Here is a 208,547-nt window from a genome sequence, read left to right on the forward strand (position 1 = left end):
AGTACCACCACAATAGTGGCAGTCATTTGTAATTTAGTTAAGGCCTTTAATGCCACCCAAGAGGTTCACCTTGTCTTCATGCAAATCAGTCATTAAATGACAGGGAAATATTTTTTCTTGAAAGTATTATGGAATTGATTGCTCAGTAAAAGTAAAAGCAAATCAACCTATATTCAGATGTAGGACTAGACATTTACATTTGGCCATTTCTCTGTCACAATTATCACATAAGGAGTGTTGGGCCAGCATACAATTAGCTACACTCGTGAACTACATAGTTCTATATACGTGGCTGCAGTTAGCGTTGAACTGACTGGCATTTTTCCACGAAGCATAAATTTCTATATAAGCAGCCACAATGAAACACACTTTAAAATATTATGTAAATTACTCATTTAAAACCTGAGAGGCCCTGAATTAGCTGCATCTTCTTAGTGTCACAGGAAGAACAGAAGCTCAGCTCAATCTCATTTTAAGGGGCAACAGACAAAGAAGATTCAAAAAACAGCACCCTGCAATTACAGAAATAAAGAACATATCTCACCTTGAACGCAGCCTTCAGTTAAAATCATGCTGAAGAAAATTCAAGGGCTGAAAAAGGAGGGGGGGTGGTGGCAGCTTTTAGACAAAATCATTAGAAGAGAGGCTAGAGTCATTATTAAATGTGGTATTTTGTATCCATCTATAACTCCCACAGAACAATAAAAGGATAAGCTAAAACAAAATAAGAATCAATTAAGAGGTATTTATAATTTCTCTATGGCACAAGAATAGGGAGACATTAAATGAAAATTGAAAGCAACATGTTTGCCAACTAAATTTTTTTAATGTCATTCTCTTAGGTTTTCCTAAAGATCTTGTTACAGAAGTGTTGTTTCTCCATGTAAAAAGCAGAATAGATATGTAATTTTACATAAAGTTTAATTTGAAATGGAAAAGTTGTTTGCAAATACTTCCAAGCCTCCCACCTTTTGGAAGGTAGCAGAAGAGAAACTGTGGAGTGGATAATTACTAACATACAAATTGTTAAGCAAAGTTGAGTTAAAGTTCTCCCGAAGACCTTTAGAGATCACAGGATATCAAGAAGATGATTAGCAAATGCCAAATGAAGTTGATATCATTTCCCAGTTTGCCAAAGGTTTATCAAACAACTGAGAAACAGTCTCTGTTTAACAATATAAAGGCTAGAGAATTCCCTGCCTGTCCAGCAGTTAGGACTCAGAACTTTTACTGCCCAGGGTCCAGGTTCAATTCCTGATGGGGGAACCAAGATTACACAAGACACGAAGCAATATACACACACACACACACACACACACACATATATTATTAAGATATTTGGGCTAGCAAAATCCCATTAAACATTACTTGATAGCACCTCATACTCAGATTCTCTTAAAGTGTTACTTTCATACTTGTTTTCAGAATTATAGGCACCAAAAGTAGCAAGCAAGGTACTAATTTAGCTTCTTGGGTTTTTAAAAATCTGATATGCACTTCTCAGAATTCACAGCCTATTAAAATCTCACTACATCAGCCTAAATAGACATACAGATAATTTAATGAGTAAAACAAATTTTATTTCTGTTCAAATATTTAGTATGTTCCTGTGATGCCCCTAAAAATATTATTCTGACTTCAGTTAGGCAAATTCATTTGAAGGAAAAGTAGTTCACATTATAGATGCTGAGTTCCAATGAGCAATTCAGGTGGGAATTCTATCCATTTCTACAAAAGTTAACATTCACTGGTTAAAAGTAATGTCCATGCTCCTTACTGATTCTTCAGCATAACACTACTTGACCTTGAACTTTGAAGGATACTGAAAAACAGATGGTATGAATGAGAGATACAGTATAATGGAAGTACCCCTGCGTTGAGTCAAAAATTACAGTTCCATTTTTGTCACTGGCTATATGGCCTAGTAAACTCGGTCAAATTCCTTAAAGTCTGAATATCCTTATCTGCAAAATGAGGATAAAAGTATCTCTTCTTTATCTAGTAAGGCTGCTAGAAGTATCAAGGAAGATAATACATGTAAAAGTATTTAAAAGTAACACAGCCTAAAAATGTCATGAATACTATTAAGTTGACTGGCAATTCCATATTAATATCAGAAGTAAGCATCAGGTGAAGTTAAAAACATACCATGATCAATTTATAGCTTTTCAGGATTAGAGCCAGGTGTTATAGTCAAATCAGTTGACTGCATATCAACTATGAAGTTCCTTGCACTCTTTTGCTGACTTTTTCTATTGCAAAACTCTTAATAACAAAACTGGTAAATACATGCCCTTTGCACAGCCCTGAAAATCAAATGTTGGGTTTTCTCAGTGCTTTTCATGTTTTTTGACAACGTATCAGGGAACACTGGGAAAACTTTACTTTGTTTCTGTCCTTGGGCAGAATTATTTACAAATATTTACAAGGGCAGAATTGTTTTCATAAACATTTATTTTTGTATGTTTTCAAAAGAAAAACAGCCCACTCTTTATTCTCTGATTTTTTAACAGTTAATAATTTATGGTCACTGAAAAAGATGAAAAGTAGGATGTGATCTCTTCTTTCATCTATGATAAATGGATGGTGAAGTGAATTTTCCCATGAGTATGAAAGATAATTCAGAAAGGTGACATTAAAAGCAGAGCCATTTGCAAAGTGGAATTAAAATAGATGTGCTTTTAATCAAGACTGATTTTCACTGTGCGGACTGACTGTATTTAGCATGCTAGATGTGCTCAAAGAGTTCAGTCATGTGTAATGGAAGCCCAATGGGGAAAAGCATCCGAGCTTCAAACTCAAGCTTTGAATGCTAAGGAGCCAACAGATCAGATAAATTACTATCACCATTTAAATAGGAGACAGTATAGTTACGAGATATTTAACAAAAATTTGGTTACCAGTCGAGTTCCACACTATGAACTGTTTCATAAGAAAATATACTTAAAATATAAGCACTGTTCCTAAAGACATAACATGAAAATATACTAACTAGTTCTAAAAATGTTTTGTTATGTTTTAATTTAACAGTTAATAATTTATGGTTACTGAAAAAGATCAAAAAGTAGGATGTGATCTCTTCTTTCATCTATGATAAATGGATGGTGAAGTGAATTTTCCCATGAGCATGAAGGATAATTCCGAAAGGTGACATTAAAAGCACATGAGACATATGAGAACCTGACAATACAAGCAACCTCCTAGTATTAGAATCAGTTCCCCGCCCCCCCCAAGAACAGTAGAAAATAAAACAGACAAAACTACTGCATTATTCTCAGAGTATTTTGACACCTTGCTAGTTCTGCACGTCAACTGATGAAAAAGACAGACCAGTATATTAACAGATTCATTTTGATATATGAGGCTCACTGAAGTGAAATTATACATATGTCAATGATAAAACTCCAATCAGTTGAACAGTATTAGTTAGCCAGTCCTTCTCTAACTCATTTTTTCACACTTCACAATCTACTTTACTGTTCAATTCTCTAAGAAAGTTAAATTATTTATTCCACATTGTTTTTGGTTTTCCATAAATGGATATAATCACTGATATTTTCTTTTTAAAAAATCAATTTTTATATTTCTACCATTTCCTTGGAAAGTTGCTAAAAATAACTTTCTTCCCTCTATGAGGAAATACTGCTAATATATCTAATATTTAGAATTGGGAATACAATTTACTAATGCTTATGGCTAACGCTCAACATTCAGAAAACTAAGATTATGGCATCTGGTCCCATCACTTCATGGCAGATAGATGGGGAAACAGTGGAAACTGTGGCTGACTTTATTTTTCTGAGCTCCAAAATCACTGCAGATGGTGATTTTGACCATGAAATTAAAAGACGCTTACTCCTTGGAAGAAAAGTTATGACCTACCTAAGTTAAGTTGCTTGCTCAGTCGTGTCCTACTCTTTGTAACCCCTTGGACTGTAGCCCACCAGACTCCTCTGTCCATGGGATTCTCCAGGCAAGAATACTGGAGTGGGTTGCCATTTCCTTCTCCAGGGGATCTTCCCAACCCAGGGATCGAACCCAGGTCTCCCGCATTGCAGGCAGACACTTTAACCTCTGAGCCACCAGGGAAGCCCAACCTAGACAGCATATTAAAAAGTAGAGACATTACTTTGCCAACAAAGATCTGTCTAGTCAAGGCTATGGTTTTTCCACTGGTCATGTATGGATGTGAGAGTTGGACTATAAAGAAAGCTGAGCGCCAAAGAATTGTTGCTTTTGAACTGTGGTGTTGGAGAAGACTCTTGAGAGTCCCTTGGACTGAAAGGAGATCCAATAGTCCATCCTAAAGGAGGTCAGTCCTGGGCGTTCATTGGGAAGGACCAATGTTGAAGCTGAAACTCCAATACTTTGGCCACCTGATGCGAAGAGCTGACTCATTGGAAAAGACCCTGATGCTGAGAAAGATTGAGGGCAGGAGAAGAAGGGGACGACAGAGGATGAGATGGTCAGATGGCATCACCTACTCGATGGACATGGGTTTGGGTGGACTCCAGGAGTTGGTGATGGTCAGGGAGGCCTGGCGTGCTGTGGTTCATGGAGTTGCAGAGTCAGACATGACTGAGCGACTGAACTGAACTGATGGCATTGAATAAAAAATAGACAGGAAGGATACTTAACAAATATTGATCATGGTTGTGTTTAAGTGGTAGAATTCGATTTTTTTTTTTTTTTTGGCTGCATCTCGAGGTTTGTGGGGATCTTAGTTCCCTAAACACGGATAGAACTGCCCATGCCCATTGCAGTGGAAGCCCCGGAGTCCAAACCACTGGACTGCCAGGGAAGTACAGAATTCAAAAGTTTTTTTAAAAGTTCTCATTCATCTATATTTTCTTAACTTCTCCTTGGTTAACATGTATTGCTCTTGCAATTAGAAAAAAGTTAAAATGAGTTGGAAGTCAGCTTCTGGGGGACTTTAGTTAAGGGCTCCTCTGAAATGCTGGTACTTCACTACATTAAATCAACATATTTATGGTAACAGCTCCCACATGAACATTATTATTATTATTCTCTGTTAATTCAGAGAGTTAATTCAACCTTTTAAAACTGTACTGCTAATCCTCATGTGAGAAAAAACCACCTCTTCACTGTAAGTGATACACAATAGCCAAAAACACCCCAGGTCTAAGAGACTGTCACTTAAGCATCAAGAAGCAAGCATAATATACATAATGCAAATCAAGTCTGCTGATTAATTTAGAGAAAACTATCAAAGTACACTTGATAGCATCTCAGAAACAATAGCACCAAATCAAATATACTTAGTACCTTGTTACATGTGTATTGAAAATTTCAAATTTAGGGTGTTGAGCTCTCCTACTGCTCCTCTGAAAGGCCTTGCTCTAGTTTGAAGTAGAGAATTCAAAACATCCTGAACTAATTCCAAATATGCTTTGAAACTGTTTACATTTTAATTAAATATTGCTATTTAATAGCGATGCTACTTTAAGTCATATCTGCTTCAGTATTTTGCTATTAATCTTCAGGATGGTAATGATTGCTAATTTTATATATATTCCATAATTAGACACTTGAAACCTTTTGGCTTAAAATAAAACCACATTCTATTTAAACGTTAAGTAGGACATGATGCACTTCTGAATTAAATGCTGAAATTATTTTTAAATTTAAACAGTTAAATTTCAGTATTTTGATAAAGGAGATAATAGAATTTGTTCAAGCTATATATTACAAAAGTCCTAGAAACCATCCCTTACAGTTCTACTTTGAAAATACTTCGGCTGAAAAATAATTTGCCTCAAAATAACTCTCTTAGAAAATGCTAGATTAACTTAAAATGCTTTTTCTACGAAAACAGAACCAGCAAGAGTCATAACTAAAGATTTCACTATATACTGTTAGCTGGTGGGAGGGGCACAGTGAGATGAACTAACAAAAGCAGTTTGTGTTTTACCCACCCCCCACAAGATAATTTGAACACACACCCAAGCTTAAACCCTTCACTTAAAAAAAATTCACCCCAAAAAAAAAATTAAAAAAAAAAAATTCACCCAAAGAAGTGGGCTTTAAACCCGTTTACTTTTGTTCTCCATGGTTTTCAACTTAAATACATCGTTTCTGTTGAGATCAGTTTCTCAAGATTCTAATTATTAGCACATAAGAAATCTGAGTTTATGCCTAACTAAAATTGCAAGACGTACATACTCAAAATTTTCTTCCCCTTATTTAGTAGTGTTATCCTTATTGTAGGAACTTTGCCTTTAAATACTCTCATTAACCATCATTTGTTAAGACATAATCTCTACCAGAAATTCTGCAAATTCAAGGGACTATTGCGATTGATCTCATCTTTTCCAAGCTTCAAAAGACAGTATAACCTTGTTAGCAGGGGCAGAATTCGATTGCTTGCTAGTACTTCAACAGCCTCAAGACAGCTAAGAGTTCCTGATAGGAATCTGGCACCAACTCAAAATTCCCAGCAGGAAAAAAGATCTCCGTGAACTAGGAACCACTGAATGACTCCGCCCAGAGCGATGACCTGGACTGACCTCGGAGTCGGAGTGGTCAGTGGCTCACTAGCACCTGCGGGCAAGTTAGCAGGTGCTGGAGACCATAAAATACAAAATTGCAACTGCAACATCAGTCTCTAGGATCCCCCAAAGTGCCTTTTTCGCAAATTCCCTCTTTTAAACCTTACATCTCTGAGGCTCTGAATATAGAAAGACAATTAGTCCACCAGGGAAGCGACGGTGGTGTAGTTCAAAAGAAGAGTGGCAGGGAAACAAAACTCAGACTGCAGAAGTGGCAAGCCTCCACGCCCTGCCAAGCGGACCTTACTGAACCTACTGGATTTCAAAAAACGAGGTTGAATGTAAGTGGAATACGTGGCAAGGTAAAGAGCGGGTGGGGGGGGGGGGGGTGAGGGAGCGGGCGGGTTAAGAACCTACAACCCTGGTAATAATTTCCACCACACTCCGAAAGGAAGAGAAAAAGAGAACAAAACAATAGGCACCTTAAAAAACTGTAAACGCGGTTACTATGGTTACCATGCTTTAACCTCAATTCTGCAAATGGAGACAAGAGCGGCACGCCAAAGCCCTTTCTTTGTCTGCATCCACACTTGGAGGTCTAGCCCAGCTGCCAGCCCCACCAGCCCCAGCAGAGGCTGGTGTCGAGGACCAAGCGCAGGGTTCCAAATAAAGGACACCTTTATTTAGTAAGCAAGAACTGCAGGCAGTGCCTGATGGAAGCCAGCGCGGCCGTCACCCGGTCCTTTGATCAGAGGTGTTTCCCCTAGTTGGGAGAAGGCTCCAACACTTTCCAGTCATCGATTCCTGTCAGGGGTCAAGGCGCAGGCAGGAGTGGAAAGGGGGCTAACGAGACACGGTTCAACCTTAGCCCTTAGACACAAAGGAAAGGCCATTCTCCAGGAAACCCGCGGGACGTAATTAATAACCCCTCAAGAGACTACAGTTTCCGCGAGTGGGAGTAGAGGACACAATGAGTACGGCGCAACCGAGGTGCTCAATTGCACTTCACATCAAAGCCCTACCACAAGCTGCGCGGAAAAAGCCGGGCCAAGGCAACACAGTGCGCAGGCGCGCGATGCCGCGACTCCAGACCTTTGGGCCTGCCCCTCCCCCCACTTCTCTCAAAGGCCAGAGGAGTTGGCTCAACGCGCTTGCGCAACGACGGAACGTTGGGGGAGGGGAGAAAACCTGTTCCCTTCATTGTGAGAGAACCGTCCCGCCTCGCACGGCGAGCGCGCGCGCGCACACGTACCACTCTCACACTCGTACACGCGCGCACTGAGCTTGCCGCCCAGTGCGTTGCGCATGCTCCGGGAGGGAGGCGATTTCGGAGCCTGCGGGTTTTTGCTGAGTTTCCCTGAGAAGTTTCTGGAAAGATGCACTTCAAAGGAAGCTGGGGGATGGGGAGCGCAGGGAAGCGAGCGTTTGAGAGACGGAAAAGCGAAAAACCCAAAGTACACCGATACCGCCCTGCCTCCATCTATCAAGCCACGACCAAAGCAAAGCCCAAGCCCGCCGAGACCCTCACGCCAGGGGAAAAAGTATGGGGACCACAGCAGCCGCTCCTTCCTCTGCCCGTGCCCAGCCCCCGAGGCCCCTCAACACAGGGAGAAGGGAGAGGGCAGAGGGGAATGGTGAAAAGCCTAAAACGCTCACTGGATGTTTGCGTGGTGGAGCCAAGCCGACAACGCGGCTCTGGAGATGCCGCGCGCTATGGGCCACCGGCGGCTCTTTGCTGCGCGCTGGGGTGTGGACTCAGTGCGTTGGGATTCGACGTGGCTGCCGAAGGACTGGTCTGGGGCTCTGCCCCCACCCCTTTCCTTAATTTCCCCTAATTTGGAGGTCTCTTTGATCCCCCTTTCCCGTCTTTGGTGACCTGAAGCTAAAGCTGCGAGTGTGGAAACCCCGGGAATGAGGTGCTCCCGCCGCCCCGCTCCCGGCTTAATGGGCGTCCTGGGAGGGCAGGGGTAGCCCTGCAGGTGTGCAACGCTCAGTTCTTTTCAGTTTATACTCCCTTCAGTAAGAGCCTCCTGAAGAGGGGGCCGTTTGGATAAACAAAGGCGACGCGTCGTTTGGACTTGAGAGGCGGCATGGGAAGGCCGGCGGGGGTCTCCATGCAGCCACGGAGGCGCGCCAGTGCCTGAGGAGAGCCGGGGCCGGGACTGCCATGAAGAGGAAGCCCGAGCTGGCATTGCTGCGCTGGGGGGGAGGGGTCCGCGGCGCCTTTTATTCGCCAGCGCCCGCTCGGGGCCTGGCCCGGCTGCCATTTTGTGGCTCGGCCGCCATTTCGCGCAGCCGCGGGCGTAGGGCTGTGGGGGGCGGGGCCGGCGACCGCGCGCCGGGCTGCCCCCGGGAACGAAGGCGGGCGGGTCGCCTTTGTTCTTCGCCTGTGTCCTGCTGGCTGGGCTCAGGCTCTTTCGCCACCCGCCCCGGACACGCGCCGGGTGAGCACGCGGTGTGTGAACCTCTGAAAAGCATCGAGAGGCGTGCACGGAGTCCAAGTGCTTCCTGCCCTCTAAGCCCTTGAAAAGTGGGATCTCTCACCCCAGCACTTGCTGTGTGAAAAGGATCAGTTTTACGAGGCAGTGCTAAGAACTCGAGCGTGGGAAGCTGTCATTTCACCTTGAGAGTGAAGGCGCTTTTTGCAGCCTTGTGCTGTTAAGAGCACTAAGCCTGCTGGAATGCAATTCCTTGAACCGCAATGGCGTTCAGCAGATGAAAATTAAAATGCGGAGCTGGGAGATCCAACAAAGGTGCTAAACAACAGGGTAACAAAGAGGTCGGTCTCTTTAAAAAAAAAAAAGTGTCTTTGGAGTGCTGTCAGCCACTGAAGCGAGACGTTGCTTTTCATTGGCTGCCTGTGAAGCACGCACTGCGCAACTATTTTCAGATCAGGTTTTATAGCCCCTTATTTATATCTGAGCTATAAACTGAAACAATAGATTGGAATGGCTTATTTCTGTGGGGCGAGGATATATTCCATTTAATTTTTTAAAATCCTTTATGAATATATAAATAACAAATTGACTCAATAAAATCTACCTTCAAGTGTGATTTCAAATTCTGAAAGAGCTATTTTCCCTGACATCCAGAGAAATATTTAAATATTAATCTTGGCATTGTGATCTTAACTTTGAGACTCCAAAATCACCAAAGCCAGGAAATTAAAGAGTAATGCTACTAAATCTGTCTTCTAGACTTGCTTTTTGCGCGAGATATTTTTGTTTAATTTTGTGCAGTCTTTTTTTTTTCACAGTAGCATGAGTTCAAAAAGAATGAGTACAGTAGCATGTGTTCATAATTTAGCCAGCTTTTCAGGCTAAAATCTTTTTGGTGTCACAGATACAGTAGTTTTTTGGTTTTTTCCCCCTACTACATATAATTATAGGCGGTTATCTGTTTCAGTAACCGGGGGGTTAATATATAATGATGGATGAAAATGTTAAGAATATATTTGTCGTTGAAGGAATAGATCAGTATTTGATGGCTTCCAGATAAAAGAAACATCTGAGGAGTGACTGTTAAAGTCCAAGTTTTATTTCAGGTTCAGTACGACTAAAACCACTGCATAGAGTTTTGATTTTTTTAATACCCAAGATTCTGTAAAGCACAATACTGTACGTTCTTTTGGTGGTAAGAGCTTATGAAATATATTTTTAAATTTTTTATTTTATATTGGGGAATAGGTTCTTTACTAAAAATGTATTGTTTTTAAAAGCTATTACTTTTTGCCTGCACAACAAAAATTGAATAGTGTGGAACTGTTAGTATTATTGGAGAATTCGAATGTGCTATCCTAGTAATGCAAACAAAATATCACACCCCTAATCAGCCAAGCAGTTGAAATTCAGAGAACGATTGAACAAGCTTTCTTTCACTTTATACAGACATAGAAGTATCTGTTTAAACAATTCTAATTCCTAGAATTTTTTAAATTTATAAAACGAGTACTTATTTCCCATTTGCTATTACATTTAACACAAAAAGCACATCCTTTTCTGTACAAAATTTGCAATTCATATTTTCTTAAGCATAGATAATATCTATATGTATTATAATATTCCAACTGTATTCTAGAAAAGACAAAACAACAAAGACAGACCAGTGGTTCCCAAGGCCCAAGTGGCAGTAGTGGTAAAGAATATTCCCACCAATGCAGGAAAACTTAAGTTGTAGGTTCAATCCCTGATCCCTGGGTCAGGAAGATCCTGCAGAGGAGGGCATAGAAACCCACTCCCAGTATTCTTGCCTGGAAAATCCCATGGACAGAGAATTCTGGCAGGTAGAAAAGAGTTGGATGCGACTGAGCATGCATGCAGTGGGGAAGGAATGAATGAATGAATTTGCAGGGAATGGGGCTCTTTGGGGCAGTGAAACTACTCTGTATAATACTACAATGGTGGATACCTGTCATTATACATGTATCTAAAGTGAAGAGGAACTAAAACGCCTCTTGATGAAAGTGAAAGTGGAGAGTGAAAAAGTTGGCTTAAAGTTCAACATTCAGAAAATGAAGATCATGGCATCCGGTCCCATCACTTCATGGGAAATAGATGGGGAAACAGTGGAAACAGTGTCAGACTTTATTTTTTGGGGCTCCAAAATCACTGCAGATGGTGACTGCAGCCATGAAATTAAAAGACACTTACTCCTTGGAAGGAAAGTTATGACCAACCTAGATAGCATATTCAAAAGCAGAGACATTACTTTGCCAACAAAGGTCTGTCTAGTCAAGGCTATGGTTTTTCCTGTGGTCATGTATGGATGTGAGAGTTGGACTGTGAAGAAGGGTGAGCGCCGAAGAAGAATTGATGCTTTTGAACTGTGGTGTTGGAGAAGAATTGAGAGTCCCTTGGACTGTGGTGTTGGAGAAGACTTGAGAGTCCCTTGGACTGCAAGGAGATCCAACCGGTCTATCCTAAAGGAGATCTGCCCTGGGATTTCTTTGGAAGGAATGATGCTAAAGCTGAAACTCCAGTACTTTGGCCACCTCATGCGAAGAGCTGACTCATTGAAAAAGAGTCTGATGCTGGGAGGGATTGGGGGCAGGAGGAGAAGGGGAAGACAGAGGATGAGATGGCTGGTTGGCATCACTGACTCGATGGACATGAGTCTGAGTGAACTCCGGGAGTTGGTGATGGACAGGGAGGCCTGGTGTGCTGCGATTCATGGGTTCACAAAGAGTCGGACTGAGCGACTGAACTGAACTGAACTGAAACCCATAGACCTTACAATACCAAGAATGAGCCCTTATGTAAACCGTGGGCGTGGGTGATGATGTGTCAGTGTAACAAATATATTGCTCTGGTGTGAGCTGTTGGTAGTTGGAGAGACTGTGTGTTGAGGGCACAGGATGTAAAGGAACTCTGTACTTTTCAATTTTATTGTGAACCTAAAACTGCTCTAAAAAAATAGTTCATCATTTAAAAAGTAGTATGTTGCACTGTTCATCTGTCCTGGCCAGTGCCATACATTTGGAAAATGGTAGAGCAGAAATCCAGGAATAACACCACTCTTCCTCTTGTTGGCCTCAAAACACTTTATCATAGTCTCATGATCTGCCCAAGTAGTGAAAATACTTCTGTATATGTATTTTCCTGGGTCTCTTCACTTTGTCAAACCAGGCAGGATTAGTGAATTCCAGGATTACCAGTCCATTGTTCCTTTAGTTTTTCTTTTTTATTCTAAAACAGGTTCTGAATTAATTTGTACCAGTTTGTGTTCCCTGAAAGAGATTAGGTGTTAACCAAAACCATTAATTATACTCAGATCCTTAAGACAGCCAGTGTGGAATTGAGTGCTATGTTCTAGGCCCCTTTGGCTCAAGCCTTTGATTTTATTTTTTGGCATTTGGAGAAGCTTGTGTGCACCTTTTCCAAACAACATACAGAAATATTAAATATCTCTATTCATTGTTCCAGGAAAGGCCAGCTTTTCATGCCAAACTCTAGCATAGGAGCAAATTTAAAACAATAGTAACCTTTTCCTGGAAAAGATAAATGATCTTCTTTAAAGACTTAGTATTATGGGAAGTTTTTCCAAATATTTTTGGCAGTAGTTAAGCACTCCCACATGCTGTAATAGTCCTTTCCTTTCTGAGGCAAAACTCAGAAGTTCAGCACTTCCGAAGTACTGGAGTTCAAAGAACAAATCCCTGCCGCCAACAGTGTGTTTTTTAGAAAAATAGAAGCATATCTATAAACATAAATACTCCTGAACAACCCAACATTTGTTTGTTCTGCCAGAGTTCATATGGTCATTCCTAAAACAAGATACTATCCTGACGGTTCTGCGGATTATATGAAACCCATAGGCTTATCATTTTGGCATCACAGTTTAAATGGTCCAGTTAGAAAATACATCAAAAAGACTTCTATAAGTCAAGATCTTTATTTGTTTAACAAATAGTTTTTGAGAATCAACCTTATGCCAGATCCTATTCCAAGTGCTTAAGATACATCACTGAATAAAACAAATCGTTGTTGTCCTGGAACTTACTATGGGGAATAGAGGGAGAAGAGACAATAAATATAAAAAGGAAATTAAATAATAGGAACAGTAAGATGATGAAATATAAAGAGAGAGGGAGCATGTGTTACTGTTTCAAGTGGAGCATAGGCCTCAAGAAAATACTGAAGACTTGAAGGAGCTAAGGGAGCAAACTATGTGGATATTTATGCAGGAGTTTCCAGGGAGTGGAAACGGCAAGTCCAAAGGCACTCAAGTAGAAGCATGAATGGCACCTGAAGAGTGGCTGAAACAGAGTGAGCAAGGCAGAGAGTATAGAAGAGGATGGATGTCAGAGGTAAGGGGAGTGAGAGGCAGATCTGTAGAACCTGGTGGGCCAGAGTGGCAAGGCTTTGGCTTTTAATTGGTGTGGAGCTGTTGCATGATATGACTTAGGTTTTGAGAAGTACTGAGAATAAAAGATCAAGGATAGAAGCAGAAGTCTAGAAAGGAGGCTCTTTGAGTAATCCAAATGAAACACGAGAACATCAGTGATTAAGAGATCCTGGATAGATTTTTTTGAAAGCAAATCCAAGAGGACTTTTTGATGGGTTGAATATACAGTTAATAGAAGGGGGATTCAAGGATGAGCCTGAGGTTTTTAACCTGGGCAACTAAAAAGACTGAGTTGCAATCATCTGAAATAGGGAGCACTAGATAGAACAGTTTTCCAGGGGAATATTAAGAGTTCAGTTTGGGACATGTTCAACTTGAAATTTATTAAATATTTAATGGAGACATTAGGTAAGCTGTTGGATATGTCTAGTTCAGGAGGAAGTTCTGAAGATATGTTATTATATAAAATGCATAATGTGTGTGTGTGTGTGTGTGTGTATTTTGGAGTTGTCAGCATGTAAATGGCACTTAAAGCCTGAAACTTAATGACATCTCCTAGGGAATAAGTGTAGATAGATACAGAAGGAAAGAGAACCAGGAAAGCCCTGAGACATTTCTCACTTAAGAGGTCTCAGAAGAAAAGAACTTGCAGAGCAACTGTGTAGGAACAAACCAGTTAGGTAAGAGGAAAACCAAGAGATGAATAGCGTCCCGGAAGTTAGGTGAAAATATCTGAAGGAGGAGGAAGTGATCAACTGTGGAATGCTGCCGAGAGGTTAAAGTGAGGCCTGAGAACTCACCCTTGGAGCAACGTGGAGGTCAATGGTGATTTTGGCAAGAGCGGTTTTGGTGGAACAGAGGGGGCAAAAGCATGACTAGACTGGGTTGCATAAAACAAAAATTAGTATATGAAGTCTGACCTTTGGAAAAGTACTACAGTGGAGAGTACTACAGTGGAGTGGATTTGGAGAGAGAGATGCTAGGGACTATGATGGTACAAAGTACTGTTAATTTCAAAGGTTCCTGGATCAGTGGGAGAATCAGAAACAAAACCTTTAGGCTTCTGGAAGAATTGTTACACTCTCAAGATGTGGTCTGCTGCTAGCCTCATATCTGTTCCATAATAATCTGAGTAATACACAATTTCTTTGGGAAAGAACACTATCCTACAAAATCTGAAAATAGAACTTGGAATTTGGTCATTACTTAGAAGAACTTGGTTAGTAGGACAAAGACTAGCAGAGATTTTCCTGGGTTTTATATAAGCACTGATGCTCACCAGTGGTCTGAGGCAATTCAGCCAGCCACACAGTGCTTAGAAATGCTACAAGGTTAAAAAAAAAAAAGTGCTACAAGGCAGACTTTACCCTGGTTTCTCAAGTGTGTACTTCAGTAATTACCGATGAGTTTGCAGCTTTTGTAGGATTTCCTGTAAAAGTACTAGAACGATGGTGACAAACTGACTCCATCACAAGACTGGTAATACCCTAGAAATTAAGTGCCCAGAAATTTCCTTTTTTTTTTTTTTGGTTGCACTGGCTCTTTGCTGCACCAGGGGTTTCTCTAGTTGTGGTGAGAGAGGGCTACTCTTCGTGCAGTGCATGGGCTTCTTATTGCAGCGGCTTCTCTTGCTGCAGAGTTCAGGTTCTGAAGTGGGAAGCCTTCAGTAGCTGTGGCGCACAGGCATTCGTTGTTCTGCAGCATGTGGAATCTACCTGGATCAGGGATCGAACACGTGTCCCCTGCACTTGCAGGTGAATTCCCATCCACTGTAAAAGTCCCAGAAGTTTCCTTTTAGTAAGTTTTCTCCACCTGTCATATTGGAGCCTGCTCTAGTTCCCCAATGAACAACAGTTAACTAGTTTTGCTATGTGCTTTATTTGAAAATGTGTTTATCATCCTGGGCTCAAGCTCCACCTTTAAAATCCTGTGTACTGATAAATATAGATATTAACATTTTTTACCTTCAGCTGTATTATCTTATTCCTACTGTATTGTATTATTGTATTATCTTATTCTTATTGGAACATGTAATAAAACATAGCTAAAATTACTATGTATATTTTATCCTGGAACATTTATGCCTAGTAATTGTTGAAACAATTTCTACTTTGAAATATCAATTTGGTTGAAGCTTAGTATATTATGTAGTTTAGTTTATATTTTCTAGTTACTCCCTTATATTAGCACAGACTATACTTCCATCAGTTCATACTGGTTTGTACTGGTAAGTGATTCACTTAGGGGCTGAGGAAGACTGTCTCCCTAGAATGGAATATCAGAATTCCAGGGATTCTGATATATCTGCTTTGTGAGACTTTTCTCATACCTTCTGAGAATCACTGATATGAAACTGAAAATATAACAGAACAAAAGACCACTTCCGTAACAAATCAGTTGACTTGAGGTGTATTTCTGATGGTATGAGTGCCTCAATTGCTGGTGTGGAGAATAGGCCATGAAAATTCGATTTCCTTGAAAGGTCCAAGAATACTATTTTTTTAAGTGGAAGGAAAGTAAAAGTCGACTCTTTGCGACCCCATGGACTATACAGTCCATGGTGTTCTCAAGGCCCGAATACTGGAGTGGGTAGCTGTTCCCTTCTCCAGGGGATCTTCCCAACCCAGGGATCGAACCCAGGTCTCCCACACTGGAGGCAGATTCTTTACCAGCTGAGCCACGAGAGATGCAGTTGCTTTAAAAAAAAAAAAAAAAATATATATATATATATATATATCTCATTTCTTTTTAAAAAAATGTTTATTTGTTTTTGTTTATTTATTTATTTGGGTGCATTGGGTCTTAGTCACAACATGTGGGATCTAGTTCCCTGACCAGAAATTGAACCTCCGGCCCCCTGCATTCAGAGCTTGGAATCTTAGTCACTGGACCACCAGGGAAGTCCCTATATCTCATCTCTTTGAAAAAGCGTGAGTGATCTAGTCACTAAGTCATGTCTAACTCTTGCGACCCCATGGACTGTAGCCCACCAGGCTCCTCTGTTCATGGGATTCTCCAGGCAAGAATACTGGAGTGGGTTGCCATTTCCTTCTCCAGGAGAACTTCCTGACTCAGGGATCAAACCCGGGTCTCCTGCATTGCTGGCAGATTGTTCACCAGCTGAGCTACGAGGGAACCTTAGCATCCGTTTTACTGGAGAAACTGAAACTATTGGTGCAAATATCATGCTGGATATTTCTAACCATTGGGTATAGTTCTGCTTTTTGCAGAAATATAAAACCAGTTTGTGTGTGTGTGTGTGTGTGACAAGGCATCGGAATACTTGAACTTACTTAACTTCATATGAAACATTCCTAGTTCATTTATTCTGCATCTGTTCAATAAATACTTATTTGACTTACAAATTAGAGAATAGGAGTTTGCTGCAAAAGGAAAGAAGAAAAATGGAGTGATCACTGGTAAGGGGTGAGTGGCTGGGGGAAGTGGGATTGAGGAAGTTTGTTTTTAAGGCAGAAGAAATTACAATACTTTTTTATTTTTTATTTTTAAAACAACACTATATTTTATCTTTTTCTGATACATTAGAGAATGGCAGTGTGTGGGAGAGAGTTGACTGGATACATGTCCTTAAGTAGAGAGGAGCTGCCTCTGTGAAGGAATTGACTGTAGATGGGAGTATAAAAGAATTGATCTAGTGAAAGACCAGAGGCTGGAATGTATGGGAGCAAATACTGGCAAGCAGATGTGGCTGAGCAAATCTATACAAGGAATGCCACTACAGTACTAAGAGACAGTGTCCAGTAAGTTATCTGTGCTTCATTTTTCCAGCTGAAGATGGAAATGATGATACAGTACATCCATCCAAAGGTTTTGGATTTACTTTCTATAGTCTTAGGCAAATCACAAACATTTTTGGCAGGCTCTTCATGTGTTTTATTTTCCACTGAATGGTCATTGTCTAAAGGTGTCTGGCAAACAGTAGCCATTCAATAAATATTCATTGAATTAATTTTTGGAAATGAAGCTGTTAAATAACTATACTATGCATGCCATACCCACCCACAGTATTGTTCTGAAGACCCAGTGAAAGGAGAGAATGGATGTAAAAGTGTTTTGTAATCTGAGAAATGCTATTGAAATCTAAGATATGCTAGGGAGACTTGGAGTAAAGTCCACTGAGTTTTTTACTTCTTAAATGAGAAATACAATATAAATAGGAAACAGAGTCACAGTTAAGTTGGATTTTTTTCCCCTCTTTGAGGACTGTACCAATACCTAAAGATTCTGTCAACTGGTTTGAAATTTAAAAATGGAATACAACATTACACAAAATAGGATTTGATCCTCTAAAGCATGTAACATTACAGAACTGACAAAAATACACAAAAGCCAGAAAACCAAAGCCATCTAAGTCAATTAGCTTTATGTGAATGTCGTAAAGTAAGTTCCAAGTTATATTTACAATACTGGGCACTTGAGTGGTATAATACCTCTGTTTTCTTTTCCTTCTTCCTGTCTTTGTTTTATTTTCTGGTAGTTTGTAATTTCCAAAGTAAATACAGTATTAGAGTTGTGGATTTACTTTTCTTAGTGACAGAATAAAGATTTAAACAATGATATTTCTGCTGAGGATTTCTTAATGTACCCTAAGTCACCAGATTATTTTCATGATAAGTCTGTAAGGTCTTCCCACATGTTATAGGATTGATCTGGACCAAAATTCTAACTGGAAAAAATAAGAACAACAACAAAATCCCATTCAGTGCAGTTCCATATTTTTATCATTCCAGGAACTAAAAATATACTTAATTGCTAGAGTTTGAAAGCAATTTCCTATATGCTAAAGTTTTATTCCTCGGAGATGCCCTAATCTTTGTTCCTGAGCAGGAGAGTGAATCAGTTCATGCCATCGTTTTCAATTTTTTATCATCACTGGTGATTAGATATTACATAATTAACAAAGGTCATACAAGAGGATTCAGTGGAATACTTTGGGTTAAATTTAGGAATTAGACATTAGGAACTCATTGGGATTCCCAGTAGTGTTTTAAAGTATCGCAGTACAGGGATGCTTAATTAGACTACTAGCTTAGTTCCTGCTGTTACCCAGGCTTTTGTGATTACTTAGAAAAAATGCTCAGTTCTCAGAAAATCTCAGAAGTCAAGCTCAGGCTGAGGAAAATATTTGCTGAATAATACAACTCAGTCCCCTTCCTTGTAAAGACGGAAGTGCCATCTGTGTTTTTCTAATTAGCCCCACCAGATTTCTTCCAGGCGTGATTATGTGTCATGAAGCTAACTATTCTGCCTCTGAGGATTTATGCATTCTTGGGGAAATTTCTCTAGACCATCTGATGTGATAGTCTGCCTAGACAGGTTTCATGTGGCCCAGTTCTGAGTCACAGTGAAGGACTGTGCCACCTGGCCTTAACCTACTTTTTCCCTCTGCCTCCTCAGTAAACAACGGTGGTGACACCATGGAAATGTATCTGCCCTCACAGTCACACCAGCCATCTTGCATCTTCCACAGGGCACCTTTTAATCTGTAGGGTTTTATAGCCCTTTGCAAATATTAATTATACTTACTAAATACCTCATACTAGGCTGCAAACCTCACTAGCCACATGTTATGATTAGACCTCACCAAAATGAAGAGATGGAAGCTCTTCTTCAGCCCCCTCAGAACGAGTACAAATCTGGGTCATAAGCATAGCTCCACTCACCTACTTAAACCATCCCTAAGGCTCCAGGAGGACTAATTTCCTCTCCATGTTTCCACAATACTCAGAAAGTAGAATTGGTTTTGTTTTTTTTTTAATGTGTGGGTGGCAGATTCTTTACTGTCTGAGCCACCAGACAGTAAAGAATCTGCCTGCAATGTGGGAGACCTGGGTTTGATCCCTGTGTTGGGAAGATCCCCTCCTGGAGGAGGGCATGACAACCCACTCTACTATTCCTCTTAGTCTTCCCTCAATACTCAGAAAGCTTTTTTTTTTTTAACGTGTGAGTGCTTTTCTCTTAAATGCCTACTTTGGTTTTGCTACCAATTTGCCTTCCTTCAATTCTAGCTACATGTAGATATTTTCTGAGCTTGAACTCACCTTTGGCAATTTGTCCAAAAAAAAAAGAAAATTTTAAATATCTTATACTGTACTAGTATGTATGCATGTCACCATCAAAAGCCACTTGGGACCTTTTTGACTTGCTTTTTTTCTTTCTCTTTTTTTAAAGACATAGCTGTACTCTATTTTGGTTATTTCTTGGAAAGGTTGCTCTCTGGAGTCACATTAGCCAGTGCTGCCCTCTCGAGGTTACAATGCAGCGTGCTCAGTCACTCAGTCGTGTCCAACTCTGAAACCCCATGGACTGTAGCCCGCTAGGCTCCTCTGCCCATGGGATTTCCCAGGCAAGAATACTAGAGTGGGTTGCCATTTCCTTCTCCAGGGGATCTTCCTGACTCAGGGATTGAACCAGTCTCTTGCATTGCAGGCAGATTCTTTACTACTGCACCACAGATGCAGTGGCCCCTACTAAAACCTAGGTTAGGCTTGCAGGTGAGGAGCAGACAGGCACATAACAGGTCCAAGCAGTCATTGTCCTGATACACCGAGAAGCTTTTGGGTACCATCTTTCATGTGATGGTACAGTGAAAAGAGCACTAACCACTGAGGTCTTATTTCAACCTCTGGCTGATGGTGTGACCTCAGGCCTATCATGTCTTTGTGTCTCAGTTCCCTACCAATAGAATGGGAATGTTTGTCTAGTGCAGGGGGTCAGCCAACTTTTTCTGTGAAAGGCCAGTGAATACTACTGTGAGCTTGGTAGGTCATTTTATCATTGTGACAACTCTGTTGTTGTAGCTCAAAAGCAACCATGGACAAAATGTACACAAATGAGGGTGGAGGTGTTCTGAAAAACCTTTATAGTGGACACTGACTTTTGAATTTCATATAATATTTACATGTCGTGAAACATTATTCTTTTTCCAATTTTTTTGAATCATTTAAAAATGTTCAGTTCAGTCACTCAGTCGTGTCCGACTCTTTGCATCCCCATGGGTTGCAGCACGCCAGGCTTCCCTGTCCATCACCAACTCCCGGTGCTCACTCAAACTCATGTCCATCGAGTCACTGATGCCATCCAACCATCTCATCCTCTGTCGTCCCCTTCTCCTCCCATCTTCAATCTTTCCCAGCATCAGGGTCTTTTCCAATAAGTCAGTTCTTTGCATCAGGTGGCCAAAGGATTGGAGTTTCAGCTTCAGCATCAGTCCTTCCAATGAATATCCAGGACTGATTTCCTTTAGGATTGACTGCCCAAGGCCTCCTTGCTGCCCAAGGGACTCTCAAGAGTCTTCTCCAACACCACAGTTCAAAAGCATCAATTCTTCCATGCTCAGCTTTCTTTATAGTCCAACTCTAACATCCATACATGACTACTGCAAAAATGATAGCTTTGACTAGATGGACCTTGTTGGCAAAGTAATGCTTCTGCTTTTTAATATGCTGTCTAGGTTTGTCATAACTTTTCTTCCAAGGAGCAAGCTCTTTTAATTAAATGGCTGCAGTCACCACCTGCAGTGACTTGAGAGCCCAAAAGAATAAAGTTTGTCACTGTTTAAAAAACATAGAAATAAAAAAAAATAATAAAAATAAAAAACATAGAAATAATTTTTAGCTTTCAGGATGCAGGAAAAAAAACAGGCAGTGAAAAGATATGACCCAGGGCTGAAATTTGTAAACTTTTGGACTAGATCATCTCAGAGAGCCCTTCCAATATAATATTTTACAATTTAAAAAATTGAGGGAGGAAAAACGTACCGAAGACGGGAGCTGGCGAGGCTCATGCTGGAGGGCTTCGAGTCTGGGGAAAAACTGGTGGCAGCTGGTGGCAGCGAGGGTACCGGTGACCATGAGATCTCTGCGACTGCTCAGAATCCCCTTCCTGTGTGGCTTGCTCTGGGCCTTTTGTGCCCCAGGTGCCAGGGCCGAGGAGCCCGGGGCCAGCTCCTCCCATCACGGCAGCATGGGCCTGGATAAGAACACAGTGCATGACCAAGAGCATATCATGGAGCATCTCGAAGGTGTCATCAACAAACCAGAGGCGGAGATGTCCCCACAAGAGCTGCAGTTCCATTATTTCAAAATGCATGATTATGATGGCAATAATCTGCTTGACAGCCTAGAACTCTCCACGGCCATCACTCATGTTCACAAGGAGGAGGAAAGTGAGCAGGCACCAATGAACGAAGATGAGCTGATCAACTTAATAGATGGTGTTTTGAGAGACGGTGACAAGAACAATGATGGATACATCGACTATGCCGAATTTGCAAAATCCCTGCAGTAGACCCGATGTGGCCATCTCCCAGTTAAATGCAAATCTGACCCATTATAATGTGATCAGACACTTTCCGTAATGCAAAATAACTCATTTCCAAAATACTGCTTTGGTATTTTGGTAAAAACCTGTAGCAACTTGTTACACTGGGGTGAGAAAGAGAAATCAAGAGAAATAAAAAAGCAGAGGAATGGGACCTACTGTAGTCCCCAAGTACTGTTAAATATCTTATTGGACACAAGGGCTTGATAAAAAAAATCCTTTTAAGAATATTGGATGATCACAGCTGAGCACTCAGGAACTTGGATGGAGAATGCTGCTAGGCTCTTGGTTTTAATTCATGCTACCTGAAAAGTAAGACAAGCTTTTGCTAACTGGACACACTTTTCAGTAACTGAAGGAATGAAATGAATGCCAAATGTTTCCCCTGGGGCTGTCCTGTCTCTTCAGAGGAACATGGTCAGTATTCTGTAAAGTTCCCCTGGCCTAAATGATTACTTGTTCTGGTCAAGGGAGTATTTATTAGGCTATTCAAAGCCACAGATCAGAAGAATGTCAAATTGTTGAGCTAGCCAGAGTCTAAGATTCTGTATCTCCTGGGACTTTGGGAACACCACACCACTGACCTAAGTGATTCACCTTTTTCAGTTTTTCAATATTTCATAATAGTACTGCCACATCCTTACACCATCTTTTATGTCTTCTTCAACCAAGGAGAGACCTCAATTCTAAAAGTGTTCTCTACTTCTCATCATTAGCAAACATTTTAGCTTTCTAGGTATTTGTATTTAACTCTTGTTTCTAGGGTTTTGTTTTTGCAGTTTAGAAACTCTTAAGAATGTAAGGACTTTATCCCTTCTGCTTGATACAGCAGAGGTGAGCTACCAGCCAGTCTAGCCTAAGTGAAAAGTGGAAAGATTCTTCACCAAGCATGGTGATTAACCTGATACACGTGAGATCTAGAAGGAATGTTGTTTAAATTACGTCTTCTGCCTGAATACGTGAATTCTTTCAGATCAGCGAAAAAGAAGCCTAAAAACTCTTAAAAGTGTGAATCTCAATTGTAACTGAAAATCAGAAGTGGCTGCAGATTATAAGTTGGTTTATGGAATGTGATGGATATGCTGTGATAGGAAACCTGAAATGATGGTTGAATGGGTTAAAAAAAAAACTGCATAAAATTTGCTGTAAGATATATAGACTTATTTTCTGTTAAAGTATTCTTATAAGAAAAATAAGTATTTGTAAAAATGGTTTCCTGTGTCAAGTATTTGTGCAATCAGAGCTGAATTGTAAACTATTCTTGTAATAACTGGTTATTTTGAAAGATTTATATAATGAATTCTGGATATATGACCAATAAAACTGATGAAATGCAAAAAAAAAAAAAATTGAGTAAACTGTAGTTCCTTTTCATTTCTTTTTCTTGAAGGATGATGCAGGACATGCGTGTTTTGTGTGATATGAGGGACATCAGAAGATATTTTGTCCCCAAAAAGATGCCTGCCAACTTCACAGTGCTGTGCTGTGCTAAGCTGCTTCAGTCGTGTCTGATTCTTTGCGACCCCATGGACTCTAGCCCACCAGGCTTCTCCGTCCATGGGATTCTCCAGGCAAGAGTACTGGAGTGTGTTGGGGTCAGCCTCAAATACTAGCAGTTCTACTTCTAGAACTGCACTGGCCAAAACTGTCCAAGATACAAATCGAACCGAGTACTTGAAATGTGGCTAGTTCAAATTGAGATGTCTTATTAGCATAATATGCTTACCAGATTCTGAAGACTTAGAATTTAAACTATCTCATTAGTATTATATATTGTGATTATAAGTTTTTAAAATATTTTTGATATATTGAATTAAATATATTAATTCACTCTGTGCCTTTTTATTTATAAAATGTAGCTTCTAGAAAATTTAAAAAATTATATTTCTACCAAACCGCACTGTTCCAGAAGGTTACCAGATCCATGGATTTGATTTGGTGGCACTAGTGGTAAACATCCAAGTGGAAGATCCAAGGGATCTTCCCAACCCAGGGATCGAACCCAGGTCTTCCTCACTGCAGGCAGACACTTTACCATCTGAGTCACCAGGGAAGCCCCAGTGGTAAAGAGCCTGTCTGCCAATGCAGGAGACGTAAGAGAGACAGATTCTATTCCTGGGTTGGGAAGATGCCCTGGAGAAGGAAATGGCAACCCACTCCAGTATTCTTGCCTGAAGAATTCCATGGACAGAGGAGCCTGGTGGGTTACAGTCCATGGGGTCGCAAAGAGTCACACACGACTTAAATGACTGAGCACACATTCAAATGCAATATTCTTGCATTTGCAATAATACATTTAAATTTATCATCATTGTGTGTGTCTAGAAATGGAAAGTGGGGAGTCGAGATATGACGAGAAGTTTCTCCTCACTCATCAGCTTTTTAAAGTCCTGACTCTAACATTAGTCTTGAAATTCACGTGACAATCTTCTTTAAGGAACAAGCACTCATCTGAGGCTTCCTAGGTGGTGCTAGTGGTAAAGAACCTGCCTGCCAATTCAGGAGATGTAAGAGACATGGGTTTGATCCCTGGGTTGGGAAGATCCCCTGGAGGAGGGCATGTCAACCCACCCCAGTATTCTTGCCTGGAGAGTCCCCTGCACAGAGGAGCCTGGAGGGCTATAGTGCATGGGGTTGCAAAGAGTCACAACTAAAGCAACCTAGCACACACACACTCATCTGGAGGTCAGGATAAGTGGGTCTCAGCATAGCCTGTACCTCACTAGATAAAGGGTAAGGCATTTCACTAAGTTTCCTCAGCAACAATATGAGGATAAAAATGATCCTGCATACCTCACAGAGCAAGGAATGTGTGTGAGTTTGTGAGCTCTACAATGTCCCAACAGTGTTCAGAAAGCAAGTAGCAATGAAAAATAGCCGCCTCTAGCTTCCCACTGACTAGCAGGCTATACTCTTCCTGCAATGGCAGTGTAGCTGCTGCTGTTCTAAAATCTCCGCACCCTGATTGGCAGTTACAGAGCAAGGACCCGCCCTTCCCTCAGTGAGCTAATCCAAGCCTTCCAACTTTAGTTGTCCCAAGTCACATTTGCTGACTTATTAAACCAGACCTGTCAGTTCCAACCCCTGGAGGAGGAAATGGCAACCCACTCCAGTATTCTTGCCTGGAGAATCCCATGGATAGAGGAGCCTGGCAGGCCACAGTCCATGGGGTTGCAAAAGAGTCAGACATGACTTAGGTACTAAACAACAACAATTTCAAGGATTCCTAGAGGAGTTAAACCCACAGGCCTCCCCCAGTTGAAAAACAGTCACCATTCCTTGCAGTGGTAGGCTTTCCTGGTGGCTCAGATGGTAAAGACTTTGTCTGCAATGCAGGAGACCTGGGTTTGATCCCTGGGTCAGGAAGATCCCTGGGAGAAGGGAATGGCAACCCACTCCAGTATTCTTGCCTGGAGAATCCTATGGACAGAAGAGCCTGGCAGACTACAGTCCATGGGGTCACAAATAATCGGACACAAAATTCTGAAAGAGATGGAAATACCAGACCACCTGACCTGCCTCTTGAGAAATCTGTATGCAGGTCAGGAAGCAACAGTTAGAACTGGACATGGAACAACAGACTGGTTCCAAATAGGAAAAGAAGTATGTCAAGGCTGTATATTGTCACCCTGCTTATTTAACTTATACGCAGAGTACATCATGAGAAACGCTGGAAGAAGCACAAGCTGGAATCAAGATTGCCGGGAGAAATAGCAATAACCTCAGATATGCAGATGACACCACCCTTATGGCAGAAAGTGAAGAGGAACTAAAAAGCTTCTTGATGAAAGTGGAGAGTGAAAAAGTTGGTTTAAAGCTCAACATTCAGAAAATGAAGATCATGGGATCTGGTCCCATCACTTCATGGGAAATAGATGGGGAAACAGTGGAAACAGTGTCAGACTTTATTTTTTTGGGCTCCAAAATCACTGCAGATGGTGACTGCAGCCATGAAATTAAAAGACACTTACTCCTTGGAAGGAAAGTTATGACCAACCTAGATAGCATACTCAAAAGCAGAGACATTACTTTGCCAACAAAGGTCTGTCTAGTCAAGGCTATGGTTTTTCCTGTGGTCATGTATGGATGTGAGAGTTGGACTGTGAAGAAGGCTGAGCGCCGAAGAAGAATTGATGCTTTTGAATTCTGGTGTTGGAGACGACTCTTGAGAGTCCCTTGGACTGCAAGGAGATCCAACCAGTCCATCCTAAAGGAGATCAGCCCTGGGATTTCTTTGGAAGGAATGATGCTAAAGCTGAAACTCCAGTACTTTGGCCACCTCACGCGAAGAGTTGACTCACTGGAAAAGACTCTGATGCTGGGAGGGATTGGGGGCAGGAGAAGAAGGTGATGACAGAGGATGAGATGTCTGGATGGCATCACTGACTCCATGGACGTGAGTCTGAGTGAACTCCAGGAGTTGGTGATGGACAGGGAGGCCTGGCGTACTGCGATTCATGGGGTCGCAGAGAGTCGGACACGACTGAGCGACTGAACTGAACTGAAACAACTAACATACTTGCAATGGTAATTAAATAGGCGATGCTCATTCCTGCTCAGGACTTTTTCCTTACTGTCTCTTTATCTTTTTTCTTTTTGGCCCTGCAGGGATCTTAGTTCCCAGACCTGTAATGGAATACATGCCTGATGCAGTGGAAGCACAGAATCCTAACCACTGGAAAAGGCAAGTGTTAATTGCTCAGTCATGTCCGACTCTTTGTGACCCTATGGACTGTAGCCCGACACAGGCTCTTCAGTCCATGGGATTCTCCAGGCAAGAATACTGGAGTGGGTTGCCATTCCCTTCTCCAGGGGAATCTTCCCGACTCAGGAATCCAACCCAGGTCTCATGCATTGCAGGCAGATTCCTTACCACTTGAGCCACCAGGGAAGCCCATTGGACTGACAGGGAAGTCTCTACATGTTCTTCATGTCTATCTCCCTGATTAGATTGTATGCTTCAAAAGGGCAGGAGCTCTTCTCCATAGAAATTTACAGTTGGAAGAGATCTTAGTACTGATCTGCTCCAGCCTCTCACTTCATATCTGAATCCCCTTTATGACATCTCTGGCAGCTTCTGCCTAGGTCTCTCTCTCTTTTTAAATTCATTTTTGGCTGCCCTGGGTCTTCGTTGCTGTTTGCAGGCTTTCTCTAGTTGAGGCGAGCAGGTGCTACTCTTCCTTGTGGTGCTCAGGCTTCTCATTGCGGTGCTTCTCTTGTTGTGGAGCACAGACCCTAGAGCACTCGGGCCTCAGTAGTTACAGTATGTGGGCTCGGTAGCTGTGGCGCAGGGGCTTAGTTGCTCCACAGCACGTGGAATCTTCCCAGAGCAGGGATCCAACCTGTGTCCTCTGCATTGACAGGCGGATTCTTATCCACTGTGCCACCAGGGAAGGTCCCCTGATTAGGTCTCTTGAGGATCTCCAGTTCCAGTTTCTCTTCTTACCTAAGGAAGTCTGGCTCAGTGTAGGAATATAAGAAGATGCTATATACAACGTTGCTGAATTCATGCTACTTCTCCCTTAAGACTGAGTCAGTACTCAGTCGCTGGCTCAGTGTGGGATGCAAAAGAGGGAGAACACTGAGGAACGAACAACTTTTTGGCTAAAAATGTCGAAGAATGTTTCTAGCAAGCTTTTGCCCAGGCTGTAATCGTGGGTTGTGATTCAGCTCTTGCCTAATGTTATTAAGGTAACTGAATTACAAAACGTATACCCCCAAATCTCTTTTTTTTCTTGTTTAGTAAAGACTAGAGCCAGTAATCATTTGAGATGACATCCATCCAGAGGGCTAGGTGGACATCTTACCCATATAGCTAACATCTGGAAGGAGCTTTGCAGCTTACAAAGCCCTTTCCAATACTTCGCTCATTAAAGCTGTTTGGCAGAGGCAGCATTATCCTGTTAGTAACTTTATAAAGGAGGGACTTCCCTGAGGTCCAGTGGTTAAGACTCCGTGCTGCAGGAATCTGCAGGAGTTCTAACCTTAGTCGGGGAACTAAGATCCCACATGCCGCCTGGCGTGGCCAAAAGAAAAATAAAGTCCCAGAGAATCTGGGAGTTCTAAGTATAAAGAAGGAAACTGGGACTCAAATTAACTCCCTAGTGTGGCAGAACCGGTGTGCAAACTCAGGTCTGCAGACCTGGGTCTGCACGGTTCAATCACTATGATGATGGAGGGAGATGGCGGAGATTGGGGTGGGGGAGTTGAGGGTGGGGAGCGAGGTGAGGTACTGACAGCAGAAAGAGGTTGGGGGTGCGTGGAAAGTGTAAAGAACGGGTTTGAGGGCAGGGGGCGGGAAACGCTGGGCGACTCTGGATAGGAAGCTGGCTCGCCGCGGGTGTGGGAGCGGGCGGACGCCAGGGAGCCACGAGAGCGTGATCGGGCTGTAGGAGCTGCTGCTGTGGGTGGCTGCACGCCCGGTCGGCCTGCACCTCATCTCAAGCTCACCTCCGGGCTCCGCTTGCGGTTAGGCACCTAGAACTGGATCAGGCGTAGCCGCTGCCGCGCCGCCTCCGCCACGGTTCTAGCGCCGCTCAGTTCCCAGCTCCCGGCTGCCGGCGGGAACCGCCTTGACCACCGGCCTCGGCTCAGGAGACCGGCCCGGCCGGCCCACCTGAGGTTGCAGTAGCGCGAGGACTGCAGTTCCTTGGAGAAGCTGCCTGTGTACTTGAGCCTGGTGATCACCGAGAAGGAGCAGGAGCCCAGCTTCTCCGACATCGCAAGCTTGGTGGTGCGGTCTGGCGTGGGCATCTATTTCCTCAGCGTCTACGACCACCAGGGGATTGTCAAAAGAAATAATTCCAGGTTGAGGGATGAAATTTAAAACAACATCAGGAACATCTGGACTGACTTAGATTAGATAGTTCCAAATACTCACCAGAATTTGTAAAGTCATGACAAAGATTGCCATTCGCCAGCGAAAGTGCTGTCCCCAGAAGATGGAAAAGCAGATATTGTGAGAACTGCTCAAGAGTTTGGCCAGTTAGTAGTTCAGCAGCAAAAGAAATCCACAGATATGGATGCAGATATGTTAGACCATTTAGTTTGAATGATGTCCCTGATCCTGATTTAGTGTTGAAGTTTGGTCTGAGGACAGCACACTAAGCTTTCTGCACTAGCATATCAGGGTGATAGAGCTTGTCTCTTTGCCTTCCTACCTAAACATCAGTTATGAGGACTTTTTCTCTGCCCTCCGTCAATATGCAGCCTGTGAACAGCATCTGGGAAAGTAGTGATCCTTGGTTGTGTAATTTGATTTTTCAGGCTTTCAGAGAAAAGGACTCAGGTGGCTTTGATGTGGACAAAGCACCTTTGAAACTCTGCACACACCAAGTTTGTTATTCTCATAATTAATCAACAAACACACACACAAAAATAGTGTCTCACGTGAAAGTAAGAGCACGTGTGAGTGAGTACCAGGGATGTGTGCCTGCATGCTGTATGGAAACAAACTCACAATTAGGACAAATATTGGAGAAGAAAACGTGTGGATTTTCACCTTTGAGCAACAAGCAATGTTTTAGGAGCTGAAATTTCATATTTAAGGCTTCAGCTCCAGCTACTTCCTTGTTTCTGTGGGTCAGGAAAGAGATGATTAAGCTGTTTCCTTGTTGTTTGGGAGGGAGGGGAATAATTTTTGTTCAGTCTTTCCTGGTGGCCAAACTTTAATTTTTAAGAATACTATAGAAGATAAACAGAGGAAGGAGCACTTCCAAACCCATTCTATGAGGCCACCATCACCCTGATACCAAAACCAAAGACAGCACTAAAAAAGAAAACTACAAGCCAATATCACTGATGAACATAGATGTAAAAATCCTCAACAAAATTCTAGCAAACAGAATTCAACAACACATTAAAAAGTTCATACACCATGATCAAGTTGGGTTTATTCCAGGGATGCAAGCATTCTTCAGTATTTGCAAATCAATCAATGTGATACACCATATTAACAAATTGAAAGAGAAAAACCATGCAATAATCTCAATAGATGCAGAAAAAGCCTTTGACAAAGTTCAGCACCTATTAAAACTCTTCCGAAAATGGGCATAGAAGGAACCTGTCTCAACATAGTAAAGGCCATATATGATAAGCCCATAGAAAATATTATTCTCAATGGTGGAAAACCTGAAAGCATTACCCTAAGATCAGGAACAAGACAAGGGTGTCCACTCTCACCACTATTATTCAACATAGGTTTGGAAGTCCTTGCTACAGCATTCAGAGAAGAAAAAGAAATAAAAGGAATCCAGATTGGAAAAGAAGTAACTCTCTCACTGTTTGCAGATGACATGATACTATACCTAGAAAATCCTGAAGATACTATCAGAAAATTACCAGAGCTAATCAGTGAATTTAGCAAAGTCACAGGATACAAAATCAATACACAGAAATCACTTGCATTCCTATATACTAATAATGAAAAATCAGAAAGAAATTAAGAAATCAATCCCATTCACCTCTGCAACAAAAAGAATAAAATATCTAGGAATAAACCTACCTAGTGGAAACAGTGTCAGACTTTATTTTTCTGGGCTCCAAAATCACTACAGATGGTGACTGCAGCCATGAAATTAAAAGACGCTTACTCCTTGGAAGGAAAGTTACGACCAACCTAGATAGCATATTCAAAAGCAGAGACATTACTTTGCCAACAAAGGTTCGTCTAGTCAAGGCTATGGTTTTTCCTGTGGTCATGTATGGATGTGAGAGTTGGACTGTGAAGAAGGCTGAGCGCTGAAGAAGAATTGATGCTTTTGAACTGTGGTGTTGGAGAAGACTCTTGAGAGTCCCTTGGACTGCAAGGAGATCCAACAAGTCCATTCTGAAGGAGATCAGCCCTGGGATTTCTTTGGAGGGAATGATGCTAAAGCTGAAACTCCAGTACTTTGGCCATCTTATGCGAAGAGTTGACTCATTGGAAAAGACTCTGATGCTGGGAGGGATTGGGGGCAGGAAGAGAAGGGGACAACAGAGGATGAGATGGCTGGATGGCATCACTGACTCGATGGACATGAGTCTGAGTGAACTCTGGGAGTTGGTGATGAACAGGGAGGCCTGGCATGCTGTGATTCATGGGGTCGCAAAGAGTCGGACACGACTGAGTGACTGATCTGAGCTGATCTGATCTGATCTGAAGGAGATGAAAGAACTATATACAAAAAATTATAAGACACTGATGAAAGAAATCAAAGATGACGTAAACAGATGGAGAGCTAGTCCATGTTCCTGGGAAGGAAGAATCAATGTTATGAAAATGACTATACTACCAGATGCAATCTACAGATTCAATGTGATCCCTATCAAACTACCAATGGCATTTTTCATAGAACTAGAACAAAAAATTGCAAAATTCATATGGTAACACAAAAGACCCTGAATAGCCAAAGCAATCTTGAGAAAGAAGAATGGAGCTGGATGAATCAACCTTCCTGACTTCAGATTATACTACAAAGCTACAGTCATCAAGACAGTATGGTACTGCCACAAAAACAGAAATATAAACCAATGGAACAAGCTAGAAAGCTCAGAAATAAATCCACACACCTATTGGTACCTCATTTTTTACAAAGGAGGCAAAAATAGACAATGGGGCATAGATAGCCTCTTCAGTAAGTGGTGTTGGGAAAACTGGACAGCTATATGTAAAAGAATGAAATTAGAACACTTTCTAACACCATACACAAAGATAAACTCAAAATGGATTAAAGACCTAAGTGTAAGACCAGAAACTATAAAACTCTTAGGCAGAACATTCAACAACATAAATCAAAGCAAGATCCTCTATGATCCACCTCCTAGAGTAATGGAAATAAAAACAAAAGTAAACAAGTGGGACCTAGTTAAACTTAAAAGCTTTTGCATAGCAAAGGAAACTATAAACAAGGTGGAAAGACAACCCTCAGAATGGGAGAAAATAATAGCAAATTAAACAACAAACAAAGGATTAATTTCCAAAATATACAAGCAGCTCATACAACTCAATATCAGAAAAACAAACAACCCAATCTAAAAGTGGGGAAAAGACCTAAATAAGCATTTCTCCAATACAGATGGCTAACAAACACGTGAAAAGATGCTCAACATCGCTCATTATTAGAGAAATGCAAATCAAAACTACAATGAGATATCACCTCACACCGGTCAGAATGGCAATCATCCAAAAAGTCTACAAACAATAAATGCTGGAGAGGGTGTGGAGAAAAGGGAATGCTCTTGCACTTTTGGTGGGAATGTAAATTGGTACAGCCACTATGGGAGATGGTATGGAGATTCCTTAAAAAACTAGGAATAAAACCAACACATGACTCAGCAATCCCACTCCTAAAGCATATACCCTGAGGAAACCAAAATTGAAAAAGACACATGTATCCTATTGTTCACTGCAGCACTATTTACAACAGCTAGAACATGGAAGCAACCTAGATATCCATTGACAGATGAATGGATAAAGAAGTTGTGCTTCATATACACAATGAAATATTACTCAGCCATAAAAAGAAATGCATTTGAGTCAGTTCTAATGAGCTGGATGAACCTTGAGCCTATTATACAGAGTGAAGTAAGTCACAAAGAGAAAGATAAGTATCGTATACTAGCACATATATATGGAATCTAGAAAAGTGGTACTGATGGATTTATTTGCGAGGCAGCAATGGAGAAACAGAGAGAACAGACTTATGGACATGGGAAGATGAGAGGAGAGGGTGAGATGTATGGAGAGAATAACATGGAAACTTATATTACCATATGTAAAATAGATAGCCAATGGGAATTTGCTGTATGTCTCAGGGAACTCAAACGGGCTGTAACCACCTAGAGGGGTGGGATGGGGAGAGAGGTGGGAGAGAGGTTCAACAGTTAGGGGACATATGTACACCAATGTTTGATTCATGTTGATGTTTAACAGAAAACAACAAAATCCTATAAAGCAATTACTCTTCAATTAAAAAATAAATAAATAAATACTATATTGACTTATTAAAGGATGTGAAGAAAGCTGAGCGCCAAAGAATTGATGCTTTTGAACCGTGGTGTTGGAGAAGACTCTTGAGAGTAACTTGGACTGCAAGGAGGTCCAACCAGTCCATCCTAAAGAAGATCAGCCCTGGGTGTTCATTGGAATCACTGATGCTGAAGCTGAAACTTCAATACTTTGACCACCTCATGCGAAGAGTTGACTCATTTGGAAAAGACCCTCATGCTGGGAGGGATTGGGGGCAGGAGGAGAAGGGGACAACAGAGGATGAGATGGCTGGATGGCATCACCAACTCGATGGACATGAGTCTGAGTGAACTCTGGGAGTTGGTGATGGACAGGGAGGCCTGGCATGCTGTGATTCATGGGGTCACAAAGAGTCGGACACGACTGAGCGACTGAACTGAACTGAACTGAAAGGATTCATTCTAGGGCTTCCCTGGTGGCTCAGCAGTAAAAGAATCCATCTGCAATGCAGGAGATGTGATAGGAGCTGCAGGTTAGATCCTTAGGTTGGGAAGATCCCCAGAAGAAGGAAATGGAAACCCACTCCAGTATTCTTGCCTGGAAAATCCCATGGACAAAGGAGCCTGGCAGGCTACAGTCCAATGAGGTTGCAAAGAGTCAGACACGACTGAGCCACTAAACAAAAAAAGGAAGAAGCATTCCGAGTCTGAGGGATCTCCAGAGGAATGGAGTTCTGTGTTGCATGCACGCTAAGTCGCTTCAGTCATGTCCAACTCTTTGTAGCCCCATGAACTGTAGCCCACCAGGCTACCCTGTCCATGGGATTCTCCAGCCGAGAATACTGGAGTGGGCTTCTATGCCCTCCTCCAGGGGATCTTCCTGACCCAGGGGTCGAACCTGAGTCTCTCATGTTTCCTGCATTGGCAGGTGGATTCTTTACCACTAGTGCTACCTGGTAAGCCCTTTTAAAGCAGGCAAATGATAATTTCTACTTTTTGCTACTATAAATAATGCTGGAATAAACATCCCCAGATATCAATGTTGGTACCTATACATAAAAGTCTGGAATATTATTTTAAAAAAAAAACACTTTTATTATTACTAAGGAAATTCATGCTCATAGTAAAAAACAGACTGAAATAATGGAAAATGAGAATCATCCCTACCTAATCCCCAGTCCCATCCCAAAGTTATTAATATTCAGTCTTACAGATTTTTCTCTACCTGCACTCAAACATTTTTTAAAACAAAAATAGTATCCTGTGCACAACATCCTGCAATGACCTTTTTACTTGCTATCTCAAAATGCTCAGGTTCATTCATTTCACAAAAATGATTGAACACTGACATTAGGAACCCAGCAATGTTCTTGACTTTCAAGAACTGACATTCTAATAGATGAGACAGACATAGACAGAAACAAACAAGAGGTAGTACTGAAAATCAAGAAAGAAATGACAGGTGATGCAAGCTAACGGGAAGGCAGTTGCTACTGTTTTAAGTCATCTTTGAGCAATTCTACCGTGTGTTTCTAATGGAGTTTCCAGCTCTTCTCTCTTATAAATGCTGCTGCCTGGAACGTCCTTGTCACATAAATTTGCATGTCTGTAGGAGCATATCCCGGTGCTTAGATATCCTCAATCCCTTTTCTATCTAGAGCTTGCAACTGTTTCCAAATCCAGGGCTGAATGGCAGTTTCAGAGATATGGGAGAGAGGGAAGTGGGGACCAGGCAGTGTGGGGGAGTGGGCACTGGGTTTGGAGTCAGACTGTAGAACAAGCCATAGCTCTGACATTTGCTCACCTTCTCTGAACACCCTCCTCGTTTGCAAAATGGGGACCATCATCTAATCTCACAGGGTTATTGCAAGGACAAAATGATGTTTTCCCTCACACTCTTTCTGGGACAGGCATAAGTATTTTGTTCTCTCACTCACCTAGTCATCATAATTATGAGAGATTCATCAAAATACATGCAATAGGGTAGCTTTCCCTAATGGATAATGGCAAAATTGCAAAGTGCTATTTAATTCCCTTGTGTAGGAGGAATAAAGTCTTGCTGCTAAGTCACTTCAGTTGTGTCCGACTCTGTGCGACCCCATAGACGGCAGCTCACCAGGTTCCCCCGTCCCTGGGATTCTCCAGGCAAGAACACTGGAGTCGGTTGCCATTTCCTTCTCCAATGCATGAAAGTGAAAAGTGAAAGTTAAGTCGCTCAGTCGTGTCCGACTCTTAGCGACCCCGTGGACTGCAGCCCACCAGGCTCCTCCATCCATGGGACTTTCCGGGCAAGAGTACTGGAGTGGGGTGCCATTGCCTTCTCCGTTTATGACTGTTTATTTATTTTGATTCCTTTTTTTTTTTTGGCCATGCTGCATGGCTTGTGGGATCTTAGTTCCCCAATCAGGGATTGAACCCTAGTCCCCTACAGTGGCAGCATGGAGTCCTAATGACTCACTGGACTCTCAGGGAATTCCCTAGAGCCTTGCTATTTAAATTGTGGTCTGGCATATATACAATACTATACATAAAATAGGTAACTAATAAGGTCCTACTATACAGCAGAGGGAATTCTACTCAATACTCAGTGAAGGGCTATATAGGAAAGGAATCTAAAAAGAGTGGATATAAGTATATATATGACTGGTTCACTTTGCTGTACGCCTGCGACTAACACAACAAATACTGTAAATCAACTATACTCCAATAAAAATTATAATAATTAGGCTTCCCTAGTGGTTCAGTGCACACAAGGTTCTGTTTGTGCCCTCCAAGAGTCTGTTTCCCCAGTCCTGTGTAAGTTCTGGTGGCTCTATAGTGGGGTTAATGGTAACCCCCTCCAAGAGGGCTTATGCCATACCCAGGTCTGCTGTACCCAGAGCCCCTGCCCCTGTAGCAGGCCACTGCTGACCCGTACCTTCGCAGGAGACACTCAAGCACAGTTCTGGCTCAGTCTCTGTGGGGTCCCTGGGTCCTGGTGAGCACAAGTTTTGTTTGAGCCCTCTGAGTGTCTCTGGCAGGTAAGGGGTTTGAGTCTAAACTCGATTTCGCCCCTCCTACCATCTTGCTGGGGCTTCTGCTTTGCCCTTGGACGTGGGGTATCTTTTTTTGGTGGGATCCAACTTTCTCCAGTCGACAGTTATTCAGCAGTGAGTTGTAGTTTTGGAGTTTTCAAAGAAGATGAGCACATGTCCTTCTGCTCTGCCATCTTACTTCTGCTTTATTGACTATGCCAAAGTCTTTGACTCTGTGGATCACAACAAACTGGAAAATTCTTAAAGAGATGAGAATACCAGGCCACCTGATCTGCCTCCTGAGGAATCTGTATGCAGGTCAAGAAGCAACAGTTAGAACTGGACATGGAACAACAGACTGGTTCCAAATCAGGACAGGAATATGTCAAGGCTGTACATTGTCACCCTGTTTATATAACTTATATGCAGAGTACATCATAAATGCCAGGCTGGATGAAGCACAAGCTGGAATCAAAATTGCTGGGAGAAATATCAATAACCTCAGATATGTAGATGATACCACCCTTATGGCAGAAAGTGAAGAAGAAACAAAGAGCCTCTGGATGAAAGTGAAAGAGGAAAGTGAAAAAGTTGGCTTAAAACTCAACATTCAGAAAACTAAGATCATGGGATCTGGTCCCATCACTTCATAGCAAATAGATGGGGAAACAATGGAAACAGTGAGAGACTTTATTTTATTGGGCTCCAAAATCACTGCAGATGGTGACTGCAGCCATGAAGTTAAAAGATGCTTGCTCCTTGGAAGAAAAGCTATGACAAACTTAGAGAGCATATTAAAAAGCAGAAACATTACTTTGCCAACAAAGGTCGATCTAGTCAAAGCTATGGTTTTTCCAATAGTCATGTATGGATGTGAGAGTTGGACTATAAAGAAAGCTGAGCATCAAAGAATTGATGCTTTTAAACTGTGGTGTTGGAGAAGACTCTTGAGAGTCCCTTGGACTGCAAGGAGATCCAACCAGTCAATCCTAAAGGAACTCAGTCCTGAATATTCATTGGAAGGACTGATGCTGAAGCTGAAGCTCCAATACTTTGACCGTCTGATGTGAAGAACTGACTCATTGGAAAATACCCTGATGCTGGGAAAGATTGAAGGTGGGAGGAGAAGGGGATGACAGAGGATGAGATGGTTGGATGACATCACCAACTTGATGGACGTGAGTTTGAGTAAGCTCCGGGAGTTGGTGATGGACAGGGAAGCCTGGCGTGCTGCAGTCCATGGGGTCACAAAGAGTCGGACAGGACTGAGCGACTGAACTCAGTTCAGTTAAGTTCAGTCACTCAGTCCTGTCCAAGTCTTTGTAACTGAACTGAGTGGTTCAGTGGTTGGGAATCCAGCTGCCAATGCAGGGAACATGGTTCCATCCCTGGTCTGGGAAGACCCCACATGCCACAGAGGAACCAAGCCCATGCTCCACAACAAGATAAGACACTGCAGTAAACCCAAGCAGGGCAACAAAGAGTAGTCCCTGCAATCTGCCACTAGAGAAAGCCCACGTGCAGCAACAAAGCCCCTGTGCAGCCAAAAACAAACAAAATAAATAGATAATTTTTTAAATTATAATAAGTAAGTAAATAAATCATGGGCTGCATATCAGCTTGTGGTTGCTGTTGGTTAGTCACTAAGTCATGTCCAACTCTTTGCGACCCCAAGAACTGTAGCACACCAGGCTTCCCTGTCTTTCACTGTCTCCTGGAGTTTGCTCCAACTCACATCCATTGAGTCAGTGATGCCATCCAACCATCTCATCCTCTGCCACCCCCTTCTCCTCTTGCCCTCAATCTTTCCCACCATTAGGGTCTTTTTCAATGAATTAGCTCTTTGCATCAGGTGGTCAAAGTATTGGAGCTTCAGCTTCAGTCTTTCCAATGAAAATTCAGCTTTGATTTTCTTTAGGATTGACTGGTTTGATCTCCTTGCTGCCCAAGGGACTCTGAAAAGTCTCCTCCAGCTGCACTGACATTACTTGGTAGGTCTTTAGAATTGCAGAATCTCAGCCCTGTGGATTCAGCATTTGACTATTAACATCCCCAGGATTTTCCCCCAGCCCAGCCCAACCCCCAGGATTTCCTATGCACATTTTAGTTTGAGATTGTTTTAGAGTGGAAGATAAATGTCAGGCAGAGTGAAATATCTCTTCATCTCACTGAGGAATTGAAGAGGGAGTAATCTAAAATATTCTTCTAGGTTGAATTTGGCTTGTTGCCTGGAATACCTGCATTGTGTTATTTATTCTTTCAGGGAGAGAACTCAAAAGGCCAGATCATTTCCTTCGTCTGTTTCTCTAACCAGGTGTGGAAACCCAGCCAGTTTCAAGACCTTGTGCTATCAGGGTTGGGTGGGCCCTGAAAAGTCTTCATTCTAGCTCAGCCCTCTGCTCCTGCCCTGCCCAACCCTGCCCCACCCCCATTTCACAGGCCCGGCCTTGAGAAGGGCAGGAATTTGCTCAAAGTTGTTCACCAACCAGGTGGTAGCCTCAGTCTCAGCTCCCCACCTATCCTTACCTCTTTCCTATCTCAAATATTATTCCATTATTTTTTTTTTCTGTGGATTCAGCTCATCTTTTTAGAAAAGGAATTTTTAAATTTTTAACAAAGAATTATGTAAAAAATTGAAACAATGTAAAAATTCTCCCAACAATTCCATTCTTCACCAGGTGCATACCCAGGAGACATGAAAACATGTATCTTCACAGAAACAGGCACATGAGGGAGTTGCCTGGTGGTCCAGTGGTTATAAATCCACCTTCCAATGTAAGGGATGTCGGTTCAATCCCTGGTCAGGGAACTAAGATTCCATATGCCTCGGAGCAACTCACTAAGCCCAAGCACCACAACTATTGAGCCTGTGCACTCTGGAGCCCCCACACCACAACGAGAGAAGCCCATGCACCACGACGAAAAGTCCCACGTGCCACGAATACGACCTGACACAGCCAAATAAATAAGAATAAACATATTAAAAAAAAATAAACCTGTTCATGAATATTCATAGAAGCATTATTCATAATAGTCAAAAAAATGCAATAACCGAAGTGCCCTTCAGCTAATGAATGAATAAACAAAATGCGGTATATTCATACAATGGGATATTATTTGACAATAAAAGTGAATGAAATATTGACACGAGCTACAATATGAATGAACCTTGAAAACACGCTAAGTGAAGGAAGACAGACATAAAAGACAGTATATTGTGTGATTCCACTGATAAAAATGTCCCAAAGAGGCAAATGCACGGGACGTAGATTACTGGTTGCCAGGGACTGAGGGGATGGGGAAAGCGGGCCTGCGGTTTCTTTTTGGGGGTGATCAAATACTCTGAGAGGCTTCCCAGGTGGCTCAGTGGTAAAGAACCTGCCTGCCAACGCAGGAGACGTAAGAGACTTGGGTTCCATCCCTGAGTTGGGAAGATCCCCCAGAGGAGGAATGGCAACCCACTCCAGTATTCTTGCCTGGAGAATCCCATGGACAGAAGAGCCTGGCGGGCTACAAGTCCATTGGGTTGCAAACAGTCAGACACGACTGAAGCAACTTAGCACGCAAATATTCTGGAATTAGATAGTGATGATGGCTGTATATTTCTGTGAATATACACAGTGAAAGTGAAAGTCAGTCAGTCGTGTCAGACTCTTGTGACCCCATGGACTATACAGTCCATGGAATTCTCCAGGCCAGAACACTGGAGAGGGTAGCTGTTCCCTTCTACAGGGGATCTTCCCAACCCAGGGCTCAAACCCAGGTCTCTCTCATTGCAGGCAGATTCTTTCTTGACCAGCTGAGCTGTCAGGGAAGCCCTGAATATAAACAAAAGTACTGTTTAAAAACCCTAAAAAAGGCTGAATTTTGTGGTATGTAAACTATAGCTCAATAAAGCTGTTATTTAACACAAACAAACACGGCAGTGGGCTTCCCCAGTGGCTCAGCGTAAAGAATTGCCCGCCAGCGCAGGAGACAAGGCTTCCATCCCTGATCTGGGAAGACCCCACATGCCACGGAGCAGCTAAGTCCATGCACCACAACCATTGAGCCTGTGCTCTGTAGCCTGGCAACCGCAACTACTGAGCCCACATGCTGCAGCCACCGAGGCCCTAGAGCCTGTGCTCTGCAACAAGAGAAGCCGCGTCGATGGGCTTCCTCACGCCACAACCGGAGAGTAGCCCCTACTCCCCGAAACTAGAGAAAAGCCCTCCCAGCAACGAAGACCTAGCACAACCAAATATAAATAAATAAATAAAAGTATTTTAAAACACACACAGTAGGCCTTCTCTGATGGCGCAGTGGATGGGAATCTGCCTGCCAGTGCAGGGGACATGGGTTCGATCCCTGGTCAGCCGGAGCAGCCAAAAACAAACAAAGGTTTAAACATTTTCAAGAAAAGAAAAATAAAACACCATGGTAGAAAGAGGAAAGTGACCCCACCGCAGATTCCCTCTGGTAGCCACACTCTCACTCCATAAATATTCAGGGAGGGCCTGTTCCCCACAGACTGTGGACCCAACAGGAAGCAAACAAACAACTCATCCCGCACGCAGAGACCACCCCAGGGTTCAGAGCCCAGGACTAAAGCCTGCACTGAAGTCTCCTTAATTTCCGATGACTGACCTCTGCCCCTCCCCTCCCCTCCTCCTCCTCTCTGGTTCCCCAACCCCAGCTGTCGGGAAGCCCATCCCTGCTCCCTGAACCTCGGCCCCTCCTTCCTCACCATTCTTCCTACCTGCACAACCTTCCCAGCACCTGCCGAAACCCCAACAAGTCAAACCCAGCTCTCTGACCACTCTGCGCCTCACCTGGGTGGCTGGTTGTAGCAAAACACACCACCTTGTCAGCCGCCCACTTAGAATCCATAACCTAGGACTCCCCTGGTGGTCCAGTGGCTGGGAGTCCTCACTCCCAATGCAGGGGCCTGGGTTCCATCCCTGGTCAGGGAACTAGATCCTACACACTGCAATTAAGCGTTCACATGCCCCAACTAAGACCCAGTGCAACCAAATAAATAAGTAACTGTCTAAAAAATAAAATCAAATCCATGACTTCAGTCCTGAGTGGGTCCTGGGTGCTGCCTGGATGTCATAGTCATTCACTCCCTCTGACTATGGTCCACCTTCTCTCCTCTCTGTGAAACTAGGACACGAATATTTCTGCCTCCTGGGGCTCTAGGCTGCATTAGCACCTGACACATCGTAGGCCCTCAATCGGTGATAGCTGTGGGATAAAGAATCTGCCTGCAATGTAGGAAACCTGGGTTCGATCCCTAGGTTGGGAAGATCCCCTGGAGAAGGGAAAGGCTACCCCTTCTAGTATTCTGGCCTGGAGAATTCCATGGACTATATAATCCACGGGGTTGCAAAGAGTCGGACACTAGTCAGCGACTTTCACTTTCATGGGGTCATTCGTTATCTCTGGTCTTCCATCCAGGGGCTCCTGGTGACCCGCTCTCCAAAGATACCTTCCCTGCAGTCAATATTTTGTTCCACTGACTGGGCAGCCAGGGGCTCTTTGTCAGAGTGGCTCAACTTCTGGAGAAAGAGAAGGGGACGTAGCCCAGGGCAGAGGAAGTGTGGCTGAGCTCAGGGTGAGAGCGAGGAGGCTGTACCTTCTTGCAGCCAATGTCCATGTGATGGGCTGAGCCTGAGTCAGAACTGGGGCCAAGATGGAAATTTACCAGGGCCTCAGAAAGGGAATGTGGAGGAGTTGTAGCGGGTGCAGATAGCTGGCACCCCAATCTGGACCTTCAAGGAGGAGGGCCGCCCCCAGGAATCCAGGCTGCACTTCCTCCCAGGGAACTGAGACCAAAGCCGTGAGGAAGGAGGAAGTGTAAGCCTTGCTCTCCAGTGACTCACATTGTCCTTTGGGGCAAGTCAACTCTCCCCGCTGTCGGAAGCCTGTCCGCCTTCCCCCGGGGGATCATCCGCTCTGGGTCAGCCTATTCAAAACACTGGTCTAATTTTCTCACCCACACCCTTCATTCCTCCTCCTCGAGATGTTTGCAGGCACCTACCTGGGTCCGCAAGTAAGTCTTGGAAGATAATACAGTGGGAGGGATGGGAAAAAGCCTGTTCTGGGAATCAGGACAGCTGGGCATGGCCCTGGCCTGCTGTGTGAGTCCGGCAAGTCTCACCCTCTCTGGGCTCTAGTCTCCACTTCTGTGAGAATGGGCAGTTGGTTTCCATGTCCTCTGGTTCCCAGTCTCTGGAATTCTACCAGGGCTCAAGGTGCCTCCACATGAGTGCCTCCATCCCAGGCCCTCAGGGATAAAGTGCCACCCTCATCCACAGTCCAAGAGGCCCTTGCTGGTTTGGTTCTGCCCTTGGCTAGACCTCATTCTTGCTCCTTCCCACACCTCCCATCCACACGCAGCTGCCCTGCTCGGAGAGCAAGCACCTGGAGTGCTCTGAAATGGCAGCTCGCTGGGGGACCCCCACTCCTGAGTGGATGTCATGCTCTCTCCAGCTTTCCTCTCCCGACCTTCCAGTGTGTGTCTGTGTCCACCAGCAGAGGCTGTTCTGTTTTCTGTCTCTCTCATTAAACTGAGTTCTGTGCCAAGGGCAGTGGCTGGTATACTGAAGGGGTCCAAAAGTATTTGAATGAATGAATGTAGTGGAAGCTCCAGGCAAGCTGTAGGCCACCCCAGAGCTCTGCCCTGCCCCAGAGGTGGGGGTGGGGTGCTGATGGAGGGGTGTAGATTTTCAAGGGAGGTTCCAGCTGGGCTCAGTGAGGCCAAAGCCCCAGGATGACTGGCTGATGACTCACAGGCCCCAAACAGAGCTTTCATAACCCTCCTTGGCCTTCCTGGATCTGCCTTCTGATCAGGCCTTCAGGCTAATGCCTCTCAGGTTTCTCTCCTGCTCCAGCCAGTCTCTCCCTGTGAACCTGAACTTTGCAAGAGCTCCGCTGGCTTTAAAGAAACAGCTCAAGATTCCTGGGCTGTGTTGTATTTTCTTTCCTAAGGAATTGCTCTGTTTATGGAAAGGAAAAAAGAAAAAAAAACTGCCACCCATGCTAGCTAAAGGTCACCCTGGTTTTCTGAGACCCCCTCATCCCCCACTTCTCATTTGGCATCTGTCTCCTGGTTGCTGGGGTGGAGGGAGCCCCAGCACTTCCCCCACCTCACCCCAGGACTCCCAGGCCACATGGGGAGGGGAATGACAGCCCCAAAGCTTTGTTTACTCTGCCTGCCTGGCCAGAACCCATCTGGGGCCACCCCACTGGGGTTTGCTCTGACCCTGGGAACAATCAAGAACAGAAATCCACATAAATTGGGTTGGGTCCCCCACCTTGCCTTCCTTACCCTCTCCTTCATCAGTGGGTTCCCCCGCCCTTCTCCATATGTGTCCCTTTCTCCCAGCAAAACAGGCCCATCTGCAGAAAAGCCTCTGATGGCCTCCTCTGGTCTTTGTGTTCCCCTGTCCCTGATGGGCAGTGCCTCCCAGAGCTCACAGCCTTCTCTTTTGTCCAGTTACTTTTTAAAATAATACACTTTTGATTTTGGAATAATTTTAGACTTCCAGAAATGTTACAAAGAACACAGAGAGAGTTAGTTACCTTACACCCTTCACCAGCTTCCTTTTTGATAACATCTTACATAACTACGGCACATTTGTTCAAATGAGGAAACCAACATTGGTACAAAACTATGCACTAAACTCCAAACTTTATCCGATTTCACCAGTTTTTCCACTAAATATCCTTTTCCATTCCAGGATCCAGTCCAGAGAGCCACATTGCATTTAGTCATATGCTATTTGTGATGAGGAAAAGTATAATTATCTCTGTTTTACAGATGTAGGCTTAAAAAATATTCACAACCTAAAAGTTGAGAGTTATGTTTTATTCAGTGGAAATTTTTAGGATTTAAGTCCAAGAGGCAGCATCTCAAGTAACTCTGGGAGAACTGCTCCACAGAGGCAAGATGAAGTGTGTGTGTATGTGTGTGTGAGTGTAGGGGGGAGGGTTAGGTTACAGAGAAGTCTTGTGACAAAGGGCAGATAGTATGAACATCAACAGATTATTGTTGGACTTTCCTGGTGGTCTAGCGGTTAAGAATCCACCTGCTAACACAGGGGACACGGGTTCAATCCCTGGTCCAGGAAGATTCCACATGCTGTGGGGCAGCTAAGCCTGCGCACTGCAAGCACTGAGCCTGTGTGCCCTAGAGTCCACGCTCTGCAATGAGAGAAGCCACTGCAATGCTAAGCCCAGGCACCTCAATGAGGAGTCCGCCCGCGCATAGCAATGGAGACCCAGCATAGTCAAAGATAAAAAAATGAAATTTATGGATTAAAAAGAAAAGATTGTTATTAATTGAAGAAAACCAGCTATCCCAAATTAAGGAATTTAGCACTTCTCTGTGTATGGGAAGATGCAAGTGTGTGGGCTCACTGAATCATTCCCGTTATACACACCTCAGCTATCTGGGGCCAGTATCCTGTGTTTTCACATCCTGAGTTTCCTCAGGGCTCAATGTAGGGAGTGGCTGCAGTCTGATGGCTGCTAGCTGGCAGGTATTCTTTACTTCTTGAATTTCCTTAGGGCTCACTGGCTCACACTGAGTGAAGTGAAAGTGGCTAAGTCGTGTCAGACTCTTTGCGACCCCATGGAATTCTCCAGGCCAGAATACTGGAGTGGATAGCCTTTCCCTTCTCCAGGGGAATCTTCCCGACCCAGAGATTGAACCCAGGTCTCCCGCATTGCAGTCAGATTCTTTACCAACTGAGCCACAAGGGAAGCCCAAGAATTCTAGAGTGGGTGGCCTATCCCTTCTCCAGCAGATCTTCCCAAACTAGGAATTGAACCGGGATCTCCTGCATTGCTGGCAGATTCTTTACCAACTGAGCTATGAGGGAAGCCCTTGGCTCATGTTGGAGGGCTGCAGTCACTGTGACATCCTTGTTTACAGGAAATATTCAGTTTCTTCACAGATGAAGGAATAAGAGCTGGGAGGACCGAGTGACTAGCTAGGAGGTGAAAGCAGTGGTGGAAAGGGATTAGGTCCTGACATTTGGAGCTAGAATCCACCCCTGGTGTTGAGGCAGGAGGCAGATGGGCCGCCTCCCCGCCCCCCAGGATGAAGCAATTAGAGATTCATTCTCTAGTGACCAAAAACTCCAAGAATAGTAGGTCAATTAAGGAAGGAGGCTGGACCCTGCACAGACCACACATTTCTCACTCCTGAAGTCAGGTGACCTCCCCGAGCACACATACGCAGAAAAGGCTCCTTGGAGGTCAAAGAGGATGTCAATGGATGTTCTACCCCAGACGCCTTTTCGGTAGGATCCATTTTGGCTAAGAGAGGCATGCGCACACCTGGGAGGGTCCTGGGATATACCAGATATGGACTGTCAGCCAGGCAAGTCAAACTGGGCAAAGAAAACCCAGAAGAAATGCCCCATGAAAGTAATTCAAACTACCATGAGGGCATGACTCAGCAACTCAGGGACTCTCCCTCTGAGCCTGCCCATGTGTCTATTCACACACACTGTGCTCTTTTTCATCCCAATAAACACTTTACTTGCTTCACTACTTTCTGTCTTTGTGGGAATTCTTTTCCGCAAAGCCCAAGGACCAGGGCCCCTGTCACTGACCACTGGTCTAGTGGCTAGGATCCGGTGCTTTCACTGCTACGACCCAGCCCAGTCCCTGGCTGGGAACCCAAGCCTCAGTCCAAGCCATTGCAGGCCGAGGCCATTAGAGCAGTGTAACATAAGCTTCGGTTTCCTTGTCTGAAGGCCGGGATCATAGGTAATTACTTCATGGCAGGAGTGAGGACTAAAAGAGACCACATCTATAGATACCTCCTGCCCCTGAAATGGTAGCTGTTGTTGTTAGAGCTGTCCGTGTCATCATTACTGAGGCGCCCAGATCTCTTCAACTCCAACTTCTTCGAGCCCCTCATTCTCTGGGCCCCTTTACCAGGGAAGAGACTGGCACTCCTGATCTTGCTTTGGCCAGGCTCTAAAGACTGAGAGAAATCCCGGGTGTGGTCCGACCGTGGTCGTTAGCTGTGCATGGCATCTCCCTGGACCCCAGCATCCTCACTTTTAAGGCGGAGATGTGAGGAGGTGTGGGGAGGACTCTATGGGGTGGGGGCCAGCCCCCAGCATCTGTTAGTGCGGGCCATTCCTGACCCCCCAAGTGGTCCTGGCCCCCCTGGGCAGTCACAGCCTAGGCCTCCTGGTTAGGCATGTCCACTGCCAGTTCCAGGTCTCTCTGTCTGCTTCCTACCCGTGCTGAAACCCCGTCAGGGGTAATTAATCACCCCAGCTCTCCAGCCTTGCCCCAAACAAGAGCTCTGAAAGCCAGCTCCCTCTGCTGTTCCTTATCCTCAGGCCTAGAGAGGCTGTGTCTTCAGGGAAAGTGGCTGGTTAGAGGCTTAACCAGAGGGAGAGCCAGGTCTCGCTAAGATCTCATCCCATGACCTGAGCAGAGCCCTGCCTGCCCCACCCACCTCGTTCAGCTGCGGCTCTGGGAGGCAGCTGCCACTTGCCTGCTGCTACTTGTTCTTTTTTTATTTATTTGGCTGCTCCGGATCTTAGTTGCGGGCATGTAGGATCTAGTTCCCTGAAAAAGAGATCAAACCTAGGCCCTTTGCATTGGGAGGGCAGAATCTTAGCCACTGGACGGCCAGGAAGTCTCATGCCTGCTGCTTCATAACTGGTCAGTCAGGAAGGTCGCAAGCCACTCGCCATCTCTCCTGACTGAAAGGAGTGTCCAAACACCTGATGAAGGAGATGCTGAAAGGTCGTGCATGCCTGTGTGCTCGGTCGTGTCGACTCTTTGCGACCCCATGGACTGCAGCCCCCCAGGCTCCTCTGTCCATGGGATTCCCATGGACAATGGGAAATAGAACGAGAATAGGACAAGAATACTAGAGCGGGTTGCCATCTTCTACTCCAGGGGACCTTCCTGACCCAGAGATCGAACCCATATCTCCTGCATTGGCAGGCAGATTCTTTACCACTGAGCCACCTGGGGAGCCCTCATTAAAAGATCATTTTCAAGGAAAAGATCATGATTCCATACAGATAAAAAGATGAATATATGTTAAACATTTTAATTTATAAGGGAACCAGGCAGATGTTATAACCAACAACAGAACACTCACATTCATAGGTCAGGAATATTGAAATGAATGGGCAGATGGAGGTGAAACTGATTTTTCCACAAGGGGATAGGGGAAACCTCTAAGACAGGATAAATTTATCGTTACTTCAATTTACCGGGCTGTAAAACAGCTCAAAGATGATGAAAGGCTAGAATCCACTAACTCAGAAGATGTGCTGCATGTAGAGTCTGTAGTTTTCCACTGAAGAGCACATTTTTTTTTTTTCCTCTGCAAAAGGAAGGTCATGGCTAGGGCAGACTCCAAGGTCTCTGAGCTGATGATCATTCATGAGATTAGTGTGATTCACACACCATGAATGCAAGAGCCTTTCTGAATGCACGGGGAAAGTACACCTCACTTGCAGAAGCCCACAGCCTAAAATCAACATCTCTTTAAAATGAAGGCCTCAAGACATTTAAGATTGTTTTCAGCTGGATTTGGGCATCTGTGTTACATGATGGGCTCTGGAACATTCTTGAACATCTTGTGGGTCTATAACACTGGCTTGTAGTTTTGTTTTTTTTTTTTGGCTTGTAGTTTTTACTGGACTCTGATCCTGACTCTGCCGTGCAGTCCTAGGCAGTTACAACAATCTCTCTGATTCTCTGACGTGAAGTTGGTGTTTGCTCTTTTATTTTTCCCACCATGTAGCATGCAGGATCTTAGTTCCCTGACCAGGGGTCGAACTTGCACCCCCTGCAGTGGAAGCATGGAATCTTAACTACTGGACCACCAGGGAAGCTCCCGTGATGTGCAGCTTGTCTTTGAACTGGGATATTAACAGTAGCTACTTCATAGATTATTGTTTTTTACCAGTAAGTATTCACAATATTAGCATTGTAACTTAATAAAACCATTTCTCTGAAAATGTACTGTAGTCTCTGAGATTCTTCTTTATCAGCCCAGCCTTCTCTTCTCTCCCCTATCCTGATCCCTTTCTGCTCTCATTTAATTGCTCATTTCTACTATTTGTGTCCCTAGCAGAGTAGGGGGTAGCATTTGGTTGACCTGCAAGGGATTGCATGTGCTGGATGTAGCCTCGGGTAAGGGGGACTCTGGGGACAGGGTGACAAACAGGAAGGCTCGGGGTTCCCTAGCAACCTCATGCTGTCCTTTGTCCCGGTTCTGTGTTTATTGAGCCCAGGTTCTCAGACAGGGACTTGCAGTGGTGGAAGCGTGGGAACTGCTGGGGGGCCCTCCTAATAGGTAGGAGTTTGGGCATATGAGGAATTCAATCTCCGTCCAAGATGGTGTGGTCTGCTTGCAGCAATTCCATAGCCATATTGCTTACTTATGCAACCACGTGCAGTTGGCAGGCAAGAATGATTCCCATTTTGCATCTAGAGAAGCTGAGGACCCCTATGAGAAGCTTGAGAGTTGGGCACCCCAGGGTTCAGTGCCCAGCTCACTAGCTGATGCTGCCCTCTAGTGGCCATGCAAGGCACTTCAGGAAGGCTAGGTCTGCTTTCCGGAAGCCCAGATCTGCCAGCAGCGTCTCACCGGATTTGTACACAATGGAAAGCCTTCGTAGGATGCCAATGACAGGCATGGTCCCCCACCTCAGGACTCCTACGTCACTTTTATCAGCTCATCTCCCAGTCTCCAAGCCTTAAATTATGTATATTATTTAACTGTGGTAAAATGTCCATAACATAAAATTACCAATCATAGGATTTCCCTGGTGGTCCAGGGAAGAATCTGCCTGCCAACGTAGGGGACATGGGTTCGAACCCTGGTCCAGGTAGATTCCACATGCTGTGGGCAACTGAGCCCGTGAGCCACAACAACGGAAGCCCGTGCACCTAGAGCCTGTGCTCCACAAGAGAAGCCAACACAGAGAAGCCCTTGCACCACAACTAGAGAAGGCCACACGCAGCAGTGAAGACCCAGCACAGCCAAAAATGATAAAACAATAGTGCAGAAGAAAATTTTTAAAATAAACACATAACTGTTTTAAGTGTACAGCTCAGTGGCATTAACTACATTCACACTGTCATCTCCAGACCACTTTTCTTTGTGCAAACTCACACTTTGTACTCACTAAACAACTCTGTATGCCACCACCCAAAACCCCTACCCCACCATCCTATTAATTTGCCTATTCTAAGGTCTCACATATGTGGCTGCTGCTGCTAAGTCACTTCAGTCGTGTCCGATTCTGTGTGACCCCATAGACGGCAGCGCACCAGGCTCCTCTGTCCCTGGGATTCTCCAGGCAAGAACACTGGAGTGGGCTGCCATTTCCTTCTCCAATGCATGAAAGTGAAAAGTCAAAGTGAAGTTGCTCACTCATGTCCGACTCTTAGCAACCCCATGGACTACAGCCTATCAGGCTCCTCTGTCCATGGGATTTTCCAGGCAAGAGTACTGGAGTGGATTGCCATTGCCTTCTCCTCACATATGTGGACTCATACAGTATTTGTCTTTTTGTGACTAGCTTACTATATTGCTGAAATCTCCCTAGAGAATGACATGGTTGGATGGCATCACAAACTCAATGGGCAAGAGTTTGAGTAAACTCCAGGAGATAGTGAAGGATCGGGAAGCCTGGCGTGCTGCAGTCCATGGGGTTGCAAAGAGTTGGACACGACTGAACAACGAATGATGTGTGTGTGTGTGCACTCGCGTTCAGTCGTGTCTGACTCTTTGCAACGCCATGGACTGTAGCCCGCCAAGGTCCTCTTTCTGTGGAATTCTCCAATCAAGAATACTGGAGTGGGTTGCCGTTTCCTCCTCTGGGGATCTTCCTGATCCAGGGATGGAACCTGCATCTCTTGTGTCTCCTGCATTGCCAGGCAGGTTCTTTACCAGCTGAGCCACTGGGAAAGCACACCTTTACGGAGTGATTTATAAACGTGTGGCTCAGAAGACACAGGCATCTCCCAGAATTTCATCCAGACACATCCTTCCAAACACAACTAACCAGAAACAGGCTGCAACATGTGTTATTACAGCACAAGATGACAGTTTAATGACAGGAGAAACTACAACAAACCAAACTAGGAGAGAAAAGTGCCCCTGACAGCCGGGGAAGCCGCTAGCCTGGCTCTCACCTCTGAGCCTTGGTGGGTGCCAATCTCACAGCGCCCTGGAGGCAGGTCCAGGAGCCCAGAGCCTCTGGGCCAGCTGCAAGAATCTCCAATACCCTCCCATCCTGTGAGCCTCTGCTGCTCCCCTACCAAACCGCAGCTGCAGCGTCTCATTCAGGAGAGCAGTGAATCGAGCTTCTCAACCACAGAATGCCTGCTGCTTCCTGACAGCACACATCCGGAGCAAACCTCTGCATCCTTAAGTCCTCCCCAGATCCCTCAATACCTGGCCATGTTCTACAAGCCCCCTAGCCCTCACTAAGACGCCCTGCCGTTCCTTATCCAGTGCAGCCCCCCAGCCTACCCTGCTGCAGCCGGCATAATAAACCCAGTTTTGTGAACTGAGAGCACGTCCCACATGCTTCTCTCTGGAGCTGCGCTCACCATGCCCAACTGGTGGTGAGCAAGCTCACGGGAGTGTGGCTCATGTGCAGAGCACATCCAGGGAGTGGTGTTGACTCTGCTAAAGGATTTGGTGGCTTTGGAGGGCTTCCACACCCTGGTCACCCAGCAGTTGCTTCACTGCCGGTGGCCATGTCCAAGAACAGCTGTACCTGTGTGCTGGCTGGTGTAAATCTGCATCACTGACCATCAGGAGGGACAGGAGTCCCTTTATCTGCTGAGAAGAGCCCCAGTTTGGGACAGAGGGTACAGGTACTTGCTGGACATTCATGTCACACTGGGGACTTCCCTGGTGCCTCAGCTGGTAAAGAACTTACCTGCCAATGCAGGAGATGCAAGAGAGGCAGGTTTGATACCTGGGTGAGGAAGATTCTCCTGGAGATGGAAATGGCAACCTGCACCGGTATTCTTGTCTGGAAAATTCCATGGACAGAGATGCCTGGAGGACTACAATCCAGAGGGTTGCAGAGTCAGACACAACTAAGCGCGCGCACACACACATATGCACACAGAGCAGCTGTCCTGAGATTTGCTGATGTTACTAAGCAAAGGCCAGCATTTACGAGGCGAGATCTTATTTGGAACACAGACAAAGTTTGAATAGTTATGCATTTATTTTCATGTATAACTAGCACATCAACATGTGGCTGTGTGGATATATTGCTTAGTTAGCATAAGACTAAATTGGTTAAGTGAGTAAAAAGAAAAAGGATGCTGAGTTAAAGAAAATATTACGGAAGTGAGAGAACAGGAGGTCCTCATATGATAAAAATTGTGGAAGTTATGGGAATGCCTGGAGTTTGGGACTTGCTGCTCTAAGCTTCAGGCAAGAAGCTCTGCTCTGGTCCGAAGCCCTTAAGGGGCCCTACACAGAAACCCTCCAGGTACTTGGAGCTCCGAGAAGCCTCCTAAGAGCACGTGGTACATTGAGACGACCCCAGGGAGGAAAGCACCTTTTGTTCATGTGTTCATGCCCTACAAAATGTTTTAGAGTTACAAAGCAACAAGTGATTTTTTCTTAAAAGGGAAAAGAATCTTAGAGGTGTGGCCTTGATTGGGCAGTGGTCACAGGGCAGCCTGGGCTGAAGGGCCCGAGCAGGGGTTGGGGGACACCCCTGTTACTGTCCTGGAGGACTGTGTGTGTGTGTGTGTGTGAGCACAGCCCCCATCAAGGCTGCAGGAGGAACGCCCAAGGGCTCCTGTGCTCCGCTCCCTGGCTAGCAATAGGCACTTAATCTGTGTCTGCAGAATCACTGTTGCACACGGGAGGAGGCGCCAGAAGGCAGCTGGAGGAGTTGCTGACGTCGTCCTTGGCTGCCAGCGTGTCACCCTTTGCTCCTGCCGCTGCTGTGCAGGCTCATGCCTGGGCCTGAGCCCCATGTCAACACGGCCTCGAGGTGGCAAGTCCAGGCCACCAGGAGGGTCACTATCTTGTACATTTATGAACAATGGAAGGTATTTCCCCACCTTCCCCCAAAATCCAAAGTATGTTTCTCATCATTTAACCTTCAAATGTTAAAAATAGTGCTTTTTAAAGGACTCTGGGGTTGTACTCTAATAGCTCAGCATGCTCAGAGCTCATGGATCATTGCTATGGACACAGGGTGCTCAATGGAGACTCACCCAACTGACCCCTGGAAATGGAGGTCGAGACCAGTGCTCAAGAGGGGCCAGAACGGTGGAGGTGGGAACCCCGGGCATGATGTTCACAGTACGAAAGCCTTCTGGTGCCCAGAGGAGAGAAGGAACAGCTGAGAGTCTGAAGGGTGCTCTGAGCTGGGAGGAGGCCGGGGCTCAGTGGCTGAAGTGATGGGCGGAGCTGCAAGCTGGCCCCTGTGTGTGGCTTGGAAGGAAAGCATGCCAGAACAGGTCGGGAAGGGACACAGTTAAGGAAGGGGCCCCAACAAGCAGGGCTAGTGTGCAGCCGCAGCCCCTGGCCCAAGGGTGCCCTCAGCAGCACCCCGCAGCACTCCGCTTCACGTGGCACGGCTTGCAGAAGAGACGGTTGTTCAGCGGGTAGCAGCCCTGGTCCGTGGGCTCCACAGACAGGAGGACCCTGCAGTCCTGCGGGAACAAGACACATGTGGATGGACCCAGGCCTGAGCCCTGCAACCTGGAGCCTGAGACCCCATGCCTGAGCCCTGCATCACGGAGCCCAAGCAGGTGGGACTTGCGAGCATCCATGGAGGAAATTAACTGAATCACCCAAGAGGAGAATCCAGGACACTGGGAGAAGAGGGGGCCCTTTGGTGGAGAAACCCCCTAGGGGATCATGGAAAGGGCTGAAAGGGTCTTAAAAGTCCTCTCTGAGGTCCAGTGAGGGATGGCGTCCACCCCAGGTCACAGCTGGTTCCAGAGCTAGGATAGGACTGGGTTTTCAGGCTCAGAGTCCAGGGGTCTTTTTGTTGTTCTACTGTTAATACAGCTTCAACACTGGTACAAACCTTCATTTTTCCAACTTTTAAATCCCCAAAAGATTTTAGAATGAAGATGGGGATTCAGGGCCTAGACTTTGCTAAATTTACCATTTTGCCACAAGCCCGCACCTCATCTGGGCCTCACTTGGGCAAATGCAGGAAATAACAAGAATGATGACCGTCCAGAGACCTGCTCAGGGCATGGCTGGTGTTCCCTAGAGCCGAAAGGATGAGACCAGAAAAAGGCTGATCTTAGAGACAACTCGGGAGTCCCAGCCATCCTGATCCAGCTACGCCAGCCTGGGAGGGCGCCCTTGTGTGTCTTTTCTCTGGAACTGCACCTCGAGTCTCTCAAGGTGACTCTGGGCTATTTAATGCCAGGATCTGGGCTATTCCTAACAGCCACTTGTTTGGCATTCTGAGAGCACCAAGGGCCAAACCTAAAGTCCCAAAGGGGCACATGTGACCTCTTCTAAATTAGAATCAAATGAGGAAACACCTCAACTATGACCAAGTCACAGAGCCTGAGAAGGAGCTATCAGGTTGCAGAAAGCTGTCAGACCCCGCCCAGAACACAGGGAAAAACCACTCTGTTCACCCTCAGATTCCTCTTCTTAAATGAAGACACTAACTCCGGTATCAAAAGCTCATCATTAGGATTAAATAAGGGGCTTCTCTGGTGGCTCAGAAAGAATCTGCTGCAATGCAGGAGACCAGGATTAGATCCCTGGGTTAGGAAGATGCCCTGGAGAAGGGAGTGACTACCGACTCCGGTATTCTTGCCTGGAAAATTCCATGGCAGAGAAGCCTGCTGGGCTACAGCCCATGATGTCGCAAAGAGTCGACACGACTGTGCAACTAACATTTCTACTTTTCAAGGTGATGTGTATGAAAGCATTTTATATTGAAAAATACTAGCTGAGTATGAAAGCGTTGTTATTCTTCTGGCAATTTTAAGAAATAACATGGACCACAAGGTAGGCAGGAACAGGGAATGCCCTGGCAGTCCATTGGTTAAGATTCTGAGCTTCCACTGCAGGGGGTGTGGGTCTGATCCCTGGTCGAGGAACTAAGATCATAGGCAGCACAGTGCAGCCAAAAAAAAGGTCAGGAATGGTGAGAAGAATGTGGATGGCACCTTGAAACCCACTTCCCTTCCTAGAGAAACAGACCCACATCTGCTCAGGCCACTGCGGTTGAAGCCTTACTTTCTGAAATGCAGCTGCTAGAGTCCAAACTCTGACTCACTGCAGCAGCCTGGGCAATGTTCCCAATAAGCTGACCAAGGAGAAGCAGGGAGGGTTTATTTGCTCACCATCCAGGCCCATGAAATGCCAGTCACCACTGGACCTAACGTGGGCTATGGCAGGGATAACAGCATCTGAATTTCACCACTGTTCTTTCAAGATATGTTATCAGCCGAACTTTGAACTATAACCAACACGTCAACATAATTATGAAGCAGTGTGTCAACTTCTTGATTAAACTCTCAGGTCACTCTCAGTGAAAATGGCTTCTTGGCTCCAGACCTCTGCTTAAATGTGAGTGAATAAATGTTTGGAATCTCACTGGCCAATTAAGAGATTTGCTCTGTTACAAACTATTTCATATAGGATGGATCAACATGGTCTACTGCACAGCACAGAAAACTATATTCATTTTCTGTGATAAACCATAATGGAAAGTGAAAAGTGAAAGTGAAGTCGCTCAGTTGTGTCCCACTCTTTGAGACCCCATGGACTGTAGCCCACCAGGCTCCTCCATCCATGGAATTTTCTAGGCAAAACTATGAAAAAGAATATACATATGTATAACTGAGTCACTATGCTGCACACCAGAAACTAACACAGCACTATAAAGCAACCATACGCCAATTAAAATTAAAAAAAAAAAAGAGAGAGAGATTTGCTCTGGGAGTCCCCACTTAGGTGATACCTTTTTGTCATCATCACCAAAACATCAGTGACATGAGGAAGACAGGAAGAGATAAGGGTGGATTCTTAGAGCCTGCCCGGCAGGACTGACTATATAATTTGCAGAGTTTGGGGCAAAACGAAAACGCAGAGTCCCTTATTCAAAAATGAAGAATTTTAAAAAATGACAGCAGAACTTCAAAGCAAACAGAGGATCCTTCTGAGTGAGAGGCCTGTGTGTTTCTCCAGGCATTTCTTGCTGGAACCGCTGTACCAGCTTCTAACCAGCCTCACCACCTCAGCCTCACCACTCCCTGCATGCAGCCTGAGGCTGACTCCTTAGCTTGGCCCCTGGGGCCCTTTTCTTCTCTCTGGCCTCACTCTATATCCAGCAGTCTACACTCCAGACACAGCTAGAAACTTCCACTTCCTCCTATTCTTCAGGCCGTTTGTGCTACAGTAGGATTTCATAGGCCCTTGCCTCTTTCTGGACTTCTTTTCCCCCTTGGACTCTGTGGCAAACTTCTACTCATCCTGCAAAACCCAGGTTAAGCACCGCCTCCTCTACGAGTGCCTTTGAGGGCTTCTCTGGTGGCTCAGAGGTAAAGAATCCGCCTGCCAATGCAGGAGACATCGGTTCGAGCCTTGATCTGGGAAGATCCCACATGCCTCAGAGCAACTGATTCACAACTACTGAGCCTGTGCTTTAGAGCTGGGGGACTGAAACTATGGAGGCCACACACCCTAGAGCAGCCAACCAGAGAGGCCACTGCAATAGAAGCCCGTGCACCACAACCAGAGGAAAACCTGTGCAGCCAGGAAGACCCAGCAGAGGCAAAAATAAATTAGTAAATCAAATCAAGTAAGAGTGCTTCGATTGTACCAATCTTGATCACTTGACTTAATTGCTGCCTTCTTCGCCCCAAAGCGGATTTATACTTGCTCTTTTGTAGCACCCTAAAAGGACATCTGTAGTATGTGTGCCCAGCATTCCTTTTGTCCTTCCTATGGTTGTATCAGGGCTTCCCTGGCAGCTCAGGGGGCTTTCCAGTTGGCTCAGTGGTAAAGAATCCTCCTGCCAATGCAGGAGACACAGGAGATGCAGGTTCGATCCCTGGGTTGGGAAGATGCCCTGGGAGGAGGAAATGGCTACCTACTTCTGTATTCTTGTCTGGAAAATTCTATGGAACCTGGTGAGCAACAATCCATGGACTTGAAGAGAGTTAGACATGACTGAGTGACTGAGCATGCACACAATCAATCCCAATGGCCTCCCTGGCCCCAGAGATTATCAATAAGAGCCCCTGGCCACTGATTGATCCAGAATGGCCCATGTGATCCAAGTTGGGTGAATCAGAGGTCTTGGGACTGTAAGGGATCACTGGATGGGGTTTCTAAGTCGGAAGGATGTAAACCTGAGCCAACCGTGTATCTCCTGCCCCACAGAGAATGCCAGGGCACAGAGAGAGAAAATGAAGCAAACACTCGAATAAAGGCAGAACCAAGAGACGGAGAGAAAGCCCTATATCACTGGATGTCATCAATGACATCACCACCAAGAACCTTCCTGTTAAGGTCTCCTTTCTTGCAGAAAGCAGGTTGAGTTTGGTTTCTATCATTAACTCCAAGACTAGATTTGTAGTTATTTCCATTCTTATTTGTCTCTGCTATTAGATAGCTTGGGCTAACAATTTTCTTTTTTTGGCCATGCCATGTAGAAGTGGGGTCTTAGTTCCCCAACCAGGGATCGAACCTGCACCACTTGCATTGGAAGCTCAGCGTCTTAATCACGGGACCGCCAGGGAAGTCTTGGATGGTGAGCAATTTGAGATCAGAGCCCTCACCTGGACCTGTCTCAGCCCGGGGCCTGGCACCCAGCAGGCCCTCAGCAGGGCTCACGTGGTGATTGGACTGGACCAGCTACAGCTAATTAAACCATGGACCTGTCTCAGCCCGGGGCCTGGCACCCAGCAGGCCCTCAGCAGGGCTCACGTGGTGACTGGACTGGACCAGCTACAGCTAATTAAACCAGCACCGGTCCACTCACCTCACACCGGTAGCAATTCTCATGGAAGTTTCTTCCCATACACTCGATTTTGAAGGCATCCTTCCCATCTCGGGGAATGATGGGATTCTCACAGATGCTGCACACCGGGGCGAACTTCCTAGAGAGAAAGAAACCCAAGCTCAGGAGGCGTTCACACCCACGACCGCAGAAATTAGCTGTCAGAACCTGGGCTGGCTCTGGTTTACCTCCCAGAGCTATTTTGGATCTGTTGCTATGTGACTATACCTGGAGCTACAACCACAAATGCCTATTTCTTCCTGGCAGGAGCAAATGGAGAGAACTGCATAATTAGACCCAGCTTCCCAGGGTATAATTAGCCCAAGGGAAGGAAGTAACTGGGGAACACTGGAATTTGAGAAAGCAGAGAAATCTCATGTGTGCGTTTCCAGTGAACCCATTTCATTGGTCTTGTATCGGATCACTGCTTTCTCTTCTTTCCTTTTCTGCTAGGCGCTTCTGTCTCTCCCCTTGGACAGTGATGGACAAGGCCTCTTGGACATGTGCGTCACCATCGCTCCATACAGCTAGCTACGAGGGGAGGCACTGGGGTCTGGGGATTGACAGCAAGGCCCTGAAGTCAGTTCGACGGGGTTTGAATCGCAGCCTCCATTCTTACCATCAGGGAGACTTAGGTACAGTGAGTCCCCTACATACAAATGATTTCTGTTCTGAGAGTGAGTTCGTAAGTCCAACAAAGTTATCCAACTAACACAGTCAGTTATAGAATATTACATTATAATAGGTTTATAATACCTTTCACACAAAAATGTACATTAAAAACAAACACAAAAACTAGGGAAAACATTCTTGAATCTGTGGTACAGCACCTTGGGAAGTATAGCAGTACGTACAACAGCTGGCCTACAGGAGCCGGCACCAAGTGAGGAGGCAAAAAGCGTTCCTGAACGGAGAAGGGAGAAGAGTACAGGAGCCGGCACCAAGTGAAGAGGCAAAAAGCGTTACTGAACGGAGCCGGCATCAAGTGAGGAGGCAAAAAGCGTTCCTGAACGGAGAAGGGAGAAGAGTACAGGAGCCGGCACCAAGTGAAGAGGCAAAAAGCGTTACTGAACGGAGCCGGCATCAAGTGAGGAGGCAAAAAGCGTTACTGAACGGAGAAGGGAGAAGAGGTGGGGGTGGGAGAGCTGAAGGATCGTCGGCAACAGGAGACGGAGCACAAGCTGCACTTCCACCCATGCCAGCGATGGCACGGGTTCTGGGGCCTTGCTGGAATCAGATGCACGTTCGCATCTTGAAGGTTCGTATGTAGGGGACTTACTGTACTTATGTACTGCGTGCCTCAGTTTCCACATTTGCTAAAACAGAACCTTTAACAGGGCCTGCCTGTACTAACAGTTTTGAGATAAAATGGCCTAACCCAAGTGGAGTTGCTCAAAGAGTTAGCTACATGAACAGGAAGAGAAGTGGGTCATCTGTAGTGATGTGGATGAACCTAGAGTCTGTCACACAGAGTGAAGTGAGTCAGAAAGAGAAAAACAAGTATTGTATATTAACACATATATACGGAATCTAGAAAAATGGTACAGATGAACCTGTTTGCAGGGCAGGAATAAAGATGTAGAGAACGGAATTGTGGACACAGTGGAGGAACAAGAGGGTGGGATGAATTAAAAGAGTAACACTGACATATATACACTGCTGCTGCTGCTGCTGCTAAGTCGCTTCAGTCGTGTCCGACTCTGTGCAACCCCATAGATGGCAGCCCACCAGGCTCCCCCGTCCCTGGGATTCTCCAGGCAAGAACACTGGAGTGGGTTGCCATTTCCTTCTCCAATGCATGAAAGTGAAAAGTGAAAGTGAAGTCGCTCAGTTGTGTCCGAGTCTTTGAGATCCCATGGACTGCAGCCCACCAGGCTCCTCCGTCCATGGGATTTTCCAGGCAAGAGTACTGGAGTGGGGTGCCACTGCCTTCTCCGATATATATACTACCATGTGTAAAACAGATAGCTAGAGGTGAAGCTAGTGTGTAGCACAGGGAGCTCAGCCCCGCGCTTTGTGACGACCTCGAGGGGTGGGATGGGGTGGTGGCAGGGAGGCTCTAGAGGGAGGGGATGTATGTATACATATAGCTGATTCACGTTGTTCTACAGCAGAAACACAACCTGTAAAGCAATGACACTCCAATTAAAAACAAAAAGTGTTGGCGGCCAGCAGGTGGTCACTTAAACGCAGGGTATGTGGAACAGCCAGTGGTGGATTCTGCAGGCCCAGAGATGGCAGGATAGCTCTGACCCAGCCTCCAGCACTCAGGCTCAGCAACTCCATCCCACCTGAGCCCCACGCAGTCCTCCGAGCCCCACCTGGTGTGCGGTCCCCTCTCATACCTGTAGAAGTCGTCCAGGCAGTACACCTCATTCTGACTGTCCAGGGCAAAGCTCTCGTCCCCGATGCGCCGGGCACAGGTCACGCACGTGAAGCAGGAGGGGTGGAAGGCCTGGCCCAGGGCCCGGATGATGTGTTCCCGGACAACCTCGCCACACTTGCCACACTTCTCCAGGGTGTCCTGGGACAGAAGGCCACCGCCTCAGAGCCAGCCCATGGGTGTGCCCCCTCCAAGCCACCAGGGGCACTGGACCAGCTACCCACAGGGGCCCAGGAGGCAGAGGTACGGGAGAGGTGCTCACATTCATGCAATCGGAACCCTAACTGCTACCCCTAAACCTCCACGTTGCTTAGAGGGGATCAAGTTTGGCCTTGTATATGGTTAACAGTGAGAAATCCTGCCATGAAGCTATGACTGCATCTTTTTTTTGTGATTAGGAAATGCTCGAGGCCAGGGTCCATGAGGGTCCATACAAAAAATTTCTCTAAAGCTTCAGAATCAGTAAAAGGCATTCCCAGAGGGACTGTCATGCTTTTAATCTTATGGATAAATCTTGAAACTTACCATTTTCCATTTGGCTACTTGGAAGTTTACAGTCCGATTTCATGCTCCACTTTTAGGAATGAGTATGATGAACTATGGAATGAGATTTGTTTTTTTTTTTTTTTGGAATGAGATTTGTGACATTGTACAGGAGACAGGGATCAAGACCATTCCCATAGAAAAGAAATGCAAAAAAGCAAAATGGCTGTCTGGGGAGGCCTTACAAATAGCTGTGAAAAGAAGAGAAGCGAAAAGCAAAGAAGAAAAAGAAAGATATAAACATCTAAATGCAGAGTTCCAAAGAATATCAAGAAGAGATAAGAAAGCCTTTTTCAGCGATCAATGCAAAGAAATAGAGGACAACAACAGAATGGGAAAGACTAGGGATCTCTTCAAGAAAATCAGAGATACCAAAGGAACATTTCATGCAAAGATGAGCTCGATAAAGGACAGAAATGGTATGGACCTATCAGAAGCAGAAGATATTAAGAAGAGATGGTAAGAATACACAGAAGAACTGTACAAAAAAGATCTTCATGACCCAGATAATCACGATGGTGTGATCACTCACCTAGAGCCAGACGTCCTGGAATGTGAAGTCAAGTGGGCCTTAGAAAGCATCACTACGAACAAAGCTAGTGGAGGTGACGGAATTCCAGTTGAGCTATTCCAAATCCTGAGAGATGATGCTGTGAAAGTGCTGCACTCAATATGCCAGCAAATTTGGAAAACTCAGCAGTGGCTACAGGACTGGAAAAGGTGTTTTCATTCCAATCCCAAAGAAAGGCAATGCCAAAGAATGCTCAAACTACCACACAATTGCACTCATCTCACACGCTAGTAAAGTAATACTCAAAATTCTCCAAGCCAGCCTTCAGCAATATGTGAACCGTGAACTTCCTGATGTTCAAGCTGGTTTTAGAAAAGGCAGAGGAACCAGAGATCAAATTGCCAACATCCGCTGGATCATGGAAAAAGCAAGAGTTCCAGAAAAACATCTATTTCTGCTTTATTGACTATGCCAAAGCCTTTGACTGTGTGGATCACAATCAACTGTGGAAAATTCTGAAAGAGATGGGAATACCAGACCACCGGATCTGCCTCTTGAGAAATTTGTATGCAGGTCAGGAAGCAACAGTTAGAACTGGACATGGAACAACAGACTGGTTCCAAATAGGAAAAGGAGTTCATCAAGGCTGTATATTGTCACTCTGTTTATTTAACTTATATGCAGAGTACATCATGAGAAACGCTGGACTGGAAGAACCACAAGCTGGAATCAAGATTGCCGGGAGAAATATCAATAACCTCAGATATGCAGATGACACCACCCTTATGGCAGAAAGTGAAGAGGAACTCAAAAGCCTCTTGATGAAAGTGAAAGTGGAGAGTGAAAAAGTTGGCTTAAAGCTCAACATTCAGAAAACGAAGATCATGGCATCCGGTCCCACCACTTCATGGGAAATAGATGGGGAAACAGTGGAAACAGTGTCAGACTTTATTTTTCTGGGCTCCAAAATCACTGCAGATGGTGACTGCAGTCATGAAATTAAAAGACGCTTACTCCTTGGAAGGAAAGTTATGACCAACCTAGATAGCATATTCAAAAGCAGAGACATTACTTTGCCAACAAAGGTCTGTCTAGTCAAGGCTATGGTTTTTCCTGTGGTCATGTATGGATGTGAGAGTTGGACTGTGAAGAAGGCTGAGCGCCGAAGAATTGATGCTTTGAACTGTGGTGTTGGAGAAGACTCTTGAGAGTCCCTTGGACTGCAAGGAGATCCACCCAGTCCATTCTGAAGGAGATCAGCCCTAGGATTTCTTTGGAAGGAATGATGCTAAAGCTGAAACTCCAGTACTTTGGCCACCTCATGCGAAGAGTTGACTCACTGGAAAAGACTCTGATGCTGGGAGGGATTGGGGGCAGGAGGAGAAGGGGACGACAGAGGATGAGATGGCTGGATGGTATCACTGACTCGATGGATATGAGTCTGAGTGAACTCTGGGAGTTGGTGATGGACAGGGAGGCTTGGTGTGCTGCGATTCATGGGGTTGCCAAGAGTCGGACATGACTGAGCGACTGACCTGATCTGATCTGATAAGGGTCTTTCACGTATTTTTGGAGTACTAACTTTCCTTGGATCTCATCTCACTTTCTACTTTGATTTCCTCTGTTTTATCAATTTATTTGATATCTCATGGTATTATGTGTGCATGTCAAGTTGCTTCAGTTGTGTCCGATTCTTTGTGACCCTAAGGACTGTATGTAGCCCACCAGGCTCCTCTGGCCATGGGATTCTCCAGGCAAGAATACTGGAGTGGGTTGCCATGCCCTCCTCCAGGGGATCGTCCCAATCCAGGGATCTAACCTTCTTATGTCTCCTGCATTAGGAGGTGGGTACTTTACCACTAGCGCCACCTGGGAAGCCCTCTCATAGTATTATATGTGTCCTTAAAAATTTTTTTGTGTTATTGTGGTAAGAACACCTAATATGAAATCTACCCTCTTAATAAAATTTTAAGTGTATAACATTATTATTGATTACAGTTATTATGTGCATTCTTTTTTTTAAAGTATTTATTTATTTGGCTGCACTGGGTCATGACTGCAGCATCTGGGATCTAGTTCCCCAACCAGGGATCAAACCTGGGCCTCCTGCACTGGAAGCATGGAGTCTGGGCCATTGGACCACCAGGGAAGTCTCTATATGTGCATTCTTACAAGCTGCCTCAAATCCCTTCTGGAGTGAGGCGGGATGACAGAGAGAGGAAGAAGAGAGGACAGGGTAGGTATTACTGAGACAGCAGAGCGCATCCCGCTAACTCACCTACCTCTTCTCCTGCATGTCTCTTCCCCTTCCTGGCTGTGAGCCTGTTCACCTTAACCTGATTTCCTCTGGACAGATGTCCCAGGTGGGGCCAGCATTTCCTGCTTCCCCCTCTACTGGCTGCTGAAGGCCCTCCTGGCTGCTCTCAGCTAAAACCCCACCCTCATCCCTTCTCCCCGCCACTGCTCCACCCCTGCCTGGATCCAAGCTGGGGAAGGGCATAAGCACATCAGAGGAGTCACACTGATGGAGTCAGAGGGTTAGGGTGGCACGGCCTGGCTCCTCTCTCCTCCCGTAGCACCTCACTGCCTAGGATCAGGTCATTCGGAGTTTTCTAAACAGTCCCGACTCCAAATGTTCTAACCCTTCAAATCAGTAGTTTTCAGACTTCAGTGTGTATCAGGATCACTGGAGAGACTTGTTAAAAATGCAGATTGCCAGGCGTCACTAATCTGAGGACAAGGTGAGGTTGACTGCACCCCCAGGGATGCTTAAGGGAGGTCTGTATACCACACGGAGAAACGCCACCATGTGCCACTAGAGAGTTAGCAATTCCAGCACCTTGGCATCCAAACTAGCGCTTCCAGGCTACACGTGGTACCCAGAGATGCCCCATCACACCACACACTGGAACCTCGTGGCTCTAGGTGAGGGAGTGGCAAGACCACAGCAGGTTCCAGAACCAGCCAGGGCCGGGGCAGGTCACCAACTCCACCACTGACCAGAGTGTGACAGTGTGGCAGGCTGAATGATGCCCCACAGGTACCCAGGTTCTAAGCCCTGGAGCCTGTGACTACCTGGCACGGCAACAGAGACTTTGCAGGGAATTCGCTGGTGGTCCAGTGGTAAGGACTCAGCACTCCCATGCGGTGCAGTGCAGCCAAAAAAAAAACAAACCAGGCTTTGCGGGTGTGACTGAGTTAAGGATTTTGGAATGGGGAGACTCATATGCTTAGAGAATGAACTTTCGTTTTTGGCCATGCCACACAGTATGTGGGATCTTAGTTCCCCAACCAGGGATCACACCCATGCCCCGAATTGGAATCTCGGAGTTTTAACAAATGGATTGCCAGGGAAGTCCCTAGAGAATGAACTTAAGGTTCCTGGGGGAAGGGACAGTCAGGGAGTTTGGGATGGACACCTGCTATATTTAAGATGGATAACCAGCAAGTACAGCACAGGGAACTCTGCTCAACTTTTATGTGGCAGCCTGGATGGCCAGGGAGTCTGAGAGAGAGCAGACACATGAACACATGTGACTGAGTCCCTGTTCACCTGAAACCATCACAGCATTGTTAACCGACTCGATCACAAAACAAAAAGTTGAAAGAAAACGGAAGAGACTTTGCAGGTGTGGCTGAGCTAAGGATCTTGGGATGGGGAGGTCAGCTTGGGTCATCCATGTGGGCCCCAAATGTCATCACGAGTATCTTTAAAAGAGGAAGGCAGAGGGAGACCTGAGAGAAAGAGAGAAAAAAGAAACTGATGCAAGATGCCACACTGCTGACTTTGAAGAAGGACAAAGGAGCCAAGAAATGCCGCTTTTGGAAGCTGGAACAGGTGAGAATGGACTTCTCCCCTAAAGCCTCCGGAGGGAGGAAAACACTGATTCTAACTCAGTGAAACTGATTTTGGACCTTGGACCTCCAGAATCATAAGAGAATTAAGTGTATATTGTTTGAAGCCACCAAGTTTGTGGTCATTTGTTAGAGCAGCCATGGGAAATGCACACACCTTGGCTGAGTTCCGCTCCGAGCCTCAGCTTCCTCATCTGTAAAATGAGTCACTAGCGCCTACCTCCTCAGATCATTCTGGGAAAGGAGGTGCTCAGTGCTGGCACCTGGGAAACGGTGCTGGGCTTACCTGGTAGCAGGGTTCACAGAGGGGCCGCCCATCCTTCTGGTAGAAGCTCTGCCCGGCCAGCTGGCGGCGGCAGACACGGCACGTGAAGCACTGGGCATGGTACTGCCTCTTCATGGCCTCTACGGCCAGCTCTCGGGGGGACACAGTCTTGTGGCAGAAGGCACAGATGTCTAGGGTAGAGGAAACAGGCTGTGATCCGCCCAGCCTGGGAGAACTGTACCCAGTCACCACCCAGGACCTAGCTAGAGTGCCAGGTTTCTTCCTCAAACCCCCAGAGGCTGTAAGCACAGCCTCAGCTCATGGGGAGGATCATGAGGGACATTAAGAAGGAAGGTGAGTGGCCTTTAAAAGGCTAAAATCAAGGTGCTTCCCTGGAGGTACAGTGGTTAAGACTGTGCTTCAAATGCTGGGGCCTTGGGTTCAATCCCTGGTGGGGAAACTAAGATCTCACATGCCACACAGTGTGGCCAAAAAAGGAGAAAAAGCTAAAATTCAGACAGGTAGTGTTAGGACAAATGAGTTGCCATCTGCAAAAAAATCAACACAAGACAGACAGCTCCATAGTAACAGCTTACACCCAGCTAATTCAAAATGTAGCAAAGATTCAAATGTGAAAAGGGAAACCGTAAGAACACAGGAAGAAGTCAGAGAAGAATTACTTCATAACCTGGGACTAGAGGAGGCCTTGGTACATGGTAGGCACTTAATAGCCATTTAGTAAATGAGTAACAGACAGTGCTGGAGAAGCTGTGAGCAGATGGGCACTCTGACACCATTGGTGGGAATGTAGATGGGGATGACCAAGAAGGACAACTTGGCAAAAATATCACAGTGCCTCCTCTTCTAGGAATTTATCTCAAGAACTTGCACACGGGCAAAATGATTAGGTGCAAGGCAATTCACTCAGCATGACCACCTGAGCACCTGTCCACAGGCAACCAGTTAAATGCATGTAGTCAGGCCCAGCTAAGGAATACTATGCAGCTGTGAAAAAGAACAAGAAAACTCCTTATGTTCTGATGCGAATGAGTTCTAAGACTGAATGAAGAAAAGAAAGTAAAGTGCAGAACAGCACAGAGCTCGTTCCTATTTGTGAGGAAGGATATATTTGCATCTGCTTGCATATGCATAAGACACCTCTGAAAGGATGTGCACCAGATATTAACAGACTGTCTATCTGGAATGTGCCTTTCTGTGCTTTTTATTTTTATTTATTCTTTAAAAATTTGTCTCTGTATTTATTTGGCCATGCAGGGTCTTAGACGTGGCATGCAAGATCTTTAGTTGCAGCTTTCGAACTCTTAGTTCCAGCATGTGGGATCAAGTTCCTTGACCAGAGATCGAACCTGAGCTCCCTGCATTGGGAATGCAGAGTCTTAGCCACTGGACCACCAGAGAAGTTCCTTGTGCTTTTTATTTTGTACTATGTAAGGGTGCTATGTGTTCAAAACCTTAAAACAGTGAAAAAATTCCAGGCATTTTTGCCATCACGGCAAGTTTTCAATGGATTTTAGTTTTAAAGGAAAAAAAGGTTAAGGCAGTAAAAATAAAGTTGCCTCACAACTATAAGGCCCATTACTGTACTGTGAGTTGGCCCCTGTTCCCCCAGCTGCTCCCGCAAGTCCATGCTGGCCCCACGAGGGCCCAGCGGGCCACACAGACTCCTTCCGGTCATACCTGTGGAGGCCTCTCTCTCAGGGAAGCTGACAGGCTCTTCGGGAGGGGGCGGCAGCTCCTCCTCTGCGGGCTTGAGATGACTGGGCCGAGGCTGCAGTGGAGGCCCCTCCACCAGGGCCTGTGGGGACAGAGGGGAGAAGAGTCATCCAACAGGGACACCACACAGTTCTGCCCCTCATCTGGTGGCACCAGGCACAATTAGCCCCCCTCTGCTTTGATAGTTTCTACTGTTAGCTGTGCCTGGTCCTTGTTGCTGTTTGGGCTTTTCTCTAGTTGCAGGGAACGGGGGCTACTCTCTAGTTGCAGGGAGTGGGCCTCTCACTGTGGTAGCCCCTCCTGCTGCAGAGGAGCCCAGGCTCTGGGGCCTCAATAGCTGTGGCTCCAGAGCACAGGCTCAGTAGTTGTGGTGCAAGGGCTTAGCTGTCCTGTGGCATGTGGGATCCTCCTGGACCAAGGATCTCCCGCATCAGCAGGCAGAATCTTCACTGCTGAGCCACCAGGAAAGCCCCCCTCATGAACCCCCTGGTGAAGAGGCATAAACTGAGGCCAGGTCTCCCAACTCCTTCCTCTGGGTTCCTTTACCCAGTCAATGGTATTTCTTTCTGCTTCTAAGGAATCTCCTAGAGTCATGGTTCCCCTCGGCCTGGAACCCTCCTATGTCTACAATGCCCCTGTCAAGGGCAGAGGGTTAGAGATGGGTTTCCTCTGCAGGATGAAGGATTTAGATTAGATGCAGGGGAATGTCCTCCTCAGAGCTGATGGAAGTACTGAAGTGGACAGGGTGTGGCATCCCTTCTCCAGGGATCTTGAGAAACACATCCAACTTTTACCGGCCTGAAAGAGCTTTTTAGAGGGGCTGCCCTCGAGTAGGAGAAGGGACCTAACAACCTCCAAGCTTAAAATCTTGAAAGCCCCCACCCCCCAACCCTCCCTCCTTTGACCCGTGGAGCTCCATCAGGTACCAGGCGTCGGCAGTACCTGTGGCGGCGGTGGGGGAGGGGGCAGGTGCAACTGCTCTAAGTCTGAAATGAGTGATGCCCCCATCGCGGAGTGGGGATCTTCGTCAGGAGGGGGCAGGTCCGCTGGAGGGGGCGGAGGCGGAGGTGGGAGGAGGTCCAGGTCTGGAAGTGCATCGTCAACGTCCAGGGGCGGAGGAGGAAGCGAACACCCTGCAACCAGAGGGAGCAGGTGGGTTGGCCAGAGTCTCTGCAGGTGCGCAGAACAGGTGACACTAACCCAGGAGGCTGGGCAGCATGGTGGCTGAGGGCTCAGGTCCAGTGTCGCCCAGATCTGGGTTCCAGCTCTGACACCACCACTGACGTGCTGGGTGTCCTTAAGCAAGAAACCATCTCTCTGAGCCTCAGTTTGCTCAACTGGAACATGGGTCTCAATCGCTTAGGGTGGTTCATGAGGATTAAGTAAAATGATGCAGGTAAGGGCTTGGCATGTGGCCCAGGCTCAGAAAACAGTGGCTGCCAAAGCCTTCTATAACAAGCCTCCCCCAGCGGGGTGCCAGAGCACTGGAAACCCCATGAGAAGGGCCTTGTTCAAATGTAAGCAAAACCAGCCCCTAAGACAGTGATTCTCAAGGTGTCACTCCTGGACCGGCAGCAGCGGCATCACCTGGGACCTTGTTAGAAGCACAACTTCTCAGCCCACCACAGAGCTGCAGAATCAGACGCTCTGGGGCAGCGCCTGGTCATGGGTGTTTTGGAAGTCCTCCAAGTGACACTGACGCCACTCAAGGTTGGGAACCACCACCCAGTTACATAACAGATTCAGGTAATTACTATCAGGTGTTGAAAGTATCAAGGGGACGACAGTCAGCAGGGAACTTTCCAGAGGAGCTGCTCAACTATCACCATCACCACCCGAACCCACCGATAACCCCAGCAGACATCAGACGTCTTCTGACTTGTGTTACATATCAGAAGGGATGGCCGGCATTGATGAAATGCCTTACAAAAAAAAAAAAAAGCCAAGGGAATTCCCTGGAGGGCCAGTGGCTAGGGCTCCGTGATTCCACTGCAGGGGACACAGGTTCGATCCCTGCTTGGGGAGCTAAGATCCTGCGTGCAGCATGGTGTGGCCAAAAAAAAAAGTGAGGGGGAACAGAGGGACAAGTTGGATGAGACCACCCAGGGACCCAAAAGAACCAGTCAGCAAACAGGACATTCTACAGAAATGGACTGTTTCTGCAAGAAATTAAGGGCATGGAGAGATCAAGAGAGGGGGCGTCCCTAGAATTAAGAGATTTATATAATGTATAGATCTGTGCTGTCCAGTACAGAAGCCACCAGCCACATATGGCTATTGAGATGTGCTTAGTACTAAAAAAAGAATGTAAAATATCTCATTGATAAAAGTAATATCATTTTACTTTTTTCCACATGGATGGATACTAGAAAAATTTCAATTACATAAGGTTTCCATTTGTGACTCGCATGGTATTTTATTGGCCAGCACTGCTATGGATCTCACTCGGGTTCCGATTCAAAGGATTAATCATCTCATTTAATTCCCCTCATTTTGCAGACAAGGGAAAGCATGTCAATTACGGATAGACTATTAGATAATCCTAGGCATTCCTGTTGATTTTTTTATATATTATTTGGACTTGAGGTTATGTAAGAAAACAACCATTCTTACCGTATGTGGGGCTGAAATGACTTGATTACTGGCCATTTCCTTTAAATACTTCACAAGAGAAAAAAAAAAAAAGGGAACAGATGAAACAAATGTGGCCAAATGTCAGTAATTGCTGAAACCAGATGTGGGATATACAGGGGCTCCTTGTACTGTTTTCCTTGTTGTTTAATTACTAAATTGGGTCTGACTCTTACACTCATGATAGTGTAACCTCCTCCCCTCCAGGTTGTCCTGACAAGGGCCTGCCCACTCCCTAGGACTCCTCCTAGGACTCCTCCTGGAACTCCAACTGGAGGGGTCAGGAGAGAAAGCACAGCGCAGGACCGTGTCCACTGCCACACTCAGGGTGAGTGCTGTTAATAGTGCCCTGGCAGAAAGAGCACGGAGGCACTCTGCCCACCTCCTATCAAGGGCATATGAGGTCGGCCAGGCTCCAGCGAGGTCAGACCGCCCTAAACACCCAGGGAGAGCAGACAGAAGGGGTTTAAGCCCGGCTGCCTGAAGGCCTGGGCTCTGGTCCCATTTCCTGGGTGTTCACTGAGGCACCTCTCTGGCTTCAGGTTTCCCACCAGTTCGACAAAGATAAGCCCTCTCTGTTCTCTCCAGGGCTGTACAGGTGGAAAGCTTGTTCTAGACCTCTGAGTCGGCCCCAGAATCACCTAGAGGCTTTTCCAAAAGTCAAAGGATGGGCCCCACCCCAGCGCTTCCGATTCAGCAGGTTTGGAGTCAGCTTTGGGAATTGACATTTTTGAAATGACACTGAATTTACACTAGAATTTACATTTCCCAGGTGATGCCGATGCTGCAGGTTCAAAGGCCACACTTTGAGAACTACTCATCTGTAAGTCCTACCTGCGGACCAGATACTCATTCTCCAAGTGTGGTCCCCGGGCCAGAGTATCAGTTACCAGGAAACAGGTAAGGAATGCAAATTCTTGGGCCCCACCGCAGACTTGCTGAATCAGGAAGGCCCAGGGTGGGGCTCAGCTGGCTGGGTTGGAACAAGCCCCCAGGAGATGCTGAGGCTGCTAAAGTGTGCGAATCTGTGCTATGTGAGCTGACTGAGTCAAGAACCAGGTCACTGAGAGAGAGCAGAAGCACTGAGGCCTCTCCCAAATGCCTGAGGTTCTCGACATTTGGATGTGAAGGGTGGGCAGGTCCCAGCCAGGGCAGGAATTCAAGAGGGAGAGGGGAGACTTCTGCCAGGATGAAAGGGTTCAAGAAATGCTGGTGGGTTCCTGAGGGGACAGGGCTTCCCTTGTGGCTGGCAGGTAAAGAATTCACCTGCAATGTGGGAGACCTGGGTTTGATCTCTGAGTTGGGAAGATACTCTGCAGAAGGGAAAGGCTACCCACTCCAATATTCTGGCCTGGAGAATTCCATGGACTGTATAGTTTATGGGGTGGCAAAAAGTCAGACATGACTGAGTGACTTTCATTCATTCATTCATTCATTCCTGAGGGGACAAGCATAGGTCAGGTGTCAGATGACGGCCTGCTGTAGATCTGGCTTTAAGCAGAAGGTAGGCCCCCAGAGCCCACCTCTGTGTTTTGTGGTCAGGCTTATGACCTCTGCTCACTTAGAACTTCTTACTCCAAGCAGGGCTGAGCCCCGAGATTGCCAAGTTGGCCAGCAACATGGCTAACCGGCCACTGTACGTCTATCCCCCACTGAGGAAGGCCTGTCAGGTTTTACAACCACACTCCCAGGATCTTCTGTCTATAATTCCAATAAGTCATGAAGACATCCCAGAAGGTTTGGCATTTTGGCATCTAAACTCGATTTCCTAGGCTCCCCCTCTCCTACCCAGAAGGAACATAATTTTTTTTCCATCGGGTCAATGTCCTGAGGTGTGAATCTTGGTCATCATGGTCCAGGTTCTTCTCTACAAGGCTTCCCTGGTGATCCAGTGGTTAGGACTCAGGGCGTTCACTGCCAGGGCTTTGATTCCATCCCTGGTTGGGGAACTAAGATGCCCCGAGCTGCGAGGTATGGCCGCAAGGAAAAACGAGAAGTAGCAGGAGGATGTTCTTGGCATGTGTCGTTAGGAAGGAAAGACCAGTCTAGGAGGCTGTGTTATACTGAAGAAGCGCGTTATATGAATGTCCATGCGTGGTCCCTTCTCCCTCCTGTGTCTGGCTTCCTATAACCGACATTTGCTTTTGGTCTCTGGGGCTTCCCTGGTGACCAGACGGTAAAGAATCCACCTGCAACGCGGGAGATCCAGGTTTGAACCCTGGGTCAGGAAGATCCCCTAGAGAAGGGAATGGATACCTACTCTAGTATTCTTGCCTGGAAAATTCCATGGACAGAGGAGCCTGGTGGGCTACAACTCATGGGGTTGCAAAGAGTCAGTCACGACTGGGCAACTAACACTTTCACTTTTTCACTTTCTGGTCTTAAGGTGGTTTTCATGGTGATGGATGCACAAGGCTTCCTTAGCCTCACTCTGGAACAGCAGGAACCTGACTAGGCACCTGAGGACTCCAGCACTGAGCATCTCAGTGCCTCCTTGTTTCCAGCTGGCGCCCTTTAGACGAGCAGCTGCCTCAGGCCCCGGTGCCATCATCCCTCCTTGCTACTCTCCGATAGCTGAGATTTCACATCACATTTGCTCTTGTTGTTCAGTTGTTAAGTCTTGTCAGACTCTTTGTGATCCCATGGACTGTAGCCTGCCAGGCTCCTCTGTCCATGGGATATCCCAGGGAAGAATACTGGAGTAAGGTTGACATTTCCTTCTCTAGGGGATCTTCCCAGACCAGGGATCGAACCCATGTCTCCTGCATTTGCAGGCAGATTCTTTACCACTGAGCCACCAGGGAAGCCCCTTCACATCACGTACATGACCAAATTTCCATCCTCCAGAGGAAGAAACTAAGTTTAAAGAAGGAAACAGCTTGCCTAAGATCACACAGCAAGTGAATGTAGAGCTCAACAGAGAACAAAACTACCTCTCAGCTCCTTCAACTTACCAAATTCATCCCTGCCTCAGGGTCTTTGCACTAACTGTTCCCATTTCCCTTCTAGCTCTATAGTGTCCTTTAAGTCTTAACTGAGCTGAGATGTTACCTTCTTGGAGAAGCCATCCTGATTAACCCATAAAAAGTTGCACCTCCGCAACTCTTTACTGTGTTTAATTCTGAAATAGTCTTTGTGTCTTTCTGACATGATATTTTATGTTTTTACTATGTTTCCCCCACTAGGATATATATAAGTTTTATCCCCAGTGTCTGGCTCTGAATAATAAACAATAGGTATTCACACGGCAGATCCTGGGAGCAACACTTTCCATATGTGTTAACTTATCTAATCCTCAACGAGGACCCTTTGAGGTGGTTACTATCATTATTTCCATTTTACAGATTGAGAAACTGAGGAACAGAGAGGTAAAGTGGCCTGCCAAAGTCACACAGCCAACAAGTAAAGGAGTCAGGATTCAAACCCAGGCAGGTGGATTCCAGAGTCGGCCTGGAACACAGTAGGTGCTCAACAAATGACCCGAGAGCCTGCCCTTTCCTCCGCATTTCAGTGCTGCCTCTGAGCCAGCCTCCCTCGTCCAGCGCCCTCACCCTCTTACCTCCATTGGAGAGCTGAGGTCGAACAGCTGGCCCTGGGGCTGCAGCCCTGCCAGGGGGCATCCAGGAGCGGAGCTTTCCCACCGAGCCAGCCCCGGGTGCCTTCGTGGGGGCAGATTCCCAGGGGCGGCCAGGCCAGGCCTCACAAGCTGCTCGCCTCACCTCCTCAACCACAGCCTCATCTCGACGTGGGGGCACCAGGGTGATAAAGACAGACGAGGCGACCCTCTTCTCAGGCTTGGAGGCCATTGTTTCAGCTTCTGGTGGGGCTGGGGACAGAGTGGGGCTCAGGCTTGGACAGCGTTCATGGCAGTCGTGGAATGGGCAGGGGCGCTCCACCTGGACACCACCCACCCCCAGGGCAGGGAGCCTCCCTCTCCCAACAAGACAGGGGCAGCCACCCCACGGTGCCAGCACCCCACCCAGCCATAAAAGGGGCGGCAGATGTCCCCCAGGGAAGGGCAGGGGCCCACCAGGTGACCTGGCCACAGAGGGGGCCGCAGCAGTCCTGACTGCCCGTCCCCCAACCTGCACACCTGGTGGAACAAAGGGCAGCCCTACCCTGCTCACCTCACCAATGATTAATTTCCCTCCTCCAAGGAGCATGAGGGAGGGGCCGCTCCTCCAGCTCCCCACCCTCGGCACTACTGACTGCCAGGCCCAGCCCAGGGCCGCACCCCAAACTACCTTCCTCACCTGGGATCTGGATTTTCCTAGGAAGGCTGAGGTCCCCAGTGTTCAGGCCAGCTCCACTATGGGAGGGAGACAGGGTGAATCAACGGTTAGAAGATCAGCACTGGATTCCAGGAGGCAAAGGGGACAGGTGAACCATCAGAGCCACTGTTTACCAAGGCCTATCCTGTGCCAGCCCTGCCCTAAGCACTTTCCGCCCATTAACTCACACACCTCCCACGGCTGGAGTGGGAGAAGCACTGTTACCATCCCCGTCTTACAGATAAGGAAGCCCAGAGGAAGAAGTAGAAGTCATTCCTTCAGCGTCATGCAGCAGGGAACTTGGGATCTGAGCCCAGAGCCCATGCTCTTGGCCACCTGGCTCTGCTGCCCTCTCCCGGCCCAGCTCACAAACCAGCATCCTGTGCTTGGCCATCAGCCTCCACATCCAATCAAGTCTTGATCCTGTGGCCAGAATCTCTCCTGCTCTCATCTCCAAAGTCATGCCCTGATTCAGGCACAGGGGTGAGTGCCTCAAGGATCTCCAATCCTGCCTCGGGAGTGATCTTTCCAGAGCATCAGTCTGTTTCTTCTCTACTCAAAAGCCTTCCATGGCTCCCTACTACCTTCAAAATAAAGTCCAAATCCCCCTGGCCTCCACCTATTTTTGATCACCTTGGACCATGCACCCTTCCTGGACCATTTTTCTCCCTTACTTGCGCTGGCATGTTCCTACCATCTGTCTTTCCTGCCCAGTGCAGGGTAAATTCCAGTTTTTCCTTAGAAGCCCAGCGCAAACATCACCTCCTCCCTGAAGCCTCCCCTGATTTCCTACTCGAGGGTAGTTGTCTACGCCACAGGGCAATGACAGCCCATCACAGGCCACACTGGCTCACCATTATCATGTCTGCCTGCTCCCTAGAAGTGACCTCATATGCTTTCAACTGCGTCTGTGGTCTTTGCATGACCCAAGTCCAGCTCACAGGAGACATCAAAACATGGATCTGGGAGCAGGGCAGCAACCGGACCAGGGACAGCGCACTTTCCTTCTCTCAGGTGGCTCCTGCCAAGAGTAGGCTCGGGGGCCAGGGATGAGGTAGGGTCATGGGGTGGGGCAAGTTGTCCACACTCAGCCCCAGAGTTCTTACTGGCACCCAGGGCTTGTGCCCAGGGAAGGAATTGCCCTTTTTCTCTCTTATTCTCCATATGGGCCACCCTGACTCAGCCCCAAAGGCCGGCCCACAGGGACCCCAATGACCTAGAGCCTAAGTGGCCATTCAAAGGCCTCCCTCCACAGGCCACTGTGGACTCCTGTAGACTGATGGAGAATAGTAATAATATATGCTCCTAAATTCCCTTTAAATTGATTTATCTTTGATTAAAACGTGGAGCTCATTCTGATAATAAAATATCTGTTCTGAAAAAGAAACCAATATAGGAATCAAACTTCTAAAGTTCTTGTAAAGTACTTCTCTCTTGCTTCCTGTTTTGTAAGTGATGTTTGGAAGTACATATGCTTCTGTTGGCTGTCCTCCTCTTTGCTTTCATACTTTATTACAAGTATCTATTTTTGCAAACAAGTTTCAGAGTGCATCTAAGGTTTAAGTACAAGAACAAGGGCACCCACTGATAAAGTGCTTGCCATGTGCCAGGCACTGCAGCCAGTGCTTACTGAGTCACATAATTCTTGGGACTTCCCTGACAGTCCAGTGGTTAAGACTCCATGCTCCCAATGCAGGGGGCGTGGTTTCAATCCCTGGTCAGGGAACTAAAAATCCCACGCACCCTTCCTGCACAGCCAAAATAATAATGAAAATAATTATAAAACAATACATTAAAAAGATACTTAATTCTTAACACAGATTGCTATGCCCCCACTTCATTTTTTAAAATATTTATTTGGCTGCAGTAAGTCTTAGTTGCGGCCTGCATGGTGTGTTGCACGGCGTGTGGGATGAACCGCGGGCCCCTGCATTGAAAGGATGGAGTTTTAGCCCTGGACCACCAGGGAAGTCCTGCCCCCACTGTATAGATGAGGCCAGGTGACGCCCCAGTCAAGAGATTGGAGACCTGGAATTCTAACAGAGCAGGATCTAACCTGGAAGTCCACGGGGTATCCTTGGGCCTGAGAGGTCACATTTTTTCCCCCTGGATGATTCAGGGTGGGTCAGGGTGGGGAGGCAAAAATCTCCAGGCCTGTTCTTACACAGAATGGCTCAATCCAGACCAATTATCAGATGGCCAGTAAACTCTGGGCTCATTCCCAGAGGCTGCAGAGGGTGCCTTCTCTGCCTCCCTCCCACCCTGCCCTGAACCCCACTCCACCCCAACACACCCCTCCGGGAAGTCAAATCTGCTGGCTTCTCAGACAAAGACCAGGACAAACGTCCCAGCACTGAAACCAGATGTTCACAGCTGGGCAGCAACCCCCCCCCACCCCCACCCCGGCCTATCCCTTCCCTGTGCTTCCAACAGGGACTTCAGGCCCCAGGGGAAGGGGCCGAGCTAGGGATTTTCAAAGCCCTGTCAGTCAGACCCAAGCAGGAAAGGGAGCCAAGGCTCCCCTTGGGTCCCAATGCCCCCCAGGTCACCCTGGAGCGGAGGTGTATGAGGAAGCTCCCTGTGGGGCGGCCTCCCAGCCAGCCCAGCCTGGGGGACCCTTGGCCACCACCCTTCCTCTCCCAGAGGACCAAAGTGAGATCCAGTTGGGTAAGCGGAGAAAGTGGAAACAAAGGGAAGGAAAGTCATTTCCTGTTAAGAGGAAGGAAGGAGGTTGAGATCCAGCCAGCCACCCAGCCCAGCTTTAGGCTGCAGCTCAGGGCAGGGGAGGGCTGGCTGACCCAGAGGGCCTCCAAGGATGGGGGTAGTCCCCCACTATGCACTCTGTCCCTGGTCCTACTCCTCTCAAACCCTGTGGGACCACCTCTAAGCTGTGCTCTTCAGGACTCCGAGAAAGCAGCCTAGGCTTGGTTGGGAGTTAAATTGCAGGCAGTGGGAGTGAAACTGAGCCCCCTCTCCCGGCCTTGCAGCCTGGGACAGAAGGGCCTCTCCCTCTCTCCCACCCCAGGGAAGTGGAGGAGGCCCACAGGGCTGAGTTCCCCAACCCCACCTCTTTCCTGCTGGGCCACCCTAAGCAGGTCACTGAACCTCTCTGGGCCTCTGTTATTTCAAAGAGTGGAAATAATGAGGTCTTTCTGGAAGGGTGGCTGAGCGCATAAAAGGAGAGGGGGTGCTCAAGATCTTGGTACTGGGTAGGTGCCAAGAGAAAGCCGGATGGTATTTCAGTACCTCATGGGAGAGGCGGAACCCCTGGGGGGCCTGAGAAGACCAGGACTTGGCTTCCATCAATGTGAAGAACAGGGATCTGGGCTCTGCCCAGTCTCTCCTTGGGGTCCTCAGAATCTGGGCTGGAGGAGGACTCAGGCCAGGGTGCCCCAGGCACACACCCTGGGGATAGCTCAGTCCCACCCCTTCCCAGCACCCCCCCTCCCCCGAGAGGATATGAGGCCCAGAGAGGGGCAGTTCCGCGGCCCCTCCTGCCCCTCGCCTAACCCCGGCTGGAGAAAGGGGCCCGGAGCTTCCAGGACCTTCGGAAACCCGGCGCCCTCCCGCAAGCACCCAGGCGGGGCGGCGGGCCGGGTCACGGTGGGGCGCCGCCGGGGACTTTAATTCGATCCATGTGCGGGACGCTGTCCTCTTTGTGCGGGAGCTTCCGCCCTGCTTCCATCCCTTCTCTCCGCGTGCCGCTCCGGGGCAGGGACACGCGCGCTACCTCCAGACCTGCCCTCCCTCCGCTCGGGGAACAGAGACCCGCACCCCCGGCCCCCAGTCCCGCGGGCCCCCCTGGGAGCGCCAGAGCTGAGGTCCGGGTCGGGGAGCAGGGTTGCGCTCCGGCCAGGGGCTGCCCGCGCTGTCACCTGTGTGTAGCCGGGGGCGCGGACGGCAGGACGGGACCCCCACCCCACCCCGCTCCGCTTACCTGAGCCGCCCGCGCCCCCGGCGGGTCCGGTCGGTCACCCGATCGAGCAGAGCCCGGAGCGGCGCGGCGCCTCCCGCCCCCTCCGCCCTCCCCGCCCCCTCGGCTCCCTCCGCCCCGCCGCCCCGGCCGCCTTACCATAAAAGGTGAAGCTTGGGGGAGGGGGCCCGGGATTGCCGCCGGGCGGAAGCGGCCCCTACCTGCCCCCCAACCTGCCCGGCCGCGCCCCGCGCCGCCCCCTCCCCTCTCCCTTTGTTCCCTCGACCCCTCTTCCCTTCCCCTTGGCCCAGGCCTGGAGGGTGGGCGGCCTCCTCGGGTGCCCACTCTCCTCGTCCTTTGTGAACCCAGAGTGGTCCTCCCCCAACCCCCTCCCCGAGGTCACCTGGGGTGGTGGCCCCACCAGTTTGGCCTGGGATCTCCCAAAGTCTTAAGGGTCAGGTGGGACCTGGAGTCCCCGGACACTCACTAATCCTGTGGCAGTCATTCCACCTTCTTGAGCCTCAGTTTCTTCGCCTCTAAAATGGGGCTAATGACCTGTCTGGACCCTAAGGCCTTCTGCACGTGGGTCCCAGAGTCCTGGGGGGACAGGGTCCTCCGGGAAGCCTGGTAGACAGGGCCTCGCTGGCAATCAGGTCACCCGGTTTGCCACGCTGGGCCCGGTATCTGACCCCTCCACTGCTTCAGCCTCCTGCTCCCCCGTCCCCCAAACGTGGAATGGGGAGGGAGAAGCCCAGCCTGGGCTCTGGGGCAGGAGATGGAGCCTGGATGGGCCGCCTGAGTCCCTGGAGGCCCAGGGAACATTGCTGGGAAAAGGAATCTGGGTCTGATTCAGAGGCAAACAGATTGTTCTTTTGATTAAAGCCACAGTAGCGGAGGCCAGAGGAGTGCTGGACCCGGCGCCATCTGCAGGGAGGCCAGGCAGGGTCTGGCTCTCCTCTGTGGGCCCAAAGCTGTAGTCATGCTGCTGGCCGGAGGGCTCTGGGGTTGTTCTTGGGGGGTCATGCTTCTGGGGGCTGGGGTGGGGGGCGCTGAACACCCTGTCCTGTGCTTCTCTTCCTCCCCCACCCTGCCTCCCTAAATCCCTCACTCGTGTTTGGTCACCTCTCCCATCCCCCACTGCATCGCTTTTTTCTTTCCATCTTCACAGCCAGTCCTATAATAACAACAGTAGTAACTGTAGCTGCTGTTTATAGGGGCTTCTTATCTGATGCTTGGCCTGCAGACCTTTCCATTTAATTCCCGAGAGAGCCCTATGGGAAAAGGCTGATTATTCCTGCTTCACAGATGAGGAAACTGAGGCACAGAGAGGCTCAAAGCCGACACAAGAGGCAAATGGCGGAGCTGGATTCCAACCCACAGCAGCGGGTGCCCCTGGGTACACACACCACCCTGCAGGTCCCAGCAGCTGGCGAGACTGCCACCCTTCAAAGACAGGTGACTCCCTCTCTTTTCAGCAGAGGGAGACTTACACTCAAGGCCGCCTGAGCCCATGGTCAGGGTTATTCCCCTGCTTGACAAGGTTACCTCCCTTTGCAAGCACCCCTTGGAGCAAGATCTCTATACCTTCCCCATGAGGAAGGAAAAAACCACTGGATGCAAGCCATGGGAAGGACCTTAAGGAAGAAGGTTTGATCCAGAGGTTTTCAGACACTTTTAGCCATAGAACTCCCTTTTAAAGTGCATTGTGACTTAGAAGCTTATTTAAAGCAAATAAAAATGTTGCTGCCCCCCCCACCTCCATGATACCTCCCCTAAGCACCCACCACACCTCCAGGTGGGACAGTGAGGCACCGAAGGGTTGACGTGGGGCCTAGGGTCTCACTGACTCCAAGCAGGATCTAAGCCTTCCCACACCTGCTCTGAGCTAAGACTGGCTTGGAAGAGGGTAGGTCCAAGGGGAACGTGGAGTCCAGCTGCTGCCACTTACCAGCTGCCCAGCACCTCTTTCCCACCTCTGCTGCTGCTCCCGGGGGGAGAGAAGAGTCCCGGACAAGGGACTCCAGCGCCAGCTCTGGTGTCTGTGTCACTTCGGCAGGTGCCTGGCTTCCTGCAACGGAAACCCAGGAAGTGCACTGGATAAGAACACACGCCCTTTGTCTGCCAGCTCAGAGGCTCTGCTCCCCTCCTCCTGTCCTGCCAGCCTGGAACAGCTTTCTCCTAAGCCACTGAGCAAAAAGATTCAATCTGTTAGGGTTGCGGCAGCTGAGACCCTATAGAAGGACTATATTCATTGGAAGGACTGATGCCGAAGCTCCAATACTTTGGCCACCTGATGCAGAGAGCTGACTCATTGGAAAAGACCCTGACGTTGGGAAAGACTGAGGGCAAGAGGAGAAGGGGACAACAGAGGAAAAAATGATTGGATGACATTACCGACTCAATGGACATGAGTCTGAGCAAACTCTAGGAGATGGTGAAGGACAGGGAAGCCTGGTGTGCTGCAGTCCATGGAGTCACAAGAGTCAGAAATGACTGAGAGCCTGAACAACAAGCTGAGACCCTGGATGGCAGGGAAGGCAGGTGAGAGGTTAGAGAGTAAGATCTAAGGCAGTGGGGACCTTTGCTGCTGTCCAGTCTGCTGGGGAACCTCCTACCCAAAGAGCAGTTGAGCACCTGCTGTGTGCTCAGCTCGAGTCATGGAGCCCACGAGAATCAAGTCAGATGTCATCAGTCCTGGTATCCACAGGGGCTTCCCTGGTGGCTCAGACGGTAAAGAATCTGCCTGCGATGTGGGAGACCTGGGTTTGATCCCTGGGTTGGGAAGATTCCCTGGAGGAGGGCATGGCAACTCACTCCACTATTCTTGCCTGGAGAATCCCCACGGAGAGAGGAGCCTGGCGGGCTACAGTCCATGGGGTCGCAAAGAGTCGGACACGACTGAGTAAGCATAGCATAGAATAGTATCCACAGGGGAGAGCAGCGCATAACAATTTTTTTGTTTGTTTGTTTTGGCTGTAGCATGCAGCTTATGGGATCTTAGTTCCCCGACAAGGGATTGAACCCTGGTCACTGCAGTTAAAGCACCTAGTCCTAAGCACTGAAGTACCAGGGAATTCCCAACAAAAATTAATACGATGATTACCAGTGGTGATGTGTGCTATACAGGAATGAGCAAGAGGCTAAGACAGAGTAAGGGGTGTAGGAGGGAGTAGGCCAGGCCTCTCTGGGGGGTGACACTTAAGCTGAGATGAGGAGGAACCAGCCACAAGAGGAACAGGGGAGGACATTCCAGGGAGAGGAAGGCAGTAAGGAAAACACAGGCTTTGAGGTCAGACTTAGGCTTAACTCCAGCTCTCTGGTGCTGGCTGTGATCATGGACAAGTTCCTCCCCTCTCCAAGGCCCTGTTTCCTCATCTGTAACATGGGGCAGCTGGACTGGATACCCTTGGGTGGGGACGTGAATGCTTCCCTTTGCAGAGCTGCCGGGGACAAGGCATTCCAGGGCCTGGCCCAGAGTTGCTGCCCCACCAGTAGGAGCATTGGCTATTCCCACATCACGCTTGCCTGGTTTCCAGAACTCTTGGCTCACAGGGTCCTTTTGCTCTGCAGCTAGGTCTGCGAACAGTGACAAGCCTGGGGAGAGTGACATGGAGCTGTCCTCCCTGCTCGAATTCTCCTCTGAGGCTGGCTGAGCTGCAGCCCCCAGGGAGCCAGAGACCCCAGGGGAGGAAAGCATCCTTCCGTCCAGTTGCTTTTCCCCTTGACAGGCTTGACCTGGGCCAGGTCAGAGCCAAGCTGTCAGCGCCCAGCCTAGGGATCCCCACATGTGAAGCTGCATGAAATTATGCATCTGGGTTGGGGTTGGAGGGGTGGTCTATTCCTTGGCAAACAGCCTCAGAAAACCCGTGGACCTCCCAGTCCTGGTTTCTTGTCCTTGTCCCTCTCTCATCCTCCACTCTGTCTGTATGAAGTCATGTTGCTGCTGCTAAGTCGCTTCAGTCGTGTCCTATTCTGTGCGACCCCAGAGACGGCAGCCCACCCATCCCTGGGGTTCTCCAGGCAAGAACACTGGAGTGGGTTGCCATTTCCTTCTCCAATGCATGAAAGTAAAAAGTGAAAGTGAAGTCGCTCAGTTGTGTCCGACTCCTAGCGACCCCATGGACTGCAGCCTACCAGGCTCCTCCGTCCATGTGATTTTCCAGGCAGGAGTACTGGAGTGGGGTGCCATTGCCTTCTCCGTGAAGTCAGGGCAGTTCAACACTTATTCCTGGATACCTACTGTGTGTAGGGTCCTGTGCTAGGGGCTGGCAGGGGTGCAGCAGTACAAAGAAGTGGGGCCTCCTGCTCACTGTAGCAGGGGCAGGCTGCAGCAGGGGCAAGCACAGATACGGGTAACGTCAGTTTGTGTGAGTGATTCCAGCTCGGTCCCTTGCCAGCCTGTTACTTTGGGCAAGTCACTCCTCTTTGAGCCTCAGTTTTCTCTTGTAAGCCTGGGATGGCAGGACCTTCTCGTGGCTTCACTGTGAGGATTTGTTGGGATGAATGTGGATAAATTTGCCTGATGCTTAGTAGGTGTTTAGGTGAGTTCCTTTCCTCTTCCCATCATATAGAGGACAGAGGTTCGGATATCATAGTAAGATGGACAAAATGCTGAAGTTAAGGAAGACTTGGTTCCACTCAAGAATCTAACAGACATCATGGATCCTGTCAGCTAGCATCCCTTTCCTAGATTCTGGTAACAGCACCCAATTTCTGTTTGGAAAACCTCACCCCTACTTTCAATTCCTGGCTGGAAGTATGTAGAAAGAGGACTTAGTTTTCCCATGCTGGCAGGATGCCAGCTTGGCATGATTTCTGGCAACACTTGGACCAAGGACAGCAGAGCAAAGATGATATAGAGAATAACTGATTTCATCACTTAAGCTGCTAGATCCAGCCATGCCTGAAAGTCCTCCCACTGGATCTCTGGAAACAGTGCATCTTCTTTTTTCTTGATTTTTCTTCAGCCAGTTAAAAACTATTTCTGTTGCTTATAACAGAGTCATGAGGCATACTGGTGAGACTTCATGAGTCTTGATCACTCCCTTCTTCCCGGAAAACTGTACTAGTCTCAGCACTTTTGAGAAGCCTGTTCCGATTCCTCCAGGTGTCAGGAGTCATGTCAATCCTACGGCTTCACCTCAAGGCTTCTGAGTGGAACCAATATGCTTTACCCACCAGACCGGGAACAGGGCTGTGACTTCCTACTCTTCTCCAGCAGCCAGCACAGTGCTTGTCATTTTGTAGGGTCTCAGTAATTTGAATTTAATGCATGAGTAGGAGGAGGGGATCTTAAAGTAGCTGCATACGCAAAGTTAGTGAGCCATTAAGAATTTGGGCTTTGGAGTCAGACCCACTTGAATTTGGATCTTGGCTCCCCCACTTATTAGCTGCGTAATCTTGAGCAAGTCAATTAAAAAGATTATGTATTTAATTTTGGCTGCATCAGGTCTTGGTTGTGGCAGGCAGGCTTCTCTCTAGTTGTGGCACAGGCCCAGCAGTTGCTGGGGACTCAGTTGCCCCACGGCATGTGGGATCTTAGCTCCCAGACCAGGGGTCAAACCTGCGTCCCCTGCACTGGAAGGTGGATGGATTCTTAACCGCTGGACCACCAGGGAAGCCCCCTTGAGCAAGTCATTTAACTTCTCTGAACTTTGAGTTTTTTCCAGGAAGATACAGAAAATAACAATCAACTCCTCACAAGGTTGTCCTGAAGGCTGGGGGAAAATAATGCATGAAAAATGGGCAGCACAGGGTTATAAATCCTTATGCGTGCGTGCTAGGTCACTTTATTTGTGTCTGACTCTGCAATCCTATGGACTGCAGCCCGCCGGGCTCCTCTGTCCATGGGATTCTCCAGGCAAGAATACTGGAGTGGGTTGCCCTGCCCTCCTCCAGGGGATCTTCCCGACCCAGGGATTGAACCCGTGTCTCTCACATCTACTTGCACTGGCAGGAGGGTTCTTTACCACTAGTGCCAGCTAAATCCGCATGCAGCTGTTTGCAAATAAAATGAAAATATGCGTCATCTTTCTCCACCTGGGGAGCAGTCTGCTGGACGGGTTGGGGGAGGTAGGAGAGCTGTTCATTTCCTTCCTCCCTGAGATCTGTTCCTGCCTTTGCCACCTGAGCCAGTGTCTCCTTCCTGGTCCTCTTACTCAACTGTGCTCATTGACTCTTCACATCAAGAGGGCTTTGCCAAGACTGATGTGGGGGTTGGGGGCACAGCACCAGAGGTCAGGCTCTGGTCTGAGTGCCCTACCTCCTTCATCCCGTTTGGTCCTCTAAACAAATGGAGAAGTTGAGGCACAGAGAGTAACTTGTTCAAGGTCATCTCCATTAGGAAGCTTCATTCAAGCCCACATAGTCCAGCTCCAAGCCCTTTTAACTGAATAGGCCAATTGTGCAGTGTTAGTCACTCAGTCGTGTCTGACTCTATGTGACCCCATGGACAGCAGCCCGCCAGGCTCCTCTGTCCATGAATTCTCCAGGCAAGAATACTGGAGTGGGTTGCCATTTCCTTCTCCAAAGTGTGTAGGACATGTTCAAAGACCACACAGGGAGTAAAACCACACTGAACCACAGTTAGAGCTACATGGAGTTCCGACTCTCAGACCCCAAGCCCATGTTCACACAGGCCAGGCAGGCCCAGCCTCCAGACCTGACTGTGACAACAATGTCTGGCTCTTAATCCCCTTCTGGTCCAGGGGCCTGAGCTGGCCCTGGCTGGACCCACTGGTTCCCACAGCCAGGCCTCCGCTAAGCAACTCAGCATCGGCTTCAGAGATAGTGGGAAGTGTAGGGTGGGCCATGGTTGGGCTTGAGTCTTAGTGGGCTGGAAGGGCCCCTCCTTGACCAGGCTTTGAAAGTCAGAGTCCCTTCTGTCAACAGGGGAGGAAGTCCTGGTTTCACTCACTTGGGAGTGTTCCCTAAATCTCCCCAATCCCTCAGCTGCTTGCCAGCGCCAGGCCCCTGTTCCCCCACTGATCCCAGGCCCTTCCTTGAGCTCCCACCCCTGGCAGCATCTGTCCAGTGCTCCACCGCTCTCTCTGGCCGTGGGGACCCCAATCCTGAGACCCCTCCTAACCGAAGTGTAACATGGTCTAGGCCCTGCTACAGCCCCCAGTTGACCTCCTTACTCTTCTCTTCCCTGGAGGCAGGCGTGTGTTGTTGTTCTTGCTTAGTTCCTAAGTTGTGTCCGTCTCTTTATGACCCCATGAACTGTAGCCCGCCAGCCCCTCTGTCCCTGGGATTTCCCAGGCAAAAATACTGGAGTGGGTCACCATTTCCTTCTCCAGGGGATCTTCCCGACCCAGGGATTGAACCCACATCTCCTGCAATGGCAGGCAGCTTCTTTACCACTGAGCCACAGGGAAGCCCAGAGGTGGGCTTACTGTGAAGTTAATGAAACTTCTGCTCAGTTCCCCAACTCGCGTGGCCCCTATGAGGGCTGACAGTCTCTGGGAGTTATGAAGTGGTCCAGCAGGGAAGGGCAGCCAGGTTACACCCAGGAAACATCTTCCTTTTAAGTGTTCCTGCCAAAGTGCCCAGAGAGATGTCAGGAGAACTGACCCAAGTCTCTACAGTTCCAGTAATTTATCTTGCTTTTCTTTCTCAACCTCAATTTTCACTTACATACAAATTTTGTACTCTTCTTCCTAAAAGGGACCCTTAAAATTGAATTAGCCCTGCTCTTATTTATTTTATTCTATTTGGCTGTGTTGAGTCTTAGCTGTGGCACCCAGGCTCAGTTGCATATGAGATCTTAGTTCCCTGACCAGGGATTGAACCCTTGTCCCTGAGTTGGAAGGTGGATTCTTAACCACTGGACCACCAGGAAAGTCCTAGATTTGCCCCGCTCTTACTCCTTACAATCCATTCTCCAAGCAGGCTAGGCCATCTCACTAAAGCAGCGTGTGGTCATCACAGGCCCGCACCCTTTCTGTGGCTCCCCATGCTCTTGGGGAAATGACAACCCCCTCCCGTGTCCTGGTGATCTCACCCCAGCCTGCCTCCGTGACAGCGTCTCCCGCCACTGTGCCCTTTGTCCCCTCTGCTCCAGCTACACTGACCCCTCCTCCATCCCGCAAGCCACTCAGAAGTCTTAAGACCTACCTGGGCTACACCACCACCCCTGTGGCTTCGAAACTCCCCCTCAACCTTCAGGACTTGGTTTCTGTGGCTCTTTCTCAGCAGGGCCTCCCCAAACCTCAGACCGTGTCTTAACACTGGACCTTCTGCTGATGGTGACCCCACCTGCATGAGGTAACCTTGCCCTGTCCCTAGAGGCCCCTAAGTCATTCACCCACTGTTCAGGCCAAAAATCTAGGAATTCCAGGACTCCTCGCTTCCTCTCAAGCTCACATCTAATTGACCAGAATATCTTATCAGCTTTTCAAACTATGTTCAGAATCCAACCAGTCTGGGCACCTCCACGGGCACCACCTTGGCCCAAGCCCCCAGCCTCTCACCTGGGTTATTCCAAATGCTTCAAAAACTGGTTGACCATTTCTATACGGTCTACTCTAAAAAGAGCATGGAGAGGAATCCTTTAAAAATGTAAGTCAGATAATGTCACCTCCGTGTGCAAATCCTCCACTGTCTGCTTGCCACAGGAGAATAAAGTCCCAATGCTGGCCTTGGCCCTGAGCGATCTGGTGCCTGCCCACCTCCGTGACCTCCTTCCTGCCACTGCATCCTGTGATGTTCTAGCTACGCTAAATTTCCTGCTGTTCCTAAATTCTCCCAGCTGGTTCCGACCTCAGGGACTTTCCCTGCGTTGTTCTCTCAGTCTGGGGTGTTCCTCCCTCAGCTTTCTTCTTGGCCAGTCCTCCTCAGAGAAGGTCTTCTCAAAGAAGCCTTCTGTGGAAGGCAGCTTCTAAAACGGCCCCTGAAGACCCCTATCCTCTACCATGTCCTCGAGTGACCCCTTCTTCTCAAGAGTGGGCTAAACACAGCCACTTGCTTCTTTTTTTTTTTTTCAGCCACTTGCTTCTAACCAACAGAACACAGCGAAAACACTGGGATGCTGGTTTTAACACTGGTTTACGAAGACAGTGACTTCTGTCCTGCTCCGTCTTCTGTCTCCCTCGCTTGCTTGCTCTAAGGGAAGCTGGCTGCCATGCTTAGGCTGCCCTGCGGAGAGGCCCATATGGAGGAGGGAGGCTCTGGCCAACCATCAGAGAGGAACTGAGCCTCTCAGCCGATAGCCCATGAGAAACTGAATCCTGTCAACAACCAAGTAAGTGAGCCTGGAAGTAGACGCTGCCCCAGTAGACACCACAGCCTTGGCCAACGCCTGGACTGTGGCCGGTGAGAGACTCTGAGCCAGAAGATTCAGCCAAGCTGCACCTGGATTCTCAACCCACAGAAAAAGTGAGACAGTAAGTGTGTTGTTTTGTTTAAAATTTTTAAAAAAATATTTATTTATTTGGCTGCCCCAGGTCTTAGTTGTGGCATAGGGGATCTTCTTTCTTCGTTGTAGCATGTGGGACTAGTTCCCTGACCAGGGATCGAACCCAGGCCCCCTTGCACTGGAAGCACAGTCTTAGCTACTGGACCACCAGGGAAGTTCCCTGTTTTAAATATTTTTATCTATTTATTTGGCTTCACTGGGTGTTAGTTACGGCGTGCAGGGTCTTTAGTTGTGGCATGCAAACTCTTGTTGTGGCATGCGAGATCTAGTTCCCCTACCAAGGTTTGAACCCTGGTTCCCTGCATTGGAAGCATGGAGTCTTAGCCACAGCCCACAAGAGAAGTCCCAGTGTTTGTTCTTTTAAGCTGCTAAATTTGGGGGTCATTTGTTATGTGGCTTTTGATACCAAATATATCTTCCCTAGCCCTCCGTTACTCTATCCCCTTACTAGCTTTTTTTTTTTGCAGCAATTGCTACTTGTGCATCTTGCTCTCGGCCCAGAGCCTTGCCCCATGCCGATGTTCAGTAATGGGGGAAGGAATGAAGGGGCAGCCAGAGGGACAATGCCATAGCTCAGAAAAGCCACAGGTTGGGGGTTGGGTGTTGCTTAGGAGCAAGGAGTCAGGCCTACCCCAATCTCAGGTGGTCCAGAGGCTACTGTCCCCTCTTAGCAGGATGTGGGGCTCTGTTCTCCCACCTCTTCAGGAGGATGCTGGTCAGAGCCCACAATCTGGTATCTCATGGTCTGTGGCCTAACAAATTTATCTTCCTGTTCCTGTTCCAGATCATACCTTCTGGATTTCTTCTGCCCTCCAGACTTGAGGCCTATTTCTCTTTATTTGGTATGTCTCAGTAGAATGATCTGATTTTTATACCCTTGTCAGACTTTTTACAAAAATAATTTAATAGATAAGAAAAGAATCCTTTTTCAGCTCACGTGGCTCACTTTTTGTTTGAAAAACAGTCCCTGTGCCCATAAATAGGAAAGGGTCGCCAAGCCCAGTCTCCTCCCAGCTCTGTTCCCACCAGGTCACAGGCAGAGTTGGGGACTGGGAGGCTGGGGAACCTTCCAGGAAAAACATCAGGCCCGAGTTGGAACCCAGTTGTCCAATCTGGGGCTGGCAAGGGGCTGGCCCTGTGCCCACCTAGACTGGCCCATTTCCTCCTAGACTGGCAAGTTTCCTGCCCAGAGGGAACAAGCACACTCCCAGGCAGAGGGAGGTTGGGTCCTGTACTGGGGGAAGGGCATCCACAGGCACTTCCCCCACCTCAGCTACCCTGAGTCTGCAATGTGCCTCCTGGGAGTAGGATGGAGAGCAGGGGATCAGAAGCTGGGCTCGAGCTTCTGAGTTCAAGGAATGAGCTGGAACCACCGTCCAGCCTTGGGGCCAGTCGGTCCCTGGATCTCAGGTGCACCCAGGACAGGGAGTAGAATCCTAGGCCGGACTCTGTCTGCTCCAAAGCACCAGGCTTTGGCTGAGAAGTTCCATCAGAACCTGGAATCCTCCAAGAACCTTCCCCAGGTCCTGCCTCCTCCCAGGTGCCTCCCCTGCCTCTCCCAGACAACTGGACCCTCACAACCTGTTTGGAAGTCCCTTGGCTGGGAGTCTCCTTTGCCCTATGGGGTCTCTTCTGGAAAAGGACCCCTGAGTTGGGGCCCTCAATCCCCATGGATGCAAACTGCTCTGTGGGCTGGTGCCTGGACCAGGAGATCATAGGTATAGTACAGCCTCAGGTTAACTTGGACAAAAGGTGGTGGGAGCCACATTCCAGAATTTACCAGGAATGGACCTGCCATATTTACTATGCCCACCTCTGTTAACTTCCCTGGCTCCAATTCTTCTATAAGAAGTGAGGAGCAGGGAGCTTGTGTGGCACTTGAACTCTGAATGTCAGGCTACCTGAATTCAAATCCTGGCTTTGCCATTAACTAGCTGTGGTCCCTTGAGTAATTTCCTTAACCTCTCTGAACCCTAGCCCTAACCCTAACCCTGTAAAAAGCAATAACAGTACCTGTCTGTTGGGTCTGCGTTAAAATGAAATGAGATAATAAAGATGCTTAGCACAGTGCCCAACAGATGATAGTTGTTCTGCCAGGTTCAGAGAGGGGCAGTGGCCTACCCAAGGCCACACAGCAGGTAAGCAGAGTTGTTGGTGCCTAACCCTTCTTCCATATACTCTTGCCTTTGTGAGCTGGCCCTGCAGGGGATACAAGGCTGACACGGCTGAGATGGGAAGGATCCCCATGTAAGGGTCAGAGGTGGGGGACCCAAGGGCACCAACAGAGGCCCAGCATCATACCCCCTCCACTGGTCTCAACCTGGGATGGGACAGGACACGGGTATCCTCCACCCAAGACAGCCAGGGGGTCCTAGACCACGTGCCCATCCATGCCACTGCATCCCTGTCACCTCTTCAGCCACCTCCACGTCAAATTCCTGAATCCCATGGACCCAGCTAGGCACACATCCCAGGAGCCCGCCCCAGTCAGAAGACCTCTGTCGCCTTAGACAAGCCGCTTCACCTCTCAGTGTGTTCACAATTCTAAGAAAAATCTGAGGAAGTCACCTTTATTGTTTGTGGACAGGGCAGGGAGGTGGGGAACGGGGGAAGCCATCATGGGGACACAAGTCCCCCCAGTGCTCCTGGGAAGGAAGGTCTAGGGGGCCTGTATCTGTTCCCCCGCCCTGAGAAAAAGGAAAAGGTTAACCCAGCGGCCTCCAGGTTATCCCACCCTCTGAGGGACCCAGCCCCAAAACCTCCTGGCCCTCCTGCGGATCCCCAGTGCTCCAGGTTGGGGGCAGCCTTGCCACTCTGCCTCCAGGCAGTATGCGGGGGTCAAGGCCTCCAGGTGAGCCTGAGCGGACCTGAGAGACTCCCAAGTCCTTGCCGAGGTCACTCAAGAGGTGGCCGTCCCCTCCTCGGGCTGGGCAGGGGCTGAGGGCTGGGGCTGGCTTGGAGCTGACACCGAAGGCCTCTGGGGTGGAAAATCCTGAGGGGAGACAGGGAGGAAAGGATGGAGGTGCCACTCAATCTCCCCATCCCATGGGGGCACTCAGGCCTCCAATTTTCTCTCATTTGGGGGTCTGGGGCACAGGATGGGGTGCGCTATGGATGGGGTGGGGGTGCCCCTCAATCGCTCCATTCCTAGTGACCTGGGATTCTGAGGGGTCAAAAGGTAACTCTGACTTGGTGAGGTTCCTGGGGCTGTCTGGAGCAGGGCTTCAGTGTCTGGGGGACCTTCAGGGCGGGGGTGCCCACCTGTATCTGGCAAAGATCAAGCAGGGTGCGGACGCCCACCAGGCACCAGAGCTCGCCCAGCAGGGAGATGAAGATGCCCAGGAGGTCCAGCCAGCGGCCCACGGTCAGCAGCAGCACGAAGAGACCGCACATGCGCACCAGCACCGTCTGGACGTGGCTCTTCAGGCCGGGGCGCTGCCGCTGCTCCTCTGCAAACACAGGGTCCCTGTCACTGGCCGCCTGCCTGATCCCCGCGGCCCCACCCTGAGGTCCGGCTGAGCTGGGGCCTGGACCTCCCAGCTCCCCCACCGCTTTCCTCCCCAAGGAAGGTGTGAGCCTTTCCCTCCGCAAGCAGCCCCCCTCCCTTCCTCTGCGCCCCATCTCCACTCTGCAACTACAGGGCACCAGGCATTTCTTCCTCCTGGGCCTCACTGCCCACCCAGGGTCTCGCCCTGGAGTCGTCCTGACTCCTCTCTTTCCTGCATTCCCACGTCGGATCCATCAGTGAGCCCTGCAGGCTCTTTCTGCTTTCATCTCTCAAATCAGCTTTCTCACTGGGCTCCGGGCTTCTAGTCTGGACCCCACAACTCAGCGTGTACTCGGCAGCCAGTAGCCTTCGAAACACACTAACAAGATGGAATCATTCCTCTGCTTATAATCCTCCCAGGACGTCCCCCTGCATCTGGAATAAACTCCAGACTCCTTACCTTACAAGGAGGTCCTGCCCCATCTGATCGGAGTCCACTCTCCAACCTCATCTCAGGCTCGCTACCTCCAACCATCCCAGTTTTCTTGTGGTCCATCAGGCGTGCTAGGCTCATTCCCACATCAGGGCCTCTGCATCTCTGCCCTGTTTGCCTGACTGCCCTTCCTTGTCCTGTCTCTTCAGCCCCATCCCTACCCTGCAGCCAGGTGGCTCCTCCTCAGGCCCAGATCTGAACAGGTCACTCGCCCCTGCTTAAAACCCTGCAGCGGTGTCTGAACAGACTGCCTCACCTGGCTGATGACAGCTCTCCCTTGGGCCCTGTGAACCCGGCCAGTCTCGTCCCCTCCCTGCTGTTTTCAGGCCTTGAATCACCTCTGGGCTTTGGTATACATGATTCCCTCTGTCGTGATCTCTCCCAGGGGCTCCTGCTTATCCTTTGAGGCCCAATTCAAGTACTGTCTCACTGGCATCCCCCTGCACCCTGTACCCTTCTCTGTCCACTGCATGGCTGTTGTTACCAGACTGGATGCTCTGGGATGGCAGGGGCCAGATCTGAGTGTTGTCGTCCTCCCCAGGGCCTAGCACAGCACCGGGCCCGGGTCAGACGGGAGGGTGTGAGTGTTGAGTGAATCAGCTGCTGCCCATGGCCCGTACCCTGCATGTAGATGACCAGCAGGGTGTAACAGATGGTGAGAGGCGTCCAGAAGCGCACGGCCTCCGAGGTGGTCAGGAAGTCCCGGTTGATGAGGGCCACGGCGGCCAGGTTGCCCACTATAAAGGTCACGGCCAGGGTGCGGCCCAGCAGCTGGGGGAGGTGGTGCGCGCCCGCCAGCAGGCTCAGGCAGATCCCACAGTAGCGCTGGCTGCCGTGCAGCTCGTAGCGCTGGCAGATGTGGTGGCGGAGGCGCCGGGCGCCCGTGCTGAGCAGCGCTGCCAGCCCCAGGCCCAGCATCAGGTTCAGCGTGCCGTGCGGAGCGCCCTCCTGCAGGAAGCTCAGGCCGCAGATCAGCCCGCAGCCCAGCGAGTACTGGCACAGCAGGTACAGCTGCAGCTTCTCGGTGCCCTGGGAGCCCTGGGAGGGTAGGGGGGACAATGATGGGGGCTTAGGCTGCTCGTCATCCTGGGGGGACCCAGAGGGTGTCACAGTACAGATGCTCCACTCTGTAGGAGGCTGGAGCCTGAAGGAACCTCAGGGATTGTTCCCAAAGAGGAAATATTGCCTTCAGGTCAAGCCTACTGGGATCGTCTCTTTTGTCTTTTTAAATTTATTTCTTGGCCAGGTCATGAAGGCATGTGTGATTTTTAGTTCCCTGACCAAGGATTGAACTCATCACAGCCCCTACATTAAAAACACAGAGTCTTAGCCACTGGACTGCCAGGCAAGTTTCAATACTGTATCATTTCTTTCAGCTTAATTTCAGTCATGGTTATTACTTGGGACTGGTCTGCTGGCCGAAGAGTGGCAGCTCGGAGCCTTGAAGAACTGGGTTCAAAGCCTGACTCTACTTCTTGCTGGTTGTTGACCATGGATAAGCCACTCTGCCTCTCTGAGCCTTAGTTTCTCACGTGTGAAACTGGGATCCCAGCGAACTTTTACCCACTGTGGTTAAAAGGATGAGATGATGCACTCAGAGCATCTAGGCCAGTGCCTGGCTGGTGGGAAGCTTCAGACAGCCTCAAGCTGCTGTGTTATCTTCTTGGCCTGGGGCTGTGTCCACTCTGAGTGGAGACTGGGCTTTGGCAATCACAGTTTTGCCCAGTTTTTTCATTCCGGGGTGAAAACTAGGGCCCAAGGCCAGGCCGTCCTCACCCACACCTCCCTGTGGTCTCACCTTGTCCAGGGAAAGCAGCATGGAGACAGCCCGGAGGGAGAACTCGAGCACTACGAGGGCAGCCACCCGGACCCCCACAACGGTCAGAATCAGGGCCAGCCCTGCCAGATGCACGGTCTCCAGCGACGCCCACCGGGCCTGCAGCCTCTGCTTTTCAAGACGAAGCTCCGGGTGGCTGTGGAGACAGACAGGGGCGCGGGCAGAGGAGACAGACAGAGGGTGCAGAACCACCAGCCTGGTCCCTGGAGGGGGTCCCGGTGCTCCCAGCCACTCCCTGGGGTGAGGGAGGGGCGGCCTCTTCCTCCCGGCCCTCCTCTCAGAGGCCTCTTCTCAGTGTGGGTTGCAGGGCGCAGGGAGCAGGCCGGGGAGGTGAGCACTCACTTGGCACAGCCCACGAAGAAGTAGACCTTCAGGAGGTTATTCAGGATGGAGACTGCGCAGGCCCCGACGAGGCCTGACGGGGGCAGTAGGGAGGGTGGGCGGCGTGGTAGGGTTAGAGGAGCCGGCAGGCGAGGCGGCGGGGTACTCCACGTGGGTGGGATAGCCGGGCGCTGAGCAGGTGTCCCGCAGGGGGCGGGGCTGAGGGGCAAGGGGGAGGCGCTCACCTTGCAGGAGGGCGTCGAGGAGGCCGGAGCCCCAGTCGAGGGAGGGGAGGCTGGGGAGCCAGGAGGTGGGGGACAGTAGGGAGAACATGGCCGCGGGGATCAAGCCCAGCCTCCGGCCAGGTCTGAACCGGAGAGACCGCAACGTCACTGCCACCGGGCAAAGGTGATGGAGGCGAGGGGAGGAGCTGGGAGGGGTCAAAAGCCCAGGGGAGGGGAAGGGATGAGAGCTAGGGCCTTAAACTTTCGGCGCTGTGAGTTAAGACCGCTGCCCAGGCGCGTGCCATTTGGGCAGCATGGGGTGGAGGGCATCTCTGGTGGGCTGTCTCGGTCCTGCTCACTTTTCTCACCCTCCTCTGAGCCTTGCCCCACAGCGCCTTCCTGAAGCCCCAGGCCTCATCTGTCCTTCTCAGCCTCTGTTATGGGTTCTCCCTCTCGGCCTGAAGTGTGGGGTTCCCCGCTCCGCCCAAGGTCTGGAAGGGGGCTTCCATCCCCCACAGCCTAAGGCTTCTCTTTCTCAGCCCAAGGCCTGGAAGGGGTGTCTCTCCTCCCACTGCCGGGGGCGGGGTAGGGTCGGAGTGTGGGGTGGGGGGAGGGTGGCGGTGGGGGGGGGGTAGGGTGGGGGTGGGGTAGGGTGGGGGTGGGGTGGGGCAGCGTCAGGACCCAGCTGCAGGCCCTCGCCCCCTGCACCGCAGAGCCGCCCGCCGTGACGATCCTCCTCGCGTCCACTAGGCGGCAGGCAGGCCTCGCTTGGCCTGAGGGGTGGGGCCGCCCCAGTTTTTTTGGACTCTCCTTTCCCAGACAGAAGAGCCAGCAACGGGTTGGGGTTCGGGAATCCAGAGAATGAGGCTGCCAGCAGTGCGGAGTCGTTGAAGTAGACAAAATAGAAAAACTTTATTGGTTTGGAGTGTGCAGTAGGGCTGCGCCTTGGGAGCAGCTCTTTGCAGACATGGGGTGTTCGGGGAAGGCAGTTCAAGCCACTTGACCGCAGCCAGTCCTGCCTCTTCAGGCACTCAGCGCCCACTTCTGTAGCACGAAGGTCAGTGCCTTAGGGACACGCCCATGGGGGGAGTGTGGCTGCAGCTTGGACAAAGGAAAGGGTCTGGGATGAGGATACCCAGCTCTACTACCTTGGGGAAGTCGCTTCCTTTCCTGGGATCTCAGTCTGCTCATCTGAATAATGGGCACATCAAGAGCGACCTTTCAGAATTGTCATGAGAATCTGTGCAAATGCCCACAGTTCTGGGCGTCTAGGAGACCCTCAGTAAAAGCCCTTAGTTGAGGGGCTGTGTTGTGTCCCCTCCCCCACCCCAGATTCATGTAGGGAAGTTCTAACCTCAGAAGGTGACTGTATTTGGAGATGGGGCCTTTAAGGAAGTAATTAAGTTAACGTGAGGTCATTAGCGTGAGGCCTAATCCAATATAACTGGTGTTCTTTTAAGAGGGGATTAGGACCCAGACACAAAGAGGGAAGACGGTGTGGGGACCCTGGGAGAAGACAGGTGTCTACATGCCAAGAAGGGAGGCCTCAGAGGAAACCAAACCTGCTGAGCCCTGGACATGTAGTCTCCAGAACTGTGAGAAAAGAACATTTTGTTCTTTAAGCTGCCTAGTCTGAGGAGCTCTGTAATGGTGGCCTTGGCAGACTAACACAGATGATGGCCCCAATGCCTCACGGTGCTCCCCAGGACCTCCCCACGTGTGCAGTGATCCCTCAGGGGCACTCCAGCCCCCATGGTCCTGGCTCTCGCCAAGGGCACACAGGTTGGGGGTGGGCAGAGGTGAGTTCCAGTTCCAGCTCTGACCCTTCAAAGCTACGTGGCTTTTCGTCAAAGCACTTCACCTTTCTGAGCCTCCACTTCCTCATCGGTTACAGAATTTTACTACCTCCCAGGACTTCCCTGGTGGCTTAGACGGTAAAGCGTCTGTCTATAATGTGGGAGACCCGGGTTCGAGCCCTGGGTTGGGAAAATCCCCTGGAGAAGGAAATGGCAATCCACTCCAGTACTAGTGCCTGGAAAATCCCATGGACAGAGGAGCCTGATAGGCTACAGTCTATGGGGTCGCAAAGAGTCGGACACGACTGAGGGACTTCACTTTCACTGTGTAAGCAAGTTGATATTGTATGTGACCCAGCTCACAGCACTGTTCACACCTTGGAGTGGTTATTGTGACGAGTAAGGCTCTGGGATAAGGTAACCTGGGACAGAGAAGGATGAACACTTTCTGGAGAATGGAGTAGGTGGTGATTCCAGGTGGGTCCGCTGGCCCTAGGTGGGCCCAGGGGCTGGGTTGACCACAGCTGTCTGACCACTCTCTCCCTGGTCCTGGGGCAAGGCCTGGGCCTGGGCTGGCTATGGAACAGCCATTCCCAGCTGCAGCAGGCCATCGCGACCTGCCAAGTGGCTGGCTGTGCTGGGGTGAAGGACACCACCTAGCTGCCCTGGTGCTGGCCCCGCCCGGCCAGTTTCCGGAGTTCATCCCAGAAGAGCATGCTTAGGATGGTGTGGGGGCCCAGGCGCAGGTAGACGGGGCCCAGACCCTTGTAGAGCGCCAGGGGGCCCTCCTGCCGCCAGATCTTCACCAGGCAGTCGGTGAGGCCGCCATATAGCTTGCCCTGGGGACAGACACAGGGCAGACATCACTGCAGGCATTGTGGGGCCCTGGCTGGCACAATGGCATGTGTCTGTGTGAGGCCTTTGTGGTACTTCAGGAAAAGGCACTGCCCCCAAGCTCCGCGAATCACATAAAGGTGTCCCTTTGGGGTGTGAAAGTTCAAAAGGGGCTGCTTCCTCCAGGCAGCCCCTGCCCCAGGACAGGTGCTCAGTGTGGCTCCTGGCATGCAGGTGGATTTCATCCCTAATGCAGCCTGTGGAGGGCACCTTTGTGCTGGACACATCCTGTACCAGTGTATATGAGGACTTGTGTGTGTCAGTGAGACTGTGGGGTCAGGCCTGGATTCCAGTTCAGGTTCCTCCACTTACAAGCTGTGTGACCTTAGGCAAGTCACTTGATGTCTCTGAGCCCCAGTTTCCTCATCAGGAAAATGAAGGTGGTTGTGAGGAGAGAATTAAAATGTGGACGTGAAAATGCTTAGCACATGCTTGGGACATGGGTGTTCAGCAAACAAGCCGAATTAATGTGTGTGCGTGTAGGTCACATGTCCACATGTCCCTGGCCCTGGGTGTGTGTGTTGAGGGGTGCTCGCCAGCACCCAGCCCTCCCCACTCTGTCCCCTGCTTACCCTGCCTGCCCCGTCCACTGGCTGATTATACAGCCGCGTGCTGACCACGTCGAAGGGGGTCATGACAGCAACCACAGCTATGCTGCTGATCATGCCCCCGGCCAGGGCCACCAGCCAGCTGTCCTCCGGGAGCCACTGTGGGGACATACAGGTTGCTGACCCCTGTAGCTGCCCTCCACCCACCCACGTGGTATCACCCCACCATCTCAGCACCTGGGGGCTAGAAGACCTGGGGGGCAGAGGAGGCCCCTCCAGCCACTCCCCTCCCCACCCCATCCCCCCTGAGCTTCAGGGTTCACTGCCGACTCCCCACTCTTGCTGGACCCAAAAGCCAGGGTCATGGCCTGAGGGCAGAGCCAGGGCCCTCAGCTTTATTAAGGTGCCCCGTCTGTCACCATGACCTCGGCTTCCCTATGTAGGGTCCAGGTAGAGACGGGCGGGTGTGATGCAGACCTGGACAGACAGACAGAAGGAAGGCAGGAGCCCTTCCTACTCCTGTGTGTGGAGGCGGACACAGGTGTCCCCAGAGCCTCACCTGTCGCTCCTGCACCCAGGCCTTGGCAGAGGCAAAGGTGGCCAGCTGAGCGGCCGAGCCGACCATGACCCGGGGCACGGCCCCACCCACGCCCCGCCACAGCCCTGCCAGGCCCTGCTGCCGCCAGATGGTCTCCAAGGCGCCCAAGAGGCTCTGTGGGGAGAGGGCATGGGGTCACTGGGCAGCCCCTGCCTGTCCAGGAGCCCGCCAAGCCCACTCAGCCCACCCAGCTCAGGGAGCTCTGAGGAGAGACAGTCCCTACCTCGTGATGGTGTTGGTGCCCCACGGCCATTGCGGCCACCGTCTGAGCCTGCAGCTGCGTTTTGACCTGTGAGGGCAGAGGTGACACAGGGCCTGGGGATGGTAACTTGGGAGAGCCTGGAGGAGCTGTGTGTGTCGAGGGCATGCCTCGCTGGGCCCTGACACCCAGACCTCCCTGAGCCCGCACCTGCCACCTCCCGATGTGTGGAATAGGGCTGAGGGTGAGGCTCTGGAGGCAGCCTGCGTCTCCATCAGGTGTGACCTGGGACAAGCTCCTTCACCTTCTCGCGACCTTTCTGCTCACCCTTAGAAAGCTGTTCTGAGAACCAAGAGCAATGACAGCATCCAGGCTCAGACAGGGGGCCCTCACCAGAGGGAGGCTTCATTCTTGCATAGGAAGACAAGGGACCTCTGTCACTCTCCGCCCCCTCCCCTGGCTCAGGACTGGTGGGGTGGGGCCCCCAGGGGAGTGAGGATCAGGGCCAAGCCCTGGTGCTCTGGACCAAAGGGCAGATTCCAGGCAGCCTGGGTGGGGATGTTCTGGGGAGCTGCCCCACCCAGCCTGCCCCACCCCACCTGTTCCTTAGAGGCCAGCCCAGGAGGCTGCCACCCCCATGCAAGCTGGGTCACAGGGTAGGGGGCGGATGGAGACAGTGCACTCACCAGGTAAGCAGGGCTCCCCACAAAGGCTCCCAATGCCCCCGCCACAGCTCCCGCGACCACCGTGCCTCCCGGCTGCTGGCTGAGGCCGGCCTGGCACGCCAGGCTGTAGCAGTAGAAGCGGACGCCGTTCATGAGGCCCTGGTAGAGGAGGCCGGCAGCCAGCCCCTTCTGCAGCCCGCACAGCCCATCTGCACGAACCACCGCGACGACGGAGGCCACAAAGCCCCGGTAGAGCCGAGGGTAGGTGCCCCGTTTCTGCAGCTCCCCCTGAAGCTGCAGCCGCGTCTTCACTACCTCCAGGGGGTTGGTGAAGACACAGGCCAGGCAACAGGCTGAAGCACCCAGCACCAGGTCCACAGCTGGGGGCACTGTCTCCATGGCCTGAGGGCCAGGGGCCAGGGGGTGTGGGCACAGGCCCTGGAGTGGCGGTGCTTAGGCTGTTTTCACCCCGTCAAGGCCACAGGGCTGGGGATCGAGGGAGCCTGGGGCCATGTCTTGGAGGGCAGAGGTCTGGGTCAGAGAAGCCGCCGGCTGGCAGGCGGCTCCTGGTCTATCTCGGGAGTCCACCTGCTCTGCTCCTTCCTTGGAGCCCAGGACCCGCCCCTGCCAGCTCCAAACCAATCCCAGCTGCCTCCATCCCCCACACCTCCCTGCAGGGGAGGGCCTGGACCCTGGGATCTGGGGGAAAGGTCACCTGGGCCCCAAGGGAGACTGTGGGCGAGCAGAGAGTGCTGATCAACCAAGAAGCCTCTTCCTGCTCCTCTGGCCCTCCAGCCTTCTCTCCGGCCCTGGGGCAAAGGGCTGGTGCCTGCTTCTGGCTTGGCCAGTGCTGTAGCTCGGGGCCCTGGGCAAGAGGCAGCTGCTTGGGACCTTCTCTCCACATCTCAGCAACTGCTCCTCCCACCGCTGCCACCGTGTGATGTCCCCTTTCCCAGCCCTGGTCTTCTGGTCTGGCTCCCGTGCCCTGTGCTCCCACTGCCAAGTGACAGCAGAGGGCTCCAGAGGCCTGTGAAACTGGTCTGAAATCCCAGGCTCCACTGTTACATGTGACCCAAGCAAGTACTTCCTTTCTTTGAGCTTCAGTCTCTCCATTTTTAAGGTCGGGGTATGGACACCCACTGCAGAAGTTCCTTGAAGAATTATAGATGTGTAAAGAACTCCGAGCACAATACTTCACCCAATCACCCTGGGTGAGTAGGAGATGGAAAAATAAGAGCCGCTGTGTCTCACCGAGTGACTTTGTGGCTTTGGTTGCTCGCCTGGCCAGGACTTGCCCTCCTAGTCCTTCCCCTCTTCCTGGTGGGGCCGCTCCTGGGCTGTGGTTCTCTGGAGCAGAGGCCCAGGCGTGGAGATGGCCCCTGGTGTCTGGTGAGCTGGAGCCTCCCGTCTCTGGGCACTACTGCCAAGTGCCAGGCTGCCTAGGGGGAGCCAGCACCACCGTGCCCATCTCAACCTCTGCTCCAGGGGACCTTTCTCCTGCCGGGGCCACCCCGCATCACCAAGTTCCAATCACAACCAGAGGCAGGGCCACGCTGCCCAGAACTCCGCATTCATGGCCTCCACAACCTGCCTCTTCCACGTGTCCACCCTTTTCCTCCTGAAGCCCTGGAGGCCACAGTGCTGAGGGGCTTAAGGGCTGAGGAGCTCCTCCCAGACCGGGCAGGCTGGGCACCTGCTGGCCAGCCCCAGGGTGGTAGCCAACAAGAGGTCTTGGGGACAGCTTGGGTTCTCCTGGGTTTATCCCGAGTGGCGGGTGCTCAGGTCCCACAGCTGGGGAGGAGGGGAGGAGTGCCCTGCCCGGGGAGTGCAGACAAGTCCTGGGACTGGAGCTGGTGGCTTCCCCACCCACCCAGCCACTGCAGGAAGCAGGAGGGAGGGCAAAGGTGAGGCCCAGAAGCTCCCAGTGCCTGAACTCCTCCGCAGAGCATTGTGGTTGCCAGGGAGGGCCCAGAAGCATCTCACGGAAGAGCAATTGTGGGATCAATGAGGAGTGAGGGCCGAGGGGCCTAAGAGGAAGAGTCGGAGATCCCTCACCTCCACCCTGGTCAAAAAGGGCCAGTGACAAGTCTTGGCAATATAACATGTCTATTTTATTTTAAAAAACAAACCCCAGGCCACCTGACCCTCTTCCCCAGAGGGCCCCTCTTGGGAAGGACCTGGCTCCAGCCAAGCAGCTGTCACAGGCTGGTGGGCTTTGCTCCTCTCCAAGCCCTCCTCCCCACCCCGCCATACTCCCGGCAGAAGGACACAGCCTGAGTCTCGGACCCCACAGGCACTGCCAGGTTGGAAGGAGTCAGGGAGGGGCCGTGGACATGCAGAGCCTCCTGGAAGCCAGGGAGGGCCAGCCTGGCCCCCCCACCCCTGTCACCCGTGGAGTCTGGAAGGCAGGCAGCAGTGTGCTTGGGAATAGAGTTAGTGAGGAGCAGACATGCACTAGACCTCGGTGTTCCAGCTTCCCTCCCAGCCGGGTCAATGTTCAAACATGAACAGGGATGGCCGGGCACTCAGAGCCCCCAGGGCAGCCTAAGCCTCTGCCCGGGCCCCTGACCCAGGGGAGGAAGGGGCTCCTGCCCTCCCAGTCCTTCCACTCCCCCTCGTGGACTGAGGCAGTGGCCGCGGGGAGGAGGCCATGCATCTGCAGAGCCCATAGGGCTCGGACCCTCTGCCCCAGCGCTTTCCAGTTGTCCCCTGCCAGGCAGGAAGCCCAGGGTGTGGTGCACCCACTCTGGGTCCCTGGGAGGGAGACCGGGTCTCAAGCCCCACTCAGTGGTTTGGCTGCCCGGGAACACGGGTGGGGGCCTGGCCCCGAGCAGCTCAGTGACACGGCGATGACTGTGTACCGTCCACGTGCCCCGCTCTCCTGACCCGCCCAGGATACCAGCCAGCTCAGCCTCAGCACCAGGGGTCCCGGGAGGCTCTGCCCCGGCACAGGCTGTCACTCCGCTGCCAGGCACTGTGGATGAGGCTCAGGGCATCCTCGAACTTCTTCTTGGAGGCTTCCTGGATGGCCTTGTGGGGGAGGTCCACCTGTGTGGGGTGTGGCAGGAATCTGAGGGCTGCGCCAAGAGCTCTCAGGGAGCCAAGGGGTCCCTCCGCACCAGGTGTAACCTTGCCCTGGAACTATGTCCATGTTGCTGAGAAAGGAGGGCTCCAGCCTACCGGACGATACTCCCTGAGCTTCCTCCTTACAGGGGTGCACCAGCTCTTGGGGATGGGGGCTGGGGGTGGCACCAGGAGGCAGGCTCTGTGCCTGGGAGTCTCCCTGTGGAAGTGCGCTCTGCCCAAGGTGGGTCCAAAGCTTCTGAGGGACAGCATAGCATGTGCTCATACCAGGATCTGTCCAGGAGTTTGATGAAGCCCCCTCAGCCTGGCTCTGAGCTCTATGCCCCCACCATCTGAGTACAGCTCTAGCCCCACTATAAGCCCTTAATTCCTGCTTTTTGATGGGGACTGAGAAGGTTAAGAATGGCGTTTCCTGAGCTCGATGCTCAGCTTTAGCCTCAGCTTCCCGGGGAGTTAGTGTCCTGTCCCTTTGGTCCTACAGATGTCTCTCCCGGAGCTCCTACTTCAGTGCTTCCCTGGGCCCCTGACCCCTGCCTTGGTCTGTGCCGTGCAGGGCTCCTTTGCCCACGGAAGGACTCCCTTCTGCAGGGCTCTGGCAGCTGGGTACCTGGTAGATGGTTTTCCACCCCGAGTTCAGTGCAGATAGGAATCGGTCCAGTTCAGGTGTGCAGCTCAGGTAGACGACCCAGGGTGGGAGGGGCTGCGCGCTGTCCTGGGAGAACTCCTGGGCAGAGCAGGGGCCCCAGGTGAGCAGACCCAGCACTCCTGTGGCAGGGCCTGCCTCCATCGCCTGCCCCCTCACCCGGCTCACCAAGAGGCAGTACTCCTTGCCCGGTTCAGTGGACACAGCGCTGATGTCAGCCAGCTTGGCAGTACCCAGGGAGCGGAAGAAGCTGGTCTGGCAATCCTCGTGGCACGTGAAGAGGCGGTCATCGGTGATTACCAGGCAGCAAGGGATGCAAGGGCTGGGAGCTACCCCCTGGGGGATGACCTGGGGGGGATGAGGGGGGAGGGAGGGGCAAGCTGGAGCTCTCCAGGGCTGGTCTGCACCAGGACACCCTGCTTCAGGGGCCAGCCAGCCCCGCTGCCCAGCCCTCCAGAGGTCAAGCAGACTCCGCCCACCTCAGGAGTACAGGGGCTGGCCCGGTGATGGTGGGAGTGTCAGGCCATGGGTGGCCCTAAGCTCCAGGGTGGACTCTTGGGCTGGTCCTTGGAGGTCCTGTCTTGGTCCTCGGAGGCTGCTCTATGATGCGTCTGGGTTTAGGGAAGGGCCCCTAGGGGCCCGGGCTGGGGGTAGGGGAGAAGGCGCTCACCCCCTTGGACACGGCCTGGCACAGGTGCTGCATCCAGTCGGCCATCTCAGCCTCGCTGTCGGCGCTCAGCTCAAGGCAGGGCCGGTCGGCGAGGATGACCTGGAAGGCGTGGGGCCGATCCGTGGTGTTGGATCTCCGACAGCCACCGCACTGCTCCCCCCTGGGCCAGAGGAGGAGGGTGAGACGGGTCGAGGAGGCAGAGGTGGCACAGGGGAGCTCCTGGGGCTGGTCGAGGCCTGAAGACCTGGGGCTGCCCCAGAGTCTGGGGCTGGAGGACACCAGAGGGTGGTCCAGACCCCACAGCTGGGCAGCCCTGCCCCAACTCTTTTCTGTGTAGCGCCTTTAATCTCCAGGATTACCAAAGTCCTTCCGCATACTGAACAGGGCCAGGTGAGGGGTGGAGAATCAGCTCTCAGCCCCACCCTCTCCGAATCAGCACATGTTGCCCCTCGTGGGCCTGATGGTCCCTCCAGGTGTGTGTATGTTCATCTCCCCCTTAGGTCAGGCGCTTCCCAGGGAAAGGACTGCCTCCCCATCAGACTGGATCCTTTCCAGGCAGGGAGCTCCTTTTGCCTCCCCCAGGTTCCCCTAGAGCTCAGCAGACCCCAGGGCACTGAGTGGGGGTGGGGCTGAGTTGAGCCCCAGGCCCAGCTAAACCTTGACCTTCAGCAGCCACACAGGCCCCAATACCTGCCCAGCAACCCCATTGCCCAGGACACTTACCCCATGTTCACTGAGAGCAGGGGCGTCACGTCGGTGCGGTCAGGATATTGGTAGAGGATCCCGTTGCTGCAGGGGCACAATGGGGCAGGGGTGAGTCTGGGCTGGGATCTGGGGGCCTGCAGAGCCTACATCCTGGGGATCCTTGCAAGCTGGGGCTTGAAACCCAGAGGCCAAGGAGGCTGGGGTGGCTGGGAGGGTGGAAAATCTACAGAGGTACCGCAGGGAACATGTACCCCCAGACCTGGGGACAGCAGCCCTAGTCTGCACCTGAGATGGCCTGGGCTTCCTTGGCCCTATGTGGCTGACACCACAGAGAAGTTCTAGGATCCCCGTGGGAAGGAGGGTGCTGTCCCCCACCCCAACCTCCGGCCAGAGCTCTCACCTGAGCACCACGAAGCAAGTCTTCCAGTGCTCCTTGCCCAGGTAGGAGGTGCCTGCCTTGTAATGCAGCATGCCTTCTTTGGTGATGGTGCCCTCGGGGGGTGAGCAGTGGCAGGGGGTGGGGCCCAGGAACTCGTCCTGGGGGTCCTCCCAGTGCACAAGCCCATAGAAGCGCACAGTAACAGCAGTCGCCTGGGGAGGGAGGGGGCAGGGTGAGGACACACCCCAGCTGGGGAGGCGGCTAGGCTGGGGTGGAGGGGAGAGCCTGCTGCAGGCAGATGAAGGGAAACATGAAAGACCGCTGTCTGCACCTCGTGACCCTGACACCAGGGCTCGCATCTCGGGGACAACAGCCTCTCCTCCCCGGGTTCTTACCTCACACTTAGATTCCTGGGCCACAAATTTGGCCAGAGCCAGCTTCTCCATGGTGGCATCAGTCAGGATGCTGGGGTAGGGGGGTTCCCGACAGCCCTTGATCATGGCTGACTTCAAAGAAGCCAAGAAGAACCTGTGCGGGGAGTGGGGTCTGCTGTCAGAGGCCTGGGGCCCCCACCTCTCACAGGGACAGGGCTTAGTCCTGAGGATGTCTGACCTGAAGGGGTCACAGGGTTTGAGGGGAGGGACCCATCTGGAACCAGAGCTAAGGTGGCTAAGGTGGCGGGTGGGGCAATGAGGTGGCAGGAGTCCTTGGTCATTAAACGGTGGTCTGGGAAACCTAACCCTTCACAATGGCCAAGGGACCTTGGGTCTTGACCACAAGGGAAGCCCGGATGAGGTGATGCAGCAGGACTCAGATGAAGACCCGACCTCAGGACAGACAGTTTTCCCACGGAAGCACGTGGGGCAGGAGTGGCCCCGTGGCCCCAAAGCAGGGGCTGTGCTTTCTGTCCTGTGGGGGTGATTCTGACAGCCCTCTTTTCCTCTGTGGGGGCCACTGAGGGTCTGAGGTCACCAGTCGGTCAGTGTGTCTGTCACCCCCCTGCTTCTCTGCCCGGACCGCAGGCTCCAAACGAAACACGTCTCTGTTTTCTACTTCTTCATAGCCCACTTCCCACCCTCCACCCCCAGGGGTGTGGCCAGGCCAGTAGTGCATGCTCTGTCTCCTGGCCGGCAGAAGGGGCGTGTCACTCACTCTGCCAGGGCCACGTCCGCTGTGTCCAGCAGAAACTGCTTCCTGCGGTTGGTGCACACCAGCTTCACCGTCTGTTGGTCGAGGCCCACCTGCCGGAAACCACACCCCACATGCACACGGAGCTTGGCCGCGGCTGCCACAGGGGCAGCCATGGCCAGACAGAGGGCGGGCTGGGGAGGGAAGAAGCACAGACTGGGGTCACCAAGCAGTGGGCAGGGATGCTCGGATGTACAGAGAAGGAAGAGGGACCCATGGGCTTGGTTCTTATCCTTGGCATCCGGGGGGTAGATGAGAGCTGGCACCCCCCCGGGACTGAGGCCAGGGGCCGGCCTTGCTCTGCAGCTCTGAGGCTGGGTGGCCTGCGGAGCCCTACAGACAGCACACACCAGCCGCGGAGCCCGAACTCACCGACACGTAGTCGAGCTCATTGTAAGAAACAGCCTCTTCCACCAAGTATGGCTTCTCTGTGGCCCCTGAGAGAGGAGACCCCAGTGCTCGTTACCCCTGGGGGCCTCTCTGCCCTCCCCGTGCCCCATTTCCCAAGATCTTTTCTCAGTGAGGACCCGCCCTCGCCCTGCTATCTGAAATGATGGGGTAGGAGAATGACATGGGGTACTCATGGAGGGGCCCCCAGGCTCACGTCCTGGGATACTGACAGCCCCTTCCCACGTGCAGCGGAGAGATACTCGGGGCCAGCGGGGTGGGGGTAGAGGGGTGGGAGGCAAGAGGCTTTTGGTGGGGGGTGGCAGGTGCAGGGAATGAGGAAGCAGTCAGTCTCATCCTCCACGTGCCCTGGCCCAGCCCGGGGCGGCAGGCACCTTTCCGGAGCAGGTAGACATAGCAGTCTGTGAGCAGCACGTACAGCAGCTGCAGGTTGCCCTCCATGTGCCCGGTGCTCATCCGGATCATCTGAGGGGCCGGAGCAGAGAGGTCAGACCCCGAGGTGCACACCCCGCCCTGGACAGCCCGCGCCCCCTTCTGAGCAGGCGCAGGGCCCATCCAGCCGTGCCCTCCCTGTGTGGCTCTTGCTCATTCTTGAGATCCCAGGACTTACTCTGAAGAGCTGCTCTTCATTTTCTCGAAACACATGGATCATCAGCAGGAGCAGGTGATTGTTGTCTACTCTGTGAGGGGGACAAGTGTTGGGAGGATGAGGCGTCAGCTAGAGCAGGGCCCACACAGGCGCACGGAGACGAAGGGAGCACGGAGATGATGCGCGCACGGAGGTGAGGCGACACCAGAGGGCCACACCCCTTCCTACCTCCCAGCCCAGGCTAGGTCTTCCAGGAGCTGTGCTTGGCCTACTTGGAGGGCAGATGCCCAGCGTGCCCTGATCAAGGAGAGCCATGGCTCACACATGTGGCACAGACAGCCTGGCTCACCTGAACTCTGCCGAGTGGGTCATCTCAGAAGGGCTCCCCTGGCCCTCCTCCACCCCAGAGTCCTCGGCGCTGCTCAGACAGGGGCTGGGCTGGTCTCCCTTGAGTCTGCAAAGAGCCTCCTGGGTCCCAGGCTCTGGCTCCAGCCCCTCACCGTCCTGGGGCAGCTGGGCGTCCAGTTCCTGGGCCTCTGGCTTCTGTGCCTCCCCCGGGGTGTCCTCTAAGGGCCGAGGCGTCTGTCCTGGTCCTCCTCTTCCCCCCGCCTCTTCTTGGCCAGCAGCCGCAGGGCTACCAAGAACATGCAGCGGTTGGCCAGGCCCTGCAGGGTCATGGTGGCCGCCACCTGATGTAACAGCACTTGGACTCTCGACGGTAAAGCGGTAGAAGTCCATTGGGGCTGGAAGCCCCTCACTAAAGTCGCAAAATGGCGGCCTCTCCGGGGCGTCCCCGGGAGAGCCGGTCCGAAAGGACTGGTCCGGGGGCTCGACGTGGGAGCGCCAGGTGGCCGGGTCCAGCTGCCCGTTCAGCTGGTCGATGACCTTACTCAGGGGCTGCCCCACGCGCTCCATGGAGGTGTCCTTCATCTCGGGGATAAGCAGGCCCACCTGGCCGGGCTCTGAGCGCTCGCTGCCCTCCACTGTGCTGCCAGGCCCCTGTCCCTCCTGTGGCGGGGAGGCCAGGGTGGTGTCTGGGGAGCCCTGGCCAGGGCCTGGGCTGCTGACCACGGGGTCGCCATTGCCCTGCCGGGCACACGTGTGCTGGGTGGAGGCTGGGTGGAGTGGACTTGCTTCCTCATCTGATCTGGGCTTCTTCTTCTTGCCTGTTTTCTTCTTCTTGGTGACCCTGGATGGTAGTGATTGGGAGAGGTTTAAAGCTGGGTAACCGGTACCGAGGGCAACAAGGTGGGCTGGGTCAGAACAGGTGAACCTGCGCAAGGAGCTCAGAGAATCAGAGCTTCAGGAGTCCCAGGCAGCACTAGGCATGGGACCCTGGGCCAGGGGCCAACCGCGGCTCAGGCGCCGAGTACCTCCCGCTGCTGGCAGAGGCAGGGCCAGCATGAGGAAGGCACAGGGGAACCCCTGAGTGGGTCCTGTGAGTTCTAGCTGGTGGCACACTAGGGTAAAGTGCTCTCAGGAATGGAAACAGACCATGGCTGGTCAGACCAGTGACCCCTCTACTCAGACTCCCCGCAGGAGGTGGGCTGACCCTGAGCTGACCTCACTTTACATTAGGTATTGAAATGGATAATTCAAAAGACTCAAATTCTTTTGAGCTCAAATTCCTGGCTCCGAGTTGGCTGGAATGGACCTGGCTAAGCAACTCTAGGTCTGAACCTCTCTAGCTGCTCTGGATTTGAACCAGCCTTTGGAAGTGGGACTCCTGGCTCCAATCACTGGGGAGCAACTCCCCCCACCTTGGGCCGGGAACCCTCTTATTCAGGTGGAGGGACTCAAGAGCAGGAGCCGGAGGAGGTCAGAGAGCCGAGGAGGCTCTTGGCCAAGAGTTTCCAACCTTGTCATCCACCTCCTCCTTCCTTCTACATCCCCGTCAATGTGATGAAGATGCTCTTCTTTCAGTGAGCCATGCTCAACTAGAATTGGTACAGATTTCAGAACTTGTGCATTGATGTCCAAGAACTCCCTTGGAAAGAAGTCCAGGCTGAAGGTGCTTTCTGGATGGACTGGACAAATGCCCCCGGCAGCCTGGGCCTGGCCCCTGAAGCCGTCTGTGTTGTTGCCTGTGCCACCCATCTTCTAGGCTCGGGCCCTCTTTTTCCTTTGATCAAAGAACTACTGAACAGGGAGGGGTACCTGGTCTCCAGGAAGAGGGCCAAATGTCCTCGGGGTGAAAGGGGGTGGGTCCTAGTCTGTGTGGACTAAAAAGTGATGCTAGGAGCAGACAGGAGGGACACCAGGACGTTCACCCAGCTTCTCGGGCCCCCTCCCCGCTGACCTGATGACCTCGAGCTCTGTGCAGGTGTCCGGTAGGTCTGGAGTGTGAGACTCCCCCTTCTCCTGAGAGCTTGTGTGCACAGGGGTGGTGTCGGAGGAGGACACAGTCTCGGCCTGGTCCTCATTGAAGGGGTTGTGGCGCTGGGTGGGACTCTTGGTGGAAGCCTTGCTGCTGGTTGGGTCTGAGGTGGTGGAGCGGGGGCCGCTGACAGTGTCTGTGAGGTCTCCGTCTGGGAGAACAGGAAACACGAGACAGCCCTTCAGACACCAGCTGGGGACCCCAGGCCCCCAAAGCATGCCTTATCTCGGGAGGGAGGCAGGCGAGTTCTTCCCAGAGCATTCTGACCGGGGTGGCCCCGTTTCAGGAGTGGAAGCCTCCTGCCAGCAGGACGTGGGATTTGTGCTTCAAGAGCAACTTGGAGGAACGCCATCGCCACCCCCTCTGGGTTCCCCCCTCTCACAGATCTCAACAATTTGGCCGAGTTTGAGTCAAGAGCCTCAAGGTTAAGCAGGCTCCAGGTTTAAGCCCTACGGGGGTGGTGACCTTGATGGCTCAGAAGATGGGCCGCACGCCTCGCAGGCTAACATGAGCCTCCATTAGCGCAACACGCCCTTGACAGGACTGAGATACCCAAAGTCCTCTGAAGGGACCCCCACGGTGGCAGATACAGAGGGACAGAGGAGGAGAGAAGAGAACCAGGATCCGAGAAAATGAGGGCTGCAGACGCTGAGAGGCCAGGACAAGGAGTCTAAGGCTGAAGAGCTGGGAGAAGGGCAGGAAGAAGGACCTAGAGCACAGTGAAGAGGGCAGAGTGGGGAGAAAGATGTGCAGAGTCGCTGCCCCCACAGAGATGCCTCGTGGGCCCTTCTCCCCTGAGAGTCAGGTGCTGAGAACTTCATTTCATTCAAACCTCAGCCTGCCTACTGGCCCTCCCTGGGCACTCTCCCCCAGGGAGACAGGCCCTCTGGAGAGGAGCTGGTCTCTTACCCCCTCCCACCCCCTCTCAGCCCTCCCACCCTCAACTGTCCATCCCAGGTCCCTGGAACGGGACACTGAGAGGAGGGAGTGTCAGCATGGAAGCATAGGGGGTGTTTATCCAGTGGCAGATGGAAGGCCGCCCAGGCTGGCAGGATAGCTCGGGTGATGGTTGATGGCAAAGGACACAGGATGTTCATGCCCCACTTGCCAGCCTGCGCACATCTTGCTGGCCCTTATCTGCCAGAGGAGACGTGGTGCACAGGCTTCCCACCCTCAGCCTCATCTGGAAGGGCCCAATCTGGGAAGCCACGGGGTAGCTGTCTGCTGACGCAGCATGGCATCAAAAGTACACTGTCTTTTAATATAAGGCCAAAGGAGGGGGCAAAGAGCAGCTGCCAGCTCTGCTAGAGAAACACGAGTGAAATAGGAGCCTTTCTTCAAATCTCCAGGGACCCCCAGAACTTGTTTCTCAGATGCAGAAAAGCCTGCCCTTCAGTCTGAGAGGAGGCTCTTGCTAAGTCCACGTGTTCCTGTTCGACCCCGAGAGGTGCAGCTGTCCAGGGGAGGGGTCCCAGGAGTGGAGCAAGCAGATCATTGGGCGTGGTGGGGTCCCGGCTGGGATACCCACCAGTTCTGTACATAAGCCAGGGCTCTTGGAAAGGCCTCCCCAGTCCCCACCCCAGGGCCCGGAGCTGCCTCCAAATCCTGCTCTTCTCCAGGTGTGAGAAGACAGAGCCACCTCAGGGGAGCTGCCAAACCGGCTCAGGGCATCGTCAGCGCTCCAGGAACCAGGAAAGTGGGTGGTCACTGCTGGGACAACCTCACCCCACCCCAGAGCCCAGCCCAGCCCGAGCAAGCAGTGCGACTGGGCTGTTAGTTCTCAGGCCACAGGAGCTCTGGAGGGCTGCAGAGGGTCAGGCCCTGCTTGTCGAGTGACTGCCACAGGAAAGTAGCTGGGTCAGGAGTGGGTTAGTTGTTAGACCTGGGGGGGTGGGGATCAATGCCCAGCATGTGAGCTGCAAGAAGAGAGGCAGAAAGGATAAATGATGTTATGATGGAATTCTGGATTTCAAGCTAATCTCAACTTAAAATGGGGGACTCCTTAATGCTACTCTCTTGGCCAGATAACATAAATTTATTTTTCTCAAAGCTATATCTTATTTTCCTCAAACCAAAGCTACTGCACACTCACATTACTTGGGAAAAGAGCCTCCATCATCCATGACTCAGATGACAGCTGTAACACAGGGGCCAGCTCTGAGCAGAACCGCCGTCCCTTGGCTCAGGGTGACCAGCCGGCACCACCTCCTCCGGAGGCCGACCCTGCACCCATCCTGGGCAGAAGTGGCCCTCAGGGCAGGGCTGTTTATTAACAGGGGGTCTGGTTTTGGCCTCAGCTTTAAGGAGGAAGGATTAACCTTCTCAGAAATACGTCCTCTGCTTGGAATAGTCATGGGAATCCCAAGAATAGCTTCAGGGCTGTTCTCAAGCCCAGAAGTGGCGTCACCAGTAGAAAAAGGCCCAAGCATTGCTGCCACCTAGTGGACAGGGTGGAAAGATGAACAGATTTCTTTTTTTTTTTTTTTTAATCTTTATGGCCACGCTGCGTGAAATTTGGGATCTTAGTTCCCTGACCAGGGATCAAGCCCACACCCCCTGCATTGGCAGCTCAAAGTCTCAACCAGTGGGCCAACAGGGAAGTGCCTGACAGATTTCACTTTAGTTGACCTTAAAAATTCAAAGAGGATGTTTCAGCCGTGCTAGGGCAATTTCCCTCATTCAGACCTCAATCTCCTCCAAAAACACCCACGAGGAAGCCGTTAAGAAGTGGATCAAGCTGTCTGCACTGCCTCCTGATGTCTGTAACACAGAAGCGCGTCTGACCTAAAGGAGCTCGCAACCCCCATGTTCAAAGGCAGTGTTTTCCTGAACAATCTCCCCACGAGGGCCCCACAGCTGGTAGTCCCCGTACACGTCTGGTGCATGACTGGCACTGCAATCGGGACGGGTGATCCGTGTGTCCCCAAAATGCGCTCAGCGACTCAAGGCCACGGCATAAAGGGAAGAATCTTGCACTGGGAGAAAGGGTTGGCCTAAGCCTCAAGGTCAAGTTCTACTGCAGAATTCCATCTGTCAGAACACCAGACTTGGCTTTATTACGATCATTGACATTATCATAAATAACAAGCTGATTCTGAATCATGCAGCAAGCTTGGTATGGAAAGGTTGCAAAACAGGAAAAGAGGGTAACAGCGGACTCTGTCCCACCTTCCCAGTCTGTGCTGGGTACAGACGGCACTGCTGGAAACACATCTCCAAAATCATAATCTACAAAAACGAGGGACAAAACTGAAGATTAGAAACACAGGTAGTTTGGCAGGACAGGGAGGGTGGGGGCAACAGGGTGGGAGGCATGGGAAGAACACAAGAGAGGAAAAATTCAACTTTCCGTATTTTCTCTGACCACCTCAGGGGAACTTACAAGGAGCCCACCTGCTTCTCAGCTCGGCACTGGCCCAGTGACCTCTGACCCCTAGGAAGACCTGCGGGCAATCCGTTCCAAGCCCGGAAGAACATGGCTCCCCTGCACCTAACCTCCTTTCCTACCCCTTGCTCTCCTTCCCGCCAAACCCAGCAGCTAAGAAGAGGTGGGCTCAAGGGACACCTCTGTCGCTGGGCAGTCTGGCTGCTCCCTTGAGGCCTGTCCTGCCGACTTCCCTGAGCCCGATCCAAGCAGACTGAGCTGCCATCTCCTGCTCCTATGAGAGTAATACAAATCTAGCTAACACCAGACTGAAAGTAACTGCCCTCCCCGGGAGAGAGGACCACATCACAGGCAGAAACAAAGAAGGTCAAGGTCTCAATGCTGATGCAATTCTGGGTGCCCCTGGGGCTGAATTGGTGCTTGGAGCCCCTTCGCTGGAGATGAGGTGGGGTGCAGTACATAAACGGCTCTGGTTTCCCACATGGGGCAACAGCCAGTTTTACAAATCAACAGAGGCCAAAGGTTTGGAAGAAACCAGGCTGTTCCAACCAGCCGTTGGACTAAGACAACAAATGACTACAGACAGGAGGATGTTCTTTTTGGTCTTTGCTGCCACGTGTGTGATTGCCTCTGACACGCTGTCAAGGACAGGAGTGACTCAGAAATCGATGGACCAGGGGAAATGGGGGCGAGTCTGCCTCTAAACTTTGAGACCCATTGGGTTCTCCCTCCTTCCAGGGGTTGCTTAGCCTTTTCTACCTAGAATCGAGGGTAGGACCACCCCCAAAGTGGGCAGTGCTCACCCCTGAAATGTCAGGAAGTTTCCAGGTTGCCTTCCTGATCTTCCTGACCGCAGACAACTGCCCTGGTGCGTGTCTGCAGCCTTCTGAAAAGGGGTCTAACATTCATAAGATCTCATCGTGGCTTTTGATCACCAGAATCAGTTTCTGAGCCACCACTGGGACTTTGAGAAAGAGAAGAGCCGGGAAGTGACTGGCCTGGTTTAACTCTGAATTTCCACCACTGGACCAGCCGAGAAAGATGTCCCCCGGCCAGGCTTACGCGGCTTAGAATCCATTCACAACAGAGGCCGGCCCCTTCCCGCCCTGGCACTCACCCTCACTAGACGGGGCGATGGCGCTGTCATCCCACTCCAGGGTGGTGGAGGTGACGGAGTTGAAGGAGTTGAGGGAGAGGCTGTCTGAGCCGTGGACTGAGCTGGGGAGGCGGTCTTCAAAGTCCAGCAGGTACTGGGGCTTGTAGTAGTCGGGCATGTAGGGGGCCAGGTCTAAATAAGGGGCATCCTGGGGAGAGAGAGGAAGAGGCAGGTTGGGGTGCCAGCAGGCCACAGGGGCCTGAATACACAGCCTTCCTTGGACCGGCCTTCACACTCTCCCAGGCTGGTTTTTCTTTGGAAATCAACGTGCTTACGGTACTAAATCCAGAAATAAACTGCTGAGAGGAGGATTGTGAATGGTAGTGGCCCATAAGGCTGTGGGCTCAGGGTCAGGGATGACAGTGCCTGCTGGGCCTCCTGACCCTCCGTAACTTCCTGTACTCATTTTCCCCAGTTTCTACTACTTTTTAGGTCTGTGCTGTTGGAGTCTGGATCTAGGCTGGTGACCCAATTAAGAGGGGGCAGTTTCTTACATCTTGACGAGGCTGCAGAGGTGCCTCTGGAGCTCCTGGGCTGCACTGCAATGGCTCTAGTGCGTGACCGTGACCATGACTGACCATGACCAGGAGGGAGGCTGGGAAGCAGGAAGCTGAGAGGCTTCCAGGATCCCAGGAGGCACAAGGATGAATCTGCCTCGACTCTCAAAGATTCATGTTCTGAACATGAAGGAGTATTAAGTGCTAAAATACTCTAGGTGATGTGGTTTTTCTCCAAGTCGGGACAGAGACAGGAAGGAGCCACCCAAACCAGGAATTCTGGCCAAGAGAGTCACCTCAATTCCCCTCGGCAGCCCCTGAGCCGTTCCCTCACCTGAACAAACAGGATGATGTTCAAACTCAGCCTCGCCCATCAGGCTCCCTGGACGGGACCTCGGCTACCCTGCCCACCCCTCTGCCCCGTGAGAGCCGGGACGTCTCACCAGGTCCAGGTCAAACCGAATGAACTCCAGCCCGGATACCAAGGTCAGGAAGAGGGTCAGGTGGTCATGGCTACACACCAGGGCATTCCTGCGGGGCGTGAGACAGGGTCATTCATGGTGGCCCTGGGCCTGGTTTCCAGCATGGCCCTGCCTCCCCAACAAGCCAGCTATGTTGAAGTTTGATGTGTGACCTCCTCCCTCCATCCCCAAGCTGGATGCAGCCTCTGCCCACCCCCTTCCAGCACTCTTGCCTGGGTCTGGAGCCACAGGCACTTTACTGCCTGTGTCTTCAGATATGGGGCCTGTGGCAGCTCTCGGCAGCTGCTCCGAACACTTGCTGCAGCAATGCCAGCAAAAGCTGAGCGTTCTGGTCAGGTCTGAGGCCTGGCTGGAGGGTTAGGCAAAGGCTGATCAGGCACCAAACAACTCGTGGAGCCCAGCTGGAACCTGGACTCCTGGCCAGAGCCATCACAGGCAAGCTCCACTGGCTTTCAGGCCATCACTGGTGTGTCTTCAGGCTGCCCAGCTGGACTAGGCCCCTGGGGGCCGGACACAGTGTGGTATGTGCATGGGTAAGATGTTGGGATGAAGTTCAGGGGCACGCAGGAGCTGCGTGCATGAGACCCCGCATCTGGACACTCACTTGACATAGTACTTGTGCAAGAGACCCAGGTTCTCCTGGAACAGCCGCAGGTAGCTCTCTAGGGAGTTTTCATTGAGGGCCAGGTACAGCCAGGCCCGGCCTGCAAATGAAGGGCAGGAGTAAGTGGGAGGAAGGTCCAGCAGGTGCCAGCTTTCCTTGGCCTGGCAAGGAGCGGAGGGAGGAGGAGTGGCCGAGGACAGTAAGCACCCCAACAGCCTTCTCTCCTGTGGGAGTGCCATGCCCTGAAATCTTGACCTTCCTCATCAAACTCGAGCCTGTAACTGGCCAGGAAACTTGGATTGACAGGGCAGACTGCAAACCCCAGGGTAGACTGCAAACCCCACATGGGTTGAGAAATGTAAGGATGCTGCACTGATCCTGTAGCTGACACTGATCATAGCTCAGGGAGAGAGGCGAGACCCCTCACTCATGCTCGGGCTGGGATTCAGGAGGAGCCCAGCTCTCTTTAGCATCTTACTCTCCTTCCCCACGGCCACGAGGCTGCAGCCAGATGTCATGTGCCGGGGAGAAGCAAGGCCTTGTGGATAGCGCTGGCATTTTAACAGCCCTCCGCCACTGGACACCATGAGGCATTGGCCTCCCAGGTTGACCTGAGTCCCAAAGCTACCTGCAGGGAGGGCGAAGCTCCCCGAGTCAGCCTGGCTCTACTCACTGCGCCCCAGGTTGGTGGCCACGTGCTGTAGCACCTCGATGTGCTTGACGGCCTCTCTCCTGGTGAAATGAACCACGAGCACCCAGTAACCAGATGAGAGGTCCTGCAGCCTGAGAAAGTAGGACAGGAGCTGCTGTGACCTGGATGGGGCCACCCTTGGACGCTGTGGTCAGCGGGCCCACCAGCCTCTGTGTCAGCGGGAAGTGCAAGGCTGAAAGCTGGGATTCCCAGGGCACCCACAGGTCTCCTCCTCCTCCTCCACCACCAGGCCTTCACGCCATCATTTCATCTGTGGCTAATCCCTTCCCCCATCATTCATGCCTGCTCAGAGACGGACTGCTGGGACAACCTCAGACAGTCTGCAGCCCCCTTGAGTGAGACCAATGTCTTTCTGCCAGGAAAGAAGAAATAAAGGGCAGACAAGGCTAGGGACTTTCCTCTGGAGGTTACCATGGCCTTGGTCCTGCCCTGTCCAGCCGCATAGTCCTCTCCAGAAACTGCTGTCCCCTTACCCGTAGAGCAGAGCGTGGTCCAAGTGCTCACATAGACGCTGCAGGACTTTGTCGTGGTTGCGGATGGCAGGGGTCTCATCTTCACAGGCAGCAAAGTAGCTCTGCAACTGAAAGGAAAAACAAAATCCCCCCAGATTAGAAATGGACGAAGAGGAGGGCCACAGGAGGTCTGTAATCAGGAAGGTAACTAAAGGGACTTCCCTGGTGGTTCAGAGGTTAAGAATCCCCTGCCTTCCAATGCAGGGGATGTGGGTTCAATCCCAATTTGGCAAACTAAGATCCCATGTACCTGTTCACCGCAGAGAAGATCCCGCATGCCACAACAAAGACCCAATGCAGGCAAATAAAGAAAGAAATGAAATTAAAAAGAAAAAAGAAAGTAGCTAAGAACATCAGTCAAAGGATGTATCCACGATGACCAATAGAATCAACCTCGAACTGCCTGCACCAGCTGCTTCTCCTGTACCACAGGTGTCAGTGGGCATGGCAAGGGCGCTAACTTAGAGCCCAGTCCCCAAGAGGCACTCCTGTGTGCTTGTCACAATGACAGCTCGATGCTGGCGAGGAAGTCATGGTCTACATGTGGGTCTCAGGTGACACCACGCTTCCAGCCTGCGCCACCAAGCTATATAACTCTAGGAGCTCTGAAGTAAAGTGAAGTTGCTCTGTCGTGTCTGACTCTTTGCAACCCCATGGACTGTAGCCCACCAGGTTCCTCCATCGTGGAGTTTTCCACGCAAGAGTGCTAGAGTGGGTTGCCATTTCCTTCTCCAGGGGATCTTCCTGACCCAGGGATCAAACCTGGGTCTCCCGTATTGCAGGCAGACACTTTACCATCTGAGCCACCAGGGTACCTACAATATTATGTATACAAATGAACACACACTGCCCAGTAAATTCCCTCGCTCCGCCCTGGAGTTGGCCACACGGTGGCCTGCCTGAAGCTGCCCCTCTGCACAAACCAAGGGCTGAGGGACGTGGGCACCTGCTCCGATGGCCTTCTTGTCAGAGGCTGACATGGGATACTGGGTTTACCTGAGGAAGCTGGCTGGATATGGATCCAGGTACCCGCCAGGCCCAGGTTGAGCCCTACACCAAGAATTACACCATTCCCAGGCTGGACTAAAAAAAGATTTGGGGGCTTTCCTGGTCTATGCTATGCTATGTTGTCACTTCAGTCGTGTCCGACTCTGTGTGACCCCGTAGATGGCAGCCCACCAGGCTCCCCCATCCCTGGGATTCTCCAGGCAAGAACACTGGAGTGGGTTGCCATTTCCTTCTCCAATGCAGGAAAGTGAAAAGTGAAAGTGAAGTTGCTCAGTAGTGTCCGATTCTTAGCGACCCCATGGACTGCAGCCTACCAGGCTCCTCCGTCCATGGGATTTTCCAGGCAAGAGTACTGGAGTGGGGCGCCTTCCTGGTCTAGCGGTTAAGAATTCACCTGCCAATGCAGGGGATGTGGGTTCAATTCTTCGTCCAGGAAGATCCCACATGCAACAGAGCAACTAAAGCCCATGCTCCACAACAAGAGAAGCCACCTCAGTGAGAAGCTCACATACCACAGTGAAGAGCAGCCCCCGCTTACGGCAACTAGAGAAAGTCTGCGCACAGCAACAAAGACCCAGTGCAACCAAAACTAAATAAATAAATCTAAAAAAAAAAAAAAAAAAAAGAAATAACCTAATATTATACATGCAGAGTACATCATGTGAAATGCCAGGCTGGATGAATCATAAGCTAGAAACAATACTGCTGGGAGAAATATCAATAACCTCAGATATGCAGATGATACCACCCCAATGGCAGAAACCGAAGAGGAACTAAAGAGCCTCTTGATGAAGGTGAAAGAGGAGATTGAAAAAGCTGGCTTAAGACAACATTCAGAAAACTAAGATCTTGACATCTGGTCCCATCACTTCATGGCAAATAGATGCGGAAAAAAATGGAAGCAGTGACAGACTTTATTTTCTTGGGCTCCAAAACTGTGGATGGTGATGCAGCCATGAAATTAAAAGATGCTTGCTTGTTGGAAGAAAAGCTATGACAAACCTAGACAGAGTATTAAAAAGCAGAGACATCACTTTGTCATCAAAGGTCTGTATAATCAAAGCTATGGTTTTTCTAGTAGTCATGTACGGATGTGAGAGTTGGACCATAAAGGAGGCTGAGTGTCAAAGAACTGATGCTTTAGAACTGTGGTGCTGGAAAAGAGAGTCCCTTGGACAGCAAGGAGATCCAACTAGTCAGTCTTAAACGAAATCAACCCTGAATATTCATTGGAAGGACTGATGCTGAAGCTGAAGCTCCAACCCTTTGGCCACCTAATGCAAAGAGCTGGCTCATTGGAAAAGACCCTGATGCTGGGAAAGATTGAAGGCAGGAGGAGAAGGGGATGACAGAGGAGGAGATGATTGGATGGCATCACTGACTCAATGGATGTGAGTTTGAGCAAACTTGGGGAGACAGTGATGACAGGGAAGCCTGGCTTGCTGCTGACCATGGAGTTGGACATGACTTAGTGACTGAACAGCAATAAAACTCATATTAAAAATAGATTTGGCCAGTAGGTGAGATGAGCTGCAGCATGGAGTAACCTCAGCAGACTGACGGAGGCAAGGGCCGCTTGCTCAGCTCCAATAAGGACAAGAAAGCCCAGATCAGAACTGAGTTCTCTGAAAAAGCCGCCGTGAGGAGGGGGGCCTCTGTCAAGGAGCAAAGCTCTGGGAGGAAAGTCTTTCCCACTTCCCTCTGGTCTACTGCTGCCCTTCTAAAGGCCAGAGTGGGGAAGGACACACAAAGAAGAACACTCATCTGTGTACACTCATCTCAGGTTTAAGCTCCTGGCATTGGACAAACGTGCTCTCAAGTGTTTTCTGGAAGCAGTGGCAGAAACGGCCTCAGTAGGCAAGACACATCAACCACACCAGCAAGCACGCGCTCTTGGCCAGAGGCCAACCATTCAGCCCCCACAACAAAAATAGCTTCTCTTCTCCATGGCCCAGAGTAAACCCAGCGGCCCTGCTGGCCCTGGACGGGCCTCCGTCCTGCAGGGTCCGCCCCTCCTCCCAAGAGGCAAGCCCCAGGAGCAGAGGTTCCTAGACCTAAAAGAAACAGCAAAGGGCTTCCAGAAACTGCAGTGGCTGAAGGTACGCTTGCATGGGTTCCCACCAAGAACCATGACATCAGGTCCAGCTTTTTTTGTTTTACGTTTTTATTTTTTGGCCATGCCATATGGCATGTGGGAACTTAGTGCCCTGACCAGGGATCAAACCCCGGGCTCCCTGCATTGGAAGTGTGGAGTCCTAAGCACTGGACCACCAGGGAAGTGCCCCCTCTCCAACTTTTTTTTTAATTTCAAAATCCAAGAAAATGTGAGATCAGAGATTCTTAGATGTAAGAACTGGAAGAATCTTTAGAGATCTAGTGCAACTACTGTATTAAGGAAGGAAAACACAGGCTTATTCATTTGTTTAAATATAAAGGAGCCATACCCATCGTAACACTTGAAAAATATGGAAAAGTTTAAAATTTTACTTATTTATCTTTAAACAGAGAAAGTGACTAAAGTCAAAGAAGGGTAAGTCCTTCACTTTGATTTTCAGCTAAGTGAGGGAGCCATGGCTGGAACTCAGACTCTTTTTTCAGGTCAAGATACCTTAAAACAAGATATATTCTAAAAGCATTATTTGCTCATCATAAAATTGTAAGCCACATGGAAGTGTGTGTGTGTGTGTGTGTGTGTATGCATTGTTGTGAAAGTCACTCAGTTGTGTCCTACTCTTTGCGACCCCATGGACTGTATAGTCCATGGAATTCCCCAGGCCAGAATACTGGAGTGGGTAGCCTTTCCCTTCTCCAGGAGATCTTCCCAATCCAGGAATCAAACCCAGGTCTCCCACATTGCAGGCAGATTGTTTACCAGCTGAACCACAAGGGAAGCCCTGTATATATGCATGCATATATATATATATATATACACACACACATACACACACATATATATGAAGACCTCCTCTCCCTGCTCCCACTGTTAACAGCTTGTATGCATGCCCTTCCAACTCTTTTCCTGCATACAAAGACTTAAAATAAAAGAGTGAAATGGGATCATGCTGTACTCATTGCTCTGAAACTTGCTTTCTCTTAATATATCAAACGTATACTTCCATATCATTACAGAGAAATCCACTCCATTCTTTTTTAACAGCCACAAGTGTATTCTAAAATATGCTGCACCATGCTTTAACCATTGTTAGATACAGCTATTGTCTTCACTTCTTTGATATTACACAGAATACTGCAGTGCACATCTGGGGATGCCTGGGTGGCTATTTCTGTATGGTAGAACAGAACAGTATACAGAGTGGAACCACAGAGCTGAAGAACATGCATAACTACAATTTGGCTGGATCTTGCTATGCGCCCTTTTAAAATGTTGGACTTATTTACACTCCCATCATGCAGGCCAAAACTGGGGATAATTAGTCTAATTTCCACCCATCCAGTGGGTGAAAAACAGTATCTAATTGTTTTAAATTGTATTTCTCTGATCACTAATGCAGTGGAACACCCTTATTTGCTATTTGTATTTCTTTTTCTGTGAATTGCCTGTTCACACCTCTGCCCAACCTTCTGGTTGCTTGTCTTTTTTCTTATTGCTCTGTTGATACTCTCTGTTAGTTAAGGTTTTAATCCTGTGTGTTGCTATGTGGGGTGCTTTTGTATTTGTTCATTTTTTGCCCAGTGTGAGTTGACATTTCTTTTTTCCTTTCTTTTTCAACTGACCTTTAAACCTTGCTTATGGTGCTTTTTTACCTATTGAGAAATTCTTATGTTTTGTATAGTAAAATCTGTCCATTTTTTCCTTTATAATTTCCCATTTTCCCTGGTCTAATATTATAAAAAGTACCTTTATTCTTCTATAGTTTTAGGACTTTCTTAGTTTCTTTTTTAATGTTTAGATTTTTATGTATGGGATGAGGTAAGGATTCAGCTTTATTAATTTCTGGATGGATAGCCCATTTTCCACATTTACTGGTAGTCCCTTACCGATTTGTGATTTAATAAAACATTTTTCTAGACATCTTGCTATGGACAGAATGAGGCCACTCCATCCGCAACCATCCTTTTTCAAAAGTGTTTTGACTCTCCTGGCATATTTTTTTAGAATAACATTTCCCTATAATTACTTTCTGGATTTGGAAGCAAATTATACTCAGTCCAGAGATTATTTGGGGGAAAAAATGGTATTTTTGCAATACCAAGTCTTCCCACTAGGAACATGAGATTTTTTAAAAAAATTTATTTTAACTGATTTGGCTGTGCCAGGTCTTAGTTGTATCATGGATCAACTTAGTTGTATCAGGATCCTTAGCTGTAGCATGGGAACTCTTTTGGTAATGGCATGCGAGGTCTAGTTCCCTGACCAGGGATCAAACAGGGTCCCCTGCATTGGAAGTGTGGTGTCTTAGCCACTGGACCACCAGGGAAGTCCCTGGAAATTTTTTTTTTTTTCATTTACACAGGTCTTCTTTTATATCCTTTGGTTAAGTTTTCCAACTTTCTTTGGATAGGTCTTGTACATTTCAAGGGGGTGTTGCATACGTATACATGGTAGGAAGAGTTAGGGAAAAGTCTGCAACCAGGGAAGAACTTCTGCAAAAGGTATAATAGAAAGAGTGTATAGTGTGGTGGTGATGAGCCAGGGCTCTGGAGAGGAAACACGGGTCCAAAGACTGGCTCTGCTACTATAAAGTTAAGTATCTCTGGCAAATTACTTAACCCTCTAACCCTCACTTTTTCTCATCTGTAAAAGAGGTTAAGAACATTGTTTAGAGCTAAGCTGTCCAATACAGTAGCCATGAACTACATGTGACTCTTTGAGTTTAATTAAATTTAAAATCAAACAAAAGTAAAAATGCAGTTCTTTAGTTGCACTAGCCCCATTTCAAATGCTCAGTAACCACACGTGGCTAGTGACTACTGTATTGGACAGTGCAGATGTAGAACATTCCTTATTGCAGAAAGGTCTATTGGTTTAGGGGACCAAATGATATAAAGCATGAAAAGGCTTAGCATGGACCTTGATAAGCAAAAAATGCTCAGTAAGCATTAGCCAAGATTATTAAGAATAATGAAACCACAGTGATAGTTCATGCAGCATTGTTTACAGTCGCCAGGACAGAAGCAGCCTCAGTGTCCATCAACAGATGGACGGATAAAGAAGTGGTATATATGCAATGGAATATTACTCAGCCACAAAACAAAATGAACAAACATAAGGAAACAGAGACTTATGGCTACAGAGAACAAACCGGTGATTCCTGGGGCGGGGGGCGGGGGCAATGGGTGGGCAAAACAGGTGACAGGGATCAAGAGTTACAAACTCTCGGTTATAAAATAATTCACGGGAAGGGGACAGAGTCAATATTATAATAGTTTTGTATGGTGACAATGTGGTGATCATTTTATAGTGAATAAAAGTACTGAATCACCATGTTGCACACCTGAAACAAATATAGTAAGTTAATTATACTCCAAATAAATAAATGGAAGGAATAGTCTATATTCTTAGTTACACCGATGGCACAGCACTTAGCCAAACATCAGTTCAGGGTTAAAGAAGACTCAGTAACGCTCTCTGCTCTCAAGAACTAGTATTCGTAGCTCACTAGCAGGTGGCTCCAAGCCTAGCCTTTCACCACTCTTTTACAGCAGGTTGACAAAGCATTTCCATCATCTCAGGGGACAAGGAGATCTTCAATCAATGCGACAACCCAGCACAGTTCTTGAGAGGGAACAGGAAGGAGGCTGGGGATGTCTCTGAGTCAGTGACGAAAGAATTTTAGGAACTCATCAACAGCTTGAGCTCATACTTTGGAAGCTGTTCAGAAAGTGCGACATCAAGGTGAACAACCAAGGTCTCCTCCCCCCACCCCTGCCCTGGCCACAGAGCGGCAGCTGCCAGGAGCTACTCATGGTACCAGGAAGGTCACAGGCTCTGAAAGTGGGAGGAGAGCAAATATTGAAGCCTCAGTTGAGGGCCCCTGAGCAAGAGAATGAGTGAAATGGGGCTAATGAACACAGCGCTGCCCGGATGCACGACTGCCGAATCGTATTTAAAATTACTCCTTAGTTAGACACAAAACCTGTTGGAGCAGCTACCACTGGCTGTAACTAGAGCCATCATTAAAAAAAAAAAAATTACTTATTTGCTGCATCGGGTCTCAGTTGTGGCACACGGGGTCTTTGCATCTGTGTGGCACACAGACTCTAGTTGTGGCATGCGGGATCAATAGTTGCAGTGCACAGGCTTAGTTGCTCTGTGGCATGTGGGATCTTAGTTCCCCAAACAGGGATCAAACCCACGCCCCCCACGTTGCAAGGTGGATTCTCAACCACTGGAGCACCAGGGAAGTCCCTAGAGCCACCGTTTATGGAAGGCTTGTTATGTGTACCATGAAGGTGGCAGACAACCTGGATTTAAATGTGGGCTCTGCTGCACATTCATTGTGCGACCTTGGGCAAGGGACTTAACCTCTCTAAACTGTTTCCTTTTCTCTCAGCTGTGTCGTGTGGCATATGGAATCTTAATTTCCTGACCAGGGATGGAATCCATGCCCCCTGCACTGGGAGCAAAGGGTCTTAACCACTGGATTGCCAGGGAAGTCCCTAAACTCAGTTTCCTGATCTACAAAAACATAGGTTGTGTGAAGGTTCAGATAATACCTTAATTGTATTTATCAAAGTGCACAATGCCTTGAAAGCACTTAATAAATGTGAGCAGCTATGATGACATACTTTACAAACACTACTTAACTTTACCGTCACAGCAACCCTATAAAGTAGGTCACAGAGCTAGTCAGTGGCAGAGGCAGATTTTAAATCCAAGTCTTTTCATCCAGCCTAGCTTCAAGATCCCCAAGCGAATGGTGCATATAAAACATTATATGCTGTTCTAGTACGTTGTAGGAGAACCCGAGAAAGCAAAATGCAGTCCCCTCTTCTTTAAGTCACAAGCAGTAAAAAGCCCATGGTGCACACGAGTGCCGTATCTTCTGAAGCTCTGCTTTTTGGAAGATGGATGGAGGAGGAAAAGGCTGCTGTGGCTCCTTTAAGGAGAAAGCCCACATACTCTCCCGTCCTTTTGCTCCACGTCCTTTTGCTCCACATGGGCATCTTCCCAGTAGTGAGGAAGTGGATGGTCGGTTAAACAAGCCAGAGCTGCTCCAGGAGGAGCCTTCCCCACTTCTGGGAAAAAATTCATCCCGCCCATCAGATTGTCGAGTACTTCTTTTATGCCCATGAAAATTTGGGGAAAAGGCCAAAAATTTCAGAATCAGTAGGAGTCTAGAGCAGGGGTCAACAAGCTATGGCCAGCGAGTCTGCCTATTTTTGCAAATAAAGTTTTATTAAAATGGCCACACCCATTGGTTTTGCATTATCTACAGCTGCTTTGGCGCTATGAGGGCCCAACTAAGTGGATGCGACAGAGGCTGTATGGCCCACAGAACCTAAAATATTTACTATTTGGCCCTTTACAGAAAAAGTGTCCCGACCTCTGGTCTAGAGCCTCAAGCAGAGGTGACAAGGAATGCACACCTGTCACAGGCTGGGTCAGGAGTGCCTCTTGCCCAATGCTCAGTTTAGCAGTGGCCAGAAGGGGAGGCTTGAGCCTTGAAGATTCAAATGTTTCAACAAAGGTTTACTGAGCACCTGCCATGTATATACCGATGCTATTCTTCTTTTGGCTGTGTCATGTGGCTTGTGGGATCTTAGTTCCCTGACCAGGGGTTGAACCTGGGCCCTCAGTGGTGAGAGTTTGGAGTCTTAACCACTGGACCTCCGGGTAATTTCCATCAAATGCTATTCTTCCACAGAAGTCCTTGCCCTTGTATAATGTAAATCATATGCAAATATATAATGTAATGCCAAGGATTAATAATGCCATAAGAAACAAAGCAGGGGTTAGGAGTCTGCTATAAATATGGGGTCTCACTGAGGACATGACAACAGTGGTAACTGGGGGAAGAGTACTCTCGTTAGAAGAACAACAGGTGCAAAGGTCCTGAGGCAGGGGCAACACTAAAGAAACTGGTATGGCAACGATGTGAGTGATAATGAGATTAGAGAACAGCCAAGGGCCACAGCACGTGCAGCCATACGGGCCATTGTAAAAGAATCTGCATTTCATTCCTAGTTTGATGGGAAATTATTGAAAACAGGGAAATGTTATAATTCAATATACAAAGCTGCTCTAGCATCTATATGGTGTCTATATAAACTGGACGGCCACGGTGGAGGCAGACAGACTGGCTGAGAGGCTATCCCAGTGTGGGTGGATAAGCTGGGAGCTGGCTGTAGTGGTGGACGTGATAAAGGGTTGGATTTAACATCTATTCTGCAGGTGGTGCCCTGGGGACTTACTGATAGATTAGATGTAGGGTAGGGGAGAAAAAACGATGCCAAGGATGCTAAGGTTTTTGGTCTGAGTGACTCAATGGCAGTGCCATTTCCAGATCAGGTAGAGCTCTACATTGGCCACAATAAGTTCCAAATATCCATGTGTTGGGCGGGGGCTGGGGGGGTGGTGGTATTCTCTGGTGTTCCAGTATTAAGAATCTCCCTTGCAATGCAGGGAACACAGGTTTGACCCCTGCTCCAGCAAGATCCCACATGCTGAGGAGTAACTGAGTCTGTGCAACTACTCACAACTACTGAGCCTGTATTCTAGAGCCTGCAAGCCGCAGCTACTGAAGCCTGCACACCCCAGAGCCTGTGCTCTGCAATAACCGAAGCCACCGCAGCAGGAAGCCTGCACATTGTAACTAGAGAGTAGTCCTCGCTCGCCCCAACTGGAGAAATTCACATGCAGCAATGAAGGCCCAGCACAACCAAAAATGAAAATTAATTAATTAAAAAGATACCTATCAGGTATCTAAGCGAGATGTCAAGGAGACAGTTGTATAAGTGAGTCTGGAGTTCAGAAAGAGGTCATTGCTTGCTGTCAGTCTTTGGATGGTATTTAAAGCTGTGGAATTGGATGAGATCATCTTGGGAATGAAGAAAGAGGAGCATCTGAGCATGGAGCCAGGGTGCTCCAATGTCGGACCACGGGCCCTCCCCCAGTCTGCACAACAGGTTTACGTGGGGAACTGGAGGAAAAGAACAAGGCAAAGGCGCCCCCCACCCAGATCAACCAGAGCAGAAACTCTGAGGGCGGGGCCCAGGAGCCAGCAATTCTTTTTAATACTCCCCAGACAATCCTACAGAGAAGGCAATGGCACCCCACTCCACTACTTTTGCCTGGAAAATCCCATGGGCGGAGGAGCCTGGTGGGCTTCAGTCCATGGGGTCCCTAAGAGTCGGACACGACTGAGCGACTTCACTTTCACTTTTCACTTTCATGCACTGGAGAAGGAAATGGCGACCCACTCCAGTGTTCTTGCCTGGAGAATCCCAGGGACGGCGGAGCCTGGTGGGCTGCTGTCTATGGGGTCACACAGAGTCGGACACGACTGAAGTGACTTAGCAGCAGCAGACAATCCTAACACCCAGCCAGGGTGGAGGATCACTGCTTTAGACTGCGAAGGCACAGCCAGCGAGGCAGGGGGGAAGTCTGGACAGTGTGTACTCCAGAAGCCAAGTGAAGACAGTTTGCAAAGGGAGGGAGTGATCAGTCCATCAGGTCATGTTCCCACATAAAGGGAGAGGCGCGAACCTTGATGAAAAGCAACAGGGGTGAAGAGGTAGAGACAAAAGCCTGGGAGGGGTCCACCAGGGAGAGTCAGAGCTTTTTTGGATCCTGCTTCAAGCAAATGAGGTATTTGTAAATTGACATCGATGGGGCAATTGGACCTTGAAAACAGGATGTATGATGACATGGAGGAAAAACTGAAGAGAGAAAAGAAGAGGAAGAAGAAGGAAGCAAAAAGAGGAGACAGCAATACAGAAAACTTTGTTGACCAGCTTTGCCAACAGGATGGCCAGAAAATGGGGGTGGAGTAAAGGAGCCAAGTCCTTGAACAGGAAAGATGGGGTGGGATCCACAGCCCAGGGGAGGGGTGGCCACAGATGGGAGCCCAGGTGGGCTGGTGAGCTTGATAGTGGGGGGAGGAAAAAATTCTCATGAGAAGAAAATTTATAAAAATAAGCAAGGTCCCCTGAGAATGAAGAGAGAAACAGTAAGATTTAAAAGTAACTTTTGTTTTTAAAGCCATGGTTTCTTGAGAGTCCTTGAACTTAGGCCTCATCTCCAACTCCTGCTCCCAGACCACACCCAGACTGGCTAGGCTGCTCTGGGTCCTCCTGGTGTGCTCAGGCACCCAGGCCGTGAAGAGTCAGGCTTAGCCCACCCCAGACCCTCATGGCTGGGAGGCCGGCGCTCCCTGCAGAGCACTCTGGGACGACGACGGGCAATCACGAGATGTGGCCAAGGGGACGTGGGGGTGGTGCACTCCTGCAAGCCAAGAAATGCCTGACTCAGAGCATTTTAATTAGGGTCAGTCCCACTCTCTGCTCCGAGCTGAAACAGCCAGGCCCTCTCGGCCTTGCCTCTCTCATAGATGCGTAGCCATGAAATGATTTTTAGTTTTATGGTTGGTATCAAGAAATCCTTCCAGAATTGGTCCCTGATAGCTAACTTAAGGGCAGCTCTGACAGGTTAAAAACAGCCAGAAGAAAATGAGCCGGTTACAAGTGTCCTCCCATCTTTCTCCCTGGTCAGTCAAGACCAAAGAGGCTGTGATGCAGCCCAGCAAACAGACAGGGAATCTGGAATTTTGCTCGGCTGGCTACTCACAGGCTGTACAGGGTGGAGGGGGTAGGGCGGCATGGGGGCATCCCATTCCTATATTTCAGAGCAGGATAAAACCCCTGCCCCAATAAAGCCAGGAGAGTCTGCGAGGCTGGAGAGACCCAGGGCTGACGACATGCTCACGTGAACCGCCCAACCACTTTGGGGCTCCATCCTCGCTCAGCACACACAGACCTCAAACACAGGAGTCCCTCCTGCTGCCAGGGAGGAGGTCGCCAGGTAACAGTAGCCACCCTAGTGGCTCCATGGAGACCAGATGTATTTAGACGAGAGTGTTTAGAGCAGCGTCCTCAGTCCAGGTCTAGGAAGTAGAAATCCAAAAGCAGAAGAGAACCCAACTGAAGGGAGGGTGGGCCACCTGACCTCAGAGCACCTTTTACCTATTAAGCCGATGGTGGTCCTGGTCACACAAGCTCAACCCAGGCTCAGAGCCACCATGAGCTACAGGGCCTCCTGGGACACTTCATCTCTGGGGCTGCCTCTCAAGGGTTGTGGGTGCACTGAGGGCGATGGACGAGGCCTGTGGGGAGTGAGAGGCTTCTGCCTGACTTGCCTTTGGGATTCTAGCCACCGAGGGTCTCCTGCTGGGTCAAACCATGCCTGTGGTCCTTAGGAACACTTGCTCTTCTTTCCGAGGCAGACACTCCAAGGACAGGCAGACATCAGGACGTATGATACCATCTATTACCTTTGGGGTCAGAATGGCCCCATATCTTGATGCCTGGACATGCCCAGGGAGAGGGACCCAAGGAGGGCTCGTCCTTGGCAGAGATGGCAGGAGAAGTGTTGCGGTGGCTGCCCACCCTGATTCTGCACCAGCAGTTTGCTCTGGCTTCAGATACTGCCTCTCATGGATCTGAAGAGACGGCCAGGGCTTATCACCACCTTCTCAAAAATAAATAGAAATAAATAAATAAGGCAGGCAGGCTAGAGTCTTCTAAGTCTCAGCAAAGCTTCTTAAGAACAATAATGCCTGCTTTACATGATCCAAGGAATGAGAGGCTACTGCCAACAGCATTTCTGGAAAGACGCTCCACTGGAATTAAAGGCAAGCCTGGGTGCGGGCCAGGATGAAGAAGTTTGGAATCTAAGGGCGGAAGAGACCTAGAAAACACGTGGCTGTCCTATCGCAGAGGGACGCGGTGGCCCCACGGCAGTGGTACCAGCTCCCGCTCCCACGGCAAAGGGACGCGGTGGCCCCACGGCAGCGGTACCAGCTCCCGCTCCCACGGCAGAGGGACGCGGTGGCCCCACGGCAGCGGTACCAGCTCCCGCTCCCACGGCAAAGGGACGCGGTGGCCCCACGGCAGCGGTACCAGCTCCCGCTCCCACGGCAGAGGGACGCGGTGGCCCCACGGCAGCGGTACCAGCTCCCGCTCCCATCGCAGCGGGACGCGGTGGCCCGACGGCAGCAGGATGTGGTGGCCCCACGGCAGGGTACCAGCTCCCACTCCCACAGCAGCGGGACGCGGTGGCCCCACGGCAGTGGTACCAGCTCCCGCTCCCATGGCAGCGGTACCAGGATGGAGCAGAATTGTGCCTGCTGTGTGTTCTTTCAGGCTGCTGGCTGACTTCCAGGTCTCTGGTGTTTGCCCAGGGACCTCTTGGAGGCAGGGGGCCTCATGGCATCTTCCTCTCCTGGAGCCTCTCATTCAGGGGGGTATGGGGGTAGTTACAGTGAGTGAGGAAGAGGGTCTCAGTGATGGAACTTTACTGAATGAGCTGAAAATCAGAGAAATGACCACTTAGCCAGAACCCTCTTCTCCCGGGCAGGGAGGCTGGGGTCGAGAGGTAAGGACAGGCCCTGACCTCCTGGCTTTGCCTAGCGGTCCTCCTGCTTCACTGCAGCGTGCTGGTCGGGTGTGCTTGGACACCACAGAGGGAGCTATTACTGGAGCCCCTTCTGCTCCCATTCCCTCAGGGATAAAGCAAAGGTCAGGGACACCTGCTGCCACCATCTGGAAAGTGCTCATCCCAGTGTCTTACTGAGGAGGGCAGAGCAGGAGGCGCTGGGCCACTCCCAGGGCTCTGTGGAATGGGAGCTGGGAGCTGGGGGACAATGTCGGGAATGTCCCAGCTGCTTCCTTCCTAGACAACATGAGAATAATGTCAACAGAGGCCAAGGCCCACTGGTGCCCACTGCCCCACCAATCCCGGGCAACCACAATGATTCTAACTCACTGTCCTCATTTAATCCCTCACCTGAGATCCCACCCTACCTTAGCCTGAAAACAGCTCATTTCCAAATGACAATCAATTATAATAGACTGTTAACCCAGACATCATCCCCGCAGAAGAACCAATCAGAAAGCCTGCGATTCAGAAATGACTGGCCTGGTTTCTCAGTGGGCATGAAAAACCCAGTCCTGTAGCCAACGGCCCTTCCCGGGAAAGGCTTGTGCCCAGGCTGGTGGCATCATAGGACTGACTGGCACCCCCTACTTGTAGGGCTACATAAAGGGTATGCTGTTTGTTTACCATGGGCCTGCATTGTTCCTGAAGCAAGTTGGGTGAAATCAATGCTTCTTAACCATTCATTTACCACTAAATATACCTAATTATACAGCTTTCTTTCCCACCTCCCAAATCACTGCTTATTAGCCCCTCTGCCAGAGTTGGCAGGCTCTCTGCTTTACTGGCAGCTCTATTCAAAGACATGCAGGGAAAAAGCTGAGAAAAGCAGGTAGCTGGGGAGCTTCCTTGGTGGTCCAGTGGTAAAGAATCTGCCTGCCACACACGTTTGACCCCTGATCTGGGAAGATCCCACATGCTGCAGAACAACAAAGCCCGTGCGACATAGCTACTATAGCCCGCTCGCCGGAGCCTGCGCTCCACGAGAGAAGCCCACGCACTGCAATGAGGGAAAAGCCTGTGCAGCAGTGAAGACCCAGTACAGCCAAAAAGAAATAATGAATAAAATTATTAAAAAAAAAAAAGCAGGTACTTGGGAATTCCCTGGTGATCCAGTAGTTGGGACTCTGCCCCCACTGCAGGGGGCCTGCGTTTGATCTCTGGTTGGGGAACTAGGATCCCACAAGCCACACAGCATGGCCAAAAAAATAAAAAAACAGGTATTTGAATTATCCATGGATTTCATTTTTTGTACTTTCTCTGGGGTGTTAAGGGCTTCCCTGGTAGCTCAGATGGTAAAGAATCCACCTGCAATGCAGGAGACGTGGGTTCAATCCCTGGGTTGGGAAGATCCCCTGGAGAAGGGAATGGCTACCCACTCTAGTATTCTGGCCTGGAGAATTCCATGGACTGTATAGTCCACAGGGTGGCAAAGAGTCGGACTTGACTGAGCGACTTTCACTTTCAGGATGTTAAAACTGAGCGCCAAAGAATTAATGCTTTTGAACTGTGGTGTTGGAGAAGACTCTTGAGAGTCCCTTGGACAGCAAGGAGATCAAACCAGTCCATCCTTAAGGAAATCCATCCTAAATATGCATTGGAAGGACTAATGCTTAAGCTGAAGCTCCAATACTTTGGCCACCTGATGCAAAGACTTGACTCATTGGAAAAGACTCTGATGCTGGGAAAGATTGAAGGCAGGAGGAGAAGGGGATGACAGAGGATGAGATGGTTGGATGGCATCTCTGACTCGATGGACATGAGTTTGAGGAAGCTCCAGGAGTTGGCAATGGACAGGGAAGCCTGGTGAGCTGCAGTCCGTGGGGTTGCAGAGAGTAGGACACGGCAGAGTGACTGAACTGAACTGGAGTGTTGGAACAATGACAGCAGTTGGGAACTGGCCTAGTTGGGCACAGATCTCTTGGGTAATTTGACAGAATATGTTTCCAGAAGCAGTTAAATGCTCCTCCGTGCTGGCAAGGGAGTGTCCCAGTGTCCCTGGGTACCCTGCGTGTTCTGCCTCTGAACTCAGCACAGGGTTGACCCCGATGGAGGGCCCAAGGCCCCTCTTTAGAGTGGAGAGGAAGATGCAAGAGGCCCTCACAAGAGGTCCCTGGGCAAACACCAGAGACCTGGAAGCCAAGCAGGGGCCTGAAAGGACACAGGGCATGCAGGACTCTCCACCATCCATGTGCTGCTGCGCTGGAGGCAGAAGCTGGGGGAGACCCTGCTGTTTTCTGAGTGCTCACATTCAGGGTTGTGTGTGGCACCGGTGGGAGGAGGAAGGAGTTTTTCAAAGCCTGGGAGCCTTCGCTGGCTCTGGGTTCATCTTTCACTTCCCGTTTCCCCTGCTGTACCTGCAACGTGACCTCAGCAGTACTTCCCCCACCCAGACAGCCAGATTGTTGCTGAGGAAAATGGCCATCAAGTCACCATCTAAACCACGACTTAAGTTGGGAGGACACTCCTGCCTCCTCCCAAGGTCTGTGTGATACAGTCAGAGACTTTATTATCATTTAAAGAATAATTTAGTTATTTATTTATGGCTGCGCTGGGTCTTCACTGCTGCGTGTAGGCTTTCTCTAGTTGTGGCCAGCAGGGGCTATTCTGCACTTGTGGTACACGGGCTTCTCACTGTTGCAGAGTCTCCTGCTCTAGGGTGCTGGGGCTTCAGCAGGTGCAGCACTTGGGCTCAGCAGTTGTGGCTCATGGGCTTAGTTGCCCTGCAGCATGTGGAATCTTCCCAGACCAGGGATCAAACTCATGTCCCCCACACCGGCAGGTGGATGTTTAACCACTGGACCACCAGGCAAATCCAACAGTCAGAGACTTTAGGGGCTTAAAGTGTAACTATAGGGTTAGGAAGTGTGTTGAGAACTCCATGGATTACAAACCCATAATGGTTATTAAAGGACATCCAGGGGACTGAATGCATTAAGTGTAACAATTCCTCTGCTCTGCTCACTCCCCTTCAGGTCAGCAGTCTGCAACCCCCCCAAAACAAAGAACTTACAGTGATTTATTAGAGTATAAGTATAAATATATAATCAATTTTTATATTAAAAGATACACACACACACACCAAAGGGTAGAAGTGTGAACAGAGGTTGACTACTTTCAAAAATTACATGCAGATTCCAAGTCTACATTAGTTCTTCCCTTGTTCTTACATATTATTGGATTTTTTAGAATCTTCTACTTCCAGCTCTCAAGTACAGACACCCAAGGAGGAGGGTAGTCTTTAGGAAAGGAATACTTTCTTCCTTCTACATTTCTATAATGTTTGTGAATACTTAGAAGCAAAAGGAAAAAAAGATAAACTACAAATACCTAAGATGGAAGAATGTCTGTGGTGCAGGGCCAGCTGCTTTGCTGAAAAGGCAGAGAAGCTCTCGGGACCCTGGGTGGTTGTAACAGTGACCTGTGGTATGACCTGTAACAGTGACCTGCTGGTAACAATGACCTGCTGGTAACAATGACCCTGGGTGGTTGTAACAATGACCTGACCTCTCAGCTCCAGCCAAATGGACGCTCCCAGAAACTGTCCTTATTCTCCTGCTTCAAACTGAAGTTCTAGGACATTCACACCACAAACAAGCCACGGTGAGGAGGAGGACAGGGCTGGAAAGGGATGGTCACCTTAGGTCAGACCCCAGGGAAGAGAGCTCTGGGCCCAAGGTCGCCCACTCCAACCTTGCACTGTGGGGTCCCAGCTCCATCAGCATTGAGGTCGCCCAGAAGAGCTTTTTATCTATGGAGGAAAAGCCCTGTTTGCTCCCCTAGGACATAAGGGCACCCCCAGCCTCAGGGGCACCACACTCTCCTTGCCATGGTGGCAAATCGTGATGCCAGAGATGAGCAGTGAAGACCTGAACGGTGAGAATGACTCACCCAAGAGCCCCCGGGCACCTACAAATGCCAACTTTCTCTTCCCACAATGCTCACACCCCGAATATCAGATCCTTTCTTTCCACATTGAAACGTCTTGCCCATTCTACCCTAACTCAATCTTAGTTTTTAGGCCTGACATTTCCGTCAGCCAGCAGCAGGCTTCCAGTTTTGCTGGGAATTTCTTTCCACAATGGGCTCTAGCTAGATGAGTTTGAGGGGGACCCACAGAAATGGCCACTGCTCCATCCGACACTCGGAGTGTCCACTGTGACTACAGATGGCTGGGGGCTGCCCTGACTAAAGGGGGCTGCTGCTGCCAGATGGAGACCTGTTTCTGGGTGGCCTCCAGTCATCACACAGGGCCGTTCAATTTGGACAAGCCCAATGCTAGAGCCAAGGCACGGAGAAAGAGAGGGCCTGGGGTGGCCTGTGACGGGGCGGCAAGGACCACAATGTTACCAGGCTTCAAACAGAGCCCTAACGTCTTATAAAAGGAGAGCCATGGTGAAGTGAACAGGCAGGGCTAAGAAAGAGCAGTGACCACTTCTCACTGGCGTCTCATGCTGGGCCTGGGTGGGGTCACTCGGGGGGTCAGGGGTACACTTAAGTGGTTCCTGCTTGCGGGCCCTTGGGCCCCTCCCACCCTCTTCAGGGAGCCTCTGTGCTGTGAGAGAGGACAGGAACAGAGAGACAGCTACCAGTGACCTCAGGACTCGGACAGGGGACGGGGAGCCCTTAGCATTTCTGTTTATAAAATGTGTGTGTGGATATTTATTATTTTATTAAGCTCTTTGCCAGGGTGACTCAGGTCATTAGGGGTTTTCAGAATGCTTAAGATTTTCAAACTCTTAAGGGTTTTTCCATGAAGCCAAGAGAACAAAACTATTGATTGAAACCGAATGGTCAGTGTAATCCCCACATAGATCTAACTACCAGGCCCACTCTGGGAATGACATGCTCAAGCTCATTTTTAATGTATAAGCAGATCTAACCTCTCTGGAGGAGTGGAAAACAGGAATGACACAGGCCTCACCACCGGAGCCAGCTGCATGGCCAGGCGAGGTTGAACAGCTGTAGCTCTAAGACCAGTATCTGCAGACCCCAACTGGGAGACCCCTGCTCTGCACAGGGTGTGTGTCTGGCCAGAAATAGAAGGCCATTCAGAGCCCACCCCAGAGGGGCAATCCACCCAGAGTGAGGGCGGTGGGGACTTGGCCCGTCCTCTGCAGGAGAAGGGTGTCCCAGCCCGGGAACATTCTCTCAAAGAGGGGTTACTTCATTAAAATTCATTTATTCACCCTGTTTAAGGCGATCCAAATTGAAGCTGAGGAGGTAGAGAACTGGGGCCACTTACTTTTTATTTTATACACTTCTGAGGTATTTGTGTGTTTTTTAAAACACAACTACTCGTTTTCCTAAGCTAAGGTCTCACTCAACCATCCCAGTCAGTGTCCCTCCCGTAAGTCATGTTACCTCTTGAGGCAAGTCTTCCCTGACTGCCCCCCAACCCTCCCATTCCCTCCAGCAGATCCCTCCTGCTCACCACCTTATCCTGCCTGGCCTTCAAGCCACATCACAACCAGAAGGTCTTTGTATTGGTTTGTGTGTATGCACACTATGTTGGGTCCGACTCTTTGCAGCCCCACAGACTGTAGCCTGCCAGGCACCTCTGTCCATGAGATTTCCCCAGGCAAAAATACTGGAGTGGGTTGCCATTTCCTTCTCCAGGGCATCTTCCCGACCCAGGGATCAAAACTACATTGCTTCCATCTCCTGCATTGGCAGGCAGATTCTTTACCAGCTGAGCCACCGGGAAAGCCCTTGAATTGCTTTGTCTGCTAATGTATCACTCTCCCCTCCTACTGGAATATCCACTCCACAGATCTTGTCTGCTGTGCTCGCTTCTACCCTTTTAGGGCTGAGGGCACTTAGGACAGAAGGCGATCAGCAAAAGTTTTTGAAAGTCAGGATTACATGGACATCCGGTAGTATTTACGGGAGTGACTGCATTGGTTCCACAAACCTGGCATGGTGCAAAAATCCAGAGACAATGCAGATTTCATTAACTATATGGAACCAGCCATCACACCAATTTCTCTGAACATGATCCCCAGCCTACCCTAGGGAGGATATTTCTGTGCACAGATAGTAGCTCTGCGCCAATTCCAGCCTGCAACCTGTATATGCAAAAAAGGCTTAGGGGAACACAGCCACACCCATACATGTATGGATTGTCTGTGGCTGCTTTTGAGTTGAACTGAAGAGTTTCGACAAAGACCACATGGGCTGAAAATATTCACCATCTGGCCTTAGAGGAAAAAGTCTGACAAACCGTGAGTGTGAAGAAACAGAAGTGTAGTGTAAGACTTAGAAAACTACCCCAGAGAAAAAACGGCAGGGTTCACACAGACACTTGCCAGTGCTAGCGGTAGCTAATATCTTAGTCAGGCCTTGTTATGTGCAAGATACTGTGCTCTAAGATATTTTGGTCTGAGTGTATCGTCTCCTGCAATTTAATTCTCATTAGAACTGTGAGTAGGTTCTGATTGCTGAGGCTAAATGAGGTCCAGTAATTTGCCAGGGTCAACAGAGTCAGTGACAAATCTAATTCAAACCCCAAGCGAGGTCTGTGTGCTCTGAAACTTGCGCTTGGAGCCACCATGCTGGACAGCTTCCACGGAAAGCACTTTCCAGCCATAGTGAAGGGAACTCTCAGCACTCTTGAGACTGGTATGTCTCCTCATTGTCCTCAGAAGACCACCGGGACGTCCCTGCTGCCTTGGGATACTTTGTCGTTTTTGTTCAGTCGCTCAGTTGTGTCCAACTCTTTGCAACCCCATGAAGGGCAGCACACCAGGCTTCCCTGTCCTTCACTATCTCCTGGAGTTTGCTTATTGAGTTGATGATGACATCCAACCATCTCATCCTTGGGGACGTTAAATGCCCACTATTTTCTATCTTAAATGCTCACTTCTTCTCTGTCTCTGAATTCTACTGATTTGTCAAGACTCTGTACAAGCTCGCCTTCTCTGAAGCTTCTTCTCCTGGTGATTAATTCTTCACCTGGTTAAAATTCTTCCTCCAACCAATATATTAACTGTTGGAGGGTAAAAACTGCCTTCGACAGCACAGAACCTTTGCTCAGACTGCAAGCATATGCAACAGACATGCTCCTCAGAAACAAAACAAAACTCTCATGAAAACCACAGCCTCCCCTCCCCTGGAGAAGATGCTACTTAATAGACCACACGCCAGTTCAAAATGCTAACACTGCCTTTGACTTGGACGTCTCTCTTTAGCTGTTAACAAATTGGCAACCACAAGCTTTATCATCTGCACCTGAGACGTTTCATAAGGAACGTGCCTTTCATTGTTATCATTGTCATTTACCTGTGCCAACTATTAAATTCTCCAGTTCTCTCCTACCCCCACAAATCCTGCCTTCATATCAGCTACTGCATCTCTCGTGTTACAGGGCATGTTCAGCATCACAAAATCTAGATGTGAGAACAGTTGAACTCAACAAGGCTCTTGAGAGTCCCTTGGACAGCAAGGAGATCAAACCAGTCAATCCTAAAGGAAATCAACCCTGAATATTCATTGGAAAGACTGATGCTGAAGCTCCAATAACTTGGCCACCTCATACGAAGAGCTGACTCGCTGGAAAAGACTCTGATACTGGGAAAGATTGGGGGCAGGAGGAGAAGGGGGCAACAGAGGATGAGATGGTTAGATGGCATCACCAACTCAACGGCCATGAGTTTGAGAAAACTCTGGAAGATAGTGAAGGATAGGGAAGCTTGGTGTACTGCAGTCCATGGCATTTCAAAGAGTTGGAAACGACTGAGTGACTGAACAACAATGCTGCTTAGGGAGAGTGGTTGCGCTTGGGGGCATCATTTCTGGGGTGATGGCTATGGTTGTTTCTTGCCGTAGGTGCTGGATACATGGATGTGCTCACTTTGTGAGAACCCATTCAACTGTATGTTTAGAAGTATAGGTATATTCTATTTCAATAAAAAGTTCTCAAATATCCTGTGTAAATATAGCTTACACATGTGGTTTTTTTTTTTTTTTTTTTTTGCAGAAACCCAAACCTCATTTTATTCATGAAACATCCTTAAAAAGGACGGGTCAGACCATCTTACCAGAGGTAGCATGGAAGAAAAAGCAAAGCAACTCTCATGGTGACATATAAAAATGAAGGTGAGACTGATGTTCAAGGTCAAATCTGACCCCAAGACTGTGAGCCCTCAAAGCCTACCACTGTAGCTGAACTGATTCCTATTAGAAGCAGATACTCTGACTCAGAAAACCAAATGCCCTTCATGTGTGAGAATCAAAATAGTTTTCTGAAACACGACATACAAAGGAAATGGGTAACAAGTCTAAATGATACATAGCAATATTTAGGTGCTTAGGCCTTCAGCCATCTTCAGACCCTGTAAAAGTGAAGAACTGCCTGACCACAAACAAACAGAAGAAGCGACCACTTATGCTACACACTGAATGTATTTGCTTTTTAGTAGTGTCTGACTCTCTGTGACGCTAGGGATTGCAGCACACCAGGCTTCCCCATCCTTCACTATCTCCCGGAGTTTGCTCAAACTCATGTCCATTGAGTCAGTGATGCTATTCAATTATCTTGTCCTCTGTTGCGCCCCCTTCTCCTCCTGCCCAAATGTACGCCCCTCCCCAAATTCAGATGTTGAAATTCTAACCACCAATGTGATGGTGTTAGGAGGTGGGGCCTTTGGGAGGTGATTAGGTCCTGAAGGTGGAGCCCTCAAGAATGGGATTAGAGCTCTTATAAGAGACCAAGGAGAGCTCCCTCCCCCCAAATCATGTGAGGGCACAGGGAGAAGTCAGCAGTCTTCAGCCATAAAGACAGCCCTCACCATTTTTTTGTTGTTGATCAATCACTCAGTTATGTAAGACTCTTTGCCACCCCCATGGACTGTAAGGCTCCTCCTGCCAGGCTCCTCTGTCCATGGGATTCTCCAGGCAAGAATACTGGAGTGGGTAGCCATTCCCTTCTCCAGGGGATCTTCCCAACCTCAGGGATCGAACCCAGGTCTCCTGCACTGCAGGCAGATTTTTTACCGTCTGAGCCACCAGGGAAATCCAGAACCTCATCATGCTGGGACTCAGTATTTTCAGGCTTCCAGCCTCCAGAATCATGACAAATAAATTTATGTTGTTTTATAAGCCCCCCAGTCTTCGGTGGTTTGCTTTAGCAGCCCAAACAGACTAAGACAACTTTTGAAGACTGGGTTAAGCACCAGGCTAAACACTCTACACACAGACTCTCAACAAATACTCCCAAGAGCCCTGATTCTATCCCTGCTTTATAGATGAGAAACCAAGGCACAGAGAGGGTAAGGAACCTACCTAAGGTTACACGGTTATTCATCGGCAGGGCGGGATTGAACCCAGGCCGCCAGACTCCAGAATCCATGTTCTTAAACATGACACTCGCCAAGCCTCCTGTTGTGATGTACCTGGGGACAAGTTTCCAGTTTCTAGTGTGTGACATACCTTCTTGTCATGCTTGTCCAAGCACATACAATGATAAGAATCTTGGCCAACACACCCAACTCTTTCGTAAGTGGCAGGCTGATTTACAGAGTAGATCCCTGCTCTCAAAAGATTCATGCTGATGCACATGTCCAACCTCCTTCTACCCGGACTTTCCCCATTTATTCGTAAATTAGAGATTGAAAATCAAAATGTGTGGCCTACCTGAAGCTACAATCAGCCCAGATTAGACTAGAAAGGTGCCTACCTGAAGCCACAATCAGCCCAGATTAGATTAGAAAGGTCAATTGTTTTCTTTTGTCTTCATTGCCAAAGATGGATTGCTTTTAGACAAAGTATTTGCTCATCCTACGCTCCTTGAGTAAGCAAAAAACAATGCCCTACTGCATAAGCAAAGTTAGGAAAACTAAAACTTTTGTCAGATGTCTACAATGCTGCTTTTAGTTTTACTTTTAGAGGAACATTATAGTAAGAGCACATTTTGAATCTCCTTTTCTTTTTAAGCCACATCGATCTTTATGAACGGTAAAATTGCTGGTCTATGTTGCTTTTGAGGAATTTAAGTGGGGATAGAGGGGAACATGATTATTTAAACATAATGGTTCATTTAATGAATTCTCTTCATTTTGGAAGTAATCAATCTGATGAGCCTTCTTTTACCCCTCACATCATCCCCCCCACAACCTACCCCAGTTTCTGAGACTATAGGGTGAACTAGGAAGTCAAATTAGGAAAACACTCCAACAATATTCCTCAAATGATGGTCAATTCTGGTTTGGTTTTAAGTGAACATGAATCCTACCTTTTGGCATGGGGACCCTTTCTCAGATGAGCTGACTTCTTCAAACAGATAGTTATTAATATATGCCTTTAATAGGTCATATTTTTTTCTCCACTTGGAATTGGGACATTGATCTCTCCTGCAGGGAGCACCATACACCGGTGTCACCAAGTTCTATAGGTCTCTGTCCAAAATGCAAAGTACTTTAGTTCTCAATCAAAGCTCCGAAGTGAGCCTCTTCTAAACTGCCATCCTTGGGCAAGATTATTCAAGAAACTTCCCAGGACCAGAGGCAATGTCACCCCGAACTGGGAAGGCTGGAAGCTGCTTGTCACGGGCCGTCACCCTGACTGCGGACTCCCCGAGATGCAGGCACAGGGCGGATGGAGGATGCAGCGATGCTGCCCAGAGATGCGCGGCAGGTGGGGCCCTCCCAGAGCTTTTTTGCCACTACGCTCAGAGGAGGGGGTCCTGGCGAGTGGCAGCCCCTCTAAGTGACGCAGGGCCCCTGGGCCTGGCTATGTGGAAGCTCCCAGGACGCTGACCTCAACTTTGTTCTGTAAAAATAGCTCAGAGGCAGGGGCGCTCACGTGAGCCGCCCGGGCTTCTTCTCCATCGTCCCGGGGCTCCCGGCGGCTTCTCGTCCCCGGGGTCGCGGAGGGGAAGGGCGGTGTCCTGAGCCCCGGTGACAGGAAGGACCCCGGGCGAGGGACCCGAGGAAAGAAGGGGGCGCTGGGTGGGGTCGAGGGCCCGAGCCGGGCGGGCCGGGTTGGCCTTGGGGCCCGGGCCGGGGCGGGCAGGCCACACTCACCTTCTTCACCGACAGCGAGATGTTCTCCAGAATCCGGTCCTTCACCTCCCGCGGCTCCATGGCGCCGCTGCCGCCGCCGCCCCGCCGCCGCCGCTTCCCGCGCCGGGGCCCCGGGGCCGTCGCCAACCGCTGCCGCCGGCCGTGCGGGGGCTCCGTCGTGCCGGCCGCGGGGCCCGGCGCCCGCCGCCCGGCCCTCGCCTCGCCCGGCCCCTCGCTCCGCCGCGGCCCGGCGGCTCCGGAGCGCGGCCGGCGGGGAAGGAGGCTGTGCGCGGCGGCGGCGGCAGGAACTGATGTCAGGCGGGGCGGCGCCTAGGCCGATGGTCGGGCTGGGACGCCGGCGCCGCGTCGCGCCGGGGAAACCGGGGACTGGGAGACCCCCTTGGCCTCCAGACCCAGGCGCCCTGGCCTCTCCTCAGAGACCCTGGAGGCCCTTCCCGCCCGGGGGAGGACCCTCCGGTCGGACCCCCGGGACCTGGAGACCCCTCCCCCGCCCGCCAGAGGCCACCGGTAGCCTCCCCTTCCTTAGCCCCAGTTGAGTTCAGTTCAGTTCAGTCGCTCAGTCGTGTCCGACTCTTTGCGACCCCATGAATCACAGCACGCCAGGCCTCCCTGTCCATCACAAACTCCCGGAGTTCACCCAAACTCATGTCCATCGAGTCGGTGATGCCATCCAGCCATCTCATCCTCTGTCGTCCCCTTCTCCTCCTGCCCCCAATCCCTCCCAGCATCAGAGGCTTTTCCAATGAGTCAGCTCTTCGCATGAGGTGACCAAAGCATTGGAGTTTCAGCTTTAGCATCATTCCTTCCAAAGAACACCCAGGACTGATCTCCTTCAGAATGGACTGGTTGGATCTCCTTGCAGTCCAAGGGACTCTCAAGAGTCTTCTCCAACACCACAGTGCAAAAGCATCAATTCTTCAGCGCTCAGCTTTCTTCACATTCCAACTCTCACATCCATACATGACCACTGGAAAAACCATAGCCTTGACTAGATGGACCTTTGTTGGCAAAGTAATGTCTCTGCTTTTTAATATGCTATCTAGGTTGGTCATAACTTTCCTTCCAAGGAGTAAGTGTCTTTTAATTTCATGGCTGCAATCACCATCTGCAGTGATTTTGGAGGCCCCAAAAATAAAGTCTGACACTGTTTCCACTGTTTCCCCATCTATTTCCCATGAAGTGATGGGACCAGATGCCATGATCTTAGTTTTCTTTTCTTTTTTTTTCCTTAGTTTTCTGAATGTTGAGCTTTAAGCCAACTTTTTCACTCTCCTCTTTCACTTTCATCAAGAGGCTCTTTAGTTCCTCTTCACTTTCTGCCATAAGGGTGGTGTCATCTGCATATCTGAGGTTATTGATATTTCTCCCGGCCATCTTGATTCTAGCTTGTGCTTCTTCCAGCCCAGCGTTTCTCATGATGTACTCTGCATATACGTTAAATAAGCAGGGTGACAATATACAGCCTTGACGTACTCCTTTTCCTATTTGGAACCAGTCTGTTGTTCCATGTCCAGTTCTAACTATTTCTTCCTGATTTGCATACAGGTTTCTCAAGAGGTAGGTCAGGTGGTCTGGTATTCCCATCTCTTTCAGAATTTTCCACAGTTTATTGTGATCCACACAGTCGAGACCCCTCAAAGCTCAGACCCCGGCTCTCAGCCCAGAAACCCAGGCCCCTTGGCTTTGGGCAGCATGGAGACCCCCTCCCGGACCTGCCCACAGAACCCTGCCAACTGGCCCTCACCAGCCCAGGGTTCCCCACCCTCACAGCCCAGTCTCCAACTTTTAGGCCACTCCGGGTCCTCGGTGCTCCTCCCCACCCCCAAAACACTCTCTCCTTTCAACTTCATCTTCAGTCCCGAAGCCCTTGCCTGTTCTCACCCTTATCCCACTTCTTCAGCTGGTCCACATGTCCTGAGGACCTAACAGCCTCAGCCCCGAAGCCCACCATAACGATTCCCCTTCTCCCCACACACCCGCCTCTCCAAATTCGTATTTTGAAGCAAGCCACTTACACTTTAGAGTTCTCAGAGCCCTACCTGGCTCACTCATTCATTTGGTCCGCAAGTAAGTATATTCCTGATACATTCATTAGTTCCTTTCTATTCTTTTTTTTTTGGTCAATATATATTCATTGTATTTTTTTTTCACTTTTTATAAGTTGAGAAATATGTCATATATTAGTTTCAGGTATATGATGTGATTTGATGTAAGTATATATTGTAAGATGATTGGCACCCTTTTTACTCTCAAGATACCCCAATTCTCAGCTACAGGTGTCTGATTTTCACTCTTCTCTCCTAAGGCTGCCCCTCCCTCAGCCTCTCAGTCACTCCAACACTGATCAGAAACACTGACTGTACAGCCTATCCTAGCTGGACCCCGCCCAATACACATAAAAATGATACCTCTCCATCCCTCAGTTTCCCAGGAGAGACCCAAGATCGTAATAGTTATTTTTTTGGTTTTTATGAGACTGGATAAGGGGGTAAAAAGTATGTGCCAAGGAAAAGGAGGGAGAAACAGATTGCTGTGTTTTATTACCACTGCAGGATCAGGATCAAGGACAAGAGTTCTTAATACCACCAATGATGATGATGAAAAGTGATGAGTACTGACCGTGTGCCATGAGCTGAGCTAAGTGCTTTCCATACATTTGTCTCACAAATCCTTGAATAACATTTCTGGTACAGGTGAAGAAATTGAGGGACAAGGGTAATTTGCCTAAAATCATAAAGCAAATGGTGGAGCCCAGAAACCATTTTTACCCTTTTCTGAGCCAAAGATCTCTTTATATTTCTTCCAGTAGTCATGTATGGATGTGAGAGTTGGACCATAAAGAAGGCTGAGCACTGAAGAATTGATGATTTCGAACTGTGGTGCTGGAGAAGACTCTTGAGAGTCCCTTGGACAGCAAGGAGATGAAGTCAGTCAATCCTAAAGGAAATCAACCCTGAATATTCATTGGAAGGATCGATGCTGAGGCTCCAGTCCTTTGGCCACCTGATAAGAAGAGCTGACTCATTGGAAAAGACTCTGATGCTAGGAAAGATTGAGGGCAGGAGGAGAAGAGGGCGACAGAGGATGTGATAGATAGTATCACCAACTCAATGCACATGTGTTTGAGCAAGCTTTGGGAAATAGTGAAGAACAGGAAAGCCTGGCATGCTTCAGTCCATGGGCTTGCAGAGTCAGACACAACTGAGCAACTGAACAACAATTCTAGGAGGTAACCCTACAGGGACTTGGTCTAACTCTTTAGAGAAAGAAGCAAAATCCCTAAACCCAGGGTATTTTCTGAGGTCAGGAAAATAGGAGATAACAGCCTCTGTAGAGCATAGAAGAGGGCAGAATGACAGGTGGGGATTGAGGCTGCAGTCACTGGACAGGTGAAGAAAAACCTGGAGGCAGAGGAAGCATCACTTTGAATTTGGAATGAAAGAACTTGGTGTCCAGAGGTGTTTGTGGCAAGCAGGAGGAAAGCTGGCTCGGATGACCTGTTGGTCTAGTAGGTTTGCTGCACTGCCCTCCCACTCCACCCAGACTGGGTGCCTACAGGCCCCAACGTGTCTGATGCAACTCCAGCTTCTGAGAAGCTATTCAGCCCACAGCAAGGAATGAGCTAGCTTTGAGACTCCTCCCTCCTTTTAATAATAACAAGCCACCATCCAGGCAGCATCTTCTTCTGGGTGCCACCTTCCTATGAAGTTTACTCATGGCTTGGGCACATGACAGCTTCAAAAGGTGTGATTATCACTTGTTATTAAAAGGCCTGATGAAGGCGGTGGCATTTCTGGCTTGTTTCTATCTTCATGCATTGGGGAATGGTCAGATTCAATTTTTGACAACATTCAGGAGGAACTTACAGCCTTACTACCTAGCAAATTCCTTAGGCTTGTATAGGTATGTGAATGGATGGGATAAGTGAGGTCGATTTTAGTCTCTTAAGACTTCTTGCAGGGAAAGGGAGGGAGTCCAGTGTGTGTGTCCACATGCAGATAATTGGCCTAGGCCCAGGTGGCTCAGTGGTAAAGAATCCGCCTGCCAAAGCAGGAGATGCAGGTTCATCCCTGGGTCGGGAAGATCCCCTGAAGGAGAAAATGGCATCCCATTCCCCTGGAGGAGGGCATGGCAACCCACCCCAGTATTTTTGCCTGGAGAATGCTATGGACAGAGGAACCTGGTGGTTTACGGTCCATGGGGTGGCAAAGAGTTGGACACAACTGAGCAGGCATGCTTGCACCAGAGCTCAAATATGGAATCCATTTTTGCCTGTGAAAAGACAGAGAACAAAGAGAGGGTGCCTGTCCATCCTCTTATTGGGAGTCATTCAAGTTCAAAACTGAAACTTATTCATTTATTACACAAGACTTTACTGATCATGTGGAAAGGGCATGAGACTCTGAGGCATCCAGAGTCAAAAGCCTCAACTGAGTCACTCTAGGGCCCTGGGAAAATCTTAGTTTCCAAACCAGTGACACAGGAAAAATGATCTTTTCTTTTTTTAAATAATATTGTCTGCACCTAAATATACTGCCGAACACTGTCAGATGAGGAAGAAGTTGGGAAGGCAGGCAAGATCATAGAAGTACCACAGACCTGGACTACCAGGGCTCCTCTGCTCTTCTTTCCAGGTGTGTACTGCCTGAGAGAGGAAACAGAAAAAAATTCCAGCAACTATAACCTTAAAAGACAATTGGACAAGACTGTTAAAAAAAAAAGTGGAAGATGGTTTAAGGGACCAATTCCTCCCTTCCCCCCAACTCAAGGCAAATATATTTATATTCCCAGAGGAGGGAGTAAATATTTCCTTGGCCATTAGGCTTGTGAAGTTGCTCTCTGTCTAAGAAGGGAACAGAAGGGACTAATTGTAAAAAACAGCGATGGTCCAGGTTCCCATACCTTAACTCTGGTACCTGCACGTGCAGACAATCTGCAACTCTAGGACTGGGTAAGCTAACACAAGGCAACTTTAAATCTAGGCGGGGTTATTTTAAAATGTTGAACACCTGGGAAGTCCCTGGCGGTCCAGTGGTTAGGACTTGGCACTTTCACTACCGTGGATCCAGGTTCAATCCCTGGGGCAGGGAACTAACGTTGTGCGAGCTGAAAAAAAAAGTTAAACTTTCTATCCCTTCCTCCTTATTGTCCCGCCAGCAAGATGTGTTGGTGAAAACTGGGATGTCATTCAACCTCCCTGCTTCAGAGCCTCCAACAGCTTCTCATCAGAGCATTTGGAATAACATCCATTCTCTTCTCAGGCCTCCAAAGCCAGAGCTGATCTGATTCAGCCTGTCTCTGACTCATCTCCAATCTGTCCGCTGGTGTGTGCCCGCCCCCGCCAACCTTCTGCTTCTTACACAAGCTTGTGTGTTCACATCTCAGGGCCTTTGCTGGGAAAGCTCTTCCCCAGTGTGGCAGAGGCCTTGGGCTGTTCATCCAGAACTGCTTGCTCCACAGTGACAGCACTGTAGCCAGGCAGTGCTGGTGTATTGCCCAGCCTTCCTTGCGGAAGGCATGACAATATTATCAAGTTCTCTCCCAGGGCATGTGAACAGAAATAAAGTGATCCACTTCCTCCTCCATGTTCTTCCACCAAGTGGGATGAAGCCAAGGGGATGTCAGACTTATGAGAGAAGAGCCTTGTTCCCTAAGCACTGCCTGGATGAGATCTATCAACCAGGAACACCTGTTTGGACTAGATAGCACAGGCAAGATTAAAACTTGGTTTGTAATAAATTACTAGAATTTCTGGCCTCTTTGTTTCCTCAGCCTAGCCTGATGCAATACACCCAAGATTCTCACCTGGGGACTTCTCTGGTGGTTCAGTGCTTAGGATTCCATGATCCCAGTACAGGGACTGGGTTTGACCCCTGGTTGGGGAACTAGACCCCATAAGATGCAGCTGAGACCTGGTGCAGCCAAATAAATATTTTAAAAGCCTCACAGGGCAGGAGCCTCCTTGTCAGCCAGGTCTCAGTTTAAATGTTAGCTTCTCAGAAGACTTTTCTCTCTGATGGCTTTATTCCACATGAAGTAGCCTCTAGTCCCTTATAGCATGCCAACCTCCCAAATTTTCATTTTAGGATGTATTATTACCTGTGTTTTTTTGTCCGTGATCAGGCTTCAGACTCTGTTAGAACGTAAGCTCTGCAGAATGTGCACTTTTGCTCAGTTCATGCAATGCTGTGTTCACAGTGCCGACTCAGTGTCTGGCACATGACATTCAGTGTTTATTGACTTAGTATCTTCTGATTAAATTTTAATTCAATAGGGATGCAGAAAAATTTTCAGCTGACCATAGAAGTAAAAGCACATAAAGAGAACTTGCACCAAATAAAAGGCTGCTTCTCTTTACATGTGATTTGGGCCTTTTCTATTCTAGGAAGATAATGGATGAGGAATTATGGCCCAAGTCGGTACAACCATTATGGAGAGGTGCTGTTTGCCAGTCCCAAATTAGTCTTAGACGTGGGTGTAATAAAAATACTACCTCACAGGGAAGCCGGCAAACTTACTAACCTCATAATGTCATCTTTCCTTCTTTTTTTGGCCACACTGGGAGGCTTGTGGGATCTTAGTTGCCCAATGAGGGACTGAACCTGGGCCCATGGCAGTGAAGATGCTCTTAACCACTGCCAGGGAATCTGTCACCCATCTTAATCCACATTAAACTCAAGGTCTTCCAGGTGGTGCTAGTGGCAAAGGACCTGCCTGCCAATGCAGGAGATGTAAGAGATGAGGGTTCGATCCCTGGGTTGGGAAGATCCCCTGGAGAAGGGAATGACAACCCAGTCCAGCATTCTTGCCTGGAGAATCCCATGGACAGAGGAGCCTGGCAGGCTAGTCTACAGGGTCGCAGAGAGTCAGACATGACTGAAGTGACTTAGCACACACAAACCCAAGGTCAACAGTCACCCCAGGCTCGAACCCCTAAACCTGCACACTAACTTCAATGACCTGGCTGGGTTTCAGGTCATTTTTGTCACTCCACTCATGGGCCTTTGAGTCAGCCTAATGGTATTCACAGATTTATTACTTCAACACATATCTGAGGGCCTGCTATGCATAAGGCAAAGTTCTAGGCATTGGGAGATGTAGTGAAAAGGAGACAAACCCGTATTCTCATGAAGCTTACATTTTAATGGGGAAGAGATAAGAGATACAAAAGCAAAATGAAGAATATACTAGGATGTGTCGGTGTTGAGAAAAATGAAGGAAAGTGACAAAGATAAATTAGCTAAAGAAGGCCTTACTGAGGTGGCATTTGAGTAAACCTAAAGGGAGTGAGAGAAAAAGCCATGGAGGTGTTCAGGGAAAGGACATTCCAGATCAAGGAAAAGTCAGAGGCACATAGGGACCTTGGACGCATTCTAAGGACTTAGGCTTTTACCCTGAGATTAGGGCCCACTGAGGGTTTAAGGAAAGGTATGAACTAACAGAATCATGCTGGCTGTTGTGCTAAGAACATTTTGTAGACAAGGGTAGAGGCAGGGAGACTTACTACAGTAACTGAGGTGAGAGGCGATGATGATGCCGCCTTGACCACGGTTAGAGAACTGATCAGATTTCAATTATACATATAATATGTATTTGGCTGCACCGGGTTTTAGTTGCATGTGGGATCTAGTTCCTTGACCAGGGGTTGAACCCAGGCCTGCTGCATTGGGAGTACGGTGTTTTAGCCATTGGATCACCAGGAAGCCTTCAACTATATTTTGAAATGGAGCCAATAGGATCCAGGATGGGTTGAATGTAGGTTGTGAAAGAACGGAGTCTAGGTCTGAGAGAACACCTGGAAGGATGAAGCTGCCACTGACTTCTCAAGGGAATCCTGAGAGGAGCAGGCTGGGGTGGGTGGTGGAATATTTCTGGTTCGGGGAATTTCTATTTCAGATACCTGAAGTTGAACAGGGAAAATGTTTGTTTTTAGTAACTTTCTAGGAGGAACCAAGCCACTCTAGCTCTTTTTAGACAAAACTCACAAATAAGGACTGGTAAAGCTATGGTCTTCCAGTAGTCTTGTATGGATGTGAGAGTTGAACTATAAAGAAAGCTAACACTGAAGAATTGATGCTTTTGACCTGTGGTGTTGGAGAAGACTCTTGAGAGTCCCTTGGACTGCAAGCAGATCCAACCAGTTAATCCTAAAGGAAATCAGTCCTGAATATTCATTGGAAGGACTGATGCTGAAGCTGAAACTCCAATCCTTTGGCCACCTGATGCGAAGAACTGACTCACTGGAAAAGACCCTGATGCTGGGAAAGACTGAAGGCGGGAGAAGGGGACGACACAGGCTGAGGTGGTTGGATGGCATCACTGACTCAATGGACGTGAGTTTGAATAAGCTCCAGTTGGTGATGGACAGCATGCCAGGTGTGCAGCAGACCAGGTGTGCAGGTCGCAAGGAGTCAGACACGACTACGCAACTGAACTGATAGTCTGTTAATCCTATTAGAACACTAATAGTTTTGAACAGGGAAGCATTATCTGCTGACAATTTAGCCCTTTAAGATGGAAGTATGTTCTGCTTAATCTGCATTTTGAAATTTAGAACTATGTTCTTGAACTTTCCCCCCCATTCCTCTGTATTTCTATTTTTAAATGTATATCCTTTTTCTTCTATTTTCTTCCTGCAAGCTGTAGATTCCTGCCGTAAATCCAATTCATTTCCGTGATGCTTGTAAATCTCCCCCCACCTTAAAACATAGATGCAGTAAATTTCCCTTTCTCTGTACCAAAGATCTAGAATTCTTTCCACCAATAACTGTTTCACAATTTCCTCCACTCGTATCAAGTACTAGAAACCTCATTTCAAATGAACTGATTATCAAAACATTGAGATCTGAACAATGGAAAAATAATTAGTACTTCTTACCTCCGACTAGAGGTAGCTTTGGCTCTCAGCATTCTGATAGTCAAGGAAAGATAACAGAACAAGGCGGGTTGTGTCTAGACTACTCCCTGTGTATATCAGCTGATCCATGTACATTGGCTACTGCTTCGTCATTCAGTCATGTCAAACTCTTTGTGACCCTTTGGACTGTAGCCCACTGGGCTCCTCTGTCCACGGGATTTTCCGGGCAAGAATACTGGAGCGGGCTGCCATTTCCTCCTCCAGAGGATCTTCCTGACCCAGGGATTGACCCAAGTCTCCTATGTCATCCCACATCTTTACCCGCTGAGCCATCAGGGAAGCCTACGTACACTGGAAATCCTCAGTGAGGGTCCCACAGCACACACTCATGCAAAAAGCGGTAACTCCACATTAGTTAACACCCAAGGGTGTTTCTAACTTACTCATGAACCCCTATAACCCCAATAGTCCCCATTTTATAGATGAGGAAACTAAGGCACAGAAAGGTTAGGGAAGTTACCTAGTCACACAGCTAGTAAGTGGCAAAGTTAGAATTCACACCTGAGCATCCTAGCTCTGGAGACTAGTCTGAGCCACAAAACCCTGTCACCAATGTTGTCTCTATTGCTGTGCATCACTGCTGGAGCAGTCACCATTTCACATCAGCAGATGGCCATCCACCTGCAGTATTTATCTGGAAGTGGCCCATTTCTGGTGTTTAGGATCATGGCCACAAGTCACAGTGCCTAGGCATAAATTACTTAAATGGCTGGGAGACAGAGACAAGGACAAAAGTAACCAACCGTATCAATTTAAAAGAAAACTGATCAAACAAAAGAGTCTTATGATAAAAACTTTATTGTCTTAAATATCAAATGTTTTACACATCACTTTTTCTTCAGAAAGTTCCTAATAAAAAAAGAAAAATAAAAGTGTTTTGATTACTTAGGGCTGACTTACATTTCAGTATGTGACAACAACTCAAACCCAAATGCATCTGGCTCACTCAGTGGCAGACAGGTCCTGTGTCCAGCCCCTAAGCCAATGGCACAATGCAACCAACTGTGGGATTCCTGAGTTTGGTTCCCTTAAATTCTCAGAGTTTTCCCAACTCTCAAAACCAAAGCCTTATGGGAGTGAAAGAGCTATTGGCAAGCCTATTTTGCCAATCAGCCTAGTTCTTGTAAGATGCAGTAGTCTCAAAGCTTAAAGAAAAATCAGGAAAGCAATAAAAGAACAATTCCAAGAACAAATAAGAGGGGAAAAAGGGGTTTCTACTTGCTAAAATTTGCTAAATATGGCTACAAAACTGGTAAACAAACTTTGAGTGCAAAGGCCATTAGCCCAACTTAACATGGAAATGAAATTTTGAATATAAATGAGCATTCAACGTTCATTGTAGGTGCACAGTTTAAAAAAAAGCAAACTATGCTGAATTGATCTGAATATATAGGAAACTAGAGAGGTCTACCTTCCTTTAAGCCAATGATGCATCCTTCAAGACTGAATGTGAAACAAACTCCTGGTAAACAAAATAATTTGTTATGTATCCTACCAGGAAAAAAATCTACCAGCACACCTCTTTCCCAAGTTAGCTAATGAAGACCTCTTTATGGTATATATGAAGAGAAATATAATTCTGTAAAAATTACTCTAATTTCATATTCCACATCCCCACCCCAAGTGTCCTTATTTTAGGGAAATTTCCCATCTTCCACACCCTTGCATTAACTTTCTCTGTAGATTTCATTCCGTAAGACTGTGCTCTAAAACTGCTATACCCGCTCATTTTAGTCCCCAGAAGGTCTAGATTACCAGTATGTAGCTGACAAACCTGCGAGGGTATTCTAATTGTAAGCTTCAGAAGTCACTGTAGTTAAGGTTCAGAAATTCTACCTGTATCCTCAGGATTACCACATATATGGTGATAGGCTCAAGAATGTCCTTTTGATGGAGCTGTCCTGCAGAAGAGGTTTGGCAGAGGCCTGAATTTTCTTGTAAATAAATTCTGCCCCTCATCTAGTCCCAGAACCATTGCTTGCTACATTCTCTGCTGTAGAGTTCTATTTTCACATTTTGCACTCAACTGCTTTAAAACAGCAAATCTTCCAGAATTCTCTGCTAAGTCTTGTTGGCCCAGATGGTTAGTATTTCGGAGCAGCTGGCTCAAAGACGGCAGGAAGGATGCCATAGCAGTCTATACTTCCACCCTGCATGGAAGGAGGTCGTGATGGAAGGAAAAGTTGACTGTCACTGGTACTCGTTAGGTCATCTTCCATTTACTTGCACTTTTATCCTGCCTGTTCCCCCTCCACCAACAGTGTAAACTGAACTGTCCTTAATCTCTTCAAGTATTTCTACCAAATGTTAGGACATTTTTTGTTGGTTTCTCCAATCTCATTTTTTCAAAAACATTTTTAAGAGCAGTTCTAGGTTCTCAGATTCTAATTCCATTTTGAGCCTGCTTTTCCGTTTTCTCTGAATTTGAACCCAATCATCCTAGTACGACTTTTAAAATAAATGATGCTAATAGGCAAAAATAGATCTTGCACTTGAAGCTAAGATTTATTTCATGTCTCTTGACGAGACTGATAGCTTTACAGGGCAGTTCCGTTTGTTTCAGTACTGCTGTTATCCTCAATGCTCACCAGTCACTTAATGTTTCATGAGTGAATAACAAATTCTTATTCAAAGATTCAAACTGCAGTCTGAGAGAGTTTAACAGTTCATTGTTCAAACAGATTTTCTTAAACTTCTGCTTTCACTACTGTAATACTGATAGCACAACAAAGAACATAATAAACACATAGAAACCATTTTTGCTTTTTGTATGCCTGATGCAAAAAAGCCATGTCACAATACTTCTATGGAAATCTAATCCTTCTGGGGAAATCAAATGATTTGGTGCAGGATAACTCAATCAACAATAAAGGTGAGCCCTTAGGACACTCCATACATGCCTATCTCCAGGAGGGCCATTTTCAGACATTCTCCACCCTTCCCCACCCCAATGATACTTCGACTTTTAGCACCGACTCGAACTTGATGCCTCTGCTATTTGGAGAAACTAAGGCACAAGAGAAAATCAAGCACATCAAAGGTTCCTCCCTTAAGTTCTATGATTTATATGATTAACTCCCAAGTAACATCCATCGAGGGAACACTACTGGGGAACCTGAGCCATGATTTGACATTTCTGGTTCTCAAGGACATGCTTTTAGTTTACCTTGTTGTAAATCGGCATGTTTAAATCTTTCAGAAAGAAAGCAGCTATTTTAATTTATGGATCTCCTAATGTGAAAGGTAACCTTAATTTTCTCAGAAGGGGAACTCTTTGAGAACTGTGTTTCTAGTTCAGCCACAGACTACACTAAGTCACCAAATTCAAAGGAGAAATTTGCCTTTTTGGTATTTGTGCTAAAGGGTGCATAATCTAGTTAGCTTCTCTTATGATATGCTACCAGTGATAACAAGTTGGAAACATGTAGCAGTTCAAGTGCCCTGCTTATGCTCTGCAGGTGACAGACCGAAAGGAAAGGAAATCAGAATGTACTGCCACTCTTCTGGCCAGTGACTTACAAGGCTGTTTTTTATAAACATGGTGGGATCAAAGTCTTCGCCATAATCGAAGACTGTTATCTGAAGATTAACAAACGTTTGCTTTTTAATCTATGCAAAATTAACTGCAGGATATCTATCACACATGTATATATACACGAGTTAATGGTTATAAACCAACCCAAAGTTTTATGGCTTTTGCTAGAGATAGAAAAGCTGTGCTAAGGGAAAAACAGGCAGATTCCACCTCAACTGGTTATCATAAAATCGGTAACACAAAGTCTCATATATCTTTTCATATAACTCTCTTACTGGAGAAACCCTTTGGGAAAAAATACATGGTGTGTGTCTCCCTTCAGTATGCATTGAGACAAGGAGCTCTGGAAAGTTTTGTAGGCTGCAAGGCAGAACAGTTTCCTCACACATTTACCATCTATCTAGTTCCCTTTGCTAAGCAACTGATAATCTTTATGATAATGGATAAAGCGCAAACGGTGGGATGAAGGCTTAGATGAAGGATTAGACCATGTCTGGATGCCTAAAGAGGTACAAGTGGAAATAATTCTTACCAGTAACAATGGCAAAATCTAGAGCCTATAGCTGTCTGGTTACCAAACACATTCTTACACACAGGAACCAACTTGGAAGGAAATCTTCTCCTCTCTTTGGTGAATAAATAGACACCACTCTTGGAGGTAAGCACTGTTCACAAGGCTGTCCATTACTGATTATGACAAAAGAGCTATCCAACAAAGCAGCCCATACTGGTAACGGCTGGCCTCACCAGTTCTGCTGGCAATCAGGAGTTCACAATGATTTTATCTTATTCTTGGAGAAGTTAATCTCTCATTTCTGCACTTTGCATAAAAATCGACAATGAAGGTTCACTAATGCCATGTTCCTTAATTCCTTGTGTTTTAGAATTGCTAAATTTAAAAATGATTCAAAATTCTGACAATGTCAACAATTTTTACTTTCACACAAACAATGGACAGAAGATTTAAAAAAAATCAAAAGCAACTATAAGTTGAAAAATAAATGATGAAGAAGGACAGGGATATTTGGCAAATGGGTTAAGCTCATCCAAAGTATTCCTAATAAGAATACGTGTACAACTATAGGCCTACCTATTGAATTTTCTCCTAGAAATAAATATACATATACATACAATAAAAGCTATTGTAATGAAACCTTTTCTGGATTGATATTCTATAGCCCACCTGGGATTGACCCCCAAATCTCCACAGTGTGAAAATTCAGTGGTTATGTCTCTGAGCATTGTTCAGAGGAACTGCTTGTACAGAAAACTAAGAGGCCATTCTTTATAAAGAAGGCCTTTTGGAGGAGTCTATTGTCATCAATAAGTCCTCCCACCCTACACTCACCCCACTTTGTAACCCTAAAGATTGATAAGCTCAGAATAAATTCCCAGTCATTCCCATAAAGCAAATCAGGGGCCCATTGCATGGCTACTAAATATTGTTTCAATCATAGCACCACTACTTAATTGCAGTCACAGCTCTAAGAGCCGGTTGACAGAAATCCTATTAGCAGGTTCCTAGTGCATCTTATATCTTTGGCGTAGGGCAGGCAAAAGGGTCTACAGCACAGGATTGTCTAAAAGAACACTTTAAAGACAATCTGGCTAACTTGTCTAGAGCGCCACCCTGAACACAGTAAGCAACAGCTCTTTCTGTCAACCATTTCCGAACTTCAGAGAATCACGAGGAATCTATGGGACTTTCCATCGTATCACTCACAGCTCCTAATACACATACATACATCACAGCAGAAAGAAAGAAGATGGAATAGGGTAGAAGAAGAACAATGTCTAAGTGCCCCCAAATTAAGATTTAAAAAACTCCTGAGATATGAGCCTCCATTTTGATTGTGCTCAATGACGTAAATTTTGACGGAAAGAATAACTCTCAAAGAGAGTAAGACTTTAGACAAAAATCACTTAACATTAAAAGTTCACAAATCACCCTTCTGAAGCTTCTGTTTCAGACACATTGCAAATCATCACCTGGAATCAGGAATTATCATTCTCAAAATTCTCTTCAATAAAACCAGGACTCCATATTCCTGCTAGGTATATAAGAGTTTATCTTTCAGGAAAAAAAAAAAATCTAAAATCTACCCAGTAGAATTATTGCACAGTGGGGCCCACAGGACAATGATTTCCAAGGGCTAGTCCTCATATAAAAAAAGGCCACAATAAATACATCTATATACTATGCCCCACTCTATCTTGACATGGTAAACACAAATATGACAAATCTTGCTTTAAAAAAGAAACTCCTGAGGAAAGAAAGGGATGGAAAACTCTACCAAGGCCACTTGAGTCAGAAACTCCAATTATTATTTCCACTGCCATGAAAGACACTCACCAAATAGACAGACCATTCCAAGCACCAAGATGAACCAGTGACAAGGTTATTACACTTGAATATTTCACTCAGAACACAGCTCAAACTGAGCTTTAGAAGAACTTGCTAGAAGATGAGTTTGGAAAGGAAATAAACTGCTGGCAACCAACCCATCAGCTGAACATAAGTTCACCATAAGTCATTAAGGGTTGAGATGTGATCAGTGAGATGCTACCAAACCCAATCACTAGTAAATTCCAGTGTTTAGAGCATTATTTCACTCACAACAGTTGTTGAAACATTATCAACATTGGCAAATGCAATTACAGTTTTTCCTTTCTTTTTTTAATCTGGGTAGCACCATGTTACACTCTGATGTTAATTCCCTCACAAAATCCCACCCAAGATATCTGGCAATCCATGCAGTAGCCTGTGATGTACGAAGCAGCCCAAGTTTTAAGCCCTCCCAACTCATCGCATTAAAATGTCAAATCCTAACCACACCAATGGAAACATGCTACTCCAGGAAATATTCTTCAACTATTCTTCAATTTCCTGTTACAACCGATGAATCATAATGCATTCCAAACATGAAACCATGTGATCAAGTTTATAAACCAAAATATGAGTCAATAAGCCATACCTTGCCTACAGCACAGACACAGCCACATCATGCTTTCAGCTGCATGGGTGGTGGGATTTTCTCATGGCTTCTGCTTTTTAAAGCACTCACTCTCATTCTAAAAGGGTATGCTATACACAAAACCATCAATTTTATTCCAGAATACATCATCTTAATGATAATAAAAAGCTTCTGTGTGCACATACTGCCAATACATTTAAAAAGGCCCAAATTTTAACAAATAGGATAGACAAATTCATCAGACAAGAGATCATAAATTACTTTGGCCGAAAAAAAAATCTTAAAAAAAAAAAAAAAAAAAAAAAAATCTGGCTCAACATTCTGCTTGCAGGGTTCTACATATACTGTATATGTGGTGAGTGTGTGTATGTGTGTGTGTAGATATACAGCTTTTTTTTTAAAGGGAGTAGAGTATGGTCTAGCCCACTTTTCCATGGTTACGTAGGAACTACAATGTTCTTTGCTAGCAAGACAAGAAGTGCAAGGTCTGCATTTCCACCAACTCGATGCAAAGCCCCAAGAGCTTCCTGCAAAGTAAAGCCGGCACGGAGAATCCGGTCAATGTCTGCAGCAGGAAAAATTAATGGTGCAAGAAAGGAGGGACTTGGTGATGGATGGCTGGTAGATGGTTCAAGTCCTAGAAGTGGCCCTGCAGCTTCAGGACAGACATGTTCCCTGGCCTCAGGCCTGTCTGTCACTGGATTCTGTGTGCCCTGACCCAAATCTTTAACCAGGATGCAAGCGGGTGATGAGGACTCAGTTTGCTCAGAAGTCTGATTGAGTGTATCCTCCTCATCTGCTAACAGTCTGGGTGAAATCTCTACACCTAAGGTGCAATGTAGTTGATTAGACGCTTCTGCTGAGGCTACAGTAACAGAGCTACTCTTGTTTACTGACTCCTTGGACTTGGGGACACCTTCCTTATCAGTTAACAGGCCATCACCTGGACCCCTCAAGTTAACAGTTTCTCCATCTTCCACTCCAGTGTCAGCTGAAGTGTCTGTTAATTCTTCTGTCTTCACTGCTATAGATATGGCCTGATGAAAGGAGACCTGTGAACACTGTTCACTCTGGGTTGCTGTAAGATGCTCATTTTGGGTCCATCTTTCAGAAAGGTCCTTAATACCTGTTTGGCCCTCAACTACTGTCTCTGATTGACAGAATCCTTCTTCAGATGTGTTTTCTGAAGCTGGTTTACTACTAATGACCAGAAGTTCATGAAGTTCCTTCAAGGCTGCCGTTAAGGATGAGCAAGATTCCTCTGATGACTCTACAGAGGGCTGACAACTGCCACAGAGACTTATTAAAGAGGAAGGGTGATCCCCACATTCTTTACTCGTTTCAGACATTTCAACATTACTTTCTAGAAGCTGTAAATCCTGAGTAGAAATGGAATTACTCGAAATTTCAGAGGAAGGGTTACATTTTGATGTTTCTACTTCCATCAAGGGATTATCTAAGATGAGATCAGATGCACCACTGTTCTTGACATTGGTATTCTGACCTCCTGAATTCGGCACAGCAACTAGGGACTGTTCGACAATATCTACTTCCATAAGTGTTTCTGAATTTGAGCAGCCAAGGCATCCTGAAGGTAGAATATCTTTCCCTGTACCCGGAAGGTCCACGTTCTGCTGCAGCCTGTCTCCTTTCATTGCAGCTTCCAAACCAGCACTGCTTTGTTGCCTTTCTCCAAGAAGTTCAAGGTCCCCTGTGTGACAAGGATGGTCTTGGTCATGTGAAGCACTCTGTTGTATAACCTCATGCTCATTCCTTGGTTCTTCATGCTGCTGAAGGCCACTCACCTGACTTGGGTCCTGATACTCTGGGTGCCAAACCTTCTCCCCCGTAAGCCTCTGCGGTTCTTGCATCCCAGTAGTTGTGACAGATAAACTAGCTTCCTGTCTTGTGTGGAGATGAGATTTGAGGCCCTGGGTGCTTCTTTCAGCAGATTTCTCTACATGATCTGCAACAATGGCTTCTTCGAGTGAATTCTGCAAAGGCATAGCTGGACTCTGGTTTGCTGGAGCACTGTCTGCTGAAGGAGCACAATCAGAAAGATCCTGTGGAGGAAGATGTTCTTTCTGCTCAGAGGTTATCTGGAGTTCAGCTGAAGCCTTCAAAGCCTTCACAGCTTTAGGTTCAATGCTGTCTGGGTCACTGGGCTGGATAGGGCTGACTGAAGCAGAGACAGAGTGAGCAAGACTTGGAGGATTACCAATCTCAGGACTCAGTCCTGGAGGATGGGCTTGATGGTTAAATCCATCTGAAGTTGGTAATGATGACATTCCCAGTGAGGTAGTTTCTTTACCGCTTTTCTCTACAGAGAACGACAGTGAAAGGAAAAAAGGTTAATCAGCAGGTTACAAAGGCCACTAAATTATCAGAAAATATAAATTTAAACAAGATAAAACCAGGTCCTTAAACTTGGATCTGTCTTATATTCAGACTTTATACATGAACCATTCTCATTGTGGCAAACAACATCATAGCATCAGAATAAGAGGTAAGCATGTTCTTGATAAACTGTGTGTACTGGAATTCAGTAATTTTTATTTAGGTACCACAGAATGGCTGAGTTAGTCCTTAAGACTGAAGGACATTTATGTATCTTTACTCTCAGTGGGTTTAGAACTCCGAAATACTTTCTCCAAGTGCGTTCTCTCTACCACTTGCCCTAAACCACCTGGAAGCTTGTTAAGCATGCAGACTGTAGGACACTATGCTGAGGAATAAACCCAGGAGTCTCTTTATTCCGTAAGTTACACAGGTGATTCTTAAAAGCACAATATAATCTTGAGGATTTCGGTACTAGGATGATTCTCCTGCCAATTCACTTCAGTGTGTCAAATGTGAACCCTGAGAAGTCTAAAGCTAGGTATATCTGGGATTTATGTCTGAGAAATAACAATGTGATACTACTCAGGGACATCCAGAAGACAGAGAAGCAAACATTCTATTTCTATCCGAACATTTCAAAAACTGTGTGAGTTTGACTCAGAACAAAAATAAAGCTAAAGATCAAACAGATTAAATCTCAATTATTATCTTACCAAACAACGCAACTTTAAAAAGGAATATCAGTTTACTTTATTGTATTAACACAGTATAAGAACATTCATAAGAACATTTCCTACTTTAAGGGCAGGGAAATGGGAGGGGAGGAGGGCAGTGGAGGGATATAGTTCATAAATTTTCCAATAGGCAATAACAATTTAGATTCACTGCAACTTACTGACCATTCATAAAAGATGGAAGGTTAATTACCACACCTCTAAACAAACATCATGATGTCATTAAACATCAGTTCCAACTCTTGTTCTGCTACTAATCCATCCAACTAAAAATTGACCTCCATGCAATAATTATACAATCTTTAATTAAAAGTCAAAGGCTGGTAACAAAAATGACATCACAATACAAATTGTTAGGACAGGTGCGACTCAAATGCTTCATGTTAACTGTGCCTTAGAAATCATGAAGCAATGCAGTTATGATTCAAGTGGCTCTAAATCGTTCTAGTCCAACCTAGGTTAACAACATGAAAAGATAAAATACTCTGTGAGGTAGTTACTGACTCCTTGTGAAACAATCTTTCTTATAGTTTAGGGATAAACAGAAGAGCATATATCTCAGTGCAAACTATATTCATTAGTGTCTGGAAACACTGTAAATAATTTTATTTATCGATCTGCACAGCTGACACTGAAAGAGGTTCAATTTTCAGTTAATGAGAACAGAAAGATGCACTGTAGTGAAATGTCCATGTTAGCAGTGGAGAGGTGGGCAAAGATAATGGCCTTTGGCAATGGTATGTCAGTTATAATAACTGGGTGAGCCAAAGGTGAACCAACCTCAATGAATTCCGTACTCACTATGAAGGCAGCGTATAGTCCTCCTGTAGCTGAGATGGTAAGTTTCACTGGCCTAAGTTCTAAATGTAGGGGAGGACAAGGTCAGTACTACAGGATAGCAGAAGAGGATGAGGACAATGGACATTAATAATAATGCCTGTTTTAACCCATCCTTATGAGGAAAATGAAAGAAAGAAGCAATTAAATGCTATGTATCTAATTACAACCAGCCTGCAAACCCCTATAAATTCCTAGGTTTGACAGTCTAAAAAAGACTGCCTTTCTTGTTTTAATAAATCAGTCAGTATACTCAGGCTGAAGTTTATTATATTTATGCTACAGGGAAATGGAAGCAGAGTGCCTCCTGTGGAAAAACCGTCAGGCTAGGGAGAGAAGGAAAAGTCAAGTTTCTTGTTAGAAGATTAAACTTTAGTCCTGTCTGTGTTACTGACTCTGTGACCCTGGCCAAGTCACCTGGTCTAAGTTTCCATTTCTTCTTCAACAGGATGAAAACTGCTGCCCCTGTATAATGCTGGGACTTGTGTGTAGTAATGTGAAAACTACACTTCCAGTTTTTCAAAAGAAAGGGGCTTATGAAATTCCTAACAACGTGGTTATCTTCAACAACAAAGTGCTATGATGCTGATATTCACAATGGTCATCTGTTTTCACTGGGATAACTGATAAAATTTTAAATGGTAAATTGTGCTTAGATACGTATGTATGCCAACATACAAATATATATATATATATATACACACACAGGCTAGTTGTAACCAGATTAAACAAGGTGAACTGGTGAATGACAGAAGCTACATTTTAGATCTGCTGCGGATACAAAGACTTTCAGACCACAGACGATGACTGGGTGGAGGCTTAACGTGGTGTCTATAAATACCTGGTCTGGGGCCCACTCCAGCTGCAGCACACACACACTACATGCATCATGGCTTCTGACGCTCTGTTTGAATTAGGAAACAGACAAGCAAACTTGGGTTAACAATGCAAACCACACAGCATGCAGGGTTACAGTTTCCATTCCTCTGCCATCTTTAAGATCAGGAACTGCAGACGCAAGGTGGGGGAATGTTCTTGTAGCTTGAACCACAAAAAGATTTGCTAGTTGCTCTAATTCTCTCACCATACATAAAGCAATATGTCAACGTCAACAGATTTTCAACAGAACTTGGGAAGAAATTAATTTTCCACACCTACACAGAGAATTCATGGGCAAACGCGTGAAAGAGATGAAAAAAATAGATCCATAGATGGAATTACATGATATGGAAATCTTACGGAGTAAAAGTGAGTGAACACATTTGACAGTAACTTTCAACATTTCTTTCTCAGTTGAGATTTATTTTTAGAAGAAAAATAATCCAAACCTGATTACCTATCCTGGCTTAACTTCTTTATTTTTTTGAATACTCTGAATTAATATTTTAAAATTATGTTTTAATCAATAGAAAAGATAAAGATATTCTGTATAGAGTATCCACACCAAAGAGACAGTTTTTAGGGAAAAATATATTATCTACTATATTCACACTTAGGTGATTCTGATTAATAGTAGGATGCTGATGTTCTAAACAAATACAATATGATATTGAAGAATTATCTCACTATTTAAACATTACAAAAATTAGCACAAGCTATATCCTGTCAGTAACAAAAGGTCATCACAGGGGAAGACAGCCATTTCCTTTTAATCTTTTAAAACGTATACGCACTTCACAATGGCTGAAAACATCTGTGGCTTCTATTTTAATCTCCTAAACTTTTTATTAAAAGAAAATAATTACTCAAAGAGGGTAACGGTTATATTAAAGTTAGGGCTGCTCAGTCACAGACACAATGTTATCCTCCAAAGTAAATGGGCCTGAGGTTAGTGGGTTATAAGGCACTAAACTACTGTCAGCAGGTGTTTCTCAAATGAAAGCACCAAAACTGTGGGGGGAAAGAATAGAGGTTTCACAAAATGATATACACGCTCATTTTATTAATAAATAGCATTATAACTAAGACGACAAGTTACAACACCTTCTATGTAAGTATGTCAAACCCATTCAAGCTTGCCTTGTAGGTAAGGTTAAAACTATTATCTGTCAGATTGTTCAAAATTCTCCCCTTCATACAAAATACTAAATCACCACCCAAGTTGTATTTTATATGTAAACTGAGTCAAAAGGTGGTGGTGGAGTAGATTCTGAACAAAGCCAGCTTGGAAACTCCATCTGCAACTCACACTTACTCTAAAGAGTCTCAACGTTGACATCACTGAACGTTCTCCAGTGACATGTACTGGCAAAATCTGGCTGCTTTTTGTTAAAACTCTTATCTTTTTTTTTGGTCTTTAGGAGAAAGCTATTCCCTTAACTTACAGTGCTAATATATTTTACTGTATCAGCAAATCCCATGTGTGATGTTAGTCACTAATGAACAATTACAGCTCAAGACATTAAAATAACTCAAACTTCTCTTCAGCTTCTAGAAAATATATCCCAGAGTCACTGATACGTAACAGACGGGAAAAAAACTTATCCACAGACATGAGATTTCAACATAACTGCATCCCTCCACTTTTAGCCCAGAAAACTTGGCTTGTTCTTTAAAGAAGCTACAACTGAGACTCAGGTGGCGGAGGAGGAAAACACAGGTGGAAGCACTTTCAGTAGATACTAAAGTTGGGGCTGCTCAGTCACAGACACAATGTCATCCTCCAATATAAATGGGCCTAAGAAATGAAAAAGAAAATTTCCAGGAAATGTTCACTCAAAAGGAAATGTCTGCTTACTATTATAATTTTCTTCAGGGGAAAAAAAAAAAGACAAGAAAGATTCTTTAAGAGTCCCACCAAAATGTGCAAAGGCAAAGAACTCCCCAATGTATCCTGCACACACCAATGGACAGCTGCTTCTGGAGCTACTGAAACACGGAAGCTTTTCTATCTTGTATGTGGAGATGTGAGGAGGCGGTAAGAAGACAAGAACACACCCACAACAGGACGAAGAGATGGATTATGAATTGGTCCTTATTCCCCTTTGAAGCCCGAACTTCACTGGCTTACCCACCAATAACTAGAGTATTACTCGCAAGCTCAGCCATTCCAAATACCTGCATCCTCTACAGATTTTTGAAGGGCTTCTGCCAGTTCTTGGTCTGCAATCTCCTCTGGCCGTACTTCATCTCGCCCAGCCCCATATGCCAACCGGGCACATTCTGGTAACTCCCCCTCGGGAAGGAAGGTGGTCTTCGAGCCTGTGGTGCCGATCACGAGTACATTCTTCTTGAGATCAATGGAACACTTAGAAAGAAGAAACCAAAGACAGATGATAGCAGAAAAAAACATGACACAGGAAAATTATGACCCTGAGCTTCATAACTCCATTTATAAAGAACAACATTGACAGAGATGACTCAAAACAAAATCGATTTTACCTAAATTTAATCTACGTGACACTGTTAATTTAGAATTTTTAAAAATACCTAAATTGTATAGCAGAATAATCTCTATGAGATATACTTTACACTTATTTGTCAAATACAGAAATGATTCACATCTGAATTTAAACGTAACACCTGTTCACTGCAAAAAATTTGGAAAACTAACGGGCATAATCTGCAGCCACACCTTTTAGAAACATATAAATGACTTTTTAAAAAATATATACAACTATATAAATGGTATGTCTCACTTTTATAGTTGCACATTTTTGCTTAAGTGTAAAAAGTACAGCTTATATTTAAAGTCTATACCAATGGTCTCAAAAGTCATACATGGACAAGGCAAGCACTATAAAAAATATTCTGAGTTTCTGCTAGCCTCCTTTTCAGTATATTTTTACGATTACTTAATATAGGACAATTACACACATATGTTAAAGCTGGAGACTGCTAGTCTATACCATGACTTAAAAATAGGGGAAGTTAAAAAAAATTAATAATAAAATAAAAATAAAGAAAAAAGGAAAGATTAGCAATGTTAATAAATTAGATTTAATTGGATTGTATTTATATTCACTCATTCCTTCAACTTAAAATTCTGTACCTTAATTATAGAGTATTGATTCAATATATTTTAGTGGGAATTTAATATTAAACATTTAGAAAAGAAAATTAGTGTGCTGCTTTAGCAGCACATATGCTAAAACTGGAATGATACAGAGAAAATGAGCATTGCCTGAGCAAGGATAACATGCAAATTTGTGAAGCATTCCGTATTTTTATATTACTCAGCCATAAAAAAGAATGAAACAATGCCATTTGCAGCAACATGGATGGACCTAGGAACCATCATACTGAGTGAAGTAAATCAGACAGATAAATATATGATATTCTGTATACGTGGAATCTAAAAATATGGTACAAATGAATCTATTTATAAAATAGAAACTTAGTCACAGATATAGAAAACAAACTTATGGTTACCAAGGAAGAGGGGGAGGGACAAATTGGGAGACTGGAATTGACATATACACAGTACAATATATACAACAGATAACTAATAAGAACCTACTGTACAGCACAGGAAACTATAGTCAATACTCTGTATTAACCTATATAGGAACCTATATAATAACCTATATAAAAAAATGGATATATATATATATAACTGACTCACTTTGCTGTATAGCAGAAACTAACAAAACAATGTAAATCAACTATACTGCAATAAAACAATTTAAAAAAATATTAGTGACATAAAAATATTGACAAGATATGAAACCTTATGTGAATTTTTATTGTCCAAGAGCACATTAATTCCTTCTTCAATGAGTTTATTTCAACACATTATTAGGCTTCAGAGTAGAAATATAAAAACCACTGCAAATGAACACATTTATAAATTATTCTTCCTGTACTAAACAAACATTTCCATTTCCAACATCTTATGTAACCTTTTCCCTTAATCTCGATACTCTTCTTCCCAAGTACTATTTGATCAACTACTAAGGATTTACTAAACTTATACTCGCAGTAAAATCATCACTGTGTATTATGTACATAGCCCTACAAATCCATCAAAAAATTATTTGAGTTCTACTCAGAAGCTTTTTCCCTTTTCATACTGTTCATGGGGTTCTTGTGGCAAGAAACTTGTGGTGGTTTGCCATTTCCTCCTCCGGTGATGCTGGGGAAGATTGAAGGCAAAAGGAGAAACGGGTGACTGAGGATGAGATGATTAGATAGCACTACTGACTCAACGGACATGAATTTGAGCAACCTCTGGGAGTAGTGGAGGACAGAGGAGCCTGGAGTGTTGAGTCCATGTGGTCGCAAAGAGCTGGACATGACTTAGCAACTTTGAACAACCCAGAAACTAAAAATTACACAAGAGAACCAAACTGTCCACTATAGTCTCAAAACGGATGGCAGGATTCAATAGATTCAGAAAGATTTCACAAAAAGATTCTATTTCTACTGATACATAATTTCAAACTGTGTATGACAATATCATCAATTAAGGACCTTTCCAGGTTTGAAGTCATGCTTCTTAGTTTTTCAGTATACACAACCAAGGGAATGTGCAGTAATAATGACGTATGTCACAAAAAGCCAATGTGAAAAGAAAATGAAACTCTTAATTACCTGATGCCGTTTCAGCATATCCAGTCCCAGAAGCATGTCCATGGGCTGTTCCTCAAGTATAGAGAAGGAACATGCCAGGAAATCACCTTCAATTTGAACCTGAGCTAAAGCACATGAAGACAGGAAGAGGTTATCATTTTTTCAAGGGTAAGTTTAGAAACGTATCTATCATTCTGTGCAGTCAGTCAAAGCCAAGCCAAAGCATTCAAACAAGTGAGTAAAGTATGAAAATTCAGTAAGACAAATAATCCAGTTAAAAACCAATGACAGCATCAGCTCATAAAATGGACTGGGTAGAAATAATACTCACAAGACCTGGCTTGATATGTGATACCTTTAGGATACATGCTCACCTGGTGAGGAAAGCTGGCATTAAGAATTTGAAAAAAGATGGATAAAGAAGATGTAGTACATATATAAAATGGAATATTACTCAGTCATTAAAAAGAATGAAATAATGCCACTTGCAGCAACATGGATGGACCTAGAGAGTCTACTGAGTGAAGTCAGACAGAGAAGCAGAAACACTGTATGATATTTCTTACATGTGGAATCGAAAAAGAAATGATACAAACTTACAGACAGAAAGGGACTCACAGACTTAGAAAACAAACTCATGGATGCCAGAAAGGATAGTTAGGGAGTTTGGGAAGGTCATGTACACACTGCTATATTCAAAATGGATAACCAACAAGGACTTACTGTACAGCACATGGAACTCCACTCAAATGTTATGTGCCAACCTGGATGGGAGGCGGGTTTCGGGGAGAGTGGATACATGTATATGTATGGCTAAGTTTCTTCATTGTTCATCTAAAACTACCACAACATTGTTAACTGGCTATCAGTTCAGTTCAGTTGCTCAGTAGTGTCTGACAATGCAACCCCATGAATCACAGCACGCCAGGCCTCCCTGTCTATCACCAACTCCCGGAGTTCACCCAAACTCATGTCCATCGAGTCGGTGATGCCATCCAGCCATCTATCCTCTGTCAGCCCCTTCTCCTCCTGCCCCCAATCCCTCCTAGCGTCAGGGTCTTTTCAAATGAGTCAACTCTCAACTCTTCGCATGAGGTGGCCAAAGTATTGGCGTTTCAGCCTCAGCATCAGTCCTTCCAATGAACACCCAGGACTGGTCTCCTTTAGGATGGACTGGATGGATCTCCTTGCAGTCCAAGGGACTTGCAAGAGTCTTCTTCAACACCACAGTTCAAAGGCATCAATTCTTCGGCACTCAGCTTTCTTCACAGTCCAATTCTCGCATCCATACATGACCACTGGAAAAACCACAGCCTTGACTAGACGGACCTTTGTTGCCAAAGTAATGTCTCTGCTTTTCAATATGCTATCTAGGTTGGTCATAACTTTCCTTCCAAGGAGTAGCGTCTTTTAATTTCATGGCTGCAATCACCATCTGCAGAGATTTTGGAGCCCCCAAAAATAAAGTCTGACACTGTTTCCCCATCTCTTTCCCATCAAGTGATGGGACCAGATGCCATGATCTTCGTTTTCTGAATGTTGAGCTTTAAGCCAACTTTTTCACTTTCCTCTTTCACTTTCATCAAGAGGCTTTTTAGTTCCTCTTCACTTTCTGCCATAAGGGTGGTGTCATCTGCATATCTGAGGTTATTGATATTTCTCCCAGCAATCTTGATTCCAGCTTGTGTTTCTTCCAGCCCAGTGTTTCTCATGATGTACTCTGCATATAATTTAAATAAGAAGGGTGACAATATACGGCCTTGACGTAGTCCTTTTCCTATCTGGAACCAGTCTGTTGTTCCATGTCCAATTCTAACTGGCTATACCTCAAAACAAAATAAGAAGTTTAAAGTTAGAAAAAAAAATTTTTTTAAAGAAAAAAAGAGCTGTAACTACTGAAGCCTGTGTGCCTTGAGCCTGTGCTCCACAATAAGAGAAACCACTGCCATGAGAAGCCTGTGCATTACAACTAGGGTAGCCCCCACTCACTGCAGCTAGAGAAAGTCTGCAAACAGCAACGAAGACCTAGAGCAGCCATAAATCAATCAATAACTCTATCTTTAAAAAGAAAAAAGATCAAGACAAATTCCTCCAATTTTACTACTGCTTGTTATAATCAAGTTTCTTTGCTTGAAGTCTCCTGCATTGCCTCCCTTCCTGAATTACTCCTCATATTTTATATATAGGATCTTTTAAGAAAATTACTTTGCTATTAACTATATCTTGGGAAACCCAAGTGGCTCAGTAGTAAAGAATCACCCTGTCAATGCAAGAGATGTGGGTTCCATCCCTGGGTGGGGAAGATCCCCTGGAGGAGGAAATGGCAACCCCCACCCCACTCCAGTACTCTTGCCTGGAAAATCCCATGGATGGAGGAGCCTAGTAGGCTGCAGTCCATGGGGTCACTAAGAGTCGGACACGACTGAGCGACTTCACTTTCACTTTCCAGTATTCTTGCCTAGAAAATTCCATAGACAGAAGAGCCTGAAGGGATACAGTTCAGGAAGTCACAGAGAGTTGAACACAACTGAGTAACTAAGATATGTGTACACATTTAAGATATGTGTACATATATCTTATGAACAGAAAAGTATGTGAGATACATACATATATAGTATGAAGCATAATAAAACAAATACCCATGCATCTATTTCCCAGGCTGAGAAACAGAAAACTAAGAAGTTCACAGCTTATTCTTTTCCTCCTCCAACCCTTCCACCTATCCTGGTTTTTATGCTAAACATTCCCTGCCTTTTTTTTAAATAGTTCTTACTATTTTGTATGATGCCTAAGCAACATTTTGGTTAGTTTTGTGGTTTTAAACTATGACTTGCTTCTTCTCAAAAGATATTTTGAGATATTTTATTCCTGTGGATGCCATGTGACTATATTTCTTTCACTTACCCCACCTCAAAGAGTAAGTAAGAGTAAGCACGAGTAAGCACTGTAATGTCTAAAAGACACCACCACTGATTTATCCATTTTGGTGCTATGAACTTCCAGGCTGCTTCCAGTTTCTCCTGCTATAAGCAATGCTAACATAAGTATTCTTGCGCTTGTCTCCTGGCATGCCATGAGCATCTCAATGGTATACTCTAAAAACATACAGGGTTTTAGGGGATATATTAGGTTCAGCTCTACTTGATACTGAATTATTTTACAAAATGTTTCCGGTGGTTTTGGAAAGGTGCCACTGTTCCACCTTCTCCCAACACTCAATATTATTCGATCTAAAATATGGCAAGTAATTCTCTATTTCCCTGATTAATGAGATAAAGCAATTTTTACACACTAACCATTTGATTTCCTCTTGAAGTGCTTATTCAATGTTTCTGTAATTTTTTATATACCACTCTGAGTTGGAGGATATATAAACACACAGAATATGCATAATTCTAAGTATGAATCTTTTATTAGTTATGTATGTTACTAAGTTCTTTCCTAGTTTATTTGTTCATTTTCTTTGTTTGATGAAAAGTTCTTAATCTTAATTGGCTATATTTATCAAATAACTTCCTTATCTTTTAAAGAAACCCTTCCCTACATAAAACATTCACCTATATTTTCCTCTAAAAGCTTCAATGTAAAATAAATAAATAAATTAAAAAAAAATAAAAGTTTCAATGTTGCCTCACACATCCAGGTCTTTCGTCAACCTTGAGTTGACTTTTCTATGTTACGTGAGACAGGGTCCAATTGTCAACTGTCCCTTTTTCCACACAGATCCCCAATTCTCTGAGCACATTTCCCGACACCTCCCCACTGCTCCATAAGATTTCCTGTCATTTATCAAGGTTCACATAAGCATGGGTCTGTTCCTGTTCTAGTCTTTTGGTCTTGATATCTAGCTGTTTGTTCAGTCGCTCAGTCATGTCTGACTCTTTGCGACCCCATGACTGCAACATGCCAGGCTTCCCTGTCCTTCACTATCTCCCGGAGCTTACTCAAACTCACACCCATCATGTTGGTGATGCCATCCAACCATCTCATCCTCTGTCGTCCCCTTCTCCTCCTGCCTTCAATCTTTCCCAGCGTGAGTCAGCTCTTCACATCAGGTGGCCAGAGTACTGGCGCTTCAGCTTCAGCATCAGTCCTTCCAATGAATATTCAGGATTGATTTCCCGTAGGGTTGACTGGTTGGATCTCCTTGCAGTCCAAGGACTCTTGAGAGTCTTCTCCAATACCACAATTCAAAAGCAACAATTCTTCGGTGCTCAGCCTTCTTTATGGTCCAACTCTCACATCCATACATGACTACTGGAAAAACCATAGCTTTGACTAGATGGACCTTTGTCGGCTAAGAAATTGCTCTGCTTTTTAATATGCTGTCTAGGTTAGTCACAGTTTTTCTTCCAAGGAGCAAGAGTCTTTTAATTTCATGGCTGCAGTCACCATCTGCAGTGATTTTGGAGCCCCAAAAAATAAAGTCTGTCATTGTCTCCCCACCTATTTGCCATGAAGTGATGGGATTGGATGCCATGATCTTCATTTTTTCAATGTTGAGTTTTAAGCCAGGCTTTTCACTCTTCTCTTTCACTTTCATCAAGAGGCTCTTTAGTTCCACTTCGCTTTCTAACATTAGGGTCATGTCATTTACATATGACTAAAGTTATTGGCATTTCTCCTGGGAATCTGGATTCCAGCTTGTGCTTCATCCAGCCCAGCATTTCATATGATATACTCAACATATAAGTTAAATAATAATACCAGATATAATAATGATATCTAGCAGGAGAAGTTATTCCAGTGTATCCTGATTACTCCTGCCACAAAGGGCCTACATAAAATTTAAAATTAACGCATCAAGTCTCACACACACACACAAGAACAATTTACTGGAGTTTTGAATGTATTACAATGTTTCTGTTGACAAATGTGGGAGAAGTAGCACCTTCAACACATTGAACCTTCCTGTTCATGTTCTATCTTTCCTTTATTTAGACTTCCCTTATTGCTATAAGGTTTTCTTGACACCTATCATAGCCAAAGTTGCAAAACGGTACAAGTTCTCCAACCAAACGGACACAAGAGACTGGTACTTATTTTGTTCCCTATTATCTTCTCACTAAAACCTTAAAACAGTAAGAATTCAGACTCTGAAGCAACTGGTTTGTGGTATTCTTCCCCAATTTCAGTCCTACTGTGTGTAAGAAAGTATAGAAGGATAAGGTATTAAACTATCCTTATTCTACAGAAATCAATAATAGAAAACATGGAGACTAATAGACAAATGTATTAAAATAGGAAAAATGAAAGAGAAATATGAAAAGGGTAGAAAAACTATCACTTGCAGTGAAAGAAAAGTAACTTACAGTTAAAATAAAAAACCACTTGTTTATCTACAAAAACTAATAATACTTGATTGTATAAGGATATTAAGATGAATATTCAATTAGTGCTGGAGAAATCAGATTGGTAACAGTTAACAACATCAAGAGCTTTAAAAGGTATTCACCATCTTGAATTTAGTAGTTTCACTGAGGGGAAATCTTAACTAAGGGGGTGGCAGGGATCAAAACTAAACAAAAATGCATGTCCATGTTATGATGACAAAATATTCGGGGGAAAATATACTCCAAAGATTGACCACTAAACCCATACAACAGAATGCTATGCATTTATTTAAATGATGCTTATGAAATTTATACTGGCATTTGGGAAATGCTACTTTTCCTAAAAAGGAAGTATAAAATTCAACATATTACATGATCACCGTTTACAAGAAAAAGATGCCAGAAAGAGTTATGTCTGGATGCTCCTACTGAGTCTCACTTAAAAGAATTATTTTTCACTTCTTTTCACATCTATGCTTTGAAATTCTCTATAATGAGCGTTTACATGGATAACGAAAAGAAATAAAACAACAAAAAAAGAACAATTCTGATTAAAGAGAAAGGACTGAACATAACTTACTTAACTCAATTTACTCGTAAAAAAAGCCACAATAAAAAGTCATTTTTTCTTTTTAAAGGCACAAATCACTTAAGCCAAACACAATGGGAGAGACAAATGAAACACAATTCTGGAACTAGAAAGCAGATTACAGTAAGAAACTAAGAAGCAACCCTTTCTAACATCACAGAACTCTCAAGAAGCTGATGAGCTGGTTGAAACAAATACCTCTGCCAACAGGGGTGGAGTGAGCCCCAAGCAGGAGCACCGGCTGCAGGTCTATGGCAGCACAGACGGACCTTGGGGCTCCCCTCCCACACTCTACTCAGCCAGGTGACTACTCACCTCCCCTCAATAGCGGACTAGAGGTTTATTTTCTTAAGAGGGTGAACCAGAGGCTCTTGTAATAGAGGTGGGCATAGAGGAAGACAGAGATACAACAAAAAGCACCAAACTGAAAACTGAGGTGGGTGGGGAGAAGGCGGGTTAAGTGGGAGCTTACTGAGACTAGCCTTTTTCTGCATCCCATTACAGTTTACCCACAATCAACCAGGGCTGCCCACCCAACTAATCTTCCTAACAGCCTTCTGGTGTCTCATTCTTCAACATGAGCAGATGCCAAGGATCACCAGAGATTTAAGAAAACCATCTAACATGAAAGAAAACCATACCAAACATAAAGGTTAGAAGGCAAAGTTGAAGAAATCTTGTTTTCTTTCCCTGAACACAATGAAAAGTCCATGATAGTAGATTATTCTACTTGAATATCAGATATCCCAGAGTGGAGGAAATCAGAACCATTTGTCCAGACTGAAAGGTTATCTAGCACAGTAGATGAAAAGAGATCTACATCCAAGTACATCATTGTGAAATTTTATTTTTTTCATTGTGAAATTTTAAAACACTGAGGTCAAACAGAAGATCTATAAGCTTCAGAAATGGAAGAGAAATCTCACATGTAAATGATCAAGAGTTAGAATAGCAGCCAGCTTCTCCAAAGCAACACCGATAAAAATCATGAAGGAAAGTGATTTCCAACTTAGCCTGGTAGAATGTAGAGAAAGATAATGCTCTGATATTTAAGGACCCACTTTATTCCTGTGCCCTTTTTCTCAGGAAGTTATTGGAAGATGTACTTTAATAAACTGAGGTGTGCCAAAAAAAAAAAAAGTATGGGATCCATATTATCCAGGGTTAAGACTGAAGCAAAAGGTACCCTTCAGGACCCAGATTCCGAAACAGCAGCTATGAAACAGCCCTGAACCACCAGGCTAGGCTGAAAGAAACCTCTTCAACAGGGTGACATGTGTAAAGGAGATTTACACACTAGTAAATGTTTAGGGATGAGTAACATAAAAAAACCAATGACACACATTCACAGGCAGGACAACTACTAATTCTGAGAAAATACACTAGACATGAAAGGAAAAACAATCTTTTTCAACTAAATGGCTTAGCTCTCAATGGTACTTACGTAGTCATGTCAGTATAGCACTGAAATCATATTATTTAGAAAAATGGAGGTAACCCCAAAAGAAATCAGCTAAAACAATGGAAAGGGATTATCTCTGAAGAGCAGGACATAAAAGTACATAGGGGACTAGTGGTTTCTTTTTTGTAACCAGCTGAACTGATGTTACATGTGTAATTCCGATAACATACAGGATCTAAAATTCTAAGGATTAGGCGTGCTGGATCAGACGCCCCTGTCCAAAAGGAATTTTTAAAGTCTACTACACTACAAAGACCCCCAGCACCCTTCACTCACCTAGATGTACCCTTCCAATGATCTTCTGAGTGCCCACTCCTTTGGCGATTCCTGCCCACCGACGGTCTACCAGCCTCATTATATTACACCTTTCTGCACAAGCTTGGCTCATAATAGTCATCTGGGCACCTGGAGGAGGGGGAAAACATCAGATAAGAAAGACCAAATCCTCATGTGTGGGAAGAGGGGAAAATGCAGCCCTAAGAACAGGGCAGAAAGGTCTACTCCCAGGCTTCTGTCAGTATGAAATCCTCCCTACCTAGCAGGCTTCATGCCACACTTAGCTCAACTTTCAGTTTCACACTGTCATCTGAACCATGGTGTGGAAACTTGCTGTTGAGGGAAATAGTATTGTTTAAATATAATAATTATATGACATTTTTAAACTTTAAAGATAGAAACCAAATATACTTGGAAAGGATTTCCAAAAAGTCAGACTATGTCTACAGATGGAAACACTCAAGCACTGGCTGCACTCTTGGATCAGTTTTCACTGAGTATCTCTAAACATCTTACCAAGTTATTTTTACTTCAAACTCTGAGACACTCTAATTGACCAGTTAAAAAATACATCATGTAGTCTCTCATGAACTCTCCATTCTCTGCTCCAACAATTAGACCCTCTTTCCCATGAGGAAGAGGGCATTGAGGCCTTTTCTCTTCTCTCCTGGCTATACACTCATCCACACAGCTGGAGGCTGGAGTGAGCCTAAGCAGAACACGGACACTTCTCTCATCTTTCTCTAGGGTCCTCATCTCTCCCAGAGAACCTGGTTCCGCCTCCCTGTGTGGTGGACCTGGCTTTCACAAAACCACTAGGTATAATCCTCTTTCTCCCCAAATAATTCTCTCTTTGGATTTCTCTCCTTGCCAATGGAATTCTTTTTCTTACAACCATAAAAAGGAGCCAATGTTCACTTTCAACCCCTCTTCTTACAGTCTTCTCCCCACTCTAAAACTGAGCTCCAGCCCTGTTAATAAGTTCTGGGCAATTTCTGACCTTTCTTCTTCTAACCATAGCCATCACCCTAGCTCACACTCTAGCCCTCTAGCTAGTGGACAATTTCTCTGGTTTCCAAATCACTCTGTAAGGGTATAATTTAAAGCAAGGAAATAGTTCTGATCCTGAGGGGTACAGACTACTCCAGAACTGTCAATTCTTTCAATCTTCTTAAAATACTACCTCCTTCAGATCACATATTAATCTGCTCAAAGATCAAAGATCTTTAAAACATCAGCTTTAAACCACATCACCACAGCCTTAGATCCCACCTTACCCTGGTCCAATTATTTCAAGCTGCTACAGATTGAATGCCTTCTTCCAAAACTCATGTTAAAACCTAATTCCCAATGTGACCATATTAGCAAGTGGGGCTTTGGGAGGTGATTAGGTCATGAGTGTGGAGTCCTCATGAATGGGATTCAGTGCCTTTATAAAGGAGCCCCCAGAGAGCCCTCATCCCCTTCCACCATGTGAGGACACAGGGAGAAGATGGTCATCTATGAACTAGGAATCAGGCACGGTATCTGCCAGCCAAACCTCTCAGCCTCCAGAAATGAGATATAAAACAGTGTTGTTTACAAGCCACCCTGTCTACAGTATCCGTTACAGCAGCCTGGACAGATTCGGACACCAGCCTTACAGCCTGACTCCTAAACCTTCCACGCTACCAGGAGGAATGTCTCCTCTGCCTCTTACTCACTCTGACCCTCCTGTGCAGTTCCCTCTCCTTTCCTTTCACTTCCTCTGAATTCCACTGATGCTTTAAGGCCCAGCTCAAGACCCACCTGCCCAGCTGACTGTCCTGTCCCAGTGATCTCTCCTCTCACTCAATTCCAACACTTTCTGTTCATATTGTGTGAAGTCACTCAGTCATGTCCGACTCTTTGTGACCCCACGGACTGTAGCCTACCAGGCTCCTCAGTCCGTGGAATTTTCTGTTCATATTACTCAAGATAACTTACACTTTATGGGCACTTAAAAGTTCTTTGGCATTCGAGGAATGTTAGCATCAAGAAGGTCCAGAAATCATGAAGAAAAAGGAATTTTAGGAAGGCAATTCTTTTTTTTCCCTCCTTCCTCACTCCACAAAAGCTAGTTACTGATGTAAAGTCTGCAAACTCAAAATGACAAGGGTCCCTTTCACCGCTCTCCTGCCTTTTCTCAAGGCTCAGCAAAGTCCCGATCCTCTCTCTACCCATGGAAACAGCTCAGTTCAAAGGGTCTCTCTTTGGAGAAGCAACACCTGAGCACCTCAGTCAGAGTGTGAATGTGGTCTTTATGCTCATTTAAGATGCATTCAATTTTTGCACAGTGGTTAAGAGTTCTGGCTTCAGGTAGATCTGGGGCTTTACCCAAAGCCTATTACTCATGAACCATGTACACCTGGAAGACTGGCTTCACCTGTCTTTGTCTACAAGTTTCCTTATCTATAAAACAGGGGTAACAGAACACAGTTCATAGGCGTAATGAGGATTAAACACAATGGAAGATGATATACGTTAAGCACCCAGCATGGTGCATGGCACATCGTAGGGGCTCAATAAATGCCAAGTGTTATCTCAGGGCCCCTTAGTAATTTGTCTCTCACTTATAGGAGCCCTATGAAACTCCAGTCTTACCCACAAGCACTCAGCACTTCATAAACATTTTAAAAACTGAATAATCAGCAGATTCAAAGGTATGCATCTGAAGCCTAGCACATGTTCAGATATTTTGTGGATGAACAAGTGGAGGAAAACCTACTTGAGCAGGGTTTTTACTATGCTAAGAACATAGCCTATCTCTCAGAATGAGGGCAGAAGACCACGTGACACACACACGGTGCTGCTCCACCATGCAGTCTGACTGAAAAGCAATGAGTTGTTACTGAGAGAAAAGGTGCCACTTAGTTCAGGCAGTACCTGAATCCTCAAGTGGGGAACTCTTTGCTCCTGACCTGGCTATTAAGATCTTTAAGGGAAAGAGCCATGCCCCATACACCCTTACATTCCTCACAGCTCACAGTAAAGTGCTGGCACACAGACTAAGCCCAAATATCTGTGTGACCTCTACATACCTCCTTATAGTTCCTTATTTTAAACCCAGTTACTCCCCAGATTTTTACAGAGGCATCCTACAAATTAGGATGCCAAGTACGGGAAGGTAGGAAGATAAAGAAGACACTGAAAAATACAAAACTGGTTAAGAAATAATTAAAGAGAAACCTACTACAAAGGAAAAATTGGCAAGTGAAACAAAAGCCCTTGGGCTTGTTAGTTAGGTATCCAAAGGAATACAGACACCAGTCTCCCCTTCTCCCTGTGTTTAGTCAGAATGCTGGATGTAGAGACAAAGAAACAAAAGACAGAGACGGCACCTGAGTCAACAAAGGCTTTCACAGGATGTCCATTCACTTTGCAGTTAATATAAAGCATCACTACTTGGCCAAAACTTTCTGGAGCCTCTTCCATGGCTATTGTCATGTTTTCCTCAATGTTCTGTTGCCTGTAACAAACCAAAACCAGGTATACTAATCGCATTGTTTCCATGAAGACAAATCTGTTTCAAAGTCACAGTATTAAAAACATTTGTACATATCATATGCTCCAACTATAGAGGCTGAGTCACAGAAATGACAATTGGTGCTTTACCCTGAAATATGTGATCTAGTAGGAGGAAGTGAGATACATCATTGGCAGAAAATCTAAAGGCATACAAATTACCTTCAGGTAAAAACAATTTTGTTCCCTTTACAAGTTTCAGAAACAGGAAAATAAACTGGTAAGCAAGGGTCACAACCTGCTTCATCCTGTAGGTTAGAATTTTACCAATGTTCCAATTTAAACTGAGGGTTTACTGGGTATCTGGGTACGTTTCCTACATCCACTGCATTAAAAATGGTTCACAAATATAATATACAGGTTTTTCAACTGCTTGAATCGCATCTGCTGCTTAATTTCCAAGTCCGGGTTTCTAATCTGTGAAACGAGGACAATGCTTCCTACTGCAGGACTGCTCAGAGCTATAAAGCACCTAGCATACAAGGCTAAGGGCAGATGCTCAGAAATATCTACCTACTTGGGTACCTGTTAGAAAACTATACACACCTGTACAAATCGTATTTCACCTAGTCCATCAAAACATTTCTTCAAAAATGGAATGCATTCTAACAGGAGAAAAGCACGTAAGAAGGAGTTCCAGCTTACTCAACATCTAAGGTCTTCATTCCCAGCTCTTTTTTTTAAGTTTTTTGATGTGGATCATTTTTAAAGTTTTTTGTATTGAATTTGCTACAACACTGTCTCTGTTTTATGTTTCATTTTTTTGACCCCAAGGCATGTGGGATCTTAGCTTCCTAATCAGGGACTGAACCTGCACCCCCTGCATGGGAAGGTGAAGTCTTAACCACTGGACCACCAGGAAGTCCCCAGCCTACTGTCTCTGTGGGATGTGGGAACACAATCACACTATTTATTTACATCTGTCCTATTATACACAGCTCCTTTCATACTGCACTGGCAGAACTGCGTGCTCCTGACACAGACTGCATGGGCTGCAAAACCTAAAATACTTACTATCTGGCTCCTCATGGAAAAAGTCTGCTGACCTCTATTCTTGACTGTGCTTCCCAGGGGGCTCAGTGGTAAAGAAAACACCAGCCAATGCATGAGCCACCGAAGACAAGGGTTTGATCCTTGGGTTGGGAATATTCCCCGGAGGAGGAAATAGCAACTCACTCCAGTATTTTTGCCTGGGAAATGCCATGGACAGAGGAGCTTAGCCAGCTATAGTCCGTGTGGTCACACGAGTCAGACTCGACTAAGTGACTGAGCATGCGTGAACATTCTAGACTGCAGTGCTTGTCCCTTTTGAAATAATACTCTAGCTTACTTGCATTGACGGTTTTACCAGACAGTCTGTAATAACATATTAAACTTCTCAGAAAGTCAAAGTAAACTTGTTTAGTCAGGCAAATAGGAAAGCTACTATATACCTCAATGGACATGTACCCTGTGTGACCACGGGTGTAGCACACCAAATTAAACTGCCATAGGCATTTAATACAGTTACATAGCTTTTCTCCTAGGTCACATAACTAAATTTATTATCTTATTAATACATATATGTGAAATTCATAAAAATGGTATAGATGAACCTATTTGCAGGGCAAGTATAAAGACACAGATGTAGAGAATGAACATGTGGACACAGCAGGGGAAGGGGAGGGTGGGAGGACCTGGGACATTGGGATTGACATCTGTGTACTGCCATGTGTAAAACATACAGCTAGTGGGAACCTGCTGGAAACCTGCTGTATAGTGCAGGGAGCTCAGCTCAGTGCTCTGTGGTGACCTAGAGGGGAGGGAAGGGTAGGAGGGAGGGAGGTCCAAGAGGGAAGGGATATATGTATACATACAGCTGATTTGCTTCGTTGTACAGTGGAAACTAAAACAACATTGTAAAGTAATTATACCCCGATTAAAAAAAACAACCAAACAAAAAAACCCCTAAAATTAGCTGGGCACTCCTAACTTTACATTGACTCTAACCAAGGTAAGTTTCAACAAAAAAACTGCCTGAAATAATACTTGTTACTTTGGCTAACCTAGGCTCTGTGTCACTTCACGGACACAAGGTTTTCTCCTTTAAAAGAATACATGCTTGGTCCCAGTTCCTCTACCTCCCCCTGGGAAGAAACATGAGCCGTGTGAATGTGCCTCATTTCACTTCTCTTCCAACAGTTCCATGTCATGGTTTGGCTATGATGCTCCTCACTCTCCACCCTCACCCCCACTTTCCCGGCTTGAATACAACTGTCCCTGAGAAGAGTTATGTCAGGTTCCCTCACAGCTGCAATGTGGTCTAGTTCAGAAAACACAACTATCTCGCCATTTCTCTGCACAGATTTAATTCGTGAAATAGTTGATAGTATCTGATACAATTAATGGGAAGGCTTATACAAACAAGAACAGAAGGGAATGGCTTAGGGCTGTCAACTGATTCTGGCATATTTACATTTCTTTGATTTCAAAGGTACTCAGAGAAATAAGAAAACCTTTATTTGACTTCCAAGCTGACAATGACCAAGTCAGGCTTCTTTTAAGTAACCAAAGATGATGATCAGGCCCCTAACAGTAGTCCTATTACAGTTACACTGTTCTTAGTCATACTATGGCCTTCAATTAGCAATAAAAACTGAATCTGGGATGGGAGAAAGCAGCTGTTCTTTTATTCTAAGGGACTGACTGAACTGTACCCTGCTTGAGACCAGGAAGGCGACCAAGGCGGGCGATAGCATCCTTGGTCCTGTTTAGGTCCCACACTTAAGATGCTGATTCATCAGATTGGGGAGTAAAGCCCAAGCATCTGCATTTTTAAGAACTTCTCTATGACTTTAATGTTGCCCCAGATTAGAACCACAGCATCAGAGAACCTGGAGCTGGAACGAGTCCTGCCGTCATTTTATCTGCTGAGGCCGGCACAAGAGCTGTGGACGGAAAAAAGACTTAGGACAGTAAGGTTTCTCTTTGCACAGTTCCCTCTAATCCAATCACGTCCAAGTCCTGGATTTAATCAGAGCTTGCGTGTTATGTTTGAGGAGCGCCCAATGAGCTTGAGTAGCCAGCCCACTAGTTTCACCAAACTGAGGACTTCTGCACAGCCCTGGGAGCATCAACCTGGAGTTGCCTTAGTAACATGCTGTGGGTTAGACGGGCAGTCTTTTTTATGCTTTCAGTGCTGCGTGCAGCATGCAAGATCTTAGTTCCTCGACCAGGGAGTAAACCTTTGCCTCCTGTGGTGGAAGTGCTGGGTCTTAACCCCAGGACCTCTAGGAAGTCTCCAAGTCAGGGAATCTTTATTAAAATTTTAGAAGAGAAAGTCATTAAGTCAGGTAGCTGCACCTTTGTAATGTTGAATCAAAACGCGAGGAAAACGGAAGAGAGAATAAACCAGAAGACTGAACCTACTGTTTCAGTAGGTTTTACATAAATGCAAATAAGGAATCCACCTCAAAGCAGATGCCCAAAGAATATAAGATCACCTGCAGTTTGGGAAATCTGGATTCTCTAAATCTTGCTCTTTGGGCGAAGGAGTTATTACCTTATATCTTCTTCTATCTTTGCCTGAGCTTCAAGATCAAAAGGGTCCGCAGAAAAGAGACGAATCCTTTCTTGCTCTCTCCGGGCTCGGTCCTGTTGCTGCTCCACCAGGACCCTAGAAAATCTCTCTGCAAGAATGGGGTGGGGGTGGTGGTGGTGATCTTAAGAATCATTATATTTTCTTTATTAGTACTTTTCCATATCAAACAATTTCTCAAGATACAACTGTAAAAGATGCAGAAAGGATGGCTAAAAATTATTTAAGATGAGCAATTAACGTTTATTTTCTATTCTTGGAGGCAAAGATTACTATTTACCTAAATTTAGTGTAAAAAAATAAAGTATTTGCAAACACCATCTCAGAGATGATGACTTTTCAATTTAAATCAGTGGAGAATGACCCTCAGTGTGGCAGATAAATGACTCTCCCCTCCCCTCTCCCCACTTTTATTATCCTATTACCTAGAAATAAAATAGAGCATTACCGTCCCTCTTTTCCTCTTCTAGATTTTTCTCCTTTACAATACTCTCTGCTTTAAAGCAGATAAATTATAAGCAAACTACTGTTAGTCTATCTGTATTACCTGATGGATTCTAAGCAGAAAAATCAGTAAAGAGAAAACACTGCTTGAGATAAGATGTATGTTACAAGAACCACCTTTATTTGATATTTCTTAGATGTGAGTATACTCAAATGCATAAATATAAAAGTGCCATCATCATGGTCTTTGGCAATTAGATATGCTACAAAAGAAATTAAAGAAACCAAGATAATGGTCATATGAACTAATACACACAGCATGGATGAATCTAAAAAACACCAAGTTGAGTGAAAGAAACTTGACACAAGGAAGGACATAAGATATGATTCCATTTATATCAAAATAAAAATTAGGCAAAAACTGACCCATGATAAGTATCAGAATAGAGGGAGCTGATAAGGGGTGGAAACTGGCTTAGAAGAAAACATAATGGAGCTTTCAGGAGTGACAGAAATGTTCTATATTTTGACTAGGGTGCTGGTTACATTAATTTGTCAAAACTCAATCAACTGAATGCTTAAAATCTAAGTATTTCTTTATAGGGAAATATTACCTAAACTTTATGGTTACTGAGGAATGAGTCATTAAGTGTCTGTTTGTTCTAAAATTTAATCAGTGGGGTTTCACAAAACCCAGAAGTAAAACTGGAGAAATCTACAGAGAAAACTGTCATAAAGATGACTAAAAATGAATGTTCTGTTAAATACAAGAATGGCTCAAATACAGCTCCAAATAAACTTTTGGACAGTTGGTGACAGCCCCACTATCATTAAATTTGGGGTGAATGGGAATAAAGGGGTTGCATTCTGCCATACAGGCTGATGCCACCAGAGCTGGAACTAAAATCATTTCATCTGGCATCAGCTGGTTAACTGGACCCTCTTTAACTGAGGGTCTAACGAAACAGACTGAAATACTAGTACCTGGCTATAAATAGTATCTGCAAAAAAACAAAAAAACCCCACATAAAAACAAACTAAAATCTCTTGAATCACTATGCTGTACACCTGAAACTAAAGCAATATTGTAAATCACTTATTCTTCAATTAAAAAAGATCTGTACCTGGGTTATATGCTGCTGAAATAATTAGGGGGAAAAAAAGAGGAACGAAGGGGACTGGTTGAGTGGGGTTTCAGAATTCTTGATATCCCTAAAGTTCTGTCACTATTGCCAACTAACCAGTCTTTGACATCAGCACTAATTTACCTCTCACAGACCAACTGATATGTTCAAGAAGTCACGTGACTCAGTGGGCTGAACAGACCAGTTGCCTGAATTTCTCCCCATTTGCTGTGAAACTATTCGCCTCAGGTCAGCTTGACGGCCTTCCAATTTTATAAGCTTACCAAGATCTCCACTGAGCAGAGCGTCTGCCAAGGGTGGATTGCGTTCCTTCAGCAAGGACAGCTCATGGGGGTTGGCCAGCAACATGTCTCGGAGCAAGGCTGGATTGTCCAAGCCCTGAGGAGATGAAGCTATTTCTCCAGGGGCTGAGTGGGACTGCTGCACTCCTGGTGGCTGGCGCTGCCGGGTGTTTGACGTGCCAGGCACAGCTATGCTACGGAAGTCTATTCGGGGTAAGTCTGTTGGGGAGAATTGATTCAAAGTTTACTTCAAATGACTCCATAAGAACAAGTATTTGAAGGAAGCAGCCAATTTGCACATACGTGGTATGTATTAGTAGTAGATAGTAACCATAGACATTCTGAATGCCCTCTCCCTGGTTCTTTCTCACGCTGACTTTGAATATAAAGACTGCAGTCCAAGAGTGAACAGGTAGGAAAGAATAGAAAGAGAAAAACAGGGGTTTGGGAGGTGGTAGGGATAAGGAGACAATGGTAATGATCTCAAATTTGGGGTTGATAAAATATCCCAGGATAGTAAGTTTTTAATTACTCATGTCTTAAAAAAAAAAAAAATCAAAGTCAGTCTCAAATATAACTACATAAATCTGAATGCAGGTCTTAAGAAAAATCCTAGTCTGCTTTGACATATGCTTCAAAAAGCCCTGACATCCTGGGTAAAGAATACTATATATATCAAATGAATGTTAGATGTTAACTTCTACAAGTATGTGCTACACGTATTAGTGCTTCGAATTTATGCTTTCATCTGTGCATCACTGCTAACTCTTCTCATACCCTGGGGAGCCAGTGGGTGTAATCATTTCACCAAAGAGAAAAAAAGAAGAAAAGGAACTGCAAAGCTTCTCAGTGCTGAGCACACCAAAAGATTTCACAGGTTCACAGCCCACATCCCAGGTTCCATACTCCAGGGTGAGCTGACCTTATTAAAATGAAAGAAAAATAAAAGGGAGCTTTACCCAAAGGACCCACATATAGTATGATTCCGTTTGTGAAATGTCCAGAATAGGAAAATACAGAGACAGAAAGTAGATTGATGGTTGCTGAGGGGCAGGAGGTGTGAGGGCAGATGGGGAATGACTGCTAATGGGTACACAGTTTTTTGTAAAGATGATGAAAATGTGCTAAAACTGATCATAGTGATGGATGCACAATTCTGAATATACTAAAAATCATGAATTGCACCCTTTAAACACGTGAACTGTGTAGTAGTGAATGATATCTCAATAAAGCTGCTATTGGAAAAAAAAAAAAAGAGCCGTATTATTAAATAGGGAAAAGAAAACAAACAGAACCCAAGTATGTAGCCAGAATGATGGGCTAAGACTGAGTGAACCCACGTTTCTTCAACCCTAAAATGTATCTGATGACTGTACCTGTTCCAAGTCTGGGGCTGTCCTGAAGACTTTTGGACTTCAACTAGAAAAAGGGAATGCTTACACCCATGTGTAAAGTTTCAGCCTCTTAGCATGGGTTCAACTAGGCACTTTTTGTCAAACCGACCTCAGTGGGCAGTGTGTGTGCGTGTATGTATACATGCACATGAACTCTGAGCCAATGGACAAAGTGAAGTGAATAAGATAATCTTTGTGCAGTAGCTAATCTAGGTCAACCAGCAAAACATATATGGTTGGGTGGGTCCTCCTTATGGGTTGAGAAATTTTCATTTCAACTGTTATCTTGAGAGTCCACTCACTTCAGAATAATTTTGAAAAAACCTGTCTACATTATAGACCAGACTGCCTCCCCTCCCCCATCTAGTGGCTTCTCTTGATCCTGTGGCACAGTCAGGGAAAAAAAAAAACCAGTGAATCTCCAGAACTAACAATTTCACCAAATTGACCAGAGGAAGATTTGGGTTTGACTGATGGGCATATCTCAATCACTTCTCTCTCTAAAATTTAACAGTAACCCCCAGGGAATAACATTATTCAGAAATGAAAGGAACAGGACTTGATGGTCTCCCATAGCTCTAGTTTCAGGCTGAATGGAAGCACTGCGTTCTAAACTGGAGTCTTTCCTCACCCAGACACCTAAACGTCTTTGAGAATCTGAAGCAAGCTATGGACCATCTCCTCATCAAATGCACAGATACACACTCAACTCTGCACACTATTTCAAGGACATGGAAACTTCCTAATTCTCAATGCACAGATTCTAGATGTAGTGTCTAAAACAAATAACAGTTTCTTTTTCATGATTAACAAAGCTGGTGGGAAAAAAACAGAACTTGGTGGTCCAACTGCTTAATGTTCATAAGGCTCAGAGTAATGGGGAAAACACCAAGTTTTAAATCCTGTGCTGTCACTTACTAGCTATGCAACTTTGGAAATGATTATTTAAAAATCAGAGCTTCATCTGCTAATGGTTAAGAATTGTCAAGAGATATCTTTTCTCCTATTACAGTTATGGGATGAAATGTGGGCACAAGTGCCTGGCTGACTGTGAAACGCTCAGCAAAGGCCTGTCACTGGCGGCCAGACACAAAGCAGCAGAAGCCCGCCACGAAGCACAGGCACCTGCAGCCTCGCAAGTCCTTCCCGGGACAAAATGACGGCTGCTAACAACAGAGCCTAACGTTTACTGAGAAGGCTTGCTCTGTGCTGAAGGTTCACATGCATTATTCTCCCATCAACTCTAGGAGTTGTGGTTAATTACAGCACCTGTCTTACAGGTGAGGAAATGGACTCAGAGAAGTTAACTTGTCCACAGTTACCCAGCAAGCAAGCAGCACAGTCAGGATTTGTATCCTTGTAGTCTGAATCCAAGGCGAATCCAAGACCTGGAACTATGCTATCTACTAACGCTTGCCAGGGCTGTGAAATCACTACAAGCTGCCTTACTTGGGAACTGCACCGAAGGTCGAGGGTCTGCATTCTCCTTCTGTCGTAAAATCACAACGTCGCCATCTTTTAAGCCGTAAGACGCCAGTGATCTGTGGTTGTCTGTGAGAGGCCTTTCAGCGTAGACAATCTACAACCAGAAAAGATTTGAATAGTATAAAGCGCTGAGAAGTAACACAGCACAGAACAGAAAGACCACAGTTTTCCTCTGCATTGGAGAATGCCACTCCCTGCTCAAACCCTCCAGCCATTTCCCATCACACCTAGAATAAAAGCCAAAATCCTTCCCGTAAAGGCCCAAACAAACAGTTTGGTCCCTGGCTCCCCACAACCTCATCTCATACCATGACTGCTGTTCCTCAAATAACACCGGCAAGTTCCCCCTCAAGGCTGTTTCACTTGTTGTTCTCTTTACCTGAGGAATGTTCTTTCCCAGGTTGGTGTTTTTTTTAAGGTTTCTGATCAAACTTTATCCCTTCAGAGTCCTTCCCTAATGACCCTAGTTAAGACACACCCTCAATTCCCATATTATATACTTATTTCTTTATGGTCTCTCTACCCCATGAAAAAGTAAGATACTCCGAGGACAAGAACTTTGCTTTTTTCACCATATCCAAATTGCCTAGAACAGGGGCCTGGAAGAGGAATAATGCCCAAGTATTAGCTGAATTAAAGGACAAATGGATCTAAGGGAGGCAGACAATTGTAGATTTAATATTTAGCAGAGAGGGAAATGGGAATGATTTGTTCTGGGGATGATAACTACAAAACTATTAAATAATATGTTGACTCCCCATCCACAAGTTTTAGTGAGATATAACTGACATACAATACTGTATTAGTTCTGGTTGTACACCATGATAATTTGATATACGTATGTAATGTAAAATGATCACCATATATTTCGTTAACGTCTGTTACCTCACAGAGTTATAAAAATTTTCTTCTTGTGATGAGAACTTTTAAGATCTACCCTTAGCAACTTTCAAAAATATGATACAGCGTTAATTCCAGTCACGCTGCAAGACATGACATCCCCATGTGTCCATTTCTTTCTTTTTTATTTGGTTGTGCTGGGTCTTAGTTGCAGCACCAATGGGATCTAGTTCCCTGACCAAGGACTGAAGCCGGGCCTCCTGCTCTGGGAGTCTTAGCCACTGGCCCACCAGTGAAGTACCCCCTCATGTGTCCACCTTTAAATCCTCTCCACTTTGGCAAGTCTGAGAGGTTGCAAATAGTAAGTTCTTCCTTCTCTTCAACCATCCTCAAACTTTTATCACTCTTATGTTTATGAGTAGAAGAGAAAAGCGGAAGAAATTCAGAAAGCACAATTAAACACAGATGGAAAAAAGGATCAGGGATGTACAATAATAAAAATATTTGTATGATGTGCAATCAAACACTGAAGAAAGCCTGAGAGCACAAAAACAGATGAAACAACGGGCTGTGAAAAGAACAAGAGATACACAACGGACACACTGATTTTACCCTGAAGGAACGTAAAAGCCTACCCTGCATTATGACCTACTCCGTAGAGAGGTATTCAGAATAAACAGAGGCTCTGAATGGTTTTCTCGCTAATGATTCACTTTCCAGGAGGCCACTGGTAAACTGAGGAACCTGCGTTCTGTCCTGACTCTGACGAGGCCCCCATCACTCAACTGGTCTGGGCTTCACATTTTCCATTTGTCAAGCATGTAGCTGGGGCTAGATAATCATACCTACACACAGCTGTCCCTTCCCCGTCTTTCTGCTATACTACCATTTTACAGTGTTTCCTCACATATCCTCATAGCTGTCACAGCAAAACTGCCTGACACAGAACATGAAAAATAGAGGATTTAAACTGGGGAAAAAAAAAAAAATCTGCCATATCTGCTTTCAGAATCTGCACTTACATAAGAAATAGAAGAAGAAACTGAATTTAGTTGCTTCCAAAATCAAATACTTCCGGGGTTGAGCCAAAAAAAGGATTTGCAGAGTTTGTAGCTTGAATTCTATTTTATAAGTTCTGTACAGGACTAGAAAAAGTATTGTTAGTTTTTACCCTCACATGCAAAGTTTAAACATGTTACAACAGATCGCAACTATTATTCTATCAACCTATTCACACTCCCCTACTTAATCAGCACCTTGTGTACTGTGCTCAGTTGCTCAGTGGTGTCCACAGGCCCCAGGCTTCTCTATCCAGGCAAGAATACTGGAGTAGGATGCCATTTCCTACTCCAGGGGATCTTCTCCACCCAGGGATCAAACCCACGTCTTTCGTCTCCTGCACTGGCAGGTGGATTCTTTACTACTGAGCCACCTGGGAAGCCCACTTAAGCACGCATCTCATAGTAAAAGTACACCAGAATCAACACAGATGGTTTGCAATACAATCTGAGAGTCATAGTATGACTTCTGGGACTGCTTTAAAAACCACCACAAATCTGAAGTGACAAGTGTCCTGGGTTGAGGTGTGCAGCAAGAAGCATACCAAGAGAAACGTTACGCAGCCAGCTCCAACAGACGGGCTTCGATTTTGTGAAGCAACCATAATGGAGGTACTAGTGGCCTAAGGCCTATCGGGTAAGAAATTCAATTTTCCAGGGTCAGAAACTCAACTACCAGTATATTTAGAGACACGTGATCAGTCAGCAGGTTCTAACTGCACTTTTTATAAAAGAACATTTACTTATCTACTCAAAGAAATCAAACTCAGGAGAATCTGAATGCTCCATTCCACAAGATTACTGAATTTTCTTCAGGCTGTAAGTACTCCACGGAAAGCCATATTAAAACAGCAGACAGCTAACACTGGGTGAGCTCCTACCAGAGCCAGCGTCTCACTAGGTTCTCACAGTTTCTCACTTAATCCTCATATTCTCTTGCCTAAGTCTCACAACCATCTTATGAAACAGACATTAACTGTCCCATTTGATATACAGTTAAGTGACCTGAGGCTCCAAGGCTATTAAGAAAACTGGGACTAGAACCACATCTGCCTGACTTTACAGCCACACTCTCCCCTAGAACCACACACAACTTTCCCAAACAGAAGTCCAACATGGCCTGGTGAATTAGCTGGGTGACCTTTCCAAGGGCTATTAAGCCACCCATCACCACTAAAGGTGGCTCAGTGGTAAACAATCTGCCTGCCAACACAGAGATAAAGGAGATGTGGGTTTGATCCCTTGGTTGGGAAGATCCCCTGAAGGAGGGAATGGCAGCTACTCCAGAATTCTTGCCTGGGAAATCCCATGGACAAAGGAACATGGCGGGCTACAGTCAACGGGGTTGCAAAGAGTTGGACACAACTGAGCGCGTACACACGCACCAGTAAAGGCCTCTACTCACCAGAGGATCAAAACACATCCATTGTCCAATGCACCCCTTGCCCTGAACAGGAAGAAAGGAGCACTGGCAACTCCTCACTCTTTGGATTCCCATTTTACAGTGCCATACATCAATCCATCACTGTTTAGCTAAACAGTTTTTCCTCAGTGGACAACATAATTTAAGAAGCAGGTGGCCTAATCTAACAATAAAAATGTAAGAACCAGGTAGTCACTACCCTCAAACGTGTACATGAAATATGGAAGACTGCTATCTGCTCCAATTTCCTAAAAACACTAGACTGGAGAATGTGGGTAAGGAGCAAACATTCTCCATACTGACAAAGCAGCAGATGTATACCATTCTAGTCCAAGGGCACAGATGAGATAGCAGCTCAGTTGAAATTATAACTGCCACAAAGAACTTTTGTTGTTGTTATTGTTGTTGTTAAAACAGGCCTAAGAATCTAAGAAACAATTATTCTGCAACCAATGTCCCAGAATAAGTCTGAATGATTTTTCAACTTAATATGAGACTCCAGGAGATAAATGGTTTCAAATTTCTACCAGTCAAAACAAGTTTTGATAATGGCACTGGTGATGCTTTCTACCATTCATAATATGCAGCTCAAAGATTATAAGGCTCAAAATTCAAGTTTTGCCATTTATAAGAACATACAACAGGAAAATTTATACAACTACAAGCCTTAATCTCCAAAACTGGCACAACTCTTAGTACTTGCTCCAGCGTAGACACCCTGCAGATTGAATTCTCATCTTAGCCAACATTCAGTGATAGACTAATTAATATGACTCCAGAACCTTTAAGTAGGATGTCAAGTTTCCAGGTCTCTGAATGAGCAACTTCAATCAATCAACAGGTATCATAACAATACATTTCTAGCATTAAGGATCATAAAACAGCCACAAAACCCTTAGAATCAAATTTGAACAGCTTCATAATAGTATCTACTATTAACTGAAAATGCACTATATACCAAGTGATCTACACATACTACCCAATGTTAACAGTCAGCTTGACTTTTACAACGGTTCTGGAAGATAATTTGGCAACAGTTACTAAGAGCCTCTCAAAAATCTGGCAATTTCATATCTAAGAATTTATCCTGTATCAGAAATGGGGACAAAGCCTTAAGTATAGAGGTATCCATGGAAATGTTATTCAAAACTGGTTCCACATGCCCCCAATTAAAATGCCCAGCAATGCTGCTACTGCTGCTAAGTCGCTTCAGTCGTGTCCGACTCTGTGTGACCTCATAGACGGCAGCCCACCAGGCTCCCCCGTCCCTGGGATTCTCCAGGCAAGAACACTGGAGTGGGTTGCCATTTTCTTCTCCAATGCATGAAAGTGAAAAGTGAAAGTGAAGTCGCTCAGTCGTGTCCGACCCTCAGCGACCCCATGGACTGCAGCCCACCAGGCTCCTCCATCCATGGGATTTTCCAGGCAAGAGTACTGGAGTGGGGTGCCATTGCCTTCTCCAGCCCAGCAATAGGGAAACTATTAAATAAATTGCAATACATCTATATGATGATAAATTATGTGGCCATTAAAATGATAAATTGTGAGGATTTGAATGTTAATGGGAAGGGCTTCCCTGGCATTCTAGTGGTTAAGACCCTGAGCTTCCCTGAGCCCCTGCAGGGGGCACAGATTCAATTCCTGGTTGTGGAACTAAGACTTCCACACGCTGTGCAGCGCAGTCAAAAAAAAATGAAAGAAAAAAAATTGAAGTGTTACGGGAAAATGTTGACAATGTACTTTGACTAAACAAAGTAAGGGATGAAACTGTTTACTATAGTTCAGGCCACATGTTTAAAAGATATATTTTAACTATAAGAAGAAAAAAGTTTAGGAAAAAATATACTACGATGTAAACTGCAGCTATCTGAGTTATTAGGTAATAAATAATAGTGTTCTTCTTTCTCCTTTTGTGTATGTTACAAGTAATGAACATGTAGTATTTAACAGAAAAGAAATATATGAAAACTACCTGTGAAAACAAGCATGCCAAAATCAGCTACAAAAGCAATTTTCAGTTTCTGTTGGTTTAAAATAGTGTTTTACAAACCACAGAACACGCTGTATGCAGCTTCATTTCCAGGATCATACAGTTACTGCTATTATTTGGTATTTAAATACGCCTTTCATTTGAGAGTACTTACACACCTTGCACACTTTTTTTTGTTAACCACATGCCACCTACAGGGGTAAATTATAACAATGTTTCAAAAATGCAAAGATATTAATTGCAAGTGAAGTTAAGTTCCTATAACTGTTTGAAATTTCTCCAGCCAAGTCTGCATCAAAGCATCAAACAGGGCCATGCCTGGCTTCCAAGCCCACACTTGTGTTAAGAGATGGAACATGCCCAGCTTTAATCACATGTAGAGATTGTGTCTATTCTAAATTTGTTATCACTGCATTATAACTATTACAACGACTAGAGCTGTTAAAAATTAACACCTTTTCCCATTGTACCCTCATGCACAATCCATGCCAATCTTGAAAAACTGAAATATAAACCAGTGATCTTTAATGTGGGTCAGACATTCAAGATAGTTCTTCAAGGATGCAGGAAGAAAATAGAAAATATTAGAATTTTCATTTCCATTTTAAGGAAGTTTATCCTTCCTTAAATTCTATCCTGGGCCTGTTTATACTGTACCTAACGTATTACTTCATGTATGTAACTGATGTTTACAGCTATTATATATCCATACATGTAATATACATGCATTTATATTATGCATATACCACTAGTTCATATATATTAATTATATGTATCACAAAGATGAATATTTCAAAACATTTTACTTAGAAGGATAAGTAAGCAAAAATGTTTGCAGACCAGTGGTCTGAAAACACAGTGACAGGAAGAAATAGTCAGGAACAAGAAAAAAAAAATTCCTTTAGAAACGGCATCAGAAATGGAGGTGAAGGAATGAGAACAGAGAAGGTAAATAAGGACAGTAAAGGTAAAGAGACCAGGAGAACTCTGAGAGGGAGTGGGGGGAGGTGAGAAACAGGGGAGAACCCTGGGAGGTAACGCAGTGGAAGGGAATACGCCAAGGAAGTGAAAATGATATATATGTGTACAAAAACTACAATGATGTTTACTATTATGATTTGGTGAAAGGAAATGACTCAAATGTCTAGGGTGGATCCTGTTCCTGCCTGATGGGCAAGCAACTGAAAGACAACGGACCACCAGACATCCTAAAATAGACACTGTATTAGGTTACAATGGAGCCAACAGAAGAAACTTGAAAAACAGGAGTTGTTTACTGGCTACTTAAGACAGGCTTAACACCAGTCCGAGCCCAGGTTTCCATATGTTAATTTGGCTTGGGAAGGAAGTAAATGCCAAAACACTGACGATGAATAAGAAAGAATTTGGAGTTAGCCTAAACGTTCAATTAGCAAGGTATTTCAAACCTGCCACGCTGGCAGGACAGTGCGTGCCTTGACCATACAATTAATCGTCTTTGACTCTAACCCTCTCTTTATTTACATTTTTGGCTACAGCAATTTCAAAAAGTGCAGGAATACAGAAATCACAATCTTTGTCTTCTCTCAAGCCCAACAACAAAATCAATTTACATTTTTTTAGTCCACTTACTAACTGGTGATTGTAAGCAGGGTAAAAAGAACAGCCAGAGGGAAGAGAAAAACTGAAAAAAGCCACCTTAAAAATTCTGAGTTGATTTTCCCTCCCCACTTAAACTGTTGTTTTATAGCTCTGTAGCTGAGGGATTCACAGACAGGAACTGGATCCTGAGTTTTTCTGGATGCCTTTACAGAAGTTCCAAGAAATCCCTTTTACCAATATCTTTGTATATTTTGCCAGAATGTCAATTTGAGTGACATCCTGTGACCCAAAATAAAGTCTTTCCTGATACTCAGCTTATGCCAACATTCTAAAGTTCAAAGTGTAAAGGAATCATACTTACTTCTGAACAAAATATTGACACATTTGTTTACCATAACACAGGGCAGAACAAGCTGTAATGAGGCAAAAGTTTTTGGAACTATTTCATAACTGCAGTAGGAAATCAAGATTTACCTTCTGGGGCCTTGGACGACTTCTATAATTTTACTAATGTTTAGACTATGTCCTTCAAGGTCCACTTATCAATTCAGGATTTAGATGTTTTAGTGTGACGGCCACGGAGTTATAGTCATCAATTCTGTTTGGTGGCAGACCCCACACATTTTCTGAGAAGAAATTACTTTGCTTACTTAAAATGTAGGAGCAGCCAAATTTCTTTCCAGCAGGGTAAGGGAAATGAAACAACCCAGTCACACTAAGGCCCATTTTAAAGCTATTATCCTCAAAAAGTACTGAGCTTTGAACTCACCCAGACTCTGAACTGGGATCTAAAAGAAAGGGATCTTGACGCACTACGGGGGAAGAGACCAGAGAAATAGTACAGGTGAACTAATAATTACTTAAAAAAAATAATTTAACCAGAAACTCATGTGACAGGGAAAAAGAGCATTTCCAAAGGCTTCAAAACAAGACGGTGCAAGTCTCAAACTTTTCCTTTCACTTAGAGCGTAAATTTTTATATTTAAAGGTAAATTAAGTTTACTTAGGCAGGAGCCCTCTCCAAAAAAGCAGGTGAACATTTACCACAGAGACCTAAACTGGTATTTCTGGTTGGGGAAGCAGGATGTATAAACTCTCGCAAACCTACGGCTTCTTCTTAGGTCTGCGATGACACCCCAAACTCAGGAAATTAGAGAAGGGGCCAAAGAGCCAAAAGGTGGTACGCGCCCCACAGTCCACGCGCCTCTTAGGCTGCAGTGGGTGCGTATGCGGTCAGGTTCTTTGCTCCCTCCCCCAGCACCCCACCCCAACCTCGGGGTGTGTGGGGGCAGCTCCCCATTCCAGCTCTCTCCCGGATGCGGGGGTGGGCTGGGAATGGCCATCCTGCTTCCCCTCCACCCCCCCAATTCCTCACCAGCAGCAAAGGGAGGGCGTGAGGCCCCAAGGCGGGAGGGCTAGCTCCGCAGGGAGGCCCCGATCGCTGCCCAGCGTACCTGGCTCTCAGCCGCGGGAATGCCGGACTCGAGCTCACACAGAGCGCGGAAGTTGTGCAGCTCAAAGTCGGCGTCGACCTGGAGGGAAAAGGTCACCTCGGAGAGGTCCCTCCGCACACAGTACACGGTGAGCAGCATGGCCCGGGCCCGACCCAGCTCGGCTCGGCCCGGCCTCGGCGCGGAGCGACGGGGCGGCGGCGGGGCCTGGCTGGTGCTGCAGGCTGACGGCGCGGGTTGCTCGCTCGCCCGCCCGCTCGCTCGCTCCTTCCCTCCCTCACACACGCTCAGTGACTCACTCCCTCCCGCCCTCACCAGCAAGCACGGCCGCCACCACCCGCCTGCGACTCCGTCTGCCTGCCTGCCGGCCTGCCTCCCACCGCTGCCGCCAAGCGCGCCAGCCTCCCGGCGCCCCGCCCCGCCGCAACGCGGATGCCGTAAAGCCTGCCTGGCCCGCTCCGCCTTCGCGACGCAGCGAAGGGGCGGGGCTGGGACGGGGAGGCGGGAAGCAGGAAAAGGTTGGAGGGCGTCGTGGGAGGAAAGATGGAAGGATGAGGGCACGGAAAGGGATGAGGAGAAAGGCAAAACTATTCATCGCTTGGCCTAATAAGTCCTTTGAAGGACTCCAAAAATCTCATTTATTCATCCAACAGGCATTTATTGAGTGCTAGTTGGCAAATATCCACGTGGGTACAGAAATGCGTAAAAAGAAAAGCCTTTGCCCTTAAGGAACTCTGAAGCTGATAATGGAGACTGACAACCAAGCAGATAGTTCTAAAACATATTTTCCAACGTAGAAATTGAGGCTCAGGGAGCTTGCTTTTCTTCTTCTGATGATGATTAGGGTTAAAACCAAAATTATTACCCTATCTAGTGTATAGGACCCCAGCTCACTGGCCCCTGCCTTCCTCTGCAGCCCTGCCTCCTGAGCCCCTTCTGCATTCTTCCCTCCTGCCACACTGACTTTTAGTTCCTCCTAGGCTCCGTCTCCCTGCCTCGTGAATAGTTTTCCTTCTATTCACCAGGACTGTCTCTCGCTGGCAAATCCCAGCACCACTGCAGTAACTTTATTGGGCACAGCTTAGAATCCACCGGATAAAATATGTGCTACTTTAATGGCCTATTTAAGGACACGTAACTGATGAGAAGTAGAAGCCCAAAACATGAGGATGAGTCAGAATACCGAAACAGAAAGAGGAAGACACAATGTATGTAAGATTGGCATCTCCCCATTTACTCCACCACTCCCCAGGGAGTAGGAACACGCTCTTCTGTTTTAAAGAAAGGGAAGAGGGATCAAGATAGCTATGGATGCTGGTAAGTGTGGATAGATTGGGGGGTAAGAAAGTAAGCGAAAGACCAACTATAGATGGTTCTCTGTAAAGGAGGAGGACGGTTATCTGTGAAAAATAAAGACAGAAGGTGGAAGAAGTGGGTGGGGTGAAGAAGACTGGTACTTATCAGCTACTGCTGTTTCCATTGTTTCCCCATCTATTTGCCATGAAGTGATGGGACCAGATGCTATGATCTTAGTTTTCTGAATGTTGAGTTTTAAGCCAACTTTTTCAGCTTCATCAAGAGGCTCTTTAGTTCTTCTTCACTTTCTGCCATAAGGGTGGTGAAAGTGAAAATGAAGTCGCTCAGTCGTGTCTGACTCTTTGTGACCCCATGGACTGTAACCTACCAGGCTCCTCCGTCCATGGGATTCTCCAGGCAAGAATACTGGAGTGGGTTGCCATTTCCTTCTCCAGGGGATCTTCCTGACCCAGGGATTGAACCCTGGTCTCCTACCTTGCAGGCAGATGCTTTCACCTCTGAGCCATATCATCTGCATATCTGAGGTTATTGTTATTTCTCCTGGCCATCTTGATTCCAGCTTGTGCTTCATCCAGCCCAGCGTTTCTCATGATGTACTCTGCATATAAGTAAAATAAGCAGGGTGACAATATACAGCCTTGACCTATTCCTTTCCTGATTTGGAACCAGTCTGTTGTTCCATGTCCAGTTCTACCTGTTGCTTCCTGACCTGCATACAGATTTCTCCAGAGACAGGTCAAGTGGTCTGGCATTCCCATCTCTTGAAGAATTTTCCACAGTTTGTTGTGATCCACACAGTCAAAGACTTTGGCATAGTCAATAAAGCAGAAATAGATGTTTTTCTTGAACTCGCTTGCTTTTTTGATGATCCAATGGATGTTGGCAATTTAATCTCTGGTTCCTCTGCCTTTTCTAAACCCAGCTTGAACATCTGGAAGTTCATGGTTCACGAACTGTTGAAGCCTGACTTGGAAAATTTTGAACATTACTTTGCTAGGGTGTGAGTTGAATGCAATTGTGTGGTAGTTTGAGCATTCTTTGGCATTGCCTTCCTTTGGAATTGAAATGAAAACTGACCTTTTCCAGAAAGTCCTGTGGCCACTGCTGAGTTTTCCAAATTTGCTGGCATATTGAGTGCAGCACTTTCACAGCATCATCTTTTAGGATTTGAAATAGCTCCACTGGAATTCCATAACCTCCACTAGCTTTGTTCATAGTGATGCTTCCTAAGGCCCACTTGACTCCACATTCCAGGATGTCTGGCTCTAGGTGAGTGATCACACCATCGTGATTATCTGAGCCATGAAGATCTTTTTTGTATAATTCTTCTGTGTATTCTTGCCACCTCTTCTTAATATCTTCTGATTCTGTTAGGTCTATACCATTTCTGTCCTTTATTGTGCCCATCTTTACATGAAATGTTCCCTTGGTATCTCTAATTTTCTTGAAGAGATCTCTAGTCTTTCCCATTCTGTTGTTTTCCTCTATTTTTTTGCATTGATCGCTGAGGAAGGCTTTCCTATCTCTCCTTGCTTTTCTTTGGAACTCTGCATTCTAATGGGTATATCTTTCCTTTTCTCCTCTGCCTTTTGCTTCTCTTCTTTTCACAGCTATTTGTAAGGCCTCCTCAGACAGCCAATTTGCCTTTTTGCATTTCCTTTTCTTGGGGATGGTCTTGATCCCTGCCTCCTGTACAATGTCATGAACCTCTGTCCATAGTTCTTCAGGCACTCTATCAGGTCTAATCCCTTGAATCTATTTTTCACTTCCACTGTTTAATCATAGGAGATTTATTCTGGTTATACCCGAATGGTCTAGTGGTTTTCCTTACTTTCTTCAATTTAAATCTGAATTTGGCAATAAGGAGTTCATGACCTCAGTCACAGTCAGCTCCCGGTCTTGTTTTTGCTGACTGTATAGAGCTTCTCCATCTTTGGCTGCAAAGAATATAATCAATCTGGTTTCGGTGTTGACCATCTGGTGATGTCCATGTGTAGAGTCTTCTCTTTTGTTGTTGGAAGAGGGTGTTTGCTATGACCAGTGCGTTCCCTTGGCAGAACTCTATTAGCCTTTGCCCTGCTTCACTCTGTACTCCAAGGCCAAATTTGCCTGTCACTCCAGGTATTTCTTGACTTCCTACTTTTGCATTCCAGTCCCCTATAATGAAAAGGACATCTTTTTTGGGTGTTAATTCTAGAAGGTCTGGTAGGTCTTCATAGACCCGTTCAGCTTCAGCTTCTTCAGCATTACTGGTAGGGGCATAGACTTGGATTACTGTGATATTGAATGGTTTGCCTTGGAAAGAACAGAAATCATTCTGTCATTTTTGAGATTGCATCCACGTACTGCATTTCGGACTCTTGTTGACTATGATGGCTACTCCATTTCTTCTAAGGGATTCTTGTCCATAGTAGTATATACAATGGTTTTCTGAGTTAAATTCACCCATTCCAGTCAATTTTAGTTTGCTGATTCCTAAAATGTCAATGTTCACTCTTGCCATCTCCTGTTTGACCACTTTCAATTTGCCTTGATTCATGGACCTAAGATTCCAGCTTCCTATGCAATATTGCTCTTTACAGCATTGGACTTGACTTCCATCACCAGTCACACCCATAACTGACTCCATTCTTTTTGGAGTTATTTCTCCACTGATCTCCAGTAGCATATTGGGCACTTACCGACCTGGGGAGTACAAGGGCTAGTATTTCTGCAGACTTTTTGCCTTTCCCTGAGGGTCATGTTATGGCTCACTGCCTCCACTCCGTGCATTTTTTTCTTGTTCAAGCAAGGGCTTGTCCAGAAGTACCCCCTGCAGGTTTTTGCTTACATCTGGTTGGAACTGTGTCACACAGATGCAGGAAAAGGCCAGGAAAATTGAGTGTCTCTGGCCAATCGCTCTGACTCAGGGTCCTTCCTTGTGGTGCTCTCTCTGTTCAGCCAAGATAGATTCCAGCAAGGAGGATTTTGGGAGTTTGATAGGACATGTGGTGTCTCCTTTTGACCTTTCCCGAGTTCTTCCAGTTGGTGGTGCCTTGTTAGTTCTGTGTTCCTTACCTCATGGACTGTAGCTTGCCAAGCACTTCTGTTCATGGGGATTCTCCAGGTAGGAATACTAGAGTGGGTTGCCATGCCCTCCTCCAGGGGATCTTCCCAACCCAGGGATCAAACCCAGGTCTCCCACATTGAAGGCAGTTTCTTTACCTTTTGAGCCACCAGGGAAGGCTCCTTACTAGGACCTCCTGTTACAAAACAACTCATGCAAATTATTACTATGGTGCCTGGACAGGGTGGGCAGTTTCAGTCCAGTGTTCCCTGTAACATCTCTACCGGCTCCAAGTGTAACCAGTATCCTGATTTTTAACAACATAGTTTTAGTTTGCTTGTTTTTCTACCACAAGTAAGTGGACTCACACAGCATGTAGTCTTGGGTGTGCCTTTCACGCAGCATTAAGTGGGTTTTGTCCACATCATTGCATATAATTATAGCTTGTACATTCTCATTGCTGTATAACATTTTGTTTGAGGACTATACCACCATTTATCCATTCTGTGACTGATGGGCATTTGAGTGGATACATTTATCCCTGAACCATTTTGTTCTTCAAAATTTGCAACCGAAAGAATCCTAACCAATATAAGCCCACAGCTTTTCACCAATTAGCTCCTTTCCCTCTTGGGTCTCACCCCTTTTGGACTCTGCTAAGTTGTCCCCTGGAATCTGACTCCTCCCACTTCTCTCACTCTGCTCTTTGAGATGGACTTTGCACCTCTGCTACTTGTGCCTGAAAATAGCTTCATACATCTCTGGTTCTGAATTCTAAGGTAGGATGGAGTAGTGTGGACAAGGCCTAGACAAGCAGGGCTACCAAGAAGTCCCATGATCATTGCTGTGAGTCAGTTCAGTTCAGTTCAGTCACTCAGTCGTGTCCGACTCTTTGTGACCCCATGAATCGAAGCACTCCAGGTCTCCCTGTCCATCACCAACTCCCGGAGTTCACCCAGACTCATGTCCATCGAGTCAGTGATGCCATCTAGCCATCTCATCCTCTGTCGTCCCCTTTTCCTCCTGCCCCCAATCCCTCCCAGCATCAGAGTCTTTTCCAATGAGTCAACTCTTCACAGGAGGTGGCCAAAGTACTGGAGTTTCAGCTTTAGCATCATTCCTTCCAAAGAAATCCCAGGGCTGATCTCCTTCAGAATGGACTGGTTGGATGTCCTTGCAGTCCAAGGGACTCTCAAGAGTCTTCTCCAACACATAGTTCAAAAGCATCAATTCTTCGGCACGCAGCCTTCTTCACAGTCCAACTCTCACATCCATACATGACCACGGGAAAAACCATAGCCTTGATTAGATGAACCTTTAGACCCTTGCAAATGATTGACACTTACCAAATGCTCATTTTGTGCCAGACACTCGTCTAAGTGTGCTATGTGGGTTGAGTCATTTAATCCTCACAAAAATCCTTTGAGGTATTACCTCCATTTTACAAATGAAGAAACTGAGGCAGAGAGAGGACAGTCACTTGCCCAAGTACACACAAATAGTAAATGGCTGCTCCAAAGCCAGGCAATCTGATTTGGGTAATCAGTGTTTTTTTGAACTGAACTGATGGAGACCATTTTTAAAGTCTTTATTAAATTTGTTACAATATTGCTTCTGTTTTATGTTTTGGTTTTCTGGCTGTGAGGCATGTGGGATCTTAGCTCCCTCACCAGGGATCAAACCCATACTCTCGGCATTGGAAGGCCAAGTCTTAATCACTGGATCACCAGGGAAGGCTGCAGTCCACAGTTTTAACCATTATTTTTTACACTGCTGCTTGTGAGACCTCTTTTTATCATTCTAAAAGCCCTCAGAGAGGACTTCCCTGGTGGTCCAGTGATTCAGTTCAGTTCAGTCGCTCAGTCGTGTCCAACTCTTTGGGACACCATGGACTGCAGCACGCCAGGCCTCCCTGTCCATCACCAATTCCCGGAGTTCACCCAAACTCATGTCCACTGAGTCGGTGATGCCATCCAACCATCTCAGCCTCTGTCATCCCCTTCTCCTCCTGCCTTCACTCTTTCCCAGCATCAGGGTCCAGTGATTAAGACTCCTCATTCCCAATGCAGGGGACCCAGGTTAGATCCCTGGTCAGGGAACTAGATCCCATATGCCACAACTAAGACCCTGCAGGGACAAATAAATAAATATTATTTTTTTAAAAAGCCCTCAGAGAAAGGAACAATTAGTATTCATTCTCACTTCGTGGATAAGGAAGAAACAGGTATGGGAATTTTAAATAACTTACCCAAGTTCTCTCAGCTAGTGAGTGGCAGATTCTCCAAAGTGGAAGAAACTTGAAGAATGAAAACAACTTGAATAGAACACAAACGCTGTACCTGTACTTTAAAGGTGGGGACACCTTGCTGTCCTCCAAAACCCTGACTTTCCTCACTGTTTTGTCACTGCCAGCAAGTTGCTGTCTATGACTATTGAATAGATTCTTACCTAATTCTTCTGTCCTAGAAATAACAAATCAGTAAAGGTATCTACCTTAGTTGATTTTTGAAATTCCACACAATAGGGATTAAATCTCCCAAGTACTGTAAGTACTGGAGAAGGCGATGGCACCCCACTCCAGTACTCTTGCCTGGAAAATCCCATGGATGGAGGAGCCTGGTAGGCTACAGTCCACGGGGTCGCGAAGAGTCGGACACAACTGAGAGACTTCACTTTCACTTTTCACCTTCATGCGTTGGAGAAGGAAATGGCAGCCCACTCCAGTGTTCTTGCCTGGAGAATCCCAGGGACAGGGGAGCCTGGTGGGCTGCCGTCTATGGCATGCCGTCTATGGGGTCAGAGTCGGACACGACCGAAGTGACGTAGCAGCAGCAGCAACTGTAAGTACTTTTTCAATAGTGGTGGGTGCCTTTTTTTTTTTTTTGGCTTAAACATTGGAAAAGACCCTGAAATGCCAATACTTTGGCTACTTGATGCGAAGAGCTGACTGATTGGAAAAGACCCTGATGCTGGGAAAGATCGAAGGCAAGAGGAGAAGCGGGGGACAGAGGATGAGATGGTTGGATGGTATCACTGACTTGATGGACATGAGTTTGAGCAATCTCTAGGAGCTGGTGATGGACAGGGAAGCCTGGCACGCTGCAGTCCATGGGGTTACAAAGAGTTGGACATGACTGTGCAACTGAACTGAACATTTAATTCTCATAGCTCTGGAGGTTGGGAAGACCAAGATCAAGGTGCTGACAAACTTGGTGTCTGGTGAGGGTGGTTGCATTTAAAAAAAATAAAGCTCTTTAAAACTTACCCTCCTGGGACTTCCCTGATAGTCGTCGCTAAGACTCTTGCTCCCAATGAAGGGGGCCCAGGTTCAACTAGAACTAAATCCCACATGCTGCATCTAAGACTCAGAGCAGCCAAATAGATAAACAATGAATTAATTTAAAAACAAACCCCAAAATAACCTTACTGTCCTTATCAGCTCCTGGCTGCTCAGAGAGGCCTGTCTTGCCTTATTTTTCCTGGCATGTTAGCTGATAGCAGATGGTGGTGCTCCATTCTACTCATTTTACATTAGCACAAAACCTGTTTCGGTTTCCTGTTTCTTAGGCTGGGATCATGTGCATATGTATAATGCAATGCCTCCTTCCTTTCCCACTTATCTTTCCTAAAATCTGATAGCGTTTCCAGTCCCACTACATTCTAGGTCAACTCTTCCTCCTTTCTGATGCACCTTGTACTCACTGGGCTATCAAAACATTTCAGGTAATTATGGCTGTAATTTCAAGCACCATAATTTGCCTACTCAGAGGTTTGGATCTAGAGATCAATATGTACTTTGATTACCAGATTCAGCCCTGGGCAAAGCCACAAAATAGGCCAAAGTTTGTCCTTGGCAAGCTCAACTTTATACTCCTTCCTTGGCTCCTGAATGTTCTCCCCAATTGTTTCTCTTACTTCTCACGTGTTCCTGCTTTCTTCACTTGCCTTTTCAAAACTTGCTCTTAAGAAAGGATTTAGGATTTAGACCAATTCACACTAAGGTAGTAGTGACAGCAGAAACTCAAAATAATCTCTCTTAGGCTATTTGCATTTTAACCAGGGGTAAGTTGTTAGCTGCAGATTTCTCAGCTTCAGGGAACTTGTTGGGGAAGGTCAATTTTCCCAAGAGCCTTCTGGATTGACACAAATCTACTTTACATACTCTGTTGACAGATGAGCTGGGCCTTGCTCATCTATCCTTGATATATCTAGTTCAGTACTCACTTTGGCAGTTAAACTACTTTTTTCTATTTTTCCTTCCTCTTCAAGAAACTCTTGGTTTTACAGGAAAAACGTGAGTATCTTTCTTCTTAGGACACCACATTAAAATTGTGGAGGAATCCTAGGTGTCATGGCTAAGAGTGTAGAGCCAACTGTCAGATATGAAGTTGATACAAAGCATTCTGAGGGTGGGCACTGCCAATGTCAGAATAGCTGCAACACTGTGGATATGTTCCAAAGTCCTTTAGCCATCAAAGCAGCCTTGATCCACTCAGCATAATCAGTAGTAGAACCTTACTGGACATAAACTGTTTATTCATTTCTGCAGCAAAGGATTATTAACACCTACTGCATGCCAGACATTGTTCTAGGAACTAGTGGTGGTACAGCAGGGAACAAGATGAAGTGCACATTCACATGTAGCTTACATTCAGTAGAGGGTAGCAGACAACATATAGAATGTGTAAACTGGTGATAAGTACTACAGACAACAAAAAAAGCTAGCAGTGAATAGGGAGAATTGGGGAGGGAATGGGGAATTGGGGCACACTTTGCTACTTTACACAGGCTTTCTGGTCACAGAAAGTCGGTCTTATAAGGTGACATCTGAGCAGATGAATTAAGTGAAAGCATACATCATGTGGACACCTGTGTCATTCAGCTAAGGTAATAGGAAGTGTAAAGACCTAAACACAGAGGCATACTTGCCCTGTTCAAGAAACATGAGGAATAGCACTTTTGGAGGTGCCTTCCCAAGAAGGGATCCAAGAAGTGGATAGGAGCACAAGGGACCAGATCATGTGATAGGTAATTGAAAGGACTTTGGCTTTTGTTTTTTAAATTTTTCACTCATTTTTATTTACTTGGCTGTTTTGCTGAAAGTTTTATTTTAGTTTTAAGTTTGAAGGATTTATCATTACACACAATAAAAAATTTCAATCTTTATAATAGAGGATTACTTGACTTAATTTCAATATAGTCATTAAAAGAAGAGAAACAAAAAAAAAATAAGAGAAACAGGAACAATAGAAACAAGTAACAGCACATATATCACCAAATTGAGCTGACCAACATCCATACTTGAACAGCACTAGGAAGTCCCTCCTTAATGGCAATCTGGAGTCCCAGCTGGGAAAAGGTCCCAGGCAGGACATGTTGTGACATGTCCACTCCATGGGTGAGACCTCAAACTGCAGTTTGGAGGGGCTCCTTCTTATAATCCCAGGCCACAAAATGATACCATCATCAGTTTGTGCACAAAAATGCAACTCTGGTTTTACTTTAACTCTTTCACAATGCTGTTTGTTTCACCTTGTGAGTCACTAGATTTTCCAGACAATTCCAAGACCCATTCCTTTTTTAAAAATCTAAAGCCACCTGACTTGCTGTGCTTACAGGCAGACATGGAATCTGGTCAGTATCAAGGCAGGCCAAAGACCTGCTTTCCTGCTTCTGAAGCCTGAAAGAGACTTCATTTTAATTTCCCTAACAGGGTCTTAGTTGTAGCATGTGGGGTATTTTGTTACAGCATTTAAATGTTCCATTGAGGCATGTGGGATCTAGTTTCCTGACAGGGATTGAACTCAGGCCCCTGCATTGGGAGTTTGGAGTCTTCCTCACTAGACCACCAAGGAAAGCCCAAAAAGGACCTTGGCTTTTTACTGACTGAAACATGAAGCCACTGGAGCTTGTTTGGCAAAGAAGTGACATGTTGTGACATGCATGTTAAAAAAAATCACTTTGGCTGACGTGTGAAGGAATGCAAGAATAGACAAGTTAGAAAGCTATTGCAATAACTCAAGTGAAACATCATAGGGGATCTGACCAGGGTGGTAGCTGTGAAGGTAGGGGAAAGTGGAGATAATCAGATTCTAAATTCATTTTGAAGGTAAAGCCAACAGGACTTGTTGATGCACTGGATAGGGGGTATGAAAGAAGACTCAAAAGACTACAGTATGTAAAGTAGGTAAAGTACTTTAAAGCCCTTTCTGCTTGCTAGAGGCAAATTTATTACAATGAAAGGATAGCCAACAACCTCCTGGGCAGTTTTTAAAAAGAAGACCTGGGCCATCCCTGTTATTTTCTCAAGTCCCTTTCATAATCAACGTTTTTGTTTTGTTTTGCCAGGCCTCACTGGCCTTTGGAAGGGGTGGAGAAGGTGGAGTGGGGGGGTGGGGGCTGGGAAAAGGCTGTCCACACATCCTGATCTGCATGCCGGGGACTTAACACTTCATGAACTGACGTGTGGATAACTAGGTTCAATCTCCTCACTCACGAAAAGCTGATTTAGTTCTCTAAACTCACAAGGTAATTCTACCTTTTCAATAACTACTTCGGCAAGACAATCTCCCCAACCCCGCCGCCCCCTTCCAAAAAAATACTCTCCTTGCCCCAGATGCAGTATCTCTTTCAACCAGAATTGAATATGCTTTCCAGTTCAATATCCTTTATGTCCCTAATTTTCACCCCTTATTTATCAAGAAACTTCTTGCCATCCTAACATTTGCTGGTCTTAAACCAGTTGGTCAGAACTTTGTGTTTCAGAAGGCAGATTTCAGCCATCTAACGAGCCTAAGAGGAAACGCTCCTGCACGACCAAACTAGCCTAACGCAGGTAATTTAGAACCGTTTCATCGCTCTACTACAGAAAAGGCTCAACTGGTGGTTGCGTTTCTCTTCGGTCAGGGCAGTCAAAGCCAGGATGTCCTACAAGACCAGGGCTAAAACCCCAGGAGACTCCCCTGCTGCCGCCATCTCCACGTCCGCCGTCCCAGAGCCCAGCAGAAAGGCGCCGGCGCCGCATCACGTGCCTGCAGCGTAATCTCCCAGTGGCCAGTGGTGCCTCATACATGACTCGCCCGACCAATGCTTGGCGTCCGCGCTCCAGGCTCCTCGTTGCTAGGTGACCTCAGCCACGGCAGGTTTGCAGTGCTTGGCTGGTAGCGGTGGAAACTTCAGACCCGGCTCAGTCTCTTCGCCGCGCCAGTCCCTGCGAGGGTCTTTTGCTACGGATGCTTTCTCTCCGGCGGGAGCCTAAATGGCGCCCCCGCCCCCCACCTCCTTCCGCTTTCGAGGCTTGAACCCAGGCGTCCGAATATCCGCTATCAAGAGGGCTCCGGTTCCTTAGGGCTCGGTGCCCCCTCGGCTAAGAGAACCGGCGCAGACTCTAGTTCCAGCAAGGGTGTGACTGAGGCAGTGACTAGCTGAGAAACTAGTGCCTGGTCGTTGTCTAAGGCGTGGCTTCCTGCAGCTTTCTTTGTGGCTTATGTGAAGATTTAGGCTTGTTGCTTTGGCCAGAAAAGGGAAATTGGAACTTTGTGTGCTCTGCTTCCCTGAAATGATTGTTTCTTGAGTACTTGTGGAGTGAAGGATAACAGATTTCGATTTTTTAAAAAGTGTGTTTGTGTGTATGAAAGTGAAAGTTACTCAGTCGTGTCTGACTCTTTGCGAACTCATGGACTGTATAGTCCGTGGAATTCTCCAGGCCAGAATACTGGAGTGGGTAGTCTTTCCTTTCTCCAGGGGATCTTGCCAACCAGGTGATCGAACCCAGGTCTTCCGCTTTGCGGGCAGATGCTTTACCAGCTGAGCCACAAGGGAAGCTCCAAAATGCTGGAGTGGGTAGCCTATTATCCCTTTTCTAGCGGGTCATCCCGACCCAGGAATCCAACCGGGGTCTCCTGCATTGCAGGCAGATTCTTTACCAACTGAGGTATCAGGGAAGCCCATATATATTTTTTTTTGACTTTTGACTTGAATATGTCAAAATTTTCCAGTTTATATGTCTAACTTTTATTTTAAAAAAGAATCTCTTGCCTTTGAGATTTCTGATAACACTGGCAGTCTTTTTGCTGTTGAGCATTTTAATCCAGAAATACTGTGGTGTGCTTGGAATTTGTATATACCTCACTGCACGACTGAGCGACTTCACTTCACTTCATTGCTTATTAGAAAGTTTGATGTTTCGTGCGCTCACTCAGTTGTATCTGATTCTTTGTGACATGGACTGTTGCTCGGCAGGCTTCTCTGTGCATGGAATTCTCCAGGCGAGAATGCTGGATTGGGTTGCCATTTCCTCCTCCAGGGGATCTTCCTGACCCAGGAATTGAACCCATGTCTCCTGTGTGACATGGGTTCAATCAAGTGAACCCCTGTCTCCTACATCTCCTGCACTGAAGGCAGATTCTTCACTGCTGAGCCATTGGGGAAGATTTTTTTTTGATATTTCATATTAGGTACAGATGATATGTATGATATGATATCTCATATATACCTAATATGAATGAAATAACTAAATTCAGTCCATATATAAATTAGGTTGATATTTCATATGTACCTAGTTTATATGTACCTAATTTATATTTGGACTTGGCTTCACTTATTTCATTCTAATCATCCACTTGTGGAATAAGATGGGGAGATTTCTCTAACCTTTTTTTTCTTTTTTGTCATGCCTAAGGAAACATGACCAGAAAAACTATTTGTCAGACATCAGTCCTTCTCAAGGTTGAATGTGTATAGAAACCATTTTGGGGATCTTGTTAAAATGCATAGGGTGAATCTTCAGGTCTGCAGCAGGGCCTGAGAGTTTTTGCATGTCCTGAAAGCTCCCAAGTGCAGAGGATGCTGTTGGCCTGATGCACAATTCGAATAGTAATGGTCTTGCTACTGCTACTGCTAAGTCACTTCAGTCGTGTCCGACTCTGTGCGACCCCATAGACGGCAGCCCACCAGGCTCCCCCGTCCCTGGGATTCTCCAGGCAAGAACACTGGAGTGGGTTGCTATTTCCTTCTCCAATGCATAAAAGTGAAAATGAAAGTGAAGTTGTTCAGTCGTGTTCGACTCTTAGCGACCCCATGGACTGCAGCCTACCAGGCTCCCCATCCATGGGATTGTCCAGGCAAGAGTACTGGAGTGGAGTGCCATTGCCTTCTCTGAGTAATGGTCTTAGGTAATTGCTATTTCTAGTTACTGGCACAATTGCCTCCTTTCTGTATCTGATTTTATGCCAAAGCAACAATTTCATAACATTTGTGAGCTTTCAGTTACATATGAAGAGAAAATCGTAGGATGGAAATGACCAATAGCAGACAGTCTACATGGAATCTCCATTCAGTACTCATTTCAGGTATTTTCTTAGTTTGACGTTCCAAGGATTTAAAAACTTTTCGTTGTTAAAAAGACTTTTAAATAGAGAAGGTGAAATTTCTTCTGGCATGGAAGGACGTCCCATTGACTCACCAAGCATTCCCAGTCCTTTGTTTCTGTTAAAAGCTTCATCAAATTAGAGCACATCTGCAGTTCTGAACAGAGACACTAAGCAGTAAAGACTATCCAGTTAATGCTTCAGTTAAAAGTGAAGAAACTTTAAATGGTATAGGAACAATTAGATATCCAGGAACGCAGCACAATGATTTATAGAACTGATGGGGCTTCATATGTGTGAAAATTAATGGAAATCATCATATTGTCACTAATGAAAGATTTGAATGTCCCAAGTAGGTTCTTTGACTCAGGTTTTGGTGCTGTGGTTTCCGTAACGTTTTCTGTGCTTGGGGTTTATTGAGCTGGAAAATTTTTGACCAGTCTTTCTTCATATACTTCTCTGACCATGTCTCTCCTTTGAAGTCTCCCAAGTACACATGTATTAATTAGGCTACTGCAATTTGTCCTATAGCTTAATGATGTTCTGTCCTTTTTTAAAAATTTTTTCTTTATTTCATCAAACTTGTTTTCAAGTTTACTAATTTTTTTTGGGGGGGAGCAATGTTTAATCACCATTAATCCTATTCAGTGTGATCTTAATCTCAGAATCGTAGTTTTCCCAAAGCATGATGACTAAAGTACCTTGTTTACCCAGAAGAGATCTCTCCACATTGTGCTAAAGTACTCTGCCTCGTTGAACAGTTTTATTGGCAACTTGGATGAAGTCAAGGAGAAGCAAGCTTATTAAATGTTTAGCTGACACAGAATGAGGAGATTGCACTGAGTCAGCTGATAGGAACAAGTTTCACAGAGATCGAGACAGGTTAGAATGATGAATTGAAATGAACAAGATGAAATATAGACTCCATAGTTAAGTTTCAAAGAGTTCGATGCACCAAATAAGGGAAGTATGAGTTCATGGATGAAAAATGATCAGATCAGATCAGATCTGTCACTCAGTCGTGTCCAACTCTTTGTGACCCCATGAATCACAGCACCCCAGGCCTCCCTGTCCATCACCAACTCCTGGAGTTCACTCAGACTCACGTCCATCGAGTCAGTGATGCCATCTAGCCATCTCATCCTCTGTCGTCCCCTTCTCCTCCTGCCCCCAATCCCTCCCAGCATCAGAGTCTTTTCCAATGAGTCAACTCTTCACATGAGGTGGCCAAGGTACTGGAGTTTCAGCTTTAGCATCAGTCCTTCCAAAGAAATCCCAGGTCTCTTCTCCTTCAGAATGGACTGGTTGGATCTCCTTGCAGTCCAAGGGACTCGCAAGAGTCTTCTCCAACACCACAGTTCAAAAGCATCAATTCTTCCGTGCTCAGCCTTCTTCACAGTCCAACTCTCACATCCATACATGACCACAGGAAAAACCATAGCCTTGACTAGACGAACCTTTGGTGGCAAAGTAATGTCTCTGCTTTTGAATATGCTATCTAGGTTGGTCATAACTTTCCTTCCAAGGAGTAAGCATCTTTTAATTTCATGGCTGCAGTCACCATCTGTAGTGATTTTGGAGCCCAGAAAAATAAAGTCTGACACTGTTTCCACTGTTTCCCCATCTATTTCCCATGAAGTGGTAGAACCCGATGCCATGATCTTCGTTTTCTGAATGTTGAGCTTTAAGCCAACTTTTTCACTCTCCACTTTCACTTTCATTAAGAGGCTTTTGAGTTCCTCTTCACTTTCTGCCATAAGGGTGGTGTCATCTGCATATCTGAGGTTATTGATATTTCTCCCGGCAATCTTGATTCCAGCTTGTGTTTCTTCCAGTCCAGCGTTTCTCATGATGTACTCTGTATATAAGTTACATAAACAGGGTTACAAAATACAGCCTTGACGTACTCCTTTTCCTATTTGGAACCAGTCTGTTGTTCCATGTCCAGTTCTAACTGTTGCTTCCTGACCTGCATACAGATTTCTCAAGAGGCAGATCAGGTGGTCTGGTATTCCCATCTCTTTCAGAATTTTCCACAGTTTATTGTGATCCACACAGTCAAAGGCTTTGGCATAGTCAATAAAGCAGAAATAGATGTTTTTCTGGAACTCTCTTGCTTTTTCCATGATCCAGCGGATGTTGGCAATTTGATCTCTGGTTCCTCTGCCTTTTTTAAAACCAGCTTGAACATCAGAAAGTTCACGGTTCACATATTGCTGAAGCCTGGCTTGGAGAATTTTGAGCATTACTTTACTAGCGTGTGAGATGAGTGCAATTGTGTGGTAGTTTGAGCATTCTTTGGCATTGCCTTTCTTTGGGATTGGAATGAAAACTGACCTTTTCCAGTCCTGTGGCCACTGCTGAGTTTTCCAAATTTGCTGGCATATTGAGTGCAGCACTTTCACAGCATCATCTCTCAGGATTTGGAATAGCTCAACTGAAATTCCATCACCTCCACTAGCTTTGTTCGTAGTGATGCTTTCTAAGGCCCACTTGACTTCACATTCCAGGATGTCTGGCTCTAGGTGAGTGATCACACCATTGTGATTATCTGGGTCGTGAAGATCTTTTTTGTACAGTTCTTCTGTGTATTCTTGCCATCTCTTCTTAATATCTTCTGCTTCTGTTAGGTCCATACCATTTCTGTCCTTTATCGAGCTCATCTTTGCATGAAATGTTCCTTTGGTATCTCTGATTTTCTTGAAGAGATCCCTAGTCTTTCCCATTCTGTTGTTTTCCTCTATTTCTTTGCAGTGATCACTGAAGAAGGCTTTCTTATCTCTTCTCACTATTCTTTGGAACTCTGCAT

The 208,547-nt window shown here is 47.1% G+C and overlaps 5 protein-coding genes, 1 long non-coding RNA gene, 1 other non-coding gene and 2 pseudogenes across 20 annotated transcripts; 4 read left to right on the forward strand and 5 right to left on the reverse strand.

Moving 5' to 3' along the window:
- Positions 1 to 13,301: 13,301 nt before the first annotated feature.
- LOC113906221 lies at positions 13,302 to 22,487 on the forward strand (annotated as a pseudogene). The gene is made up of 2 exons (XR_003514818.1): positions 13,302 to 13,314; positions 21,067 to 22,487. The product of XR_003514818.1 is annotated as a multiple coagulation factor deficiency protein 2 pseudogene (transcript).
- A 5,390-nt stretch (positions 22,488 to 27,877) lies between these two features.
- Positions 27,878 to 29,450, forward strand: LOC113906222 (annotated as a pseudogene).
- Positions 29,451 to 50,864: 21,414 nt separating this feature from the next.
- On the reverse strand, positions 50,865 to 78,825 carry FBLIM1 (filamin binding LIM protein 1). Of its 5 annotated transcripts, none has more exons than XM_027565307.1 (9): positions 78,722 to 78,825; positions 72,843 to 72,898; positions 72,149 to 72,415; positions 66,901 to 67,091; positions 65,923 to 66,040; positions 64,246 to 64,415; positions 59,013 to 59,191; positions 56,650 to 56,767; positions 50,865 to 52,336 (listed from the first exon to the last, which is right to left on the reverse strand). In XM_027565307.1, the coding sequence occupies exons 3-9, from the start codon at positions 72,393 to 72,395 to the stop codon at positions 52,223 to 52,225; spliced, it is 1,137 nt and encodes a 378-aa protein (XP_027421108.1). In that variant the 5' UTR covers positions 72,396 to 72,415; positions 72,843 to 72,898; positions 78,722 to 78,825; the 3' UTR covers positions 50,865 to 52,222. The 5 variants fall into 5 exon arrangements, with proteins under 5 accessions (XP_027421108.1, XP_027421109.1, XP_027421107.1 ...); XM_027565308.1 differs by lacking the exon at positions 78,722 to 78,825 and adding an exon at positions 77,261 to 77,557; XM_027565306.1 differs by lacking the exon at positions 78,722 to 78,825 and adding an exon at positions 76,798 to 76,878.
- Positions 78,826 to 79,211: 386 nt separating this feature from the next.
- LOC113906740 lies at positions 79,212 to 88,659 on the forward strand. The gene is made up of 3 exons (XR_003514967.1): positions 79,212 to 79,314; positions 85,758 to 86,156; positions 86,973 to 88,659. It is a non-coding gene; the product is annotated as an uncharacterized LOC113906740 (long non-coding RNA).
- An 83-nt stretch (positions 88,660 to 88,742) lies between these two features.
- Positions 88,743 to 93,144, reverse strand: TMEM82 (transmembrane protein 82). The gene is made up of 6 exons (XM_027565310.1): positions 92,572 to 93,144; positions 92,348 to 92,420; positions 91,967 to 92,141; positions 90,789 to 91,206; positions 89,450 to 89,637; positions 88,743 to 89,180 (listed from the first exon to the last, which is right to left on the reverse strand). Exons 1-6 carry the CDS (start codon positions 92,657 to 92,659, stop codon positions 89,088 to 89,090), a joined length of 1,035 nt encoding a protein of 344 aa, XP_027421111.1. The 5' UTR covers positions 92,660 to 93,144; the 3' UTR covers positions 88,743 to 89,087.
- Positions 93,145 to 93,437: 293 nt separating this feature from the next.
- SLC25A34 (solute carrier family 25 member 34) lies at positions 93,438 to 99,058 on the reverse strand. Of its 2 annotated transcripts, XM_027565316.1 has the most exons (5): positions 97,272 to 99,058; positions 96,610 to 96,675; positions 96,348 to 96,500; positions 95,813 to 95,947; positions 93,438 to 95,185 (listed from the first exon to the last, which is right to left on the reverse strand). In XM_027565316.1, the coding sequence occupies exons 1-5, from the start codon at positions 97,647 to 97,649 to the stop codon at positions 95,003 to 95,005; spliced, it is 915 nt and encodes a 304-aa protein (XP_027421117.1). In that variant the 5' UTR covers positions 97,650 to 99,058; the 3' UTR covers positions 93,438 to 95,002. The 2 variants fall into 2 exon arrangements, with proteins under 2 accessions (XP_027421117.1, XP_027421118.1); XM_027565317.1 differs by lacking the exon at positions 96,348 to 96,500.
- A 281-nt stretch (positions 99,059 to 99,339) lies between these two features.
- PLEKHM2 (pleckstrin homology and RUN domain containing M2) lies at positions 99,340 to 139,424 on the reverse strand. Of its 4 annotated transcripts, none has more exons than XM_027565312.1 (20): positions 139,287 to 139,424; positions 114,603 to 114,709; positions 114,091 to 114,200; positions 113,418 to 113,517; positions 112,775 to 112,862; positions 111,796 to 111,982; positions 110,462 to 110,521; positions 107,216 to 107,444; positions 105,266 to 106,105; positions 104,938 to 105,007; positions 104,702 to 104,792; positions 104,292 to 104,356; positions 103,884 to 103,972; positions 103,127 to 103,259; positions 102,753 to 102,943; positions 102,371 to 102,436; positions 101,648 to 101,807; positions 101,146 to 101,325; positions 100,942 to 101,058; positions 99,340 to 100,298 (listed from the first exon to the last, which is right to left on the reverse strand). In XM_027565312.1, the coding sequence occupies exons 1-20, from the start codon at positions 139,344 to 139,346 to the stop codon at positions 100,164 to 100,166; spliced, it is 3,078 nt and encodes a 1,025-aa protein (XP_027421113.1). In that variant the 5' UTR covers positions 139,347 to 139,424; the 3' UTR covers positions 99,340 to 100,163. The 4 variants fall into 4 exon arrangements, with proteins under 4 accessions (XP_027421113.1, XP_027421115.1, XP_027421116.1 ...); XM_027565314.1 differs by lacking the exon at positions 114,091 to 114,200 and adding an exon at positions 137,548 to 137,657 and having other exon boundaries at positions 103,884 to 104,053; positions 139,287 to 139,343; XM_027565315.1 differs by lacking the exon at positions 114,091 to 114,200 and having other exon boundaries at positions 139,287 to 139,370.
- A 9,559-nt stretch (positions 139,425 to 148,983) lies between these two features.
- LOC113906743 (protein DDI1 homolog 2) lies at positions 148,984 to 192,400 on the reverse strand. 5 transcript variants are annotated; one of them, XM_027565323.1, is made up of 10 exons: positions 192,011 to 192,400; positions 183,629 to 183,758; positions 180,768 to 181,004; positions 178,880 to 179,006; positions 175,155 to 175,282; positions 171,796 to 171,924; positions 164,157 to 164,260; positions 161,682 to 161,871; positions 159,466 to 159,528; positions 148,984 to 157,033 (listed from the first exon to the last, which is right to left on the reverse strand). In XM_027565323.1, the coding sequence occupies exons 1-9, from the start codon at positions 192,146 to 192,148 to the stop codon at positions 159,512 to 159,514; spliced, it is 1,200 nt and encodes a 399-aa protein (XP_027421124.1). In that variant the 5' UTR covers positions 192,149 to 192,400; the 3' UTR covers positions 148,984 to 157,033; positions 159,466 to 159,511. The 5 variants fall into 5 exon arrangements, with proteins under 5 accessions (XP_027421124.1, XP_027421120.1, XP_027421119.1 ...); XM_027565319.1 differs by lacking the exon at positions 159,466 to 159,528 and having other exon boundaries at positions 192,323 to 192,345; XM_027565318.1 differs by lacking the exon at positions 159,466 to 159,528 and having other exon boundaries at positions 192,011 to 192,293.
- Positions 162,689 to 162,792, forward strand: LOC113907125. Its single transcript, XR_003515112.1, has one exon. It is a non-coding gene; the product is annotated as a U6 spliceosomal RNA (small nuclear RNA).
- Positions 192,401 to 208,547: the final 16,147 nt, after the last annotated feature.

The sequence above is a fragment of the Bos indicus x Bos taurus genome, chromosome 16, assembly GCF_003369695.1.
Source record: "Bos indicus x Bos taurus breed Angus x Brahman F1 hybrid chromosome 16, Bos_hybrid_MaternalHap_v2.0, whole genome shotgun sequence".
Taxonomy (NCBI): Eukaryota; Metazoa; Chordata; class Mammalia; order Artiodactyla; family Bovidae; genus Bos; species Bos indicus x Bos taurus.

Coding starts and splice junctions, on each gene's coding strand:
- FBLIM1 (XM_027565305.1), bottom strand. Junction 72,416..72,842: donor TAGGAAAATCCAGATCCCAG/GTGAGGAAGGTA, acceptor CTCTGTCCCCAG/CCCCACCAGAAGCTGAAACA. Junction 64,416..65,922: donor TGAGAGAGAGGCCTCCACAG/GTATGACCGGAA, acceptor CCTCTACCCTAG/ACATCTGTGCCTTCTGCCAC.
- TMEM82 (XM_027565310.1), bottom strand. CDS start 92,659: ATGTTCTCCCTACTGTCCCCCACCTCCTGGCTCCCCAGCCTCCCCTCC. Junction 92,421..92,571: donor CCTCGACGCCCTCCTGCAAG/GTGAGCGCCTCC, acceptor TGCCCCCGTCAG/GCCTCGTCGGGGCCTGCGCA. Junction 89,638..90,788: donor GCTGGTCATCTACATGCAGG/GTACGGGCCATG, acceptor CTGTGTTTGCAG/AGGAGCAGCGGCAGCGCCCC.
- SLC25A34 (XM_027565316.1), bottom strand. CDS start 97,649: ATGGAGACAGTGCCCCCAGCTGTGGACCTGGTGCTGGGTGCTTCAGCC. Junction 95,948..96,347: donor CCTGGGTGCAGGAGCGACAG/GTGAGGCTCTGG, acceptor ATGTCCCCACAG/TGGCTCCCGGAGGACAGCTG. Junction 95,186..95,812: donor CAGTGGACGGGGCAGGCAGG/GTAAGCAGGGGA, acceptor GTCTGTCCCCAG/GGCAAGCTATATGGCGGCCT.
- PLEKHM2 (XM_027565312.1), bottom strand. CDS start 139,346: ATGGAGCCGCGGGAGGTGAAGGACCGGATTCTGGAGAACATCTCGCTG. Junction 114,710..139,286: donor TCTCGCTGTCGGTGAAGAAG/GTGAGTGTGGCC, acceptor TTTTCCTTTCAG/TTGCAGAGCTACTTTGCTGC. Junction 106,106..107,215: donor ACAGAGCTCGAGGTCATCAG/GTCAGCGGGGAG, acceptor ACTACCATCCAG/GGTCACCAAGAAGAAGAAAA.
- LOC113906743 (XM_027565318.1), bottom strand. CDS start 192,148: ATGCTGCTCACCGTGTACTGTGTGCGGAGGGACCTCTCCGAGGTGACC. Junction 179,007..180,767: donor TCTGCTCAGTGGAGATCTTG/GTAAGCTTATAA, acceptor CCATTCTTGCAG/AGAGATTTTCTAGGGTCCTG. Junction 157,034..161,681: donor AAAATCTGTAGAGGATGCAG/GTATTTGGAATG, acceptor CGTTCTCTGTAG/AGAAAAGCGGTAAAGAAACT.